The sequence below is a fragment of the Pristiophorus japonicus genome, chromosome 17, assembly GCF_044704955.1.
Source record: "Pristiophorus japonicus isolate sPriJap1 chromosome 17, sPriJap1.hap1, whole genome shotgun sequence".
Classification (NCBI taxonomy): Eukaryota; Metazoa; Chordata; class Chondrichthyes; family Pristiophoridae; genus Pristiophorus; species Pristiophorus japonicus.
The window spans coordinates 95543526-95831883 of NC_091993.1; the positions used below are offsets into that span (position 1 = coordinate 95543526).

At 44.2% G+C, this 288358-nt stretch overlaps 4 protein-coding genes across 4 annotated transcripts; all 4 read left to right on the forward strand.

Moving 5' to 3' along the window:
* Positions 1-720: 720 nt before the first annotated feature.
* On the forward strand, positions 721-39491 carry c17h6orf89 (chromosome 17 C6orf89 homolog). Its single transcript, XM_070859415.1, has 7 exons — positions 721-959; positions 12009-12177; positions 25179-25321; positions 27864-28027; positions 30489-30624; positions 33801-33933; positions 38537-39491. The coding sequence occupies exons 1-7, from the start codon at positions 771-773 to the stop codon at positions 38617-38619; spliced, it is 1017 nt and encodes a 338-aa protein (XP_070715516.1). The 5' UTR covers positions 721-770; the 3' UTR covers positions 38620-39491.
* A 10243-nt stretch (positions 39492-49734) lies between these two features.
* LOC139228236 (peptidase inhibitor 16-like) lies at positions 49735-76546 on the forward strand. The gene is made up of 6 exons (XM_070859416.1): positions 49735-49890; positions 57674-57892; positions 59243-59352; positions 59711-59799; positions 68107-68496; positions 74148-76546. The coding sequence occupies exons 1-6, from the start codon at positions 49735-49737 to the stop codon at positions 74246-74248; spliced, it is 1065 nt and encodes a 354-aa protein (XP_070715517.1). The 3' UTR covers positions 74249-76546.
* A 2285-nt stretch (positions 76547-78831) lies between these two features.
* Positions 78832-168767, forward strand: LOC139228008 (peptidase inhibitor 16-like). Its single transcript, XM_070859158.1, has 6 exons — positions 78832-78978; positions 83136-83354; positions 102935-103044; positions 103418-103506; positions 160080-160109; positions 168673-168767. Exons 1-6 carry the CDS (start codon positions 78832-78834, stop codon positions 168765-168767), a joined length of 690 nt encoding a protein of 229 aa, XP_070715259.1.
* Positions 168768-207927: 39160 nt separating this feature from the next.
* On the forward strand, positions 207928-269039 carry lmod1b (leiomodin 1b (smooth muscle)). The gene is made up of 3 exons (XM_070859418.1): positions 207928-208373; positions 245548-246966; positions 267846-269039. Exons 1-3 carry the CDS (start codon positions 208107-208109, stop codon positions 267870-267872), a joined length of 1713 nt encoding a protein of 570 aa, XP_070715519.1. The 5' UTR covers positions 207928-208106; the 3' UTR covers positions 267873-269039.
* The last annotated feature ends 19319 nt before the right edge of the window (positions 269040-288358 follow it).

Here is a 288358-nt window from a genome sequence, read left to right on the forward strand (position 1 = left end):
CAGTGTTATTATATTCCCCTGTAGCCCAGTGTTATTATATTCCCCTGTAGCCCAGTGTTATTATATTCCCCTGTAGCCCAGTGTTATTATATTCCCCTGTAGCCCAGTGTTATTATATTCCCCTGTAACCCAGTGTTATTATATTCCCTGTAGCCCAGTGTTATTCTATTCCCTTGTAACCCAGTGTTATTATATTCCCCTGTAACCCAGTGTTATTATATTCCCCTGTAACCCAGTGTTATTATATTCCCCTGTAGCCCAGTGTTATTATATTCCCCTGTAACCCAGTGTTATTATATTCCCTGTAGCCGTGTTATTCTATTCCCCTGTAACCCAGTGTTATTATATTCCCCTGTAGCCCAGTGTTATTATATTCCCCTGTAACCCAGTGTTATTATATTCCCCTGTAGCCCAGTGTTATTATATTCCCCTGTAACCCAGTGTTATTATATTCCCCTGTAGCCCAGTGTTATTATATTCCCCTGTAACCCAGCGTTATTATATTCCCCTGTAGCCCAGTGTTATTATATTCCCCTGTAACCCAGTGTTATTCTATTCCCTGTAGCCCAGTGTTATTATATTCCCCTGTAGCCCAGTGTTATTCTATTCCCCTGTAACCCAGTGTTATTATATTCCCCTGTAGCCCAGTGTTATTATATTCCCTGTAGGTAAGTGTTATATTCCCCTCTGGCCCAGCGCTGTGTCGAAAGTGCGGGCGGGTTGCGCTAGGCTCTGGGCGGTCCGGGCCGGCCGGGCAGTGATGGCGGATAATGGGAGCCGCCCCGAGTGAGCCGGGTCTGTATGAGAAGCTGGCGGACAGCGTCGAGGTGCTGCGGCAGTCCGGCGAGCGCTATGGCATGTCCGAGCGCAACATCGAGAGGTTCATCGCCCAGATCCTGGAGACCAACGAACCGCAGAGGGAGGCGGCCAGGCACCCGCGGCTCCTGACAGCAGCCCAGGCAAGAGAGAGGGCCCGGGAACGGGGGTGCAGTGGCCGGAGCCCCGGGAGAGGGGGGAGCTGAGGGAGGGGCCCTCGGGGGAGGGGGGAGCTGGGAAATGGGGAGGGGAGAGCTGAGGGGGGGACTCTGGGGAGGGGAGGGGAGGGGGCAGGAGAAGGGGGAGCTGGGAAATGGGGAGGGGAGAGCTGAGGGGGGGACTCTGGGGAGGGGAGGGGGCAGGAGAAGGGGGAGCTGAGGGAGAGGAGGTCCGGGGGAGGGTGGTAGTGGCCGGAAGTCACGGGGCAGAGGGCAATGGCCGGAGCCCCGGGAGAGGGGAGAGCTGAGGGAGAGGAGGTCCGGGGGAGGGGGGTAGTGGCCGGAAGCCACGGGGGAGAGGGCAATGGAAGGAGCCTCGGGGGAGGGGGGCATCTGGGGAGGGGGCAGGAGAGGGGGGAGCTGGGAAAGGGGGAGGCCTATGGGGAGGGAGCTGGGAAAGGGGGGGGGGCCTCTGGGGAGGGGAGGAGGGGGAGCTGAGGGAGGGGAGGTCCGGGGGAGGGGGGTAGTGGCCGGAAGCCATGGGGGAGAGGGCAATGGCCGGAGCTCCGGGGGAGGGGGTCAGTCGCCGGAACCCCGGGGGAGGGGGCAGTGGCCAGGGCCCCAGGGGAGGGGGGCAGTGGCCGGCCACCAGACCCCCGCCCACAGGCTGCAGTCTTCAAGGGTTCCGTTCACACTGGGCTTTCTAACTTTTTTTTTGTCCACCTTGTATTTCCTCCATTACAACAGTGACTTCACTTCAAAAAGTTCTTTATTGGCTGTAAAGCACTTTGGGACACCTGGTGTTCGTGTAAGGCGCTATATAAATGCAAGTCTTTCTGTATTTTCCCCTGAAGCTGCTGACTCATTCTGCACCTAGAACTTCCCACATTGCGCAATTCCCAGGGCGAGAGTTTCATCGCCTGGGGCCAAAAGAAAGACTTCCATTTATATAGCACTTTTCACAACCACCAAATGTCCCAAAGCACTCTACAGCCAAGGTAGTACTTTTTTTTGAAGTGTAGTCACTGCTGTACTGTAGGAAACGCAGTGGCTCCCACAAACAGCAATGTGATAGTGACCAGATAATCTATTTTAGTGATGTTGGTTGAGGGATAAATATGACATCAGGAAACCAAGGAACAAAGTTGGTGAAAAGTATCAGCTGTGCTGCTCAAAGGATGCAGGGATAGCTTTGTTTTCCCAACTTTGCTGTTTCACTGACATTACAGCTCTGATCAACTGATCTTTCTTAATTACCCTTAGATCCACCAGGTCCCATCACCAATTTATCATCAAAAGCAAGTGCATTTGGCTAACCACCTGGTGATGGAGTGCATAAGTTAGAATCATAGAATGGTTACAGCACAGAAGGAGGCCATTGAATCTGCCTCCACCACCCTTTCAGGCAGTACATTCCAGATCCCAACCACTCACTGTAAAAAAAAGTTTTTCCTCATGTTGCCTTTGGTTCTTCTGCCAGTTAGAGAGAAGATAGCTGAGGATCTGATCACAATTTTTCATACCTCCTTAGATTTGCAAATTGTGCCAGGGGACTGGACGGTAGCTGACGTAACTCAGGGTAGAATAATATTGGTAACTATAGGCCAGTCAGTGAATATTTTGAAATTGCATGGACGGTACAGTCATCACTGATTCATTAAAGGCAAGTCATGTTTAGAAAATGTGAGTTTAAAAAAAAAGAATTAACTGGATAGATAAAGGAAATGCAGTAGATGTGTGTGTATGGGAGGGGGGGGGGGGTGCAGGGGGATTTATGCTGGCCATAAGCCTCCTCTCCACTCTTCAGCTAACCCTAGAAGCATATTCTTCGATGCTATTTGCCTCAATTACTCTTTATGACTTCTAATTTTGGTCTCCCCCGCCCAAGTGGAAACATTTTCTCCATGTCTACCCTATCAAATCCTTTCATTACCTTAAAGACCTCGATCAGGTCACCCCTCAGCTTTCTCTTTTCTAGAAAAAACAGCCCCAGCCTATTCAATCGTTCTTGATAGTTATAACCTCTCCATCTGGTATCATCCGTGTGAATCTTTTTTGCACCTTCTCCAATGTCTTCATATCCTTTTTATAATATGGAGACTAGAACTGTACTCCGTGTGGTCTAATCAGTGTTCTATACACGTTTAACATGACTTCCCTGCTTTTCAATTCTGTCCTAGAAATGAGCCCCAGTGCTTGGTTTGCTTTTTAATGGCCTTATTAACTTGCGTTGCTATCTTTAGTGATTTGCGGATCCCTTAGATCCCTTTGCTCCTCTATCCCATTTAGACTCTTATCTTACAAGCAGTATGTGGACTCCTTATTCTTCCGAAATGCACCACCTCATACTTCTTCACTCAGAGAGTGGTTAACCTGTGGAATTCTCTACCGCAGAAAGTTGTTGAGGCCAGTTCGATATATTCAAAAGGGAGTTAGATATGGCCCATACGGCCAAAGGGATCAAGGGGTATGGAGAGAAAGCAGGAAAGGGGTACTGAGGTTGAATGATCAGCCATGATCTTATTCAATGGCGGTACAGGCTCGAAGGGCCGAATGGCCTGCTCCTGCACCTAATTTCTATATTTCTATGTTATCTACATTGAAATTCTTTTGGTCTCTCACTCGGAAGAATAGGCATTAGTAGTACAGGTTGAACTTCCCTTATCCAGAACTCCCTTATCCAGAACCACCTCTCGTCCAGAACCATTCCCGGCCACCGGGTGGCGCATGCGCAGAACTCCGACATGAACAAATTAAACAAATTGAAATCCTTCCCCGCTGCCGACTCCCGCAATCGCTGGCCTGACCCCGTGATCTTTCTGCCGCACTCCCAGCCCCAAGCCAGCCAGCCCCGATATCCCTTTGCTCAGTACCTGTACCATCCAACTTCACGTGACCTCCCCTCGTCCGGAAAAATCCCTTATCCAGAACAGGCCAGGTCTCGAGGGTTCCGGACAAGGGAGGTTCAACCTGCACCACAAAATCAATTAGTGCAAAGTTCCATCAGAAATTGTTAGCTTTTAAAAATATTTTAAATTCTAGTAGCCTGCTGAATCACTAGTGTAATGATGGGAAAGAACTGACTATTTTGTCAATGGTTTCACACAATTAAAATCATTGATGGTAGGAAGCTGGTGTGTGGCGTTTCCTGCATGTGTTTGAGACACAAGCAGGCAATGAAAACATAGCTCCTGCTTGCATTACTGTGAAAATGGAGCCAGTCCTTCAGGTGGCACATTAATGTAGTTAATATATGTTCCTTTCCTTCTCTGAGTAGTGGACTGAATATGAACACTTGATGATAAATCTTTCCAATGTATCAATCATTAATACTTCAGTCTGAATGCCTTCCTGCATCAACTCAGATCTTCTGCATTGGTAAAGAGAAAATAAAATTCAGTAAAACCACAGTATGCACTACCCACTTTTTTAAACATGTGATCTGAGTAGTATTCCTTGTTAAAATTCAGATAATAGTTATAAAAACATTGAGATATTCTCGTGACATGCGATATGTTTTGATTTCAATATGATTATTGCCTTGTAAGGTTCCTGGATAATTGGCATTTTCCAATAATATGGTACAGTATTTCTAAGTAAATATTCACTTTTTTGATTAATTGAATTATCTTCCCCCCCTCCCCCCCCCCCGACTCTTTCCCCCCCCTCCCCCCGACTCTCTTCCCAACCCACCCCGGTTCTGTCCCCCACCCCGGCACTCTCCCGCACCCCCGAAAGCGGCGGGCATGCGCCCGAGAAGGCCCGTTGGTGGCCAAGAGCGGCGACCGCGAGCAGAGAAGCGACGAGGGGCCGAGAGAGAGAGACAGAGGCGCTGTGAGAGAAGAGAGAGAGGCTGGGGGGAGGGGGGAGACATGGGTGGGGGGGATTGGAGGGGAAAGAGGGAACTCGAGGAAGACGTTCTTCCAACCCCTTACAAGGGACATCGTTGGAGTGGATGATATCCAGAAGTCACAATGCTGTCACTATTCACTTCATACTCAATAAACCTGTTAACAATCCGTACACAATGCCTGCCTCATCTGTTGGGAGAGGAGGAGGATGCACGCACTGGGGTAAGGCACTTCGGCTGGAGGAGGCATGCACTTGGACTGGGGTAAGGCACTTTGGCTGGCCCTTGCTGTCTTCTGGGGAGCTCTGTCCTCTGTCACTACAGGAAGTCAAAGTGGATCGAATTACAATTTGTAAAGTCAGTGAGACCTTGCAATGGGTGGTTACAGTTACACATTCCTGTGAAACTTCAGGGTGTGGCTTATCCTCCAAGGGACCAATCATAGAGAAAGGGTGGAGCATGGTGGCCATAAAAAAAGGTAGATGACCATACCTGGAGTGGAGGTACCAATAGCGTTTCACCTGGTGACTGCAGGAGGGAGGGAATACCAGAGAGTGAATGGGAGAGATGAGGTTAGAGGAAATCAGGAGGAGAAAGGCAGAGTTCTTGAAAAAGGAAAAAAAAGATTTGGAGGGGAAGTGAGAGTATGACTAGGACTGAGGGATTAACCAAGACCAGGAGAGAGGGAATGATGGAGGTAATGACCGAGAGAGAGCAAAAAAGAACTTGCAATCATATAGTGACCAATCATGTTCTTCACAATCAACAAATTACTTTTGAAGTGCAGTCATTATTTTGTAGGCAATTGCCGCAGACATTGTCTGTTAATTTTTTTTGTTGGCTAGGATCTGAGGATTGTACTAAAGGGGCACTGTAATTATGTGCTCAAGTCCTGGACTGGGAAATTATGCTGAAACTCTGTAAAACGCTGGTTAAGCCCAACTTTTAAAGTTCAGTTTGCAACAGTCTTCCTATTGTAGATTATGTTTACCTTGCAAGGCTGTATTTATTATTGACAGCATTTGTGCGTGAGCTCTGTGTGCAAAGGACCTTACAGTGTTGTCGGGTCAATGACTCAAACTGCTGCATCTGTGGAAGAAGTCAAATGGCAGAATGTGTATTCGAGTAGAATGGGGAAAACAAGTTTCCAATTTGGAGCTATAGTAGAAACAGAGAAGGCCTGGGGATCTGTAGCACTTGTACACAACAGAATGGGCACAGAATCTCGCCCTTGCCGAATCAGAAGTCCTGATGTTTAAGGGAATGCTTAAGAAACTGACAATCAAAAATGATTATCCTGCTATGGGTTGATCCCATTAACAGTGGTTTGAAGTTGATTGGCATTGAAGTAATTTCCTTTTGATTTGTGACATCCAAGGTTTCAGTTTCATTTTGCTATTGGACACAGTAATATAAATTGTTATAGAGCCACCCAGTGGACTACTGATGTAATAACTATAAAGCTATGTGCTCTGAACTGTTCTACCTGGAAGCCATGTTGTGCAGCTGTGTGTAGTTACTGTGTTTCAAGATACCACAGATTGGCGATGAAGATGGGATCTTAGATTTCCTAACTGAAATTTTTATTGTAAGATAATCCTACCAACCGATGGAGGGACTGTTAGAGGTTCTTTGTTTTGCAGAAAATCTTAAAAATCAAAGGTAAATTTTGAGCACACGTGGCTGAACTGTTGACGTTGCCAGTGTCCAGATAGCCACAACTATGGGAATAATATGGTACTTGGTTGAGTTCAATTGCAACCAAGAGACCTTTGTAGCATATGTGACCGGCTAGAAATGTTTTTCACCGCGAATATTGTCAAAGTCCCTGATGATGTAAACTGTAACTGGCCGATTTTAGAAATGAAATGGGCTATTTTTTAGACTGAAGCAGGTCCCGAGGTTTATGAAAGCCTGAAAAATTTTCTGGTTCCCACCAAACTGAAAGACTAACCACTGAAGGAGAACAGCACTACAGTCCTGAGCCCCTAGAAATTGCAGAAAGTTTTATTGTTTTGGAATACACAATCAATTAAATGACGTGGGTATCAGTGAGTACATTGTAGCTTTAAAAAAGCTATCCATTCACTGTCATTTTGGAAATTTTCAGGACCAAACTTTGCGTGACCGCTTTGTTTGTGGGTTGAAAAATAAACAAATCAGAAATAAATTGTTGACAACCCCTAACTTGACTTTTGATTTAGCTTGTCAGACAGCTATGTCGATGGATATGGCCGACCATTACTCCCAAGAATTTTGCGCCATTTCCAATCGTCAGTTAACCGAGGTGAATCGGCTGCAGGCTAAAAGTAAAAGGCAGTTGTGCCCCAAGGCCTCAGCAACTGGCCAAAGTAACAGTGCATTGAAGTCGTGCTATCGGTGCCTGGGACAGCACATCACTCAAAGCTGTCCATATTTGAAGGCAGAGTCTTTCTACTGCAAGTAAACTGGGTATCTTGCGAAGGCGTGCCATCAGAAGAGTAAACCGACTGGCAATGCAAGAAGTAGAAATCGGCAGACACAACTTACCATTGAAGAGAAGCAGCAGGACGAGGAGTTTCTGGAGAATCACGTCATAAGGAGCACGAAGGTATCAAACAGCAATTCGCGAAGTATCGTCATCCAAATAGATGTCGCAGGAACCAGGATACCCATGGAAATCGACACTGGTGCATCTGTGAGCATGGTACCAGAATCACTATATCTCGACAAGTTGCGTGATTATCGATTCGAGATATTGAAGATCGAGCTGTGAGGATGCTCAGCAGAGCAAATCCCTGTGGTAGGAAATGTCGCCATACCAATGAAATACAAGGATCAGTATCAGAGCTGGCCTGCCCTAGTAGTGACAGGAGACAAGCCTGCCTTGATAGGTCGAAATTGGTTGGGATCACTGAAGCTGGATTGGAATGAGATTTTTTGTGTGGAAGCGAAATTTACATCGGAAGATGATGTCATCAAGCAGTATCCGAAGGTGTTCTGTGAGACAGGCACTCTGATTCAAGGAGATTGTCAGGGTACAGAAGGACGCAAGACCAGTTTACTGCAAGCCACGTCCTGTACCATACGCACTTGAGGAAGACCTCAAAAGACTAGAAAATGAGAACATTATTTCTAGGGTAGATCTGAGTAATTGGGCTACACTCATTGTTGTACCTAAGTCAGATGGTAAGGGAAGGTTGTGTGGTGATTATAAGGTAACTGTAAACCAGTTTCTAGAGTGTGATCTACCCAGTATGTTACCAAATGTGGAAGATTTGTTCACAACGCTAACGGGTGGCCGGATGTTTTCAAAGTTGAATCTATCAAACGCCTACCTACAACTTGAGTTAGATGAAGAGGCAAGTCATGCTTGACTATAAATACTCACCTAGATCTATATCGGGTCAATAGGCTATCATTTGGAGTGTCTTCCGCCCCCGAAATATTCAAGGGGATGATGAACCAAATTTTGTAAGGGATTGAAAAGGTAGTGTGTTATTTTAGATGACATAAATCCATGATCAGGTGTTGAATGAAGTGCTGAAATGGCTAGAGAAGCACGGGGTCTGAATAACTGCTCACAAGTGTGAGATGTTTCAAAACTTAGTGGAGTACGTTGGGCAGAGAGTAGACAAAGCTGGTTTACATCCAACCAAGGGAAAGTTGGATGCAATCTGAAATGCACCCATTCCCAAGAATGTCTCTGAACTTCAATCATTTTTGGGTCTTTTGAATTATTATGGGAAGTTCCTCCCAAATTTGGCGACAGTGTTACATCCATTGAATCAGCTGTTGGGAAAACAGGTACCTTGGAAGTGTCAAAAGAACGTGACACAGCATTCAAAGAGTGTAAAAACCAGTTAATAGAGAGTACCATGTTTGTTCACTAAGACGACCAAGTTAGCATGTGACGCCTCTCCGTACAGAGTTGGGGTAGTGATCTCTCATATACTTGATAGTGGGGAGGAGAGACCAATTGCTTTTGCTTCACACACTTTCCATGCCAGTGAGCGTAATTATTGAAAAGGAAGCTTTGGCATTGATATTTGGGGTCAAGAAGTTTCACAAATACTCATTTGGTCATAAGTTTACTATAGTTACTGACCATAAGCCCCTAACAACAATCCTCCATCTAAAGTCCCCAGTTCTAACCTTGGTCTACAGCCAGAATGCAGAGATGGGCTTTGATTTTGTCAGCATATACGTATGACATTGAGTACAGACTAACAGCTGATCACAGTAATGCCGGTGCTATGTCCAGGTAGCCATCCCCATCACAAGTTACACCCAATAGGGAAGAAGTGTTCTATTTCTTATACATTGATGAGCTACCAGTCACAGCTGAAGAAATTGGTAGGGCAACTAAACATGACCCAGTTATGTCAAAGGTGTATGATTACATAGCAAATGGATGGCCAAACCAGATATCCAAAGAAAATAGATTTAGGTCAAAATTGTTAGATCTTCATGACCAGCACCTGGAAATGTGCTTGATCAAGAGTTTTGAATGCAGTTACTTAGATAGAAAGAGAGTACATTGCCAGTCAGTGTACAACATGTCAATCAGTGAGCAAGAAACCACCATCAGTACCATTACAACCATGGAGTGGCAGAGGTTACATGTAGATTTTGCTGAGCTAGAAGGACAACAGTTGTTCATAGTGATAGATAGTCATTCGAAGTGGGTAGAGGTGTTTCCAATGCAGAAAATAAGAAGTAAAACACTAGACAATTTGCGAAGATTGTTTTCTTCATACGGTCTCCCAGAAAAAATTGTATCTGATAATGGGCCGCAATCTTGTTCAGAAGAGTTCACACAGTTCATGAGCAGAAATGGTGTGAAACATACCAAAGTTCCACCGTACCACCCTGCTTCAAATGGTGCAGCAGCGCACAAAATACAACTTGTAAAATGTGCCCTCATCAAATAAATGTTGGATCCAAATCCAAAGAAATGTCAATTGTTGTTGTACCACAGACTGGCAAATTTTCAGATTACTTATGGGAATACCCCTCATACCACTACTGGTAGAAAACCAGCAGAGTTGTTTCTCAAATGACAGCCAAGAACCAAGTTCTCGTTGTTAAAGCCAAACTAGGCACAATCAAGGCAGAAAGAGAGTCATGATAAAGGTAGAGTAAGAGAGAGAAATGTGAAGTTGAACATGAAGGTTAAAGTGAAGTACCATCACCATAAATGATTAAAGTGTTTACCAGGAAGAGTAGCGAAAGATATGTGATCCTCCCATGTATTTGGTCAAAATGTTTGATCATGGAATGGTTAGGTTTTTTCACATTGATCACATCTTAGCTACAGATGTGAAAGGAGTTGAAAGTTGGGATAATTCCATTTATTCTGATGAGTCAGATAGTCTTGTTACAAGTAGAGTACCAGTAGAAAATCCTACTTCAGATGTACCAGAAACAAGTCCCAAAGAAAGTCAGAATTTAAGTCTAAATCCGAGTCGGGCAGACAAACCATTTGAAAGTGTGGAGAGTTCAAATGTAGATCAAGGTCACCCCTCGGAGAAAAACTCTCCTCAAAGTCCTACAACTAGATCGGAAAGTTCTGTTCAAGAAAAAAAGTATCAGCTTCAAAACAAAACCAGCGGTTAGGTTTAATCTGTAAATATGCAAAATAAGTTCATATCTTTTGTTGTGTTACAGAATTCTATAGAAGAATTTGGAAACATAAATGGGTTTCATTTGAGAAATGAATACCAAAAGTTGTGTATACCATACAAGTAATGTATAATTATTATTTTTTAAGATTAACTTCTTCAATAAGGATGGGAAAGTGTTGTAGAGCCACCTAGTGGACTACTGATGTAATAACAATAAAGCTATGTGCTCTGCACAATTACATACGAACATAAGAAATAAGGAGTAGGCCATACAGCCCCTCGAGCTTGCTCCACCATTTAATACGATCATGGCTGATCCAATCATGGACTCAGGTCCACTTCCCTGCCCGCTCCCCATAACCCCTTAATCCCGTGTCGGTTCTACCTAGAAGCCATGTTGAGCAGCTGTGCATAGTTACTGTATCTCAAGATACCACATAAACAGATGGGATAGCTCTGTAATGAAGCCTTGCAGGCCTTACTAACCATGACTTTAGAGACCACACACAATGCCATGTAAGAGGGTGGAGAGGTAATACATTCTTCTCAAAACTGGGGCCAACATTTAATAGCTCTTTTCCCCACTGAATGAGCATCTACTAATTTGTGTGAGAAATGGTTGAGACATGTTCTGGCTTCTAATGTGGAACAAAGTGCCCAAGAACACACTCAAAAGAATTCCAACATTTGAAAACCAAATTTTCTTTTTGAAATGAAAGATTATCCAGTTCCATTTTTATAAAGTTAACTGGCACGAGTTGGATTGAAGATATGAGAATAAGTTGAGTACAGACTATTGGCATTTGATGGACGACAAAGCATGTATGTATGTTAGAACAGACAAAAAGGTCTATTGCAGTATTTTACCTTGAGACTATTATCCATTTTTCTTTCTTCCTTTATCATCTATTCTTCTCCAGTCAGGAAAAGGAACCAGACTCCTCTTTCTGGCACTATAGTAGATGCTATAAGGTTTGTGAGAGCTTTCTAGCCTGACAAATGTTCTTTAAAAAAAAATTCAATTCAATTGTAATTAATTTTTCTTCTCCTCTTCCTCCCTTGTGAATAATTACTTCGCTTTAGTGTGGTGCTTTATATAGATGGCTTGTCTGAAATTGGGAGCTCGTTGGACATGGTATTTTAAACGAAGATCCTGTCATTTTGTGGCACATTATCTTAGTATAACAATCCTGCAATGGGAACAAGACCTTTTTATTTAAGTAATCTGATACATGTCAAAATCCTAACCTGTTTTCTAGTTTTAAAAGGCTAGATCTTTTTTCTTGCGAAAAATGTCATGAATGGGTATTTTGAACAACCTCTGTGAAAAGCTGCAATTGCAGGCAGGCATCAGCATGCAGTATGATTTTTGATATTTATGAATACACCAGGCTCGTTTCTGCAGTTTATGAAAGTCCATGATTGAAGTAGAGTACAGTGCATCATCTTGTCTGACATGGCATTTTTTGAGGTTACAAATTGAATAATTGCTGTTCAAGAAACCAGAAATATCATCAAGTTAACAAATTTCGATTTTGTTGGAATTTAATTACCTGCTTGTTTATTTTCTTCTGACAGATTGTGGTTGCCTTGGGGCTCCTTATAATGACAGCCTGCTCGCTCATTAGCCTCTATGGCAGATCTCATTACCAGAGTGCAGTTACAGAAGATCAGAGCTGGAGAAGTCCAATAATTGGTCATGTCCGTCTGTTTTGCCTACCAATTGCCAAAAAGTACAATCTGGAAGGTAAGATAGTATTTGAAGTGAGCTTATGAATTTTGTGCAGACACATGGTATGTTTGGATTCAATTTTAAAAAGTTGCAGTAAAACAAATTTACACTTGTGTCAGCATTTTGCAAAGCTAACGTGGAACAGACACACTGAAACAGAAACTGGTTTAAAAAAACATGCATTGCTCATTCGTGACCTACCAGAACATTGAGCAAACAATCTTTACTTTCCAACTTTCTATCAAAAGAGCTAGAAGAGTAGAGAACACAAAACACTGGAAGGATATTTTAAGTCCTAGTAGATTTAAAAAAAATCTAATGTAAACTAAATAATTACCAATTTTTCACATTTAGAGTCTGAAGAAAAAAATGTGTAGAAACTCCTAACTCAGGAAACATAGTTACGCCCTGACATATACCACAGATTGTTACTCTATTGTTATTTGGATTATAGATATGTGATTTGTAGCTATACATTTTGGGGAAAAAATGTGGGTAAAACGAGCAAACTGATTGCTGTGTGGGATGTCAGATGAGCAACAATCAGACCATAAGACAAAAGTGGTTTACTCATTTTTCTGAGGGAGGTTTTCTTTAAGTGCTACTTTGTAAAGACATTATATATAAAACTATTTAAACACCATTACATTCATCAGATTTTCTACGCTTAGAAAGGTCCATTTTTTCTGATCAATTCTGGAAATCTAAATTCTGTAGTAATAGTTTTCCAGGCGATACTCTCACTATCTGATACAGGTTGGACCTCTCTGGTCCGGAAACATCCGTGGTTCAGCAATAGACCCGGTTTTCCGTGCTTCCTGGCTCTGTGTTCTATGCTGTGGAACTGCTGCTTTGCGTGGGTGGTGTCCCGTGCTTCCGCAAAGTTTGTTTACGTCCAGCCAGCCGTCCTGGCTCTGTGTTCAGTGAGGCAACTGGGCCAGGCAAGGAAAGGGAGTGGGGGCAGATGACAGTGACGATTTCCCTGCTTAAAGTGTTTAGTTTTTTTGTTCTAACAGAAAATTGGAGTAAGAATAAGAGTGTTAGACAGGTAACCAGAAAGATTACCACAAAGTTATGTAAGTGACTGACTGACTAATAGAGAAGAAAAGTGTGAAAAATAGGAAAAAGAGGTTGGGAGATCAGGAGGGAGACTGTTCTAAGGAGTAAGAGACTTTAAAAAAAAAAAAACTTTTATTCATGAGCCGTGTTTTACGCTTAATAGTATCGAGAGCAACAGCAGTCCCTTTTCATCCACTGACTGATCGGTTGAAAGTTTCTTCTCCTTGCATCTGAAGGATTCCACACAGTGAGTTTATATCATCTCAACCCTATTCCTACTGGGTACAGGACAACAGCTTCCCCCACAATTGGCAACTTTGTCTCAGACCTATCGCAAGGAAGATTGGTGTAGGAAGTAGAAACGCTCACTTTTCCCTGGTGTTTCAAAGTCCTGCAGCCCTGTAGCTGATGGAATACATAGTGAGCCTCCTTTCACACCTTCACTTGCACGCTTTGTGAACAGCTGTGAGGACATTGGCAGTAGAAATCCAACAGCAGTCTGTCAACCCAACGCAGCTTTTCTTCTGCATATTAGGCAGAGATGCATCAGCATCGGTCTGGTATCTCCCTGCCCCGCCTGCCAGTTGGGAATCAACTTTGAAGGTAAGGACTAAGGCACGCTGTTGAGTTAGAATGGAGCGACTTTGCTTTACAGCCAGCTATGCTCTGCTTGACCAGAAAGTCTTTGACAGTGATAACAGGTCCTTTAAAATTAAATCACATGCAAAAACCTTTGTCTTTGAGTCCAAAAATACCCTCCCCAAAATATTAAAAAGGACATTAGTTTATATAACTTCTATTGTTAAATGGTCCCAAAATAAATCTGTACTTATTATTTAATTGACACTTGCCAACACTAAAGCTCACCCAAGAAATGTGCAGGTTTATTCTGCAGCCTTTCTGCCTCCACTGCTCAGAGTTTGCATTTTATGAGCATGTCAAAGTTGTATTAATATTTTGTGGGGTTTTATTTTCCCTCTCCCAGTTGTAACTGAACTGCCACTATACATCATCTTTATCAAAGTAACTGAGCACCTTTACCTTTTTTCTAGTAATTTTACAGCAGCTTTTTATGCTTTTTATTTAATCTTATTATTTAATCTTTAGTTGTCACAATCTTTGGGTTTTTGCACTCGATAGTTCCTAGTGTTCATCATCACCAATCACTCCCATGCATGTACCTCATGTCTTCTACGACCTGGAGTGTATCTTTATCTGCCCAATATCTAGTTAAATAATAGCATGACCTGGAGCTTCCAACAGACCCTTTTCTCCTTTTATAAGCTACTGAAATATAATGTGCCACTACGTGAATGCTCCTCTATTTATGCAAGGTAGATTTAATAAGCCATTGAGTTGAGGCACAGGCTTTGGACCAATAACCGGGATCTTTACATAAAATTCGTGATTGAGTGATCACAAGTTCCCCAAACCCCTTGGTTTATACAAACAATAAAGATGCAAGTTACTTTCTCTCTAAACTTGGTTCTGAGGCAGAAGACGTCCTCTGGTGTAACCCATTGAAGCTAAGCTGGCTTAGGCTTCAAAATACAAACAACCCATTTCTGCTAACGGCTGAAATCGCAGACAACACAATAGGCTAGATTTTCAGGTCGTTTGTGACCGGGTTTTTGCCGCGTTTTGACCCTCTATGGCAAAAAATGGGCGGTCAGCTGTTTTTTGTCCGGGCGCAATCCTCGGGTCGGTTTTTGCGCAACCGGGGAGAGCAGAGCGGGTGTGCATTGGCTCGCATTGCGACACCGGCAGAAGTTTGGTCAATCACCCGACCCGTTCGCCGCGAAACGCGCCCCCCGATTTATCGCCGGCGGCAGTGACTTGGATAAACTGTAAAAAAGGTAAGTTAAAGTTTTAATTTTTTTATATTTTTGCAGCGATTTGTGTGGTAAGGGTGTTGGCAATGTTCTTTGAAAGTTTTTGTGAATTTTTTTTCCCCCTCCCAAGGCCCCTCTCGGAGCGCTCCCGACCCCGCACGAAAGTTGGTGAGGGGCTAGGAGCTCTCCGAGAGAGGCCTTGGGAGGGGAAAAAAATGCGCTGAAACTTTCAAAAAACATTGCCAACACCCTTACCACACATAGGGCTCCAGACTGGGACCCAGCTTTAGAACTATAAGCAGACAATGTATTTTTCTTCATTTAATTAAACTTTCATGCTTGAATGAAAACAATATTTATTGAAGGCCTAAGATGCTTGTTGATGAGTATGAACATTCCAGCTATCTGGCCCCTAACGGGGCTTTCTATTTTCCAGCGCTTCAGTAACTCAAATAAATAAGCAGCATCAATGCCAACATGTCTAACTCAATAACCCTTCAAATCACTGCTGTGCGATCCTAAACATGTTTGCATTTTGAGGAACATCCAATGGACAACCAGACTGCCCTACGGGTGGAGCCTTATGATTAGCAGGTCAACGAGCGGGAACCTAAACTGACAGCCCTAAGGGGGCAGTGCTCTGAGACGAGGGTCAGATTCTCTGTCATAAAGTTATCTGCGATTTCAGCAATGAGCAAAAATGGGCTGTTTGTATTTTGAAGCCAAAGCCAACTTAGCTTCAGTGGGTTACGTCAGAGGAAGCCACACACTTTCTGTCATATTCCATGTAACACTTCAATCACACTTAATCATAGCCAATACAATTCTAAGCTGGGAAACATCTTCAACCACACTTGATTAGGCCCTCCTTCCCATGTAATTGACTCTTAGATTTGACCATGTCAGCCCTGACTTCCACTTTCTCAACAGACAATGGACAAGTAAATTAAAATGAACTTGAAACTAATTTAACAGCACCAAGCTATGTGTGAATTTTAAACAGTGATTAGCCAATCATCTCAGTCAAAAGACCTTTTCAAAACCCATTTAATGCCATTTTTTTCACCACCGAAAAGGCACAATTCTAAATAACCTTCAAACACAAACCATTAAACATAAGAAAAAACATTTACTTTGACCTAATATAGTTATATTTTGTACCTTTTTTAAAATATTTGGTTTTCCTCTGGGACCTCAGTTGCTCTCTAGTATTATAGTTGGGGCTGAATCATGGACATTGATCTGTATACTACTTTTATCTTTTGTATATTGTACAAACATGACCATTGTCCATGGATGGCCCAGATTCTCTGTTCGGCAGTAAAGGAACGGCACTTGCCATTCACTATACTGACAGCTGCCCACAGAGTTTTCGCGGGCTTTGGAACGGAGACTTGCTGTCATCGGGCTGATCCAGCTCTCTACAGAGGATCTGTGGCGTGTGTGAGCAGGGAAAGCTATAGTGTGGCTCTTCAACCAATCAGATTGAAGAATCCTCACTGAGACACGCCAGGGGCAAAATTGGGCTTGGTGATGCCTGTTATTTGGGCATTATGAATCCAAAATGGCACGCGCACACTTCTGATGGGAAGTGTAAAGGGGTTAGCACACGTTTACCTAACGGAGGTCACTGAGGCTCTCCATGCAAAGAGAGAGACCTTCATTTCATTCCCTCTTGCCAGAGACACGCAGGCAGAGTGAGTAAGAGGGTGTGCATCCTTGTGGTATAGGGTGCCATTAACTGCACCCACATTGCTTTCCATACACCTCATATCACCTCTGCTATGTACCTGAACCAAAAGGGTTTCCACTTCCTGAATGTGCAGCTGGTGTGTGACCACAGGCAGTGCATCATGCAGGTCAAGGCCTGGTATTTTGGCAGCAGTAATGTGTTTATTCTCTGTGCTCTGTGCTAGTTGTACTTCAACCACCACGTCAAACCAAATAGCTACTGGTAATAAGGGTTATCCGCTGACTACATGACTCATGACTCTGGTGCGCAACCCATGCACACGTGCACAGCAGGCATTCATTGAGAATCATGCTGCCGCAAGAAATCTGATGGAACAGACCATTGGTGACCTGAAGCAATGATTCTGCTGCCTGGACCGGTCTGAATGGGTCCTGCAGTACTCGGCTGAGCGGGTCTCACAATTTGTTGTGGTATGCTGCATGACATTGCCACTGCCTATCGGGCAAGAAGCTCAGGAACAGGAAGACGAAAGGAAAGCAGGAAGACGAAGACAGGCTGGAATCTAGCCAGCCCATTTCTGCCTGGGCTCCACATGAACAAATAATTAATGAGCGATACGAATAACCTCAATCCCAATTCTCCATTCACCAACAGTCCCACAGGCCTCTGTCACTGGCTATCACAGCGTCCCACTAAGCAAAAATAAGAGGCAAACAAAATACACATTACAATCCAAATTTATAAATTAAATCATGCCACAGTGCATACAAAAATAAAGTAATCACCCTTAGTGCCTCTTCCGTGTGCCTTTGCCCGTCCTAGTGCTCCAATGAGGTGCTTCCCCAGTGGCTACACCAGTGTAGAGGATTGCAAATAAATTTGGAGGGAAATCTTGATCAGCTCTGGGCCTAGACGGCCCAGCTACAGAATGCACCATCCCTGCTTGGGCTGCAGCAGTCTGGGCTAGCTAGCAGACAGGCAACAGCAAAGGCACTGGTGGAGTGGCATGGGTGGGAGCTCGAATGCTGACATCCGGAGAGAGGACAGCAGGTTCATACTCCGTGGAGCCACTGTCGCTGTTCTGGGTTGGTGCCTCAGTAATCCTGGTACTCTGTTGGAGAACAGATTGCTGGAGTGCTGTGATGTCTTGGAAACCCCTTTGAACAGTGGTTTCCAAAGCCAGATGACAGCAATCTGAGCTTGAGACAGCAAGCTGAGATTGCATGACAACAAGCTGAGCTTACATTGCAGCACTCAAATGTTGGGTGGATGCTGGTTGTGCTGAAATGGAAGCTGAGACATCGCCTATCAGATGCTGCATCATGGTTGGGTCCACAGGTGTGCTGCTGGAGGTAGCCACCTATTCCTTGTTGGAAAGGATGGGCTTCAAACTCTTCGCAAAGTCCGGTGCCAAGTTGGTCAGACTGTTCCATGACATTGAATGCAGGCTTCTCAATGCACCCTTCAGCCTTTTTCTGTAGCCCATTGAAGTCCTCATCTGAGTCCTCTACAGCAGAACTAGAGTGCGACCTTGCCCTCCAGCGAGTTGGTGCCTGCATTATTATTTCTGCCTGCTGTGGCTGCAGCACAGTTGTGCCTGGTGTCTCACCATGTGCAAATCTTGCCTGTATACTATCCTCTAAATTATGCATCGTGTCAGTATCTGAGCTGGTGGCTGCTACTGTCTCCATTTTCACTGTCGCCTTGCTCTTCCTCCACTGGCTGGGCAGGTTGCAATTCTTGGGTATCTGAAAGGGATAAGAGTAGGGTTGTGGTGAGGGGAACCGGAAAGCACAAAGTGTATTCTTACACCATCGGCAACTTCTCAGTCAGAAGAGATTGTGGGATGAGAGAAGGAGGATTAGGTATGCGGATACCCTCATCTTCTGTGACTTCAGCCCCGCCGATGGCCATGACCACAGCAATGGCCCTTCACATAATGTCCAGCAATGTCTCCTCCTTGGGGGTTCGAACATGCAGGCGCGTCTCTCCGGTTAGTTCCTGCTGCCTCTGGTTGTGCGCCATCTTCTCCTACAAAAGAAAATGTGTCAGTGAGTTTTGTGCAATCTGTGTGGGTGTCATGTTGGAATAGCAGATAGTGTGTGCAAGCTGTGAAATGTGGGTTTGTGGCTTGCAACAGTGCTAAGTGTGTGAGGGTGAGGTGAAGCACATGAATGCTAGGTATGAGTCCTGATTGAGAGAAATTGTTGTTGAGTGAGTGATGGGGTATGGTGAATTGAGCAGTGGCTGAGGCTAGTGGTACAGTTGGTAGGATATGGTATTTGAAGATGCATTCACTGAGCTTGACCACTCGTGTGACATCATTAAACTTCTTCCTGCACTGTATCCCTGCTCTTAGAGCTATACTCTTGGCATTGACTTCCTCTGCTATCTCTTGCTACTGTGTCTGGATGGCCTCTGGCCGGCCTGAGGACACAGGCCATCTCTCCTGTTCCACCTCTTCAAGCAAGATCTCCAGTGCAACGTCTAAAAACCTTGGTGCCCGCACTCTCCCATGGTCAGCCATTTTTGATTGTTGCACAGCACGCTACTCCCAATGCTCACAGCACCTCCAGCAACCACAATGAACCTCTTTTAGAGGTGCAGGCTAGCTTTAAGTAACGCAGGCTAGCTTTAAGCAGTGCAAGGCGTTAACGATATTGGGCCTCCTGCTGATGCGTGTAACCAGTGAATAGCGTGGAGAGCGCTGGCTGGTCGGAGAAATCATGGTAATGGTAGGCTGTGCAAAGTTAGCATCCTGCCTGCATTTCAATCAACATGCACGCGTTAATCGCTGATCTTAATTCTTGCGCCTGTTTTGGGGAGTTTTCCAATTTAAACCATCCACCCTGCACCCTGGAGTCCAAACCCGGAATTATAAGGGATTTAAATCATTTACAGAAAGCGAAATAAAGAATGCGAAAGAAAGATGAGATTAAGAGAGACAGAAAAGGTTGTTTTTTAAACTCCAACACTAATTAAATTCTGAAGGAATGAAACTCCGCACTTGTAACATTAAATTTGCAGGCCCAGATAGGTTGTTTGACATTAATTATGACCGATCGTGCCGTTTATATATTCACTTACACCTGAATGCACCAGACCTAACTTTTTCTGCTGTGTCTAGTGGGTAGGTACTGCAACTTCACGCCCTTGCATTGATTTCAATGCCGGGTATATTGCTGAGGTACTATTATAGCGCAACCTGTGGAGGAGCAGGATAACTCTGACTGCAACATCCAAATTTTGCGTTTAACTGCGCGTGTGTACATTCCGGAAGTTGCTTTCTGATTCCTCGCCGTTACTCTCAATGCAAAATCCAGGATGATTTCTTTCCTGATTTTTCTCTTTTTTTTTGGTTACAGCCTTCACTTGTGCTTGCATGACCAGTACCATTTGATCTAAATCTCTAAAACAGTATAATCTCTGACTTACCATATGCAACATCATGGGAGGGTCTGCTAGCTTTAGCCCCACCACAAAACCTGAGCACATGATCATAGCTGAGACTGCAGTACAGAAGCAGTTGCATTGTTGGAGGTTCTGTCATTGAGATACAATGTTAAACCAAGGCCCCACTTATCTCCTCTTGTGGATGTAAAAGACCCTTGGCTCTATTAGAAGAGCAGGGTTCGCTCCTGATCTCCTGGCTAACAATCTTCTCGCAACCAACTCTATCAAAAAATAGATTAAATATTTGTTCATGACAAGTTGATTGTCGGGCCTTATTATGTGCCGTTGAGCATTGCATTTGTCTACAAAACAACAAAAAACGCATTTTAAAAGTAATTTGTTGGAGGCGGTGTCCACACTATATAAATGCAAGTTTATAATGTAAATGTAAAGATGATATTTAGTGCAGGAAACAAAGGAATCAGTTAAAGTTGCATTTCATTTTAGTGGTTAATTGTGTGGCTGAAGTCTGTAAATAAAGTGTGTTGTTGAATGCCTGCTTAGTTTGGATTCAGCCTTGTTCTTGAACACTGAGTTATTGTCTCCACCCTTGGTTAATAAAACAATCCATTTAAAGTCTCCCAGGGTTTGAACATAAGACATCTGGAAATTAAAAGTAATGTATCCCAGTTGAAACAGTGAGTCACACATGAGTGAGACAGCAACATGCTTCTCATTACTTTATTTTGTTTTCAGTGCAGCTGTAGGTGGCCTCCAACCAGAGAATTTGGAACTACAATCTACTATAATGAATGACACGTCCTTGAACTAAAGTACAAAACTTTCTTTAAATCATTGATCTTTTTTCTTCAATCATAGCATAATGACTAACAAAGTATTTGTGACCTCCATGTTGAAGTGGAAGTTGAAAGCTGGACAACCAATTGTTTCGTTTTGTATACACAAAATAACAGGTGACTGGAGTATTGGGTCATAGTTCTGATAATTACATAAAAGGCTTTTATAATTTGATATCCGTACTTTTTGGTAGTATTAAAAACGGAACTACACCCAGCTAACTGTTCCTTATATGTCGCCTTCACCATGATTTACTTTCTTCAATGTGCAAGGAGACTAATTTTTGAGTCTCTCAAAACTAAATTGCAAGATAGTGTGTAGCCCGAAGCAGTTGTCGATTCACACTAAGTAGCTAACAAGTTCTGAAGAGACATGTGACTTTGATCTGATAACTTTTTGCAGGACAAAAGAGTAAATGAACACGAGACAAAATGTCTTTGGGAGTAAATGGTTCTCAAATATTTACTCCTGAATTGTAGCTTGCTCTCATTAATTCTTTGAGGTGACTCCATATAGTTAATTAATTTGATTCCGATTTGTAAAACAAAGTAGATTTTAAAGTAGCACATGTCTTTTAGCAAAACCTTTATCTGGCAAGCTGAAGTATTGCTCGAAGATTTTGTCAACTAGCAAGAATTTAAAGTAGAGACAATTCTTGCTGTACCAAGCAACAATGATGTCCCAAAGGACAGCTTTTCTTCATTTCCACATATGTAGCAAGTGAAAGGGTGTTGACTGTTTTCATTGCTAATGGATAACATTTGTCTTTATATTAAAAAATACACATCATAAATGATCTCCATTTTATTTTTTGTTGAATACTGATTGACATACACATGGACGAAAAAAATCAAGAAAAATTATCTTCGCTTGCCTCCCACTCTAATTTGTTTAGATCTTTCATAGAAACATAGAAAATAGGTGCAGGAGTAGGCAATTCGACCCTTCTAGCCTGCACCGCCATTCAATGAGTTCATGGCTGAACATGCAACTTCAGTACCCCATTCCTGCTTTCTCGCCATACCCCTTGATCCCCCGAGTAGTAAGGACTTCATCTAACTCCCTTTTGAATATATTTAGTGAATAGGCCTCAACTACTTTCTGTGGTAGAGAATTCCACAGGTTCGCCACTCTCTGGGTGAAGAAGTTTCTCCTCATCTCGGTCCTAAATGGCTTACCCCTTATCCTTAGACTGTGACCCCTGGTTCTGGACTTCCCCAACATTGGGAACATTCTTCCTGCATCTAACCTGTCTAAACCTGTCAGAATTTTAAACGTTTCTATGAGGTCCCCTCTCATTCTTCTGAACTCCAGTGAATACAAGCCCAGTTGATCCAGTCTTTCTTGATAGGTCAGTCCCGCCATCCCGGGAATCATTCTGGTGAACCTTCGCTGCACTCCCTCAATAGCAAGAATGTCCTTCCTCAGGTTAGGAGACCAAAACTATACACAATACTCCAGGTGTGGCCTCACCAAGGCCCTGTACAACTGTAGCTACACCTCCCTACCCCTGTAGTCAAATCCCCTCGCTATGAAGGCCAACATGCCATTTGCTTTCTTAACCGCCTGCTTTACCTGCATGCCAACCTTCAATGACTGATGTACCATGATACCCAGGTCTTGTTGCACTTCCCCTTTTCCCTTTTAATACATAATAAGTAAAAGGAGTAAATAAGGATTGGTAATACTCACAAGAAAGGTCATCTTGTACTTGGGTGAAGGGATAGCAGAGATGTTTAAGAATTTTGGATTGGTTTTTACAGATGCAGTCAAAATTATGATTGTTATAGTACCTGTTGAGGATTTGGAAGAGACTGTACTGGTGATAAGTATTCAAATGCTCGCTATGTTTAATGAGACTAAAAGTAGAAAGGTCACCAAGTCTAGATGGAATGCATTCCAGAATACTAATAGCATAGAGGGAAAGAGATAGCATAGGCACTAACTATAATTTCGTTCCCCCGAAAAATAAATTGTGCTAAAGGATTGGAGGATGGGAAATGTCACACCTCTATTACATAAGAAATAGGAGCAGGAGTAGGCCATACGGCCCCTCAAGCCTGCTCCGCCATTTAATACTATCATGGCTGATCCGACCATGGACTCAGGTCCACTTCCCTGCCCGCTCCTCATAACCCCTTATTCCCTTGTCGGTTAAGAAACTGTCTATCTCTGTCTTAAATTTATTCAATGTCCCAGCTTCCACAGCTCTCTGAGGCAGCGAATTCCACAGATTTACAACCCTCTGAGAGAAGAAATTCCTCCTCATCTCAGTTTTAAATGGGCTGGCCCTTTTTAAGATTATGCCCCCTAGGTCTAGTCTCCCTCTCTGCATCCATCTCGTCAAGCCCCCTCATAATCTTATAAGTTTCGATAAGATCACCTCTCATTCTTCTGAATTCCAATGAGTAGAGGCCCAACCTCCTCAACCTTTCCTCAGAAGTCAACCCCCTCATCTCCGGAATCAACTGAGTGAACCTTCTCTGAACTGTCTCCAAAGCAAGTATATCCTTTCTTAAATATGGAAACCAAAACTGTATGCAGTATTCCAGGTGTGGCCTCACCAATACCCTGTATAACTGTAGCAAGACTTCCCTGCTTTTATACTCCATCCCCTTTGCAATAAAGGCCAAGATTCCATTTGCCTTCCTGATCACTTGCTGTACCTGCATACTAACCTTTTGAGTTTCATGTACAAGTACCCCCAGGTCCTGCTGTACTGCAGCACTTTGCAATTTTTCTCCATTTAAATTCAAGAAAGGGGAAAATGATAAGCCAGTAAATTATAGGCTGGTTAATTCTATCTCCGTTGTGGGCAAATGTCTGGAGCCCATAATATAGGAGGAAGTTCGTGAACACTTGGATAGCATGGAGTTATCAGGAATATTTGTATGGGGCACATATCATGCATTTATATGGATGGGTCATACTTAAGGAATTAAATTTAATTTTTTGAGGAAACCACAATGTATTAATAAAGGCAGAGCGATGGATGTTATAGAAATGGATTTTTACAAAGTGTTTGATAAGGTGCCATGCAAGACATTTGTTAGAAAGTTGGGGCAATTGGTTTTTAAGGGAATGGAGCTGGATAGAGGGATGGCTAAGGGACAAAAAGCAGAGATGGAGCAAAAGGGTGTTTTCGGATTGGCTGGATATAGGTTAGTAGTGTGCTCCAAGGATCTGTGCTGGCGACTTTATATAAATGATTTGGACATTGGCACACGAGGAATGATAATACATTAGGGGGCATGGTGAACAGTGAGGAAAATGCAAAAGATTACAGGAGAACAAGTTAGCAGAATGGGCAAATTGTGACTCGTGCAATTCAATGTAGAGAAAAAGAACAATGAAAGGAAGTATATCCTAAGCATTAAGGGCCCGAATTTGATCAATGTATCGCCAGCTGCTGCCAAGTTTTCTCACCGGTCTCCCCGTTTTTTTGGCGCTCTCCCCTCCGTACGAGTTTGGTGAGACCCTCATGCTGGTAGTTTGAAAGGACCGCTGGAGAGAATCCGCTGACGTGCAACGCCAAAAAAAATCCTCCCACCAGAGATTCATCTGAGTGCTCTTCCGCTCCAGCAGGAGAAAAGACCGCCGCTGGAAGCAGGTCTTACCTGGACAGTAGGTATGAAGACCTGCAAGAAATGGTTAAATTCTTTTGCAGCGATTTATTTTGAAAGGACCCTCTGAAAGTTTTGTAATGTTTTGTTTTTTATTTGTTGAACATTTTTTTTTGAGTTTCTCCCTCTAGCCTCGGTGTTATTTTGTCGAGGATTGCATTTGCTGCCCAGAATCCGACCTATCGCCCGCTCCCGCCCAGGATCGCCATGTAGTGCCCATTTTTTTTCTGCCAGGCGTTTTTTCCCCCATTTTTTTCACCAAACCTCCACCAAAGTACCGTCAGGATCTTAGCGGTCTTTTCGAAGGTAAATGGGCAGAACTTGGGTTTGACCAAATTCGGACCCAAAGATTCTTGAGAGTGGGGAAATGGAGACACCTAGAGATGTGGCTAATATAACATTTTGCTGAAGTTTGATAGTAAAGTAATATACTTTATATGAAAGTGCAATTATTTTATGTTCAGTCGTAATTATTTATATTGACTCCTGATCCTACATATTTAACAAACAAGCATGACTTCCATTGAGTGTTACAATTAAAGTTGTTGCTTCTTGCAGCTTTTGAGTGGGGATGTTCTGGATGTGAGCAGCTGATACCCAACTGCACTGAATGTGCTGCCCTGACCACCGTTGGAACAGTGAGTGACATGAAACATGTTTCCAAGTACAACCATCGAATAGTACAACCCATTGTAATCAAGGTGAGAAGTTACTTTAGGTTGAAGTGTTGTCCTTTTTATTTGGTGTCAGTTGCGCACTAATTTCTTTATTGTCTACTGGGTTTTGAAAAGAGTTGGAATAGTGCTTGTGAATGCTAGATCTGTTTCTGAAGTAATATCTGCTGAAATGTCGTAGAAGAAGCTCCTTTTTCAAGGGACAGTTGTAGTTACTTTGTGATGCTCAAATTTCTGTATAAATATTTTTACTGTAAAAATATTTCTTCTTGGAAAACAGAAAATATCTTTGTAATCTGAAACGTAATCCAACTGAATAGGTGTAAAATGATTTTCCTTTTATACAGGGAACAAATTTGTACAAATGGAGGCTTTAGTTCATAAGAGATTTGGTCAGCTTATGGAAACTGCTGTTTTCGTGCCGAAAAGGTGTTAGTGGAGATGGGGGCGGGGTGGGGGGTCGGGGGTGGTGGGGTGGGGTGGGTGTGGGGCGGAATGGGTGGGGTGTGGGGCGGAATGGGTGGGGCGTGGCGCGGGGGGGGGGGGCGGGGTGGGGGGGGGCTCGCAGATGATCAGCTATTGTGCAATATGAAGGGAGATTATTGTCACCAAAATCGTAATGGAAAACTATGAAATCCAGGTCCGCAGTGTGATCATGATCAGTACATTGCACTCAATCACGATCTAGTATGGTTTTCACTGCTAGATTGCATATTTATTTTAGTATTCTATGAAAAATCTCTGTCATTTTATTTTAATATTTTGAGTAGGTTTGTTATGGTGGCTTTAACAAATGGCTCAGCAAGGTTATGCAGGGAGTAGCAGAGCCTTGCGTACCAGGAGTTCGTTTCAGCAGCTGTGGCACTACAATTAGTGTCAGCACCAATCGGTTAGGTAGGGGAATATCGGCCATGATTTCTGCTCTTGACTGATAGCATGACTCCTCCTAGAAATGCACAGTGTGGGTGGCAGACAAAGACTGGATTGGGCACAGCTGTGATATTCTCTGGTCAAATAGCCTTCGGATACTTGCTGTGCAGGATCACATGGATACTAGCCACATTGGTGAGGTATTGAAAGGTATGCGGCAACCTTAGAACCGTAAATAAGGAATCAGTGCCTTCAGGAAAGGAGGGGGAATTGGCAAGTAAAAGGGGAATCAAACCTATCTGAGTGTATCCCTTAAAAAAAAATTCTTCAACTAGATAATGCAGGCATCAGAGATTTGAGCAATTTACTTAAATAGAAAACTTAATAAGACGCAACGTTTTTGAACGTGATTACCAAGAATACACATACTTTGATTGCTGAACTTTTATACTAGTACAATTTATAATTATAGTTTATGGGATAATAAGTTTAGGACTCCCTTGTGCCACCACCTATTCCAGGTGAGTGCACAGAATACTGAGGTTCACAGTGTGCATTCCTATTAATAAATACATCATGGGCTCTATTTTCACCATGATTGTGCGCCATTTTTTGACGTCCAAACGTTTTTTGGCGTGAAATACTCACTTTCCAACTTTCGCCAACGTTTGGACGCCAGCGCCAACCATGTGCGCCAGTTTAAATATTTTTGGTGCAAACACAAGTCAAAACAGGATCAGCGCCGTTTTTGTGGACTTAATCGATTTTGGCCATCCACGATTTTTTTCAGCATGGTGCACACTGCTCAAAAGCCCCGCAAAAAAAAACAGACGTTGGCTTAAGGAATCAGCGCAAGGCACAAGAGGACAGGAGCGATGCAATAAGAATACACAATAAAATACCTTTTTTTTTCACGGGGAACTCTTTTTCGAGCAAGGGAAGATTATTTCCGGGCCGTAAGGACTGCTCTCCCCGCTGCAATCCCGGCCTGAAAGGACTACTCTTCACCGGCTGGACCCGCTGCAATCCCGGGCCGAATGGCCCCCCGCTGCTCAGTCCCGCTCCCTCTGCAAGTTGAAGTTTGGGAGCGGGAGGGCCATTTGGCCAGGGATTGCAGCGGGTCCAGCAAGGGGGAGCAGTGGCCGCGGGTCCAATAGGGGGATTTCAGCGGGTCCAGCGGGGAGGAGAGGTCTTTCGGAGGGCCTGGGATTGCAGCGGGTCCAGCGGATTTCACTTCTTAAATGCTGAATTGTATGGTATAGAAATGTGCAGGTTATCATTTTGGGGTACAGAATACAGCAGTGATCAGCTGCTAATGATGTCTATGTTTTGGTAAAGTTGTCTTACGATCGCTAATCCCTCAGTGTGAATGTCATTATGAATCAAAGACAGGAGCGAGGTTCAGCTTGCTTCAGCGTCGCTGGTTTCCCTAGCAACTTCAGTTTCGCGCATGTCCAGAGAGTTTTTAGCACAGACTTGAAGCTCCGCCCCCGAGACTAATTTCTGAGAGTGCTGCGCCAAATTCAAATCATTCTTTGGCGAAAGTCTCAATTTTTTTTTCGGTCCAAACGGGCACAAAAAAATCGTCCGTACATCCTCCTGGGCGCCAAAAATCAGCAAAGAGGAAAATAGAGCCCAATGTTTGTAAATGTGATACAGATGCCAAATTTGCATTCATTTGTTTAACTTCTTCCTGTAGAGTGGATCAACTGTGTCATTGTCGTATGAGGATTTGAAGCGCTTGTATTCAGAATACAAGGAGGCCATGGATGTATATGCTGAGGTTGGAGGTGATATTGAAAATGAAGTCAATAAAAACTCTTACCTCTTTCCAGAAGAAGAATCCAACCTAATTGTTCACTGGTGAGATTAAATATAGTGAATCCAGCTATTTTCTTTTTCTTAAGTCTATTGAGTTTTAAAGTATCTTTCAAAAAAACTTTAATTTTACTAGTTGGAGTCTTCTATTAATTTCCTTGCTTTTATTGTTGTTCTGTTTGCTCAGTCCTCCTGCCCCAACATATGATGATCTATAACCTGCTGATAGCTGTAATTGAGTCAGGGTGAATCAGCGATTGAAATTGATCAAATTAACATTGGCTGTTACTTGATTCATGATCAACTGCTTGGTTAGAGTCTCAATGATTAACATCACAAACATTTAGTTAAGTGGTCATTAGACCTTGCAAAAAGGAATTTCTTGACCATATGAGCTATGATTAGCAAAAGAAATGATGAACAAAAAAGCTTTAAATACGATATTTATATATTAAAAATCTTGTGCAATCATGCATTTCCTGTCTACAAACATTACCTGTCGCCGTGATACTTGATTTTGCTTTTATGTCAATATTTAACGGTGAAACTGTCCATGAAATCATTTTACAATTCCTTGTTCTGCTTTGTTCATTAAGCAGTCGAATCACTCAAATGGCTTTGAACTTTTTTTTGTCTGCCATTCTTTTCTCAGTAACTGAAATTTCTATGTCCAAAATTAAGGTTTTAAACAACAACCAAAAAATTAAATTTAAAAAATTACCATATTGTGATTAAATTTACTAATTTGAATTGTCTTTTGTATTATTTAATGTTTTTACTTGAATGCCTCACTCTGTCTCAAAAGCCTGAATGTCGCCTGGATATTTTTACCCCCAGGGAAGTTGGACAGAACAACCAACCACAGCTAAGGATTCTGAGCATGTGACAGTTGCAGAATTGTCAGCATGAACCAGTAATATTTAAGCTGGGGAAATGATAGAATGCTTCTCTCTGCTTCAAAAATATTTGAAAAAAAGCTAGAGGACATATTTGAAGAGTTTTATACTAGTAAAATTTATATTGTTTTTTTTAAATAACTAGTTCTATTTGAGAGACAGAGTAAATATACAACAGCCTACTCATTGCAAACCTGTTTAAAAACTTTAGTTGGTGTTTGAATTATAAATACGTTACAAATTTCAGGAAGCATATTAACAGAGAGAAAAAGAAACACTGGTGTCTTTCCTCAACCTTGAGTTTTTTTTAAAGAATTTTGAAAGCAAATGGTCTGTAATTATTATTTATGTTTAGTTAATAAATAAAGAATGTAATTATAATTACTAATATTTGTGAAACTGACACACAACTACACTTCCACGAACCAATCACAAAGCCAAATTTACTGTTTGCATTATTGACCTTTTAAAATTGCATGATTAAAATTAAACAAATGCACTCAATGCCCGTGACACAGGAACATTCAGTAATGATTAGTAACTGAGTGACTAGTTATAAATGGCACTGCGTTTTCCACATGTCCACATGCTTAAATCTCTTGTTTGCCTCTAGTTTGAAATGTTTTAATTGGATCAAAATTGCATGGTCTTTTCTAATTCCATTTAACATTTTGGCTGCTATTTGTGCAGATGTAATAAGCCCACCTATGTAATGCCACGTAATGCATATATAGTAGTTTGGAGTGGGGATTTATGTAATAAGTCCTCCAAGGTAATGCATATACAGATATAGTAGTTTGGAGTGGGGATTAATATATTATATACCTGAATTTAATGTGAGAATTTCTGATTATATCTGATAGAATAACTCATAATATAGAATAAGAGTATGCATTGAAGCTAATCTGCATCTTTAGATGGTTAAGAATTAGTGGAATAGAAAAGCTGCTGAAATCCCTGGCCAACCCACGTGGAAGTCCATTAGCATGCAATTCCCCATGACACTGGCTAGGATGATTGTTTACAAGTCATGCTCGTCCAGGCACAACATCTTACTACTATGCCACTGGCTTCACCATCTTTGCCCAGTAATTATATATGGGCATTGTATAACTCAATAAGGAACGTGTTTAATTTGTTTTATACCTGTCTGCCTATCATTTGAAAAGATCAGACATTTTATCTTCCAGAAAACCCCTTTGATCTAATGTCATAATCTTGGGATATCCCATTTTCTGTCAGAATTCAAAATTGTATGGCAAATCATGATACTGGCCAAAGTGTGAACTCCAGTAACATGCTGATAGGGAAGGGGGGAGTGTGAATTAGATTTGTATGTTGTAGGAAATTAACAAGTACTTGAAATTATGATTTAAAAGTATAATGTACTTTTCTCTGGGTTTAGAGGCCATCTGCATACTGCCCAGTTCTCAATTATAACTGGTACAATAGTAGATTGCTGAAAACATTCATTATGTTCTTTATGTTCTTTAATGCCAGACATTTGAAACTTTCTTTTTTATCATGTAGAAAAAAACAATCGTTGGCTATGTAATCCTGTATATTTGAACAATAGTAACCAAATTTAATCTTTTCCCCATAATAATCAGGAGAAAACAACGTATAAATGGGATGCATATTCTACGAGCTCTTTTTCCAAATTCAAGCATGTTGCCCTTTGAGAATAAAGTATCCCTGAAGAAATGTTTAATAGCGCCTAGCCGTGGTTCTCCATTCCAACTCCTGGTAAGGAAGATTGAGATAAGAGAATTGTGCTCTGTGGCTGAATAATTAACAAAAATATAACCTCAATTATCTGTTCCTCTTATTTAAAAACAACTACATGAAAACATTCATGATTTATAATATTGCAACAACAGAGCATATTTTTGCTCACCAGTCTTCTCCACCTTAAAAAAAACTTTGTTTTACATTTACCTCGCACACATTTCTGTATTTAATTGATGTTTTCATCAGTCTTGCGAATAGTGACCATAATATGATTGAATTTTGTTTGAGAGGGAGAAGGGAGAGTCATTAACAAAGGTTTTTAATTTATGTACGGCAAACTTCAAAGGGAATAGAAATAAATTGGTTGCAGTAAACTGGGCTAAACTGTTAATGGGTAAACCTACAGACAAACTGAAAAGTATTCAAATAAGTATTTGGTACAGTACAAAACCAGTATATGTCTCTAAATGGCAAAAACTCCATTTGTACAGTTAAGCAACCATGGTCAACAAATGAGGTAAGAGACAGTATCAAAAAAAGGTTACTCAAATGCAATGGAAAGTGGAAATCCAGAAGACTGGGAGAGCTATAAAAAGCAATAAAGTAATACAAAGAAAGTAATGAGATGCAACAAGGGAATACAAAAAATAATCTTTCAAAGCATATCATTAACAGTAGAACCTTTTATAAATAATGTAGGGATATAGAGAATGTACTGATTGGTGGGATGTGACAAGTGATGTTTCCTCCAGGGATCTGTATTGGGGCCTCCGCTTTTCACCATATATATCAATGACTTGGATGAAGGAATAGAGTTGTTTTTCAAATTTGCAGGCGACAGCATGTTAGGAGGCACAGTAAATTGGTAGGTGGCAGCAGGAAGTTGCAAAGGGACATAGACAGATTAAGTGAGTGGGCAAAACTTTGGCAGATAGACCTCAGTGTGGCGTCATTCACTTTGCATCCAAGAATGTTAAATCGGGATATTTTCTAAATAGCGAGACTAGGAATTGTGAATGAGCAAAGGGATTTGGGTGTCCATCTGCACAAATCAAGAAAAGCTAGTGCACAGGTATAAAATATAATTTAAAAAGTCTAATGGAATGTTGGCCTTTATCTCAATTGGACTGTAATACAAAGGGGAGGAAGTGTTGCTTCAGTTGAACAGAGCCTTGGTCAGACCCCATCTGGAGAACTACAATCAGTTTTGGGCTCAGGAAAGATATATTGGCGTTGGAGGGGTTACAGTGCAAATTCATCAGAATGATTCTGGGACTTAAAAGGACTCAATTATAAGGACAGGTAGCACAATCCTGGCTTGGATTTCCCCTCAGATTAGAAGGTTAATGAGTGATCTAATTCAAGTGTTTAAAATGATAAAGGGATTTGACTGGGTAGGTACAGAGAAACTTTTCCTTTGATGGAGGAATTCAGAACAAGGGGGTAAAATTCGAGCTAGGCCATTTAGTAGTGAAATCAAAGCACTTTTTCAGACGGTGGATGCTGGGTCAGTTGAAATGTTGAAGACTGAGATCAATGGAGTTTAGGTAAGGGTATCGAGATGTGGAGAAAAAGCAGGTAAAGAGAGTTGAGGTATAATCAGCCATAATCTAATTGAATGGTGGAGCAGGCTCGAGGGACTGAATAGCCTACTCCTATTCATATGTCCCAGTCTCTTCCAATTACTTAACTATTGATTTGATTTTTTTTTTGATATAAGTAAATGTGTTACGGCCATTTTCTAAAAGAAAATACAAATTTTGTTAGATTTGCTTTTCTAACCAGATTTGCAATCAGAACTATCAATCTTTTATGTAAGTAAGGTACTTGCGGTATCGATTTGTATATGGTACAGTTATGTTGATTTTAAGGACCTTGCTGATTACAGGAATCATTCTTGTTGAGGGAATCAAAACACAAAAAAATCCAATGTATTGCAATAGTTTTTTTTTCTGTTTTAAGCATTTAATTAAGTTCAATTTAAGGGAATGAGTGAAACAAATCAGCATTACATACGGAGATGTAATTTAAAAACGACTGAAATGGAGGTACAAAGCACTGAGAGTTGACGTTTCATGCAAGCTTTATAAGTTTGCATTATGAAACAGGCAAGCTCAAACTGGGGGGTGGAGATTGGAACAGGGAGCTCACAAGATCACTGATGGCTGGCTTCCTGGAGTGGTAAATTCAGTGGGTGTCATTATGCATTTATAGATTTACTGTCACAAAGATAAGAAAACAACTTGAAATAAAACAGATTTTGAACTGTAAATACTGTTTGCAGCAATGTTTGCCTTCGCTCATTTCTTAAAAAGAATGGCCCAGAATTTCCTGAAAACTTCAGGAACACACTGAAACGACGACAAAATGTGGAATTTTGGTACAAACAGCCTGAATTTCCTTATTGTTTGTGCTGCTTCAGTGAAAATTGCACTAAAACAGTGCATTGCTCATTAATGTAGCTCCACCCCCATACAGAAAAAGTAGAGAACAGGGGTTTCCTGCCTTTTTGCCAGTTGTGAATGCAGGTCCTTTTTCTGGTATTTTGTGGTAATTTTTACTTTGTTTTTTTTCAATAAAATCTACACTGTATTATCTGGATCTTGGAAAGCATTTTACAGCATCGGAATAAGTTACATTTAAAATGGAAAAGCGTCCATGGTTGTATTTTCTTAAACGTATGTGCTTAATGTAGATGGTTTGATGGCTTCAAACTTTAAATGTTCATATTTAAAAGGATAAACTAGATTTTGAACTGTAAATACTGTTTCCTACAAATTGTAAGTTCAGGCATTCCTTGTGCGCGGATTTCTGCTTGCTTTACGACGGTTTTTACATTGTTATTGAGAGTCTCAGGAATCTCTGGCTTAGCTTACTAGTTGCACCATTTGTGGCAATTCCAGGCCAGTTAGAATTAAAGGCTTAAAATGTAGATTGTGTCTAGATTTGTTGGGATGGAAGCCAGACAGGACTGAACTCTCTGTAGCAATTGAGCAGAAAAAGACTAGTCAGTCATCAACTGAAAGCCGCAGAGTTCAGGAGAGTTGGGTTGTTGAGGGAATTGTCTGCTTCAGAGAATTAAAGTAACTCAACCTAAGGTGATTCCCTTATGGAAAATGGACTGTACATAAATTGCAGTATTGCTGCAAAACATCATTTGATTTTAATGTCCCTCCTCTGCTCTGTCCTAGTCTCACCAGTTCCAGGTAGGACACAGCTGGCTGTTTGTAGGTGGAGGTAATCTGAAGCTTCATATTAATGCTACTGAGAAATGTGCAGAACAGTGTGGCTCCTTTGCAGTCCTAGTCGGAGAAGGAGATATTGGTACGTAATCAAATGTACTTGCTCTTTTTGCTCCTTGTTGGTCATATTCTATGAAAGGTGAATAATCCTCCAGCTCACCGGCAAGGGAGGAAAAAAAATCAGGCACCATTTAAAGAAAGATACGCTTTTTAAAAAAAAAATACATTTTTAATCAATCTGTTACAAATTATTCTGTTAAATCATTCTATTCTAGTTTGTGTTTGATTCTTTTATTGTAAATAATGTCATTAGAGATACTGATTTAAGCTTTCACACTCCCTCTTTCTACCTCACAATTCGATTGGGGCACACAAACGCGCAAAGATTTCTGCTTCCCTGCTAAAACCTTACCGATCCTGCCGCCACCAGGTTTTGCGCCAGTATGGGGATTGGGAGCTGCTGTGGCAGGTCTCAGGAGCTTAGCACAGTGGGAGATATAGGCGGCCGACAGCTGCCGATATCAAAAAAAAAATTTCTGCTTAAATATTTTGCATTTCACGGGTGCGCCTGTACATAGCTGCACTCGGAGTGCTTTGGCACAGATTCCTCTTCAGTTTTTGCCTCAAAGCCCCCTATACCGATCTCCGAATGCTGGACACCAGGGGAAAATGCAGCAGAGGCATTGTTTCCCTCTTTTGGCATACAGGGAACATGTGTCAGTAGGTGCAGCTGTCTCTGATGGGACCATCTGTATCCCAGATCCACCAGGTTACAGAGTCCTATAGCAGTGTGATATCTTCTGTAGAAACACACAGGCTTTAAGATGGCTGCAGCTAATGTTGGAACTGGGGACTTTGGATGGAGGATTGCTGTCAGGGGCCTATGGTCTGTAGTGATGGTAAACTTATGACCGTACAAGTACTTGTGGAACTTCTTGACCCCAAAAATTAATGCCAAAGCTTCCCTTTCAATTTGCGCATAATTACGCTCACTAGCACTGAGATTGCGTGAAGCAAAAGCAATTGGTCTCTCCTCCCCACTGTGTAGTACATGAGAGATCACTGCCCAAACTCCATACAGAGAATCGTCACATGCTAGCTTGATCTCCTTAGATACGTCATTGTGAACTAACATGGTGCTCTCTACCAATTGGCTTTTACACTCCTTGAATGCTGCATCGCATTCTTCTGACCACTTCCAATGGGCCTGTTTTTTCAACAGCTCATTCAGTGGATGTACATTTGGTAGGAACTTCCCATAATAGTTCAAAAGACCCAAAAATGATTGAAGTTCAGTGACATTCTTGGGAGTGGGTGCATTTCTGATTGCATCCAGCTTTCCCTTGGTTGGATGTAAACCATATTTGACTACTCTGAGCCTAAGTACTCCACTGTGTTTTGAAATAACTCACACTTATGAGCAGTCACTTGTACTCTGTGCTTCTCTAGTCATTTGAGCATTTCATTCAATATGTTATTATGGATTTGCTTGTTTGGTGCTGAAATTAGTATGTCATCTAAATAACAATACCTTGCAAAATCTGGTTCATCATCCCTTGGAATATGGCGGGGGCAGAAGATACTCCAAATGGTAGCCTATTAAATTGATACAGGCCTAGATGAGTATTTATAGTCAAGCATGACTTGGACTCCTCATCTAGTTCAAGTTGTAAGTAGGCATTTGTGAGATCTAACTTTGAGAATATCTGACCACATGTCAGCGTTGTGAATAAATCTTCTACATTTGGCAATATATTGGGGAGAGTACCCTCTGGAACCTGGTTTACGGTTACTTTATAATCACCACACAACCTTACCTTACCATCGGACTTGGGTACAACAACAATGCGTGTAGCCCAATTACATAGATCTATCTTAGAGATAATGTTCTCAGTCTCTAGTCTTTTGAGTTCTTGCTCAATTTTCTCCTTGAGTGCATATGGTACGCAATGTGGCTTGCAGTAAACTAGTCTAGCGTGCTTCTGTACCCTGACACTCACCTTGAAGCCTTGGATCGGTCTGCCTGTTTCACAGAACACCTTCGGATACTTCTTGATGACATCATCCTTCGATGCAAATCTCATTTCAACATGAAAAATCACTCCAATCCAGCTTCAGTGATCCCAACCAATTTCTTCCTAGTAAGGCAGGCTTGTCTCGTGCCACTACTAAGAGAGGCAACCTCTGAAATTGATCCTTGTATTTCACCAGTAGGGTGAAATGACCTACCACAGGAATGTTCTCTCCCGAATAGCCTCGCAGCTCTACCTTGGATTTCTCTAAAGGGAAATCATGCAATTTGTCGAGGTATAGCAATTTCGGTACTACACTCGCGGATGCACCAGTGTCGATTTCCATATGTATCTTGGTTCCTGCAATATAATACTTTTCGATTCGCTGTTAGATGCCCTCGTGTTCCTGATGATATGTACCTCTTCATCCTGTTGCTTTTCTTCCATACTATGTAGTCTCTGGAGATTTCTACTTATGGCCTTAAAAGTTGGTTTACTCTTCAGTTGGTATGCCTTCGCAAAATGCCCAGTTTTCCTGCAGAAGAAACACTCTGCCTTCAAATATGGACAACTTTGAGCAATGTGTTGTCCTAGGCACCAATAGCATGACTTCAGTGTATTGTTACTTTGGCCAATTTCTGAGACCTTGGGGCCCAACTGCCTTTTACTTTTAATCTGCAGGCGATTCACCTCGGTTGTCTGATGACTCGAAATGGTACGAAATTCTCGGGAATATTGGTTGGCCATATCCATTGACATAGCTATCTGACAATCTAAATCAAAAGTCAAGTTAGGAGTTGTCAATAACTTTCTTCTGATCACTTCATTTTCCATCCCACAAAGCAGTCACGCAATGCTCGGTCCTGAAAGTTTCCAAAATGACAGTGAATAGATAGCTTTTTTAATAATACAATGTACTCACTGATACTTTCGTCGGTTAACTGATCTCTTATTCGGAAACTATAACTTTCAGCAATTTCCAAGGGCTCAGGACTGTAGTGTAGAATCTTCTTAAGTGATGTGTCCTTTGGCTTGACAGGCAGAAGTAAAATTTTCAGGGTTTCATACACCTCGGGGTCTGCTTCATTTAAGAAAATAGCCCGTTTTCTTTCCAACACCACTCAGTTACAGTTTTCATCATCAGGGATTTCGATGTTACTATTCACAGTGAAAAACATTTTTAGCCGCTCTACATATGATGTTGGAATTCACCCAAACACCCTATTATTCCCATAGGCGTAGTCATCTGGACTCTGGCAGTTCAGCCAAGTGTGCTTGTAATTTACCTTGGATTTTTAACTGTTAATTAAAACAAAGAAACCCTCAAAATCTCTCTGTCGGTTGGCTGAATCATTCACCAACAAAAATTTCAGCTAGGTTATCCAGAAATCCTATCCTTCGTCGTCATTGTGATATCTTCTGTACAACCTCACAAACACACAAGCTTTAAGATGGCTGTTAACGTCAGGAACCTATCAGGTGACCTGTTCCCTCTTTATTGTTGTAAACAGCAATGGCTGCATTACCAGTCGTCCCCTAGGTTAGCTATATATATTACAGTGAGTATGTGAACTAATGTACAGAGCTAAAATAACCAGATTACTGACTACCTCCCAGTCTATTTCCCCAATGAATTCATGAGCATTTATGTTGAGATGAAAAATTGAAAACCATTAATATCAAATGAGTTTTGATGGGCTAAATGGGCTTTTCTTATCCTTGCCATTTCTTGTTACAAGAACTAGAAAGCAACGCAAAATTATGTTAGTTAATCAAGATTCTTTAACAATATTTTTAATGTTGCAATACACAGGACATCCTGTGTATATTATTCTTCCTGTTTATCCCAATTTCTCTACAAAATGTATCGAAGGCCCTGAATCTATCTTATTAAATGTAGCTTACTTCTGTCCAACAATACATCTCTACACCAAATTATTTATTTCTGTTTTGTGTTGAATATTGAAGTCAGATAAACACTTATTTTTGTTCCCTTCCTAGTATGTTTTTAAAGGCATAATTTGAAAGCATTGAGATGTGAAATAGCTGTTTTTATTTAGTGGAGAATCTATTTAATTGAAAATAGCAGAAAGTACATTTTTCTTGTTTACACCATCCAAGAAAAAGTAAACGGCACACACAATAGCAAGTAACCCAGGATGGTTTACAGCTATATCAAAATGATTTGGGATTGTGCTGACACAATTCTAATACTTCATTGTTCTGTATAATGTGGGCTGCTGGCACTCCTGTACATATACATTCAGACAAAAGATCTTGCTCTGTAAATAGATTTATGCAATATGGGCCAAATCCCCAAAGTAGGTCCTGTCTTGTGTCCTGTGTAAACTAGTAAAATGATTAAATTACTCAATATTACATTACATACATGGTATTTACAGCACAGACATAGGCTATTTGCTCCCACAGGTCTGGGCTGGTGTTTGTGCTCCACACGAGCCTCGTCCCACCTTATTTCATCTCGCCTTATCAACATTCCCTTCTGTTTTTCTTGCTCATGTACTTCTCCTCAAATGCATCTATGCTATTTGCCTCAACTGCTCTATGGTAGCAAGTTCCACATTCTAACCACTCTCTGAGTAAAGAGAGCTGTTTGTTATGTACATTGTATTCATTGCAATTATTTGATTTTCATAAAATATTGTTTTACAGTTTATGCCAATTCAAATTACTGGCGGATGACCATTTTACCTGTTGGAGAGCAAACGGTCATTATTTGTGTTGGATCCATCTAATTGAGAATACTCTTGATTTCGCCAGATGAATGCACCATTGTGTGAAATGTTCACTATTTATCCAGATTAAAAATTTGTTATTTGAATGCATGTCTATGGACAGATCTACATTCTGAAATGTGGTTTAATTTGTACTATTAGACTATTACTTTGGCTAATCTATGTTGGCAGTATTGCACAATGATCCAAAGTGTAGTTTGCACATTATTGACTTTTGAACAAGTCCAATATAGCTTTTCTGAGTTCCAGATATCTTTCATTTTCTATTAATTCTCTTTGGTTACATCTAATGCATAACAGATAGTTCTGAAAATGTTAAATATGTTTGGGCTCGTGAAAATGAATGCTATGTAAATTTGTCTTTTTGATTGTTTACTGTTTTTGTTAACTAATGATGCAGGATAAATTAACAGTAATGTTTTCAGGGAGAAAATGACTACTAATTACCATTTTCATTTAGACTATAAACTGAAGATAATAGTCATTTCAATGAATGAGCTGAAAAGTATATGAATTTTTGGGGAATAGGTGGCAAAATATTCTCAAATAAAATAATGGTACAGTACTAAATTGCTTTGCTTAAGGCATGGTTAATCTCTTTTTAAAAAAAAGATTAAGTTATGTGACTTTTACATAATAGTACTTGTCTATGAAATATGGTGGTTTGGAAAACTGGCAATTTTAATACAGCCTCACCATGTACATATTTTCAAAACAACTTTGTAAAATGTTGCTTTGTGTACATATATAAACATATATATATAATATATTTGTATATGTGTAAAGGTAAGAAATCTCTGAAATATGTTGCCTTTGATTTTTTTGATAAAACCAAAATTTGAATCAAAAAGTAATTGTTAAATATAATGTTTAAACAGCTTAGTGGTTTGTTCAAAATAAAATATATATGTTCCAAATGTGAATATAGCCTTTCATTTTTAGCATTGTAGGTTGTGGATGGAAATTGAAAACCATTTGATAAAATTTCCTTGATGCGCTATTTACAAGTAATCTGAATGTGATGAAAGTACTGCAGCAGTTGAGAACTCGTGTTATAATTGTACATGATACATTCGTACATTCGCACACTGCTTCCAATTGATACTACATGACAACCTCAAAACAGCAGAAAAGTTGTTCATGCATGTAAGCATACAACAGGAAACAGGTCATTTAGGAATGTCTTAAGCTGCAGAAGGATCATGAGAAGCCCAGGTAAGGCACCTTAGCTCTGGTAATGGAGTAGAAGCCAGCATGAATCTCATGCAGGGGAAAGTTGGTAGCATTTTTAAGATGATATGGATAAGTTTTGTGTTTTTTGTTTAATTTTTAACATATATGTTAAATTGTATTAATTTTTGCAATGTAGGCAGGTGGGTGAGGACATGAAATAGATGCTTGAAAGAGCTTAAATTTGGTTTGCTTTGTACAGGCTAATGTTTGTGCATTGGTTTTTTGTAAAAGCGTACTGAATAGAATGTTTTATAAGCGTTTTTGATTGGTTGGTGATTAGTCAATGGGACAAAGTCAACATGGCTGGCTTAACAGATTTGCAACTGGTTTAAATGTTTAATCATGATATTTTTGCCCTGTGGACATTTTCCCACAATCTACAAAGGCTTCTGAGGTGTAAAGTCCTCTGGACCGATTGCCAACATTCTAATTATATAGATAGATGGTTCCAATACAATTTTTAAAAAGCAACTTCAAAAATGGATTTTATTTTCAGCTTTCAAGAAGAAATTGTTAAAATAAAATAGATTGTGTTTTATCTGAAGAACCTGAATTGTTAGCTTGTCTGTTCTCTCCACAGATGCTGTGTGACCTACTGAGTGTTTCAATAATTTCTGGTTTTGTTTTAAATAAATTATTTTTTGTTAGAAAAGATGCTGCATACCTCGGCTGGATCAAGATGGGACGAGAGTAGACATTTGGTGGATAGACGTTTGATTCATGCTGATCTTTGTTCACTAGGGAACTCCTGATTTACTGTAGTTCTGTAACCATAACACACTTTCTCTCTTCTCAGTGGTGGAGTCCCTTGTATCATTAGCCTGTTCACTGATTTTCCTTCCTGCTCTTCCCTTTTGGGATACCAGGTCATATCATGAAAGAAAGTTCAGTGGTACTTACCCTCAGCAGGTTTTCCTCTTTTTTCTTGCTTCAATGAGTATAAATTGGCAGGAAACACTTTAGTTATCATATTTCATTCATTTGGCCCCTTAAAATATATCAGTATAATTCTGTAATATTTATGGTGTGTTTGCCTGCTCAGCAATTGACTGAGGTATATGGGGCACTGTCTGTCCTAATCAGTGTAGCAAAGATAACAACAACAACTTGTATTTATATAGCGTCTTTAACATAGTGAAACGTCCCAAGGCACTTCACAGGAGTATTATGAGATTTAAAAATTTGACCAAGCCGCATAAGTAGAAATTTGTGCAGGTGACCAAAAACTTGGTCAAAGAGGTAGGTTTTAAGGAGCGTCTTGAAGGAGGATAGAGAGGTGGTGAGGTTTAGACAGGGAGGTTCAGAGCTTGGGGCCTAGGCAACAGAAGGCACGGCCACCCATGGTTGAGTGATTATAATCCGAGATGCGCGAGGGCAGAATTAGAGGAGCGCAGATATCACGGGGGATTGTGGGGCTGGATGAGATTACAAAGATGGGGAGGAGCAAGGCCATGGAGGGATTTGAAAATAAGGTTGAGAATTTTGAAATTGAGGCGTTGCTTAACCGGAAGCCAACCATCAGCGTCCATGTGGAAACTGACAGTGTTTTCGGATGATGTCGCCAAGGGGCAGCATGTAGATGAGAAATGGGAGGGGCCAAGGATAGAACCTTGGGGCACACCAGAGGCAACAATGCGGTGGGGGGCAGGGGGTGCAAGAGAAGTCATTGCAGGTGATTCTTGCAAACTACCACCCGTAGGCCCCAAGCTCTGGAACTCCCTGCCTAAACCTCTCTACCTCTCTACCTCTCTTTCCTCCTTCAAGACGTTCCTTAAAACCTACCTCTTTGACCAAGCTTTTGGTCTTCTGCCCTGATTTTTAATGCGGCTCGGTGTCAAATTGTTTTATCTCATAATACTCCTGTGAAGCGCCTTGGGATGTTTCACTACGTTAAAGCTGCTATATAAATACAAGTTATTTAAATACGTTACCATTGTACGTTCATGGGTATCTGGTTTCCTCCCAAACTACATCTGCATCTGTGTTATTGTAGATGGTTCATAATCCAACTTATTTTCCATTATCTCTGGGGTATCCTTGGGCTCTAGCCTCCCTCCATAGTTTCTTCTTCACTATCAATAACATCTTCTAAACATATGGGAAGTGATTTTAACTTTTGGTGATAGTACCCACTTTATACTATCAGCCACATTATACACCTCTCATGATTTTCCATTCCATTGAAGTCAATGGAAAATAAAATTGGGAAAGTTGTATAACAGGCAGCTGATCCAATATCAGCAAAAGATAAAATTACCCCCATTATCTGACCCTATCCATTCTTTTGTTACTGATTCCACTTTGCATTCAATTACTTCTTTCAAACCGCATTGACCTCCGTGCACACAACCTCTTTTCACAATGTAATGACAAACTCTACTGCTTGATCGCTATGTTTCACTTCTTCAAAGACTTGGTTTCTTCAGCTCTCTTGCAGATCTAATCAACTGCTACCAATTCTCAACTTCAGTTTCGCTCTTATTACTACTTTTTGGGTTAACATTCTTGGCCTCACGATATCGTCTGACCTCAAATATAACACCATCGTTCTTCTATTGTATCCAAGTCGTTTGGTCCTTTTTGTGCAAAATCTTTCCTCTGAACATCACTTAACTATAAAACTCAAATTTAACCATTGCTTGACTAATGGTCCCACTATTCTAACGCCTCCCTTATACATGCCGGTGCAAGAAAGATTATGGTGCTAAGTGATGTTCCCAATTTCCAACTTTTCCCTCAATTATAACCTTCCTCATCATAGCGGTACTACTTTTATTTTTCCCAAGCTGCAAATATGCTGCTTTTTCTCCTCCTTACATCCTCACTGTTTTAAAATCATGATCATTGCAAAGTCTAAAACTCTTAACTCGTGTCCCTCCCCACTTCAAAACTGTAGAAACCCTTGCTTCCCTCACTCTTATCTATCTCCTTCAATCTTCATTTTTTGAAACTCCAAACTTGACATCACCTAATCACCGACTTCTGTGTTATCGCACCTTCCGATTTATTCTTTTCAACCTTGGTCGTGTCCTGACTACTGATCTTAAAAAGAAAAGAAAATCACTTTGTCATGTCCATACTCCTGGCACCTTTGCATTGATTGAATTGGATGTGCACCAAAATTCTATTTTGAATGTTTACTGAAATTAAAAACAGAAATTCTGGAAATGTATGTCAGTTTCTGGAACGAAGAAAGATGATTAATGTTTTAGGAGTGGACCTTTCATCGCAACTGAATTCTGATGAAGGGTCTAGACCCAAAATCATAGTTTTGTCTTTTTTAATGCTGATGGGTCTGTCATGTATTTCCGGAATTTTGTTATTTATGTCAGGTTTCCAGCATTTAGTTTTTTTTTCCTCTTTTTGCGTCTTTGAATGTTTACTATTTGTTAGTCCCACAATTGGCTCAAAGCTACGTTACGTTCATTTACGGATCATTATTGTACTGGTGAATGTCATTAGCTAATTAACTGGTTTAAAAATATTTATACAGCTTATAGATAGCGTTTCAAAGTAAACACTGAAAACTGAATCCGTAGGAGCTTTAACAGATGTGAGATCTTACACCGTTGTTTAATGCATTCTGTTCTCATTCCCTGGTGTTGTAGTTGGAAGTACAGCTTTTGTCAAAGATCAGATTGTTTAAACAATCGAAAGAGCCAAGATATGTGAAATGCTGGGGAGATGAGTATAATAAAAATGTTAGTAAAGGATACATTAGAAAAATAGATTGGAAATGGCAAAGTAATCGAGATAGTAGAATCTGGAACTATTCATGTAATTTATTTGTTACAGAAATTGTATTCTTGTACACAGTAAAATAAATGACAATTATTTAATCAGATCTATGCTGTGATTTCATTTGTATAGATACTCAGTTAAGTACATGTGTAATGCTTTTATAGGTCAGGTCAAACTTTTGGTGCCCTTTATATAGGTGTGTTGATTGTGCTCTTTACATGGTTAGTGTTATGTGGCATAGAACAAGTTGAAAGAATACTCTCATAGGTTAATCAGCATTTAGTAATTCAACAGATTACGGATGTAAGATTTTTAAATCTCTGGCATTAAATTGACAGCAAGACCAATTATTTTAAAACAATTTGGAATAGTTTATTAAACACACACACATGCACATTTATCAGAGAAACAGCAGTCCTCAGCTATCCTACAAATTTACTTAGTTACAACAGATAGAATAATACAATAAAAAAGGTATACTTTACTTCCCTCTGGCAAAGCACAAGCACATGGTGTTCATCCTTCCTTCTGCTGTGGAGGGAGGTTCCTGCTTTGCCATGCGCTAAGGAGAAGAGAGAGAGCAATCTTTAGCTTGAGTTTTTATACCTCTTATGGTCATAGTTTCTTAGAAAGCCTCAGCATTGGCTCTTGGTTCCAGGGCCTTTCCTGATTGGCTTCTGGAGGGCCGGTGCCATTCCTGGATTAGATTAATGGCTTTCCAGTTAGTATCTTTTCTAGTTTGGTGAGTTTCAAAGCCATGCTTCCTTTGTAACTTGAATTTTGCCCAGCCAGGAGACATGAACTTAGGGAAAGTATCCATTTTGTCTCTTCAAACTTGTCTTTTTGTATAATCTAAACTTTTAACATTTATTTATATACAGAATCAATTTTACCAATACTAAACACTTTTATTCTTGCACTGATTAACATCTGCATTTTGACTCTTGAGATGTCTGGTTGAAGTGTGACCCATCCAGCAAATAGTGCTTCCTGTTTGATTGAAACGCATGTTAAAAGTTGATCTGGTTGCAAAAGTAATGTGACCCTGCCAAACTTTGCTCATAGAAACATAGAAAATAGGTGCAGGAGTAGGCCATTCGGCTCTTCGAGCCTGCACTTGTAACTTCAGTACCCTGTTCCTGCTTTCTCGCCATATCCCTTGATCCCCCTAGTAGTAAGGACTACATCTAACTCCTTTTTAAATATATTTAGTGAATTGGCCTCAACAACTTTCTGTGGTAGAGAATTCCACAGGTTCACCACTGTCTGGATGAAGAAGTTTCTCCTCTCGGTTCTAAATGGCTTATCCCTTATCCTTAGACTGTGACCCCTGGTTCTGAACTTCCCCAACATTGGGAACATTCTTCCTGCATCTAATCTGTCTAAACCCGTCAGAATTTTAAACATTTCTATGAGATCCCCTCTCATTCTTCTGAACTCCAGTGAATACAAGCCCAGTTGATCCAGTCTTTCTTGATATGTCAGTCCTGCCATCCCGGGAATCAGTCTGGTGAACCTTCGCTGCACTCCCTCAATAGCAAGAATGTCCTTCCTCAAGTTAGGAGACCAAAACTGTACACAATACTCCAGGTGTGGCCTCACCAAGGCCCTGTACAACTATAGTCACCTCCCTGTCCCTGTACTCAAATCCCCTCGCTATGAAGGCCAACGTGCCATTTGCTTTCTTAACTGCCTGCTGTACCTGCATGCCAACCTTCAATGACTGATGTACTATGACACCCAGGTCTCGTTGCATCTCCCCTTTTCCTAATCTGTCACCATTCAGATAATAGTCTGTCTCTCTGTTTTTATCACCAAAGTGGATAACCTCACATTTATCCACATTTATACTTCATCTGCAATGCATTTTCCCACTCACCTAACCTATTCAAGTCACTCTGCAGCCTCATAGCATCCTCCTCGCAGCTCAGACTGCCACCCAACTTAGTGTCATCCGCAAATTTGGAGATACTACATTTAATCCGCTCGTCTAAATCATTAATGTACAATGTAAACAGCTGGGGCTCCAGCACAGAACCTGCAGTACCCCACTAGTCACTGCCTGCCATTCTGAAAAGTACCCATTTACTCCTACTCTTTGCTTCCTGTCTGACAACCAGTTCTCAATCCACGTCAGCACGCTACCCCAAATCTCATGTGCTTTAACTTTGCACATTAATCTCTTGTGTGGGACCTTGTCGAAAGCCTTCTGAAAGTCCAAATACACCACATCAACTGGTTCTCCCTTGTCCACTCTACTGGAAACATCCTCAAAAAATTCCAGAAGAGTTGTCAAGCATGATTTCCTTTTCACAAATCCATGCTGACTTGGACCTATCATGTCAGATCCGATTGTAGATGAGCTGAAAAAATTGTTTTGGATCTGGATGCCATCACCTCTAAAGTAGCTGATGAAAACAGAGAAGCAAATGTGTTTTAAACTTTGAAAAATAACACATTTAGAACTGAGTATATTACTTTCAAATTAAGTAAAATAAAAATAGGAGGTATAAAGAAATGGGTGCAAGGGAAGGTGATTCAAATGTTATATTTTTATTTAAAACTTGTCTATTTTTGTAGCATAGGGTTAATATTCTGACATCTAAATAGTTTTTTTAACTTCAATATTAATGTTTCTAGCAATGTTAATCTATGTCTGCTAAAAGCTTTTTTTTCCACAAATTGACCATCCAAGGAACCCTGAAATTCCCTGTGGCTACTGGCAATCTAAGGGATAGTGCCTGTAGTCAAAGAATGCAATGGATTATTAGGATATAATGGGCACCTATATAAGCAGATTGCTATTGATTCTGGGATGCATGGTATGTGCATTTGTGTGTGATTATACCTTTTTAATTGCCATGATTTTCCTTGCATTTTGTAGCTAACTTGTAATTAATGCTTTTTACTGCTGGATAATTGTGATTAATGTGTTGATTGACTTTTGAGATCATTGTGGGGTATAATTTTATATTGCACGGTGAATAAGAATCCTTAAGATAGTTTTATATGTGACAGCTTTGTTCAGTCAGTATCAACCTTAATAAACTAACACTGGGTCTGCTAGAGCAAATTGAGGTAAAAGATTACATGACACTGTACAAAGAGCAATGATAATGTTTGTGGGACCTTTCTGTGCACAATTTGGGCGGCTGCTTTTGTTGACATACTTTTGAAGTACAGTCAATGTTAATTAATTGGATGTGATATGATTTGAACTATCCTGAGGAAATAATAAGATGCTATATGAATGCAAGTTCTTTTTTTCTCTCAGAAAATGTTTTCCACTCCAGCCCTGCTCTACATAGGTGCAATCATTTTACAAGACGCAGCTGTGCCTCGGCTCCATATCCACATGGGTGGAGACGGAAACAGATGGATGTTTTGCTAGTAACTTCCATTGCCACTGAATCATAATTTGGATTGCATCTTGGTGAATGATCGTATTTGTTACGCCAAAATTCAACTACTCAAAACTTTTCCACAGATTTTTGGAATACAACCTCCAGTCCAAACAGTTGAGCGTATCTAATAAGCAACAATTTCATTCCCATGAAAATATCCGACCTATGGAATACTCTGATCATCACATATAAACTTAGGAAGAGTGATAATGAATTTACCATAAGGAGATTGACGTTTGTGATGAGGTACTACCTTTGTCGTTATAAAAATCATGGTTTTTCTACCTTGCATCAGTCAGCATCTGTAAAGAAAAAAAATAGGTTATGATGCTTTTGATGTGCATCCTTCTTCAGAATCGATACATAGAGTTGCAACGCGAAAACCAGCCATTCAACCCAACCAATCCGTGTCACAGTTTATCCTCAACATGAGCAGATAGCTTCAAATCACATTTACCCATCCTGTTCTTCTATCCCTTCTACTCCTTTTCCTTCATCCACCAATCCAATCTTGATATAGTTTCTGCCTCAAACACTAGCCTTGTAAATGCCTTTTGGAAGTCTAGGTACATTGGCCTAGAAACTTGGGGTGGGTGTACCTCAATGCTGATGTCCGTGACCTCCGATATTGGGCCATTTCCATGAAGTGGCAAACTGTGGAGAGTAAGAGGGAGTTTGCCCGACGAAGCATCATTAAAGATCAGGCCGCTGTGATGCTGGAAGTGGCTCCCATGTAAATGGGGAGGGGAGGGGCTGCGATCGGGGGTGGTGGGAGCTGTTTCGAAAGAGATTGGTGTCCGGGGCCGGGCCTGGGTGGCCGAGTCGGAAGGGATTGGTGGTCATCTGGGGTGGGAAGGTGTCTTGGTGCCCAGGTATTGGGGACAAGGGAGCTGATGGCCGGTGAGTGGGGATGGGGAGCTGCTCACCTTTTAACGTAGGGCTATGAGGAGCAGTCCTCCTGGCACCACATTCAGATAAGTGTGAGGGTCTATCTGCTGAATAGCGGCACAGTGTGCTGTGCGTGTTCAGTAGGTGGGGAGTGAAGTGCTGGAGCATTTGAAAATTCATAACGGATCCTGCAAGAAGCACAGGACCCTAATTTAAATAAATTATTTCCTTCCTTGAATGTTCCTGATGTACACTCCTAACGCCAGCACAACCCCTGATTCAGTATGGTAGGTGGCATACTTTCAGCTGGAAATGTGCATGTGGATTCTGCCTGTCATATTGAAGGCTAAGAAAGCCAAATTTCAAGGCCATTATGTTATAGGACTTTAGTTTCTCAAAGAAATCAAGATGGTTGGTGAGATAGGATCTTTCCGCCAGCCCCTCCTCCTGGTAGAATGGGCGGACACGTGGTAGATGAACTTTAATGCAGAAACGTGCGAAGTGATACATTTTGGTAGGAAGAATGAGGAGAGGCAATATAGAACTATTCTACAATTCTCAAATGGGTGCATGAACAGAGAGACTTGGGGGTATATGTGCACAAATCATTGAAGGTGGCAGGGCAGGTTGAGAAAGCGGTTAAGAAAAAGCATGCAGAATCCTCAGCTTCATAAATAGAGGCATAGAGTATAAAAGCAAGGAAGTTATGATGAACCTTTATAAAACACTGGTCTGGTTTCAACTGGAGTATTGTGTCCAATTCTGGGCACAGCATGGTAGGAAGGATGTGAAGGCCTTAGAGAGGGTGCAGAAAAGATTTACAAGAATGGTTCCAGGGATGAGGGACTTCAATTGCGTGGACAGACTGGAGAAGCTGAGGTTGTTCTCCTTGGAGCTGAGAAGGCTGAGACGAGATTTGATAGACGTGTTCAAAATCACGAGGGGTCTAGACATAGTAGATAGAAAGAAACTGCTCTTATTGGCAGTAGGATTGGGAACCAGAGGACACTGATTTAAGGTGATTGGCCTCCTTCTGTGCTATAACGATTCTGTGATTTTACAAATCTATGTTGGCTGATACTAGATAACCAAAAATCACTATAAATTTGCAGAAGCTTAAGTATTCTAAAGGATATTCATAATCTATTCCATTACTTTACATGGATTGTCAATGCTTCACAAATGCCCTTCCCAATCTCTTTCAGCACACGTAGTTAAATGTCATCTATCTCCAGTGATTTGTTGGCCTTTTTCGCCTGTTTAGGACTTCTCATTTATAATTATGTCTTTAGTTTTCCTTCGGTTATCTCTGGTTGGGGAGGACATGTTGCGCATCTCTTGTAATATTTGTAATCCATTCAGAATATGGTCTGTCTTGTGCTCATCTCACACTTTTACTGATCCCATACAACCCAGAGTTGAGCTGGTATCCCATCTACACCTCGGTAAGATCCGCCAATAAAATGAGTGAACATTGTCTGAATATAACCGTCCTGTGGCGTCCCACTGGGACACAGAATTGGGAACTGCATTTTAGATGTAGATTTATGAATTTTCTTGGGGATTATGACCTGGTCCCCCTCCCAGTCCACCAAGATTTCCCCGAGTGCTCTCTCTTTCATTCCTTATTTCCTATTACACGTCAATTGTTTTTGGAACCAAGAATCAGTATAAACTTGCAGCAGCTTCAGTATTCAAACTGCACAGCAAAATAAAGTGGTCGCGTCATCGTTTCCACGGTTATAGGCATAAGCATTGCGTTTCGTTTCCTTTGTGCTCTGACTGGGAGCCCCCACCTATAAAGTCCAGCCGAGCTGCTCCCGAGCTGTCACAGGATCTGCTAGGAAGGATGGCAGCCGGATCCTTGAAAGTGCTGCTGCTGCTCCTTTCTCTAACATTCACCGAGTCGACCCGCGCTCTGACCGAAATAGAGAAGGACGCTGTGGTTACTGCCCACAATAAGTATCGCTCTGAGGCATCTGATGCATCCTACATGCTGAGAATGGTAAGGGGCTTGATTCCTTTAGAGTTTAAGGAAAGGTCTCTGTTTTGCTACATTGTAGTCCTTGAGGCTAGCAGTAGCAGTTCACTCGCATATATATTAATATTGAGCTGGTGATACGGAATTGAAAATTTAGACATATTTGCAAACTTTTGCAAGAAGAATGCAATTAGGGAAGGGGAAATAATCGAATTGTCTAGCAGATCCACAACAAAATCGCTAATTATCTAAACTTTTATACTCGGGTATAACATTTTTTACACTGTGATCATTCTGACAAAGGTGCCCTCTACTTTATCCCTCTACATATAATGATATCGTTTCAGAGAAAGTAATCAATGATTCGAATTACGACTTGAAACAAATATATAACATTCCAACAGTTTTTAAAAAAAATCGAGACATCGCATGAATTCCTCAACTTTTCTGTGTTTTGGTGGGTTGGGGCTGGGGGCATGAGTAGAGAGCAGATTATTTTCAAAAACGTGGACAATCCCAGCCAGTGGGATAAACTGGACATCTCTCTGTGAAAAACATTCTCTTCCATTTGTGAGAGTTGAACCCCCGGACTAATGTATGGAAACAGGAGTATGGGCAAGGGTCACCCACATACCAATTGGATGCCTGGGTCTTTTGGGGGCAGGAAATGGGGCGGGTATCCGTCACCTAGATTGTGTCACTGTTCTAGTTTTCTGTCACTATTCCAGCTGGCACTAAAGGTGCCCAACTTAAAAAGGGCGATGGTAATGCTGTCGTGACAACTTAAACCCATTTCATCAATGCTGCCCTGGTTGATCCAAATAAAATGGGTTCGGTGGTAAGGGACAAGATGGAATTAGATTTAAAGAGTCCAGCAATTGTTATTAACAGGTTTATAGAAAGTCTATTTCTCCGCCAATTTGGATAATTATTTTAATAAGATATAAATTATGTCTATGTGCATTTCCTGTCCACAAACTTAACTTGTTGCTGTCATTTTTTGGGTCACACTTTTATGCCAACTTTTCCCATTGTAAATTCCTATTTCTACATTTCACATTCAATATTCCTGTGTCAACATCATGATTTATTGACGAACCAATCAAATCACGCAAAATGTTTCCCCCCCCCAAAAAAAAAGTCTGCCTTTTTTCTCAGTAACTGAAATTAGTAATGTACAAAGTAAAGTTTTAAGCGAAATAAACATGACATATTTCATATCAGTAACTATATCCATTCAATTCGCGCTTGTGTGTTTTGATAGCTTCATTAAAAATGTGACTACAAGGCATCAGCTTCTTTCACATTCAACTTCAACTGGATACTTTTACCAAGACTTCTAAATCACATCTGTGCATTCTGAGCATTACAGTTTGAGGAATTTCCCAGCATGCGATCTCTGCATTTTGAGCATATGCGGGGGGGTTCAGGTCTGAAGTATCAAAAGGGGCCAATTGTCCCATTGTGCAGCGCCTCCCTTTCCCATAAGGCAGCTTGACACTGCTCCCAGCATACTGCCAGCTACCAGGAACTGCCAACACTGCTCGACTGCTCCTCCCCAGTGCTCCAAGCATTCTTCTTAGTTCTGTTGGACCACAGAAGTGTGCTCTCCAGACTTCCCTCCACACCCACAAGCCCCTCTCAGCACTCATAATTCCTTAGCCTATAATCCCACAGTTTCCTAGTAATAGAAACTTTCAAATGCTCTCAGACCCTGACAACTCCTGCTCAAATGCCACCACCCCCATCAACGGATTCCTCTCCTATTTATTCCAGTGCTCCTAGAACCTCCCCCTCTAGTGTTCCCAGAATTCTGATATCCCACTCAACAAATCCCAAGACCCATCCCAGTTCTGGTAAAACGAAGCCCCCTTTTCCCAGTTCCAACAAGGTTGTAATTTATTTTCCAGAGGGGAAACTATTTTTTTGTTTAATTTTTGGAGGAGGAAGCGAAGGAGTAATGGAGGGAGGCCAAGTTGAACAGGCATAACCGGAGGTGCAAGGTACCACTTGTTGATATCCCAACCTCAAACCAAGGTCCTCCTACCTCCAGCTATCCAAGACTAGTGCTTGTGGAGACTGTGCTTCACAAAGGAAGCCATCAATGAATACTGCCACATACTGCAACCTGACCGACAGCCTGCTCCATTCACCATAGCACTGTCAGTGGCTGCGCAGATCATAATGGCCCTAAATTTTTATGCGACAGGATCATTCCCGATTAACAGTGGGCACAACAATAACATTTGCCAATCTGTGCGCACATGAAAAAAATGCAAATTGTGCATATGTTGTAGAACAACCTAGAGCTGATGGCAGCATGATAGGGTACTGAAATTTTACAGAGTGCTGTAATTCCCAAAAGTTCAAGAACTAATAGATTGCACCCACTTGGCCATATGGCACCCCTGATTAATGCTATCAAGTACATCAGTGGGAAAGAATTCCAATCTCTCAATGTCCAGCTCACCATATCAGACACGTGAATACTCAGGGGTAGAAATTGCCCCTCGCCCAAAGCAGGGAGCATGCACCCCGTTTGAATGGTTTTTACTGCAGCAGCGGTTCAGGCCAACTCTTGAGTGACATTCCGCTCTTTGTTGTTTTTTTCCCCTTGGACCAGAAGTTGCTCTTAATGAGGGCCGTGACAACACTTGAGGGACGTTTACGCGGTGGTCGCAAAACCTGAGGGGTGGAAGTTGGGGGGGTGCGGAGTGACCGCCGTGATAATGTCATCATGGCACCACGTCACCATGGCTCTCCCTGTCACTTAAAGGGGCGAGCCTTCGTGATTTTAAAAATTTGGCCCATTGGGCCACCAAGGAGGGTTTCAGCCGGGCCAGTGGTCTGGCACGCAAGAGGAGGTGCCAGGCTGCCTGTTGGTGGCCCGGCCGAATTGTCGGGCCGACTTGGCAGTCGGCTGACAAAAAAAACATGGTGGCAGTGCATCCTCCCCTTTAAGAGAAGCCACACCGCCATTGCAGAAGGCCTCAACCTCATTAGAGCACCAGGACAAAACAGGTTTTTGCATTGCCAGGCGTTCGGTCCGAAGATTTTCAAAGGGGAATGTCGCTGTGGGAGGAGGGAGGTAGATTGGCGGTGCGCACGGTGATGACGCACTTACCATGGATTGGCAGCAGCAGAGCGATACTGGGGTGGATCGGGGCACCACTGGGAAAACTCGGGAGGGCAATTGGGCTAGCAGCGGCCATTCCATCTACAACATAGCCGCTGATTTGCAGTGATACAAGCCTTAAGGAGAAGGGCAATTTTGGCCCCTGGTTTCCTGGCAGCTGGAACAATGTCTTCAATGTAAGGTAGTCCACCATGCCCACAATCTTTCACAGAGGAAAATGAATATCTGAGTGGATCAAGGTTACTCTCTATGTTGCAACAACAATGGGGTGGCATAATGGTGTAATGATCTGGATGTGGAAGAATGCAGACTTGGAAATGGACTAGGTATGGAATAAAAAGCTAAGCTCAGGGTCAAACAGAGTGTGGAGCAGGATTCAGTCTGATTGGCAGACAGGAAGAATGGTGGAGTTGCAGTCAGAGATGCATAGGTCCTAGCAAGAACCCTTCAACAGGATAGCTTTAGTTTTCCTGACACTGAACTGAAGGAAATTTTAACTCATCAATGGCAGGCAGTTGGGTAATATCATAACAGCTTTGGACTCAATGATAGTGCTGGAGAGCGAGATATGTGGAAATTTACCCCATGTTTGCTCATACAGTCAGAAGAGAAATTAGAAATATTCGAAAAAAGGTTGCTGCTGTTATGTTTGGAATAACTCCACAAGATTAGATCTTAATGCTCTCCTCCCGAATCAGCTTGCACAACTCTTCATCTGTCTAGTCCATTGGTTTCATTGGTGCTAGCAGATTTTTGATGAGGCCATATATCGTGGACCCGCAAACGGTGAGGAGAATCGCTCTGCGCTTGATCATGGTTTCCGCCTTTTCCAGCTCATTGGCCACGAAGTACTGGTCAAGACACTCAACGAAGACTTCTGAATCATCACCCTCAACAAATCTCTCAAGAATACCAACGGCAGCCATAACTGCGTGAAAGTTTGTGATCTGCTACTTGTCGCCAATTGTTATGTTTGGAATAGCTCCACAAGACTGCATATCGTAAGCTCAAACTGTTGTGACCTTGGTCTCTTTATTGAAACTCCAGAGTGAGGAGGCAGCATGGTAGACTGCCTTTTATATCGGCTTGCCCAGGGTTTGTAGGTGACCCTTGGGTCTCCCATAGATGCATCTCCTGGTGGCAATCTTACACATTGATAATGTTTACATACATAACAGCTGTCAAAATGAATTTTCTTTGCAATATGATACCTGACATCATGTGTCAGCCTTGGATCAGGGTGGTACTCTCGCCACTGTGTCAGAAGATCATAGGCCCAAGAACCCCTACAGAGACTTGACCACATAATGGAGGCTAACATTCCAGTACTGAGCTGTCTGAGGTATCTTTCAAAAACCAAAGCCTTGTCTGCTTTTTCAGGTAGATGTTTAAAAAAGCATGGCACTATTTGAAGAAACTCAATGGAGTTCTCCTGGTGCACAGGCAGCAATTAATGAATATGATATAATTGGCATCATGGAGACATGGCTCCAGGGTGACCAAGACTGGGAACTCAACATCCAGGGGTATTAACATTCAGGAAGGATAGACAGAAAGGAAAAGAAGGTGGGTTAAAGAGGAAATTAACGCAATAGTAAGGAAGGACATTAGCTTGGATGATGTGGAATTGGTATGGGTAGAGCTGCGGAATACCAAAGGGCAGAAATCGCTAGTGGGAGTTGTGTACAGACCACCAAACAGTAGTAGTGAGATTGGGGACAGCATCAAACAAGAAATTAGGGATGAGTGTAACAAAGGTACAGCAGTTATCATGGGTGACTTTAATCTACATATAGATTGGGCTAACCAAACTGGTAGCAATGCGGTGGTGGAGGATTTCCTGGAGTGTATTAGGGATCATTTTCTAGACCAATATGTCGAGGAACCAACTAGAGGACTGGCCATCCTAGACTGGGTGATGTGTAATGAGAAAGGACTAATTAACAATCTTGTTGTGCGAGGCCCCTTGGGGAAGAATGACCATAATATGGTAGAATTCTTTCTTAAGATGGAGAGTGACACAGTTAATTCAGAGACTAGGGTCCTGAACGGGAAAGGTAACTTCGATGATATGAGACATGAATTGGCTAGAGTAGACTGGCAAATGATAGTTAAAGGTGGATAGGCAATGGCAAACATTTAAAGATCATATAGATGAACTTCAACAATTGTACATCCCTGTCTGGAGTAAAAATAAAACGGGGAAAGTGGCTCAACCGTGGCTAACAAGGGAAATTAAGGATAGTATTAAATCCAAGGAAGAGGCATATAAATTGGCCAGAAAAAGCAGCAAACCTGAGGTCTGGGAGAAATTTAGAATTCAGCAGAGGAGGACAAAGGGTTTAATTAGGAGGGGGAAAATAGAATATGAGAGGAAGCTTGCCGGGAACATAAAAACTTTGCAAAAGCTTCTATAGATATGTGAAGAGAAAAAGATTAGTAAAGACAAAAGTAGGTCCCTTGCAGTCGGATTCAGATGAATTTATAATGGAGAACAAAGAAATGACAGACCAGTTGAACAAATACTTTGGTTCTGTCTTCACATAGGAAGACACAAATAACCTTCCGGAAGTACTAGGGGACCGAGGGTCTAGTGAGAAGGAGGAACTGAAGGATATCCTTATTAGATGGGAAATTTTGTTAGGGAAATTGATGGGATTGAAGGCCGATAAATCCCTGGGGCCTGATAGTCTGCATCCCAGAGTACTTAAGGAAGTGGTCACAGAAATAGTGGTGATCATTTTCCAACAGTCTATCAACTCTGGATCAGTTCCTATGGACTGGAGGGTAGCTAATGTAACACCACTTTTTAAGAAAGGAGGGAGAGAGAAAATGCGTAATTATAGACCGGTTAGCCTGACATCAGTAGTGGGGAAAATGTTGGAATCAATTATTAAAGATGAAATAGCAGTGCATTTGGAACGCAGTGATAGGATTGGTCCAAGTCAGCATGGATTTATGAAAGGGAAATCATGCTTGACAAATCTTCTGGAATTTTTTGATGATGTAACTTGTAGAGTGGACAAGGGAGAATGTGTGGATGTGATGTATTTGGACTTTCAAAAGGCTTTTGACAAGGTCCCACACAAGAGATTGGTGTGCAAAATCAAAGCACATGGTAGTGGGGGTAATGTACTGACATGGATAGAGAACTGGTTGGCAGACAGGAAGCAGAGAGTCGGGATAAATGGGTCCTTTTCAGAATGGCAGGCAGTGACTAGTGGGGTGCCACAGGGCTAAGTGCTGGGACCCCAGCTCTTTACAATATACATTAATGATTTAGATGAAGGAATTGAGTGTAATATCAAGTTTGCAGATGACACTAAACTGGGTAGCGGTGTGAGGTGTGAGGAGGACTCTAAGAGTTTGGAATGATGAGACGAGATCTCATAGAAACATATAAGATTATGACAGGACTGGACAGGTTAGATGCAGGAAGATTGTCCCCGATGTTGGGGAAGTCCAGAACCAGGGGACACAGTCTAAGGATAAGGGTTCGGCCACTTAGGACTGAGATGAGGAGAAACTTCTTCACTCAGAGAGTTATTAACCTGTGGAATTCCCTGCCGCAGAGAGTTGTTGATGCCAGTTCATTGGATATATTCAAAAGGGAGTTAGATATGGCCTTTACGGCTAAAGGGATCAAGGGGTATGGAGAGAAAGCAGGAAAGGGGTACTGAGGTGAATGATCAGACATGATCTTATTGAATGGTGGTGCAGGCTCGAAGGATCGAATGGCCTACTCCTGCACCTATTTTCTATGTTTCTATGTAAAAGTTATACCCCATACATCACTAAAACTACACAAAAGCAAAATACCGTGGATGCTGGTATCTGAAATCAAAACAGGAAATCCTGGAAACCTCAGCGGGTCAGGCAGCATCTGTGGAGAGAAAGTGAGTTAACGTTTCAGATGCTGCCTGACCCGCTGGGATTTCCAGCATTTTTTACATCACTAAAACTGTTCATCTGATCATTTATCTCAGTGTTGTTTGCAGGACCTTGCTGTTTGCAAATTGGCTGCCAGATTTCCCAACATTACAACAGTGACTACACTTCAAAAGTACTTCATTGGCTGTAAAACACTTTGGTTCGGTCTTTCTAGCTCATTTGCTTAGTTTGCAACTTTATTTTAGAACTTTTACTTTTGTGCTGGGTTCCCAAAGAGCAGCGTTGGGGTGGGAATAGTAACTCTCTTTTACAGCAGCCTGCTTCTGATGAGTGTAAGCTCCACTGAATTGTCGGTGAGCAGAAGCAGCTGCTGTTTGCCGCACCTCCGACCTCCGTTCTCAAAACCTACAAACGGTTCGGTTTCCCAAGGGCTTGCGTTGTTTATTTGTCCATGTGCTATACAGGGACCAGGAGTAATGTGCACTTGCAGTCGGTGGCCTACGGCAGAAATGTCCTAGATGACGCAAGGTATTACAGAAATAAACCCAACATCACAATGTATTGTACCATGCGGGTCTTGCACATCAATCTCTTGCTCTGATTTACACATTTTTGAATACTAATTAGTTTCAACACATATATATACCTCCTTCGATTATGACTGATTTTATTCTATTTGACTGAACTCAATTTAACTTCAAGCTTAAATGGACGATTTACAATCTAACGATTCGATACTTTCATATATGTTTGCTTACTCATGAATTCGTTCATTTTTAGAAATGGGACAAAGACTTGGAAGAAATGGCTGTTAACTATGCACGCGAATGTACATGGGGACACAATAAAGACAGAGGCGAAACCGGGGAAAATTTATTCGCGACTACTCGCCCACTCGACCCGGAAAAAGCAGTGGAGAAATGGTATTTAGAAATTGCACATTATACATATGAGACTATGGAATGTACTCCAGGGAAATTGTGTGGACACTATACGCAGGTACGATATTTTAGTTTAATTCTCAGAATCAATATATCTCAGTTATTGGTTTGATTCCAGAACATATTTAACATCTTCCATTGTAACTGTGCTTCCTGAGATTGGTAGAACCAATTTTAGTTATAATCTGCACAGCACTTACAAACAAAGAAAGTTTCACACCTTTGGATAGTACGAAGGTCTCAAAAATGAATCACTGCAATATTAAACAGTCCCATTCCCGAATTGTCTTTTAACGTTAATTTCACTTTGTTCCTCTTAATTTCACTGTCCCTGCCCTGCCCCCTCACTATAATCCTCATGGGACCCTTGATCGTCTGCAGAGTAAATTGGCACTGATCAAACTTGAAACACAAATCCACTTGCAAGTTCCCAGTACATTGACTGACAGCTCAGGACCAGAAAAAAAAAACACATTTACTATTAGTCCATGATATAGATGTAGCTCTCCCACTGAGACAAGACACTGCCGAGTGAAGCACTGAGCCAATGGCTTAGGTTTGATTCCCATGTTGTGCTAATTTATTTAATCTCATTTGGGGTACTACCACTGCCTTTAGCAACCTGACCTAAAATAGGTCTATCCATGATTAATAGCCAATAACCCCAGCTAGAAAATGAGTCTGTGATTATTGATAGAGAATGTGACAGAGTTTAGCTATGATGCCCTCCAGGGTCAGTAAGATTTTGGTACTTTATGTAAGGCCCACACTTGGGAGTGGTGCCAATGTGCTGCAGGTGTCTATGGAATCATACCTCAACATAAATCAGTAGCTTTGGGAGAGGAGGGGGAAATGATTAGCACATTGGAAATAAAAAAATGAAATAAAGACATAGCCAACTGTCTGACTAAATATTTACAAATATATAAAATTGAAGGCCAGGAAAAGACCAGTTGGTCTGTTGAGCCTATCCTATACTGTCAGGGTGTAATTTGCGCACACTGTGAGCCCCATCTATTGCCCTCTTGGCAACCGTCAGCCACATAATCAGCTGGAAGAGACAAAAAAAAGAGAAAGATCCTTCGGCTGATTTAGGAGAAAACTCAGGGAAATGTCTCTCCGACCCCCCCCTAAGCTGATCATTATGTTTGTTATGACTTGGTATTTGATAGTGCTACTTGCGCGGTGGGAGCTGCTAGCAAACCCAGGGCTACACTATAAGTGATCAGCAACTTATTGCAGCTACATATTGAATTGGTGTGGGAAAACATTTTAATCGTGACTGAAAATATTAGTCTTAGTTAATTTTACAGCATTATATTTAAAGTTTATTGTTGGTAACTGCATCTGATGTCATAACGCTTTTCAAATTCATATCTTGATTTTTGTGGTTATTTGATATCTGCAGCTTGTCTGGGCAAATAGTGACAAAGTGGGCTGTGCTAGTCACGATTGTGATGAACTAAAAGGCATGGATATAAAAAACATGTCTATTCTGGTATGCAACTATTTACCTCCGTAAGTATAAATATTACTGAAATCTCTACATATAGCCATTTCTAGCACTTCTAGGTGAATATATCATGTATGAGTGGGATTTTTGCATTAAATACTGCTGGTTTACAGTTAAATTCTGCAAGGTTATCTAATGCTATGATACTGAAGTAATTCTTTACATGTTGTGTTAACACTGTAGCTGGAAATACGTAACTCCATTTGAGTACTTCTGTAAAATTACTGTATTCTGGTGCTTTATGATGCCACATTTGAAGGAAATATAGCCCTGAAGTGCTGAGAGTGGAGTTTCTTTCTGTAATGTGTTTGTCAGAGAATTTGCCAAACCACTCAAACTTTTTCATGATATTTCAATTTGCAGAGGGAATGTAATTGGACAAAAACCATATGAACAGGGGACTCCATGCACTAAATGCCCAGCTGAATCCAAGTGCATTGACAACCTTTGTAGTGAGTATTTTTTTATACAATACTTTTGATTTAAGTTAGTTAGATCCAAGGGCTGATTCTACAAGGGCTGACTCTCCCGACAGGAAACCTTGTCTGCCAAGATTATGTTTTGAGAATTCAGGAGTACACACCCAATGATCTTCCATCCATTTAAATTTTATTGGGTCTATTTCTGGGTTTTTACCAGACCTGCTATCTTGGAACAGCACTGAGGGTACACCAGAATCAAGATCCACCCATCTACAGTGTGACCTGGAGCTAGAGTCAGAGTCTGAGCTGTTTCCTGCAGTCTGACCTTGTTTCTGAGACAGCAGATCCTACCTCTTTGCTCTCACAGCATTCTCAGTTGTTCCATCTGCGTGTGATTGTTTAATACACACTGAAGAACATTACAAATGATATTCCCTATTAGTCCAACAATTTGGGAGCAGTGAAGGGAGTGTTCCTGGACATTTTATCTTGATTGACTTTGAAGTCGGCCAAGATTTACTCTGCAGGCAACTAACTTAAAATCTAAAAGTCTCGGCCCAATGACATCATTGGCGCTGCAAGAGCATTTTAACTTTGGCATTCAGGAGTCCCACAAGGGGCCAACCCCAACAGCTGTACCGTAACAGAATTCTGTGCAGATGTGACCTATATGTTACTTATTCATGGAAAAAGAGTGTTCCACAAAGAGTACATGGGTACAGGGGAAGGACCTGATTGGTGAGTAGCTGGTGAGTGTTTTTTCTTTTAGTTTTAATGTTATTTCTGATAAGTAAGTTTATAGTATATTAAATAGAGGCATGGCAGGACAGCTCAGTCCTGTGCAATGCACAACCTGTGCCATGTGGGAAGTCCTGGACGCCTCTCGCAGCCTGAACGACCATGTGTGCAGGAAGTGTCACCAGCTGCAGCAGCTCGAGCTCCGGGTTTCAGAGCTTGAGCAGCGACTGGAGACACTGCAGTGCGTCCACGAGGCTGAGAACTTCATGGATAGCATGTTTCTAGAGGTGGTCACCCCACAGCTTAAGAGTGTGCAGGCAGAGATGGAATGGTTGACTGCCAGACAGAAGAGAAGGACTAGACAGGTAGTACAGGAGTCCCCTGGGTGCATCTCACTCTACATCCAGTATTCTGTTCTGAGTAGTAGTGGGGCCGATGGTTCCTCTGGGGAGTGCAGCCAGAGCCAAGCCCATGGCATCACGGGTGCCTCAGCTGCACGGGGGTGGGGGGGGGGGGGAGGAAGAAGAGTGGAAGAGCAATAGTGGTAGGGGATTTGATAGTTAGAGGAACAGACAAGCATTCCTGCGGCCAGAGACATGACTCCAGGATGGTAGGTTACCTCCCTGGTGCTAGGGTTAAGGATGTCACTGAGCAGCTGCAGGACATTCTGAGGGATGGGGTTGTGATCCATATCAGTACCAATGACATAGGTAGTAAGAGGGATGAGGTCCTTCAGTCAGATTTTAGGGAGCTAATAGAGAGATTAAAAATCAGGACCTCAAAGGTAGAAATCTCCGGATTACTCCCAGTGCCATGTGCTAGTGAGTATAGAAATAGGAGGATAGAGTGGATGAATGTGTGGCTGGAGAAATGGTGCAGGGGGGAAGGCTTTAGATTCCTGAGGCATTGGGACCATTTCTGGGGGAGGTGGGACCTGTACAAGCCAGGCGGGTTACACCTCAACAGAACTGGGACCAATATCATCGCGGGGGGGTTTAAACTAACTTGGCAGGGGGATGGGAACCATGGAGAGTAGATTAAAAAAAGGAGAGAAGCAAAACTGGTATTGGAAAGCAGAAAATTAGAAAGTGAATTTGGAAGGCAGAGGAAACAGGCTAGAAAATGGACAACAAGGGAATTTGACAGTGCCAAATGGTATATACTTCAATGCAAGGAGTCTAGGGAATAAGGTAGATGAGCTGAGGACACAGATAGACATGTGGGAGTATGATATTACTGAGACATGGCTGAAAGAAGGGCAGGTATCGCAGCTCAACATTCCTGGTTACAGGGTTTTCAGATGGAATAGAGAGGGGAATAAAAAAGTGGGGGTGTCGCAGTATTGATTAAAGAAACAATTACAGCTGTGAGGAGGGATTGTATGTTGGAAGGATCATCAAATGGATTGAATTGAAGAACAAAAAAGGGGCGATCACACTGCTTGGAGTCTACTATAGACTTCCAAACAGTCAGAGGGAGATAGAAGAGCAAATATGCAAGCACGTTTCTGAGAAGTGCAAAAATTATAGGGCGGTAATAGTAGGGGATTTCAACTACCCAACTGGGATAGAATTAGTGTGAAAGGGTACTGAATTTCTAAAATGTATTCAGAAGAACATTTTTAGCCAGTATGTAACAAACCCAACAAGGGAGGGGATGGTTCTGGACTTAGTTTTAGGGAATGAAGCTGGGCAGGTGGAAGGGGTATCAGTGGGAGAGCATTTTGGTGCTAGTGATTATAATTCAGTGAGATTTAGGGTAGTTATGGAAAAGGACAAAGATAGACCAGGAATAAAAGTTCTTAATTGGGGGAAAGTCAATTTTACTAAGCTGAGGTGATTTGGCCAAAGTGAACTAGACATAGCTACTGGAAGGTAAATCAATGTCAGAGCAGTGGGGGGCATTCAAGGAGGAGATCCTGAGGGTTCAGAGCAAATATGTCCCCTTAAAGAAAAAGGGTGGGACTAACAAATCTAGAGCCCCCTGGATGTCAAGGGGCATACAGGCTAGGATAAGGGAATAAAAAGGAGGCTTATGACAGATATCGAAGGCTCAATACTACAGAAACCCTAGAGGACTATAGAAAGTGCAGGGGTGAAATTAAAAAGGAAATTAGGAATGCAAACAGAGAGCATGAAAACATTTTTACTAGTAAAAGCAAGGAAAACCCAAATATGTTTTATAAATACAGCTTGAACCTCCCTTATCCGAGCACCCTCGGGACCTGGCCTGTCCCGAACGAGGAGTTTTGCCGGATGAGGGGTGGTCATGTGTTTGGGTGGACTGCGCCTTTAAGTGCTGTTGCTGGGGTAAATGTGTGTGTACGCCGATTGGCTGGACGAACTGTCAGTCAGTTAGTCAGAATATCAATGTGCAGGGGGTCTCAAAGAACCGGCGGGCCGACCGGCACAGAAGAGTCGATGGGCCCCAGTGGGCCCCGAAGAGCCCTGAAGAATCGACGGGCCCCGGCAGGCCTCGAAAAGTCAGCCCGACACCCCCGGAAGGAGCACTGTGGCGAGGAGTGGCCAGCCCGAGGACTGTGGCTGCAGAAGTTCCAGCAGGGCGATGAGTAGGAGGCAGCCAATTGAGGAGAAAGATTATATTGGTAAGTAGGATTTTGACAGTCACATTCTGTGCATGCGCCACCCAGCAGCTGGGAGTGGTCCCGGACGAGGGGTGGTGCCAGATAAGGGAGTCCCAGATAAGAGAGGTTCAACTTGTACATTAAGAGCAGGAGGATAACTAAAGAAAGAGTAGGGTCTATTAGAGACCATAAAGGTAACCTGTGTGTGGAGGTGGAAGACGTGGGTATGGTTCTTAATGAATACTTTGCGTCTGTTTTCACAAAAGAGAGGGGTGATGCAGACATTGCAATCAGGGAGGAGGAGTGTGAAATATTAAATGAAATAGACATAGTGAGAGAGGAAATATTAAGGGGTTTAGCAGCCTTGAAAGTGGATAAATCGCCAGGCCCGGATGAAATATATCCCATTAAGTTAAGTGAAGCAAAGAGGAAATAGCAGAGGCTCTGACCATCATTTTCCAATCCTCTCTGGTTACAGGTGTGGTGCTGGAGGGCTGGAGGACTGCTAACATTGTACCCTTGCTTAAAAAAGGAGAAAGGGATAGACCGAGTAATTACAGGCCAGTCAGACTAACCTCGGTGGTGGGAAAATTCTTAGAAAGACACGGATTAATCAAGGATAGTCAGCATGGATTTAAGGGAAGGTCGTCTCAGACTAACTTGATTGAATTTTTTGAGGAGATAACAAGAAGGGTTGATGAGGGTAGTGCATTTAATGTAGTAGATATAGGGATTTTAGCAAGGCTTTTGATAAGGTCCCACATGGCAGACTGGTCACAAAAGTAAAAGCCCATGGGATCCAAGGCAAAGTGACAAGTTCGATCCAAAATTGGCTTAGAGGCAGGAAGCAAAGGGTAATGGTTGGTGGGTGTTTTTGTGACTGGAAGGCTGTTTCCAGTGGGGTTCCGCAGGGCTCAGTACTAGGTCCCTTGCTTTTTGTCGTATATATCACTGATTTAGACTTGAATGTTGGGGGTATGATTCAGAAGTTTGCAGATGATACAAAGATTGACTGTCTGGTTGATATTGAAGAAGAAAGCTGTAGACTGCAGGAAGATATCAATGAACTGGTCAGATGGGTGGAGCAGTGGCAAATGGAACTCAATCCCGAAAAGTATGGGGTAATGCATTTGGGGAGGGCTAACAAGGCAAGGGAAAACACATTAAAGTTAGGAGTTCTGAGAAGTGTAGAGGAACAAAGAGACCTTGTCCACAGATTTCTGAATGTAGCAGGCCAGGTAGATAAGGTGGTTAAGAAGGCATGCTTGTCTTACTTGCAAATGCTTGCCTTTATTAGCCAAGGCATAGAATACAAGAGAAGTGAGGTTATGCTTGAACCGTATAAAACACTAGTTAGGCCACTGTGTACAGTTCTGGTCACCACATTACAGGAAAGATGTGATTGCACTAGAGAGGGTACAGAGGAGATTTACGAGGATGTTGCTTGGACAGGGGAATATTAGCTATGAGGAAAGATTGGATAGGCTAGGTTTATTTTCTTTGGAACAGAGGAGGCTGAAGTGTATAAAATTCTGAGGGGTCTAGAGTGGATAGGAAGGACCTTTTTCCATTAGCAGAGGGGTCAACAACCAAGGTGCATAGATTTAAAGTAAGTGGTAGGAGGTTTAGAGGGAACTTGAGGAGAATTTTTTTCATGCAGAGGGTGGTGAGGGTCTGGAACTCACTGCCTGAAAGGATGGTAGAAGCAGAAACCCTCACCACATTTTAAAACGTACTTGGATATGCACTTGAAGTGCCGTAACCTACAAGGCTACGGACCAAGAGCTGGAAAGTGGGATTAGGCTGGATAGCTCGTTGTCAGCCGGCGCGGACTCCATGGGACAAAATAGCCTCCTTCTGTGCTGTAAATTTCTATGATTCTATGATACTTGGGCTCCTCCATTCCAGCTTGCATCTCTCTCTCCTGCGACCAGCATCTGTTCAGCAACCCTTCCCACCTTACGTACTTTATCCTGGGACCCTTTACCTTGGGTCCCTGGCAGTGTTCAGGACCCATCCCAATTCCTGTTCCTGTTTGCCACCCCTAACTTTATTCCTGATAGCATGGGCTGGAGATAGATTTTAAAAATCTAAATGATGCTTGGTTGTTGAAATTGGACAGGCTTCGATTCCTTCATAACTTCTGGATGTACCACCTGTTTGAGACACTCTAGGCACTGAGTTAAAATTGACTCCTCTGTTACCAATTACAATAGTTACATTTTTTTTAATGGTCAACAAAGCGTAAGAGATAAATTAGAGACTTTCTTCCAGCTTCAAAATTCAACAGGTTTCTTTATTTGTTCATGGGTAGGATGTTGGTGGCAAGGCCACATTTATTGCCCATCCCAAGTTACCATGAAAAGATGGTGGTGGACCTTCTCCTTGAACTGCTGCAATCATTGTGGTGATGGTGGTGATGGAGCAGCCCCATTCCTAATTTTACTTGGTAGACAAAGGTCATTGATGAAGCAGCTGAAGTTGAGCTGAAGTCACTTTTCTGAGGAACACCTTCATTGATGTCCTGGGACTATGAATGACTTACCTCTGAAAACCACGACCTTTTTCCTTTGTGTCAAATATGGCTCCAGCCACTGGAGGATTTTCTCCTTGACCCCCATTGACTTCAGTTTTGCTCAGGTTCTTTTATGTAATACTTGTTCAAATGCTGCTTTAATGGCAAGCATAGCAACTCTCACCTCCTTTGGCATTCAGCTCATGTCTATATTTGCATAAAGACTTTGATGAGGTCTGGAGCTGAGTGGTTCTGTTGGAAGCCAAATGAATATTGGTAAGCAGGTCATTGGTGAATAGGTTTCACTTGATGGCTCCTTCCATCATCTTAGCTGATAATTGGAAAGAAGCTGATAGGGTGGTAATTGACCATGTTAGTTTTATCCTGTTTTTTGTGGATAAGATATACATGGGCAATCTTCCATACGGTCAGGTAAATGCCAGAGTCACAACTTTGCTGGAACAGCTTGCTAAAGGAGCAGGTAGCTCTGGTGTACAGATCTGTACACTATAGCTGGAGTGTTGTCAGGCCACATTGCCTTGGCTGTGTTCAGTGAACACAGCTGCCTCTTAACGTAACATATAGAGAACCAAATTGGCTGAACACTTGTATCTATGAGGATGAGGATCTTGGGAGGAGGTCATATAAGGATCATTCACTCATCACTTTTGGCTAAAGAGACTTGTAAATATTTTCATCTTGTCTCTTGCATGAATATACTGGGCTCTACCAGGGTTAAAGATGGGCATTTTCATGGAGCTTCTTTCTCCTGTTAATTGCCTGGTTGTCCACCATTCAACTGTATATGGTAGAGCTTTTGCTCTGGTGTGTTGAAGTTGCTGAGTCTAAGGGCATCACAATACCTTGAGAAAGTGCATAAAGTTAGGAGTTCTGATAAGCTTTACCTTGCATTCAGCTTCCTTTCAACTTTGCCCTCTCCTACAGATTCTCATTTGCATTAGTCTAGAATATAAGTAGCCTGTTCTTCCTGCAGAGTCAGGGTCTTCCTTCATGGTGGTCCCCCCCATTGCTAATTTTCTGGTGCTGATTGTAGGCAACCTTTCCTTTGGAGGGTCAGAAACTTTAGTAAATGCATTTAAAAGCACAAAAGACAATTCATTGGATACATTTATTCATGTGATTGTGAAATATTAATATGTATATATATTTTTTTTAAATGTTGTTACAACTCTTAGGGCCCAAGTTTCCACATGATTTGCGCCTGATTTTTAGGAGCAACTGGTGGAGAACGGACTATCTTAGAAATCGCAATTCTCCACATTTTTTTTTCTGCAGTTCTAGTCAGTTAGAACAGTTCCACTTTGGAACAGAATATTTTCTTCAAAAGGGGGCGTGTCCGGCCACTGACGCCTGATTTCAAAGTTTCCACAGTGAAAACGTACTCCAAACTAACTTAGAATGGAGCAAGTGAAGATTTTTGTAGAACTGAAAAAACCTTGTCTACGCATTAAAAAATCAGGCACAGGTTACAAATTAGGCGTCCAGAACGAGGTGGAGGGGGAGGGGGGGGGAAGGGAAGTCATTAAATTCTATAATAAATCCTTACTTATACTTATACAAATATTATACAAATAAATCCAACCTGAATAAAAATTTATAAGCAAAGAAAAGATTAAATAAACCATCTTCCTACCTGTGTGAAAGTGCTTCAGCCAGGGAGAATTCTGCAGGAAGCCTCACAAGTTGAGGCAGCCGTTCCCGCGGGGGGGGGGGGGGGAGGAGGAAGCCGTTCGTTCCCGACGGCGGGGGGGGGGAGGAAGCCGTTCGTTCCCGCGGGGGGGGGGGGGGAGGAGGAAGCCGTTCGTTCCCGCGGGGGGGGGGGGAGGAGGAAGCCGTTCGTTCCCGCGGGGGGGGGGGGGAGGAAGCTGTTCCAGACGGCGGGCGGGGGGGGAAGGAGACAGTGAGAAGGCTGTAGGAAGCCTCACAAGTTCAGCAGCCATTCCCGCGGGGGGGGGGGGAGGCCGTCGGGAAATGACTGCCTCAACTTTCTGAGGCTTCCTGCAGCCTTCTCACTGCTGCAAGAAGCCTCAGTGCTGATGTGCTGATGGCAATGTGCTTTTATTAAAAAATGTTCAAAAATTAAACAGCTACAAAGAACTACAAAAATGGCCGAGTGCCAATGTTTCCTTCACACTGTGCGTGCGCGAACGCTCCAACGCGCACGCGCAGGGTTGCCGACGGGAAAAAAACTAATTTTAATGGTACCCAGCCCCTCCCACTTACAAAATCGGCGCGAGTGGTAGGCTCCGCCCCCCTGGGCGCCGCGCCAAGCAGACATGGAGCTGCAGGGCGCTCCAGAATCACGCGTTTTTTTTCCGGCACCGTTTTTGGCACGAAAAACGGGCACCCAGCTCGGAGGGGCGCCCGTTTTGTAGCGTGTGGAAACTTGGGGCCTTAGTTTGGGCATTGTAAATTACAGTTACTGAGAACAAATACTTTTAGATAAACTTAATAGTTGCTTCTAAAATGTCTTTTGCAGCATCTGACCTAGAGGAGCTGGAGCCAGAGCTGGAGCCAGATCCACAGTTTCAGCCAAAACTGGAGGCAGAGCCAGAGGCACAGCCAGAGCCAGAGCCAGAGCCAAAAATGGAGCCAACCTCCGAGCGAGAGACAAAACTGGAGCCAACCACAGAGCCAGAAACAAAACAGGAGATAAATCCAGAGCCAGAGACAAGCCTGGAACCAACCACAGAGCCAGAAACAAAACCAAAGCTAAAAACAGAGCCAGAGATAAAACAGGAGACAGACCCAGAGCCAAAACTGGAGCCAGGGACAGAGCCAGCTCCAAAGTTTGAGCCTGGGACAAGGGTTGAACTGGAGACAAAACCAGCACTAGGAACAGAACCCAAGCCCAAGCCAGAGATACAAAGTAAGAAATTGTTCTTTATCTATTGATAGTGACATCTGTCCCTTTGTCGCAAGCTCCTCCTCACCCATTTGCTTTCTCCCAGATTCCCAGTGACTGCCATTCTACTCTCTCTCGCTCTCTCTGGTCTGGAGTCTCCTCCCTCCTGTCCATAATGAATTTCCTGCTTTTATTCACCTCTTACCTGCCTACCACTCAAAATAAGATATCCAAAATTAAAGCTTTTTTAAACAATTTTTTCATCTTTAAACTTCTTTTCCCCAGTAATAACTCATCTTGGGAAATTTAGATTTAAAATTAAAAAGCACAAAGTTTTTAAAAACATGGTTAATTTATACATTCGAAAAAAAACAAGGTGAATAAATATTAAATAGCCAGGATCATGGCTAAATTTCCCCTTTTGTCATGAATGTGTTGAGCAGGAGATGAGAACTGCTTCGAAGGAAGACACAAATAACCTTCCGGAAATACTAGGGGACCGAGGGTCGAGTGAGAAGGAAGAATTGAAGGAAATCCTTATTAGGCAGGAAATTGATGGGATTGAAGGCCGATAAATCCCCAGAGCCTGATAGTCTGCATCCCAGAGTACTTAAGGAAGTGGTCCTAGAAATAGTGGATGCATTGGTGATAATTTTCCAACAGTCTATCAACTCTGGATCAGTTTCTATGGACCGGAGGGTAGCTAATGTAACACCACTTTTTAAAAAAGGAGGGAGAGAGAAAACGTGTAATTATAGACCAGTTAGCCTGACATCAGTAGTGGGGAAAATGTTGGAATCAATTATTAAAGATGAAATAGCAGCGCATTTGGAAAGCAGTGACAGGATCAGTCCAAGTCAGCATGGATTTATGAAAGGGAAATCATGCTTGACAAATCTTTTGGAATTTTTTGAGGATGTAACTAGTAGAGTGGACAAGGGAGAACCAGTGGATGTGATGTATTTGGACTGTCAAAAGCCTTTTGACAAGGTCCCACAGAAGAGATTGGTGTGCAAAATTGAAGCACATGGTATTGGGGGTAATGTACTGACGTGGATAGAGAACTGGTTGGCAGACAGGAAGCAGAGAGTCGGGATAAACGGGTCCTTTTCAGAATGGCAGGCAGTGACTAGTGGGGTGCCACAGGGCTCAGTGCTGGGACCCCAGTTACTTACAATATACATTAATGATTTAAATGAAGGAATATCTCCAAGTTTGCAGATGACACTAAGCTAAGTGATGATGTGAGCTGTGAGGAGGACGCTAAGAGACTGCAGGGTGACTTGGACAGGTTAGGGGAATGGGAAAATGCATGGCAGATGCAGTATAATGTGAATAAATGTGAGGTTATCCACTTTAGTGGTAAAAGCACAAAGGCAGAATATTATCTGAATGGTGGCAGATTAGGAAAAGGGGAGGTGCAACGAGAATTGGGTGTCACGGTACATTAGTCATTGAAAGTTGGCATGCAAGTACAGCAGGCGGTGAAGAAGGCAAATGGCATGTTGGCCTTCATAGCTAGGGGATTTGAGTATAGGAGCAAGGAGGTCTCACTGTAGTTGCACAGGGCCTTGGTGAGGTCTCACCTGGAATAGTGTGTTCAGTTTTGGTCTCCTAATCTGAGGAAGGATGTTCTTGCTATTGAGGGAGTGCAGCGAAGGTTCACCAGACTGATTCCCCGGATGGCAGGACTGACAAATGAGGAGAGACTGGATTGACTGGGCCTGTATTCACTGAGGTTTAGAAGAATTAAAGGGGATCTCATAGAAACATAAAATTCTGACAGGACTGGACAGGTTAGATGCAGGAAGAATGTTCCCGATGTTAGGGAAGTCCAGAACCAGGGGACACAGTCTAAGGATAAGGGATAAGCCATTTAGGACTGAGCTGTGGAGAAACTTTTTCACTCAGAGAGTTGTTAAGCTGTGGAATTCTCTATGGCGGAGAGTTGTTGATGCCAGTTCATTGGATATATTCAAGAGGGAGTTAGATATGGCCCTTACGGCTAAAGGGATCAAGGGGTATGGAGAGAAAGCAGGAAAGGGGCACTGAGGTGAATGATCAGCCATGATCTTATTGAATGGTGGTGCAGGCTCGAAGGGCCGAATGGCCTACTCCTGCATCTATTTTCTATGTTTCTATATAGCAAGAAATCTTTTCACTGCACACACTCATTTCCTTGCTCTGTATTTTTCACTTTTCTGAGCCTGATTTTTAAATTTTGTTCAATTTTATTTTTCTTCTTTATTGCTCTTCTACTATGAAAGTCTTTCTTTCTCTTCCCTTTCTTTCCCTCACACACACTCACACTCTTGTCTCCCCCTTCTGACTCTGGAATCTCCATACATTGTAACTACCACAAAGTATTAAATATTTGTGGAAAAAGTAAACTATTACCTAATTCTACTAAGCAATTTTGATTACAATTAAGTCATTTTATTTCAGTCTTTATTATATAAGGAACTTACCATCCCCATCGTATTTTTAAACAGTTGCTCAGCAACAAAGAAACACCATCAAATGTGGGAATTCAGCACTATGCTATAGTGTTGTTCAGACACTAATAATGTTAACAGTTTTGTATTCTGGATAAAATAAGTGACAGCGTGCTGAACTTTCAACTTTTGCAGTGAGTAGAACGGGCATTATCGGATTGACCGCCCATAATACACCCCACCCATTTGCCTTTCCACCAACTTCAATACAAAGGAATATCGGTCATGATGTATAACAGGTCTGACCCACTACCTCCCATTTTGTATCCCTGCCAAAGTTGAAAGATCCACCTAAATAATCTTTTGAAGATAAATTATCATCTTCAACACAGCCAGTACAGAGCTTTGCCCATGGAGGGCACATTTTGTCAATTCATGCATAGTCCTAAACTCATGCATAACATGAAAAGCTCTGAGGTGGGAGCAGTGAAGATCAAAATTGGTGGTAGAGTCTTAAACCATCTTGGGCTTGCTCTCCGGAATTCACTCCCCAAACCCCTGCACCTCTCTATCAGTCACCCCACCCCTTCCTTCAAAACTCTCAAAATTCATCTCTTTGACTAAATTCGTCATTACTAAGTTTTATTCTTGCTCCCACAAAAGCTTTGCACTTTTTTTGGTTTATTCTCAAGATGTGGGCATGACTGGCAAGGCATGAGGTAAATTAGGGACATTCTGCCAGCTTCAAAATTCAAAAGTTAAAAGAAAATGTGTTCATGGGATGCCCATCCCTCGTTGCCCTTGAGAAGGTGGTGGGTGAGCCACTGCAGTCCATGTGGCAAAGGTGCTTCCACAATTCTGTTGGGTACAGAGAAATGTTCCCCCTAAGGTGCACGTGCGTAACCGCACTGTAATCTGAAAGGTCCCGTGCAGGCCACTCATTGTTTTTTACACTGTAAATACCGCGCATGCACAGAGATTTAAAGGAGCCTCGCATTAAAAGAAGCAGGCCGTGCAGAACAAAACGCAGCTTACAGGGAACGTTGGTAGGGAGTTCCAGGATATAAGTGCCTTGGATCATTTCTTCATGTTAATGGCACCATATAAATTGCAACTCGTCCATGTACAGAAAATCTGTATCGTCTTCTTGCCACCCCTCTTTTGCTGTTCTAATTTTCTATCTTTTTCACTCTCTTCAGTATACAGTTTTGTTTCCTTCCCCCTTTTTTTCTTTCTTTTGCTTTCTGACTCTGGAATCTGTCTGCCTCTGCAATTCAGTTCCTTGTTGGCCATTCGGCACCTAGCATTTCTAAGCACCAGCAAAATTAACTGAACATAGACTAAAACTAAGCAGTGCAGAAGATATTTGCCTGTAAAACAACAGAGGCAGCGGGAGATTTAAACATCAGCATCTTCCTGACAATGGAGGCAACGCAAGCCTGGAGTAGCTGGAGGGAGATTTAAACACCAGTGTCTCCCTGACAACGGAGGCAACGCGAGCCTGGAGCAACTGGAGGGAGATTTAAACATCAGTGTCTCCATAACAATGGAGGCAGCTCGAGCCTGGAGCAGCTGGAGGGAGATTTAAACATCGGCGTCTCCCTGACAACGGAGGCAGCTCAAGCCTGGAGCTATTATAGATCCTATCAAGAGGATAAAATGAGAAGTAAAAAGTAATAAAATTATGACATCACAAGGATGGAGGACAGTGATTGGTTCTTCAAGATTAATTGGATCACTGGACAGGGAATGAATTTTAAAGAAAGCTAATAACTGATTTAAATTGATTCAATTGCTGACTTTCTAATTTTAATTAATTTATAATTATGGTATATATTATTTAATTTTGTTTAACTATAATTAATCTTTATTGTACTGATTTTACTATTGTATACTCCTCATTGTATTACAGGCAACTCTCGATTATCCGTACACGGATCTAACGGAAAACCCGCTATAACGGCGTTTTTAAAAACTGTCGCACATGTGAATATCTCGATCACTTCAAATGTCAATCACACATAAATTGACTCAGGCGTGCACTCCTTTCTCACTTCGCAACTGACACAGGCATTAAATAACTGTCACACACATGAAAATCTCGATCACTTCAACTAGCAAGCACATAAATTGAAGCAGATGTGGACTTCTTTCTCACTTTGCAACTGCCACAAGCATTGAAAGCAGTTCAAGCAGTCAGGTGCACAATTTAAAATGTTTTGTGGAGGCACTAAAAGGAAACGAAAGGTATTGCGCATTCAGCAGAAGTTAGAAATTATAAAGAAGTATGAAGCTGGCAGAAGTATGAAGCTAACATAATAAAATAATTTATAATTTCGAGACGATATGAATCCATTGTCATGTATTTTATTACTTTCACGCTATGATAACATGAACTAAGTCTTCGTGGTTGGTTTTATCACTGTCAAATTTCAGCTCTGAGACGTGCACTGCCCTAGCAGCAAAATCGTTTAACCGGAATAACCCAATCTCTGAGGGACCCAGATAATCGAGAGTTGCTTGTATTTACAATGTAATTTGAATTACTTTTTTTGAAAGTTTTTTCGCCTGTGTCTATCTGCGTGCGCATGTTGTCTGTCACTTCAGACCCGAGCCTTTAACCTCTTTTTACACTTCCTTCTCACGCTTTTTCTCTCTTTCCCTCAATGGTCAATATCTAATGTGTTGTAAAATTATTGTGAAGCGCCTTGGGACATTTTACTACGTTAAAGGCGCTATGTAAATAAAAGTTATTATTATTAATAAAACCAAAATTGTGTTGGTCACCACATTAAAAAAAAACTTTAAAGCAATAAGAGGCATGCCCCTTGTTACTTGGCAACCCAAGGAATCCTGCGATTATTTTTTAAACCGCAAACAGGTAATTCTTTCCGAGGGTTTTATGAATGTTGCACTCTGAAAGTTGTTGGTACTATATGTCCTGCCTGCACTGAGCTTTAAAAAGCCCACATAAACTAATTTAGAAATGACAAAATAATTTAAGGTTATGAAGGAAGACCAAAATAGACCAGCTTAACAAAAGAAAAGACAGGCGGATCACTTTGTTTGTGCTTATCAAGCAGAGAGTTTCCTCCCATTGACTATGAATGAGGGAGTGACAATTGTGACCAAGAAAACTGTACTAATTCAGCTAAGTATTTTTGATTGTAATAAATTATTTTATTTATTTCAAAAGTTAAGATAAGAGGAACTTACTACTTTCATCTTATTTATCAACAGATGCCCTGCAACATGCAGCCCACAATGGGAACCCAGCATTCTGCTCGAGTATTATTCTGACACTCATCATGTTATTTCTTTTGTATTGTGTAGAAAGTTAGAGATAATGAATGTACAATCAATAGGGTTCCCTTCGGCTTCCCGAATGGAATATCTTCCTTGCAATCCTACCAGTCATAAAAACTTTAAAACTGAATGTAAAAAATAGAAGAATGCTGATTCCCCAAACGCTCGAGCTTGATTAGTTTTATTGTGGGATTTTTAAACAAATTGTTGGAAATTTTTGAAATTGCTGTCATTCGATGCTCATGTTACCAATTGTCTGTTCAAATAGCAAACATGTGAGTGTGTGATATGACACCAAGAGAGACGTTTTTTGCTGTTTAATGGCAACAGCTGAGATGAGCATTAAATCTGGTGAAAAGTCAGGACATAAAGTGAAACCGTCATTTTGTTTTATATGCTACTCCTTGTTCTTCACCCAAAAGTACAAGGGAGTGAACTTTTTAAAAATAGATCTATTTCTGATGAAAACCCTTGTAGGTCTTATTAATAAGCTTATAAGGAAAGACCAGATAGCAGGTTGCTGATGGAAGCTAAAATAACTAAGTAGCAAATAACTTATCTGCTGAGAGGGGTTAATTCAATAATGGAACAGCTAAACTCTTTGGCAGAATGCGTGTTCAACATGAAATTTAATATTATTGTTGTATTAATTGGTTCAGTGTTGCCCTTAGTGGGAACACATGCAACATCAGAGACTAAGCGTGCATCCCACCAACTAACATTGGGCCTTCAGTTTACTGTATTGTTCTCACGAAGACTGGGACTTCAATTAGCTGAGCAGTGCTCAGCTCAAGGACACTTTAAACAGATGAGCAGCAAATGGTTAAAAATTTCCACGTGTCGCTCTTCCTCACGGGAAACTGAGATTATCAGATTCTGGTTGTTTAAATAAATCATTACAAATTCAAAGAAGGCTACAATTCTAACCAAAGATAAATATTTTAATCCTTTCATTGCAAACCACAAAACAGTTGATGCACACAATTTTCAAAACTTGAATTGACATTGATTCTTTGTTCCTGAATTCAAAACTCAGTGATCAATTACCCACCAGATCAAATACTTTGCTCCGAATAGAGTTGTGGGACCAATGCTACAGTTCCATCACAATAATGGCAATGAGTGGTTAGGATCTGGAATGCGCTGCCTGAAAGGGTGGTGGAGGCGAATTCAATCGTGGCTTTCAAAAGAGAATTGGATAAGTACCTGAAGGAAAAAAAATTGCAGGGCTTTGGGGAAAGGGCGGGGGAGTGTGACTAGCTGAAGTACTCTTGCAGAGAGCCAGCACAGGCGCGATGGGCTGAATGAACTCCTTATGTGTGGTAACCATTCTATTTGGGCCCGAACTTGGCCTTACTGCCCGCTGCCGCCAAGTTTTTTGGCAGGTGCCCTTGCTGCATATGGAAAAGCTGTGCAACTGACTGCCTGCTGACCCTGGTCATTGAGAGGTAGGTATGCAAAGGACTGCAGATATGTTCTGTGGCCTGCTGATGTCCATGATATTCCTCCTTTCACCTTTCATCCTCCTTCAACCATGAAATACTGTACTTGAGACATTTAAAAATAAAATTGCATTAAGAACTTAAAATAAATTTGCCCTGCAATTTGTTTAATAAAAAACTTTTCAGAAGTCTGGAAAAATGCTGAATGAAAACAATACTAAATAGATACAATGAATATTGCCAAAAAACTCCCATAAAAGCCTATTCTTATTCAAGAGTTCAATTGCTCACGGAGCTTTCCTTGCAATGAAAAAGTAGCATACCTGGAACAAATCCCATAGTTATTCATTTAAATATTGGTGCATCAAATCTGGGATCTTAATGAGGCAGGCATGAAAGCAGCAGATACCCCAGCACATAAAATGCAAAGGATTGCAAGCCAGTAAAAACTGACTTGAGTCTGCTTTCCCAATTCTGGGATTTCCCCTGCAAGCATAGCACAGTTGCTCCCCTTGTGCACAGTGCCACAAAATCAACCCTTCAAATTAGAAAAATGGCAAGATCAGTAGCCCGGTTTGTAAAAGTGTAAAACACCCCGCAATGGCAAAGGTGGAAACAATTCCATTTCCAGTGTTAGTACTTTCACCTTGATAAACATAAGTAAGAAAATATAAGCTTTATCACAGGGAATATGATCACGAGCACAAACCAAAATTTGTAATGATGCTTTGTTACCACCTTGCTCTTGAGCCAGGCTGTCCATTGTCCTGATAGTTACAGCCTGTGTGTGTGTTCTCACTGACTTCTTAAACTTCATTATCATCATTTTATGAGCGATAATACAACTACATATAAAAGACAACTTGGACAATTGCAAAGTTGCAGAAAATAGTGTCTGAAATCTGTATTAATTTTGCTCTTGTAATTTTATCAAATATTCAAAAATTAATATTACTATTATGTTATAAAATGATTGTAGATACCACAGTCTGTTTACTTTTATTAAACAGTCCTCATATTTTGTGCATTATATCGCAACATGTGAAAATTCAATCAAATAAATGTTTTGTTTGTATAAATGTAAATAAAAGGTTCTAACTTGCTTCCGATTGGCCATTTCATTAGTAGGGATCGGTACAATTTGGAAGAAATGACTGAGTGTAACGTAGCCAAGTTTGCTGATGATACAAAGATGGGAGGAAAAGCAATGTGTTAGGAGGACACAAAAAATCTACAAAAAGACATAGACAAGCTAAGTGAGTGGGCAAAAATTTAACAGATGGAGTATAATATTGGAAAGTGTGAGGTCATGCACTTTGGCAGAAAAAAAATCAAAGAGCAAGTTATTATTTAAATGGAGAAAGATTGCAAAGTGCCGCAGTACAGTGGGACCTGGGGGTACTTGTGCATGAAACACAAAAGAATAGTATGCAGGTACAGCAAGTGATCAGGAAGGCCAATGCTATCTTGGCCTTTATTGCAAAGGGGATGGAATATAAAAGCAGGGAAGTCTTGCTACAGTTATACAGGGTATTGGTGAGGCCACACCTGGAATACTGGGTGTAGTTTTGGTTTCCATAGTTACGAAAGGATATACTTGCTTTGGAGGCAGTTCAGAGAAGGTTCACTAGGTTAATTCCGAGGATGAGGGGGTTGACTTATGAGGAAAGGTTGAGTAGGTTGGAGTTTGGAAGAATGAGAGGTGATCTTATCGAAACGTATAAGATAAGGGGGCTTGACAAGGTGGATGCAGAGAGGATGTTTCCACTGATGGGGAAGACTAGAACTAGAGGGCATGATCTTAGAATAAGGGGCTGCCCATTTAAAACTGAGATGAGGAGAAATGTCTTCTCTCAGAGGGTTGTAAATCTGTGGAATTCATTGCCTCAGAGAGCTGTGGAAGTTGGGACATTGAATAAATTTAAGACAAAATAGACAGTTTCTTAAACGATAAGGGGATAAGGGGTTATGGGGAACGGTCGGGGAAGTAGAGCTGAGTCCATGATCAGATCAGTCATGATCTTATTGAATGGTGGAGCAGGCTCGAAGGGCCGTATGGCCTACTCCTGCTCCTATTTCTTATGTTCTAATAAGTAGTGTTCCAGATGCACAGCTTAATATGTAGAATCATAGAATCATTAAACATTTATAGCACAGAAGGAGGCCATTCCACCCGTCGAGCCCATGCCAGCTCTTTGCAAGAGCATCTCAGCTACTCCCACTCCCCTGTCCTTTCCCCGTAGCCCTGCAATTATTTTTCCTTCAGGTTCTTATCCAATTCCCTTTTGAAAGCCACAATTGAATCTGCCTCCAGCACCCTCCACCACTTTCTCAGGCAGTGCATTCCAGATCCTAACCACTCGCTGAGTAAAAAAGTTTTTTCTCATTTCGCCTTTGGTTCTTTTTCCAATCACCTTAAATCTGTGTCCTCTGGTTCTCGATTTTTCCGCCAATGGGAACAGTTTCTCTGTCTACTCTGTCTAGACCTCTTGTGATTTTGAACACCTCTATCAAATTTCCTCTTAACCTTCTCTGCTCTAAGGAGAAAACCCCAGCTTCTTCAGTCTATCCACGTAACTGAAGTTCCTCATCCCTGGAACCATTCTTGTAAATCTTTTCTGTACCCTCTCTAAGGCCTTCATATCCTTCCTAAAGTGTGGTGCCCAGAATCGGACACAATACTCCAGTTGAGGCCGAACCAGTGTTTTATAAAGGTCCTTGCTTCCTTGCTCTTGTACTCTATGCCTCCATGAAGCCCAGGACCCCATATGCCTTTGTAATCACTTTCCCAACCTGCCCTGCCACCTTGAACAATTTGTGCCCCTATACCCCCAGGTCTCTCCATTCCTGCACCCACTTCAGAATTGTACCAACTTTAGTTTATATGTAAGGTCCCCTTCAGCCACCTTCACCGAAGTCTGAAGATCCTCAGCTTCTGCAGTTGCCTTTCCCAGCTTAATCCTTCGACATTTACCATCCCACCTCTCTCCCAGGCGTTAATGTCAAAAGGCACCGCGAAATAAAGTGCAGGCGTCATAAAGTGACCGCGTCATTGTTTCCACGGTTATAATCACGGACATTGCGCTTCGTTTCCTCTCCCTCTGACCGGGAGGTCCCCCCACCTATAAAGTGCAGCCGCTCCGCTCCCCGAGGTGTCACAGCACCTGCGAGGAAGGATGGCAGCCGCTCTGCTACTGCTGCTCATTTCTCTCGCACTCCCCGAGCCCGGCCGCGCATTGACCAGAGCAGAGAAGGACAGTCTGGTTGCTGTACATAACAAGCTTCGCTCCGAGGTACCGGACGCAACCAACATGCTGCGAATGGTAAGCGGGTTTCATCCTTTCACAATGACTCCAAAGGTGAAGAAAATCTGGAGGGGCAAAACTGCCCTCTTCACACGAAAAACGCCTCAGCTGATTGTCCTTGCACAGGGTCTTTTTCAAACTCTGTTAAGCAGAAGACACGAGTTTCTGCAGGCTCGATGGGATTCAGGACACACTGGAGTGTCTAACACACACCATACTCTCTGGAGTTTAGAAGAATGTTTAGAAGATCTCATTGAATATACAACATTCTTACAGGGCTTGACAGGGTAAATGCAGAGAAGATGTAAATGCAGAGAAAATGCACAGATAGATAGATTTTTAACCAATAAGGGAATTAAGGGTTATGGGGAACTGGCGGCTAAGTGGAGCTGAGTCCATGATCAGATCAGCCATGATCTTGTTGAATGGTGGAGCAGGCTCGAGGGGCTAGATGGCCTACTCCTGTTCCTAATTCTTATGTTCTTATGTTTCCCTTGGCTGGGGAATCTCAGAATGAGGGGTTGGCCATTTAGGACTGAGATGAGGAGGAACTTCTTCACTCAGAAGGTGGTGAATCTTTGGAATTCTTAACCCCATGGGCTGTGGAGGGTCAGTGGTTGAGTATATTCAAGACAGAGATGGATAGATTTTTGGATATTAAGGGAATCAAGGGATATAGGGATAGTGCAGAAAACTGGAGTTGGGGTAGAAGATCAGCCATGATCTTATTGAATGGTGGAGCAGACTCGAGGGGCCAAATAGCCTACTCCTGTTCCTAGTTCTGATGTTCTTATGTTCGCACACACTTCTACACAGGAAGGATATAACACACTTACACATTCGCTGCAGAGTCACTTGCCGATGATCTGCTGACATGCTTAACTAATATAGCGCACACATTTTCTTAGGGTCCAATTTGTAACTAAGGAAAATGATTCTGAGTGCACCAAAGGCATCGGAGGAAAGCAAGATTCAGTTATGCTACCCTCAAGGCTCCTCCCCATCATCATAGGCAGTCCCTCGGAATCGAGAAGACTTGCTTCCACTCTTAAAATCAGTTCTTAGGTGGCTGAACAGTCCAATACGAGAACCACAGTCCCTGTCACAGGTGGGATAGATAGTCATTGAGGGAAAGGGAGGGTGGGACAGGTTTGCCGCACGCTCTTTCCACTGCCTGTGCTTGATTTCTGCATGCTCTCGGCGATGAGACTCGAGGTGCTCAGCACCGTCCCGGATGCATTTCCTCCACTTAAGGCAGTCTTTGGCCAGGGACTCCCAGGTGTCAGTGGGGATGTTGCACTTTATCAGGGAGGTTTTGAGGGTGTCCTTGTAATGTTTCCTCTGCCCACCCTTGGCTGATTTGCCGTGAAGGAGTTCCGAATGGAGCATAGAAACTTAGAAAATAGGTGCAGGAGTAGGCCGTTCAGCCCTTCGAGCCTGCACCACCATTCAATGAGTTCATGGCTGAACATGCAACTTCAGTACCCCATTCCTGCTTTCTCGCCATACCCCTTGATCCCCCTAGTAGTAAGGACTACATCTAACTCCCTTTTGAATATATTTAGTGAATAGGCCTCAACAACTTTCTGTGGTAGAGAATTCCACAGATTCACCATTCTCTGGGTGAAGAAGTTTCTCCTCATCTCAGTCCTAAATGGCTTACCCCTTATTCTCAGACTGTGACCCCTGGCTTTGGACTTCCCCAACATTGGGAACATTCTTCCTGCATCTAACCTATCTAAACCCGTCAGAATTTTAAACGTTTCTGAGATCCCCTCTCATTCTTCTGAACTCCAGTGAATACAAGCCCAGTTGATCCAGTCTTTCTTGATATGTCAGTCCCGCCATCCCGGGAATCAGTCTGGTGAACCTTCGCTGCACTCCTTCAATAGCAAGAATGTCCTTCCTCAAGTTAGGAGACCAAAACTGTACACAATACTCCAGGTGTGGCCTCACCAACTGTAGTAACACCTCCCTGCCCCTGTACTCAAATCCCCTCGCTATGAAGGCCAACATGCCATTTGCTTTCTCCACAACCTTCAATGATTGATGTACCATGACACCCAGGTCTCATTGCACCTCCCCTTTTCCTAATCTGTCATCATTCAGATAATAGTCTGTCTCTCTTTTTACCACCAAAGTGGATAACCTCACATTTATCCACATTATACTTCATCTGCCATGCATTTGCCCACTCACCTAACTCTGCAGCCTCATAGCATCCTCCTCACAGCTCACACTGCCACCCAACTTAGTGTCATCCGCAAATTTGGAGATACTACATTTAATCCCCTCGTCTAAATCATTAAGCACTTGCTTTGGGAGTCTCGTGTTTGGCATGTGTACAATGTGGTCTGCCCAGCAGAGCTGATCAAATGTGGTCAGTGCTTCAATGCTGGGGATGGTGGCCTGGTCAAGGACGCTAATGTTGGTGCATCTGTCCTCCCAGGGGATTTGTAAAAGCTCCTAGAGATGGAGTGAATGGTAATTTAGCTTGTGTGAGCCAAAGGGCATGCAACCCAACAGAAGGCTGGAATGCCAAGCATGGGAGGAGATGAGAGGCAAAGATGTGTCCTGTACATGGGATGAAGTCAGGAAGACTGTACATTGAAAAGATCTGTAGATGGAATTGTAAAAAATTAGGTTATCATTTGTTTAACCGCTAGTGGGAGTCTCTCCAATACTTGCTGGTCAGATGATGAATACACACCTGTTTCCCCTGGCAGTTTAGTGAGGTTGATTCCAGTGGTGGAGCATGCATCTATTTTTCTTGATCACATTTTACTGACTAATCAGATGAATGCTCTTTTATATTGTAATTCCAGGAGATGGTTTGGCTTTATATTGTTTTACACCAAGGCAGTTTCACAGCCAGCATTAAGAAGCCCAACTTAAATCACTTTTCTTCTAAACTTTGATAAAGTTGACAGGGGAGCAAACCACTTTACATTTTTGATTGATTGAAGAGCTGCTGCAACAGCTTGGCTCTCAGCTGGTTGTGGGTTCAAGACCCACTCCAACGCATAATCTAAACTGATACTACAGTGCAGTAATGAAGGATTTCTGCAATGTCAGAGGGGCCAACTTTTGGAGGAGAAACTAAACTGAGACTCAGTCTGCCTGGCCAGGAGCTTATACAAAATTCTATGATGCTATTTGAAAAAAAATAGGGCGTTCTCCCAGTGCCCTGGTCAACATTCATCCCTCAACCTACACTGCCAAAACAGATGAACTGATCTTTTAACTCATTTTCTTGTTGTGGGATTTTGCTGCATGCAAATTGGCTGCTGCATTTGCCTACAAAGGAACAATTCAAAAAATAATTAATTGGCTGTGGTACTTTGGGATGTCTTGAGGACATGAGAAGCACTATACCAATGTAAATGATTTATTTTTCAATCAAAAGAAACTTGTGAGTCATAGACTGGGACATAATACCAATACGTGCATTTGAACGTTCACATATATATTTCTGCTTTCTCCTGGTTCACAAATGCAAGCAGGCCATGTAACAATGGTTTCTTGTACAATTGTCTGTCTGTATCTGATCCCTAGTGGTGTAGGGGCGAGCAAGTGACTTACTTATTTTTTCCCTAACTAATTCTGAGGAGGGATGTATCTGTGCTTTTAATGATCCAGAAAATGTCTCCCCCAAAGATATGGAATCAATATTGGATGGTCATGATTCCTGAATTCAACAATACTTGGGTGAATAAACTCACCCACAGAGCTTGGAGGATTCTTATTAACTTGATTTGAGTCATATTGCACTCTAATTGCTATGAATTCATTGGAATAAGCAAAATAGCTTTTTCCATTTATTTTGTTGAGGTTCTTTCTAAATCCAATAGATCCTCAGTTAAGGACTGGAAAAAACATTAGTTGTAACAAAAAGATTGTAAATTTTAAATACTGTGGACACCATTGATCACCTCACAATACCACTAAACAACTGTTTTGCATAATGGTATTAATTAATCTCTCATTGTGTTGCTCATGGATAATATTTTATATCGCCACATTTCCTTCCTTGGAACATGGCTGAGCTATCACTAATCTATCAATTCAAATAGATTCGGTTCAGATTTGTCCTAACTTTTAAGCATATTCTTGTCAATTCTGTACTACTTATGTGTATATTGCATTTGCTTATCTATGAATTCATTTACTTTTAGAAATGGGACGGGCACTTGGAAAAAATTGCTAAGAAATACGCCAATAAATGCTTATGGAAACACAATCCAAACAGAGGCAAAGTGGGAGAAAATTTATACGCAACAAATGGTCCACTGATCCCAGAAAATGGAGTTGAGGACTGGTATTTAGAATTGATTGATTACACATATGAGACTATGACGTGTACTCCAGAGAAGATGTGTGGACACTATACACAGGTAGGAACTCTTACTTCTGAAATCTGGCAGATTTCTGTCTTCGTTTGGTTACAGAATACATCTAAGATCCTCTGTTATAGTTAAGGAGCTTCCTGTCAGTGACAGTCAATTTTATTTGTGGTCTGCACAGGAATTAGGAAGTTTCAATGTTTCTGTCAAGATCTCAAAAATATAATGGGCCGGATTTTGTGTTAGAAGTAACGCTGAGGTTAACAGCATGCGCCGCTATTTATGTACAAATCGGATAATAACTTCCGGTGACCACATGCGCAGTTAAACGCGGAAATCAGGAAGTTGCTGTCCAAGATGCAGCTCTAAAATCTGCACAATAACCGTACCTCACTGGGAGACTCACCATTAAAATACATGGAATGGCGTGAAGCTGCTGTACGTATCTGATACATAGGGCTCAATTTTTCCGGGTCATTTTCGCTGTTTTTTTGGCGTGCACCATTTTTTTTGGTGTATTTATTTTTTTCAAAGTTTCCACCTACGATCTGCGCCGGCGTAACTGAATTAGTTACGATTTTTCTAGGCCAGTTCTTTTGACGTCATGTTCCCTCATGTCTGCGCCAGTTTTTATAATTTTTCACAGTTTAGCCAAAATTTTTTCCTCCTAGGTCGGCGAATCTGGCCACTCCCGAAAAACCTTCTGGGCACTTAAGAAAACCAGCACACATTGACAAATCAGCACTGAAAGACACCATTGTTTTTAATCGAAGATTTTGGACTGAGTCAAGAACACTGTCAAAATCAATAATAAAGTTCAACTTTTTTTATCCGTCAACATAGTAAATGGAAGTTTGTTGGATTTCAGAAGTTTTCTCTTTTTTTTTGCTGACTCATATTCCACCACCGAACGTAGCTTTGGCCAGCAGAATCAGCCCCGCGCCCGGACACAGGGGCTCGGGACTCGGCTGGAAAACAAGCCCGTGGGGGTGGGGAGGAGAAAGAGACAGTGAGTTGCCGACCAGAAGATTTCTGCACACTGAGCCCGGGGAGTGAGGTGCCGATCGGAAGGCTTCTGCAGACTGCAATCAGTAGGGGGGTGGAGGGGGTGGGGGTGGGGGGGGTGGGGTGGGGGGAGAAGGTGAAAAGTCACAAGACTGCAATTAGTTGTGGGGTGGGGAAAGAAGAGAAGTTACAAGACCTTGAGTGATTCTTCTTGAGTTCCAAAAGTTGTGTTAAGAATGGAACAAATAATGGAAATGATTCATTTTAATGTAAAATATATATTATTCAAATGTTTAATAAACAGTTCTTTTGTACTTAACTTAACTTTAATAACTTTATTCTTATATCAAATTTTACTTTAACATCACCCTTTAAGATCACTTATAAACTTTTAAACTTGTAAATTTACATTACAACAATAATAATAAGTATTTGTACTGTGAAAATGGCCGCCATGCTCCCCCCTGGCCTCTCTCTCTCTCCCCCCAGCCTCTCTCTCTGTCCCCCCACCTCAAGCCTCTCTCTCTCTCTCCCCCAGCCTCTCTCTCTCCCCAGACTCTCTCCCCCCAGCCTCTCTCTCTCTCTCTCTTCCAGTCTCTCTCTTTCCCCGCAGCCTCTCTCTCTCCCCCCAGCCACTCTCTCCCCCCAGCTTCTCTCTCTTTCTCCCCAGACTCTCTCTTTCCCCCAGCCTCTCTCTCTCTCTCTCCCCTCTAGCCTCTCTTTCACCCCCAGCCTCTCTCTCTCCCCCCCCACCTCCAGTCACTTTCTTTCTCCCCCAGCAGCTCTCTCCCCCTATCCTCTCTCTCATCCCAGCCTCTCTCTCTCTCTCTCTCTCTCTCTCTCTCTCTCTCGCCCCCAGCCTCTCTCTCTCTCTCTCTCCCCATGGAGGAGCATGGAGATGGCAGAAACTCTGAACAAATATTTTGTATCAGTCTTTACTGTCATGTATTTCACATCTTGCAATGACTATAAGTATGTAACTGTAACTCATGCATACTGTACCGGTACCCTTGTAATGCACACCCTGACCACAGGGAGTGAGCTCCTCACCTGGGCTTCCAGGTATAAAAGGGGAGGTCCCACTCAGGATCAAGACTCTTCAGTCCTGGAAATAAAGTGAAGGTCACAGAGTGACCGTGTCTGATATATCCATGCCTCGTGTAAGTTTGTAAAGACATTTTGCAGAGTTTGCAGAGACATTACATCTGGTGACGAGAATCGGGAATCACCGAACCACGAGGTTGGCCAGCAGTGGCACAGAAGAACACTACTGTGTGGGTGAGGACTGGGCCGACTATGTGGAAAGACTCCAGCAGAGCTTTGTCACAAAGGACTGGCTGGAAGAGGCAGCAGCTGACAAGCGGAGGGCGCATCTACTGACCAGCTGTGGTCCACAGACGTATGCGCTGATGAAAGACCTGCTCGCACCCCAAAAGCCAGCGGACAAGCCCTTCGAAGAGCTCAGCCAGCTGATCAGTGAGCATCTCAAGCCAGCAAGTGGCCCGGCACCGGTTCTACTCTCACCAGCGTCGGGAGGGTCAAAACATCTCGGTCTTCGTGGCGGAACTGCGGCGTTTGGCCAGTCGCTATAAGTTCTCCGATGCCTGCAGGGAGGAGATGTTAAGGGACTTTTTCGTCGAGGGCATTAATCATGTCGGCATTTTCAGGAAGCTCATAAAGACTAAGGATTTGACTTTAGAAGGGGCAGCGTTGATAGCTCAGACCTTCATGGCAGGGGAAGAGGAGACCTTGCTAATTTACGCACACAGCCCTGGTTTCAATGTTGCGATGAACCAGTGAGTTAATGTTGTAAAAAGGACACAGAACCCTCCAGACAGGCAAGGGCAATTCAACACCGTCCAGGCAGGCAGGCAAGGGCAATTCGACACGGTCCGGGCAGCCAGGGTGGTCCTGCAACAGAGATAATGGAAAGGGAATTGGCAATTCACGCCATCACGAGGAACAGTGCATCCTGTGATGGGACAATTAACACCCTCCATCAGAGTGATTAGAACAGCCAAACGGGCCATCAGAGAGGAATGCCTGGGAATAGCCCTTTTGTTAACAGCAATCTCAGTTCATGTTGGAGATGTAGGGGCAGACACACTGCAAAAATCTGCAGGTTCCAACTTTACACCTGTAGGATTTGTAATGTCAAGGGACACCTGGCCAGGATGTGAAAAAAGGCAGTAGTGAGGCTAGTCTGCAAGACAGATGAACCAGACGAGGGGTCTGAAATGCAGGATGAGGCCTGGAGAACTACCATGGAGGCTGAAGTTCAGAGAGTTCATGTGACCGACGTCCACAGCTCATACACCAAAACGCCACCCATGATAATGAAAATCTTACTGAATGGCATTCCGGTGCACATGGAGCTGGATACCGGAGCAAGCCAGTCCCTCGTGAGCGCCCAACAATTTGAGAGACTATAGCCACACAGAGCTAGCAGGCCCAAATTGGAACGCATTGAGATGCAGCTACGTACGTACACCAAAGAGATCATCCCAGTGCTGGGCAGTGCAAACTTGGTGGTAATGCATAATGGATCACAGAATCGGCTGTCACTCTGGATTGTTCTGGGAAATGGCCCGCGCTCTTGGGGAGGAGTTGGCTGGCTGAGATGAATTGGAAATGGGGGGGATGTGCACGCCATTTCATCCATGGTGCGAAGTTCATGCTCGTAGGTATTGCAAAAATTAGAGTCACTCTTTCAACCCGGTGTCGGAATGTTCAAGGGCACCAAAGTAGTGCTACACATCACTCCGGACGCCAGACCAGTGCACCACAAAGCCAGAGCGGTGCCATATGTGATGCGTGAGAAAATTGAAAGTGAACTGGACAGGCTGCTCAGAGAGGGCATAATTTCGCCCGTTGAATTCAGTGACTGGGCAAGTCCCATTGTTCCCGTCCTCAAAGCAGATGGTTCGGTTAGGATTTGTGGCGACTACAAAGCCACCATCAACCGAGTGTCGCTGCAAGACCAATACCCGCTCTCGAGAGCGGAGGACCTTTTTGCCACGCTGGCAGGTGGTAAGCTGTTCATGAAGCTGGACCTCACTTTAGCCTACATGACTCAGGAACTGACTGAAGAATCCAAGTTTCTGACCACCATCACGACATACAAAGGATTATTTGTTTACAATAGGTCCCCGTTTGGCATTCATTTGGGGCACGAACCTGGTATTGCAGTACTTCCAGGAATGGTGCTTGGGCTCTAGGCCTTTTGGCTAAGAGCATTAGCGCAGGGTGATCCTTGATGTGTGCAAGGTGACCTCTGGCGTTTGTGATCTGACAAAGAATTGGAAAGATTGGCTACGAAAAAAAAAAATAAATTCATTTGGCAGCGGCTATCTTTCAGCGAAACATGGAAAGCTTGCTCAAGTCCATCCCTGGAACGATTGTGTTCCAAGACGACATCCTTATAACGGGTCGAGACACTGAGGAACACCTCCGCAACCTGGAGGAGGTGCTACGCCGATTGGAACGAGTAGACCTGCGGCTGAAAAAAGCCAAGTGTGTGTTTTTGGCCCCAGAGGTCGAATTCCTGGGCAGGAGGGTTGCCGCAGACGGGATCCGGCCCACTGAATCAAAAACTGAGGCAATTCGCCGGGCGCCCAGGCCCGGCAAAATATCAGACTTGCGATCATCCCTGCGACTCTTGAACTATTTTGGGAACTTCCTGCCGAACTTAAGCACATTGTTGGAGCCGTTACACATGCTCCTCCATAAAGGTTGTGCATGGTCTTGGGGGGATTGTCAAGAACGGGCTTTCAATAAGGCGAGGAACCTGCTGTGTTCCAACAAACTGTTGACTTTGTATGACCCCTGTAAAAAACTGGTTTTAACATGCGATGCGTCATCCTACGGGGTTGGGTGTGTTTTGCAGCAGGGTAACGATGACGGCCAACTCCAAACGGTGGCTTACGCCTCCAGGTCGCTCTCCCAGGCAGAGCGCGGATACGGCATGGTCGAGAAGGAGGCACTCGCGTGTGTGTACGGTGTGAAAAAGATGCACCAGTACCTTTTCAGTAGACAGTTCGAGCTAGAGACGGACCACAAGCCGTTAACATCCCTGTTGTCCGACAGCAAGGCTGTCAACGCTAATGCGTCAGCTCACATACAGTGATGGGCCCTCACGCTGGCTGCGTATGACTACATAAAATTGCGCTTACGCGCTCAGCATGCTCCCACTGGCCACCACCGAGGGGGCATCGGAGCAGAGCGCCAAGATGGTCATAGCCGTTGAGGCTTTTGACACTGCGGGCTCCCCCAATTCAGCCCGCCAGATCAAACTCTGGACCAACAGGGACCTCCTCCTATCCATGATAAAGAAATGTGTCCTGACTGGGGACTGGGCGCCCGCACACAGGGCGTGCCCCGAGGAAGTCAGGCCGTTTCCGAGATGGATGGATGAACTCTCCGTCCAAGCCGACTGCCTGTTATGGGGCAGCCGGGTAGTCATGCCCCAGAAAGGAAGGGAAGTGTTCATCAGGGAACTCCACAGCGAGCACCCTGGCATCGTGTTAATGAAGGTCATTGCCCGGTCACACGTGTGGTGGACGGGGATTGACTCAGACCTGGAACACTGGGTTCGCAGGTGCACGATGTGTGCCCAGCTGGGCAATGCCCCCAGGGAGGCCCCACTCAGCCCGTGGCCCTGGCCCACCAGGCCATGGTCACGTATTCACGTGGACTATACGGGCCAATTCATGGGAAAAACGTTCCTGATCATTGTCAATTCATTCTCGAAGTGGATCGAATGCATCATATTGAACGCGTGCACGACATCCATCACTGTGGAGAGTCTGCATACGGTATTCGCGACCCACGGCTTGCCGAACATCCTGGTCACCGATAATGGCCCATGTTTTACCAGCCATGAATTCCAGGAGTTTATGTCGGGCAATGGGATCAAGCACGTACGGACAGCGGCGTTCAAGCCGGCCTCCAGTGGCCAGGTGGAACGGGCGGTCCAAGTCATAAAGCAGGGCATGCTACGCATCCAAGGACCCTCCCTTCAGTACCGCCTATCGCGCCTCCTGCTGGCCCACAGGTCCCGGCCGCACTCGCTCACGGGAGTCCCGCCAGTGGAACTCCTCATGAAATGCATGCTCAAGACACGGCTGCCCCTCATTCACCCAGCCCTGGCAGACATTGTTGAGGGTCAGTCCCAAACTGAGCTCCATGATCGAGGCTCAAGGGGGAGATGTATAGAATAGATGACCCGGTATTTGTTCTTAACCATGCTTTGGGACCCAAATGGCTTGTGGACACCGTAATTGGCAAAGAAGGAAATAGGCTCATGGTGGTCAGACTAAACAATGGGCAGATATGCCGCAAACACTTGGAAAAGTGAAGACAAGGTTCAGTGCAGACATGGAGGAACCGGAAGAAGAGCATGATGAGATAGCACCCGCACCACTGCCAGCGCACAAGCAACAAGGACAGCCCTCAGCTTGCACAGTCCCTGCGGCCAGCCCGGACAGGCCGGAATAATCTCAAGTGACAGAGACGCGTGCTGAGGCTCAGCCACCAGAGTCACAACTGCGGCGCTCCACGAGAGAGCGTCGACCACCCGATAGACTTAACCTCTGAAACTAAAAGACCTAAGGGTGGAGATGATGTCATCTTGCAATGACGATAAGTATGTAACTGTAACTCATGCATACTGTACCTGTACCCTTGTAATGCACACCCTGACCACAGGGAGTGAGCTCCTCACCTGGGCTTCCAGGTATAAAAGGGGAGATCTCACCCAGGATCAAGACTCTTCAGTCCTGGAAATAAAGTGAAGGTCACAGAGTGACCGTGTCTGATATATCCATGCCTCGTGTGAGTTTGTAACATGGTGCAGAGATATTACATCTACAGTAGAGGACACTAACAATATTCCAATAGTGGATAGTCAAGGGGCTGTAGTGGGGGGAGGGGGGGGGGGGAGAAACTTAACACTATCACAATCACTGAGGAGGTGGTACTCAGTAAGATAATGGGACTAAAGGCAGATAAATCCCCTGGACCTGATGGCTTGCATCCTAGCGTCTGAAGAGAAGTAGCGGCAGGGATTATGGATGCATTGGTTGTAATTTACCAAAATTCCCTGGATTCTGGGGAGGTCCCAGCAGATTGGAAAACTGCAAATCTAACGGCCCTATTTAAAAAAGGAGGCAGACAAAAAGCAGGAATCTATAGACCAGTTTGCCTAACATCTGTGGTTGGGAAGGTGTTGGAGTCCATTATTAAAGAAGCCGTAGCAGGACATTTGGAAAAGCAAAATTCGGTCAGGCAGAGTCAGCTTGGATTTATGAAGGGGTAGTCATGCTTAACAAATATGCTGGAATTCTTTGAGGATGAACAGGGTGGATAAAGGGGAACCAGTGGATGTGGTGTATTTGGACTTCCAGAAGGCATTTGACAAGGTGCCACATAAAAGGTTACTGCACAAGATCAAAGTTCACGGGGTTGGGGGTAATATATTAGCATGAATAGAAGATTGGCTAACTAACAGAAAACGGAGAGTTGGGATAAATGATTCATTCTCTGGTTGGCAACCAGTAACTAGTGGGGTGCCGCAGGGATCAGTGCTGGGACCCCAACTATTTACAATCTATATTAACGACTTGGAAGAAGGGACTGAGTGTAACGTTGCCAAATTTGCTGACGATAGAAAGATGGGAGGAAAAGCAACATGTAAGAAGGACACAAAAAATCTGCAAAAGGACATAGGCGGGCTAAGTGAGTGGGCAAAAATTTGGCAGATGGAGTATAATGTTGGAAAGTGTGAGGTCATGCACTTTGGCAGAAAAAAAATCAAAGAGCAAGTTAATATTTAAATGAAGATTGCAAAGTGCTGCACTACAGTGGGTACATGAAACAAAAGGATAGCATGCAGGTACAGCAAGTGATCAGGAAGGCCAATGGAATATTAGCCTTTATTGAAAAGGGGATGGAGTATAAAAGCAGGGAAGTCTTGCTACAGTTATACAGGGTATTGGTGAGGCCACACCTCGAATACTGCGTGCAGTTTTGATTTCCATATTTATGAAAGAATATACTTGCTTTGGAGGCACTTCAGAGAAGGTTCACTAGGTTGATTCCGGAGATGAGGGGGTTGACGTATGAGGAAAGGTTGAGTAGGTTGGGTCTCTACTCATTGGAATTCAGAAGAATGAGAGGTGATCTTATCGAAATGTATAAGATTATGAGGGGGCTTGACAAGGTGGATGCAGAGAGGATGTTTCCACTGATGGGGGAGACTGGAACTAGAGGGCATGATCTTAGAATAAGGGGCCGCCCATTTAAAACAGAGATGAGGAGAAATTTCTTCTCTCAGAGGGTTGTAAATCTGTGGAATTCGCTGCCTCAGAGAGCTGTGGAAACTGGGACATTGAAAAAATGTAAGACAGTAATAGACAGTTTCTTAAACGATAAGGGGATAAGGGGTTATGGGGAACAGGCAGGGAAGTGGAGCTGAGTCCATGATCAGATCAGCCATGATCTTATTGAATGGCGGAGCAGGCTCGAGGGACTGTATGGCCTACTCCTGTTCCTATTTCTTATGTTTTCTCTCCCAGCCTCTTCCTCTCTTTCTCCCAGCGTCTCTCTCTCTCCCCCCAGCCTCTCTTCCCCCCAGACTCTCTCTCTCTCCCCCCAGCCACTCTCTCTTCCCCCCTGTAATGTTTGGAAGCTTGTAATGTTTGTAGCTCCACACTATGGATGTGGACGTATTGTGTACTGCACTGCAGAGTTAATGATTAAACAGAACCAGGAAGATTTCCGGAGGCTTCCGAGAGAGCTGCCTGCCATGTAGGAATCTGTGTGTGCTTGTGCTCTGTGAATATATCACATTTGGCGGCGAGATGGGATTTTTCGGATGATTTGAAGCTTAAATTTTGTTGGTGAAGGATTCAGCCAGCCAACAGAGAGACTTTGGAAGTTTCTATCTTTGGAAAAAAAGCTACAAAATCCAAGGTAAAATACAGCACAAGGTATGAACAGTTAGAGGTTAAAATGGCAGGTGTAATCGGACATTTGGGGGAATATAGACATGACCAGGAACCTATTAAAGCATATGTGGATCGGCTAGAAATGTATTTCATTGCAAATAACATAATCGAAGTTCCAGACAATGCACTCCAGAACCGGGCTGTGCTGGAACGTAAGAAAGTGTCTTCTTATCGGAGGCAGGTCTGGCATTATACGAAACCCTTGTAAATCTGCTTGTGCCTGACGAGCCAAAGAACACAACGCTTAAAGAGATTTTAACGAAGCTGGAGCAGCACTATAACCCCAAACCATTAGAAATTGCTGAAAGCTATCATTTCGGGATTCGGAAACAAAAGACTGATGCAAGTATCAGTGATTACATCGTAGCATTAAAAAAGCTATCGATGCACTGTAATTTTGGAAACTTTCAAAACCGAGCATTACGGGATAGTTTTGTTTGTGGGGTGAAAAATTATGCGATCAGAAAGAAGTCATTGATGACGGATGACTTGACCTTTGAGATTGCTTGTCAGACTGCGAGGTCGATGGGTATGGCTGAACAATATTCCCGAGAATTAAATAATGATTACGGTCATCAGTCAACTGAGGTAAATCACCTGCAGGTTCAAAGTAAAAGATGATGGGGGCCCAAAGCCTCAGAAACTGGAAATTCTAACAGAGTGTCAAAGTCATGCTATAGGTGCCTGGGACAACACATTGCTCAAAGTTGTGCATACGTGAAGGCAGAGTGTTTCTTCTGCAGAAAGACTGGGCATCTTACAAAGACATGCCGACTGAAGGGTAAACCAGTTTTTAAAGCTATGAGGCTAGCGTTCAAAGCTATGAGTAAAAATCCCAAGAGATTACATAACATGGAAGAACAACAACAGGACGAGGAGATGTTAGAGTTACACGTCATCAGGAGCACGAGGTTAACAGACAGCGATTTGGAAAGCATCAAAATCCACATAAATATTGCGGGATTCAATATACCAATGGAAATTGACACAGGTGCATCCGTGAGTGTAGTATCGGAATCGCTGTACCTCGACAAATTGCGTGATTTCCAACTGGAGAAATCCAAGATAGAGCTGCGAGGCTACTTGGGAGAGAAAATTCCTGTGGTAGATCGTATCACCGTGCCGGTGAAATATAAAGATCAATTTCAGAACTTGCCTTAATAGGAAGAAATTGGTTGAGCTCACTGAAGCTGGATTGGAGTAAGATTTTTTGGGTGGAAGCGAGATTTTCATCAATGGATGAGGTTATCAAGAAGTATCCGAATGTGTTCTGCGAAACGGGCAGTCCGATCCAAGGCTTCAAGGCGAGTGTCAGGGTACAGAAGGATGCTAGATCGGTTTACTACAAGTCACGTTCCGTACCAAGGAGAAAGTTGAGCAAGAACTAAAAAGACTAGTGACTGAGAACATTATTTGTAAGATAGATCGATGTAATTGGTACCATTGTTGTTGTACCTAAGTCTCATGGTAAGGTAAGATTGTGTGATGATTATAAAGTAACCGTAAACCAGGTTCGAGAGGGTAATGTCCCCAATACATTGTCAAATATAGAAGATTTGTTCACAACACTGACAGGTGGTCAGATCTTCTCAAAACTGGATATTATGAATGCCTACTTACAGCTTGAACTAGATGAGGAGTCCAAGTCATGTTTGACTATAAATACTCATTTAGGCCTATATCAATTTAATAGGCTACCATTTGGAGTGTCTTCCGCCCCTGCCATATTCGAAGGGGTGTTGAACCAGATTTTGCAAGGTATTGAAGGGGTGGTGTGTTATTTGGATGACATACTAATTTCAGCACCAAATAGGCAAATTCATAATAACATATTGAATGAAGTCCTCAAATGGCTAGAGAAGCACAGAGTACGAGTGTCTGCTCGTAAGTGTGAGTTATTTAAAAACTCAGTGGAGTACTTAGGGTACACAGTAGACAAAGATGGTTTACATCCAACCATGGAAAAATTGGATGCAATTAGAAATGCACCCATTCCCAGGAATGTCACTGAACTTTGTTCATTCTTGGGTCTTATGAACTATTATGGGAAGTTCCTACCAAATTTGGCTACAGTATTACATCCACTGAATGAACTTTTGAAAAAACAGGTCCATTGGAAGTGGTCAAAAGAATGCGATACAGCATTCAAGGAGTGCAAAAGCAAATTGGTAGAGAGCACCATGTTAGTTCACTATGACATATCTAAGGAGATTAAGCCAGCATGTGATGCCTCTCCGTATGGAGTTGGGGCAGTAATCTCTCATGTATTACGTAGTGGGGAGGAGAGACCAATTGCTTTTGCTTCACGCACTCTCAGTGCCAGTGAGAGTAATTATGCGCAAATTGAAAGGGATGCTTTGGCATTAATTTTTGGGGTCAAGAAGTTTCACAAATACTTGTATGGTCGTAAGTTTACCATCGTTACGGACCATAAGCCCCTATCAGCAATCCTCCATCCAAAGTCCCCAGTTCCAACATTAGCTGCAGCCCGAATGCAGAGATTTTGTCAGCATATACATATGATATTGAATACAGACGATCAGCTGATACATAAGAACATAAGAATTAGGAACAGGAGTAGGCCATCTAGCCCCTTGAGCCTGCTCCGCCATTCAACAAGATCATGGCTGATCTGGCCGTGGACTCAGCTCCACTTACCCGCCCGCGCCCCGTAACCCTTAATTCCCTTATTGGTTAAAAATCTATCTATCTGTGATTTGAATACATTCAATGAGCTAGCCTCAACTGCTTTCTTGAGCAGAGAATTCCACAGATTCACAACCCTCTGGGATTCCGATAGGAAAGAAGTGTTTTATTTTTCAGACATTGATGAACTGCCAGTCACAGCTGAAGAGATTGGTAGAGTAACCAAACGTGACCCAGTGATGTCAAAGGTGTATGAGTATATTGCAAATGGATGCCCAAACCAGGTAACAGACAAAGATACACATCCATTCTTCATTCATAGGAACGAATTATCAGTCGATAAAGATTGTATCATGTGGGGTGCAAGAGTGGTTATACAAAATAAATTCAGGTCCACATTATTAGGAGACCTCCATGACCAGCACCTGGGAATGTGCTTGACCAAGAGTTTTGCATGCAGTTATTTATGGTGGCCAGGTCGTGAAAAAGATATAGAGTACATCGTGAGTCAGTGTACGGCATGTCAATCAGTAAGCAAGCAACCACCACCAGTACCATTACAGCCATGGAAATGGCCTCCCAGGTGTGGCAAAAGCTACATATTGATTTTGTTGAGTTAGAAGGACAACAATTGTTCATTGTGATTGATGGCCATTCGAAGTGGTTTGAGGTGTTTCCAATGTGGAAAATAACAACAAGTAAAACATTGGACATTTTGCAAAAATTATCTTCTTCATTTGGCCTCCCTGAAGAAATTGTTTTGGATAATGGACCACAATTTCGTTCAGAAGAATTTGCAAAATTCACGAGCACAAATGGTGTGAAACATACCAAGATTCCACCATACCATCCTGCTTCGAATGGTGCAGCAGAGCGCACTGTATAAATTGTAAAATGTGCCCTCATAAAACAAATGTTAGATCCAAATCCAAGAAAACAACAGTTGTCATTGGATCACAATTTGGCTAATTTTTTGATTACATATCAAAATACTCCTCATACAACTACTGGTAGAACACCAGCAGAGTTGTTTCTCAAACGACAGCAACGAACCAGATTCTCGTTGTTAAAGCCAAATTTGGCACAGTCCGTAGAAGAGACACAATTAAGACAGAAAGAGAATTATGATAGAGGTAGAGTAAAAGAGAGAAGTGTGAAATTACACCAGAAGGTGAGTGTGAAGAACCATCACCATAAATGGTTAAAGTGGTTACCAGGAAGCGTGGTGAAGATATGTGATCCTCGCACATATTTGGTAAAGATTTTTGATAATGGACAGGTTAGGTTTGTTCATATTGATCATATTTTACCTACAGACATGGAAGGAGTTGAAGGTGGGAATGATTCAATTATTTCTGACTCATCAGATAGTTTTGTTACACCAGTAGCAAATCCTAAATCCAATGTACTGGAAACAAATCCAAGAGAGAATCAGAATCAAAATCTGAGTCCGAGTCAGGAAAACAAAGAGCCTGAAGTTAGAGTGAGTTCAAATGAAAATCAAGGAAATTCTGTGGAGGAAAACGTTCTTCAGGATGAGCCTTGAATGAGTTTAGATTCAACACCATGTTTGGAAGGTTCTGTTCAAGAGCGAAGGTATCCTCTTCGAAACAGAAAACAAGTGGTAAAGTTAAATTTGTAAATATGGGAAAAAAATAAATTTATATCCTGTGTTATGTATAAACATGAAAGTTATCTATGATGTTTGTTATAATAACATCTTCATTAAGGAGGGAGAAGTGTAATGTCTGTAAGCTTGTAATGTTTGTAGCTCCACAATATGGATGTGGAGGTATTGTGTACTGCACTGCAGAGTTAATGATTAAACAGAACCAGGCAGGTTTTCCGAGGCTTCCGAGAGAGCTACCTGCCATATAGGAAGCTGTGTGTGCTTGTGCTCTGTGAATATATCACACCCCCCATCTCCAGCCTCTCTCTCCCCCCAGCCTCTCTCTCTCCCCCTAGCCTCTCATTCTCCTCCCAGCCTCTCTCTCTCCCACCAGACTCTCTCTCTCTCCTCCCAGACTCTCTCTCTCTCTCCTCCCAGCCTCTCTCTCTCACCCCCACCTCCAGCCTCTGTTTCTCTCCCCCAGCCTCTCTCTCCCCCCAGCCTCTCTCTCCTCCCAGCCTCTCTCTCACTCTACCCCCAGCTTCTCTCTCCTTCCAGCTGCTCTCTCTCCCCCCAGACTCACTCTCTTCCCCCCCAGCCTCTCACTCTCTCCCGCCCAGCCGCTCTCTCTTCCCCCAGCTTCTCTCTCCCCAGCCTCTCTCTCTCCCCCCCACCGCCAGCCTTTCTCTCTCCCCCCAGCCTCTCTCTCTCCCTCCCACTTCCAGCCTCTCTCTCTCTCCCTCCAGCCTCACTCTCTCTCCCTCCAGCAGCTCTCTCTCCGCTCCACCTCCAGCCTCTCTCCCCCCGCCCCAGACTTTTTCTCGCTCTCGGGCCGAGGCCCGCCGCTCTCGCGTCCTCCCGCTGGCTGCTCTTGGGCCCAAGATCACTGCTATCGGCGAGGGAGTGAGTCGGTGAGGGAGAGCGTCGGCGTCTAGTGAGTCCTGGAGGGGGGAGGAAGAGAGTTGGCGAGGGAGTGAGTCAATGAGGGAGCGAGTCGGGGTGTAGCGAGTCCTCGGCCAGTCCTGGAGGGGGGGAAAGAGAGTCGGAGCGAGTCAAGGGCGAGTCCTCGGGGAATCAGTGGCCAAAGAGAGTCGGGGACTCAGTGGAGTCTTGGGCCTCAGGTCATGTTTCTCAGCACCATGTGGAGGGAATGATTCGAGGCCAGGGAAGGGATGGGGGGGTGTGGAGTTTGACAGGGGGTGGGATTGTTGCCTGTCGGTCAAAAAAAAGTGCAGTACGGGCGGCGAGGGCGGGGGTGGGGGGGGCTGAGGGGGGGGTGGACGGATGGCTGCCTGTCAAAAAAATACAGTAGAAATAGTTAGTTCGTAATAATAACATCAACAAAAACAACAGCAGCAAAGAAAGGCTGCACCCACCGATCTCTCCTCCACCTTATTCTAAGACCACCCACTGTGCTTGATCTTGGACACTCCATCACTCCTGCCCGCAGGCGATGGCGCAGTGTTTCTGAGCTTGGTACCAAGCTTATTCTTTCTAAGATCTCGGGTACTGTGCACCTGTTGGAGGTGGGGGGCGGGGTGGGGGGGGAAGCGTTGGTGGCAGGCAGCAAGTTGGAAGGCCCAGGCGGCAAGTTGGAGGACCTGGCTTTGGGCTCTTCAGAGGCTGGTGTGGGGATTGGAGTGGGAGTGGCTGTTGATTCTGTCAATGGGCGCGGTGTTTGGGCATGTTCTCTTATTGCAGCAGCTAACTCCAAAATGCCATCCCTCATGTGCCCTGACAGTGTCTCAACGACCTGCAACATTCCCTCCCTTATGGTCAGTGAAAGTGTTTGCTCAACTCTGACATTCCCTCTCTGATGGTCGCTGACAGCTCATCAGCTACCTCTGACATTCCCTCCCTCATGGCCACTATGCCCTCACTGATGGTCTCGGAGATCGTTCCCATTTCTCGTGTCATTGCTGTTACTTCTCCCGACAGTCCCGCTACCTCATCACTCACCCACTGATGGCGTCCAGGAGTGATCGGGTAAGGTCAATGCTCCCCACACTCAATAACATCATCTGAACCACATCTGTTAGATCCTGCACCTCAGGAAAGCACAGTCGAGCTCTCCTTCCCCTCCTCCCCACAGGTGTGGCTTGCAACCCACCACTGGGACCTGCAGCCTGGGACGGTGGGACCATGGGTGTGCCTTGCTGCACCCCACCACTGGGACCTGCAGCCTGGGACGGTGGGACCATGGGTGTCCCTTGCTGCACCTCACCACTGGGACCCGCAGCCTTGGAGGTTAGGAAACCATGGAATGTCCCACCAGCACTCAAACCACTCATCACAGAAGGGGCTATCACTACAATGAATGGCACCTCCTCCAAAGTCAGTAGAACAGTGGGGGCTTCATCCAGCTCCATCCCCTCCCCTCCCCCTCCCTCTCACCCTCATGTTCTTGGTCTGGAGGGTTGAATCAAAGATCCTGTTCAGGCTGGTCCTCGTCTGAATTTTCTTCTGCGTCGTCAGGGTCGGCCTCAAGTTCTGCAAAATATAACAGAACACAGACAAATGGTTAGCAGCAGAGGAGGGGGCAGGGTGGGTGGCATGAGTAGGCTCACACAGCGCAGGCCTTATTTGAAGGACCGTGATGAATGATAGCACATTGTATCAGAAGCGTAGCTGACGGAGACATCCCCAGGAAGCAAAACAAAGCTAGCCCGCGCAGTACTTAACATTTAGCAAAGCCAGACTGTGGAATTTGCAGGACTTACCCTCTCCCTCGAGTGTGGGCCCAGCTTGTGCAGTGGTGGTTGCTTTTCTCCAGGCAGGACCCATCAAAGCAGCGACCCTCTCTTCCAAGGGTGTCAGTGGCTGCAGATTTGACGGGCCTCCTCCTGTTCGGGTTCTTTCTCGTTTGTTGTGTGCCACTTTCCTCTGAAAAAATAAAAACATAACTTTCTAAAGAGGATGTCTTTCTGCTGGGTGGGACATATACAGCTGGTCACATTTACAATTGCAATTGTATTGAATAAATGAAAATATTACTTACACTAACTACTTGACCAAGGTCCTACCATTTCTTTTTACGCTGACCTCCAGATCTCATGGGATGCACCTCTGCACAGTAATCTTCTGCAACTTGGTTCCAGCATTTCTTCATTTCTTTGGGTGGAACTTTTATGTGACCTCTGCTGGTGTCCCGCTCCTGCCATCTGGCCTCAATCACAGTAACCAGTGCTTCCACTTCTTCCTGTCAGAAATTTGTGGTACTTGCACCGCCTTGCATCTTGTACTACTGCAGCGCTGATTTTTCCAATGCTCTCACACAGCACTCCTTCTCACACATACAACTGGCTCTTTAAAAATGGCCGATTGCCAACTCGGAGCTGTACTGCGCATGCGCGTCCATTGCAACGATGTCAGAAACGTAATTTCTCCCCCCCGTGCATGCGCAGAAGGTATGGCATCGTTTTCGGCGCAGGCAGCAGGCTCCAACCCCCGAGGCAACTGGACACGCTGCGCGCCACCAAATTCGAATTATAGATCGGGGAAACTTTGGCAAATTATTTCCGCCGCATTTCTGGCCTAGGAAAATGGGCGCAACTCTGGCAATACACCAGAAAACAGCATTGGGAAAAATTGAGCCCATTCAAACTAAAGTCCCCAGAAAAAGTGAATGCTTGTTCATATCAAAAGTACCCTTTTAATTGCATGATAAATCTTAATTACTGCCAAAAAACCTCTCTGGCACTGAAAATTTACTTTTACATGTGTGGAGTCTCATTCTTTCAGATTTTAATTATTGTTAGAGATTTTTTTTTTAAACATTTAATTGTTTGTACTTTTTCCTTCTCTCACTTTTATATATATATGTCTTAATGCAATCTACCTTTCCTTCTCTTTGTTTTGCTTTCTGTACCTGATTTGATATTGATTCAATATTTTATCTGACACTTCCTGGTTCAGACTATGTGCTGCTCATTAATGAATCTTCAATCTGATTGGTTAAGGGGATACCCAGTTGCTGTCCCTGTTCACAACGGTCCCAGATGCTTTGGAGAGGGCACTGTGCTTTTTGGATAGTTGACTGACAGGAACTTTCAGTGCAAAAGCTCGAAACTCATCAATGATGTCTTAGGACTCTTTGCGAAGCTTGCTCTGTTTCCTAGACTATATCTTCATATATTATTCCAAATAATTGAATTTTCACTATGAGCTGCCCCACTTTTCCCTAAATGAATAATCCTGCACTTTTGGTGAACTATCTTATCATCTATCCTGACCAGATTAAATACTTTCCAACCAAACACCAGGCTAGCCCTGAATCCATTTAAATCAAAGCCATCCATCATAATTAATTTTATTTGTCATACAAATATCCTCCCCTCATTATCTATCAAAACAAAATGATAATTTTTGTCCTCCATTTCTGCAGCCAATCATTAAAATCATTAATTCAACTATTGCTTTCAGAGGATCTGTTGGTGACTGGAATTCAGGGCCAGAGTGATCTCCTGGTCTAGTTTCGACCGCCTAGATGGGTTGGGGAGGAATTTCCAATATTTTCTCCCCCAAATTGGCCTGGGTTTTTTAATCTTTTTTTTGCCTCTCCCAGATCACATGATTTTGGGTGGGGTGGAGATGATATATTGTGATACACAAGATATTACAATTGTGTGGGACAGGCTCGATGGACCACCATTGTTCATACGTTCGAAACAATCCTGAAACAGCTATTTTTGGCCCCTTCACCTTAAACATATGCACTGTAGCCAGATATTGCTCCTTAGGGCTACAGACATCCTGTCTATTATTTCATTATTTCCCACATGTAATATAATTACAATTCCCTTATTCTCCCCTTGAAATGACCATTCACTTCATTATCAATATCTTTATTTCTAGCACCAGACAAACATACAAAAGGCAGAGGGGAAAAAAAAACCAAAACATCCAATCAGAATCAACCAACTATCAACTGCCACTCCCCCAGGCTCATCTGATTCACTAATGCATACACTCCTGTTTAAACAAGATTAACCAAATTACTCAAACTATTCTAACACAGTTATACTACATTGACAAATCCAAACTCTTGATTATCACTTCCTCACTCTGCAAAAAAAGTCTCCCCATTTCTGATTTGCATTACTGACTTAGATTCAGAAAGTCAGAACAAATTGTTCAAATTTGCAGTTTATACCAACCTTGAAGCAGCAGTAGAATCAGAGGAAGCAGCTTAGAAACTACAAAATGAGTTAGACAAAATATGCAAGTGGCTAGAAAATGGCAGCTTAAATTTAATGTGAACAGGGGAAGGAAAAATGGTGACATGAATGGTGATGAAATAGCTAAGGATGAAATTGAAACAGCCATAAGAGTCTTAGTTAACGCAAAACATGTCCAACCATTGCAAATCCACGATCAACAACATCAGTAGAATGATAAACTATATAGCCAAAGCAGTAGAATACAAGTTAGAGGACGCCATGATCATTGCATAGTGCTCTTGGTACGCCACACCTTGAGTACTTTGTCCAGTTTTGATCACTGAGCCATGAGGGAGATATTCAGGCATTGTCAATAATGCAGAGAAGAGCCATGACGCTCAACACTAGTCAAAAGCCTGAGTTATCAGGAGAATCTTGGGCTTTTCAGCCTTGAATGGAGGCATCTGAGAGATGATCATTTAGAAGTATAGATAATTAAAGATATGAGATAATTAAAGATATGAAAAAGATAACTAGAAAAATACTTTAAATGAACTTCTGCGACAGGGGACACGGGTTCAAATTAATAAAAGGAAAATGTAGGAGTGATATCAGGAAGTTTGTCTTCACACAAAGAGTAAACAACATGGGGAATGGGCTCCTGGATACAGTAGCGAAGGTGAAAACCCTGGAATAATTTAAAAACTAATTTTGATGCTGCAATGGGAATACTTCAGTATCTTTCCAAATGGATAAACTAAAATGGGCCAGATAACCTTCCTCATCTGTAATTAGCTTTTGATCTTCTGACGTACAGAATGACTACTTGGGAGATGTATGGTAGGGCTGCTGAAAGCTATATTACCATGCCCAGCAGGAGTTAGAGATTTTAGGAGCAGAGAGGGGAAAACCATAGTCATAACCAAATGCCCAACTGAGTATTTCATTTGTATCTGGGTGAAATAGAGGTTTTGACAGCAGTAAAAGAGCTAAGCTATAGGTAACCAGTAACTTATTGTTGTACCCTATCTGCACTGAAGGCGCTCATGTATCAGAATTGGTCTGGGGAAAATAAGTAATCTTTCCCATAAACTTTATCCCTAATCAATTTTAATGCTATATTTACAGCTCATTTTCTCAGTTAACAATTGCGTTTTATGCCCCCTAAAACTTTCAAATCCACATTTAGGATTATTTATTTTACAGGTGGTCTGGGCAGATACTGACAAAGTGGGCTGCAGTACTCACTTTTGCAATAAAGTATTAGGTCTGGATTATAAAAACATATCTATTCTGGTATGCAACTATGCACCTCCGTAAGTATAAATATTATTGAAATCTCTGCAGATAGCCATCTCTAGCCTTCCTAGATTGAAATATAATAAATTATATGTGGTATTTTTCATTAGATATTTCTGATTTACACAATTAGTATTGAGTTAAATTCTGTAAGATCAAGTAATGTTGTGCTCCTGTAGCAACTTATTGCACGCTGCGTTAACACTGTTGCTGCAAATATGTTTGTCTTTTGCATTATTTATGTAAATCTAACATATTCTGGTGCTTTATGACACCAAATTCAAAGGCTGCAAAACACTGAAGTAACAGGAACAGGATTTCTTTCTGTAAAATGTTTGACAGATAATTTGCCAATCCACTCAAACTTTGACATGATATTTCCATTTCCAGAGGTAACTATGTTGGTGAGAAACCATATAAAAAAGGAACTCCCTGCAGTGAATGTCCAGCTGGGTTTGAGTGCATTGATACACTTTGCAGTAAGTATTCCCTTATATAATAATTGGAATTAAGTACTGTTTGAATGATGCTGCTTCCTCTGCTATTTAGTGCATCTGATGGCTAGCTTTCTGTGGCCTTCGTAGAAAAGGAGTAGTGAATAGGGTTGCCAATTCTGATTGGATGTATTTCTGGAGGTTGAATCATGTGACATATATTCACATGACATTTGATCATGTGACAGTTGTAGCACTGACCCCCGATCGACCAGAGCGTCATGAGCCAAGGTCATGGGTGCATTGGTCTTCCCACAACACCACATTTATGATGGTGGAGCAGGTCTAAGGAATTTGGGTCGGAATACATCTTTCCTTATCATTTTTATCAGTCTGGGATGCGTGATTGCTGGGCAAAATTCTTCTGACCTCTTGTTTTGAGCCTAGGTGAGGCTTGAGTACATATAGTGTATACTGACTCACTGGTTGTTTTCTGTGACTGGTAAGCACTGTAATGTATGCACCTGTGAATATGCTCATAGGTTTGTAGAGCTGTTGAGTTGTGAATGGTTTAGCTAGTCATGTGATGTTCAGAAGACTCAATAAAACCCCAGCCAGTTAGGTTCAGGGGGTCCACGATGAGGCAGGTAGTTGTGAGCCTGGTGGATAAACTGGCACTGTGTAATGTGATTGTTCAACCTTTGCTGATAAACCAACTTGTTCTTAATAGCAATGTGTTGCTATGAATTCTTAAGCAAAGAACCCATGAAACAAATACGTTACAAGTACCACATAGAATATTTACATTTTCCTTGATTTCACCATTCGGATTTGATCTTGTTATTTTCTGTTAGTTTGTTTTGATTACAAATCTCTTGAAATGTCTCTCCTGCACTGCATCCAGTGGCTCCCCTCCCTCCTTCAGTCACTGTAGACCAGGTCACATTTAAAGGACACATCGCCTGCTTTCCCTCACCCCGCTCTTACTGATTCAAATGGTGGTCCTGATCACGATCACGAATCTCGCAGTCTGGTTAATTAGGGAACAGAGTTAAAATTATCAACATTCAAAGCAGGTGTGGAATTCCCTTGTGGCTGGCCCCAGTTCACGCCAGAAGTGGTAGAGTGGCAGGGTCATGGGGAAGGCAGTGGTGGCTGTGATGTGCAGGTGTAACGTTCTGTGAACACAAACATTTGGGTTGCTAGCAGCAGTGCACAGGGGAACCAACCTCAATTTCGGGAGACTTCTGGACAATCTGAGCGGGTTGACAATCCTAGTAGGTTAGCAGCAACGAGAAGATGAAATGACACCAGAACCACAGTAGAATCTGCCCAGCAGTGCTGCACTGTCGGAGGTGCTGTCTTTCGGATGAGACGTTAAATCGAGGCCCCGTCTTCCCCCTCAGGTGGACGTAAAAGATCCCATGGCACTATTTCGAAGAAGAGCAGGGGAGTTATTTGTGGTGTCCTGGCCAATATTTATCCCTCAATGAACATATCAAAAACAGATTATCTGGTCATTATCACATTGCTGTTTGTGGGAGCTTGCTGTGCGCAAATTGGCTGCCGCATTTCCTACATTACAATAGTGACTATATTTCAAAAGTATTTCATTGGCTGTAAAGTGCTTTGGGACGTCCGTGAAAAGCGCTATATACGTGCAAGTCAAATATCATGGAATTTGCTTAGCATTTGCCAGCCACCATTTTCACCACACAACACTTGGAATACAAGGAAAAAGCTGCAAAAATTAATTTCTCTCCTCAGAACATTGAGTTCTGGACGCTAAACATAATGGGCAGGAGTTTCCACTAGGTTGTGTTGTTCTTTTTCAGCACAATTCACCCAAATCAGCCAAACCAGGGCAAAAGATTGAGGAATTTCAAGTGCAAATTATATCTAGTGCAAAGCAAGTTTCTGCGCTCTTTTGCGCTAGTTTAAAAAGCATCACGCTAGAAGCTGGCCCCGCCCACAAAACTGGCCACAGCCCCACATTGAATTAATCACCATTGGGAATTTCCGCTAATTGTGCCTGTTTGTGCGCCTTGGAGGAGTCTCTTAGCATTAAGATGGTTCTGTATAGTTTTTTTATAGCCATTTTTACTGATTTAAAATCAGGTTACTCACAGTGCTGGATTAGACTCTGATTAAAAATGCTTAGTTTTTGTGATAAACCTATTTTCAGCTGTATTAATAAAAGTGCACCAGGTTACCACCCTTAAATACATCAAAGAATATTTTAAGTACTTTTTTAATGTTATGTTCTAGAACTTTGTCCATTTGAGCTGTTTCATAGAAGATTTTACATTTGGCGATATGCAAATGAGTTTGAGCGGAAACTTGAGCAATTTCCGCCTTTTATTTTAAACCATTCATTGTATGGCTAAAGTTTAAACACTAGAAAAATCTCAAAAGTAAGTGCAAAGCTAATTTTCAGACATCTACAACAATATCTAGAATTCTAGAATTGACGTCGTTGATCATGCTCACTCACCCACAACTCCATAATCATAACAGGTACACATGAATTATAAAAACAGATTGAAAAAAACAGAACATTTAGAAAAGTTTTTTTTCAAAAAAAATTCAGATCCATACATAAAAACGATTATAAAAACTGGATATAAAAATAAATACAAAATATACTAACAATAATAAGGGGCCAGAGACACCTAATCCGCCTGGGAGACAGATGGGATCGATCATTCGTTTACACTCCATCCAATTTTACTCTTTACTCAAGTCAATAGAGATTAAAATCGGACAGGGTGTAAAACAGGCACCCATGCCGATCCTGTCGGCTTCCCGCTGGGCGGTTTAGGTTAAAATTGGCCCCACAAAATCTAAATCTGCATCAGCTAAACAAAAGCTGGAAAGGGGGCAGAAAGAAAGGGAAAATGAGAGGCTGCACTGGAATAATTGGCTCAGTGGGCAGCACCCTCTCCTCAAAGTCGAAGACTGTGGGTTCAAATCCCACTCCAGAGACATGAGTGTAAAAATCTAGGCTAACACTCCAGTGCCGTACTAAGGCAGTGCTGCACTTTCGGATTTGTTGTCTTTGGGATGAGATGTTAAACCGAGGCCCCGTCTGCTCTCACAGGTGGATGTAAAAGATTCCATGGCACTATTTCGAAGAAGAGCAGGGGAGTTATCCCCGGTGTCCTAGCCAATATTTATACCTCAATCAACATCACTAAAACAGATTATTTGGTCATTATCACATTGCTGTTTGTGGGAGCTTGCTGTGCGCAAATTGGTTACCACTGTAGAATTTACCAATATCTCGCAAAGATTCCAGGTACCTTTCCCCTGCAGAGGAAAAGAATCCCTTTCTGGGCTTTTAAAATGAGTTTAAAGGGGCAGACGAAGCCTGTGGGGGATAAAAGGGAATGCATTCAAGGAGACCCCCCCCCCTCCAGTGTTTGGACTCATAGGAAAGGGAATTCAAAATGGACCTAAATTACAGAAGCTTGAGATCCCCTAAACATCTATGGGAAGGAGCATATCAATTTTAAGATTCTACAACATTTTGGCTGCGAAAAAGAGTTATCAAATACAGGAGGTGGGGCCAACCTCTGAAGCAAATTCGTGTATTAAGGATGCCATGCTATTCACCCCCTAAGAGACAATCGAATTACCCAATCAAGCACAATGGAAATCATGGTCAGGAAACTGGACAATCCTTAAACAATGCAAAACCAGTGATAGCACATTCTCACACCCTAATCGAGTTACTGCTGACAAAGGAGACATTTGAAAATCAATGGACAGAACAGTTTAAACAGAGCCCAAGAGATTTGATGGGAGATAACGGAGCCTTTTTTTGGGATATATCTATCCCCCAGTTTTACAAGGAAAAACTAGCAGAACACAGACTGGAACTCGCACAGACTCGAACAGAACACAGACTGGAACTCGCACAGACTCGAACAGAACACAGACTGGAACTCGCACAGACTCGAACAGAACACAGACTGGAACTCGCACAGACTCGAACAAGGACACAGACGGGAACACAGACACAGACACAAGCAGCCTGCTTCCTCTACAGTGAAGAAATGGCATAGTGAAGGAAACTACCAGAACTCATCAAGAACTGACCGAGCACGAAGCCCACGAAACGGAAGGTTGTCAGCAACCAAATTGACAAACACTCTACAATCTACTTCTGAACGACCCAAAGGGGGAGAAATTGCCAAAAGGGACTAACTAAAACTAATCCTAACCAAAGAAAGTGGGTACTTACCCCATACATCCAAAACGCAACTTACCGCATCAATGGACGCACCCCAACCGAAGGCTACGCAGTCCGAAGTCCTCTCCTCCGTCCGGGGTGTGGCTCGCCTAGAAGGCCAAGTGCAGCGAACCCCGAAACCGCGATTCACCGGCAACTGTCTAAAGGGATTGGTGAGCATAGCCCCTGAACCCTCAGAGCTATAACTTAGTTAGTCAGGGGAATTGGGAGGGGGGAGGCTGGGATAACTTGTGTAAATGTATCTGCATTCTCCTCTTTACCCCATTTAGAGTTTAAGCTGTATTCTTTTCCCCACAGGCTGTAATTTGACAATTTATTCAATTTGTTGTACCCCTCAGTGTGTTTTGGTCTGTGTGTGTTATTAAAGGTGTGCCTATTACTTCTTTTTAAACACAATAAAGCCATACCTGCTTCCTACCTTGAAACCGATTGTCTGTCCAAGTCTGTCACAGTCCCTTCATAATTCCAGTGTCTAGAACCAAGGGTGTGGGAGGGATTCGGAACCGCTCATATAAGGTCAGAAGGGAAAGCTGACCCCCTGCAAACCACCCCTTGCACATGGCCACCCAGATGGGACACTGGTACAAGGGACGTGATAAGAGAGAGGGACTGGTTTCAGGAAACAAAGCAAAATGGAAGAGGGGATTTCCTCGTATGTGTTTAAGAGGGTAAATGTGGCTAAGGAGTGGGTACTCGATCTATTGTATGCTGAGCGTCCAGAAGATGCTGCATCTCAATGGACCGAGAGCAAGGACCTTAAAAAGTCAATAGAGAAGGCCATTTGGCTAATTTGTCTTCAGCAACAGATCCGGCTTCTAGATGAGAATGAGAAATTAACGGGAGTATTGAGGCAGGCAGAAGAGAGGTCCAGCGCAAGGGCCGCAGTCGGGGAAAGGCTGTGGACAGAGGTGGGATAGTTAAAGGAAAGTAGGGAGCTCACTAAAGAAAGGCACAAAACCCAACTGGACCTTTTACAGTGTCAGATTATTGAAGCCAAGAATAGCGAACGGGCGAGGTGGGAAGAGAATTCCTGCCTCGCCAAGCAAGTTAAAGAGTACGGGGAGAGAGTGAGAGACATTCAGCTAGCCTATAAGGTAGCCAGTGCCAGGAAATTTAAGGCAGGAGACCACGGGCCCTGCCAGCAGCAGATCCAAAGTTTGAACCGTGCTCTATCCCAGGCTAAAGGCATGGTGTGCCTGATAAACCCGGGTATAGCCCAGGAACACCTGGTAGAGCAAGGAGAAACCCCTCAGTCACCGCCTGCAGCTCCCGGGAACGGCCCGGAGCAGCAGCGGTGTCAGCCAGAGTGCGGGGCAGGCAAGGATTGTGAACTACCAACACTGGTGGCCCCGAGTTTTAACTCGGCTTGGCAGCAGGGGGACGCAGGCGAGCCAATACAAGAAGGGCCGGAACCAGGGCCAATGCACCCGGTCCGGCAGCAGAAGTTTGGCCCGCCTGATGCCAATGGGGCAGCAGGACCCCTAGAAAGCAACTTCGTAGTCCCCCACGACACCCAAAACCTGAGGGCTATGATAGGCCACCTAAGTAAGCTCACCCAACAGGAGGATCCCTCAGTACACTTCCTGGAAGTGGAACACACAGGGGATATTAACAGGTGCGATGATTTGGAGCAGGCTAAGCTGTTGCTCTTCTCGCTAGACACCAAGCTGTGCCATTCCCTCTCTGCAGACAGCAGAAAGGGGCGAAACACGTACGCTACGGTTAAGGAGCAGGTTCTAGAGGCCATGGGTATGAACGACGGGAGTCCTTTCTCCCGAGTGGAGAAAACAGTGCAGCTCTATGGGGAGACTCCACAGGCTTTCGCCGACAGGTTGTGGCCGGTCTACGAAAGGGCCTGTAGTGGGGTTCTTGACCGGGCCCACCTAAACACTAACGAGCTGGCTCACTGGCTCCGTAGCCTGGTGGCAAACAGCTTACCTGGAGTAAAGCAAAAGCCGAGGTCTGGTTCGATCCAAGAGATCCCAGAACCACCGAGGAGACAGTGATCAGACAGTTGACACTGGCTTACCGGAACAGTAGAGGGACAGAGGAGCCCTCCTCTAAAGGGAAGGTCCATGAGATTAAACCCAGCCAAGGCAAGAGAGAGTGGCATCAGGAAGGTGGGAACCCTCCCCACAAAGGGGGCGAGTGTTTTGGGTGTGGGAAAAGTGGACACTGGAGGAAGGACTGTAGGAACCCCTGGAAAGAGACTAAGGGAAGGGCCACTCCAGCCCCAGCCTGTAAGGCCGGGGCAGGAACACCCGACTCATATGAGACACTTGTAGCCGCCCTACAGACGCTTATAAACGGACAGGGAGCAGTAGCTACCGCAACCGGTACAGTAGCCGGTACAGTAAAGCCCTCTGCTCCAACCCACCCAAATGCATGACTAGAGCCAGCGCAGCCTGTGTACCTGTGTTCCCTAGAGTACGATGCCTGGAAGTGACCATGTGTTACGATGGAGGTGGAGAAAGTGAAAGGGACCTACCTGCTAGATACTGGTGCTTCCAGCACCCTTGTATATGCAGATAACCCAGCTACCTCACCTCTATCGAACGGGGTCCCGTACAGTCTAGTGGGGTTCACAGGCAATGAGCAAACTGGTTCATTTTCCATCCTGCTCACCATTGAGTTAGGGACACTCAAAACCAAATGGAAGTATGTCCTGATGAAATGGGAGCAGAAGGGAAAAGGGATCCTGGCGGCTGATTTTATCATTGGGCACCAAATCCTAGTGGATCTCAGGAACCACTGTCTATGGGGAGCCATAGTGACTGACAGGGAAGGTGAGGTGGCGGTGATCCCAGAAAAAGGGGCCAAGGGAACATTGTGTACCATGAAGCCAAAGGAGGGTTATGACTTGGAATTACTGGTCAGTAACACCCCAGTGGAGTACCAGGCATATGTACGGGCACACCTTGCAGCATTCGCCACCCACAAACATGACTGTGGTAGGGTAATGGGGGTGGAAGTTAGTATAGAAGAGGATCCCATGACCTGACCACAAAAGCAATATAACTTCCCCAGGGAGGCAGAGGCAGACCTGACAATGGCGCTGGGATCACTGGTCGAGCAAGGGGTGTTAAGACCGATAGCAACCCATGTGAACTCTCCACTGTGGCCGGTTAAGAAACCGGACAACTCATGGAGGGCCACCGTGGACTATCGAGTACTAAATAAGAATATCCCTGATGTGCACCCACTGTAGCAGCCGTAGCGAATCTCATAGGGAGTATTCCAGCATCCGTGACCACTTTCACGGTGCTGGACATTTCAAATGCGTTCTGGTCCATTCCTTTAAAACGGGAGGACCAGTACAAGTTCGCCTTTACCTTTAAGGGCCAACAATACACGTGGAACTGTCTTCCCCAAGGCTTCCACAATAGTCCCAGCATTTTTCACCAATGTATGGCGAACTGTTTAAAGGGCTTTAGCAGACCCCAGCAGTTGGTGCAGTATGTGGATGACCTGCTGCTGTTTACCGATCAGGGGGAGGAGCATGGCCCACTGCTGGCTGAGCTGCTGGAGCTGCTAAAAGAAGAAGGGTTGAAAGTAAACCCCAAGAAGGCACAGATCGGCCAGAAGGAAGTCAAATTCCTGGGGCTGACTGTGCGCGCTGGGGAAAGGGCCATAGACAAGGCTAGAAGGGAGTCAGTACAGGAGTTACCAGCCCCCAACACAGTGACAGGGGTAAGATCCTTTCTAGGACTCACCGGGTACTGCAGAGACTTCATTGAGGATTATGCAGCCACCGCAGCCCCTCTGCTCAGGCTGCTACATAAGGGTGTAGAGTGGGACTGGGATGAGGGTTGCGAGGCAGAATTTAATCAGCTCAAGAAGGACTTGCAGACCGCGCCAGCCTTGGGAGTGATAGATGTAGGAAAGGAGTTTTTCCTGGAGGTGGCAGCCAGCGGGGACAGTTTGAGCTCAGTGCTGCTTCAAGAGCGGCACGGCCAGTTGAGGCCAGTGATTTACTCCTCCAGGATCCTCACAGATGTGGAGAAGGAATACTCCAACTGTGAGAGACACCTTCTAGCCACACATTGGGCAGTGAAAAGATCCTTGATCTTCACGGAAGGGTCTCCTCTAACTCTCCGAACCCACCACACACCTACTCAGATGCTCCTAGATGGGAGGATTAAGGACGGGACGGTGAGCAGTGCCCTCATTGCTCCCTGGACCCTGCTCCTCTCCCAGATGGACCTCAGAGTAGAAGGCCCCCACGAGCCAAGGCTCGCAGCCAACCTAATCTACCCAGGGAAAGCCCACAGGTGCTCCATTGAAGGGGTATGGGAGGTGAACATTGGCCTTCGGGCGGGGTTACACCCTACAGGCCGGGACATCTACGTGGATGGGTCCAGCACGGTATCTGCTGGCGAACGACTCACTGGGTGCGGAGTTTATGACCCAAGGGCAGGTATTGCCCTGGCAATCAAGCTCCCCAGCACCATGAGCGCCCAGCATGCTGAACTGTCCGCCGTAATGTACGTGGTGACCCACCCCGAGGAATTCCCTACCCCGCACATGATTTGCTCGGACATTATGTTCCCCTGCAATTCATGTACGGAGTACCTGGCTTTCTGGTCCTGTCGCGGATACACGTCCGCTGACGGGAGACCCCTGGCAATCAAGCCCCTGCTGGAGAAAATCATGACAGCAGTGGGGGAAGAGGGAAAGGTCTACATACATAAGGTGAAGGCCCATTCAAAAACCGAACCCCGTGCAGAGGGAAACCAACAGGCTGACAAACTGGCCAAAGAAGGTGCCCGCACGGGAAAGTTCTGGAACCCCTATGACACCAGCCACATAGTTGCGGTCAAGAATAAAAACAGGGCAGCAGAGAGTACAGGGATAGCTTTGGCCCCGGACTTAAAAACAGTTCAGGCACAGGACCTGGTCCTGAAAGCTGTCCTGAACGTGCTAGCTAGAGGAGAGAGAGTAGAAGATCCGTACGGCACAGCAACCATTACCGTTAAGGAAGGCATGCTGTTTAAAGAGGGACAATGGGTCGTGCCACAGCAGCACCAGAGGGAGTTCCTAAAACTGGCCCATGAGGGTCCAGGAGCGGGACACCCCGGGCCTGAGACCACCTGGCAACGGGTGGAACAGGCAGGATGGTGGCCGGGACTCAGGGAGGACGTCCGCGAGTTCTGTGCGAACTGCCTGGTGTGTGCTGCGAACAACTCTGACCCCCAGAAAAGGAAGGTATCCTTAGGACACGTCAGGAGGGTAGAGGGACCATGGCAGTCAATCCAAATTGACTACATCGGGCCCCTACCCACCGTCCAGGGAGGCTACAAATACTGCCTAGTCCTGGTGGATGTGTTCTCAAAATGGGTTGAAGCCTTCCCTGCCGAACAGCCACTGCACTAGGGACAGCTAAGATTCTAGTGAGGGAAGTGTTCTCCCAGTGGGGACTCCCACAGTATGTGGAGTCAGACCAGGGGAGCCATTTCACCGGGCAGGTAATGCAGGCAACCCTTAAGGTGCTCGGCATTGAGGGGAAATGGCACGTTGCCCACAAGCCACAGTCATCGGGTATTGTGGAGCGTTTAAACCGCACCATTAAAGAAAGGCTGCGGAAGGAAACGGGAGACTCACCCCAAAAGTGGATGGAGGTCTTACCATTGGTCCTAATGGAGATCCGAGCCAGCCAGTCAAAGAGCACCGGGTATTCCCCATACGAGCTCATGACTGGCCGGATCATGTGGACCCCCACCCATGTCCTAGCCCCGGTGCTCATAGAAGGTCAGCTCAGAGAAGTGAACCGGGACCGGTTTGTCAGGTACCTGTTTGAACACCTCAAACAGATTCACTGGCAGGCTGCTAGTAACATGGGCAGACAGCATCAGAGTAACCGATTGCTGCTAGAATCCAGCAAACACCACAAATGGGAGATAGGGGACCAGGTCATGGTGAGGAACTATGCTCGGATCGGGGTTTTTGAAGCATTATATATGGGGCCATACAGCATTGTCGACAAGGCAAGCCCGATGGTCTATGCAATAAAGCTGCCCCGCCGTACTAAGTGGTTCCACATCAACCAGTGCAAGCTGTACAACCCAGGGTCAGCCAAACACAGAGGGCAGCCGGGAAGGGTGAACCGTCCTCAGGATGGGGACCCTCCGTTGGCCTCCCCCAATGGTGGAGGGCCCACAGGGAATGTGGCAGGCTCAGAAACCGTGCCTTTAGGGGCGGTGAATTGCAGTACTGGAGGGGCTATCCCACCCATCGTTTGGGATTCAGACGCACCCCCAATAACCCAAGCCCTGAGAAGGACCCTCCGTACACCACGGCCAAAAATACTGTGGTCACCGGCATCTGAGCCTCAGCGATTCTACCCTAGGAGAAGGGCAGCCCGACAGGAAAGGCCGAAGGTCAGAAGTACAGAGGCCGCTCAGAGTAGGGACCACCAGCCAGCCGCTTCCAGCGGTGGGGGTCTCACAGGAGCAGTAGCAACGAGCTGTCCCAGAGACAAGGGTCTCCAGCTCACCAGCTGCGGGGAAACCCTAGCATCCAGGCGGCTATCAGGCCGCACAAGGCATGGGCCTGACAGGGACTAATCAGGCCACCCGGAGACAGGTGGCGGTTGTACATAGCTCTAATTTTAGTTTAAGGCAGCTGACTGCACCATTTTACATTTTAAGGTTTAGTTTAGAATTGAGGGTAATGTTGCAGTAATGTTTAAGTGATTGTTTTGAGTTTGTCTTGTGTGTCAGCCAGCCTGAGAGCAGTTCTCAAGGGCAGGATCCAGACATTACCGGGTGATGGACAAACCTCAGGAGACCAATTGATGTTGTTAAATTTTAATCTAGGTTTTTTCCTTCTGTAATGTGGTTGTACTTTGCCTATATGCTGGTGAATATAATGTAACTGAAATGAAATGTAACTGTGCTGAAATGCAATTGTAGTGATTGAACCCCCTCCAAGCTGGGAGGGTGTAAATATAAAAAGTTTGTACCTGTAAAGGGAAAAGTGTGCATCTATGGTGATGTTGCATAAGTGTAATGCATTTTGGGTATTAGTTTAGCTAATTTACGGGGAAGGTTATCTCTTGGGAGTTAGGAACTTTGCTCACCTCGAAGATGTTACCATAAGTGATATGGTATCACAGGGGAGAATGTAGAATTTACCAATATCTTGCAAAGATTCCAGGTACCTTTCCCCTGCAGAGGAGAAGAATCCCTTTCTGGGCTTTTAAAATGAGTTTAAAGGGGCAGACGAAACCTGTGGGGGATAAAAGGGAATGCATTCAAGGAGACCCCCCCCCCCTCCAGTCATAGGAAAGGGAATTCAAAATGGACCTAAATTACAGAAGCTTGAGATCCCCTAAACATCTATGGGAATGAGCATATCAATTTTAAGATTCTACAACATTTTGGCTGCGAAAAAGAGTTACCAAATACAGGAGGTGGGGCCAACCTCTGAAGCAAATTCGTGTATTAAGGATGCCATGCTATTCACCCCCTAAGAGATAATCGTATTACCCAATCAAGCACAATGGAAATCATGGTCAGGCAACTGGACAATCCTAAAACAATGCAAAACCAGTGATAGCACATTCTCACACCCTAATCGAGTTACTGCTGACAAAGGAGACATTTGAAAATCAATGGACAGAACAGTTTAAACAGAGCCCAAGAGATTTGATGGGTGATAACGGAGCCTTTTTTTGGGATATATCTATCCCCCAGTTTTACAAGGAAAAACTAGCAGAACACAGATTGGAACTCGCACAGACTCGAACAGAACACAGACTGGAACTCGCACAGGGACACAGACGCGAACACAGACACAGACACGAGCAGCCTGCTTCCTCTACAGTGAAGAAATGGCATAGTGAAGGAAACTACCAGAACTCATCAAGAACTGACCGAGCACGAGGCCCACGAAACGGAAGGTTGTCAGCAACCAAATTGACAAACACTCTACAATCTACTTCTGAACGACCCAACGAGGGAGAAATTGCCAAAAGGGACTAACTAAAACTATTCCTAACCAAAGAAAGTAGGTACTTACCCCATACATCCAAAACACAACTTAGTGCTTCAACGGACGCACCCCAACCGAAGACTACGCAGTCCGAAGTCCTCTCCTCTGTCCAGGGTACGGCTCGCCTAGAAGGCCAAGTGCAGCGAACCCCGAAACCACAATTTACCGGCAACTGTCTAAAGGGATTGGTGAGCATAGCCCCTGAACCCTCAGAGCTATAACTTAGTTAGTCAGGGGAATTGGGAGGGGGGAGGCTGGGATAACTTGTGTAAATGTATCTGCATTCTCCTCTTTACCCCATTTAGAGTTTAAGCTGTATTCTTTTCCCCACAGGCTGTAATTTGACAATTTATTCAATGTGTTGTACCCCTCAGTGTGTATTGGTCTGTGTGTGTTATTAAAGGTGTGCTTATTACTTTTTAAACACAATAAAGCCATACCTGCTTCCTACCTTGAAACCGATTGTCTGTCCAAGTCTGTCACAGTCCCTTCATAATTCCAGTGTCTAGAACCAAGGGTGTGGGAGCGATTCGGAACCGCTCATATAAGGTCAGAAGGGAAAGCTGACCCCCTGCAAACCACCCCTTACACCACGTTTCCCACATTACAACAGCGACTACACTTCAAAAAGTACTTCATTGGCTGTAAAGCATTTTGGGACATCCAGTGGTCGTGAAAGACGCTATATAAATGCAATCTTTTTTTCTTTTCTGATACTAGTTGATGTTGAGGCCATACTGTAGTTGTACCATTTAAGTTTTGTAAATGTTTTTCTCTGGCCCCACCCCCAGTTTTGAAAACTCCTATGCCTGTTAGTCTTTATATGTTTTTAGATCAGTCTTTGAAGTTTGCTTATTTGTTTTCTTTGTAGCATCTAAGCCAATGGCAGGAGGTAAGAAGTAATGCTTTGTTGCAGATGTTAGTGACTAATAAAAGATAGAAAATGCTGGAAATCTCAGCAGGTCAGACAGCATTTGTGGAGAGAAACAGATTTAATGTTTCGGGTCTGTAACCCTTCATCAGAGCTGGGAAAGTTCGAGATGTAACAGGTTCTTAAGGAAGTGCAGGGGGCAGTGAAATGGGGAGGGGAGGAAAGAACAAAAGGGAAGGTCTGTGATAGCATGGAAGGCAGAGAGATTTAAGAGACAAAAGGGATGATGGGCAAAAATGAGATGGCAATGGCACAAGTTAAGAAACAAAAGTTGAGTCTAGGTGGGGTATGAATGGTGGAATCATCACCAACTGCCCTGGGAAAGAGAAAAATAAAGGGGGGGTTTGTAAAAAAAAGGAGGAAAGGGAAAAAATATATGGCAGAGGTTATGGTCTGAAATTGTTGAACTCGATGTTGAATCCAGAGGCTGTAAAGTACCTAAATGAAAGATGAGGTGTTGTTCCTCAAGCTTGCGTTGAACTTCATTGGAGCAGTGTAGGAGGCTGAAGACGGAGAGGTCAGAGTGGGAGTGGAGCGGAGAATTAAAGTGACAGGTGACCAGGAGCTCGGGGTCACATATGTGGAATGAATGACGGTGTTCTGCAAAGCGGTCACCCAATCTATATTTGGTCTCCCCATTGTAGAGGAGACCACATCGTGAGCAGCAAATACAGTATATTAAATTGAAAAAAATACAAGTAAATTGCTCTTTCACCTGGACGGAGTGTTTGGAGCCCTGGACAATGGGAAGGGAGGAGGTAAAAGGGCAGGTGTTGCATCTCCTGCATTTGCAAGGGAAGGTGCCCTGGGAAGGGGAGGGGGTGCTCGGGGTGATTGCGGAGTGGACCAGGGTGTCGCGGAGAAAGTGGTCCCTTCGGAATGCTGAGTAGGGAGGGGAGGGGAAGATGTGATTCGTGGTGGGATCACGCTGGAGATGGCGGAGGATGATCCGTTGGAACGTGAAGGCTGGTGCGGTGAAAGGTGAGGACAAGAGGAACCCTGTCATGCTTCTGGGAGTGGAGGGGAATCCTCGGTTGAAAAAAAAGGAAGACATATCAGAGACATTAGTGTGGAAGGTGGCGTTGTCAGAACAGATGCGACGGAGATGGAGAAACAGGAAGAATGGAATGGCGTAATGGAGTCCTTACAGGCTGTGGGATGGGAGGAAATGTAGTCCAGGTAGATGCGGGAGTCAGTGGGCTTATAGTGAATGTTTGTCAATAGACTATCCCCAGAAATGGAGACAAAGAAGTCGAGGAAGGGAAAGGAAGAATCGGAAATGGACCATGTGAAGGTGAGGCAAGGGTGGAAATTGGATGCAAAATGAACTAAATTTTCTAGTTTAGGGCAAAAGCAGGAAATGGCAACGATACAGTCACCATTGTATTGGAAAAAGAGGTGAGGGAGGGGACCCGAGTTAGCCTGGAACAAAGAATGTTCCACATATCGCACGATGTCCCGTTGGCAGTTCGCAATGAAAAGATCTAGAGAGGGTAAGAGGCCAGAGGGAGGGGTCCAGGTAGAGCGAGAATTCTAAAAACGGGAGAAAGGGTCAGCTGTGTGGGGGGAAGACGTGAGCACGGAGGCGAAGGCGGCAGAAAAAGAGCTCAGCATCATGCCTAGCTCACAATTCACTGAGGTGGGGGCGTAAGGGGATGAAGCTCAGGCCTTTGCTGAGGACTGATCGTTCGGGGTCAGAGAGGGGAAGGTCAGAGGGGATGGTGAAAACGTGGCAGGGGGTGAGATTGGAAAAAGGGATGGGATCAGAGGAAAGTGAAGGGGAAGAAGGTTCCGGAGGGGCGTTGGTGTCCAAGAGTTGTTGAAGCTTACGATCCTTGACACCTGAAAGGAAGGAAAAAAGTTTTTTGATGAAGCGCCGAATGAGGCGAAGAATGAAATAAAACTGCAGACCAGGACAGTTTAGCGATAGAGTGTTGGTGTTGCTGAAGAGAGAGGTCGAGAACGTGCATGTGGCAGCACATGGCGTTGAGTGTGGATCCCAGGATGCGGCGAGAGCGGTGGTTTGAGGAATATTGAATAATACTCTGTCTGACAATGGGTGAGAAATTCCCCGGCCTAACGCACGGTTTAACGGCATTTTCTCGCGCTAAAATGTTTTCTTTGTCATAAAAAAAATTTAAGGACATTTTTCAAATTTGGTCAGTGGTTTAAAGCTATCATCAAAAAATAATGACTGCCTTTTTTCAAAACCATTTTTGTGACGTCACTAGGTGTCAAAAATAACGTTATTGTCATTTTTAAGGATAGTGATGAATACCGAACTGAAAAAGCTTGTTTTACCTGGTCGAGTCGGATGGAAATCAGGGATAACGGTGCCGTCTTGGAAAACGAAGCTGAGTTAAAGATTTTGGAGGGAAGGCTGCGTTTAGAGATTGAGTTTATATTTTGTTTTTAAAGACATTTAGGGGCATTTAAGGATTTTATATACCTGGATGACCAGGTGAGGAGTGTCTCCCACAAGTTCACCCCCTGTGGTCAAGATGTGCATTTCTCAGGTGTATACAGTGTGCAGTGTTGTTACATAAAGGTTACAGTTATGTGAGGGTTACAAACATGACATCACCTCCCCCCAACGTCTTTGGGTCAAAGATTGAGTCTTTCAGGCGGTCGACGCTCTCTCGTGGAGCGCCGCAGTTGGGGCTCTGGTTGTTGAGCCTTGGCGTGCGTCTTTGTCACCTGTGGTGATTCCGGCTCGTCCGGGCTGACCGCAGGGACTGTGCATGCTGCTGATGGTTCTTGTTGCTCGTTCACTGGAAGTGGTGTGGGCAGCATCTCATGCTGTTCCTCAGGTTCCTCAGTGTCCATGCTGAACCTTTTTTTTACTTGGTCCAGATGCTTGCGGCATATCTGCCCATTGTTGAGTCTGACCACTATGACCCAATTCCCCTCTTTACCAATTACAGTACCCTCGAGCCACTTGGGCCCCACAGCATGATTAAGAACAAATACAGGGTCATCGATTTCTATCCATCTCCCCTTCTGCTTGGGAGAGCGACCTGGAGGCATAAGCCACAGGTTGGAGTTGGCCCTCATCATTACTCTGCTGCAACATGCACCCAACCCCATAGGATGATGTATCGCATGTCAAAACCAATTTCTTACAGGGGTTGTACAGAGTCAATAACTTATTAGAACAAAGCAGGTTCCACGCCCGATTGAAAGCCCGTTCCTGACAGTCCCCCCAAAACCAATCGCAACCCTTATGCAGGAGCACGTGTAGCGACTTCAACAATGTACTTAAGTTTGGCAGAAAGTTTCCGAAATAGTTCAATAGTCCCAGAAATGAACGCAACTCCGATGTGTTGCCGGGCCTGGGTGCGCGACGGATCGCATCCGTTTTGGATTCGGTAGGCCGGATCCCATCTGCGGCAACCCTCCTGCCCAAAAACTCGACCTCTGGGGCCAAAAACACACACTTGAACTTCTTTAGTCGCAGGCCTACCCGGTCCAGTCGGCATAGCACCTCCTCCAGGTTGTGGAGGTGTTCCTCGGTGTCTCGACCCGTGATAAGGATGTCGTCCTGAAATACGATTGTTCCGGGGATGGATTTGAACAAGCTTTCCATGTTTCTCTGAAAGATAGTGGCTGCCTAACGAATGCCAAACGGACACCTGTTGTAGACAAACAGCCCCTTGTGCGTGGTGATGGTGGTCAGTAGCTTGGATTCTTTGGCCACTTCCTGGATCATGTAGGCCGAAGTGAGATCCAACTTGGTGAACAGCTTGCCGCCTGCCAGAGTGGCAAAAAGATCCTCCGCTCTTGGAAGTGGGTATTGGTCCTGAAGGGACACTCGGTTGATGGTGGCCTTGTAGTCGCCGCAGATCCTGACCGAGCCATCCGTTTTTAGAACAGGGACGATGGGGCTTGCCCAGTTGCTGAATTCAACGGACGAAATTATGCCCTCTCTTAGCAACCTGTCCAACTCACTCTCAATTTTCTCCAACATCACATATGGCACAGCTCTGGCTTTGTGATGCATTGGTGTGGCGTCCGGGGTGATGCGTATCACTACTTTGGCGCCTTTGAAAGTCCCGATGCCAGGTTGAAATAATGACTCGAAGTTTTGTAGGACCTGTGAGCATGAACTTCGCTCCACAGATGAAATGGCGTGCACATCCCCCCATTTCCACTTCATCTCAGCTAGCCAGCTCCTCCCCAAAAGCGCGGCACCATTTCCCGGGACAATCCAGAGTGGCAGCCGGTTCTGAGATCCATTATGTGTGACCACCAACATTGCACTGCCTAGCACTGGGATGATCTCTTTGGTGTACGTCCGTAATTGTGTGTCAATGCGTTCAAGTTTGGGTCTGCTAGCTCTGAGTGGCCACAGTTGCTCGAATTGTTGGACACTCATGAGTGACTGGCTGGCTCCTGTGTCCAGCTCCATGCATACCGGGATGCTGTACTCTCATCATCATAGGTGGTGTTCTTGTGTATGAGCTGTGGATGTTTGCCAACTGAACCCGCTGAACTTCAGCATCCATTGCTGTGTCCCAGGCATACCCCTGCCTTGCAGACCTCTCTTGTGGTTCATCCACTTTGTAAACCATCCTGGCTAAATGTCCACTCAAATTACAATTTCTGCAGATGAATTGTTGAAACCGGCAGGTCTTTGCAGCATGTTTTCCCCCACACCTCCAGCATGAGCTGAGATTGTTGTGAACAAAAGAACTGTTACCAGGCATTCCTCTCTGATTGTCTCTTTGATTACTCTTGAGCACTCTGTTTGTGGGTGTCAATGGTCCCATCCCGGGATGTATTGTCCCTTGTGATAGTGTAAATGTCCGTTCAACCTGCCTATGTCTCTGTTGAGGACCCACCCTAGAGTCTGTTACTGCCTGGTTGGTGTCGAATTGCCCTTGCTTGCCTGCGGGGTTCTGAGTCGTGTTTACCATGTTAACTCCCTGCTCCATCACCATGTTGGGAGCAGAGTTGCGCACGTATATGAGCTTAGTTTCCTCCTCCCCCGCCATGAAGGTTTAAGCCATCAACGCCGCTGCTTTCAAGTTGAAGTCCTTGATCTCAATTAGCTTCCTAAAAATCCCGGCATGACCAATGCCCTCAATGAAGAAATCCCGTAACATCTCCCCCCTGCAGGCGTCAGTGAACTTACAGAGGCTGGCCAAGCGCCGAAGATCCGCAACGAAGTCTGGTATGCTCTGCCCTTCCCAACGTTGATGCGTATAGAATCGGTGTCGGGCCATGTGTATACTACTTGCCGATTTTAGGTGCTCACCGATCAGTTTGCTGAGCTCCTCGGAGGTCTTGCCTGCCGACTTCTCGGGTGCGAGCAGGTCTTTCATCTTAGGTACGTCTTAGGTCCACAGCTGGTCAGTAGATGCGCCCTGCGCTTGTCAGCCGCTGCCACTCCCAGCCAGTCCTTCGTGACAAAGCTCTGCTGGAGCCTCTCAACGAAATCGTCCCAGTCCTCACCAACACAGTACCGTTCCTCCGTGCTACCGGTGGCCATTCTCTTGAGTCGCTGATTCCCATTTCTTGTCGCCAAATGTTGTGTCCTTACACACTACAGCAAATCAACACAAGGCACATACTGGAGACAAGGTCACTCTGTGACCTGTACCTTTATTCCGAGGACCAAGAAGTGATGACCCTGCTTGGGACCTCCCTTTATATACCTGGATGACCAGGTGAGGAGTGTCTCCCACAAGTTCACCCCCTGTGGTCAAGGTGTGCATTTCTCAGGTGTATACATTGTATAGTGTTGTTACATAAAGGTTACAGTTATGTGAGGGTTACAAACATGACATTCTGATCTTATAGGTGCTGAAGAACTTGGTTGAGACCATTATCTCACTTCAACAGCACCTTCCATCATCCACTCCTACAGTGGCAAAAAAAACAGTGCAGGTATATCTACTCAGGGCTGAACTGCAGGAGGGAACACTTGGTGAAGTACAGAGTATGAGTGAGGAGGAGCAAGTCCAGATGGAATTGAAGGAGCCACGAGGCCAGTAGGGCATCTAAATTCACATCTCACTGGGCCTACCTACAGATGTAGATTAATAGCTGAGCCTCATGCAGGAAATAGAAGATATACATTATGCACTGTCACAAAGAGGTAGCACCCGAGTAAAGCACACCTTGACATGTATTGTTCGGGTAAATAAAGTTTGGCATAACTGGAACTCGAATGTGTTGTGAGACTTTATTTGGGATGAGGCAGAATTAGATAAAGTGAAATAGAAACAAAAAAATGCTGGAAATGCTCAGCAGGTCAGGTAGCATTTGTAGAAAGAAAAACAGAGTTAATGTTTCAGATCGATGACCTTTTGTCAGAACTGGAAAAGGTTAGCGATATGACAGGTTTTAAATAAGTACAAAGGCAGGGAAAGGGGGAGGAGAGGAAAGAGCAAAAGGGAAGGTCTGTGATAGGGTGGAAGGAAGGAGAGATTAACTAACAAAATGGATGATGGTGCAAGGCAAAAGGAGATGGCAATGGAACAAGTAAAGAAACAAAAGATGAGTCTAGAAGAGGTGTAAATGGGAATATCAGAATCATCAGGAACAGCTCCCATCTGAAAAAGTAGAGGCAGAGGTTATGATGTGAAGTTGTTGAACTCAGTGTGAGTCTGGAAGGTTGTAACGTGCCTAATTGAAACATGAGGTGTTGTTCCTCGAGCTTATGTTGAGCTTCATTGGAACAGTGTAGGAGGCTGAGGAAAGAGAGGTCAGAATGGGAGTGGGTGGAGAATTAAAATGACAAATGACCAGAAGCTCGGGGTTAAGCTTATGGACTGAACTGAGGTGCTCCGCAAAGCAGTCTGAGTGGAGGTGTCCCCAGAGCGGTCACCCAATCTGCATTTGGTCTCCCCAATGTAGAGGAGATCGCATTGTGAGCAGTGAATACAGTATAATTGAAAGAAATACAAGTTAATCGCTGTTTCACCTGGAAGGAATGTTTGGAGCCCTGGTCGGTGGGAATAGAGAAGGTTAAAGGGCAGGTCTTGCATCTCTTGCGCTTGCATGGGAAGGCACCATGGGAAGGGGAGCGGGTGTTGGGGATGATAGGGGAGTGGACCAGGGTGTTGTGGAGGGAATGGTCCTTTCAGAATGCTGAAAGAGGAGGGGAGGGGAAGATGTGTTTGGTTATTGCGTCACTCTCTGATACGTCCTCCTACCTCCCGCTAGACCATGACACCACCACTGAACATCAAGCAGTCGCTTCCAAGACATTGGAAGCCTCATCTCCTCTGGAAATCTTCTCTCCACAGCCTCCAACCTCATAGTCCGACAGCCCCTGCTTCTACCTCCTTCTCAAGATCCACAAACAGGACTGCCCTGGTAGACCCATCATTTCAACCTTTTCTTGCCCCGTGGAACTAATTTCTTCCTATCTCGACTATTTTTTCTCCCCTTTTCCAGTCTTTTCTTACCTGCGACTCTTCCGACGCCGTCCGCCAATTTAACAGTTTCCAGTTTCCTGGCCCAACCATCTTCTTTTTACATGGACATCCACTGCCTTTATACCTCCATCCCCCACCAGGTTGGCCTGAGGGTTCTCTGCATCTTCGTTGCACGGAGGCCCAACCAGTCCCCATCCACCACCACCCTCCTCTGCCTGGCTGAACTTGTTCTCACATTAAACAACTTTTCCTTTGACTCCACTCACTTCCTCCAAATAAAAGGTGTTGCTATGGAAACCCACATTGGTCATAGAATCATAGAATGGTTACAACACAAAAGGAGGCCATTCGGCCCTTTGAGCCCGTGCCTGCTCTCTGCAAGAGCACTTCAGCTAGTCCTATTCCCCCACTCCTCCTAGCTATGCTTGGACATTTTTTGTTCCAAACCTATTCAGGTCCCACTCCCTCTTTTTCCGGTACATTGCTGACTGTATTGGTGCCATTTCCTGCTCTCACCCCGAACTGGAAAACTTCATTAACTTTGCTTCCAATTTCCACCGTTCCCTTGATTTCACATGTTCCATCTCCGATTCCTCCCTTCCCTTCCTCAATGTCTCAATTTCTGGGGATAGGCTCACGACCAATAATCACTATAAGCCCACTGGCTCCCACAGCTACCTTGACTACATTTCCTCCTACCCCGCTTCCTGTAAGGACTCTAGTCCATTCTCCCAGTTTCTCCATCTCTGTCACATCTATTCTGACGATGTCACCTTCCATACCAGTGCTCCTGATATGTCTTCCTTTTTCCTCAGCCGGGGTTTCCTCTCCACCATGGCCGACAGGACCCTCAACCATGTCTGTTCCATTTCCCACAATTCTCTCATCCCTTCCCCTCTCTCCCAGAACCATGACAGGGTTCCCCTTGTCTCGTCTTCCAATCCACCAGCCTCCACATTAAACAGATCATTCCCCACCATTTCTGCCACCTCCAGCGTGATCCCACCACCAAACACATCTTCCCCTTCCCTTTCAGCCTTCCAAAGGGACCGTTCCCTCCGCAACATCCTGGTCCACTCCTCATTCACCCCAACACCCCCTCCCCTTCCCACGACACCTTTCCGTACAAGCGCAGGAGATGTAACACTTGCCCTTTAACTCCTCCATTCCCACCATCCAGGCCCCAAACACTCCTTCCAGGTGAAGCAGCGATTACTTTTTTCAATTTAGTATATTGTATTCGCTTCTCATATGCAGCCTCCTCTACATTGGGGAGACCAAACACAGATTGGGTGACCGCTTTGCGGAACACCTCCATTCAGTCCGCAGGCGTGACCTCGAGCTTCTGGTCATTTGTCATTTTAATTCTCAGCCCCATTCCCACTCTGACCTTTTTTTCCTCGGCTTCCTACACTGTTCCAATGACACTAAAGGTGAGCTCAAGGAACAGCACCTCATCTTTATATTAGGCACTTTACAGCCTTCTGGACTCAACATTGAGTTCAACAATTTCAGATCATAACCATGCCCCCATTTTTTCAGATGGCAGCTGTTGCTGATGACTTTGATATTCCCATTTACACCTCCTCTAGACCCAATTGTTTGTTCCTTTACTTGTCCCATTACCATCTCCATTTGCTTTGCACCATCATTCCTTTTGTCATTTAATCTCTCCTGCCTTCCACCCTGTCACAGACCTTCTATTTTGTTCTTTCATCCCCTACCTCCTTTCCCTGTACTTTCTTAAAACCTGTTACATCGCTAACTTTTTCCAGTTCGCAGATACTGCCTGACCTGCTGAGAATTTCCAGCATTTTCTCTTTCTATTTCAGATTTCCAGCATCTGCAGTATTTTGCTTTTGTGTTGGAAATAAATTCTGTTATATTCACAGGTCCAGATTTAAGGCCATGGACAATAGTGGTGATGGTTTCTTTGGCTAGAGTATGGGGCACAAGTGCAGATAATTGATGTACATGGCATGTTTCAGGCAGTTAAATGAATGTATTATCTATTAGAGTTTGTCTTAAGATTCTTGCTGAGTAACTAGTTGGTTGTGCAGATATATTTCTGTCTCTCGGTCAGAGTTGCCTTCTGCGAATGGTTACTGCTGCCTGTCTTCTTTTGCACGAATCATGATAAGACCTATTTGCAGAGCAGAGTTATGTTTCTTGTGTTTTCCACGGAGAAGTAGATGAATTGACTGGCCCAGATAAACAAGGCTTCTGTGAGATGTATGATGCAACTGTTGCTCACTGTTTCTAGAGTCCTCTGTGGATGATTTGGCAGATATCTCCTGCTGTTGCTTGGAAGGACTCAGATGTCAAAGTTCAAGGTAGCCAGTGACAAAGCCAACCCCATCCTGCAAGTTGCTCCCAGGCCTTTCCGCAGGCACATGCATAGTTCTCTTCAAAGCTTCAACTTCCAGCTGTTAGTGCTCAGTGGCTGCACACTATTTTCCACTTTTCTGTTAAAACCAATCTGATTTTCAGCAATATTTTTTCAATAAAATCTAATTCTGTTTTCAAATGGTGCAATCAATGATTCCTTCCGATCATGAGAAATGCATTGGAAGGGACCGAAAATAGATAGATTTTTGAACGATAAGGGAGTCAAGGGTTATGGGGAGCGGGCGGGGAAGTGCAGTTGAGACCAGGATCAGATCAGCCATAATCTTATTGAATGGCGGCGCAGGCTCGAGGGGCCAAATGGCCCACTCCTGCTCCAATTTCTTATGTTCTTATGGATGTTCAAAACATAAATCCAAACGTAGAAATATGAAACTAGTACAAAACCAAAAATTGTACAATTATTTTAGCATTTGTTATTTGCGATTTTTTCAGTGAGTTGTATTTTACAACATTGCTTAAACAGGTTATGTAGAATTTATATCTTAAATCAATAATTGTTACAAGGTGCAAAGAATATGCAGAAAGAAAATAATAATTTGCAAACTCTATATTTTTCTCAAGGTTGAAGGGCAGGGAGATAGATAATGGGATTCTCCACTGAGCATCCCATACATGGATGCACCCATTTAACTGAAGAGGGAAATCAGACATAGCTTTTATTTCAAAAATTGTAATTTCGGACAATGTTATTTGCTACTTGTATTCTTGTGCTTGTCAGTCAATATCTTGTGATTTCGACATTTTAAAACTTTTGGACATTTCAGTTCAGCATTTATTTTGAGTCTGCAGATTTTATTTAGTCTAGGAAGATTGTTTTTTGTTTCCTTTGCAGCGTCTGGGTCAGGACAACAAGGTAGGAAATATTGCTCTATCTGTTTCTAGTGTCCTCTCTCTCTCAATCTCTTCTAAATGCATTGCTTGCTCTGTCTCACCACTTGCTGATACTACTAGTCACCTACTGGAACTTACCTTAGGGCCACAAGTGGCACAAAATAGATTTTCATGTTGGTCAAGTTGCCTGTGGAGATGCAACCAATGCTCGCAGCTTGCCCTGACTATGTAGATGAGGACGAATTTCTGGTGATCATAGAAACATAGAAACATAGAAAATAGGTGCAGGAGTAGGCCATTCGGCCCTTCGAGCCTGCACCAATATTCAATAAGATCATGGCTGATCATTCCCTCAGTACTCCTTTCCTGCTTTCTCTCCATACCCCTTGATCCCCTTAGCTGTAAGGGCCATATCTAACTCCCTCTTGAATATATCCAATGAATTGGCATCAATAACTCTCTGCGGTAGGGAATTCCACAGGTTAACAACTCTCTGAGTGAAGAAGCTTCTCCTCATCTCAGTCCTAAATGGCCTACCCCTTACCCGAAGACTGCGTTCCCTGGTTCCCCTGGTCCCCTGTGATCCTCTTGGTTAGGGCACTCGCTGACTCTTTATCGCCAAGTCTGCACCAGAAAACAGACCCAGACAAAAATCTACCACTCTATTGGCCTGAACTTGATGGATTTACCGGTGGCTGCCGCCGAGTTTTTTGGGCGGTCTCCCCTTGGTGCCACTTTCCTCTAGACCTCCCGCCGGCGGGAGGGGAGGGCCACTGGGAACCGCCCGCTGACGGCCACTAGCGGGCAAGGTGCGTAAGTGTCCTCCCACCTGATGAGCTGGCAGATTCCTCCGGGCGGGAGTCAGTGGCAGCAGGGGGAAGGACCGCTGCGTGGAGGCAGGTCTAACCGCAACGGTAAGTATGAAGACCTGCAAGAAAAAAGGTTAGTGAACTTCTTTTACTTATTTTTTTTGCAGTGATTCATGTGGATGGGGGTCCCCTGAAGGTTTTCCAGTGTTTCTTTTTTCTGAACACATTTTTATTTTTGGTCACCAGTACAGCAATCTTTAGTGGTACTTTCTGAGTGCTTTACAACCCCTTTCCTTCTCCCCCCTCCCACGGCTACTGCTCCTCCTCAATGGGGTCTCAGTGCCTGCAGCAATGCTGGTAGAAGGTTGCTCTGTTGGTGCCGCTGCCAAAGCTGATGGCCTAGCAGGACGTTCTGCACCAGCTTGGGCCCTAGAAGGCCCGGCTGCGGACTGCATCACCTCAGCATGGGCAGCAGCACTCTGTAGTGGATGGGTTGCAGAGAGCGGCAGGGGCAAGGGCGGAATGATGTCGTCTTGGGAGAGGACATCATGTTCCAACAGGCCCGACATGGTGCGACTTCCCCGGGGCAGAGCCTCAGCATCTGGAGTAATCTGGGTGAGCACAGATTGCTGCCGTGCTTCAGCAATATTCGGTCCCCGTTGAACTGATGGGGCCACAGACAGAATGGCAGTTGTCAGAGCGTGCGTGGCATCAAATTGGCTCTGCATGAGCACAGACTGCATTTGCAGCACACCACAGAGCTGATTGATGCCACCACGCACTGACAACATGACAGTATGCAGGCCTACCATTGTATCGGCCCGGTGCTCAATGGCTACTGCCACATCAACCATGTCTGGGATCCCATGGTCACTTGAAGCATCCGACATTTGTTGGTATCTACCATATCCTCCTATTTAATTGTTCTTGTTCAGTCAATTGATATAAATTATTTGATGTACAAGATAGCCAGAAAATTTGGAGAGATATTTCAGAAATTTCTGCTATAGTAACATATGTTGGCCAGAGTTTGAAACTACAGTGTGAATGTTGACATAGCGGGCCCAAGTTTCGAGCCGCGCCTAGAACGGCGCAGTCCCGACCTGGATGCCCGTTTTTCGCGTCACAAAGTGCGCCTAAAAAACCCCTCCAGATTCTCCACCTTCCTGCAGGTCCTCTGGCCCTCGGCGCAGCGCAGCAGGAGCTGTAGGGGGCGGAGCCAGGTCCCTGCGCCGAAAACAGTGCCGGGACCTCTGCACATGCGCACTACAGTGGGCGCGCAAGTGCAGTAGCTCCAGGCGCCCGAAACTGTGTGGGAGGGCCCCGAAGCACGCAGTCCCTAGTCCTGGCCGAATGGCCTCACTGGGGCTGCGTGAATAAGGCTCCTCCCACGGCCAGCTCCTGCTTCCTCCCGACCCGACTCAACTCCCGCTTCCCGCCTCCGGACCGGACTCGACACCCGCTCCCCCCACCCCCCACCCCCCCGATCCGGACCCGACACCCGCTCCCCGCCCCCGGACCGGACCCGACACCTGCTCCCCACACCCCCCCCCCGCGCCTGGACCGGACCCGACACCCGCTCCCCCCCGCCCCCGGACTGGACCCGACACCCGCTCCCACCCCCGGACCGGACCCGACACCCACTCCCCCCACCCCCCGCCCCCGGACCGGACCCGACACCCGCTCCCACCCCCGGACCGGACCCGACACCCACTCCCCCCACCCCCCGCCCCCGGACCGGACCCGACACCCGCTCCCACCCCCGGACCGGACCCGACACCCACTCCCCCCACCCCCCACCCCCGGACCGGACCCGACACCCACTCCCCACCCCCCCCCGTACCGGACCCGACACCCGCTCCCCCCGCCCCCCGCCCCCGGACCGGACCCGACACCCACTCCCCCCACCCCCCGCCCCCGGACCGGACCCGACACCCGCTCCCACCCCCGGACCGGACCCGACACCCACTCCCCACCCCCCCCCGTACCGGACCCGGCACCCGCTCCCCCCGCCCCCCGCCCCCGGACCGGACCCGACACCCACTCCCCCCACCCCCCGCCCCCGGACCGGACCCGACACCCGCTCCCACCCCCGGACCGGACCCGACACCCACTCCCCACCCCCCCCCGTACCGGACCCGACACCCGCTCCCCCCACCCCCCGCCCCCGGACCGGACCCGACACCCGCTCCCCCCACCCCCCGCCCCCGGACCGGACCCGACACCCGCTCCCCCCACCCCCGGACCGGACCCGACACCCGCTCCCCCCACCCCCCGCCCCCGGACCGGACCCGACACCCGCTCCCCCCACCCCCCGCCCCCGGACCGGACCCGACACCCGCTCCCACCCCCGGACCGGACCCGACACCCACTCCCCACCCCCCCCCGGACCGGACTCGACACCCGCTCCCCCACCCCCCCACCTCCCCGCCCCCGGACTGGATCCGACCTTACCTCCCTCCCCCCGACCTGACCTCTCTCCCCCCGACCTGACCTCCCTCTCCCTCCCTCCCTCCCCCCGACCCGAACCGAACTGACCTCCCTCCCACCAACCCCCCGACCCGACGCAACGCCACCTACCTGTAAATCTGGTGCTGGGGACGGGCCCTGCCTGAAGTCTCGGGCCTGGCCCGTTCAGCCTCCCTCCCCCTTCTCCTTTCCCCCCAACCCCCCCAATCTCCTTTCCCCCCCCAATCTCCTTCCTCCCCCCAATCTCCTTCCCCATCTCCTTCCCCCCCATCTCCTTCTCCCCCCCCATCTCCTTTCTCCCCCTTCCCTCCCTCTGTTCCCCCCCTCTCTCCCTCTACACCCCTCCTCCCCCTCCCCTCGCTGTCAGAAACACAGACACTGACAGACAGAGAATGAGAGACACACAGACAAACAGAGAGATAGAGACACTGACAGAGACACACTGAGGGGGAGCATCCCAGCACGCTGTTGGAGGGCTCCCGGTGCTGCAGTCGGTAAGTAGAAAATGTTTTATTTATTGATTTAAAAAAAAAAATTATTTCTTATTAATTTTTTTTGATTGATTTATTGGTTGATTTATTGATGTATTTATCATTTATTATTGATGATGGCTCTTTATTTGTAAAACTGAAGTGTTTAATGTTTGTAAACTTCCCTTTAAACACCGCCCCCCCACCATTCCCTACGCCTGATTTGTAACCTGCGCCTGATTTTCTAAAGTGTAGACAAGGTTTTTTCGAGCTAACGAGAGCCTTGTCTGAAGTGCTTTTTCATGAGCAGTTCAGCAGGTGCGATCCCAGTGAGTGAGTGGGGTCTCATGCGGTAGCTAAGTAGGACTCGGGATAGGCGAGTCTGCAGTGAGCCTTCAGTTACCCTCTTCAAGCCTTGCTTGATGGTTTGCACTGCTCTCTCTGCCTGACCATTGAACGCTGGTTTAAACGGGCAGATGTGACATGTTTGATCCCGTTATGGGTCATGAATTTTTTGAACTCAACACTGGTAAAACATGGCCCGTTGTTGCTCACCAGGACATTGGGTAAGCCATGTGTGGCAAACATGGCCCGCAGGCTTTCAGTAGTGGCAGTGGACGTGCTAGCTGACATTATCTCACATTCAATCCACTTGGAGTATGCGTCTACAACCACAAGGAACATTTTACCCAAGAACGGGCCTGCATAGTCGACGTGTACCCCAGACCACGGTTTGGAGGGCCAAGACCATAAACTTAGTGGCGCCTCCCTGGGTACATTGCTTAACTGCGAGCATGTATTACATCTGTGAACGCAGGACTCTAAGTCCGCATCGATACCGGGCCACCACACGTAGGATCTGGCTATCGCTTTCATCATTACGATGCCTGGGTGGGTACTGTGGAGGTCATTGATGAAGGTGTCTCTGCCCTTCTTGGGGACCATTATTCGATTGCCCCACAGAAGGCAGTCTGCCTGTATAGACATTTCATCTTTGCGCCGCTGGAACGGCTTTATCTCTTCCTGCATTTCCACTGGGACACTGGACCAGCTCCTGTGAAGCACACAGCTTTTGACTAGAGATAATAAGGGGTCCTGGCTTGTCCAAGTTTTGATCTGCCGGACAGTGATGGGTGATTACTCACTCTCAAATGCTTCCATAACCATGGCTAGATCTGCGGGCTGCACCATTTCCACCCCCATGGTGGGCAATGGCAGCCTACTGAGAGCATCGGCGCAGTTTTCTGTGCCTGGCCTGTGTCAGATGGCGTTGTTGTATGTGGACAACGTGAGCGCCCATCTCTGGATGCGGGCCGATGCATTGGCATTTATCCCTTTACTCTTGGAAAACAGGGATATAAGTGGCTTATGGTCAGTTTCCAATTCGAATTTTAGCCCAAACAAGTATTGATGCATTTTCTTTGTCCCATAGACACACGCTAACACTTCTTTTTCAATCATGCTGTAGGCTCTCTCTGCCTTCGACAGACTCCTGGATGCTTAAGCAACCGGTTGCAGTTCCCCAGAATCATTAGCTTGTTGCAATACACACCCGACGCCATATGACGACGCATTACATGCTAGTACCAACGCTTACATGGATCATACAACACAAGCAATTTGTTTGAGCATAACAATTTTCTCGCTTTTACAAATAGACATTGGACATTGCCTGCCATTCTGAAAAGGATCTGTTTATCCCGACTCTCTGCTTCCTGTCTGCCAACCAGTTCTCTATCTACGTCAGTATATTACCCCCAATACCATGTGCTTTAATTTTGCAAATCAATCTCTTGTGTGGGACTTTGTGTGGGAAACTTTTGTGGAGAGACTCGACCAATACTTCGTGGCCAACATGCTAGATGGGGAAGAGAGCGCTGCCAAATGAAGGGCGATCCTCTTTTCGTGGTCGCTGAGGCGTGAGTCCAGGGATCGGAGAGGCCTATAAAAGGCCGCGCGAGGCAGCGGGAGTTCGTGGTCGCTGAGGCGTGAGTCCAGGGATCGGAGAGGCCTATAAAAGGCTGCGAGAGGCAGCGGGAGTTCGTGGTCGCTGTGGCATGAGTCCAGGGATCGGAGAGGCCTGCAAAGGCCCAGCTTGTGCAGCTACAGGGAAAAGGCAAAAAAGAAGTAGAAAGAAATAAGAAGGTGACATCACAGCCAAGGGGGTAAGTGATTGGCTGGTGATTGGTGAGTAGTTTTCTTTTTTCTCTTCTATAACAGTGAGTAAACTTTAGCATTGTTGTTGCCAATTTAAGTATATCTAAGGGTTAAGTCATGGCAGGAGAGCTTGGTCACGTGATATACTCCTCCTGTACCATGTGGGAACTCAGGGACATTTCCGGTGTCCCTGACGACTACGTGTGCGGGAAGTGTACCCGCCTCCAGCTCCTGATGGACCGCGTTGTGGAATTGGAGCTGAGGATGGATTCACTCTGGAGCATCCACGATGCTGAGAATGACGTGAGTAGCACGTGTAGCGAGTTGGTCTTACCGCAGGTGAAGGGTCCACAGCCAGTTAGGGAATGGAAGACCAGCAGGAAAAACAGTGCAAGGAAGGTAGTGCAGTGGGTCCCCTGTGGTCATCCCCCTGCAAAACAGATACACCGTTTTGAGTACTGTTGAGGGGGATGACTCATCAGGGGAGGGCAGCAGCAGCCAAGTTTATGGCACCGTGGCTGGCTCTGCTGCACAGGAGGGCAGGAAAAAGAGTGGGAGAGCGATAGTGATAGGGGATTCGATTGTAAGGGGAATAGATAGGCGTTTCTGCGGCCGCAACCGAGACTCCAGGATGGTATGTTGCCTCCCTGGTGCAAGGGTCAAGGATGTCTCAGAGCGGGTGCAGGACATTCTGAAAAGGGAGGGTGAGCAGCCAGTTGTCGTGGTGCACATTGGTACCAACGATATAGGTAAAAAAAGGGATGAAGTCCTACGAGACGAATTTAAGGAGCTAGGAGCTAAATTAAAACGTAGGACCTCAAAAGTAGTAATCTCAGGATTGCTACCAGTGCCATGTGCTAGTCAGAGTAGGAATCGCAGGATAGCTCAGATGAATACGTGGCTTGAGCAGTGGTGCAGTAGGGAGAGATTCAAATTCCTGGGGCATTGGAACCGGTTCTGGGGGAGGTTGGACCAGTATAAACCGGACGGTCTGCACCTGGGCAGGACCGGAACCAATGTCCAAGGGGGAGTGTTTGCTCGTGCTGTTGGGGAGGAGTTAAACTAATATGGCAGGGGGATGGGAACCAATGCAGGGAGACAGAGGGAAACAAAAAGGAGACAAAAGCAAAAGACAGAAAGGAGATGAGTAAAAGTGGAGGGCAGAGAAACCCAAGGCAAAAAACAAAAAGGGCCACTGAATATAAAAGGGCTGCAGGAGGGATCAAAACTAAAAATCATGGTTTAAAAACTAGGATTAAAACACTCTACCTAAACGCACGCAGCATTCGAAATAAAGTAAATGAGTTGACGGCACAAATCATTACAAATGGGTATGATTTGGTGGCCATCAGAAACATGGTTGCAGGGTGGCCAAGACTGGGAATTAAATATACAGGGGTATCTGACGATTCGGAAAGATAGACAAGAAGGGAAAGGGGGTGGGGTACCTCTGTTAATAAAGGATGATATCAGGGCAGTTGTGAGAGACGATATTGGCTCGAATGAACAAAATGTTGAATCATAGTGGGTGGAGATTAGAGATAGTAAGGGGAAAAAGTCACCGGTGGGCGTAGATTATAGGTCCCCAAATAATAACTTCACGGTGGGGCGGGAAATAATCAAGGGAATAATGGAGGCATGTGAAAAAGGAACGGCAGTAGTCATGGGGGATTTTAACCTACATATCGATTGGTCAAATCAAATCGCACGGGGTAGCCTGAAGGAGGAATTCATGTAATGCATATGGATTGTTTCTTAGAACAGTATGTTACAGAACCTACAAGGGAGCAAGCTATCTTAGATCTGGTCCTGTGTAATGAGACAGGAAAAATAAACGATCTCCTAGTAAAAGATCCTCTCGGAATGAGTGATCACAGTATGGTTGAATTTGTAATACAGATTGAGGGTGAGGAAGTTGTGTCAGAAACGAGCGTACTATGCTTAAACAAAGGGGACTACAGTGGGATGAGGGCAGAGTTGGCTAAAGTAGACTGGGAACACAGACTAAACGGTGGCACAATTGAGGAACAGTGGAGGACTTTTAAGGAGGTCTTTCATAGTGCGCAATAAAAATATATTCCAGTGAAAAAGAAGGGCGGTAAGAGAAGGGATAACCAGCCGTGGATAACCAAGGAAATAAAGGAGAGTATCAAATTAAAGACCAATGCGTATAAGGTGGCCAAGGTTAGTGGGAAACTAGAAGATTGGGAAAATTTTAAACAACAGCAAAGAATGATTAAAAAAGCAATAAAGAAAGGAAAGCTAGATTACGAAGGTAAACTTGCGCAAACCATAAAAACAGATAGTAAAAGCTTTTACAGATATATAAAACGGAAAAGAGTGACTAAAGTAAATGTTGGTCCCTTAGAAGATGAGAAGGGAGATTTAATAATGTGAAATGTGGAAATGGCTGAGACCGTAAACAATTATTTTGCTTCGGTCTTCACAGTGGAAGATACAAAAACCATGTCAAAAAAACGAGGGGGGTAGTGCTGGACAGGTTAATGGGACTCAAGGTAGACAAGTCCCCTGGTCCTGATGCAATGCATCCCAGGGTATTAAAAGAGATGGCGGAAGTTATAGCAGATGCATTCGTTATAATCTACCAAAATTCTCTGAACTCTGGGGAGGTACCAGCGGATTGGAAAGCAGCTAATGTAACGCCTGTTTAAAAAAGGGGGCAGACAAAAGGCAGGTAACTATAGGCCAGTTAGTTTAGCATCTGTAGTGGGGAAAATGCTTGAAACTATCATTAAGGAAGAAATAGCGGGACATCTAGATAGGAATAGTGCAATCAAGCAGACGCAGCATGGATTCATGAAGGGGAAATCATGTTTAACTAATTTACTGGAATTCTTTGATGATATAACGAGCATAGTGGATAGAGGTGTACCGATGGATGTGGTGTATTTAGATTTCCAAAAGGCATTCGATAAGGTGCCACACAAAAGGTTACTGCAGAAGATAGAGGTATGCGGAGTCAGAGGAAATGTATTAGCATGGATAGAGAATTGGCTGGCGAACAGAAAGCAGAGAGTCGGGATAAATGGGTCCTTTTCGGGTTGGAAATCGGTGGTTAGTGGTGTGCCACAGGGATCGGTGCTGGGACCACAACTGTTTACAATATACATAGATGACCTGGAAGAGGGGACAGAGTGTAGTGTAACAAAATTTGCAGATGACACAAAGATTAGTGGGAAAGCGGGTTGTGTAGAGGACAAAGAGAGGCTGCAAAGAGATTTGGATAGGTTAAGCGAATGGGCTAAGGTTTGGCAGATGGAATACAATGTCGGAAAGTGTGAGGTCATCCACCTTGGGAAAAAAAACAGTAAAAGGGAATATTATTTGAATGGGGAGAAATTACAACATACTGAGGTGCAGAGGGACCTGGGGGTCCTTGTGGATGAATCCCAAAAAGTTAGTTTGCAGGTGCAGCAGGTAATCAGGAAGGCGAATGGAATGTTGGCCTTCATTGCGAGAGGGATGGAGTACAAAAGCAGGGAGGTCCTGCTGCAACTGTATAGGGTATTGGTGAGGCCGCACCTGGAGTACTGCGTGCAGTTTTGGTCACCTTACTTAAGGAAAGATATACTGGCTTTGGAGTGGGTACAGAGACGATTCACTGGGCTGATTCCGGAGATGAGGGGGTTACCTTATGATGATAGATTGACTAGACTGGGTCTTTACTCGTTGGAGTTCAGAAGGCTGAGGGGTGATCTTATAGAAACATTTAAAATAATGAAAGGGATAGACAAGATAGAGGCAGAGAGGTTGTTTCCACTGGTAGGGGAGACTAGAACTAGGGGGCACAGCCTCAAAATACGGGGGAGCCAATTTAAAACCGAGTTGAGAAGGAATTTCTTCTCCCAGAGGGTTGTGAATCTGTGGAATTCTCTGCCCAAAGAAGCAGTTGAGGCTAGCTCATTGAATATATTCAAGTCACAGATAGATAGATTTTTAACCAATAAGGGAATTAAGGCTTACGGGGAGCGGGCGGGTAAGTGGAGCTGAGTCCACGGCCAGATCAGCCATGATCTTGTTGAATGGCGGAGCAGGCTCGAGGGGCTAGATGGCCTACTCCTGTTCCTAATTCTTATGTTCTTATGTTTATGTTCAAATGGTATGTTGGCCTTCATAGCTAGGGGATTTGAGTCTAGGAGCAGGGAGGTCTTACTGCAGTTGTACATGGCCTTAGTGAGGCCTCACCTGGAATATTGTGTTCAGTTTTGGTCTCCTAATCTGAGGAGGGATGTTCTTGCAATTGAGGGAGTGCAGCGAAGGTTCACCAGACTGATTCCTAGGATGGCAGGACTGACATATGAAGAGAGACTGGATCGACTGGGCCTGTATTCACTGGAGTTTAGAAAGATAAGAGGGGATCTCATAGAAACATATAAAATTCTGATGGGACTGGACAGGTTAGATGCAGGAAGAATGTTCCCGATGTTGGGGAAGTCCAGAACCAGGGGACATAGTCTAAGGGTAAGGGGTAAGCCATTTAGGACTGAGATGAGGAGAAACTTCTTCATTCAGAGAGTTGTTAACCTGTGGAATTCCCTACCGCAGAGAGTTGTTGATGCCAGTTCATTGGATATATTCAAGAAGGAGTTAGATATGGCCCTTACGGCTAAAGGGATCAAGGGGTATGGAGAGAAAGCAGGAAAGGGGTACTGAGGTGAATGATCAGCCATGATCTTATTGAATGGTGGTGCAGGCTCGAAGGGCCGAATGGCCTACTCCTGCACCTATTGTCTATGTTTCTATGTATCTCCCTCTGAAAATTTCTCCAGGATGCCCACTGTTCTCTGCATCTTTGGGTTCGCTATCTGTATCTCGTCACCAGTTGTTGGGTATGGAGAAAGAGTCAGACTGAACACTGTGAGCTCAAAGTAAATTGTGACCTTAGTCTTTTATTGCAGGTCTCCAGAGCGTCTCTCCAACTTGTTCTTAAGTACCTGTTCTCCCAAAGGATTATGGGATCCCTTGGGACTCCGGGGGATGAACCCTCTGGTGGCTGTATGGGTTAAAAACAAGTCCACATATATAACATTGCTGATCCATCTTAAGTCGTCATAGGCAGTCCCTTGGTATCGAGGAAGACTTGCTTCCACTCTTAACATGAGTTCTTGGGTGGCTGTACAGGAGAACCACAGTCTCTTTCACAGTGGGGCAGATAGTCATTGAGGGAAGGGGTGGATGGGACTGGTTTGCCACACGCTTTTTCTGCTGCCTGCGCTTGGTTTCTGCATGCTCTCGGCGATAAGATTCGAGGTGCTCAGCGCCCTCCCGGATGCCCTTCCTCCACTTAGGGCGGTCTTTGGCCAGGGTCTCCCAGTTGTCAGTGGGGATGTTGCACTTTATCAGGGAGGCTTTGAGGGTGTCCTTGTAATGTTTCCGCTGCTCACATTTGGCTGTTTGCCGCGAAGGAGTTCCGAGTAGAGCGCTTGCTTTGGGAGTCTGGCGGCCATCTTGTTATCTTCACTCCTCCAGCGGCGATCGGGCCTCTCCTCGACGATGGCTGGACCTCTCCTTCCCCACCGGTAACCTCCTCCTTTAGCAACGACTGGAGCTCTGTTTCTCCTCCTCCAGCACGTGGTGAGCATCATGGCTGTGACCTCCCACCCTGAACCCCAGTGGACCATTGACCCTCCCAATGCCAGCCCTCAGCCAAGCCTCGGACCATCTACCCTCAAGGGCACTACCCAGCGCCGAGCCTGCGGCCAACATCTCGCCACAGGCAACTAGGCCCATACAGCAGTGCCTGGTCTCCAGTCGTCTTGGATCCCCTTGCCACTGGATCAAGACCTTGCTCAGCTAAACCTGTGCTGTAGCTGGTGTGCAACGGCCACCCCATATTAAAAGAACTCATGCACAGGCATCTTTCACTCCTCTGACATGAAGTTCGGGACCTGGAATGTCAGGACCCTCATGGACAACCCCGACAGCGACAGGCCAGAACGCCGCACCGCCAGAGTTGCCCGGGAACTTAGATGCTTTGATACCATCTTAAGTGTGTCATCACTGTGCGCACCGCTGATCTACCCCCACCACCCCACCGCCCCCCGCCCCCCCCCCCGACAGCGACATTCTGCACAGAAGATCTTCGGCCCACCCGGTGGTGCCAAAACAAGCTTTTCCCTGTCGGTCCAGTGAGGCTGAGGCCTTCTGCAATGGTGGTGCAGCTTCCCTTAAAGAGGAGGATGTACTGCCGCTGCTGCCATGTTTTTTTTCCGGCCGATTGCCAGGTTGGCCCGACAATTATGCTCCCGGGTTCAGCCTGGCCGAAAGCCTCCCTGGGTGGCCCAGTGAGCCGAAGTTTTAAATACGCGAAGGCTCTCCCCTTTAAGTGAAATGGAGAGCCGTGGTGATGCAGTGCCGTGATGACATCACTCTGCACCGCCCCCAACTTCCGCCCCTCAGGTGTTGCCACCGCCCCCATTAAGAGCGACTTCCGGATCAGAGATAAAAAAAAAACAAAGAGGGAATTTCGCCCATGAGGCGAGCGGAACCACTGCGGCGGTGGAAACGGTAACAATGGGTTGCGTGCACCCCACTTCAGGCGGGGGCAATTGTGGCCCCATAAAATCTGACAGCACAGATGGAGGCCAGTTGGCCTGTCTACCTGTGCTGGCTGTTTACCAATTAATTCCCACAGTCCAGCTTTATCCCCATAACCCTGCGAATGAGTCCTCTTCAAGTACATGTTTAATTGCCTTCTAGTTTTTTTGTAAACTATTTCAATTCTATGACATCTGATTACCGACCATGATGAAATTTACTGAATGAAAGTTAAGCCAAACACTTGCTAATACAATAGTTTAGAAGAGTGGCTCAAAAGTTACAGGGTCAGTTCAGAAATGATATCCTGGGAAGTTTCTGAGTCGATGATGCAGTGCTATAAGTGTGGCAGGGTGGGACATGCTTGCTGAAATCAGAAGATGTTGCCCCTGTCAGAAATCCAGGGGCAGACTACTTTAAATAATGCTGGTGGGACGAGGGCAGGAATCTCTCCAGCGGGGAAGCAGATATGCCGGGGGAATCCAGAAAGGGACAGAGCAAGGACACAACTTCTGTTTCCATGTGATTGAGACGCTGAGCAGACTCTTGGAAGAAGGATTGAAATGGTTAGAGCTAAAGAAGGAAAAAGGCAAGCATTTAACTTTTCAGAGGCTGATGTGGACATGCTGCTGGCCAAAATCAGAGAAAGGAGAGATGCAATAGTTGGAATATAAGGAAAGAACTGCTTACAGGCAGCAGCTTGTTCTGTGGGTGGGGACCTCCATAACTTCAAGGACCAGTATCTTCGGTGTTGAAGTTTGATTAACACATTAGGTTAGCAAAGGTAAGTGTACTTGGGGGTTGACATTTGGGGCACATAATGCCACAAGGGTACAATTAATAGTCCTGACAACGCTGAGGAATCTGGCACTACTGAAATATTTGATTGCCCTCTCAATCATCTATGTGGGTGCACTGCCAAATTTTCAAAATTGAGCTACTCTGCTGTGATGTCTGTAAGCTTGTAATGCTTGTAGCTCCATACTGTGGATGTGGACGTATTGTGTATTGCAGCTGCAGAGTTATAATAAACAGACAGGCAGCTTCAGGTAGCTTCCGGACAGAGAGCCTACCATTTTAAGAGCTGTGTGTGTGTGTGCTCTGTGAAGATATGAGAGTTGGCGACTGAGGATGGAGATTTTTCGGATGTTTAAAGCTTAAATTTTGTTGGTGAAGGATTCAGCCAGCCGACAGAAGACTTTGGAAGTTTCTGTCTTTGAAAAAAAAGCTACAAAATACGAGGTAAAATACAGCACATGGTGTGAACAGCTAGAGATTAAACATGGCAGATGTAATCGGATATTTGGGTGAACATAGACACGACCGGGAACGTTTTAAAGCATATGTGGATCGGCTAGAAATGTATTTCACTGCAAATAACATAATCGGAGTTCCAGACAATGCAGTCCAAAACCAGGCTGTATTGGAATGGAAGAAAGTGATCTTCTTAACAGTGGCGGGTCCGGCATTATATGAAACCCTTGTAAATCTGCTTGTGCCTGATGAGCCAAAGGACACAACGCTTAAAGAGATTTTAATTAAGCTAGAGCAGCACTATAACCCCAAACCGTTAGAAATTGCTGAAAGCTATCGTGTCGGGATTTGGAATCAAAAGATTGATGAAGGTATCAATGATTATATCATAGCATTAAAAAAACTATCGATGCATTGTCATTTTGGAAACTTTCAAAACCGAGCATTACGGGATTGTTTTGTTTGTGGGGTGAAAAATTATGCGATCAGAAGGAAGTTATTGACGACGGATGACTTGACTTTTGAGATTGCTTGTCAGACATCAAGCTCGATGGGCATGGCCGAACAATATTCCCGAGAATTAAATAATGATTACCGTCATCAGTCAACCGAGGCAAATCACCTGCAGGTTCAAAGTAAAAGACGGTGGGGGTCCAAAGTCTCAGAAACTCTAACAGAGCATCGAAGTCGTGCTATAGGTGCCTGGGACAACACATTGTTCAAGGTTGTCCATACGTGAAGGCAGAGTGTTTTTTCTGCAGAAAAACTGGGCATCTTGCGAAGGCATGCTGACTGAAGGGTAAACCAGCTTTTAAAGCTATGAGTCCAGCATTCAAAGCTATGAGTAGTAATCCAAAGAGACTGCATGGCTTGGAAGAACAACAGCAGGATGAGGAGATGTTAGAGTTACACGTCATCAGGAGCACGAGGTTAACGGACAGCGATTCGGAAAGCATCAAAATCCATATAGATGTTGCGGGATTCAAGATACCAATGGAAATTGACACGGGTGCCTCCGTGAGTGTAGTACCGGAGTCACTGTACCGTGACAAATTGCGTGATTTCGAACTGGAGAAATCCAAATAGAGCTGCGAGGCTACTCGGGAGAGAAAATTCCTGTAGTAGGCCATATCACCGTACCAGTGAAATATAAAGATCAATTTCAGAACTTGCCTCAAATAATAGTGAAAGGAGACAAGACTGCTTTACTAGGAAGAAATTGGTTAAGCTCACTGAAGCTGGATTGGAGTAAGATCTTCTCTGTGGAAGCGAGATTTCCAACAACGGATGAGGTTATCAAACAGTATCCGAAGGTGTTCTGCGAAATGGACAGTCCGATCCAAGGCTTCAAGGCGAGCGTCAGGGTACAGAAGGACACTAGATCGGTTTACTACAAGCCACGTTCCGTACCATATGCACTCAAAGAGAAAGTTGAGCAAGAACTAAAAAGACTAGAGACTGAGAACATTATTTGTAAGATAGATCGATGTAATTGGGCTACACCCATTGTTGTTGTACCCAAGTCCGATGGTAAGGTAAGGTTGTATGGTGATTATAAAGTAACCGTAAACCAGATTCTAGAAGGTAATGTCCCCAATACATTGCCGAATATAGAAGATTTGTTCACAACACTGACATAGAAACGTAGAAAATAGGTGCAGGAGTAGGCCATTTGGCCCTGCGAGCCTGCACCGCCATTCAATGAGTTCATGGCTGAACATGCAACTTCAGTACCCCATTCCTGCTTTCTCGCCATACCCCTTGATCCCCTGAGTAGTAAGGACTACATCTAACTCCTTTTTGAATATATTTAGTGAATTGGCCTCAACAACTTTCTGTGGAAGAGAATTCCACAGGTTCACCACTCTCTGGGTGAAGAAGTTTCTCCTCATCTCGGTCCTAAATGGCTTACCTCTTATCCTTAGACTGTGACCCCTGGTTCTGGACTTCCCCAACATTGGGAACATTCTTCCTGCATCTAACCTGTCTAAACCCATCAGAATTTTAAACGTTTCTATGAGATCCCCTCTCATTCTTCTGAACTCCAGTGAATACAAGCCCAGCTGATCCAGTCTTTCTTGATATGTCAGTCCCGCCATCCCGGGAATCAGTCTGGTGAACCTACGCTGCACTCCCTCAATAGCAAGAATGTCCTTCCTCAAGTTAGGAGACCAAAACTGTACACAATACTCCAGGTGTGGCCTCACCAAGGCCCTGTACAACTGTAGTAACACCTCCCTGCCCCTGTACTCAAATCCCCTCGCTATGAAGGCCAACATGCCATTTGCTTTCTTAACCGCCTGCTGTACCTGCATGCCAACCTTTAATGACTCGTGTACCATGGCACCCAGATCTCGTTGCACCTCCCCTTTTCCTAATCTGACACCATTCAGATAATAGTCTGCCTCTCTGTTTTTACCACCAAAGTGGATAACCTTACATTTATCCACATTATACTTCAACTGCCATGCATTTGCCCACTCACCTAACCTATCCAGGTCACTCTGCAGCCTCATAGCATCCTCCTCGCAGCTCACACTGCCACCCAACTTAGTGTCATCTGCAAATTTGGAGATACTACATGTAATCCCCTCATCTAAATCATTAATGTACAATGTAAACAGCTGGGGCCCCAGCACAGAACCTTGCGATACCCCACTAGTCACTGCCTGCCATTCTGAAAAGTACCCATTTACCCCTACTCTTTGCTTCCTGTCTGCCAACCAGTTCTCAATCCACATCAGCACACTACCCCCAATCCCATGTGCTTTAACTTTGCACATTAATCGCTTGTGTGGGACCTTGTCGAAAGCCTTCTGAAAGTCCAAATACACCACATCAACTGGTTCTCCCTTGTCCACTCTACTGGAAACATCCTCAAAAAATTCCAGAAGTTTTGTCAAGCATGATTTCCCTTTCACAAATCCATGCTGACTTGGACCTATCATTCCAAATGTGCTGCTATGACATCCTTAATAATTGATTGCATCATTTTACCCACTACCGATGTCAGGCTGACCGGTCTATAATTCCCTCCCTCCCTCCTTTTCTCTCTCCCTCCTTTTTTAAAAAGTGGGGTTATATTGGCTACCCTCCACTCCGTAGGAACTGATCCAGAGTCTGGGAATGTTGGAAAATAACTGTCAATACATTCGCTATTTCCAAGGCCACCTCCTTAAGTACTCTGGGATGCAGTCCATCAGTCCCTGGGGATTTATCGGCCTTCAATCCCATCAAATTCCCCAACACAATTTCCCGACTAATAAGGATTTCCCTCAGTTCCTCCTTCTTACTAGACCCTCTGACCCCTTTTATATCCGGAAGGTAGTTTGTGTCCTCTTCTCAAAACTGAATCTTACGAATGCCTACTTACAGCTTGAACTAGATGAGGAGTCCAAGTCATGTTTGACGATAAATACTCATCTAGGCCTATATCAATTTAATAGGCTACCGTTTGGAGTGTCTTCCGCCCCTGCCATATTCCAAGGGGTGATGAACCAGATTTTGCAAGGTATTGAAGGGGTAGTATGTTATTTGGATGACATACTAATTTCAGCACCAAATAGGCAAATTCATAATAACATTTTGAATGAAGTCCTCAAACGGCCTCCCTGAAGAAATTGTTTTGGATAATGGACCACAATTTAGTTCAGAAGAATTTGCACAATTCACAAGCAAAAATGGTGTGAAAAATACCAAGGTTCCACCATACCACCCTGCTTCGAATGGTGCAGCAGAGCGCACTGTAAACATTGTCAAACGTGCCCTCATAAAACAAATGTTAGATCCAAATCCAAGAAAACAACAGTTGTCATTGGATCACAAATTGGCTAATTTTTTGATTACATATCGCAATATTCCTCATACAACTACTGGTAGAATGCCAGCGGAGTTGTTTCTCAAACGACAACCACGAACCAGATTCTCATTGTTAAAGCCAAATTTGGCACAGTCTGTAGAAGAGACACAAATTAGACAAAAAGAGAATCATGATAAGGGGAGACAAAAAGAGAGAAGAGTGAAATTAAACCAGAAGGTGAGAGTGAAGAACCATCACCATAAATGGTTAAAGTGGTTACCCGGAAGAGTGGTGAAGATATGTAGTCCTCGCACATATTTGGTAAAGATGTTTGATAATGGACAGGTTAAGTTTGTCCATATTGATCATATTTTACCTACAGACATGGAAGGAGTTGAAGGTGGGAATGATTCAATTATTTCTGACTCATCAGATAGTTTTGATATACCAATAGCAAATCCAAATCCAATGTACTGGAAACAAATTCAGGAGAGAATCAGAATGAAAGTCTGAGTCCAAGTCAGGGAAACAAAGAGCCTGAAGTTAGAGTGAGTGCAAATGAAAATCAAGGAAATTCCATGGAGAAAAATGTTCCTCAGGATGAGCCTCAAATGAGTGTGAAATCAACACCATGTTTGGAAGGTTCTGTTTGAGAGCGAAGGTATCCTCTTCGAAACAGAAAACAAGTGGTAAAGTTAAATTTGTAAATTATGTATAAAAATGAAGTTAGTTATGATGTTTGTTGTGATGGCTTTTTCATTAAGGAGGGAGAAGTGTGATGTCTGTAAGCTTGTAATGCTTGTAGCTCCATACTGTGGATGTGGACGTTTTGTGTACTGCAGCTGCAGTGTTATAATAAACAGACAGGCAGCTTCCGGTAGCTTCCGGACAGAGAGCCTGCCATCTTAAGAGCTGTGTGTGTGTGTGTGCTCTGTGAAGAATAGACACCTGCCAAAGAAGGCATTGGTGATTTTTGCCTTATAGAGGAGTGCACAGCAAATTGGCTGATCCATCTGAAATCCTCTATGGCTCCCTGAAATAAGACCTAGACATAAAAGTTTAGAGCTCTTTCTCTACCACAGTCAGAGCTGTAAATGCAGTAAACTACTGCGCCTCCAATGTTTTGCGACTGAAGCACAGCCTCCTGAGACAAAGTTCCTGGGAAAGGTCTCTCAAAGCGTGCCTGGGTTATACATGTTGCTGGATGGGTTGCGCTGGAACAGTCTGGATCTCTTCTGGTCCTTCCTGATTAATCTGGCTTCCCTTACTGTCTCATGTGATGTGGGATTCAGATGGGGAAGCTGCATGTGCAGCCTTCGGATCCAAGCTAACTAAGCATATTGAAATAGAATACTTTCCACAGGTAATGCAGAAAGTAGGGGAGGGCTTCTCGTGTGTAAGAATGAAATAATTTTTGCAAGGCCTGCAGAGAGTCCCAAGATATGGCCAAACTCAGTTGAATAGAATCCCTTTAAATAAATATTTCTGCCTTGATGAATGGGAAACTGTACCTTTTAAACAGTTGTGGATGGGACGGCAAAAGGCACCATGGAACCAGCATGTATTTGGCCCCACCAGAAATTTCTGGCCCCACAAATGCATAATTGCTGACTTACACCCTCCCCCCACAACCCAGGAATTATGGGGTTTATGCTGAGCCATGACCGAGCAGGTGAATAACTTTTCACTCCAACTTCCACTTGAACCACTATTCCAAATTGTTTATAAGCCTGCCTTCATCCTATTTTTCAACAGGTACTAAAAAGCCACACATGACAACGAAAGGTGAGAACTTGTCATTGTGCTATATTTTATTCTGACACTTTATTGCTAATAGGTTTGTACTGTGTATAAAATAAGAGACACTGATTGTATCAGGCATGAATGTATGGTTGAATTTCATTTTATTAGGTTTTCTCAAATGAGGGATTAATTTTCCAATACTTTACTTGAAAAAAATGATCAGAAAGAAATGTACTGGCCATAAAAAGGAACGCAAATTTTAAACTCTATGGAACAAAAGAGGAAAAGGCTGTTTAACTCTAAAACCCGTTCCTATATGTGGATTGACTGAGGTTTCATAACTATTGTATTTTGATGCCGATGAATATACTTCCACTCAACCCTGATTGTTAACTGGCTGTGTGTACATTCTATCATTTACCATTTCTGTATCTAATATCCTCTGTCATGTTGTAACAGTTTTAAAGATTTGTGGCCATCTGTAATACATGTGCAAACTTACAATGTCTGCCCTTAAAGGGAGTGGGTGGTGCAGCAAATTAACAGATTAAGGCCGATGTTCTGTGTGTGCGCTGTTAGCAGTGAGCCTCACCTTGATATTCAACTCATTAAAGTTAATGAGTTGAAAATCATGGACAGCATGCCCATTATTTCCCAGTATGCGTGGCTCAAGGATGAGGGTCCCCACCAGCAGCATTATCACAGGTAAAGGGTCCTAACGTTTTTTCTTAACATTTATAATTTTCCGTAATGCTATATTCAGCATTTTTCTCAACAATAAACAGCCTGGAAACCAGCTGCTTACTATGGTGATTTGAAATTTTAATTAGATATTCAAAAAAGGATCATTATGTATGATCGCAAACGTTTTGAGCTATTGTGACACCTGGGGGTTCAGGTACTGGCCCAGAAATTGTGGTCGGAGGCTTCCCGCGGGTGGATGCCTCCGACCTGAAACATTTTAATGAATTTACCTGGTGGTCCGGGAGGTTCGGACACTTCTGGTCCTGGGCCTCTATGCGATGACCCGCGTAGAGGTCCAGGTAACCCAGGGAAGTAGGTGCTTCGTATGTGTCCCTGGGATCACATGGGCTGGCCCAACCAATCCAAGTAGGGGGATTCCCATTCATACTTGTAGTGATTCGGAATCACTATAAGTATGAATGGGAATATCCCCAAATACACACAACCACTTAAAATATATATTTTTTAAATCACATATTTAAAATGAATCAAAATGGAATTTAATTAATTATTTAAAACAAAAATTTTATTTTTTGAAAAATAAATTTACATATTTTAAAGGGTCTAAAAATAAACTTACCTTATTTAACAGGATTTTAAATGTTTAAATTATTGAAATAATGTTTTTTTCTGTCCTTTAAAAGTCTTACGCTAATAAAAGCAGATCTTACGCGTGCTTTTATCAGTCGTAAGAATGTCAAGGCCATTCGCTGGGCAGGAGTTGGGCAAATAGCCTAACTCTCCACCAGCGCAGGCCCTCTTATTCCAGATGCATGCGATCTGTCAAGAGGATTCTTGATAGATCGCAAGTTCCATGTTTAGGCGCATGCACTTCGCATGTCTAAACCCGGAACTTGTGGGGTCCCTACAGGCACGGGTGGATTGAGCCCCAATCTCGTCAATTTAAAAGAGCAACAGGGTAATCTAGGTAGAATGACCTTCCGGTATCAATGAAATACAGGTGAATGCCTTCATATCTCTGTAATTCAAGACTTATTAACAAAATTGTGGGATCATAAGGCGTTCAAGTGTGGCATTTCTGAGAAAACAACTTTTGTTAGAGTTTTCTTCATTATGGAGCAAAAAAAGTAATCCTCTGTTTTTAGTTAAAGATGCATTTCATTCCACTGCTGTAACTGTGGAAACTTTACCCTGTAGTTGGCTGACCTGAGAATGCTTTATAATCAGACTGACTAAGAGGTAGTAAACGTTGCATTTTTGGTAACAGCATCCTCATCTCAATAAGGATAAGTGTGCCATAACAAAGTTTCTCTCCCAAATTCAAATGACCCGAAGCCAAAGATTGGCTGGGATCAGTGGCACATCTCTTTGGTAGGCAGAAGTCCTCAGGAGATACGCCTGAATTACAGGAAAGCAGAAGATCCAGGCTTGTATCTCTTGTAACTGTTCCTCTCATTTGCCCAATTTCTAATTCTTTTCATGTGCTCTTTGAACATAAGAACATAAAAAATAGGAGCAGGAGTAGGCCATTTGGTCCCTATAACCTGCTCTGCCATTCAATAATGTCATGGCTGATCTAATCTTGGCCTCAGTTCCACTTCCCTACCCATTCCTCATAACCCTTGACTCCCTTATCATTCAAAAATCTGTATGTCTCCACCTTAAATACATGAAATGACCCAGTCTCCACAGCTCTCGGGGGGCAGAGAATTCCAAAGATTCACAACCCTCTGAGAGAAGAAATTCCTCATTTCTGTTTTAAATGGGTGACCCCTTATTCTGAAACTATGCCCCTTAGTTCTAGATTCCCTCATGAGGGGAAACATCCTCTCTGCATCAACCCTGTCAAGCCCCCTCAGAATCTTTTCGTGGATGCAGAAGGATACAGAAATGTTTGTGTTTCTCTTTAACTTCCTCTCTCTCTTTCTATTTCTCTGGGTCTTGTTATGTATATGGCTCTCAAATGTACATCTCCTGCTGGTATTTGGATTGCTTTGTTTATGCCTGAGTGAAGGTTGAACACGTTCCCGCTGGTTCTGCAGTTTAGTTCCATTTCAGCGGGGAGCTTGTTGACTGTGAGGTGTGGCATGGCAGCGAGGAAGATTGAGAAGAGGGTTGGGGCGATGACACAACCCTGTTTGACCCCGGTCTGGATGACACTTGACACTGACCACACTTGATCAGCGCCACTGGGCGGGCCACGTTGTCCACATGACAGACACAAGACTCCCAAAGCAAGCGCTCTACTTGGAACTCCTTCACGGCAAACGAGCCAAAGGTGGGCAGAGGAAACGTTACAAGGACACCCTCAAAGCCTCCCTGATAAAGTGCAACATCCCCACTGACACCTGGGAGTCCCTGGTCAAAGACCGCCCTAAGTGGAGAAAGCGCATCCGGGAGGGCGCTGAGCACCTCGAGTCTCATCGCCAAGAGCATGCAGAAATCAAGCGCAGGCAGCGGAAAGAGCGTGTGACAAACCAGTCCCACCCTCCCTTGCCCTCAACGACTATCTGTCCCACCTGTGACAGGGACTGTGGTTCTCGTATTGGATTGTTCAGTCACCTAAGGACTCATTTTAAGAGTGGAATAAGTCTTCCTCGATTCCAAGGGACTGCCTATGATGACGATTATGCCTGAGTGCTTTTCTACTATCGCTCAATCACTCTTCCTGTAAATCTGCCCTTTGCTCTCTATCCCTTCCAATTGTTCTGTATAGCTCTCAGAAATGTTCCTTCACTGATATCAGTTTCTATGCTTTCCCTTTGTTAAAGCCCTGGGTGGAAGCTGGGTACCAGATTGGACGGGGACAGGCAACTGAGAAGCTGGTCCAGCACGTGTGGTTGGGAGATGGTTGGGGAGGGTGTTTGTATTAGGTACCGAGTATTTTATAAAGGTCAGTGCAAGCTCTGGGCCTGTGCAAACTACACAGCTGAGGGCTATTGTGTTGTGCTGGGTTCATCATCATCATCATCGTAGGCAGTCCCTCAGAGTTGAGGATGACTTGCTTTCACAGTAGAAATGAGTTCTCAGGTGACTGAAGAGTCCAATGCGGGAATTACAGTCTCTGTCACAGGTGGGGCAGATGGTGGTTGAAGGAACAGGTGGGCGGAGTGCCTGGGATGCTGCGTGCTCCTTCCGCTGTCGACGCTTAGCTTCAGTTTGCTCTCGGTGAAGAGACTCGAGGGGTTCAGCAGCTTCCCCGGATGCTCTTCCTCCACTTGGGCCAGGGATTCCCAGGTGTCAGTGGGGATGTTACATTTTTTCAAGGAGGCATTGAAGCATTTCTTCTGCCCACCTGGGGCTCGCTTTCTGTGTTGGAGCTCCGAGTAGAGCGCTTACTTTGGGAGTTTCATGTCAGGCATGCGGGCGATGTTGCCAGTCCAGCAGAGCTGGTCGAGCGTGGTCAGTAATTCGATGTTGGGGATGTTGGCCTGAGCGAGGACACTGATGTTGGTGCGCCTATCCTGCCAATGGATTTGCAGGATCTTGCAGAGGCAGTGTTGGTGGTACTTCTCCAGTGTTTTGAGGTGCCTGCTGTACATAGTCCATGTCTCTGAGCCATACAGGAGGGTGGGTATCACCACTGCTCTGTAGACCATGAGCTTGGTGCTGGGTTTGAGGTCCTGATCCACAAACACTCTCTTCCTCAAGTGACTGAAGACTGTTGGACCTTGTCGTCGATGTCTGCCCTTGTTGATAGTAGGCTCCCGAGGTATGGAAAATGGTCCACGTTGTCCGTGGATTTTGATAACTGGGGGGGGCAGTGCTGTGTGGCAGGGGCAGGCTGGTAGAGGGCCTTTGTCTTATGAATGTTTAGTGTAAGGCACATGCACTTGTACGCCTCAGTGAAGGTGTTGACGATGGCTTGGAGTTCGGCCTCCGAATGTGCACAGACGCAGGCGTCGTCTGCATACTGTAGTTCGATGATGGAGGATGAGACGACCTTGGATCTGGCCTGAAGGCAGTGGAGGTTGAACAAATTCCCATTTGTTCTGTAACGGGGAGCTTGCCGAGGGTGAGATGGGGCATTGCAGCAAGGAAGATCGAGAAGAGCATTGGTGCGATGACAGCCTTGCTCGACCTCAGTCCGAACATAGAATGGGTCTTTGGTAGATCCGTTGGTCAGGATCACGGCTTGCATGTCATCGTGGAGCAGGCAGAGAATGGTGACAAACTTTTGAGGGCAGTCAAATCTGAGGAGGACACTCCATAATCCCTCATGGTTGACAGTGTTGAAGGCTTTTGTGAGGTTGAAGAAGGCCATGTACAGGGCTTGGTGTTGTTCCCTGCATTTCTCTTATATCTGCCGCGTGGTGAAGATCATGTCCATTGTGTCCCTTAGTGGGTGGAATCAACTTTGCGACTCTGGGAGGAGTTCTTCAGCCATAGGAAGAAGGCGATTCAGGAGGATTCTCGCGATGACTGTCCCGGTGGTCAACAGCAGGGAAATTCCTCTGTAGTTACCGCAGTTGGAATTGTCACCTTTCTTGAAGATGGTCACGATTACAGCGTCTCTGAGTTCTCCTGGCAGAATCTACTCCTTCCAGACAAGAGAGATGGCCACGAGGCCAGTAGTGCTTCTCCGCCATGTTTTAGTGCCGCGGCGGGGATTCCATCTGCTCCTGATGACTTGTTGTTCTTCAGTTGTTAGATGGCCTTTTCAATCTCATGCTGGGTTGGGGTTGTGCTGAGATGGTGGCAGGTGGCAGGCATGCTGTGGGATGGAGTCAAGGACACTCATGTTGAAGACAGAGTCTTGGTTGAGGAGATCCTCGAAGTGCTCGTTCCAGCGGGCACTGACTGCCTCTCTGTTCTTGATGAGCACCTCTCCGTTCTTGGCCAGTAGTGGGGTAGGGCCTTGGGTGCTTGGGCCATAGGTCGTCTTGATTGCGCTGAAGAATCCTCGCATGTCGTGGTTGTCGGCTAGCTGCTGGATTTCTTGAGCTTTCGCCATCCACCATCTGTTCTTTAGATCACGGGTTTTCTGTTGGACCTCAGCCTTCAGACATCTGTAGAGCTGCTTTCTTTCCCTCGAGTTGTGTTGCTGCTTCCAGTCTAAGAATGCCTTGCGCTTGTGGCATATTAGCTCATGGATCTCCTGGTCATTCTCATCGAACCAGTCTTGGTGTTTCCTGGTCGAGTGACCGAACGTCTCTTCACAGGTGCTGATTATGGAAGCTGGGTTATCACTCACTCAAGGAGCAGCATGTGTTGGGTAACCCTCTTCTCTCTACATTCTGTTCATGGTTCTTTTTTACATTAGTGGGGCAAAAGGAACATATGAACAGGACCAGGCCATTCAGCCACCTCGAGCCTGCTCTGCCATTCAATTCGATCATGACTGGTCTGTGTCTTAACTCCATCTACCTACCTTGGTTCCATAACCATTAATACCTTTGCCTAACAAAAATGTATCTATAACAGTTTTGACATTTTCAATTGACCCCCAGCCTCAACAGCTTTATGGGGGGGTGGGGGAGAGTTCCAGACACCCACCACCCATTGTGTGAAGAAATGCTTCCTGACATCATCCCTGAACAGCCTAGCTCTAATTTTACCGTTTTGCCCCCTTGTTCTGGACTCTCCCACCAGAAGAAATAGTTTCTCTCTATCTACCCTAACAAATCCTTTAATTACCTGTAAACATTTCAATTGTATCACCCCTTAATCTTCTATATTCAAGGGAATACAAGCTTAGTCGATACATCCTATCCTAATTGAACACTTTTATCCCCGGTATTGTCCTGCCTATGTTTTCCCCTATGTCAGCTCTTAATTTACCAAGTACCATGAGAAGAATGTGACGCCAGTTTCAATGATATACAAGTGTTCCCTTTCTTGGCCTGATTGTACGCCCATATTTTGCACAGAGATTTTAAGAAAGATTGGCATTTTTCCTTTCCTTAGAATAATAGAGGGTGTGGAGCTCTTGCAGTTTTTATTGAGATATCACTTATCAACATGACTTTACATTGAGGCTGTGCAGCCAACAGAGGAAACTGTTTCTAAATTTGACAGAGTTTCTTCGCAACATAGCAACAAAGGAACAGAAGTAAGTGATTCAGCCCCTCAAGTTTGTTCACACTTTGTGTGAAAATGGATTCCGAATTTCACTTCTAAATGGCTTAGCTCTAAATTTACAATTATGCCTCTTTGTTCTGACTTAGATCACCCCTCAACACTCTAAACTCAAGGAAAGCAAGCCAGATTAATGCATTCTGTCCTCAGAACTTAAGCACCGGTATAATTCTGGTGAATCTTCCTCAGATTCAGTGCCCCAAACTGAACGTAGTACTCCAGATGGGGTCTGATCAAGGCTCTATACAACTGAAGCATCACTTTCCTTCACTTTTGGATTCTAGTACCCTTGAGGTAAAATGGTTTTCTATCCATTGACAACGACAACTTGCATTAATATAGTTAGTGCCTTTAATGTGGAAAATTATCCCACTGGGGCACAAGGAAACCATGAACAGTTTAAAAATCTTGGAACGGATTTTAAGGTTCTTTGCGCTCCGTTTTTCGCCCTGAAGCGGTGGCAATGCCGGCAGTGAGGTCTTCTGGGAGGGCGCTCAGCCTCCTGCACCTCGCGGGGGTTTTAGGGGCCGGCTTTGTGGTGGCGTGGGGCAGTACCACCTGGAAGAGCTGTGCCGATGTGCAACGCCGATGGTTGCGACACCGGCATATATTTTGACTCCCGCCCGACCCGTATGCCCCGCAATACACCCCGCAGCGCACCACGCAGTGAACGCCTGGGAAATCGGGCGGTCCAACCTATACCGACTGCAGAGAGGTAAGTAATACAGTCCTAAGATAAGTGTGATTGATTTTTCTTTTAATTTTCTTTGCAATTTATGCTGTGGTGGCATGGGCTATGTATTGGGAATGTTTTTATGGGTCTTTTTTCGGGTTTTTCTCCCCTCCCCATGCGTCTCTCGAAGCACTTCCGGCCTTGCTCTTTAGCTCGGGATTTTCCCATGCTAGCACCCAATGTCTCCCTTAACATTGCGCTCCAGCTGCCCAATTTTGATTTCTGAGCTACAACTTTACCGCCCCGTCACCATTACCGCCCCAAAATCATCAAAACTGAAAGACCAGCCCCATGATAAATTGAGAATAATTATCACTTGAAAAATTAACAGTAACTGTCCATTGCCCATTAACTCGAGAAGTGAGACAAATATTAAATAGACCTCCCCCTCCCAGACTGTCACCCCTCAATGTAATGTTTCCTGTTACCAACCTACATGGAAGAAATGTTCATGCTTTATCATTTCTTTTTGAGAAGAATATCACTATGAAGAAGTTTACTGAATGATTGCTAAAGTCAAATAGGGTTTATGGAGTCGCAATCAAAGTTTACAGGAGCAGTTCAAAGATTATGCTGGGCTGGGGTAAGGGGTCAATACCCTTTCATTCGAAATGCCACTTTAGCCATGGTTAGAAACTGGTTACAAGGTGACCTTGATCCTATTTTTCAACAGGTACCAACAAACCACAAACCACCACTAAAAGTGAGAACTGAGCAGTCCATTGTATTTTCTTTTGAAACTTGCAATAATCACAGATTTGTATTCTCTACAACATTTTGTATACCACATAACATAAGACACATGTTAGTATTGCACTGTGTATAAAATAAGAGATTCTGTTCGTGTCAGGAATTTATTAGGCTTCCCCAAGGAGTAAGTACTTTTCTGACAGTATTATTTGAGTAAACTACCAGTGAAAAATGTACCCATAATAAAAAGAAACTCTAATCCGTTAACCCTGTAGGAACAAAGGGAAAATAATATTCAACTCTCATATTTGAACCTTTATCTATGTGTCATTAATTGAGGTTTCATAACAATTGTGTTTCGATGCCCATGAACATATTTCCACACAACCATGATTGATAATTAGTTAATTCTATCATTGATAATTTTATCATTTACCATTTTAGTATCTATTATCCTCAGCCACATTTCAACAGGTTTAATGATTTGTGGCCATCCACAATCATAGAATCATAGAAATTTACAGCACAGAGAGAGGCCATTTGGCTCATCGTGTCCATGCCTGCCGACAGAGCTATACAGCCTAATCCCACTTTCCAACTCTTGGTCCATAGCCTTGAAAGTTATGGCACTTCAAGTGCATATCCAAGTACTTTTTAAATGCTATGAGGGTTTCTGCCTCTACCATCTTTTCAGGCAATGAGTTCCAGACCCCCACTACGCTCTGGGTGAAAAGATTTCTCCTCAAATCCCCTCTAAACCTCCTATCAATTATTTTAAATCTATGTCCCCTGATTATTGACCCCTCTGCTAAGGGAACTAGGTCCTTCCTATCCACTATATCTAGGCCCCTCATAATTTTGTACCTCAATTAGGTCTCTCCTCAGCCTCCTCTGTTGCAATGAAAACAACCCCAGCCCATCCAATTTTTTCTCATAGCTAAAATTCTCCAGTGCAGGCAACATTGTCGTAAATCTCCTCTGTACCCTCTCTAGTGCAATCACATATTTCCTGTAATGTGGTGACCAGAACTGCAAGCAGTACTCCAGCTGTGTGTGCGAGTTTACAATGTTTGTCCTTTAAGGGACTGGGCGTTGCAGTGAGATAAGGACCAGTGTTCTGAGGTTTCACTGATAGAAAGGAAGCATGCTTTTGATATTCAGTCCATTAAAATGAATCATTGGAGAATCATGGGCAGCACACCCACTCTTTCCCAGAATGTGTGGTGGAAGGGTAAGGCTCCCGGCTTACAACACAGACTTGGGAGAAGGGCCCTATTGTCTTTTCTTGGTCTGAATCCAGTGTACACTGATGGGAATGAAAGTTTCTTTCTTCTAGCTCTAAAAGTCTTGGCAGAAATTAGTTTCTGCCCAGTTTCTTTCAAAAACAATTCTGTGGCACAAATTGTCTCACTTGGAGAGGCCATAAAAATGACTGGTTACATTGATGCTGTTGAGAGTGGTTTTCTAAACCTCGATTTAAGGCGCACGGAAGTGAAATTCTTCTTTTAATGAGAAGCAGCATAATGCCTGCCAATCTCTGTTGTTAAGGACCTGTTAACAAAATGCAGAACTGCATGGCTTTTAAACATGGGATCTGTGAGAATTCAAAACTGTTACTGTGTCAATGATTATGGCGAAATAAGGCAATCTCGAATTGTTCATTCAAAGAATAACTTCACCCCATTGTTAAAGTTCTATGCTGTATGATTCTCTGTCCTAGAAGTGAGTTGAATATTAAACAGACTTCTCTCTCCCCTCCTTCCCTGTAATATGTCCTGTTACTGATCCACACAGAAGAAATGTTCATGCTTTAAGTGCCACGTGCTAGTCAGAGTAGGAATCGCAGGATAGCGCAGATGAATACATGGCTTGAGCAGTGGTGCAGCAAGGAGGGATTCAAATTCTTGGGACATTGGAACCGGTTCTGGGGGAGGTGGGACCAGTACAAACCGGACGGTCTGCACCTGGGCAGGACCGGAACCAATGTCCTAGGGGGAGTGTTTGCTAGTGCTGTTGGGGAGGAGTTAAACTAATATTGCAGGGGGATGGGAACCTATGCAGGGAGACAGAGGGAGACAAAAATGAGGCAAAAGCAAAAGACAGAAAGGAGATGAGGAAAAGTGGAGGGCAGAGAAACCCAAGGCAAAGAACAAAAAGGGCCACTGTACAGCAAAATTCTAAAAGGACAAAGGGTGTTAAAAAAGCAAGCCTGAAGGCTTTGTGTCTTAATGCAAGGAGTATCCGCAATAAGGTGGATGAATTAACTGTGCAAATAGATGTTAACAAATATGATGTGATTGGGATTACGGAGACGTAGCTCCAGGATGATCAGGGCTGGGAACTCAACATCCAGGGGTATTCAACATTCAGGAAGGATAGAATAAAAGGAAAAGGAGGTGGGGTAGCATTGCTGGTTAAAGAGGAGATTAATGCAATAGTTAGGAAAGACATTAGCTTGGATGATGTGGAATCTATATGGGTAGAGCTGCAGAACACTAAAGGGCAAAAATCGTTAATGGGAGTTGTGTACAGACCTCCAAACAGTAGTAGTGATGTTGGGGAGGGCATCAAACAGGAAATTAGGAGCGCATGCAATAAAGGTGCAGCAGTTATAATGGGTGACTTTAATATGCACATAGATTGGGCCAGCCAAACTGGAAGCAATACGGTGGAGGAGGATTTCCTGGAGTGCATAAGGGATGGTTTTCTAGACCAATATGTCGAGGAACCAACTAGGGGGGAGGCCATCTTAGACTGGGTGTTGTGTAATGAGAGAGGATTAATTAGCAATCTCATTGTGCGAGGCCCCTTGGGGAAGAGTGACCATAATATGGTGGAATTCTGCATTAGGATGGAGAATGAAACAGTTAATTCAGAGACCATGGTCCAGAACTTAAAGAAGGGTAACTTTGAAGGTATGAGGCATGAATTGGCTAAGATAGATTGGCTAATGATACTTAAGGGGTTGACTGTGGATGGGCAATGGCAGACATTTAGAGACTGCATGGATGAATTACAACAATTGTACATTCCTGTCTGGCGTAAAAATAAAAAAGGGAAGGTGGCTCAACCGTGGCTATCTAGGGAAATCAGGGATAGTATTAAAGCCATGGAAATGGCATACAAATTGGCCAGAAATAGCAGCGAACCTGGGGACTGGGAGAAATTTAGAACTCAGCAGAGGAGGACAAAGGGTTTGATTAGGGCAGGGAAAATGGAGTACGAGAAGAAGCTTGCAGGGAACATTAAGGCGGATTGCAAAAGTTTCTATAGGTATGTAAAGAGAAAAAGGTTAGTAAAGACAAACGTAGGTCCCCTGCAGTCAGAATCAGGGGAAGTCATAACGGGGAACAAAGAAATGGCAGACCAATTGAACAAGTACTTTGATTCAGTATTCACTAAGGAGGACACAAACAGCCTTCCGGATATAAAAGTGGTCAGAGGGTCTAGTAAGGAGGAGGAACTGAGAGAAATCCTTATTAGTCGGGAAATTGTGTTGGGGAAATTGATGGGATTGAAGGCCGATAAATCCCCAGGGCCTGATGGACTGCATCCCAGAGTACTTAAGGAGGTGGCCTTGGAAATAGCGGATGCATTGACAGTCATTTTCCAACATTTCATTGACTCTGGATCAGTTCCTATCGAGTGGAGGGTAGCCAATGTAACCCCACCTTTTAAAAAAGGAGGGAGAGAGAAAGCAGGGAATTATAGACCGGTCAGCCTGACCTCAGTAGTGGGTAAAATGATGGAATCAATTATTAAGGATGTCATAGCAGCGCATTTGGAAAATGGTGACATGATAGGTCCAAGTCAGCATGGATTTGTGAAAGGGAGATCATGCTTGACAAATCTTCTGGAATTTTTTGAGGATGTTTCCAATAAAGTGGACAAAGGAGTACCAGTTGATGTGGTATATTTGGACTTTCAGAAGGCTTTCGACAAGGTCCCACACAGGAGATTAATGTGCAAAGTTAAAGCACATGGGATTGGGGGTAGTGTGCTGATGTGGATTGAGAACTGGTTGTCAGACAGGAAGCAAAGAGTAGGAGTAAATGGGTACTTTTCGGAATGGCAGGCAGTGACTAGTGGGGTACCGCAGGGTTCTGTGCTGGGGCCTCAGCTGTTTACATTGTACATTAATGATTTAGACGAGGGGATTAAATGTAGTATCTCCAAATTTGCGGATGACACTAAGTTGGGTGGCAGTGTAATCTGCGAGGAGGATGCTATGAGGCTGCAGAGTGACTTGGATAGGTTAGGTGAGTGGGCAAATGCATGGCAGATGAAGTATAATGTGGATAAATGTGAGGTTATCCACTTTGGTGGTAAAAACAGAGAGACAGACTATTATCTGAATGGTGACAGATTAGGAAAAGGGAAGGTGCAACGAGACCTGGGTGTCATGGTACATCAGTCATTAAAGGTTGGCATGCAGGTACAGCAGGCGGTTAAGAAAGCAAATGGCATGTTGGCCTTCATAGCGAGGGGATTTGAGTACAGGGGCAGGGAGGTGTTGCTACAGTTGTACAGGGCCTTGGTGAGGCCACACCTGGAGTATTGTGTTCAGCTTTGGTCTCCTAACTTGAGGAAGGACATTCTTGCTATTGAGGGAGTGCAGCGAAGATTCACCAGACTGATTCCCGGGATGGTGGGACTGACCTATCAAGAAAGACTGGATCAACTGGGCTTGTATTCACTGGAGTTCAGAAGAGTGAGAGGGGACCTCATAGAAATGTTTAAAATTCTGACGGGTTTGGACAGGTTGGATGGAGGAAGAATGTTCCCAATGTTGGGGAAGTCCAGAACCAGGGGTCACAGTCTAAGGATAAGGGGTAAGCCATTTAGGACCGAGATAAGGAGAAACTTCTTCGCCCAGAGAGTGGTGAACCTGTGGAATTCTCTACCACAGAAAGTAGTTGAGGCCAATTCACTAAATATATTCAAAAGGGAGTTAGATGAAGTCCTTACTACTCGGGGGATCAAGGGGTATGGCGTGAAAGCAGGAAGGGGGTACTGAAGTTTCATGTTCAGCCATGAACTCATTGAATGGCGGTGCAGGCTAGAAGGGCTGAATGGCCTGCTCCTGCACCTATTTTCTATGTTTCTATGTTTCTATGTTTTATCATTTTCTTTTAAGAAAAAACCCAGCATGATGAGACTTAACTGAATGAATGCTGAAGACAAATAGTTCACAGTACAGAAGTTATGGGGATAACAACAAGTGTTACTGAGGCAGGTCAAAGATTTTGCTGGGCTGGGGGAAAGGGGTGAATATTCCTTTACAACAAATATTCCTTTAACATCTGTTTCAAAATGGTTACAAGATGAGTTTCATTCTATTTTTCCGCAGGTACTAAAAAGCCTAAAACCAGCATTAAAGGTGAGAACACGGTGCTGTGCGATATTTTATTCTGACACCTGTAATGTTAACACTGTGTTGTATTGTGTATAAAGTAAGGGGCACCGATTGTATCAGGAATCAATGTATGATTGATATGATTTTACTAGGCTTCCTCAATGAGCAATTATTCGCTGATATTTTTGCTTGAACCAAACTTATCAGTGAGAAGTATAACATCATAAAACGATACTCAAATCCCTACAACTCGATTGGATCAATATTGTTCCATTCGCAAACTTGTTAGTTATATCAGTTTTATTCGTGCATCATTGCTTGGGTATTCTTAACGATTGCATCTTGATGCTGCTCAATATATTTCCACTCAACTGTGAGTGATATCTGGTTGTGTGTACGTCCAACCATTTTAGAACAAGGCAGCGAGTTGTGCAGTGAGTAAACAAACTAGGGTTTATTTTCTGTGAGTGGCATGCCCCAAATTTACATATATTGTGGCGAGCAGGAAACATTAATGCCAGTAGCCTGTGTTTGGAGAATGACTCCTGTTGTCTTATCCTGTCTGCACGTGAATAAATGTCCCCGCTTTATCCCAGTTCCAAATGCACACATTTCCTTGGCCTAAATTGACTGTCTCACTTAGAGAGACCGTGATTGTGGGAAGTGGAAAGGGCACAGTCGTGCAGTGGAAAGTGGTATTCTGAACTAGAGTTAAGCACATGGAAGGGAAATTCCTCTTTTAAATGAGAATCCGCAGAATATGACAGAGTGCTTTTCTACTATCTCACGATCACTCTTCCTGCAAGTCTGCCCTTTGCTCTCTATCTTTCCTAATTTCTCTGTGTAACTCTCAGAAATGTTCCTTCAGTGATATCTATGTCTTCCTTTCATTTACGCCCCAGGTGGAAGTTGGGTACTAGATTAGATAGAGACAAGCGGTTCAGGAGCTGGTCCAGCATGAGTGGTTGGGAATGGTATTTGAGTTAGGTATTCAGCAGTTTATAAAGGTCAGTGCAAGCTCTGAGCCTGTGCAACTGCACAGTTTGAAAAAAATCATTACTGGGATATGGACGCTGCTGGCAAGGCCAGCAATTATTGCCCATCGCTAATTGCCCTTGAGAAGGTGGTGGTGAGATGCCTTCTTGAACCGTTGCAGTCCTTATGGTGAAGATACTCACAGAGTTTTTTGGTACAACTGAATGACTTGCTAGGCCATTTCAGAGGGCAGTTAAGAGTCAACCACTTTGCTGTAGGTCTGGAGTCACATATAGGCCAGACCAGGTAAGGATGCCAGATTTCCTTCCCAAAAAGACATTAGTGAACCACATGGGTTTTTACAACAATCTGGTAGTTTCATGGTTACCACTACTGATACTAGCTTTATTTAATTAACAGAATTTAAATTCCCCAGCTGCCATGGTGGGATTTTAACTCACATCTCCAAATCATTAGCCAAGGCCTCTAGATTACTAGTCCAGTGACATAACCACTGTGCCACCATTCCTGTGAAGGATTTTGCTGTGCTGGGTTGTCACTCACTCAAGGAGGAGCAAGTATTGGCTAACCCTCTTCTCTCTACATTCTGTGTATGTTTCTTTTTTCCATTCGTGTAGTAAAGTGCCGATGTTTTCCCCTATGTCAGCTCTTAATTTAAGAAGTACCGTGAGAAGAATATGACACCAGATTCAATAATCTACAAGTGTTCCCTTTCTTGGCTTGATTGTACGTCCATATCTTGTACAGAGATTTTAAGAATGATTTAGATTTTTTCTATTCTCAGAATAATACAGGGTGTGGAGTTCTTTGTGTTGTTACTGTAATATCAACATGACTCAACATTGAGACTGTGCAGCCAGCAGAGGAAACTGCTTCTAGATTTGTCAGAGTCTCTTAGAAAAATAGAAATATAGCAACAGGATGACCTCTTAACCTTCCAATTAAAGGAGGTCTAGCCAAGTTTATGCGACCTGTCCTCATAATTTAACCCTTTAAGCCCTGGTATCATTCTGGTGAATGTGCCTTGCCCTTCCAAGGACAATAGAAACATAGAAACATAGACAATAGGTGCAGGAGTGGGCCATTCAACCCTTCGAGCCTGCACCACCATTCAATAAGATCACAGCTGATCATTCACCTCAGTACCCTTTCCTGCTTTCTCTCCATACCCCTTGATCCCTTTAACCGTAAGGGCCATATCTAACTCCTTCTTGAATATATCCATTGAACTAGCATCAACAACTCTCTGCAGTAGGGAATTCCACAGGTTAACAACTCTCTGAGTGAAGAAGTTTCTCCTCATCTCAGTCCGAAATGGCTTACTCCTTATCCTTAGACTATGTCCCCTGGTTCTAGACTTCCCCAACATCGGGAACATTCGTCCTGCATCTAACCTGTCCAGTCCCATCAGAATTTTATATGTTTCTATGAGATCCCCTCTCATTCTTCTAAACTCCAGTGAATACAGGCCCAGTTGATCCAGTCTCTCCTCATGTGTCAGTCCTGCCATCCCAGGAATCAGTCTGGTGAACCTTCGCTGCACTCCCTCAATATTAAGAACGTCCTTCCTCAGATGAGGAGACCAAAACTGAACACAATATTCCAGGTGAGGCCTCACTTAAGGCCCTGTACAACTGCAGTAAGACCTCCCTGCTCCTATACTCAAATCCCCTAGTTATGAAGGCCAACATACCATTTGGTTCTTCACCACCTGCTGTACCTGCATGCCAACTTTCAATGACTGATACACCATGACACCCAGGTCTCGTTGCACCTCCCCTTTTCCTAATCTGCCACCATTCAGATAATATTCTGCCTTCATGTTTTTGCCACCAAAGTAGATAACCTCACATTTATCCACATCTGCCACTTGTTTGCCCACTCACCTAACCTGTCCAGGTCATCCTGCAGCCTTTTAGCATCATCCTCGCAGCTCACACCGCTACCCAGCTTAGTGTCATCTGCAAACTTGGAGATATTACACTCAATTCTCTCATCCAAATCATTAATGTATATTGTAAAGAGCTGGGGTCCCAGCACTGAGCCCTGCGGCATCCCACAATCACTGCCTGCCATTCTGAAAAGGACCCGTTTATCCCGACCCTCTGCTTCCTGTCTGCCAACCAGTTCTCTATCCACGTCAGTACATTACCCCCAATACCATGTGCTTTAATTTTGCACACCAATCTCTTGTGTGGGACCTTGTCAAAAGCCTTTTGAAAGTCCAAATATACCACATCCACTGGTTCTCCCTTGTCCACTCTACCAGTTATATCCTCAAAAAATTCTAGAAGATTTGTCAAGCATGATTTCCCTTTCATAAATCCATGCTGACTTGGACTGATCCCATCACTGCTTTCCAAATGTGCTGCAATTTTATCTTTAATAATTGATTCCAACATTTTCCCCACTACTGCTGTCAGGCTAACCGGTCTATAATTACCCATTTTCTCTCTCCCTCCTTTCTTAAAAAGTGGTGTCACATTAGCTACCCCCGAGTCCATAGGAACCGATCCAGAGTCGATAGACTGTTGGAAAATGATCACCAATGCATCCACTATTTCTAGGGCTACTTCCTTAAGTACTCTGGGATGCAGACTATCAGTCCCCGGGGATTTATCAGCCTTCAATCCCATCAATTTCCCTAACACAATTTCCCACCTAATAAGGATTTCCTTCAGTTCCTCCTTCTCACTCGGTCCCCTAGTATTTCCGGAAGGTTATTTGTGTCTTCCTTCGTGAAGACAAAACCGAAGTATTTGTTTAACTGGTCCGCCATTTCTTTGTTCCCATTATAAATTCACCTGAATCTGACTGCAAGGGACCTACATTTGTTTTCACTTATTTTTTTCTCTTCACATACCTATAGAAGCTTTTGCAGTCAGTTTTTAATGATCCCAACAAGCTTCCTCTCGTACTCTATTTCCCCCCTCCTAATTAAACCCTTTGTCCTCCTCTGCTGTATTATAAAATTCTCCCAGTCCTCAGGTTTGCTGCTTTTTCTGGTCAATTTATAAGCCTCTTCCTTGGATTTAATACTATCCTTAATTTCCCTGAGGTTTGGTGGCAAAAGCTGAACGCAGTACTCCAGCCAAGATCTGACCATGGCTCTGTACAACTGAAGCATCACTTCCGCACCTTTGAATTTCAATCCCCTTAGGCCTTCTATTAAAGAGACTCTCAATGTAAGCTTTCCTGTTACCAAGACACCTGGAGGAAATGTTCATGTTTCATCATTTCCTTTTAAAATGAAAATCACTGTGATGAAGTATATTGAATGAGTGAAAGCAAATAGTTCATAGTACAAAGTGTTAAGGAGGCAAAGGCAAAGGTTACAGATGCAGGTTAACGATTTTGCTGGGCTGGGGGAAAGGGATGAATACCCTTTTAGAAATGCTGCTGTTTGAAACTGGTTACAAGGTGACCGTGATCCTATTTTTCCACAGGGACCAGCAAACCACAAACCGCCACTCAAGGTGAGAACTGAGCAGTGTATTGTACTTTTATCTATCAGTCTGTGCATTGAGGGCTAGGGCTATCCATTGATAGCTTGGGCCATTCCATCCATAGCCTCATGACAGTTCGTACAGGAAATCTATCTATTCCTGTCAACGATCTCACAGACCTCTCAGGTTTTTCATATAGCTTTATTAGAACTCGTTGAGCTAACAAACAAAATAAAAATTGTGTCTCTGTAACTGCTTCTATGTTTATTTCCTACCCTCGATTCTTTGTGTTCTCTTTTGTTTGATTTCCACACACTTTTTCTCATTCTCTATATGGCCCTCTACATTTTATTCATTGTGATGTACAATATCTCATTGTGTCCATATGTTTTTTTTTTGCTCTCTATCACTCTTTCTTAAGTCTGTGCTTTACTTGCTTTCTCTCCCAATCTATGTTTAGTTTTCACAAATATTCCTTTACTGAGGCCTCATCCTCTGGATGAATGGATTCCACTCTCTAAAAAGTAAAATGATGCAGTATACATCAGATGCTAATAATTTTGGACATTTCCGCAGAGCAGATTTGTCCAGGGAGCAGAATCTCTGATTTAACATGCCAATTGTATGTTCCATCGGAATTTAATTAGGGGCATGGGCCTCTTTGTATTTCCAATTGAGTTCCATTTGGGTGTTCCTCACTAGTGTTAATAGTCAGGGCTCCGAGAGTCGTCCAAATCCCCAGGCAGCTATCTGGTCAGTCTGCCACATGCTTGAATTACTGCTGACACCATGGACTAATGCAAATTGAAGGCATTGTGGCTGCTGTCAAGATATTGTGCATTCATCGGTATTATTTTCTTCTGTGGTCTAATACCACTTGTACATTGATATATTCATATATAAGAATATAACAACATAAGAAATAGGAACAGGAGTAGGCCATACTGCCCCTCGAACCTGTTCCGCCATTCAATAAGATCATGGCTGATCTGATCATGGACTCAGCTCCACCTCCCTGCCCGCACCCCATAACCCTTTATCCGCTTATTGTTTAAGGAACTGTCTATTTCTGTCAAATTTATTCAATGTCCCAGCTTCCACAACTCTCTGAGGCAGCGAATTCCACAGATTTACAACTCTTTAAGAGAAGAAATTTCTCCTCATCTCAGTTTTAAATGAGCAGCCCCTTATTCTAAGATCATGCCTTCTAGTTCTAGTCTCCCCCATCAGTGGAAACATCCTCTATGCATCCACCTTGTCAAGCCCCCTCATAATCTTACACATTTCGATAAGATCACCTCATTCTTCTGAATTCCAATGAGTAGAGGCCAACCTACACAACCTTTCCTCATAAGTCAATCCCCTCATCCCCGGAATCAACCTAGTGAACCTTCTCTGCAATTATATCCTTTCTTAAATATGGAAACCCAAACTGTAGCAAGACTGCCCTGCTTTTATACTCCATCCCCTTTGCAATAAAGGCCAAGATTCCATTGGCCTTCCTGACCACTTGCTGGACCTGCATACTATCCTTTTGTGTTTCATGCACAGGTCCTGCTGTACTGCAGCACTTTGCAATCTTTCTCTATTTAAATAATAACTTGCTCTTTGATTTTTTTTCTGCCAAAGTGCATGATCTCACACTTTCCAACATTATACTCCATCTGCCAAATTTTTGCCCACTCACTTAGCCTGTCTATGTCCTTTTGCAGATTTTTTGTGTCCTCCTCACACATTGCTTTTCCTCCCATCTTTGTATCGTCAGCAAACTTGGCTACATTACACTCAGTCCCTTCTTCCAAGTCGTTAATATAGATTGTAAATAGTTGGGGTCCCAGCACTGATCCCTGTGGCACCCCACTAGTTACTGATTGCCAACCAGAGAATGGACCATTTATCCCGACTCTCTGTTTGCTGTTAATTATCCAATCCTATATCCATGTTAATATATTATGCTATGGGACCAGTTGTTAGGGGCCTTTCTGATTATGTCTGTGCTATCAATGAAGCCCAGGGAGCCAGCTACTTGTTACGCTGTTGCTTCCTTTCCATGGAAAACGCGACAAACAAGTATCTCCTGGCAAGCAAGACTTGTGTGACCTGCTTGGTGTCTCAGGGGATCAAGGTCCGATTAATTTGGCAATGTAACCAGTGATGGCTTGAAAGATTCTGATGGCACACACAATTAATGATGTGATAACTTTCACAGCAACACACAGGGCTGTCCCTTTGCTGATTCCTATCTCCTGGACAAGCATGGCACAGCCTCTCTTGTGAAACAGAAATTATGAAAGTGGGCCTCCGAAGAGATTGCAAAGTGGGTCTGTCTAGATCTACAAATGGACATGGGCCAATTCTAAGTGGGTGCCAGACACCTGGTATACAAATGTAGCTCTGCGTGTAATCCTCTTCCTCCTCCAAATGGATAGAAACATAGAAACATAGAAAATAGGTGCAGGAGTAGGCCATTTGGCCCTTCAAGTCTGCACCACCATTCAATAAGATCATGGCTGATCATTCCCTCAATACCCTTTTCCTGCTTTCTCTCCATACCCCTTGATCCCCTTAGCCGTAAGGGCCATATCTAACTCCCTCTTGAATATATCCAATGAACTGGCATCAACAACTCTCTGCGGCAGGGAATTCCACAAGTTAACAACTCTCTGAGTGAAGAAGTTTCTCCTCATCTCAGTCCTAATTGGCCTACCCCTCATCCGAAGACTGTGTCCCCTGGTTCTGGACTACCCCAACATCAGGAACAATCTACCCGCATCTAACCTGTCCCATCCCGTCAGAATCTTGTATGTTTCTATGAGATCCCCTCTCATCCTTCTAAACTCCAATGTATAAAGGCTCAGTTGATCCAGTCTCTCCTCATATGTCAGTCCAGCCATCCCGGGAATCAGTCTGGTGAACCCTCGCTGCACTCGCTCAATAGCAAGAACATCCTTCCTCAGATTAGGAGACCAAAACTGAACACAATATTCCAGGTGAGGCCTCACCAAGGCCCTGTACAACTGCAGTAAGACCTTCCTGCTTCTATACTCAAATCCTCTAGCTATGAAGGCCAACATACCATTTGCCTTCTTTACTGCCTGCTGTACCTGTGTGCCAACTTCAATGACTGATGAACCATGACACCCAGGTCTCGTTGCATCTCCCCTTTTCCTAATCTGCCGCCATTCAGATAATATTCTTCCTTCGTGTTTTTGCCCCCAAAGTGGATAACCTCACATTTATCCACATTATACTGCATTTGCCATGCATTTGCCCACTCACCTAACCTGTCCAAGTCACCTTGCAGCCTCTTAGCGTCCCCCTCACAGCTCACACTGCCACCCAGTTTAGTTTCATCTGCAAACTTGGAGATATTACACTCAATTCCTTCATCCAAATCATTGATGTATATTGTAAAGAGCTGGGGTCCCAGCACTGAGCATTGCGGCACTCCACTAGTCACTGCCTGCCATTCTGAAAAGGATCCATTTATCCTGACTCTCTGCTTCCTGTCTGCCAACCAGTTCTCTATCTACGTCAGTATATTACCCCCAATACCATGTACTTTAATTTTGCACACCAATCTCTTGTGTGGGACCTTGTCAAAAGCCTTTTGAAAGTCCAAATACAGCACATCCACTGGTTCTCCCTTGTCCACTCTACCAGTTACATCCTCAAAAAATTCCAGAAGATTTGTCAAGCATGATTTCCCCTTCATAAATCCATGCTGACTTGGACCGATCCTGTCACTGCTTTCCAAATGCGCTGCTATTTCATCTTTAATAATTGATTCCAACATTTTCCTCGCTACTAATGTCAGGCTAACCAGTCTATAATTATCCATTTTCTCTCTCCCTCCCTTTTTAAAAAGTGGTGTTACATTAGCTACCCTCCAGTCCATAGGAACTGATTCAGAGGCGATAAATTGTTGGAAAATGATCACCAATGCATCCACTATTTCTAGGGCTACTTCCTTAAGTACTCTGGGATGCAGACTATCAGGCCCCGAGGATTTATTGGCCTTCAATCCCATCAATTTCCCTAACACAATTTCCCGCCTAATAAGGATTTCCTTCAGTTCCTCCTTCTCACTAGACTCTTGGCCCCCTAGTACTTCTGGAAGGTTATTTGTGTTTTCCTTTGTGAAGACAGAACCACAGCTATTGGCAGGTGCAACAAAATCTCCATGCTGAACATGGTGTTGGAGGTGTGGCTGGCACTGCTGGCAGCACCAATGCTGTAGCTAGAGATATTTGCAGGTGTCCTGTATTGCAAAAATTCAGTAGCAAACAGCACGAAAAGAGCAATGCAAAATCAATAATGCAGAAACAGCAATATGGCAAGTCAAAGCAGGCAATAAACTTCTGCACCCGGAGAAGGTCTCTGTGAAGTCCAGAAACACATGGAGATGGTCACAGCGGTCTCTTTGCACATTTGAGACAAGCCATCCATGCGATCGGCGAGGGTAGGTGTATGCTCTACTCGCTGACTCAACCTCCGTGGGGTCTGCGAGGGCAGCAAAGCTCATCTTGGCATCAACAATTGCACGCCGCTTGGTCCCGCTGCTTCTTCCATCGAAGATGCCGATGTAATGGCCACAGATCCCACAGGTGATTCCACCACATGATGAGGGGTGCTCGGGCATCTTCCCCCAAATCCACTACCTCCTCCTCCTCTTCTTCCTCAGTCTCTCTGGTATCTTCCTCTTCCTCCTCCTCTTCCTTCCCACCCGTAGTGAGGACCACCTGTAATGGAACCGTTGGAGATCTGCACATTTGTGCTGTGGGTGTTGTGGGCTCTGCAAAACACAATTGAGCTTATTGAGTTTATTACATCATGGAAGGACATTTTAACAGTTATAACACATATCGGGGATACGAGGTGATGATTGACACAAACATATCTGTCTCTAATACAATCTCCATTGCGGTCTGCAATATCAGGACCTAATGTACAAAAGTGTCCCGCTGTGTACAAAATATATTTCAATGCAGGTGATTTAATATTAAAATTACAATTATATACAATAATATATAAAATGTAAAATCTGTACTTACTCTTGCTGACGCGATCAGGCTGTTCCAATGCATGCGGCATTGGTTGGACCCCCTCGTCTCATTAGACGTCACCGAGACGACGTCCAAAATCTCAGCCCATATCTTCCTGTATGTCCGGGGTGGGGGTTTCCCACTGCCACCCCAGATTAACTCACCCCACCTTGCATACACCTCCTGAACGAGGACCTCATTTGCTGCATCTGAGAAGGGCTTGGCCCTTTTGCGAGCTTCCTCCACATCTGATGATGATGCTGCTGATATTTTGATAAAATTTATAATATTTTGAACTCACGTTTTCGACTACACTCTTTCAAATGTTTTTATCACCTTTTGCTCTCTTAATTCTCTCTTAATCATCGCTTAATCCGCTCTTAATTTTAATTCGCTCTTAATCCTCTTGTAATCTTAATCCAAGCTCTCTTCTCCTCCTTCTTGCTCTCTCTCTCTCTCCCACCACAATCGACCTTACTGCGCATGTGTGGATGACCCCTGACCTCCTGAAACGCGCAAAATGCTGTCAACCAGAAAGAAAAAATTGCATGCACAGAAGGTCCTTGCTAGGGAAGCTTTTGCCTTCCACATCTCTGGCCGTCCCTTGGGCGAGAGTCACATCGCTGACCTTTTGCATCACCCATTTGACATCGCTAGCTTATTGCCAAGTGGAAAATCACCATCCAAAAAATGGGCGATGAGCCAGTGATCGGTAAAGCTGGGACATCGAACATTGCTGAAACATCGCCCATTTTTTGGGCGATAGACAGCAAAGTGGAACGTCTAGCCCATGCTAGCTAAATAACAATCAGTGCCAGCTTTTAAGAATGGAAGTTCATTACTGAATAGCATGTAAACCAAGAATGGATAAACACAGTGAGTGAGGAGCCAAGAAAACATGGCATTTGTCATGGGAGTAATTAATCTTATTTTACATAAGATATAATGAGGCTCAAACACTTGCTCAGTGCAGCTCTTAAAAGCTTCTAAATGTTATATTATGGAATTAAGAGTGCAGTGCTGTATGTGTTTGCGCCTGCCTGCCTGATTCCACTATTCATGTGTGCTGCACCTGTGGACTTGCTCCTTGAGTGAAGACATGGGGCTAGATTTTACACTTTTTTTGCATGCATAATGCCCACTTAACATCCATTTTACCGCTGAAATGACGTATAACGCCCAGATATCGCCCATTTAGCCACAAAATGGAAACTGACGCCCATTTTTCAGACACTTATCGCTGAGCATTACTTTCCCCATGTGCATATCGCCGGGAAAAAATAATACTGCCCGCCCTCTTCTTTTAGGTGGAATCATCAGAATGGGTGAAACCAACGGCCACAATATCGCCCAGCGTTACTTTCCACACGGAATTAACGCTGAGATTCAATAATACCGACCGCCCACTTTTTTTTGTTGTAAAGATCACATTTGCCTAAACTAACGCCCAGGAGATCGCCCCCTGTCACTTTCATCACCTCGCACACATTTCACCCACAATATCGCACGCCTAAAACACCGCTCAAAAAAATGGAACTGTTCTGAACGAATCACAGCGGCGTGGGCGCCATTTTTAAAATCGCAGGTCGCTTCATTCAAAAGGCTGCTTCAACTTCGGGGGAGTTTGGATTGGCTCTGGAGTTCTTCTCACGTGAAGTGACCATCTCAACAGACATATTTTCAGACTCTGGACTATTGGGGGTTTACTGTAGTGAGCAAATTTTTAGTGAGCAAATTATTGCTTCTGATCAATCGCTATTATACTTTCATTGCAGTAAGGCCAGCCATTTCTCAGCCTGCATCGATTAATACACAGATGCTGCAGAGTGCAAATGGCTCAATGTCTGGTGCACGTCATTATGTGCCCAATTTAAGACGCGCCAGAATGAGGAGGCGGGCCAGACCATACACACCTCACACTTACAGGGAGAAGAAGTCTTACCTCGACGTGTCCGAGCACACCTGCCTTGAGAGACTGCGCTTCCACAAGGTGGTGATCAATGAAATATGTGAGCTCATCAGGCCACATATGCAGCCTGCCATCAGGACAGCAGTGTCGGTCGAGGTCAAGGTCACCGCGGCATTGTCTTTCTATGCATCCAGTTCTTTTTGGGCCTCCGCGGTCGAGATTTCCCCTCTGTGTCACCATGCCATCCATCATTGCATTATACAGGTCACGGAGGAACTGTATGCGCATAGGATGGACTTTATCAGCTTCCCCATGACCATGGAGGCTCAGACTGACAGGGCTGGAGCATTCTACCGCATTGCTTAGTTCCTCAGGGTGCAGGGAGCAATACAGTGCACTCACATCGCCATGCGGGCACCTTCTCAGGACCCAGAGCTTTTTCGTAACAGAAAAAGATTTCACTCCCTGAAGGTCCAACTAGTTGTCGACCACAAACAGAACATAATGGCAGTGAATGGTAAATGTCCGGGCAGATTCGATGAGGCTCACATCCTGCGTGAGAGCGCTGTCTCTGACATGTTTAAGAGTCAGCCACAAGGACAATGCTGGATGCTTGGTGACAACCAATATGGCCTAGCCACCTGACTGATGACCCCCCTGCGTGACACCCACACCGAAACCAAGAAGCGATACAACCAGAGCCACAAAGACACACGCAATGTGGTTCAGAAAACAGTAACTGTGCTTAAGCAGCGCTTTAGATGTCTGGACCACTCGGGAGGGGAGCTACAATACAACCCTGAGCAAGTAGCTACTTGCTTAGAAAGGAACAAAAATTGCCAGAAAGGACTGATGCTCCGCCTCAGGAGAGAGAGGAAGGGGTTGGACACTGACCTAGGGCCAAACAATCAGACTGGCTATGCAACCATGCCCACGCCCCCCTCCAGACCACAGAAGGGCCCGTGGTGGCTACATAGCTGCAAAAGTCTTATGTCAGGAACTGATAACTGAACAATTTGCCTGAAAGAACGTTGCTGTGAGTGACAACGCTGACACACTGCTGTGTGTGTGCAGCTCAGACATCAATGGTGCCCATCACCTTGGTGCCAGTTAAAGTTTAAGTTGATTGAAGTTAAGTTTTATTTAACCCTTTCATGTTAAGGAATCACCAGTGTGAATGGTCCAGCTATCTGAGACAATGTGCAACAAGGTTATGTTGAATAAAAAAAAATTTAGACCAACATTGGTCTGAAATCATAAGTATCATGGCCAAAAACACCCCACCCCTGCCCACGCCCCACTTTTTCGACCATTGACATCAATCAAATGGTCAACATGTCCAGCAACACAGAATACAAATGCAAAGCAGGAGGGTGGCCCCTCCTTCCATACATTACAATAAATTGCATACATCCAGATGGAAGTATAATGCAGCCATCACCTGTGGACATGCACCTCACTTTCCTTCCCCCCCCCTCCCCTTCTTCTCCCCACCTCTACCCCTTCCCTTCCTTGCTCCATGCCGCCTGGCCGAAGAGTTCCTCAGGCGGTGCCTCATTGCGGGGGATGAAGGCAGAGGCGGTGGTTGCACGGGTACGGGAGCGGGTGGTGCCGAGGGGGGAACATTCTCTGATCCAGAAGTAGGATCTTGGTCCTTGCTCTCATCTATCATTCGCAGTGGTGGTGCGGAATCTAGGGGTGGAGTGCCGCGCTCTGGGACCATTGGGAGGACTGTGCCAGCAGTGTTCCTGGCTATCACCTCTAGGACCTATGCTATCCGCAGAACGTACTTAGTCATGGTGGCCAGCTGTCGGGATATGCCCCCCAATGCTTTGAGGATCTGGTCACCAATGTCTGCAGTCCTCCTGGATAACTGTACCATCTATCTGCTCTCATGTGGCACTCATGGACCAGACTTGCCATGTCCATGAGGCCTCTGTGGCATCGGCGCCGTCTTAGGAACGAATGGGGTGCCCTGTGGCGAGGTGCTTGGGGCCGGTACCTCCAGAGTGGAGGCGGGAATGTCCGGAGGAGCATTAGATGGCCTTGGTGTGGAATGGCTTCTGGAGCGTGGCAATGCAGGTTCCTCGAAGTCCACGCTCTCATTCGTAGAGAACAGACCCAGTGGATTGACGGGCAAGAATCGGAGCTCCTCAGCACCAGATGTAGGATCGTCCGGCAAGTCCGGCCCCACACCCCCACCTTCTGGCCTCTGTCTTGCCTGGGGCCGTGTTGCTGGCTGAGCTGCAAAACACAAATGAGGTTGTTAGAGGAGAAGGGGATGCTAGGGTGACAAGGTGAGTCCAGCGCTACACACAGCATATGCATGACAAAAGCACCACCGCTATCAAAATCATCACAGACATCACATTTCATGACATTCTGCATTGCAATGATTTTCATTAACCCAGCATTATTTAAATGACAATTTTATAAATCATCTATCATATATGATTGTTCAGATATGAGTGGGTGTGGCATCTATTGACTTTATATCACGCAATGGTGTAAACTTTACTCACGTGGCATCACTTCAGGGTCTACACATGCTTGCGTGGCTGTCCGGGTGTGCTTCCCCACGAGTACGAGCACCTGCTCCTTGTCAGTGATGTCGCTGGGGTCTGGTGGCCCTCCATCCGTTCGCCTCTGCACGGACCTCATCGTCGATAGCTTCTTCTGTAAAAGGTGAAAGGATGACATGGCATGAGATCATTGCATGATATCATTGCTAGGTACTGTCACAGAGACTGATACAACACATAACCGACAGATGTAATCATGAGTATTATGATAATTATCATTCTTTACCTAAAGACGTGCACCGTGACCATAGGCTTTGACTACAACATTCCCGGTAAAAGTGAAAGACCTCACATCTGCTGATAGTCACTCATGACTGTTACAAATCAAATTATATAAATACATAAGTAAATAAATGTAATACTTACTCTTACGGATCCTACAAGGTCATTCCATCGTTTGCGGCATTGGTTGCCCTGATACACCTCGTTGGTCGCCGACGAGACCACCTCTGCTATCTCGGCCATATCTTCTGGTAGGCCTTTGGAGTGGGTCAAATCACCTTAGCACGACTCAACCTCTTGCAGGAGGGAGGCATTTGCCTCATCCGAGCACCTCCTCATTCTTTGGCGCCCTCCAATGTGCTCCTCTCCCAGCTCACTGCTCTTGCCAGCGTCAGTCTCCACAGCATGCTGTGACGCCACCTCCTCTCCCTCCATTATAGGCCGAATTTGGGCAAATATCTGGCTGGCAACAGCTAATTTTTATTTCCCTATTTGCTTTAAACTCTCCCTCCTTCCTCCCAAAGCAGCCACACCACACCCACACGTGCCTGCAGTCCCTCTCGCTCTGTCTCCTCTTCTGCACATGTCATGATGACTCTTGACCTCCTAAATCCTGGGAATCGAGCGTTGCCATGCCGTTGGTAAAGATGGCGACACTTTACAGCAGAAGGTCAGAGATTTAACACTACCGCCCATTTCATATCACTCGCGGTAACGCCCAATTTCAAAAATGGAGACTAGGAGCTTTGAGAATGGGCGACAATCCGGCGATCTGAAAACCCATTTTTACCGCCCATGCCTGAAATACTGCCCATTTTTGGGCAATCTGCACAAAAGTGTAAAATCTAGCCCTTAGAGACCTGGCCTATTCTCTCAGCCTTCCTTGATGAGGCATTTTTCTTGTAAAAGTTTACATAGATGAACTCTTCAGTGAGAATTGTATGATCATAAAAAGAAACTCAAATCATTAAACTATATAGGAATAAAATAATAGAACACCCACCTCCCAAACCTCTTGTGCACAGTGTATCTGTGTGACGTTGATTGGAATTTCTGAGCTGTTGCCTTTTAATGGTCAGACATATATTTCCACTCAAACCTGAATCATATCTGTTTACGTGTACCATTTACCATTTAGTACTTCATAATCTCAGCCATTTTAGAATAGTTTGAAAGAATTGTGGCCTAATGCAAGTGAGCTTGAAATGGCTGTTCACAAGGGGACTGGGTGATACGGTGCAATAATACACTGTGCTTTCATATTTGGGACCTGAGTTTGAATTTAAAGATACATTTTATTTAGCTATACTCTTAGAGAAAAGGACAGTGTGACAGTCCTGGGTAAATGGAGAAATGTCATTATAAAGAATCTCATCTCCACGCGCTAAATGTGGAATGTACAGTTAAGCTGAGACGAGAATTACTGGTTGAAGTTATGCTGCCATTTTAGCATCGCTGAGAAGTGGTTTCAGATCTAAAAGTGACAGTATAAATCGGGTCTGGATCACCCTAGTGCACTACACCATGTGGTCCAGGGAGTAGTCTCACACCATTTGAACTTTGTACAGGTGGAGTATATCTCTAGAACAAAATGAAGTTAGGTTTAATGAATGGTCAGGTGATCTGTTAGATTACTGAGAACATTAGAAACTTTGTACTTTTCTTATTCAATGTTAAAGGATGCTCAATGTTGGACATTCCAGCCTGTTCCTTTCTAACATTAAACCGTAGCCATTCAGGGAGCAGAGTTCTGTGGATATGTGTAAGGTCTTTCATCTTGTTGCTGTGCTTTTAATGTAATGCCTGTCAATCTCAGACTGTAGTATAACTGCATCAATAAGCAGACTTCATTACAAGATTCATAAATATGACCATTTTGTATTAACCACTTGGGAACAAACCTACGTTTGTATGTCCCAATTGGCCAGTCTTTCGCTGTTATAAAAAAATGCAAAAGGTGTTTACAGGGAGAAACAAAAATAGTCCTCAGACAGATCAAGCCCAGAATGTCTCGTGGCTTTTATACCATGCAGGTTGGCAGTATTGTGTGCCGTGAAGTACTACATGTGCTGAGCTTAAAAGAACCCATAAGAATTGCTTTGAAAAAGATAGAATAATCAAAACAGGGAGGAAGGAATGCCAAGGTTTAAAGAAAAAGAAAAGTCAGAGGGAACATTAAGTGTGTCGGAACAAGTTAAGCATTTCCTCTCACTGACTATAAATGGGGGATGTTTTATGCACTCTGATACTTTCTGTCTGGTGAGATCACTCGTGCTGGTATGGAACAGGTGAGCAAAGGCTGAGAAATCACACAGACACCCATTCACCAGATCGCTGCTCAAATCTCACGGTAATTCATCTTGCACTTGACCTTTTAGGCAAACCTAAAGTGCACTCATGCATATGTGAGTGCTTCCTTTTAATGTGACAGTGTATGAAGACTGCTTACAATTCTCCAAATTTCCCTCAAGGAATGTGTTGTGTGCATAGCTGACCTGGGCACTTTCTATTTTGCAATGGGCACTAAAAAAACACAAGCCAATGCTGAGGGCATGAATTTAGCACAGTGCTACGATTTTATACTGAGATCCATAATGATAACTGTTTTGTGTTCTGTATAAAGTAAGAAACACTGATTGTATCTGGAATGAATGAACATTCAATATGATTTTGTTAAGTAGTTCTGATTAATTATTCTAGGAGAAAAATACACCAGTGAGAAATATAATAATTCATAATAAAATAACCAATCTTTTAGCTTAAATAAGAAAAAACCTAAAAGATTGTTCATCTTCGATATTTGCTACATCATTTTTATCTGCTTGCTGCTGATTATGATATCAAGTTTCAGTAGTTAAGAAATTTGCCAAATTTGTACCTAATATTCTCAGCTATATTTAGCAGTCTTCAAGCTTAAGGTATTTTTTCTGAGGGGGAATGGGTGCTACAGTGAGTTAGCACTCTAATAGGGCTAGAAATTCCTCAGCCTGTCGTTATTTGATACATAACGTCATTTTAGTGAATAAATAAAAATTAAAATTTTGCATTTTTTATTTGCACATTGGCGATCCGCTTTTTAGCGATATTTTGAAAACGCCATTCTTAAAGTTTGAGGAATTTTGTGCACTACATTTTAAGAACAAAAATGCACTTTTAACGTGAAAAATGTCATGTTAAAACGTGCGTTAGGCTGGGGAAATTCTAGCCCTTTATGTGCTTTTTTTCTGCAAGATGGGGTTGCACTCTGCAAGCTCTAAGGACCCAGCCAAGTTCCTATTGTATACAGATATTTGGCACAAATTTGGCTTTCTCACTCATAGACAGGACGTAATTGTCTGAAGACTAAACAACTGCTATTCAACAGCTTTAATAGAAAATATATATTAAAATGATTCCAACTCAAGAGTTGTTGACAGTCTATTATTGGCATGTATCTCCCAGACAGATCCTGCCATATAAACCATTTCTATTTCCATTTCCTGAGTTTTTCAGGAGGGTGTACTTATTCCTAAAGTGGAAATTTACACTACAATAGTAATAGCTGGTATGAGTGATTCGATCTTTTGCATTAAAAACTAGAGGGAGCATTGTACAAAGTATATGGGGTGGAAATTCGGTCTGTTGCCGCCACTGTTCACGCCCCAGTGGGCGGCAATGGTGGCGGAATTGATTTCTGGACAGGCGGCCAACTTCCACTGCTCCGCCGGGACATTCGGTGCTGGTTTTGCGGAGACGCGGAGCAGTACCACCCTGGAGAGTCGAGCCGGTGTGCAACACCCCCGGTTGCAACACTGTTCTGAAATTTGTTTCCTGGGGGATCTGTGGTGCCTCGTAGCGCACTCTTGTGGGACCGCCTGGGAAAGCGGGTGGTCCGAGCTGTTTCGGCCACGGTGAGGGAAGGAATGAATACCTGAGCTAAGTGTGATTGGTTGTTTTTGCGATTTATGTTTGTGGGGTGATTAAAGGTATTGGGAATGTTTTTGGTGTTTTTTTTGCCAAATTTTTTTTCCACAGGGCAGCCTCTCTGAGGGCACTCTGAGGTCAGCTCTTTAGCTCAGGATTTTTAGTTGCTAAGCCGGCCTAGTGTCCTAAGAGAGGTGTGGAATGCCTCTCTTGTGCTCCACTCCACACTCAGGGCGTCTGCAGCAATTTTGTGGCTGCAGACGCAAACCATTTCCCGGCGCAAAATTTACCGCCCTGCCGCCATTAGTGCCTTCATTCGTCTCCAATTGAATTTCCATCCCTGTATGGTTTATTACAGTCATAAAATAAGCTACAATACAAGAAGTAAAGAGTTAAAATACAAAGATTATACTTAAAGCATAGTCAAATAAGAGAGATACAATCTGTCAGCATCTACAAAGTTTTGAGGTGATCGATCTCAAAAGAAAAAAGAATGACTTGGATTTATATAGCACCTTTCACGACAACCGGACATCTCAAAGCACTTTACAGCCAATGAAATACTTTTGGAGTGTAGTCACTGTTTAGTGTAGGAAACGCGGCAGCCAATTTGCGCACAAACAAGCTCCCACAAACAGCAATATGATAATGATCAGATAATCTGTTTTTTTTGTTATGTTGATTGCGGGATAAATATTGGCCAGGACACCAGGGATAACTCCCCTGCTCTTCTTCGAAATAGTGCCATGGGGTCTTTTACGTCCACTTGAGAGAGTAGACAGGGCCTTGGTTTAACATCTCATCCAAAAGATGGCACCTCCAACAGTGCAGTGCAACCATAACCTTCTGACACAGAGGCGAGAGCGCTACCCACTGGTAGCAAGTAAACATGTCCAGTCTTATTCCAAGAATGTTCTAATATTCTATGCTTTACGTCTGCTTTATATACATTTAAGCATTCATTATATTATGGGAACTTGAGCCTGCTATTGTTCCTGTATGTCAATAGATTTCAATGTTTCATTGAAAGTCATTGAAAGCAAACATGCAGGTGCAGCAAGCAGTTAGGAAGGTAAATGGTATGTTGGCTTTCATTGCAAGAGGATTTGAGTACAGGAGTAAGGATGTCTTACAGTTATACAGGGCTTTGGGAGACCACATCTGGAATATTGTGTGCAGTTTTGGTCTCCTTACCTAAGAAAGGATATACTTGCCATAGAGCGCATGCAGCGAAGGTTCATCAGACTGATTCCTGAGATGGCAGGACTGTCATATGAGTAGAGATTGGCTCGACTAGGCCGGTATTCACTAGAATTTAGAAGAATGAGAGGGAATCTCATTGAAATGTATAAAATTCTGATGGGATTGGACAGACTGAATGTGGGGAGGATGTTTCCCCTGGCTGAGAAGTTTAGAACAAGGGGTCACAGTCTCAGGATACGGGGTAGGAAATTTAGGCCTGAGATGAGGAGAAATTTCTTCACTCAGATGGTGGTGAACCTGTGGAATTCTCTACCCCAGAAAGCTGTGGAGGCTAAGTCACTAAATATATTTAAGAAGAAGATAGATAGATTTCTAGACACAAAAGGCATCAAGGGATATGGGGAAAAAGCGGCAATGTGGTGTTGAGATAGAGGATCAGCCATGATCATATTGAATGGCGGTGCAGGCTTGAAGGGCCGAATGGCCTACTACTGCTCCCATTTTCTATGTTTCAATGTTTCCCCAAACCAAGCAGCCTCCTAATCAACGTTCCCTGTAAGCCGCGCGGTTGCATTGTTTGCTGGTTCCACATAGCCTGAGACCAACTTTTTCAATGTTTAGTTTTGCATATGCATGAAACTGTGAATGGGTCATGCACCCAAAAAATATAGGGGGAAACATTGCTCCTAACCACTCCCGCGCTTTCCAAAATAGGCAGAAACGGTCAACCCACAGGTTCCCATGTTATGATCCGATAAAATAAGATAACCACAGCAAATGAAATGTTTTCTGATGTAGGTGTACAAGGAAAGTTACACAAACTGCTGACAAAAACAGCTTTGAATCTAAAAGGCCTGTTCTATGGAAAAGCCTGCAAAATGTACTTTTCACACAGCTGGTTGGTAACGATAGAGGATCTTCTGAGAATGGCGGAATTAAGGCATATTATTTAAGGAAAAAGAGAGAATGTTACTCCGTATTCAACTGTGCAGTAGCTTAACGAGTTAATGAACAACAGCTACTACCTGGTCTAGCACTAAGCCATTCAAACCAGAAGGTTGGGGAGACAGCAGCTGGGGAACTAAAATTGGCTTTAATGTCTCTGGACTAGGGAGGGGGAAAAACCAACTGCTTCATGCTGGAAGGTCGAGCAGGGGTGTGATGCCTTCCATAATTGGATAGCCTGTCACTACTCACTGTCTGGACTCACATAAAGAAAATCATCACATGGATGAAGCAGTGGAGAGCTGCCAGTTCCCGTGGAACTGTAATGCAGCATGAATCAATAGCTTCAGGGAAGAAGGAGAGAAAATTAGAACATTTTGAAAAAAATGTCAAAATACTTCGTCCAGCCAGGAATAAAGGCAAGATTAAAGAAAAGCCAGTTTTAGCTCTGTTTTATAATCATCACCACAGACTATCCTCATATTGACAATGAATAGGGAAAGTTTTGGGTGAAGGTCCTTGCACAGGTATTTCCCTATGTCTTCCACAAAATATTAAACAGTGGTGGAAAAAAGCAAGCTTCACCATCTAATTCTGCATTATTTTACTGTAATACACTATTTTAGAATTCAATATGGGTGAAATGTGAGGAACTTACCATCTCCATTTTATTGTTCTACAGGTACTCATGGACACGCAACAACCCACCCTGCTGGGAACTCAGCATTGTGCTATAATTTTGTTCTGACTCTCGTGATGTTAGCAGTTTCATGTTCTGTATAAAGTTAGAGAGCAGTATATGTTAGAATTAATGTATGCTCAATATGATTTTGTTTGGTTTTCCTGATGAGAGAGTTTTCTTGGAAAAGTTTAGATGGATACTCCGATCCAAACATAAAAATCTTAAATCCTAAAACATATATAAGTAAAGAACTAAAAGAATGTTTGTCTCTCATACTTGTTGCTATATCAATTTTATCTTTGTGTTATTGGTTGGAGATTCTGTATTTTTTGCCCTACATTTTTCTCCCTCGTCTCATGAACAACATTGGCCTGGATTTTGCGGTCAGCAGTGAAGGAACTGCACTAGCCATTTACACTTACACTTGCCCACAGACTTTTTATGGGCTTTTGGACTGGAACTTATGGTGATTAGAAATCCATTTCAGTGCAACACGCTCTACAGGGGATCTGGAACCTCTGTAAACAGGGAAAGCAACAGTGTATCTCCTTAACCAATCAGATTGAAGAACCCTTACTAAGCCACACAGAGTCTAAGCCAGGAAGTGCCAGTTAGAATAGTTCAGGGCCAAATCACATACAGAAAGCAAAATAAAGAGAGGGGAAGAAAGATCGGGTTAAGAGAGAGATAAAAGAGACAGGAAAAACAATAACTAAAATCTGAAAGAATGAGACTCCACACTTGTAAAAGTAAATTTTCAGGGACAGAGAGGTTTGGCAATAATTAAGACTTACCACGCCATTAAAAATTTACTTGCACTGGAATGGACAAGCCCTAACTTTTTCTGGCGAGTTTAGTGGGTAAGTACCACAACTTCACACCCTTCCATGTGTTTCAATGCCGAGTCTCTCGGCGAGATACCAGTATAGCAAAGCGTCTGGTGGAGCAGGGCAACTCCGATAGAAACTTCCTGATTTCCATGTTTAACTGCGCATGTGCGGTTGGCGGAAGTTGCTGTCCAATTTATATTTTAATAACTATGATTGCTGTGAACCTCATTTCTTACCGCAAAATCCGGGCCACTAACTTTTGCTGGGATAGTCAGTGCGACATCAGCAAACCTCTGTTCCTGGGACCTAGAGATACAGAATGCATATAAAATAATGTAAAAATGTGGAAAACAAACCCACAACCAAACCAAAGAAATTTGCACACAATTCTTTGTAATTTATCATGTATAATTCACTCGGAGTAATGTTCATTACATTTTAATACACGTTATGTTGAAGTTAACAAGTCTTGAAGGTATATTCATTACAAGCCTCAGGAAGCAAAATTATACATTACATATTGTAAGTTTTCCTAAAGTACAGGGAGGATAGTGTGATTATCCACATGAATTCCCACGGTAAAATAAAATGAATCTCAGCATACCATATGTATATATTTAACCCGAACAGGGGATCACAGACTGAATTTATTTTAAGCAAGGGACAAGATTCTAAGATTATTCATTTTCCTTTACTGTTGCTTTAATAGGAGGGTTCATGTTTAACCACCTAAAGAGGTTTAAAGTGATTCCAGGATCTCTCATGCCATGTTTTGTCCATCAATAGGACAAAAACAAATCCTTTTGGGGAGCAATAATAGTGGCTGCTTTCATCTCAAATTTTCCCCATTTAGTTTTACACTCAGAAAGTCTCTTGAATTCACCAAAGATATTAAACAAGGCAGGAGTATCATCAGTTGGACCAACCGGAAAAAGGAAACTAATGGCCACATATGGAAGATCTGGTGTTTCTCCATCAACCCACGGTCCCTGGATGCTCTCACAGACCCAACATATTGCAGCAACAGCAAGGAATGAGAAAGGGATTCCAGTAGAACTCTAATGAGTGGCCCTCTTTGACTGAACAAGTCAGAACTAGAGAGGGCCATCACCACTCTTTGAATACTTTGTGAGAAATTCTACAACACCCTAGTGAGGCTACACATAGAATTTAGGGACCTTATTTGAGTTCACATAGTTAATAATAAACCTATATCTTTAATACATTGAAAATTCAAATACAGTCAAATGCACATGGTTTTAAGTCTGGTTTATCTAGCCCCAATTTTCCACATTCACCATTTCTGGCGCCCACGTACAATAATGTACGTTTTCCCCCCCCCCCCCCCATTTGCGCAAAAAAAAGGCACTTGCCACAAAGCAGAAGTTATTTTTAGCGCCGCACTACTTGAAGACAATTTTGGGGGCGGAGCTTGTAGTGTTCGCTGAAAAATCACTGCACCTGCGCTGGAAAAAAAATCACTCTGCGCATGCGAGCAAGGTTGCTTTAAATTCTTCTGTGGCAATGGAAAAGGCACTGATGATGGCTCAGGGCCCCCTTATTTACATTCAGAAGGAGCTACTGTGCAGGGTAATAAGATTGTGCAAGGTAATAAGTGTGTCAGCCTTGTAAATAACACCAACGTTCTTTCAGGCAAAGCGATCATTGATGAGCTCCTGACATAAGGTTCTTGCAGCAATCATGCCACCATGGGCCCTTTCATATGGTCTACAGGGGGGGCGGGGGCATGGCTTTAGCGTCAGCCTGATTGTCGCGGCCGATGTCAGCGTCCGCCTCCTCGTCCTTCTCTTCCTCTCTTTGGTGAGGTGGACTATCAGACTCATCAGGCAATTCTTTTCCCCTCCTGATAACCAAGTTGTGCAGCATGGAGCACACCACCACGAATTGAGCTACCTGCTCAGGGTAGTATTGGAGCTCGCCTCCTGAGTGGTCCAGGCACCTAAAGCACTTCTTCAGCACTACAGTGGTTTTCTCCACGATATTGTGAGTTGCTCTGTGGCTCTCGTTGTATCGCCTCTCAGCTTTGATGCGGGTGTCATGCAGTGGGGTGATCCTTTGTCACCAAGCATCCAGCATTGAGCTTGTAGCTGATTGTTAAACAAGTCAGATACAGTGCTCTCACGCAGAATGTGAGCATCATGAATGCTGCCCGGAAATTGAGCATTCGCTGCCAGTATAATTTGCTGGTGGTCGACAACCAGTTGGACATTCAGGGAGTGGAATCCCTTGCAGTTCCTGAAAACCTCAGCATCCAGAAAAAGTGCCCGCATCGTGATTGCGTACATCCTATTGCTCCCTGCACCTTGGGGAAATTTGCAATTCTGGAGAATCCTAGAGCCCTCTCACTCTGTGCCCCCCTGGTCATAGGGAAGCTGATCAAGTCCCTCCTGTGTGCGTACAGGGCTTCAGTGACCTGTCTAATGCAGCGATGTGTGGCATGCTGAGAAAGTCCGCAAATGTCGCCAGCTGTGGTCTGAAAAGAACCTGAGGCATAGAACGACAGTGCTGCGGTGACTTTGACCTCGACGGACAGTGCAGTACTGATGGTGCTGGCAAGCTGATCTGCCCTTATCAGTGATACCCTCTTTGTGGAAGCGCAGTCTCCGAAGGCAGGTGGTGTCAGGCAAGTCGAGGTAAGAATGCTTCTCCTTGTACTTGCGCGGAGTGTAACATCTAGTCCTCCTCATCTGTCTGTCACGTCTTACATTGGACACATAATGCAGTGGAGCGTTCCTTCGGTGATGTCAAGTCTGCTGCATGTAATTGGTCACCAAGAAAGGGTGGGAAAGGACAGGCCCCACTGCAGTAGCTCTCTGTTTTCCACCGATTGGTCACAAACAAGGAATGCCCCGACGAAGACACCTCTTCACTTCCAATCGGTCACAGTATGGTCAAGATGTTTTTACAGATGTTCACATCAACTCCAACGACCTGCAGAGTACATCCTAACTCCGCCGACGTTGAAGCACAGCAGCCTTTTAAAGGACGTGACATGTGATCTAGAAGATGGTGTCCATAACGCTGTGATTCGTTCCAGTTAGTTCCACTTTTTCTGGGTGTTTTTTTGGGCGAGTGATATTGTGGGCAATATGTGTGCGAGGTGGTGAAATTGACACAGGGTGATCTCATTGCCGCTAGCTTGGGTAAATATGCTCTTTACAACAAAAAACAGTGGGTGGGCGTTAATATTGAATCTTGGCATTAAATCCATGCGGAAAGTAACGCTGGACGATATTATGGGCATTTAATTCGCCCATTCTGCTGATTCCGCCCCAAAAAAGTAGGCAGACGGTAATATTTTTTCCCGGCGTTAAGCACATGGGGAAAGTAACGCTCGGCGATAAGTTTCTGAAAAATGCCCACCAGTTTCCATTTTGTGCCAAAATGGGCGATATATGGGCGTTATACGTCATTTCAGCGGTAAAATGGACGTTAAGTGGGCGTTAAGCATGCAAAAAAAGTGGAGGTTCTAGCCTAATGTCGTTTACATTTTTTATTACTCTTGTTGCTCTCCCCTATACTCTTTCCAATGCATTTGTTTGTTGTTGCGAGGTGATGAAAGCTAAACCCAATACTCTTAAGGATGGTCTAACCAGTGTATTTTAAAGCCTGGAGCCTTGCTTTACAATACAAATACAGGTACTAGCATTTTATTAATTTTTTTAATTGCTTATTCACTTTGTTTGGATATAGAAAAGAGTGAAGGAGCAATCAATATAATACTAGTACTTGTCAGAACAGTAGAAGGCAAGGCTCCAGAAATTATGCTGCGGCTTTACAGAGCACTTACTGGACCATTATTCCTAGGTCCTTTCCTAAAGGTGGCCGGGAAATTCCATAAGGGTTTCACCCAATATTCTCCCAATCAGTTCTGCCAATAGTCCACAGTTAGATAGGTAGTAGGTAGAAGCCCAGACACACATGGAGCAAGAAATCTGTCAATGCCTACAGGTATTTTGGTGTGGGGGGAGGGAGCGGCGGGAGTGAACCACAAATAGCCCCATGGTGTGTTCTGAGTGCTATTGCTCTATAACTTTTGGAGATATTAGGATGAAATGCTATTGTCCTAACAAGAACTAGTCCAGTAACACACAGAGGGAACATGAGCTTTTCAGAGGTCACAGCATAGAATGGTGCCCACATTGTGGTCAATGTAGAGAACAAAGGCATGTGAAGGAAGATATTCCATCTGGATAGTATTGTATATGTGGGAAGATGTCGTCTATTTACCAGTGCGTGCTCTTTCCCAGGTAATGATGCTATTTTACTACTTGCACTGTTAAAAATTGTACAAATATGCTTTTTGATGCCGGTGACTGAAAACAAGATGCTGCACAAAGTAGAACTGTTACTCCATCCAAGTTTAAAAAAAAATGTGATTAGCTAATAGAAGTGAATATTTTTATATGGATAGAACTTGTTAAGTGACTCAAGTAAAGAAACTGGAATTTTTAAATAAAGAATGTGATCCATGGAACAAAGTTAACTGTGTGTTAATCTAATTTATGCTGTTGTATTATTGTAATGTGTGTAATACTCTTTAGTCAGAGCATGGGGCTTATTCTGTGACTTTACAACTGACTGTACAGAGCAACAAGCTAATTGTCCAATGAGTTACTATCCAGAGCCACCTCTTCCCATAGTCTTTAAGAACAAGGTATATTTTAAATTTATTGTTAAGGTAACATTTATAACAAATTATTTGCAGTCAAATTCACTTATAGGCAAACTGAATGTTAGCAAAATGAATTATACACAATTTACATTTATGTAATATCTTTCACAATGTACCTCACTGAGACAAAAGGGAAAATGGACCCTGAGCTAAAGAAGGAAAAGTTAGGAGAGGCTTGGCCAAAGTGGTGGGTTTTATAGAGGGTCTTAAAGGAGGAAAGCAAGGTGGAGAGGTGGTTGGGTTTTGGAAGGAATCCTAGGCATGGGGCCTAGGTGGCAGAAGGCACAGCTATCAATGGTGGGGTAAAGGGAGAGGGGAATGCACAAGAGGCCAGAGTTAGAGAAATAAAGGTTGTAGGGCTGAAGGATGTTACAGACATTGGGCTCAATTTTCCTCAAAGCCGTTTTTGGCATTTTTGAAGAGTTACACCCATTTTTTGGGGGGCCAACTACGCCAAAAAAATCATCCAACTTTCCCCGTTTCAGTTATTCATTTTGGTGGCGCCTAGCCTGTCCTTTAGCTTTGGGGGTGGAGCCTAACATCTGCAAAAAGATCGGGTTGCCAGGGTAATGAAGGACACACTGCGGGCTGAGGCTGGAAAGTGAAACGTACAACACATTCTGGTCAGCTCACAGCAACCTGCACAAGCAACTTGCACATTGCAGCAGCATTCTATCATTAAATTATTAAAGTGTTTATGCCAAAAGTCTATCCCCGTCCTGCCCCCCACCGCCCCATCCCCTCCCCCTTCCAGTGCCCGGTACCGCTCCTAACCTTGGCCGAAAGGTTTCCCTCCCCTCCTGGTGCCGGTGCCAGTTGCTGTTCCTAACCCTGGCTGAAAGGCACCCCTCTCCCTGCCCCCTTCCCCTCTCCCCATCTCTCTCCTCTCCCCCTCTCTCTGCTGCTGCTGTCTAGGCTGTTGAACTGCATCTGCTGCGCTGATGCTCTGACCTATGCCGATTTTGTTAACTGCCCAGAAGGTTTTTCCAGAGCGGTCACATAAACCTTCCTAAGAAAAACTGGAGTAAATCGGAGCTGGCCAAACTTGCACGGGTTGCAGGTTATGCCTCCAATGAGGTAAAAAAAAATTGTAGCCTAAAAATTTTTTATCTGAGTGAATTATGCTAGCGCAGAAACTTTGGGGAAACTTGGAGATTTTAATTTACTCCAAAAAAAACGGTGCAGATAATTGGGGAAAATTAAGCCCTAGGGAGGGACGTGGCCAGGAGGAATTACATTTTTTTTATCCGTTCCGGAATGTGGGTGTCGCTGGCGAGACCAGCATTTATTGCCCATCCCTAATTGCCCTTGAAAAGGTGGTAGTGAACCATCTTCTTGAACCGCTGCATTCCGTGTGGTGAAGGTACCCCCACAATGTTGTTAGGGAGGGAGTTCCAGGATTTTGACACAGCAACGATGAAGGAACGGCGATATATTTCCAAGTCAGGATGGTGTGTAACTTGGAGCGGAACTTGCAGGTGATGGTGTTCCCATGCGCCTGCTAACCTTGTCCTTCTAGGGGGTAGAGGTCGCGGGTTTGGGGGGGTGCCGCCGAAGAAACCGTGGCGAGTTGCTGCAATGCATCTTATATGGAGGGAGTGAATGTTGAATGTGGTGGATGGGGTGCCAATCAAGCAGACTGCTTTGTTCTAGATGGTGTCAAGCTTCTTAAGTATTGTTGGAGCTGCACTAATCCAGGCAAATTTGATGCATAGGGGTAGTGGAACCTAATGTAGCTTGGAGTTGATGGGTGAGCAGGACTTGGTGCAGGATAGGATATGGGCAGCATAGTTTTGGATGAGCTTACTTTTGTGGAGGGTGGAAGATAGGGGAGCTGATCAAGAGAGAATTGGAGTAGTCAGGTCTAGCGGTGACAAAGGCATAAATTAGAGTTTCAGCTGTAGATGGACTGAGGTGGGTGGGCGACATTCCAGAGATGAAAGTAGGTGGTCTTTGTGGTGGGGAGAACACGGAGTTGGATACTCAGCTCAGGGTCAAGCAGAGCACAGAGGTTGCAAATAGTCTAGTTCAACCCGAGATAGCAGCCAGGCAAGGGGGTGGAGTTGGTGGCGTGGGTACAGTTATAAAAAGTGCTGCTGCCACCTTTTGCAGTTCATTGTAATACACCAAAATTATAGATCTATGAAAGAGAAAATTAATTGGGGTAACATTACTCAACTAATGTCTGTTTATATTCATGGATGATTTCATTAAATGTTAACAAGCAGATCAAGATTACACAAAATAAATTATGATTGACCGAACCTAACTGGCGTATACAAAATAATTATCATAAAATATATAGCTGAAATACCTATTGGACTCGGCTCTTTAAACACGAATGTATTGTCACCACTAGAGGTTTCCCTTGAGCTACATGGAATATTACAGCTTAAATGCAACTCAAACTACCACAGCTGATGCAACTGCTGCGTGGGCTTTTTAAATGATCAAATTGAACTATAGAAAAGTTCCCAGGAACTGTTCCACATGTTGGAGAAAATCAGAAGAACTCTCGATCATGTTGTCGTGGTGAAGAATGGATGTGTTGTGTTTGCATGAGATTTTTGTATGTCACTTAAAGTAAGTTGTGAATACTCGGGCTGTAATTAGGAAGCATTTTGGTTTCTTATTGGTTCTTTCTGATGTACATGGATACTTTCTGGTCACAATCAATAGTGAGGATAATGATGTGGCAGCAGCTCGCTCAGTTCCTCAGCTCTTATCTTCACGCCATTGTAAACGGAAGGCTGTGTTCATACAGGGAGCGAGAGGCTTTGGTGTTTGGGTTATTTAAATCTATATAAAAGTTTGAAAAAGAGGATGCCGTGAATTTTGATATTTCCAACAGTCTGGGCAGAGTTGCAGTAATACTGCCTCGGGGCCAAACATTGAGAACATGAAATAATAGAAATTCTATAAAAGGTCCCAATCTGTAAAAGTCTTCAGCCTGATTTGTGTATGTATGTTTGTGTGTGTGGGTGGGTGTGTGTATACCTGATACATATTTTAATCCATGTCATTTTTATGGAAACATTTGAACCCTGTTGTCTATATCCTGAAGCCAGGTCGCTGATTGCAGTGCGTGCAGGCACAGCAGGAGGGGCGAAGGAGCGGCAAGAGTCCATAGAGGGAAGTAACTGAGGCCCAAGAGAGGCGTGAATCTGGGGCCCAGAAGAGGCGATGGCCCAGGGGCAGAACGGTCCAGCCCACACTGCGATATGTGTGCGCACTAGGTCCGTGCAGCAGAGTTGGTCTCCAGTTAGTCTTGGGTAATCCTTGCCACTGGACCAAGACCTAACTCTGTTAAGCCCATGTGGTGGCTGGTGTGCAATGGCCACCACACGTTAAAAAAATCCAAGCACAGGCATCTTCCACCCTTCACGATATAGTTCAGGATCTGGAATATTAGGTCCTTCATTGAAACACCTGTGAACTCCTCCCTTTTTGGCCTGGAAGCAAGTCATCCTCGCTTCGAGGGACTGCCTATGATGATGATATCCTGATAGTGAAACTATCAAAAAGGAATTGGTGGCAGACTTCGTCCATGATAAATAAAAACATAATTTTAGATCCGTGTGGTTACAAATGTCAACGTTTGTCCAGAGCAGACAGGGTGGATTCCAATGTTGCACAGACACTAAAAGAGCGCCAATGGGGACTGGCTGATATGCTGCGAAAACATCACTTGAGGCCAGTTTGTCACCAGACTGAAAAAATATAATTTTTTTTGAAAAGTTGCTTATTGATTTTATTATATTAATCATACAATTGTATTACAATGAGTGAAGGATTTCCCTGGCAAAAACTGGGAACTTCAGAAGATGCTGATTGTTTTTTAATGAAATATATAAAAATGGAGAAACTTCTGGGAAGCTTTGCATGTTTTTATTTTTACAGAATCCTGATAAACCTGTGGCAATAAATTGACCTCTGCGGTTTATTTAGAGCTGCATGTGTGGTGCCCATTTTCCATAAACAAAGATATGCCAAAATGTAACGCTATCTGACCCAGTGAGGTAAAAGTTCAAATGAAGAGGGTGACTAAGGAAAAAATGGAGGCCTTCTCTCACAAACTTGCCGCATGTTTTTTTTAAATAAATGATGACCTATAATTTTCTGTCAAAATAAAAGCAAGGCTAATGGCACTGGCCGTTATTTATGCTACAGCAACTTCAGACTAGGGCAGATGTGAGGTTAAATGCAGAAATCCAAAAGTTGCTGTCCCAGTTGCTGTTAGCTTTGTCAAAACAGCATCTTTGATGTCTGCCTCGCTATGGAAAAGCATTGAACGGCTGTATTTTCATGGTAGATATGAATTAAACTCGCCATAAATAATTAAGTCAAGTCATTTCAAGTCTACAAATCTCAGCGGGTCAGGCAGCATCTGTGGAGAGAAAAACAGAGTTAACGTTTCAGGTCGACGACCCTTCGTCAGAACTGATGAATGTTCGAAATGAACAGATTCTTAAGGAGCACTGAAAGGGAGAAAGGAGGAAAGAACAGAAGGGAAGGTCTGTGATAGGGTGGAAGACAGGAGAGGTTAGAGAGACAAAAGGGATGATGGGATGACTTGAGATGGTTCAAGTTCAACAATTTCAGACCATAACCTCTGCCCATACTTTGCTCCCTTTCTTCCTTTTTTTAAACCTCCCTCCTCCCCCCCGCCGATCTTATGTAAGTTTTTTCTCTCTGTTTCCCAAGGCAGCTGGTAATTATTCCACCATTCACACCCTATCCAGACTAATCTATTTCTAAATTCTGCCATTACCATCTCAAGTCAGCCCATCATCCTTTTGATCTCTCTAATCTCTCCTGTCTTCCACCCTATCACAGACCTTCCTTTTTGTTCTTTCCTCCCTTCCCCCTTTCAGTGTTCCTTAAGAATCTGTTCATTTCGAACTTTCACCTGTTCTGACGAAGGGTCGTCGACCTGAAACGTTAACTCTGTTTCTCTCTCCACAGACGCTGCCTGACCCGCTGAGATTTCCAGCATTTTCTGTTTTTATTTCAAATTCCAACATCCGCAGTATTTTTCTATTGTCATTTCAAATATAAGTACCCTTTTAATGATGTGATAAGAGTTAATTAATGCCAGTCAACCTCTCTGGCACCAAAAATTTACTATTACAACTGGGGAGCCTTGTTGTTTGTGAGACCTTGCTGTGCGTAATTTGGTTGCTGTGTTTCCCACATTACAACAGTGACTACACTTCAAAAGTACTTCATTGGCTGTAAAGCACTCTGGGACATCCTGAAGTTGTGGAAGGTGCTATATAAATAAAATTATTTCTTTTTCTTTCATCTCCAGGCTTCTAAAATCCAGTTTTGACATTGCTTAACCATCTTGATTTCTCTTGTTTTTCTCTCCTGCTCTTGGTATTTTTCAATCCCTGGCCATAGTAACTCATACCCAGCCTGCTAATGGTTAATAATTCTTACTATATAAACGAAACAGATGCATGTCTACTTAAGAATTAAGAATTAAATTAGTTATCTTACAAATGCAACTTCATTTTATTCCAAAGTTTAATTCAGACTGCTAGCTTGTTCATGGGAGAACACCTGTTCATTATATATAGATTACAGTTTATATATCTTTCAAGAGTGCTGTTTTGCTAAGCATGCTTTTTATGCAATGGTGATTGAAGCAGTCATAAATATAGATTTACCAACCTTTGGGAATAAATGTGCTAGATTCAATTATAGTTCTATTAATGCCAAAAAAATTAAGTCAGTTCTAATAATATTTTACTAGAGGGCACATATTAATGAAAAAATTTGCAGAGTCAGACTGCAGTAGCAACTGCTAGGTTATAGATCCCTGAAGATTCAATGCAGTAAGAAGAGAGAAGATACTGTAACATTCTCATAACCTGGAGTCTTGCCATTTTCCATTCAATGTCTTATCTTCCATCTTTTCTGCCGCCTTCATGTTCCCAGGCTGCATCTGACTCAACAGCCTAAAGAGTGGAGAGCAGAAATAGGGAAGAACACACTTCTGATGTTCCTTGCTGTCTCTGGAATTGACTGCCAGTGGTGCGGAGTGCTGCCAGTGTCAGAGGTCACTCCTTAGTAATAAAATGAAGCGATATCATGAGTTTATGGCATCTAAAACAGTGTTCTCAGCAGGTTGAGTTGATTGAACATTTTAAAACATTATGGGGCCGAAATTGTCGCCCACCATAAGCTCCATTGCGGCCTCAAGAGGCCGCAATGGAGCAGAGAGGCCTTACCGACCGGGGTGCAGACGGATTGGGCGACCCAACCAAAATTGCCCCCACGCCAGACAGGTTGAACAAGTTATCCCACCACGTCGGACCCCACACCACCTGGCGCCGACCCCCGGCGCGGAATTGCCCTGCGGGAACGGTGCCACCACCAGTCGGTGCCATGAACAACTTTCCCCAGCGGGGAGCTGTCTGTGATCGGGAGGCGCGTCCACCCTTAAAGGGAGGTCGCGCTGCCGCGGTTGCCATATTATTTTTCATTGTCGGCCAACTGCCAGGTCGGGCCGACAATTATGCCCATGGGTTTGGACCCCTCTATGGTGCCAGGCTGCTGGCCCGGCCACAACCCTCCCTGGTGGTCCAGTGGACCTAATTGAAAACTCTGCAAAGTTAGCAGCAGCTCTCCCCTTTAACTGTCCGTGTCGCGCTGACGTCATTAGCGCCCTGCTGACATCATTAGCGCCCTGCTGATGACTGGTCGGGGCGGCCGACCCACAGCCACCCGGAACATCGCCCTGACCCCCAAAAAATGCGAAGTGGTGAAGTTCTCTGGTATCTCCGTCCCATCGAGAAAAACTTTCCAAAGCGGTAGGTGCACCCCGTCTGGGGCATGGCTCAATTTCGGCCCCTATGTGTCAGCTGTGGCTCAGTTGGTCACGACCTCGCCTCTGAGTCAGACAGTTGTGGGTTTCATTCACACCCCAGGGACTTGAGCACATAAATCTAGGCTGACACTCCAGGGCAGTACTAAGGGAATGCTGCACTGTTGGAGGTGCTATCTTTTGGATGAGACGTGAAACTGAGGCCCCGTCTGCTCTCTCAGGTGAATGTAAAAGGTCCCGTGTCATTATTTTGACGAAGAGCAGGGAAGCTATCCCCAATGTCCTGGCCAATATTCATCCCTCAATCAATATCACTAAAAACATTATCTGGTCATTATCACATTGCTGTTTATGGAAACATTGCTGTGTGCAAATTGGCCGCCGCATTTCCTACATTACAACAGTGACTGCACTTCAAAAATTACTTCATTGACTGTAAAGAGTTTTGGGACATCCAGAGGTCATGAAAGGCACTAGATAAATGTAAGTTTTTTTTATTATTTAGACATTCCACAAGTGTGAAAGTAACAATTTAATATATAATATGGGATAGATGGTGCAGTTTTTTCATGTAAGAGTAGATAAATCTGTCAGTCATCCACGTGTGTATGAATCAATAATAACTTTTAATTATATAGCACTGTTAACATAGTAAAACATCCCCAGGCACTTCACAGGATCGTTATCAAACACAATTTGACAACAAGCCACATAAGGAGATGTTGGGACAGCTTGATCAAAGAGGTCAAAGATTTTGAGGAGCATCTGAAAAGAGGAGATGCGACGATGTTTAGGGAGGGAATTCCAGAGTTTTGGGCCTAGGCAGCTGAAGGCACGGCCACCAATGGTGGAGCAATTAAAATTGGGGTTGTGCTAGAGACCAGAATTGGAGGTGTGCAGAGATCTTGGAGGATTGTAGAGCTGGAGGAGGTTACAGAGATAGGGAGGGGAAAAGCCATGGAGGGAATTGAAAGCAAGAATGAGAATTTTAAGATTGAGGCATTGTTGGACTGGGAGCCAATGTAGATAAATAAACAACAACAAGTGCTTCTTCACTGTAATAATACTGCTTGCCTAACATCCAGTACTAGATAAGCAGAGATTTCCTCCAACAAAATATTTGGAAGACCAAAGTCTTTGGTCCCCACCAGAAACTCTGTTCCCTAGTCACCGACTCCATCCCTCTCCCTGGCAACTGACACAGACCGTCTGCAACCTTAGTGTCATATTTGACCCCAAGCTGAGCTCCTGACCACATATCTGCGCCATCACCAAGACCATCCATAGCATCGGCATCTCCACCCCTGCCTCAGCTCATCTGCTGCTGAAACCATCATCCATGCCTTTGTTACATAGAAACATAGAAAATAGGTGCAGGAGTAGGCCATTTGGCCCTTCGAGCCTGCATCGCCATTCAATGAGTACATGGCTGAACATGCAACTTCAGTACCCCATTCCTGCTTTCTCACCATACCCCTTGATCCCCCTAGTAGTAAGGACTACATCTAACTCCTTTTTGAATATATTTAGTGAATTGGCCTCAACAACTTTCTGTGGTAGAGAATTCCACAGGTTCACCACTCTCTGGGTGAAGAAGTTTCTCCTCATCTCAGTCCTAAATGGCTTACCCCTTATCCTTAGACTGTGACCCCTGGTTCTGGACTTCCCCAACATTGGGAACATTCTTCCTGCATCTAACCTGTCCAAACCCGTCAGAATTTTAAACGTTTCTATGAGATCCCCTCTCATTCTTCTGAACTCCAGTGAATACAAGCCCAGTTGATCCAGTCTTTCTTGATATGTCAGTCCCGCCATCAGTCTGGTGAACCTTCGCTGCACTCCCTCAATAGCAAGAATGTCCTTCCTCAAGTTAGGAGACCAAAACTGTACACAATACTCCAGGTGTGGCCTCACCAAGGCCCTGTACAACTGTAGCAACACCTCCCTGCCCCTGTACTCAAATCCCCTCGCTATGAAGGCCAACATGCCATTTGCTTTCTTAACCGTCTGCTGTACCTGCATGCCAACCTTCAATGACCGATGTACCATGACACCCAGGTCTCGTTGCACCTCCCCTTTTCCTAATCTGTCACCATTCAGATAATAGTCTGTCTCTCTTTTTACTACCAAAGTGGATAACCTCACATTTATCCACATTATACTTCATCTGCCATGCATTTGCCCACTCACCTAACCTATCCAAGTCACTCTGCAGCCTCATAGCATCCTCCTCGCAGCTCACACTGCCACCCAACTTAGTGTCATCCGCAAATTTGGAGATAATACATTTAATCCCCGCGTCCAAATCATTAATGTACAATGTAAACAGCTGGGGCCCCAGCACAGAACCTTGCGGTACCCCACTAGTCACTGCCTGCCATTCTGAAAAGTACCCATTTACTCCTACTCTTTGCTTCCTGTCTGACAACCAGTTCTCAATCCATGTCAGCACACTACCCCCAATCCCATGTGCTTTAACTTTGCACATTAATCTCTTCTGTGGGACCTTGTCGAAAGTCTCTAGAGTTTGCTATTCCAATGCTCTCCTGGCCAGCCTTCCATCTTCCACCCTCCATAAACTTGAGCTCATCCAAAATTCTGCTGCTCGTATCCTAACTTGCACCAAGTTGCATTCACCCATCACCCCTGTGCTCGCAGTCCGGCAGTGCCTTAATTTTAAAATTTTCATCCTTGTTTTTAAATCCTGTTTGGTAACACTATTGTGAAGCAGCTTGGGATGTTTTACTACCTTAAAGGTGCAATAAATGCCAGTTATTGTTGTAATACAGCACCCTGCCTTGTTGCTCCTCCCTGATTGCAAAAAAGGGCCCTCGACTGGGTCGAGTGGAAATTCCTCCTTGCTATGAACAGGGAAATAGTCTTTAGTGACACATTCCGGATGTGGATTAAAATTCTTCACTCATGCCCGTAATCCAGATTGTATACCAATGACATTCCCACTTCACAGAGGGACCAGGCAACATGCCCCCATCTTTCCTCCTCCACTCTGACCTGGTCAAGGAACCTTTGGCAATTTACATCAGAGTGAATCGAAGTGTCCACAGAGTACAGATGGGATGACTAAATGCTAAATATTCCAGTATATTGATGACATACTACTATTCCTCCACTCCCCAACAATCTGTCACGGATACATCTCCAAATTGTGTCATCATAGGCAGTCCTCGAACGAAGATGACTTGCTTCCACATGAGTTCACAGATGCCTCAATGAAGAACCCGATGTTCCAGTCCTGAACTCCAATTGAGGGGGTGGAAGATGCCTGTGCATGGATTGTTTTAACATGTGGTGACCGTTGCACACCAGCCACCACATGGGCTTGACAGAGCTAGGCCTTTATCCAGTGGCAAGGGTTGAACCAGGATGACTGGAGACCTGCTCTGCTGCATGGACCTAGTGCACACACATATTGTAGTGTGGGCTGGCCCGTGCTGCCCCAGGGCCCTTGGCTCTTCTGGGCCCCGTACCCTCATTCGCCGCACCTCCGCCACGATCTCTCGCCACTCCTCCGCCACTGTGTACTATGCTGGGAGATGACTAGGACCATAACTGATCCTGAAATCCCGGCGAACACTGCTCAGATCTTACTGGGCCTGCCGAGTGGAGAGCAAGGGATCCCTGTAATGAGCAGGCAAAAAACAATCTTACTTCTAATTGCAGGAAGGTTCATCTCCCCACTTTGGCAAAGTGTAGCCCTCCCCATGATAAATGTGGCTGCAGCATATGTAGGACAAATAATAATTACAGCAAATAATTTTAACTTCAACGGGAAGTGGCAAAATACCAAGCAGTCTTGAAATATTTAGTCAGTTTTTATTTCTTTTTAGGGTTGCATTTTGATTTTTAAACTCTACCTAAGGAATCATGTTATATTGCATGTGGAACATATTTTCCATGTCATGCCAGTAACTTTTTAATAATGTTTTGTGTGAGAGATTTTTCTTTGTTATTTTGATTGGCAAAGTACTTTTATAAACTCTGAGAGCTGTTCTGGGTGACTGATGCATACAAAAGGAGTTTCACCAGCTGGGTCTCTTTACAGTAATTTTCCTGTTTATCACTTTTTCTAAAAACACTGTTTGAACAGTAAGTGATGATGAGATCATTCGGGGAACTGGCTGAAGTGTGATTGCATCTCTGCTGCTCTTAATTAATCTCCTTGATGTTGTTGTGCTCAGGAACACTTCCAATAATATCCAATAGCTATGTTGTTCGGCAATAATATTGATAAAAGTCGACAGTAATAAATACAAAGTGAAAGGAATGGTAATTGCATGTTCAGATTCATTCTTTAGATATTCTTGACAATAATATGCACAAGAACTGAATTCCACATTCGATGTATGTGGGATAAGAGCATTTCTTCAACAGATTAATTGGCCACATATGGTATATGATGTATTATTTCTTACTATTTGCATCAATATTTAATATGTGTTTATCTTTGAGAATGGCCTTTCTTGTAAAGCCTTCCGTTTAAGCTGCAAGATGTCACTTCCATGGCACTGTGCAACAGTTGCAATCCAAATGGCTACAACTTTACATTGGGAGTGTGATTTTCATTCCCGTTGTTTAAAAATATTATGTCAGAAGAGAAACATGGAGGTAAAATTTGAGTCCCCCTGCCCAGCAGAAACAGGGCCCCCAAAATATAGGGGAATGACTTACTGGCTTGGTCTTGCTTACCACCAAGTGGTCAGATCACCTCTGTGAGTCAGGCCATAGGCCATTTAAATACAAATCACACTCCCATGACATATATCGGACCCTGATTTCCATTTTAGGAGTGTAATGGGTGACCCGCGCACACCTTCCTCTATCAGCTGGTGTCCAGTCAAATGGGATCCCACAGGTAAGTGTTTATTTTTGTGGGGCCAGAAGGAGTAGAGGTCCTCGAGGCTCCACAAAACCAGCCTGGCCTGCTGTCGCTCCAGGTTCCCTCCCACCCACACCAAGATAAAACCCTCCCTCTCAATCTCCTGACTAACTTCCTCGGGCCTCAAGATTTCCAGAGCCACTAGGATCTCCCGGTGTGCTTGATTTCCATCCGCAGCCCACTGGCCTGACGCCAATGAGTCCCAGTAGTCAAAATAGACTGGGCCTACCATCGACGTTATCAACCAGTTCCGGGCTTCGCCCCTTGGCTGCTCGATAGTTAAGATCGACACCAGGATGTTTGGCAGAATTTAAATATCATGAATTTGACCGCAAGTCGTTGTTTACTGTTTCTGTTTTATGGGAAAGACATGGTAATAGAATTCTAACTGATGTTTCATCCCCAGGATTCTCAGAGAACGAGAACAATTTTAAGTCCACTTTCTGTTTACATTTTCCATATATGGTACAGTTAAGCACTGGAACAGACAACTTTGCCAACTTTTCCTGGCAAAACAATGTTAAACAGTGTAAGCTGGTCCGAGAACATTCCAGAATTTGCATTTCATATACTGTATCTTTCTACAGCCTTTATAAGTTCATGAAGTTTCAATCATCATAAAATTATAACTTGCAAAAATAGAACACGCGCACATCAAACTTTAACTCCGTTACTAAAACTTTCCTGGTTCAAGCAGCAAGGAATCCGATTAACTCGTCCATGGTAACATCATACCTCTGGTATTTCTTACATAAGCAGGCACATTAACCATTTTGAGAATATTGACATGCTTTTGTTTTAAATGTCACTCAGTAACATTTGTTTCTAAACTAACACTCATAAGCAACACTAGTTTATTTTCTCTTCTAACAGCCGCCAGGATCACAGTTTTGCAGAATCTTGGCATTGTAAGTTGGCTGCAAGACACATTACAGCAACTCTTCAACTACACACACCCCATTTTGAAGTTAGCCCAGGGGAGGAGATAAACTGCTCCACTTACTAACAGCTGCTAATGATCTAAGAGAATTTTACTCAGCCAGACTCAATATAGCAGGTACTATAGTGGAAAACCTGTTGTTGGGACTAAATGTCCTCACATTAACCTCTGCAGTCAGAATTGTGACCTGGCCTGTTTGAGAAGCTGTAGTTTAGTTTGTATGCTTGAATCACCATTGCCATTAACCTGCAATTGTACCTAATTGGCCACTGATAAAAGGTGTTCTTTAACATTTTATTGTAGTTTTGAAATTAGCATTTGGTTATATGTAGATTTAAATAAGATTATATAACATCATATAATAAAGAAAAGACGTGCATTTATATAGCGCCTTTCATGACTACCGGACGTCTCAAAGCGCTTTACAGCCAATGAAGTACTTTTGGAGTGTAGTCACTGATATAATGTGGGAAACACATGAGCCAATTTGCGCACAAGCAAACTCCACAAACAGCAATGTGATAATGATCAGATATTCTGTTTTTTTTTTGTTATGTTGATTGAGGGATAAATATTGGCCAAGACATCGGGGATAACTTCCCTGCTCTTCTTTGAAATAGTGCTGTAGGATTTTTTTACGTCCACTTGAGAGAGCAGATGGGGCCTCGGTTTAACGTCTCATCCAAAAGACGGAGTTAAGTTTTTTGCATCAGAGTCTTCTTCATCTTAGGCAGTCCCCCGGAGTCGAGGATGACTTGCTTCCACACTAAAAATGAGTTCTAAGGTGACTGATGAGACCAATGCGGAATCTACAGTCTCTGTCGCAGGTGGGGCAGATGGTGGTTGAACGGACGGGTGGGTGAGGTGCTTGATTTGTCGTACGCTTCTTCTGCTGTTTGTACTTGGCTTCCACGTGCTCCCGACGAAAAGACTCGAAGTGTTTGGTGCCTTCTCGGATGCTTCTCCTCCATTTTGAATGGTCTTGGGCCAGGGATTCCCAAGGGTCGCTGAGCATCAGAGTACACATGTTGGCTGGACACAGTTACTTAAAGAATTCAGTTTCTCAACAATTTTTTGATAACGTGCGCATCATCCACTATCCTCCTTTGTGCAGTGAAGGGATTATGCCAGCAGTGCCCTTACTACCAAACAGGTAGGCTTACTAAAGTAGTTATTAGTGCCACAGGCTGATAAGGCACTCCTGTTAGAAGGAGGATATTTGATAGGATGGCTCTTCTCTAATTTATATTTAAAATAATATTTTTCTACAGTGATGTTCAATAGTGAAGTTACCTGATTCCCTTTTCCTTTTACTATGTATAGGTTTAAATTGTGGTACCGAACTGAAGATCCCAGGTTCGATACCTAAGCCTTCTCTTTTTTTGGGTCTTGGGCCTCAAATTGGAAATTCCACTTGGGCTTGGGATGTTGGACATTTGTAGTTGTTGTCAAGAAATACTTCATTTGTAGCTTCCAAGTTAGGACTAATCTCCTTTGAGCCAAAACTCAAATTGATCGTGAATAGTGTGCCTCAGGGTTAACAATCCACTATTTTTGCCGCAATAGAGTAGGCAAATTAGTGTCCTATGAGATCTAGAAGCCAAATACATAATAAAGACTAGTCAGCATAGATTTAAAAAGGAAGATCGTGCTTGACCAACTATATTGAATTCTTTGAAGAAGTAACAGAAAGAGTAGGCAAGGATCATGTAGTAAATGTAATATATTTGGATTTTCAAAAGGCTTTTGATAAGGTACGGCAAAGTAGATTAAGGCAATCATGTGGAGTCAGGGCACAAGTAACAGAATGGATAGCAAGCTAGCTACAGAAAGAAAACTGACAGGGGTTATGGATGGCTACTTAGACTAGCAAAAGGTGGGAAGTGATGTTTCAATATGTGTCTCAGTGTGTGCTGGGAGTGCAGAACCACTTGGTCACAATTTACATAAACGATTTGGACTCGGGAATCAGAAGTACAATTTCAAAATTTGCGATTAAATTTGGGGTTAGAGTTAATACTGTGGCCGATTGCGACAAAATACAAAAAGACAACAACAACAACTCATATTTATATAGTGCCTTTAACGTAGTAAAATGTCCCAAGGCGCTATACACAGGAATGTTACAAGACAAAATTGTGACACTGAGCCACTTAAGAAGAAATTACAGCAGATGACCGAAAGCTTGGTCAAGGCAGTAGGTTTAATGAGCATTTTAAAGGAGGAAAGGAAGGTAGAGAAGCAGAGAGGTTTAGGGAGGGAGTTCCGGAGCTTAGGACTTAGGCAACAGATGGTTGAGCGATTATAATCAGACATCAATAAACTTGCAGAATGGCCATGTAATTGGCAAATTAATTTGAAGGTGGGTAAGTGTGAGGTGTTACATTTCAGTAGGAAGAATAAGGAGGCCACATACTGCCTGGATAATATGTGTCTAAATGGGATAGAGGAGCAAAGGGGTCTGGCGATACAGAAACGCAAAACACTAAAACTGGCATCACAGGTTAATAAGGTCATAAAAAAGCAAACAAAGTACTAGGGATAGAATTGAAAAGCAGGGAAGTTTTGTTAAACTTGTATCAAACTTTGGTAAGACCATACTTTGGGCTGGATTGTCAGCTTTTCAGTTTTTAGGGCCACATTGGCAGCAGGGTGAGCAAGTTAGTGGCCGGGAGTCGTTTGTGCTTTATTATGAAAGTTTGGGCATCTGGGTCCTGCATCAGGGGGTGCAGTGCTAAGGGAGGCATTGTACCCCTCTCATGGCGCAAGGATGGGAAACTCCTGAGTTAAAGAGCTGGGCCGTGAGCACTCCGAGAGAGGCCTGGCGGGGGTCGGGGGTGGGGGGGGGGGGGCGGTGGCGGGGGAGAAGCCTACCAAAAAAACATTGCCCACGCCACCACAACACAAATTGCACAAAAAAATTAAATCAAAAAACACTCGCACTTACTTTTGTAGTACGTCACCTTCCTCTCCGCCGCCGGCATGGCTGGATCGCCCTGATTCCCCAGGCGGGCATTGCGGGCGCAATTCTGGGCGGACAGGTCGGGCAGGAGCTCAAACTCGCGCCGATGTCACAACCAGGGGCATTGCACACCGGGCGCAGCTCTTCCCGGCGGTGCTGCTCAGCGCCGCCACAAAACCCGACCAGAGGGTCGCGGCGGGGTGTTGGAGACCTTGCCGCCGCCTTTCACGCCGCTCCGGGATGAAACCCAGAGCGCAAAGGGCCGGAAAAATCCAGCCCTGAGAGTACAGTGCACAATTCTGGTCTCTAAATTATAAAAAGGATATGGAGGCACTGGAGAAGGTGCAAAAATGATTCACAAGGATGATACCAGAACTGAAAGGATATATTTATCACAAAAGGCTGAACAGGCTGGGGCCCAGATCTATGTAAAAGAGAAGGCTGAGAAGTGAACTAATAGAGGTCTTTAAAATTATGAAGTGGTTTGATAGGGTAGATGTAAAGAAAATGTTTCTACTTGTGGGGGAGATCAAAACTTTGGGTCATCAATATAAGATAGTCACCAATAAATCTTATCGGGAATTCAGGAGAAACTTTGTTATCTAAGGTGTGGTAAGAATGTGGAATGGCTTTCACAAGGAGTTGAGGCGAATAGAATCGAATCATTTAAGGGGAAGCTATATAAGCACACGAGGGAGCAAGGAATAGAAGGTTATGCTGATAGTGTTAGATGAAGGGGGTGGGAGGCAATGTTCCCTTTAATTTTTTTTAAGTGCCTGGCCCCTTTAAGGGGCTGCACAGCCCATTCAAAATACCGTGCATGCGTATTGTTTTCTATTTAAAAGTCAGCTCACTGACTGCGCACAGCTTAAAGCAAATGTTGGTGGGAGGAGGCGCGTGTGGAGCATAGACCGATTGGGCTGAATGGCCTGTTTCTGTGCTGTATATTCTATGCAATTCTATGTGTTTTCAGGTCCCAATGGGGAGAGCTTGTGCCAAGCACGCTCCAACTATTTGTACTTGGTGCGCAGCGTCCTATCCAGTGCTTCTTAAAGGTACCGTTGCAGGCAGCTCAAAAAACACTAAGTAAAAGGAGTGAGCATAGAGCCGGGGTATGCAGGTCCGAGGCATGCTCCCAGTTCTGACAGCTCACTGTTCCTGGTAAAACTACTTAGCATAGCACCCTGTTCTTCTAAAACCTCTGACTCACCATGAACAATACCGCAGGAGATTTATACGTCTAACAATACAGAGTAACCTAACTTTTCCATCAGTTTTATTTTAACTTGTTTAGAGTGAGATTCTAGGCTCGTGATTTACGTGGTATAACATTCCAGTTGTTATGAAGCATCGTAGGCCCGAAAATGCAAGGGCCTGTTCCACTGGTTTAAGTGCAGGGAATGGCTAACCTCTGCTCCTGGCCTTCCCGAAATATATGGGATGGGGGAGGAGGAAATCATTTGAATATTAGTGGTAGGCAGCCACACCATTAAGAGTGAAACCTAGGCCTCTGCTGGAAGTAGGTGGCGAGGATGGGAAATATTATGTTAGCCAGTTGTTCTTTAATAGGGGACCAGGTTAGGACCAATTGCATGAGATGAATTAGTCAATCGATGAAGAAATGTAATAACAAAGATTTATTTCAGTTTGTTCAGCCTTTTCTTGATCTAATTATAGCTTGGCTCCTGTTCATTGAAATAAACCGTGTTCAAAAATATTCCAAATAAAATTACTGCCACCTCACTAAAATTCTTGTCAAATTATGCCATCAGCAAGACATTCTGTAGCCTGCAGTTTATCGGTCAATGGAATCGAGATTCTTGGGCAGTGACAATCCCAATGTGTCCTGTCATGTATGTAGACCATGTATACTAACTGTATAGTCACATAAGGTGTGCCACCAGAGGGCTCTGCGGTGGGAGACATGAGGGTCATCTGCATAGGTGTGCAGGGCCCAGTATAAAAGGCTGCCCACCATGCTTGTGCCTCACTCTGGAGTTAAAATAATGGGACTAAGGTCACAACAGCTCAAGTACAATACTACACCTCGTGGAGTCATTCATAAGAGCATTAAAGACATAACAACTGGTGACGAGATTATGAACTTTCACGCAAAAATGACTAACGTTGGTACATTAGGACGTTTCTCAGAAGGTGAAGACTGGGAAGCCTTTACGGAGCGGCTCGACCAATATTTCGCAGCAAATGTCTTGGAAGGCGATGATCCGGCCATGCTGGCAGATAAGCGCAGAGCTATCCTGTTGACCAGTTGTGGGCCCGGCCTTGTCAGGGACTTGCTTGCACCAGAGAAATCAGTGACCAAGCCATACGAGAAGCTGAAAGTGCTAATTCGGGACCAACTCAAACCGAAGAAGAGCATCCTTACGGCCAGGCATCAATTTTACACACATCACCGCCTCGAGAGCCAGGAAATCACAAAGTACGCTGCCAACCTCAGGAGGCTGGCAGGACTGTGTGAAGTCGGCGCATCCCTCGCCGATGCGTTACGGGACGTCTTCGTAATTGGCATCGGTCATGAAGCCCTTCTTCACAGGCTACTGTCTGCCGAAACCACCGTCACGCTGCAGAAGACCATCAGCATCAGCCAGGCGGTCATGACCTCAAGCTGCAGCTCCAAGCAGATGATGGCTCACTCTCAGGACTCAAACCTGGCAAGTACTGTAAATAGAATGACCCCTTTCACAGACAGAACTGTTGAACATTAATCTGCCCAGGGCAGAGCGTACAGGCCCCCGAGTCCTTTAACTCAGAGTCCGCCGAGGGGTGCAAATGTAAGTCAAGTAGCACCATGCTGGCGTTGCGGAGGTAATCACAGGGCTCATCAGTATCCGTTCAGAGACTATGGGTGCAAAAGCCGCAGCACAAAGAGCCACCTCCAGCGAATGTGCAAAAGAGCTGTGACTCGCCATGTGAAGAGGAGTCAGCAGATGGCTGTGAATCCAGCGCGGATTACGATGAGATGGCTAGAGAGGCAGCTCAGTCTCAAGATGAAGCATATGGAGTATATACCTGCACCACAGATTGTCCTCTAGTGATAATGGAAGTCGAGATAAATGGTGTTCCAATCTTCATGGAAGTGGACACGGGGGGAAGTCAGCATGTAATGAGCCAGGAAGCCTTTGAGAGGCTATGGAACTATCAAACTGAACGACCCAAGCTGGTCCCGGTTCAGGCAAAGCTGTACACCTACACCAAGGAACTGATATCAGTTGTTGGTAGTGTGGATGTAAGTGTATCCCATGATGGCACGGTGCACAATTTACCATTGTGGATTGTTTCAGGTTATAGACCAATGCTACTTGGAAGAAGATGGATGGGGAAGATTCATTGGAATTGGGAAGACTTCATCCCTCCAACGATCGATGTCCCCCGTGCTCAGAGGCAGAGCAAGCCCCCAACTTCAGTTGGACCAGGCACCGGAGAGCAGATCCGCGCAGCCCCCGAGGCACAGACCGCTCATCACGACTGTGTGGCGATGATCTGGCCAAGACCACCCGAACGCACCTTCCCGGTTTCAGTGGCAGGACTCTTGGGGAGGAAGATGGATTCAAGGGCGCCTTCCCGGTTTCAGTGGCAGAATCCCTGGGAAAGAAGATCGCGGCAGTCAACATCATGGACAGGGAAAAGATGGCGTCCAAACCACGAGGTGCAATGCTAATGGAGCAACGACACATAGTTCCATGCAAGCAAGACGATTGGGGTAAAAGTAGTAAGGCCATTTTAAAGGAGGCCAGCAACCCGCCATTTTTGAATGAACTGCTTGAAATTGGTAACCAATGTAAATGTCCAGCCGTAACGAGCAAAATGTTGTTGAACGATGTCGGGTGCAAATTACAATCAGCCAATGTAGCGGGCGAACACTTAACAGTTGTATACAGGTCCAGCGGGCTACCCAATACTGTAGCCTGTGTCCCCGGGACCAGAACGAAGTATCATAAAGTGTCCCCACAGCTGACAGAAGTAGACAAGCCGCAGAGTAAATGATCTCTGGAGAGCAGAGGTACTGGTAGTGAAACCCTGCCTCAGATCGGTTTAACATTGCAGGCACCCGATGGCATGAACCGCCACGGGCCAGGAATAGTAAACTGTGCCTATGCTCGCAGTTGGTTACTGTCGCCCACCACCCGGGTGGAAAAGGCGCAGCCCACAAACCCACTCGCCACCACGGCAATGCCCAAGAGCGAAGGGTCACCCGCAACGGCTCCTCCGAACGGGACCTGGACCAGCCAGGATCCCAAACAAGAGAGTGCTCACAGTGGTGCCCTCAGGGAAAGTGAGTCAGCAGTCCCTTGCGAACTGCTAGACAAGACGAGGCAGCCCCACCGTCGCTTAGACAAAACGCTCACTCGCTCAGACCACTTCCCAGGGTGCAGCAGTGACACTGTGCAAACGAAAAGGACAGGGAGGTCACAGCTGTCAGCTGTCTTTGGGCCTGCCCGACACTAGGAGTAACGGCAAGAGCCCTGAGCTGCGGCAACTCGAGCAAAATGAGCTCACCACGCCCACAGACCCACTAGCATGGGGCACTGCACCGCCACCAGACGACCCAGATCTCATCCGGCCATGCTGGAACTAGACTGTCCTTGTGTACCCGTACTGATATACCTGTACTGATCATGTAAATGTACCACACAAAAAGAAACGCAACTGTAATCCCCCCAACAAATGTACCAAGATGTAAATGTAAAACCCATGTGATGAACTTGAATGCAACTTGCATGTAACGGGCCATTAGCATGATCTCTGTGTGGTTGGAGGGGTGGGGGAGGGGGGGTGGCGGTGGGAGAATGGAGTAGTCCTGGACTCACAACCAGAAACCACAGGGACCTCCACTGGCAACAAATCTCACTACCCACCCACCCAAGCTAGAAGTGACCCTCCAATGGTCAACCAGGAAAAGCAAAGCCCAGGTCACCATCAATGTACGAGTCAATTTGCATTAAAGACTTGGGGGAAGTGATGTCATGTATGTAGACCATGTATACTAACTGTATAGTCACACAAGGTGTGCCACCAGAGGGCATTGTGGTGGGAGACCTGAGGGTCACCTACATAGGTGTGCAGGGCCCAGTATAAAAGGCTGCCCGCCATGCTTGTGCCTCACTCTGGAGTTACAATAAATGGGGCTAAGGTCACAACAGCTCAATTACAATACTAGACCTCGTGGAGTCATTCATAAGAGTATTAAAGACATAACATGTTCTATTTGTGAGATGATGTTGGCAACAGCAAAAGTCCTGTTACACTTTTTAACCAAAATTAAAACATGCTTTGATTGTTTAAACATTAAGATCTAGGCTGAATCCGAGTGCAGTGACCAAATTTAGCATTTTTGATCGTACAATGATATTTCCTACTTGTTCTTCTGCCTTTAAAAGTTTTTACAATATTAATTTAACATCAATGCTGCCAACTCCTGCATTTTTTGTGTGTCTCAGTTTTGCTATACTTCACTCTATTGCCTTTCAAGGCTAAATCTGCTGCACTAAACTTGGTAATGCAACTGCTTAGGATTCCATGGAATGTCCTCACCCTGCAGCCTAAATGGATAGGCTATGTCAGTTCCCCTTCTCACTGCTGACTGGCTGTTCATATAATTAGTATTCAAAAAGCATTTGGAGCAGCGTCTGAGTGGTGCAATCACACATCAATTATTCTTCTCATTTCGTGTCTGGTTGCTAAATCATATAAGGATTCACTACACCCTGGCTTGGCACTTCAGCACCTGCTGTTTGGGATAGTTTAAAGACGTTAATTTTATTAGTCGAGCTATCAAAAGCTGCCAAGCTGATCTTTTTTTGGATGTATCTGAATTTCATTGTAACTGCAAAGTGCTACTTTAAGTGAAGATTCTAAGCAGTCATATATAAGCTCCAGCTGTATTTACTTTTTGGATCGCAAAATACAAAAATGTCACGATTTAGAAAACAAGATTTCAAAAGGCAGGTGAGCGAGGATCCAGACATTGACAATTTGTTAGCAAATCTCTCTCCGGAGGAAATGCAAGAACTGCAAATAGAGTTGGATGTCATGGATCCAAATTCCAGTGTCGCTATCGGATTGAGACAGAGAAATCAGACAGAAAAGCATTCCACAGGAACATACGATCGGGAAGCAATGCTCACCTACTGTGAGCAAACAACTAGGAAACTGATGGAGAGAGAGCTATCTATTGACGTGAGTTCATATGTATACATTATTTACTGCTCAGAATTTGTTAACACTACAATTGTATTTTTTCACATTTTTCGTAATCTACTCAAGCTCATGGTTGTTTTCAGTTTGTTCAACAAATATCGTTTTGAAGGAGCCATTCTTTAAGTTCTTAATTTCCTTTCCTTTGTGACATTCAGGTTCTCAAAATGATGCACTATTATACTGCACCTGACTGTGTGTGTGTATGTGTGTGCGTGTGTGTCTGTGTCTGTTGTGTGTGTAAAATATCTAAAATTCAGAACGAGAATAGATCTAAAATTTCACATTCATGAATAAAACGGATTGAAGGTGTCTGCTAGGTTTTCACTTTTACCAAAATATTTGCCACCTATATGTGACTTTCATTCCACTTCTTTCATGACATTCCTGTAATAAAAACACTGAAGAAATTACATTTATAAAAATGTTAAACATAGTATCTGTAAAAAAACAAGGTACAACATTTAAAAATTATGTTATTGCACACATTGCACAAACTTAAGCCACAACTTAATTTATGGAGGGGTCGTAATGGCTTATATCACACAGTGCATCAACTGTGAGTCAGTGGTGTCACTCTTGCCTCTGGGTCAGAAGGTTGTGGGTTCAAGCCCACTCCAGAGACTTCAGCATATAAATCTAGGCTGACACTTCATTGCAGTACTGATAGAGTGCTGCACTATCAGAGGTGCTGTTTTTCAGATGAGGCATTAAACCAAGGCCCCATTTGCCCAATCAGGATAAAGGATCGCATGGCACTATTCCGAAGAAAAACTGGGGAGTTCTCCCAGTAGTCCAGGTCAATATTTATCCCACAATCAACATCACTGAAACAGATTATCTGGTCAGTATCACATTGCTGTTTGTGGTCAAACTTGCTGTGATCAAACTGGCGCCGCATTTCCTGCATTACAACATTTCAAAAACAGTACGTCATTGGATGTAAAGTGCTTTGGAACATCGGATGATGATGAGGTCATGAAAGGTGCTATATAAATGCTTTATTTCTTTCTTACTTTGACAGTACACATGAAGTGTGATAAGAACTTTTGGGGCAAGCCACAGGGTGGAAACATTTTAGAGTTTGAGTTTAAGATTTCTGATAACAGCATCAGTCAGAACTGAACCTTAGAATTAGCTTTTAGTGATTCCCTGCAACAGTCGAAATTGAACACCCTGAGCAGAATCAAATAGAAAAACATATTATTAACTCAATAAAACATTACGAGTAGATTTTCTAAGTTCTAAGTGGTGAAGTACTTTGCAGCCTGGGGGGACTCTTATGTGTTCAGCAGGCAGTCTCATTGCTTTGGCTGAAGAGATCAACTTGTCCAAAATACTGTTGTAAATGTTAAAAGTTAGAATACAATGCTTGCTCAGTTAAGACAGTCAAATAGGGCAGGACTTTAACAAATGTGCAAAGCCTGCAATTAATGAGTGTAGAATGCACTGCAGATGCAAATGAATTGCGGCATCAAATAGTACATATGAAAGAAAACTAGAGCTCACCCTTCACTAGAGTCAAGCTTCATCTTTCTATCTCATTTGCCCTAAACTCAGTGGAACCTGTCACCTATAGAACCACAAAACAGATTCCAACTATCCTAAATAACATTGGCTTTGCTACACCTGACCCAGGAATATCCGATCCTGGGAACAAAACTGGAAAAAGTGTTCTACTCCCTATCACTGACATCCTTCATCTTGATGAGTGCAATATTCACCAGAAAAGAAAAGAAGCTTTTCATTATATTTTTAACTTACATTCAACACAAAGTAAAACAGGACTTCTTTCAATAGTTCTAATATTAAAAACTTAATTGTCAAAATACAAATATAGCATTTACTTAATTAGAAAAAGAAGAGAAAACAAGATCACCAATGAACAGATTCAAACTGTGGCTGATATCTTCACATGGAAATAAATACTTTGCAATTGTATTGTTGCCTTTCCAATCCCACAGTATGCAATCGTACAGAGAGGACACTGGAAAATCATTGTGACAGAGACCGATGAAGTTGCTAGTGAGTTACACAGGTCTTTGCCATAAGTAGAATAAGCATGGTGTAATTTAGTTCAAAATGAATGCAAAGTTACATGGATGATGATCTTACTTGTTGTATAATGCAGAGACTTGTAGCATTGTCAGTGGAGAATAGCGATTGACTGTTGTGTATATTGGTTATTAGGATAAAGTGGAGAGGTTTTATAGTTTGATTTTATTTTAGTAATGATTGAATGTTTGTTGTGGGATATAAAAGTTTTCTTTCTGTAAATCAGCCTTAGTGTTAGGAATTATATTTTATAAAATATATTTTTGGTGTCCTAGAATACAGACATTACACTGGTGATGCAGGATAAGGCCATTACAGGATGACTGTTATCTCACGGATGTGGAATAAAAATTCATATTTCACATATGTGAGCTGATAACCAAGCCACATACGCTGTGTAATATAGGCTTCACAACTCTATTTTCACCAACTGCCTGATTTTCATCACATTGAAATCAATGGAGGATCCGCTTTGCCAGATTACCACCCAGGCAGTGAAGGTGAAAAGGACCCCCTTTAGAAGTAAGTAGTTTACTTAGCTTAGATTGTGATTTTGGAACGAAAGGGCATGAGTGAAAAGGTCACCATTATACAAGCCAAATAAGAGATTATAATAAATGCACAGCACCACAGAGCAATAGACACGGGGAATTATTACTGGTATCTCAATTAACTCAGTGAAGTCTAAAGCCTCATTGGAGTCCACCATCTACTGTGATTGTTAGCCCTCGAAAAGATTCTGACAGGAGCACTGCAAAGTTTGCTTTCCTTTAATCCACGGCTCTACCACTGACGTCAAGAACACAAAAACCGCTGCTGTATCTATTCTCAATTTTAAAAGTGCAATAGTATACCATGACTAAAATTTCACACCCCACTTCTGCCTGGAGAACTATCTCCCAATCACCTGGAACTCTTGTCTCATCCATGCAGCATCTGAATACCATCATTCATTGGGACATGCATTAAGCTATGGGAAATCTATTATTAGAGCCAATTTCCCTGCCCCCTTCTCCCACACCTAGGCACTGATCTGGCAGGTTCCAAACAAAGTACATTCCACTAGTCTGCCTGAAGTTGTGGTTAGCCTAAACCCCATGCACTCCAGGCATGGCCAGCCCTTTAACTGGGCCTTGTGGCTACAAAGAGTTCAGAAATGCAGCTGCTGCTATAGCCCTGAGAGCCTTGGTCCAGTCGTAGTAATGGCTGGCAGTTTCAGGGCCTGCTGGCGGATGCCCCAAAGCAGCAACCAGAAGGTATCTAACACTGATCACAAACTCACTGGCCCCGAAAGAAAAAAGGGTCTTGGCTTTTTTGTCCCCTTGTGAGAATGGGCGCTAGCTGGATCATGCAGCCAACTTTTGAGCTGTAACTCACAGGCAGGAGATAAATGATGCCCAGAAGCTGACTTTCTTGGTGGTGAATATGGGGTGATGGTTATGGATTGATTTAGGTAAGGATGGGAGGCATTAGGCCTGAGATGGCAGGATGTGGGAATGAAGAGTATTTTGAGCGACAATGCGTAAGCCCTTAAGGGAATTCCTTATTTGTAATTCAAAGACTTTGTCAGGAAGCAGCTTTTGAATTACGAGGGGGCAGAATTCCCGAAAGGGCTTATCCACAATAATGTGGAATTCTGATCCTGTTACTGAAAACTGGAAATGTACTATTGCAATACTTCCCCCAATGACATGGGGAAGCCATTTAGGGAATCCCACCCACTCGGGCTTTAATCTGCTTTTCAAATGCCAATTGTGCAGGGAGGGAGCCCATTGAGGGGCCATTGGGACTAAGGAATCAGTGTGGCCGTGGAAATTACCATCAGAGTAACAGGTAGGTCCAGAATTAGGAAGGTTAGATTGGGATGGAGATCATCGAGGGGCAATTGGTTTTATTTAGAGCCAGAGTGAGGTGGCAATTATTGGCAAATTTGGGGGGCTGGCCAGTTACCATGGATGGGCCATTGGGCCTGAGATAGGGTGATGGAGAAAAGGCTGGGCTGAGATGGAGCGGGTCTTAGACCACAAAAGGATCTCAGCAGGGTGCAGCAAAAGGTGACTGGCAGGGGAAACAGGAAGGTACCAGATATCTAGGCCCGTAAATCCAGTGGGCGCTGGAGAAGGGTCGACTACCACACATAGGATCAGGGAGTGGCTACAGGATGCTGTAAAACAAAATTCTTTAAAGTTAATAAAAATAAAAATTCAACAATAAAAACTGAACTTGGGGAAAATCAAACTTTCCTTTACATCAAATGGAAACCAATATGGCCACTGGAATTGAGGGCAGAGAAGTTCACAGACTACCCATAGTGCAACAAGTGGCAGAACGGTAGAACTACATTGTGATGGGGTTCAGAATGTTAAAGTTCTTTGATCCGGTTTTCCCATTATAAATGTTTATCTAGGGATTTTGAATATTAAATGTTGACTACTAAATTATGACAACAGAAAATAAGGTTTGTGGACAGGAATTTATACATAAAAACATCGAAAATAGGTGCAAGAGCAGGCCATTCGGCGCTTAGAGCCTGCACCACCATTCAATATGATCATGGCTGATCAGTCAAGCTCAGCACCCCACCCCAGCCTTCTCTCCATACCCCCTGATCCCTTTAGCCGTAAGGGCCACATCTAACTCCCTTTTGAATATGTCCAACGAACTGGACTCAACAACTTTCTGTGGCAGAGTATTCCACAGGTTCACAACTCTCTGGGTGAAAAAGTTTCTCCTCATCTCGGTCCTATATGGCTTACCCCTTAGACTGTGTCCCCTGGTTCTGGACTTCCCCAACATCGGGAACATTCTTCCTGCATCTAACCTGTCCAATCCCGTCAGAATTTTATATGTTTCTATGAGATCTCCTCTCATTCTTCTAAATTCCAGTGAGTATAAGCCTAGTCGATCCAGTCTTTCCTCATATGTCAGTCCTGCCATCCCACGAATCAGTCTGGTGAACCTTCGCTGCACTCCCTCAATAGCAAGCACGTCCTTCCTCAGATTAGGAGACCTAAACTGCACACAATACTCAAGGTGTGGTCTCACCAAGGTCCTGTACAACTGCAGCAGGACCTCCATGCTCCTATACTCAAATCCCTTCACTATGAAGGCCAGCATGCTATTTGCTTTCTTTACTGCCTGCTGTACGTGCTTGGCTACCTTCAATGACTGATTTACCATGACACCCAGGTCTCGTTGCTCCTCCCCTTTTACTAATCTGTCACCATTCAGATAATCTGCCTTCTTGTTTTTGCCACCAAAGTGGATAACCTCATATTTATCCACATTATACTGCATCTGCCATGCATTTGCCCATTCACCTAACCTGTCCAAGTCCCCCTGCAGCCTCTTAGCATCTTCCTCTCAGCTTGCACTGCCACCCAGCTTAGTGTCATCTGCAAATTTGGAGATATTACATTCAATTCCTTTGTCTAAATCATTAATATATATTGTAACTAGCTGGGGTCCCAACACTGAACCCTGCAGCACTCCACTAGTCACTGCCTGCCATTCTGAAAAGGACCCGTTTATTCCCACTCTTTGCTTGCTGTCTGCCAACCATTTCTCTATCCATGTCAATACATTACCCCCAATACCATGTGCTTTAATTTTGCACACTAATCTCTTGTGTGGGACCTTGTAAAAAGCCTTTTGAATGTCCAAATACACCAAATCTACTGGTTCTCCCTTATCCACTCTACTAATTAAATCCTCAAAAAACTCTAGAAGATTTGTCAAGCATGATTTCCCTTTCATAAATCCATGCTGACTTGGACCGATCCTGTCACTGCTTTACAAATGCGCTGCTATTGTATCTTTAATAATTGACTCCAGCATTTTCCCCACTACCGATGTCAGGCTAACCGGCCTATAATTCCGTGTTTTCTCTCTCCCTCCTTTTTTAAAAAGTGGGATTACATTAGCTACCTTCCAATCCATAGGAAATGATCCAGAGTCCATGGAATGTTGGAAAATGACCACCAATGCATCTACTATTTCTAGGGCCACTTCCTTAAGAACTCTGGGATGCAGACTATCAGGTCATGGGGATTTATCGGCCTTCAGTCCCTTCAATTTCCCTAACACCATTTCCTGACTAATAAGGATTTCCCTCAGTTCCCCCTTCTCGTTAGACCCTCGGTCCCCTAGTATTTTTGGGAGGTTATTCGTGTCTTCCTTAGTGAAGACAGAACCAAAGTATTTGTTCAATTGGTCTGCCATTTCCTTGTTCCCCATTATGAATTCACCTGATTCTGACTGCAAGGGACCTTCATTAATCTTCACTAATCTTTTTCTCTTCACATATCTATAGAAGCTTTTGCAGTCAGTTTTTATGTTCGCTGCAAGCTTACTCTCATACTCTATTTTCCCCTTCCTAATTAAACCCTTAGTCCTCCTCTGCTGAATTCCAAATTTTTCCCAGTCCTCAGGTTTGCTGCTTTTTCTGGCCAATTTATATGCCTCTTCCTTGGACTTAACACTTTCTCTAATTTCCCTTGTTAGCCACGGTTGAGCCACCTTCCCTTTTTTATTTTTACGCCACACAGGGATGTACAATTGTTGTTGTTCATCCATGTGATCTTTAAATGTCTGCCATTGCCTATCCACCGTCAACCCTTTAAGTATCATTCGCCAGTCTATCCTAGCCAATTCACGCCTCATACCGTCGAAGTTACCTTTCTTTAAGTTCAGAACTCTAGTCTCTGAATTAACTGAATTAATTAACTGAATTATATATATGCTTATATGTACCACTCAGTGCTCCGATACAGATCAGGATAGCACACTGTTCACTAGCAGCTGAACTTGGGACTAAACGATTCCCTACTCCACCCTCTCCTCCCCCAACCAATATAAATCAAGGTTCTGTGATTTCAAGTAAGTGATCACATCCTAGAAGAACGCAGGGTAAAGAGATACACAACAGAAGCAAATATGTTTGGCCCAATGTATCAGCCAAATCAGTTAAAGGATGATATAGAGGATGATATCAAGCGGAACATTCGAAATTGAAAGAGGTTGCCATTCTCTTTTTGATTTCAGGTACTGATTTCTGAATATGTGGAATTTTTCAAGAGCAGATAAATTGTATGGTTAAAAAAAACATGTGGCCTAAAACGCAACAAAACGGGCACTTTGGGGGCACCTAAATTCTCTGGTCCGTACGCTGTGAATGAAACTTTTCACATGGATGAGCTCTTGCCAATGTTTTGCTATTTAAATAATCTTGTTCATAAGAGAGAACCACATGTAAGATCTGAGATATGGAGAACACATAGAAGGAATTGTTAGGGAGAAAATAGTTACTCTTAATGTAAAACAGTGAGCCAAGACTGCCCAGGTTACAACCTAAGTTTATTCTTGTGATTTGGCTACGTATTATGCAGCCATCTTTGTCATTTTCCTTACGGATATGCAAATGTCTCTGATTGAATTTGCATTACATGGTGACAGAAGGCATATTCAGTAAACTGGAGGGAAACTGTAACTGTATGTTCCTGAACATCTTGCTTTGCTCCCCTGTTGGTGGGTGGGAGTGGTGCAGAACATGGTGGCAACTCATTTCAACTCCAGATGCTCTGGGGTGGAAGGGTGGGAGCTAGAAACACCATGCCATTTCGCTTTGTGAGCTATGTCTGTGGAGGGCTTTTTGTGGACAGTGGTAAAGTATATCTATTGGTGAGGGTTAAAAGAGCTACAGAAGTAAACTATACAATCCAAAGAGCCATCTAAAAAAATAAATGATACGGAGTTTACATACTCAATAAAGATAGAAAGTCTCAAGCTGAAGTACAGCTGGATGAAGTAAATTGTAGAATTCATTATACTCACAGTCGTGGGCTAGCCATCCTAATTAGGAAAAACTTCAAGCCACAGTCTTAAACAAATCATCTAATGGGAGGCAGCCAAATTTTTCTGGATGGGAAATGGTTTATAATAGCCAGTATAGACGCCTCAGCTGCAAAGCAAGGCTCTCTCTACAGCCAACTAGCCGGTGACATATCCCATTTTGAAAATCTATGCTGGATGTTAGTGGGAGGGAGAACGGAATGCAGCCCTAAATCTAGGGCTACATTTCAGAGCAATGTTGAGGGTATGATGTGTTAGCCAATGTGCTGTCTTTTGAATGAGATGTTAAACCGAGGCCCAGTCTGCCAGCTCAAGTGGACATAAAATAAACATTGGAATAAATGGGTCATTTTCAGGCTGGCAGGCTGTAACTAGCGGGGTATCGCAAGGATCGGTGCTTGGGCCCCAGCTATTTACAATCTATATCACTGACTTAGATGAGGGGAGCAAATGTAATATATCCAAGTTTGCTGATGATACAAAGTTAGATGGGAAAGTAAGCTATGACTAGGATGCAAAGAGTCTGTAAAGGGATTTAGACAAGTTACGTGATTGGACAAGGACATGGCAGATGGAATATAATGTGGAGAAGTGTGACATTATCCACTTTGGTAGGAAAAATATAAAAGCAGAATATGTTTTAAATGTTGAGAGACTGGGGAATGTTGGTATTCAGAGGGACCTGGGTGTCCTTGTAAGATCATAAGAAATAGCAGGAGGAGGCCATTTGACCCCTCGAACCTGCTCCGCCATTTAATAAGATCATGGACTCAGCTCCACTTCCCTGCCCGCTCCCCATCACTCTTTAGTCCCTTATCGCTCAAAAATCTGTCTATCTCCACCTTAAATATAATAAAAATGTGTACATGAATTACAGAAAATTAACGTGCAGGTACAGCATGAATTAGGAAAGCAAATGGTATGTTAGACTTTATTAGAAAGGGATTAGAATATAAAGAGTAAAGAAGTCTTAGAACAATTATATAGGGACTTGGTGAGTCCATGCCTGGAGTCTCCTTACTTGCCTTAGAGGGAGTGCAACATAGATTCACCAGACTGATTCCTGGGATGAGGGGGTTGTCCTATGAGGAGAGATTGAGTAGACTAGGTCTCTATTCTCTAGAGTTTAGAAGAGTGAGAGGCGATGTCAGTGAAACATAAACATTTTAAGGAGCTTGACATGGTAGATGCTGGGAGAATATTTCCCCTGGCTGGGGAGTCTAGAACCAGGGGTCACAGTCTCAGAATAAGTCGGCCATTTAGGACTGAGATGAGGAGAAATGTCTTCATTCAAAGGATTGTAAATCTTTGGAATTCTCTACCCTGGAGAGCTGAGGATGCTCAGTCATTGAGTATATTCAAGACAGAGATCGATAGATTTTTTGATATTAAGGCAACCAATGGATATGGGGATAGTGCCGGAAGGTGGAGTTCAGTTTGCAGGTCAGCCCCGATCATACTGAATGGCAGAGCAGGCTTGAGCGACTGACTGGCCTACTCCTGCTCCTATTTCTTATGTTCTTGTAAACGATCCCACGGCACTATTCGAATAATAGCAGAAAGTTCCCCTGGTGTTCTGTACAACATTCTTCCCTCAACCAACACCTTCAACATCAGATTATCTAGTCATTCATTCATCTGCTGTTTGTGACAATGTGCTGTACGCAGGTTGACTGCCATAGATTACATACAACCATGGCTGATCTTTACTTTGGCTGAACTGGGTCAATTACAGTTGGCTACTCCTTATGTGGGATCCAGTGTAACCATATTCATTTCATTAGAGGGCTATTATTAAAAACCTTTTTTTCCATTTTGTTGTACTTCTTCACTCTTATGATGGTCAGTGGCCCAGATGCATTCTGAGTAGTGTTATTGCTGTATATGTTGAAGACAATCATTCATGTAAAAGCTGCTGTGTGGTTAAAAATGCAGGTTTGGGTTATGCCAGGGCGCATGTCATTGGAGGCAGTGAGGCTATGATCAGTCAAGTTGGTATAGTCAATGAGCTGGCATAGGATTCAGGACAAAGGGGTCTGGATAATAAATCCAAAGGAGCAAGGCTTGACCTAAGGGGTGGGGTTAGGGAGAGTACAGGGTGCACCAGTTGGATCCAGACAGTGGACATGATGAAAATCAGTGAGCCAGGGTAAACAAGGTACAGATTTGTAGTTAGTGGAAGTGGGTCGAGAGGTCATGAGCACTAGACTTGGATCTGTTTAGTCATGATGTGTGACATGAGGATTTATATTAAGAGGCGAAGTAGAGGAATGTATATTTCAATTTGTGTGCTTCCCCAATTTTTGGAGAAGGTGGGTGGCAGACCTACATCAAGAACTTTGAAACAGTTCAGACAGAAATTTTCCTCATGGACAAAACCTTGAGATATTAAACAATGCAAATCTAGTAACATATTAATGGGCAGAAATTGAGGTCATTTGCACCTCCTGTTAGTGCCCCCGGGGACCTTTTGACAAGGTCCCACACAAGAGATTAATGTGCAAAGTTAAAGCACATGAGATTGGGGGTAGTGTGCTGACATGGATTGAGAACTGGTTGGCAGACAGGAAACAAAGAGTAGGAGTAAATGGGTACTTTTCAGAATGGCAGGCAGTTACTAGTGGGGTACCGCAAGGTTCTGTGCTGGGGCCCCAGCTGTTTACATTGTACATTAATGATTTAGACGAGGGGATTAAATGTAGTATCTCCAAATTTGCGAATGACACTAAGTTGGTTGGCAGTGTGAGCTGCGAGGAGGATGCAATGAGGCTGCAGAATGACTTGGATAGGTTAGGTGAGTGGGCAAATGCATGGCAGATGAAATATAATGTGGATAAATGTGAGGTTATCCACTTTGGTGGTAAAAACAGAGAGATAGACTATTATCTGAATGGTGACAGATTAGGAAAAGGGGAGGTGCAACGAGACCTGGGTGTCATGGTACATCAGTCATTGAAGGTTGGCATGCAGGTACAGCAGGTGGTTAAGAATGCAAATGGCATGTTGGCCTTCATAGCGAGGGGATTTGAGTACAGGGGCAGGGAGGTGTTACTACAGTTGTACAGGGCATTGGTGAGGCCACACCTGGAGTATTGTGTACAGTTTTGGTCTCCTAACTTGAGGAAGGACATTCTTGCTATTGAGGGAGTGCAGCGAAGGTTCACCAGACTGATTCCCGGAATGGTGGGACTGATATATCAAGAAAGACTGGATCAACTGGGCTTGTATTCACTGGAGTTCAGAAGAATCAGAGGGGATCTCATAGAAACGTTTAAAATTCTGATGGGTTTAGACAGGTTAGATGCAGGAAGAATGTTCCCAATGTTGGGGAAGTCCAGAACCAGGGGTCATAGTCGAAGGATAAGGGGTAAGCCATTTAGGACCGCGATGAGGAGAAACTTCTTCACCCAGAGAGTGGTGAATCTGTGGAATTCTCTACCACAGAAAGTTGTTGAGGCCAATTCACTAAATATATTCCAAAAGGAGTTAGATGTAGTCCTTACTACTAGGGGGATCAAGGGGTATGGCGAGAAAGCAGGAATGGGTTACTGAAGTTGCATGTTCAGCCATGAACTCATTGAATGGCAGTGCAGGCTCGAAGGGCCGAATGGCCTACTCCTGCACCTATTTTCTATGCTTCTATGTTTCTATGAACGGGATGGCAGGAGGCTCGTAGGGTGCTACGTAAAGGGGAGGTGTCGGCCACCTTGGAAATAAATGTTGTAATTTTCCTGAGTGCCCCGATGGCACTTTGAATGCAGGATCCGTGCCGCGATCAGCCAGCCCAGCACTCCACTTGGTGGCACGGCACCCTGCTCTCCGATGGTCCAGGTAGTGCCCTGCAGACTTGGCAGCTCGGCCCCTCCCCTTTAATGAAGGGCAGAGCCCCACCTATGCGGCAGCGCTACACGGCCCGGTGAGTAGAGCTGCGCCCCGCTCCCTCTGCTTCCGCTCCGTCAGCGCACCAGAGAGGGAGGGGTTCTTTTGCGCTCCAATTCCTCTCGGGCGCGATAATCCCAATTTCGAGGGCAGGGCGGGACTTCCGCGCCTGTCGCAAAAATCCCATCTCGCGGATGTTACCGCCCCCTAATAGGGCACAATGTAATTTCTCCCCCTAATTGTTTTGTTCTTGATAAAAAAGAAAGTGATTTGTGGCTCCATTACATGATAGTTATGCAATGACTTCATCATTTATAGATTATTGTACAGGAATTATTGGATGCAGTAACTCCTCTGAGTAATTTTCTGGGCAGCGATTTTAACCCGGCATGCTGACCAATTTCCCCTTCCTAACCTGGAGCATTAAATCCAGTTGTGGAATTCCTGCCACTGAACCCAATACAGACCACAAATTGAACTCACGACCTTCCTGATCTGTTGCCTCAGCTACTCACTGGATAAACCTGCTGAACTACTTGGAGAGTCTACTCCTGATAATATTTAAAAAAAGGATGTGAAAAAAAATACACTGGAAATAGGGTGGAAAATAAAACATTGTTTAAGATAATCAGGAGGAATTGAGACTTGGGGCAAAATTGACCCAAAAGCCCTTTTAGTGCCTCCAGGGGGGTGCTAACAGAGTGGAGGAGCCTTTTTTTCCTGGGGGAGAGGGTCGCTACTGCCTCCCGGGAAATTACCCGGGAGTTTGCGGAGGCGCTGCCATGGCAGGGTCGCGCCCCGCGGTTAGTGCCTCGTGCTGTCATGCAGCCGGCGATGACGTCATCGCCATGCGCAGCGACCCCTCGAGGCCCCCTGCCAAACCCTTAATGCCCTGCAGGGGAAATTGCCCCATGGGCCGTGAGGCTGGTGCGAGCAGATGTCACACCAGCCTCGTGGGTCGTGAAGCTGGCCGACATCTGTTCTCGGAGCGCTCCTTAAAGAGGAGGGCACCAGCAGCTTGGCCTGCCATCTTTCCTTGATTGCCGACTGTCGGGTTGGCTCTATGATGGCGGCCCTAGGCTGGTACAGGCCGCTATCGTGAAGCCCGGCGCTCCGTCTTGGGTGCTAAGCTGCAGGTCGGGTCTCACGCTGCCCTGGTGGCCTAGTAGAGGCCATCAGAGGCCTTGCAGAGTGCACAGCGGCCCTCCCCTTTAAGTGAAAGGGAGAGGCATTGAAGAGCGTCAGCACTATGCGGAGCATCGGGTAACACTTCCCTCAGTACCACAGTAGCGTCCCAGTAACCGCCCTCAAAGCAAGTGGTGTACACGAGATTGTGCTCCACTTCCTGTGAAGGGCGGTAAGCTGAATTTAGCGGCGGGCAGATGGGTACTGCCTCCAATCGGGGTGCTTGGCAATTTCGCCCCCTCTGTGTTTAAATCCTATTGAAAATAAAGCAAGTATTAGTGGCCCAAAATTTGTAGTCGGTGGCGAAGCAAAGGTAATCTCGCGATCTCTGTGTCGAGAACGTCGGGTTTTCCAACGTTCAATTCAAATCAACGGAGGGTACTGGGGGATCCCCTTCTGTGAGATGCTGTGACGTCAACTGTCTCAGCAGCCAATCAAAATGCAGAATTATCACAGACAGCGCACAAGGAAGTGAGTAAGCTCTTAAAATTCTAACTTTTAAAAAATGTTAGAGAGAGCAAAACAAAGATTGGGGCTCTCACATGGAAAAAGGCAACCCTGAAATAAAGATGGACCAAACTTTAAAAATAATTAAAAAAAAAATTTTTTAATTTCTTAGCAAGTGTAATTTTTATTAAAATGGATAAATTTCACACTGCACAAAGTTATAATTAGTTTTCAGGCCCAAAATCATTGTTTAGCAGTCAATACACTGTTAAACCCCATTTACACCTCAACCCTTTGGGTCTAACTTTTAGTGGGGAATTTAACAGTGTAGTTACTGCGGAAGAGACAACGTTTTCGTCAGTTTCAATGATTTGATTACACTGATTGCCAGCTCTGCAGGGGGCAGAGTCCAATCTGTGTCAGAGCTGTCAATGACAGACCGCAACATCAGGATTTCTGCCTACGCATGCGCCAAATCCCGAAGTTGCGGTCAGTTTCAAGGCGGACTGACGGCGAACGCTGCCAATTCGCTTTTATCCGGATCGCAAATTCCAGGCCATTCTTTCAGTCGGAATCATAATGTGGAAGAAAATCAAATTGAACACAAACTGGAATGAAGTTGAGAAAGAATAATTTTGCATTCTATGTAGAAAAAAGGTTAATTGCAAGTTCCATAAATGTTCATAATCCCCCTCCCCATGTTAACATTAGAAAAATCAACAGTCTATGCAAGAAACATATGCTGTGTAGGTTCCTTATTAAGTGCAGTTGGTGGAAAATTATGTACAAAAGCCAAAGTAAACTTTTAATGTTAATGGTCCCAGATGCAAGTCTGCAGGGTATTTTCAATGGTATTAACTAGGTCCTTTTAAGGAAAAACATCAATATAATGAACTGGGAAAGATAACTAACATAACACAATCTGTCATTGCCTTGTCACTGTTATGACCCACAGCTAGTCTGCACAACTACCACAAGCTTGTTATTTTATACTTTTGTCATTAGAGACTGTGAAGGGCTTGATGCCAAATGGCACTATTAATCATAAATCGCACAATGAGAAAGAAAGGCTGGAGGTAAAGTGTCAGCTATATGAAGTTAGAGAAAGTTTTTAAAAGAGAAAAGCAGATGTAATCGTGCACAACACTGCCATGTCATATGACATAGCAATGCGCATCCCCATATTTACAACACAGATATATCCCACAGGATATCTAACAAGCAACATTTGGAAGCCAATCACAATTACTATTAATCTACAAAATGTTGCAGTGATTTCTGCAAGAAACTTGAAGCCTTGTCACTACATGTGTCCATTGTTTTACTTCCTTGGAAGGGGAGAAGTAAGGGTTTTTTAAATCATGATCCTAGCTAGGAGACAAAACTGAAGATAAGTTTTACTTCAGTATTACATTTATATAGATATGGAGCCAATTCAATAATAGTTCTAGCGACAATGAAGCTTTCACCTAAAGTCAATAAAGGCTACATGGCTCAGTTTGTCCACCTCAGATTAAGTGCGTTAACCATCTTATCATGAGCTGCATTACTGAAAAGTTCCTGATAGGGCTCTGAAGTCCTCCTGAGGAGGCAAAGGATAATGACGATAAAAAGTTAGCCAAACCCAGCAGCCACTGCATGAAGGGGCACAACCAGCTCACCAGGTTCTGATTGAGCAGTTCTTTTCTTGAGGAAGTCCTTTACATTTCATTGGTCTCTTTTCCACCCTCAATAACCATTCCTCAATAATCTTCAGTCATGGTTCTTTGGGATTTTTCTCCAAGTTCATTTAGAGCTGACTGTTATCATGTTATAGAACATCTGGATACAACAGTGGGAATGATGCTGCGACTGAGCTCTCCCCTATAAACCTTGCTAATTCTGCTGAATAGCAGTCTGCGAAATCGCTAAAACCTTCGAGTGTTTGTGTCTCTGGACTGATGCATGCTCGAAGTGGTGATGATATTGAGTGCTATGGTGAGTGAGAGTGTTGGTGAGCGAGAGGGATTTCTGATCCGGAGATTGTTTTTCAGCATTTTCTGTTTTTATTACAGTAACTGAATGTTAGCATTCAATGTTTTTTTTAATTTCAAAATATACTTTATTCATATAAAAATTTGCACAATACATTGGAAGGCAGTTCAGTACATTTGGATGCGGTCAGCAATTCCATACAATACAGTTGGATGCTAACAGCAGTTCCGTTCAATAGATTTGCTTGCTTTACGTTTCGAGGTACATTTCAGTACAATCCAGGATACATTATAATACAGTCATCATATTGCTTTACTAGTGGTACTATACGGTACATGGAATGGGTGAGGGTACAGTTACATTTCTTTGCAACATACATTACGAAACAGAACTAGCATTATACATGGCACTGCATACGTTTTTTCAGATCATGGTGCTCTATGTATACAAAAAGTTTACAAGTACAGCCCGAGGGGAGTTTTATACTGATTCCAGTCCCTGGGTTTATCGTGACGGAAGGGCTTTAAACTGTGGCTCTTCCCCACCGTGCCTTTGCGGCGACTGCACCAATTTTTAGTGCGTCCCTCAGCACGTACTCCTGGATTCAATGTTACCAAATGATATTGAAGGGATTGTTCACTGTGGTTCTGTCAGACACTGGGAGCTCTAGCAGTAATATATGTGTACTTAAACTGCACATGGCTTATGTTGGAAACCAAGGCCAATCCCATTGGTCAGGCCCCAGGATACTTGCCCATTGGAACACTTGTGAAATATGTTTGCTCACATCTCTGTAAAATGTGTTAGTAGAAATTGTCTGATACGTCCTTACTATACAGTATAAATGCACACGAGGCCCATGCTTGAGAGAAGATCAGTCTGTGACCTGTCCTTTATTCCATAGCACTTAAGTGTTGGAAGTGGGTGGAGCTTTCTCTTTTATATCTGAAGGTCCAGGTTAGGAGTGTCTCCCACAAGTTCACCACCTAGTGGTCATTGTTCTCACAGTGTACAACTTAGGTCAGATTATACATGGGTTACAATGCTGGTTGAATACATGACATCACCTCCCCCCCAAAGTCTTATTGGGATCACAGGTTGAGCCTCTCTGGTGGTTTACGCTCTCTTGTAGAGCGCCTGAGTTGGGGCTCCGGTTGTTGGGCGCTGGCTTGAGTGTCTGCTGTTTGCGGTGCCTCAGGCTTGTCCGGACTGCCCACAGTGACTGGGCTCTCCTCCCTTTGGTTCCGGTGTTCGGTCACCTGTGGAGGAGTGAAATCTATATCGTGTTCTTCCTCTGCTTCTTCTATGGGGTTGCTGAACCTCCTTTTTGTTTGATCCACATGTTTGCGGCAGATTTGTCCATTGGTAAGTTTAACTACCAGAATCCTATTTCCCTCTTTGGCAACCACAGTGCCTGCAAGCCATTTGGTCCTTGCAGCGTAGTTGAGGACAAAAGCAGGGTCATTTACATCAATACATCGCGCCCTCGCATTCCTGTCATGGTAGTGATATTGTGACTGGCGCCTGCTCTCGACAATTTCTTTCATGGTGGGGTGTGTAAGGGATAACCGGGTTTTGAGCATCCTTTTCATTAGCAGTTCTGCGGGTGGAACCCCTGTGAGCGAGTGTGGTCGGGATCTGTAGGCCAACAGGAGGCGTGATAAGTGGCGTTGTAGGGAACCCCCTTGGATTCTGAGCATCCCCTGTTTGATTACTTGCACTGCTCGTTCTGCTTGGCCATTTGAGGCCGGCTTGAACGGTACCGTTCTGACATGGTTAATTCCATTGCCTGCCATGAAGTCCTGGAATTCAGTGCTTGTGAAGCACGGGCCATTGTCGCTGACCAAGATATCCGGTAGACCGTGGGCGGCGAACATTGCCCGTAGACCTTCTACCATGGCAGAGGATGTGCTTGAATTTAAAATGTCACACTCGATCCATTTGGAGTAGGCGTCTACTACAACCAAAAACATTTTTCCCATGAAAGGACCTGCGTAGTCCACATGGATGCGTGACCAAGGCTTGTCGGGCCATGGCCAGGGGCTAAGGGGGGCTTCCCTGGGCGCATTGCCCAACTGGGCACATGTGTTGCACATGCGAACACAAAGTCCCAGATCTGCGTCTATCCCTGGCCACCAAACATGTGACCTGGCAATTGCCTTCATCGTGACAATGCCCGGGTGCTCATTGTGGAGTTCTCTGATGAACACCTCTCTGCCCATCTGGGGCATGACTACGCGGTTTCCCCACAGTAGGCAATCGGCCTGAATCGAGAGTTCGTCTCTGCGCCTGTGAAATGGTTTAAATTCCTCAGGGCATGCCCTGTACGTGGCTGCCCAGTCCCCATTCAGGACACATTTCTTGACTAGAGACAATAGCGGGTCTCTATTTGTCCAGACTTTAATCTGACAGGCTGTCACGGGTGAGCCTTCGCTTCCGAAAGCTTCAACAGCCATGACCATCTCAACAACATGCTCGGTAGCCCCCTCAGTGGTGGCTAGTGGGAGCCTGCTGAGTGCATCGGCGCAGTTTTCGGTGCCCGGTCTGTGCCGAATTGTGTAGTCATTGGCGGCTAACGTGAGTGCCCACCTCTGTATGCAGGCCGATGCATTTGCATTTATGGCCTTGTTGTCGGCCAAAAGGGACATTAGGGGTTTGTGATCTGTCTCCAGCTCAAATTTCCTGCCAAACAGGCACTTGTGCATTTTCTTTACCGCATATACACATGCGAGTGCCTCCTTTTCTACCATCCTGTAGCCCCTTTCTGCCTGGGACAGACTCCTGGAGGCATAAGCTACCGGCTGTAACTGACCCTTGGCATTGACATGCTGCAACACACACCCGACACCATAGGACGATGCATCGCACGTTAACACAAGTTTCCTACATGGGTCATATAGTGTTAACAGATTGTTGGAACATAACAAATTGCTTGCTCTATTAAAAGCCCTTTCCTGGCTGTCCCCCCAGACCCATTCACGACCTTTGCGTAGGAGCACGTGTAGCGGCTCTAGCAGCGTGCTCAATTTGGGAAGAAAGTTACCAAAATAGTTCAGGAGCCCCAGGAATGAACGCAGCTCCATCGTGCTACGGGGTCTGGGTGCTCTCTGGATCGCTTCCGTCTTGGATGCAGTAGGGCTGATCCCGTCTGCTGCTACCCTCATCCCCAGGAATTCTACCTCTGGAGCTAGGAAGACACACTTCGCCTTTTTCAGTCACAGCCCTACCCGGTCCAGTCTGCGTAGCACCTCCTCCAGGTTGTGGAGGTGTTCTTCAGTATCGTAACCCGTGATGAGGATGTCGTCCTGAAAAACCACCGTCCCTGGAATCGACTTGAGGAGGCTTTCCATATTTCGTTGGAAGATCGCGGCGACCGAGCGAATCCCAAACGGACATCTGTTGTACTCAAACAACCCCTTGTGTGTCGTGATGGTGGTCAGCTTCTTCGACTCACTCGCCAGCTCCTGGGTCATGTAAGCTGAGGTCAGGTCCAATTTTGAGAAAAGTTTACCACCGGATAGCGTCGCAAAGAGGTCCTCCACTCTCGGTAGCGGGTACTGGTCTTGGAGTGACACCCGATTGATGGTGGCCTTGTAATCGCCACATATCCTGACCGACCCATCCGCCTTGAGCACCGGCACAATCAGCTCGACCAGTCACTGAATTCGACTGGCGAGATGATGCCTTCCCTCAGCAGGCGGTCCAATTCGCCTTCTATCTTTTCCCGCATCACGTACAGCACCACTCTGGCCTTGTAGTGTACTGGCCTGGTGTCCGGGTTTATGTGAATCACTACCTTGGCCCCAATGAAAGTGCCAATGCCAGGTTGAAATAATGAGTCAAATTTGTCAAGGATCTGTGAGCATGACACTCGCTCCACAGAGGAAATTGCATTGACTTTGCCCCATTTCCAGTTCACAACAGCAAGCCAACTCCTCCCCAGTAGTGCAGGACGGTCCCCCGGGACAACCCAGAGTGGCAACCTGTTCTCCGAATCTTTGTGGGTCACGACTACTGTGGCGCTGCCTAGCACCGGAATGGTCTGCTTTTTGTATGTCCGTAGCTGTGCATCAATCGGCGATAATTTTGGCCTCCTGGCCTTGGACGGCCACAACTTTTCGAACTGTTTGGTACCCATCAGGGACTGGCTGGCTCCCGTGTCTAGCTCCATTGATACTGGGATGCCATTGAGGAGCACTTTCATCATTATCGGTGGCGTCCTGGTGTATGAACTGTATATGTGCTCCACATGAACTCGCTGAACTTCAGCTTCCAGCGATTTCCCCCAGCGTTCACTTCTGCAATTTCTGCAGGTATTTTGCTCATCTCTGCAAACTCCGGCTGAGTGTGTGCCTCTACGCCTCCAACATGAGCTGCTGTTTGAAACAAAAGGGCCCTTGCCAGTCGATCGTCCCTGACTGCCCCTGTCCTTGAGTGCGCCATTAACAGGTGTTGATGGCCCCATTACTGGCCGCATTGTCCCTTGCAATGGCGTGAATCGGCGTTCAGCTTGCCATTGTCTCTGTCGAACTCCCCCTCTGGGTTCGACTACATGTTGGGGCATGCCCGATTGCCCTTGTATGCCTGGAGAACTGTGTGCTGCTTTAACAATGTTGAATCTCTGTCCCAAGCATTCCTTAACATAGTACCTCTCGTCTGTTCTGTTCGTGGCCATGTTCGCGTGGTTTAAATCCCTGTTTCTCGTCGCCATTGATACGTCCTTACTATACAGTATAAATGCACACGAGGCCCATGCTTGAGAGAAGGTCAGTCTGTGACCTGTCCTTTATTCCATAGCACTCAAGTGTTGGAAGTGGGTGGAGCTTGCCCTTTTATATCTGAAGGTCCAGGTTAGGAGTGTCTCCCACAAGTTCACCACCTAGTGGTCATTGTTCTCACAGTGTACAACATAGGTCAGATTATACATGGGTTACAATGCTGGTTGAATACATGACATTGTCCATCAGGACAGAAAGCAAAAGTAAACATTTATCATAATGACGATTCAAACCAAATGATTCCTTCCTCTCCACCACCACTCCCCAAATTAATGATTGTCTCCTGTTTAGGTCTCTAAATACAAAATAAAATTCAGGGAAAGATGGGAAGGATACAATCCTTATGCTTCCAGGCCTCTATCAATCCCCATGAGAGTATTCCAATGTACTTTTATTTTATCTTAAAAAATGATCTTAGGAGATTGATTTCATGTGCACCACTCTCATAAGAACATAAGAAATAGGAGCAGGAGTAGGCCATATGACCCCTCAAGCCTGCTCCGCCATTCAATAAGATCATGGCTGATCTTCAATCTCAACTCCACTTCCCTTACATTTCAATAGTGACTACACTTCAAAAAATTGACTATAATTGGCTGTAAAGCACTTTGGGATGTCCGGTGGTTGTGAAAGGCGCGATATAAATGCAAGTTTTTCTTTCCCGCCCGATCCCCATATCCCGTGATTCCCTTAGAGTCCAAAAATCTATCGATTTCAGCTTTGAATATACTCAACGACTGAGCATCCACAGCCCTCTGAGGTAGAGAATGTCAAAGGTTTACAACCCTCTAAAAGAAATTTATCCTCATCTCAGTCCTAAATTACCGACCTCTTATCCTGAGGCTATGTCCCCTAGTTCTAGACTCTGCGTTGGCAGATTCATAGACCCATAATTTTGATTCCTGCAGATCTAGCTGTTTATGCTTAGAAATAGAATTTATAGTAGGAGCTCCACATACCTGCATTTTAATGTAGAATGTCTTGATTTGACTCGTTCTCTGATTTTCCTTTTGCAGACCAAAGTCTTGAATCAAGGATGTGAAGCTATGCCTTGTTTCTCTATCATGTGGTCTATTGGTTGGCCAGTGCATTATGGTTCTAGGCTGTCTAACATGGAAGAGGTTTAGGTAATCATGAGTTGTAGTCATAAACAAAATTGCAGAGCATTTCAGAAACTCTGCATCCTGTTGCCGCTATCTCCCTAGGCTCTATAAGTAAATTTATTTGTCAGCACGTAGCATACTATGTTTGTGTGGGTGGATTTGGGGCAAGGGTTGTTGTTGCTAAGCAGCGTACTATTGACCATTCATTTCTTCATGGGTGCCAAACTATGTTTAGGTTTGAAGAAAGCACTTCTTAAGTGGCAATAATCTATTTTTATACCAGTACTATCCTTGTCAGTCTCACTCTGTATAAACTTTAGTGCATCTAAAACAGATGGCATTATATAAAAACCTTACACAAAATGGTACAAAAACAAGTTGAATATTTAGCTGCCAAGTTTGGCTCAGGCCTCAGACCACCATGGACCAGCACACAAAGCAATCGCTTTGCCGACTTGACGCCCATTTTGAATACAAGTCCAATATCTCCTCCCATTATTTTTGCACCTGAGAACTAACTTTCAATTACTTATTCACCTGGATCCCTAAATCTCTTTGTTCATCTATCCCTCCACTACTTCCCCATTTAGACTGTATTTGCATCTGCTGTTCTTACCGCTCACTCACAATTTGTGACATTGAGCTACAAACCGCCACTAATCTGCCCACTTGCTCAATCAGTCTATTAAAGTAACACAAACTAATGATTTATTCAGAGAGGTCAGTTGGATGTGATATTGTGGAAATGGAAATGGCAAACTGCTGCAGTTCTGAGGCTGGGGATCACATTGCTGAGCCAGAATAGAAGAGTTTTATCCTGCATCTAGCTAATCTACATCTGAACAAGAAGTACCTGACACTGAAGGTGGTTTCCAAAAAAAAGGAAACATTTAATGATATTCCATTCCTCAGCAAATTGTTTTGTGCGTGATCTTTTTTAACTCAATTACAGGCATCTGCAATCGGGTTTTGAGTCCCTACCTTTACCCTGAGACAGCTTAGTACATTTAATTGCAGGGAATAAATCTAACTTTATGACAGACAAAAGCATTTTATATGCAAGTAATAAGGCTCAGATTATTGAAGTTTTGAACGCAAGGCAAAAAAACAAGATTTGCGCAAGATTCTGGAAAGCTCTCCCAGTCGCACTCATCAAAGCATTTTTTTTGCTGTTTTGGATCCTTTTAATAACTTTAACTGCCAATTTTCATTAATTTTTACTAAAGCTATTCTTTATTGCCTCAATGATATTTATCAACAAGTATCAGTCCCCTTAATTACAAAACGAAAATCATCATACAAGTAAAAAAAACAATTTTCAGGATGGCTCAGTTACAATGAGTGATTCTGAGTCATTGCTGATAAATTTAATTAAATTCAATGTCTCACCATAACGGTGTGTAGTTTGAGTATTATGTAATTCGGTTCTTTTGTTTTTTTTCTAAATGCCAACAGATACCCTGTGGTATTGCTGACGGGGTGTTAGGAGATGCATTATTTACATTATGTAATGTACAACGGCCCAGAATTTGCTGGAGCGGGCCTCATTAGTTAGGCTTTTCCCCTCGCCCTTTAAGTCAAAAAAATGTTGTCCTCTATGTTGCTGGAAATGCGAGCTGATAATGGCACCTGGGACCTTGGTGAATGATGGGACCAACAGTCGATCTCCTTAATCAATGAGATTTAAGGCTTAAGAAAGAAACTGGAACAATGAGGAAGGAGGGTGAATTAGAGTCATATCTGGTACAGGAGGAGAAATGAAGAGCAGGAATGAAAGACTGGATTAAGAGAGAGAGAAAAAAGAGACAGCAAGGAAAAGTAAGAGAAAAAAAATGTTTTAACAATAGTTTACTACCTATAAGAATGAGATGCCATGGTCTTAATTGTTGCCTTTGTTGGTTGGAGAGGTTGATTGGCATTGCAGGAACATAAATCCTCTTATTAAAAGGTCCCTACGCTATTAAATATCAGCTTTAACTTTCTACGGCGTGTTTAATTGGCAATTAATGCGCAAATACAGCAATATTTTGAACCTCACAGAGAATTTGAGGGCGAGATGTTATTTTCACGAGGCTAATGGCCAATGTTCCCCCTGAGGCGCACAACCGTGCACCAATCAGGAGATCCCGTGCAGGCCGCTCACAAGCGCCTGCCGCTAGAAAAGATACTGCACAGCAAATTTAAAGGGACCACACACCCAAAAAAAAGAAATTAGAGGGAACATTGCTAATGGCAGAGCAGCAGAAATGGTCCAGCAACTTGTGGCTTTTGGTAATTTAGGGGTATCTCTTCCTCACCACAAGTTTCTGGATGATTTATAGATTAGTAACAGTGAATGCCGTTATACCAGCCATTATTTCTGGCAGCAAATTCTGCATCGTTATATTATCAAGGCCACTGATGTATGGTGATTGATTTGGTGAAATTGCATTTTTATTATAAACTATTAAGGGAGTGTTATTAGTATTTAGGGGTTGAAATATTCTGTTTACATCCATCTTCTGTGGAAATTGTGTCTTTTATTAATGTAATATGTACTGGCCAATCCCTTAATCAACATCGCTAAAACAAATTATGTGGTCATTATCATATTGCTGTTTGTGGGAGCTTGCTGTGCACAAATTCGCTGCTGCCTTTACTACATTATAACAGTGGCTACACTTCAAAACTACTTAATTGGTTGTAAGGCACTTTGAGACATCTGGTTGTCGTGAAAGGCACTATAAAAATTCAAGTCTCTTTCTTTTTATGTTTCTTTATCTACGCACTCAATTTTATGTCTTGCGTTTTTTAAAGTGCAGGGTACAAAAGAAGATGATAGAGAAAATATTCCAAGCTGTAAATGGTTAGGATGTGTGTGACAGTACTAGGGAAGGGGTAGGTCATGTGATTTGGTAGTGTTGGAAGAGTGATCCAGTTATCTTAAATCAATATGAAGTAAATGTTGGGGTGTGGAAGGAATGGCAGGATATTGAGGATTATTGAGAAGCAGGTCCTTGGGTGTTGGAGTAGTAGAAGGTGGCTTTTGGGTCTGGGAGTATTTGGACTGATGTGTTTGGAGTGTGGAAGGGAGGTGCTGCAGTGTAGAGACCTGGAATGTGGTGGCTAGTGTAGGAGCATTGGCAAGGGGGTTGCTGGATGTGAGGGGTACCCTGTGTAGGTAAAAAGGAACATGCCTTTACCCTACATTACAGTATTCATGAGTCCTGGAATTACAGACACATACACAAAATGTTGGATTAACCATGAAGACATTTATTTGTATAACCAAAGTTAAATCTCACACAGAGGCAATGATTATACTTAGCACAAAATATACAAAGTAAATACCTAAGGGCTCCCTTTTTATGCTACCCAGACCCAAGTGCTAGTCAGGCCTACCTTGGGGGGTAATCTTACCTCAGTGACCAAACAAGGGCTCCTTCTTGACTGCAGTTATCTCTTCCTACCCTCATATTTATGTGCTAAATTACCGTGGCTGCAACCAAATGGTCTAATCTCGTTTGATCAGTGGCCCCTCAGCCGAGATGACTGCTTGTTTGTTTTACAGAACTCTCAAGGCATTAATCAGCCTTCCCCCCCACAGCAGTTGTCAGGGGTGTTGTGGACTTGCATTACCTTGTTTGTTTTTGCAAGGCTCTTTTATCTTTTGTTTTCCTAAGCACTTTTTGTAACGCTTAGCAGCCATCTTACAGTTTCCCAATTTCATAATTACAGCAGCCATCTTACATCTGGGAGTGGGAACAGTGGGTGAGGTGTTTGGTATGGAAGTGGTGTGTTGAGTCTGAGAGCAATGGAAGGTCAGTGGTGAGCTCTGGGAGCAGTGAACAGGCTCTGGAACTACTGGTAGAGGAATTGCAGCATGCAGGAGCAGGGGAGAATGGCTGAGCAGTCTAGAATTACTGAGGAGAGGGGCATGAGAGTCCTATTCCTGGAGTTGGAGGGGTGGGAGGTGTGGCAGAGTTTGGAGTGGGGTCTAGTCATATTTCATGGGGATGAATTGAAGGAGAAATAAGTTTTACAGAAGTGCTTTCCCATGTGCTGTAAGAGAGTTAAATAACTAAAACATGGAACTCAGTAACAGGAGCGCTGTTTGTAGAAACTGTCCCTCAGAAAAGTCCTACAGCTGTGTCCTAACCATAACAGGGAAATAGGTTTACATTCATAGAATCATAGATGGTTACAGCACAGAAGAAAGCCATTTGGCCCATCGAACCCGGTCCAGGCTGAATGGCCTGCTGCCTTGTTGTAACCATCTATAAAGTGTTTACTGAACTTTTACTATCTTAGTATAAGTGCAGTAAGTGTTTAAACAACTTAAAGTCCATAAAGTCCAACAGGGTGGTGGCCAAGAATGTGGCTAGAGCAATTTCCCTGGCTGTCGGCTGGGAGGAATGTATGGGTGATCAGGATGGGTGGGAAATGGAGGGATGCTCAAGGCATGGGATGCGGGTCTGCAAAAGGAAACAGGATGAGCAGCGAATGGGGAGGGGGAGAAGTCGAGCTGTGGGACAGCTGCAGGAGGGCACAGAGAGAGGCAGGAGGACTTTGTGCTGGGTCAGTGCTACAGGTTTCAGGTGGATGGCATAGTGGAGAACAACACCACAGGGCCCCCTGCCTTTGAAATGGAAGTGAGATGACTCAGTCAAAGGTAAATATAATAAATAGATAAGGTTAAGTATAGGCGACAAATGTGGTGGAAATAGTGTGATGGAAATAGTGTAACAAAAAACAGAGTGACAGGAAGTGTTATGATGACAGGATGGGTGTGCTATGTACAAGACTCTTGTGGGTGAAATTGCGTTGCGCCCTGTTTGATAACTTCATGGTGGGGCGGGCAATAATCAAGGGAATAATGTGAAAAAGGAACAGCAGTAGTTATGGGGGATTTTAACCTACATATCGATTGGTCAAATCAAATCGCAGGGGGTAGCCTGGAGGAGGAATTCATAGAAAGCATACGGGATTGTTTCTTAGAACAGTATGTAACAGAGCCTACAAGGGAGCAAGCCATTTTGGATCTGGTCATGTGTAACGAGACAGGAAAAATAAACGTAAAAGATCCTCTCGGAATGAGTGATCACAATATGGTTGAATTTGTAATACAGATTGAGGATGAGGAAGTTGTGTCAGAAACGAGCGTACTATGCTTAAACAAAGGGGACTACAGTGGGATGAGGGCAGAGTTGGCTAAAGTAGACTGGAAACAAGGACTAAACGGTGGCACAATTGATGAACAGTGGAGGACTTTTAAGGAGCTCTTTCATAATGCGCAACAAAAATATATTCCAGTGAAAAAGAAGGGCGCAAGAGAAGAGATAACCAGCCGTGGATAACCAAGGAAATAAAGGAAAGTATCAAATTAAAGACCAATGCGTATAAGGTGGCCAAGGTTAGTGGGAAACTAGAGGATTGGGAAAATTTTAAGTAACAACAAAGAATGACTAAAAAAGCAATAAAGAAAGGGAAGATAGATTACAAAACATAAAAACAGATAGTAAAAGCTTTTACAGATATATAAAATGGAAAAGAGTGACTAAAGTAAATGTTGGTCCCTTAGAAGATGAAAAGGGGGATTTAATAATGGGAAATGTGGAAATGGCTGAGACCTTAAACAATTATTTTGCTTCCATCTTCACAGTGGAAAACACAAAAACCATGCCAAAAATTGCTGGTCATAGGAATGTGGGAAGGGAGGACCTTGAGATGATCACTATCACTAGGGAGGTAGTGCTGGACAGACTAATGGGACTGAAGGTAGACAAGTCCCCTGGTCCTGATGAAATGCATCCCAGGGTATTAAAAGAGGTGGCAGAAGTTATAGCAGATGCATTTGTTATAATCTACCAAAATTCTCTGGACTCTGGGGAGGTACCAGCGGATTGGAGAGCAGCTAATGTAACGCCTCTGTTTAAAATAGGGGCAGGCAAAAGGCAGGTAACTATAGGCCGGTTAGTTTAACATCTGTAGTGGGGAAAATGCTTGAAACTATCATTAAGGAAGAAATAGCGGGACATCTGGATAGGAATAGTGCAATCAAGCAGACGCAGCATGGATTCATGAAAGGGAAATCATGTTTAACTAACTTACTGGAATTCTTTGAGGATATAACGAGCATGGTGGATAGAGGTGTACCGATGGATGTGGTGTATTTAGATTTCCAAAAGGCATTCGATAAGGTGCCACACAAAAGGTCACTGCAGAAGATAAAGGTACGCGGAGTCAGAGGAAATGTATTAGCATGGATAGAGAATTGGCTGGCGAACAGAAAGCAGAGAGTCGGGATAAATGGGTCCTTTTCCGGTTGGAAATCAGTGGTTAGTGGTGTGCCACAGGGATCAGTACTGGGACCACAACTGTTTACAATATACTTAGATGATCTAGCAGAGGGGACAGAGTGTAGTGCAACAAAATTTGCAGATGACACTAAGATTAGTGGGAAAGCGAGTTGTGTAGAGGACTCAGAGAGGCTGCAAGGAGATTTGGATAGGTTAAGCGAATGGGCTAAGGTTTGGCAGATGGAATACAATGTCGGAAAGTGTGAGGTCATCCACCTTGGGAAAAAAAACAGTAAAAGGGAATATTATTTGAATGGGGAGAAATTACAACATGCTGTGGTGCAGAGGGACCTGGGGGTCCTTGTGCATGAATCCCAAAAGGTTAGTTTGCAGGTGCAGCAGGTAATCAGGAAGGCAAATGGAATGTTGGCCTTCATTGCGAAAGGGATGGAGTACAAAAGCAGGGAGGTCTTGCTGCAACTGTATAAGGTATTGGTAAGGCCGCACCTGGAGTACTGCGTGCAGTTTTGGTCACCTTACTTAAGGAAGGATATACTAGCTTTGGAAGGGGTACAGAGACGATTCACTAGGCTGATTCCAGAAATGAGGGGGTTAACTTATGATGATAGATTGAGTAGACTGGGTCTTTACTCGTTGGAGTTCAGAAGGATGAGGGGTGATCTTATAGAAACATTTAAAATCATGAAAGGGATAGACAAGATAGAGGCAGAGAGGTTGTTTCCATTGGTGGGGGAGACTAGAACTAGGGGGCACAGCCTCAAAATACGGAGGAGCCAATTTAAAACCGAGTTGAGAAAGAATTTCTTCTCCCAGAGGGTTGTGAATCTGTGGAATTCTCTGCCCAAGGAAGCAGTTGAGGCTGACTCATTGAATGTTTTCAAGTCAAAGATAGATAGATTTTTAAGCAATAAGGGAATTAAGGGTTACGGGGAGAGGGCGGGTAAGTGGAGCTGAGTCCACGACCAGATCAGCCATGATCTTATTGAATGGCGGAGCAGGCTCGAGGGGCTTGATGGCCTACTCCTGTTCCTAATTCTTATGTTCTTATGTTCTTATGTTGAGGGTGGTAACAGCCAGGAGGGGGAGATTCTGCGCCAGGCACAGAAGTGCCACCACGCTCGAAAACTTCAAGTTACCGCCCCCTGACAGGAAGTGGAGCACAAAATAATGCAATCCATTTCCTTTCTTGGCCAGTGGTCGGGAGCAGGATGCAGTGCTACCCACTGGGCTGCGTAGTGCTGCCACGTAGATGGGACTCTTCCCTTCATTAAAGGGGAGGGCCCAAGCTGCAAACTCTGCAGGTATGAAATAGGCCTCCATGGACCACCAGGGAGCAAGGTTGCCGTGCCAACAGCCGACACTCAAGCAGAGTGTTGGGCTGAACAGTCGCAGCACAGCACAGACCCCACGATTGAAGCGCCAAGAAAAGCGGCAATTTATTTTTAACGTGGCTGCTACCTCCCCTTTAACTAGTACCCCATAAGCGGCCTGCAGCTATCATTGGCATCGCCTGGCCCAGCTTCAGGGGGCGCTGCCCAATTTTTGTTCCAGGCCGAAAACGGGGTGCTGCCTATGGTGATGACTCTGCCATTGCCGGCACAGCGGAGGGGGGAGCGCTACGTGTTACCACCACTGTTAAACTCCCATAGAATTTAACAAGAGTCATTAGCGGTGCCACGCCAGGGCGAAAAGTCGTTTGCGCCCAATTAGCGCCCCCTGCTAACAGGAGGTGTAAACGACCTGAATTTCTAGGCTCTTATTATATTATAGATAGAGAAATATCCCATTTATTGTTTAGCTTTGTTTTAGAAAAAGTTATATCAAACCAAATGCTTGGATTGTAGAGACTATGGAGGTAGTTTTCAAAAGTCCATTAAAGTAATATTGTAAGCACAACATATACATACTCTTATTCCAAAAGTATTATTTTCAGTGCACCTGGCCAGAATTTTGAAGATTTTCTTTTACCTCTGTCAGGTTGCAGTTTTCCTCTTCTCAAAGGCTGGCAGTGTGAGGGTACCAGAGAAGGGAAGAAATAACGATGATAGGAGATAAGTTGGCAGAAAGCATCAGCTGATTTTTATTTTTGATAATGATAGTAGAGAGAAATGCAACCTTGCCTTCACTTGTCTCGCAAGATAACTCATCTATTCACAAACACCCCTGGCATAGGTTTGTAGTCGTTCAAGTAGCAGGCCCACCACTACTTCACAGGGCAACCAGCAATAGGCAATGAATCCAGCTTTGCCAATGTCACCCATATTGTGAGAACAAATATATATTAATTATCCAGTTGTATCTAAAACAAATCCAGGGGGCTTTTGCCTCCACTACCATATCCTAACAACCATTCCATTTGTTGGCAACATTTTGTGTGGAGAACTTCCAGATACCAGTCTTAAATTTGGTTTTCACTAGTTTGAACCTTACCCCTTTGTCCCACTATCACAGTTTAATTTGAAGCATTCCAGATAAAACTTCGCTATACCTTTTACTACTTTATATAATTCTTAGGTATCCATTAATTCACCTCCTTTCAAAGCTGAAAAGCACAGGTTCCTTCAAATGTTTCTCCGAACTCAGTCCTCTGATACTATGGACCATTGACTTTCTCTGCACTATTTCTAGACCCTGATTGTCACCTTCTCATTCTATTCATTTTTTCCAAAGGGCTATTTCGCATTGGACATTGTCTTCAAATATTTCCAATGACTGCTGCTGAAGTATTCTTCCCTGAGATGCTTCTTTTTTATTATTAGCATGTTAAATAATTTTTGGTGAATGTCAATATCAAAGAGAGGAACATTACTGCTGAGAATGGGGCAGTTCTATGCTTTTGTTGAAACCAAATATGTCTAGTGCACAGTCCACTATAGCATCGAGCAGTTGCAAGATAAAAACTCTCCTCCTAAAATGTCCCTCAAAAAAATCCTCCAAAACTCAACCGCAACTGTGCCCACATTACTTTTTCAATTTCAATCTACCTCGTGACGACTTTGAAGAAGATTGCCAATTTGAACTATATTTCTGCACCTGGGTGCTGCAAATCTCGAGTGACTCGTAACTTAGTTAACATTGTCCAGATTTATTGTAGGACCCTTATAGGCAGCAAAAAGGAATCTTTGGGACTTTTATGTTATCTGTCTACCTTGGATTTGATGTAAAAAGACAGTTTACCTTTATTGCAAGTGGGATGGAATATTAAAGTAGGGATGTCCTGCTCCAACTGTACAGGGCGTTGGTGACACAATACCTGGAGTACTGCGTACACTTTTGGTCTCCTTATTTAAGGAAGGATATACTTGCATTGGAGGCAGTTCAGAGAAGGTTCACGAGGTTGATTCCTGAGTTAAAGGGGTTGCCTTATGAAGAAAGGTTGAGCAGGTTGGGCCTATAATCATTGGAGTTTAGAAGAATGAGAGGTGATCTTATTGAAACGTATAAGATTCTGAGGGGGCTCGACAAGGTAGATGCAGAGAGGATGTTTCCCCACATGGGGGAATCTAGAACTAGGGGTCATAGTTTCAGAATAAGGGGTCACCCATTTAAAACGGAAATGAGGAGGAATTTTTTCTCTCAGAGGGTCGTGAACCTTTGGAATTCTCTACCGCAGAGGGGTGTGGAGGCTGAGTCATTGAATATATTTAAGGTGGAGATAGACAGATTTTTGAAGGATAAGGGAGTCGAGGGTTATGGAGAGTGGACAGGGAAGTGAAGTTGAGGCCAAGATTAGATCAGCCATGATCTTATTGAATGGCGGAGCAGGCTCGAGGGAGCAAATGGTCTACTCCTGCTCCTATTTCTTATGGTCTTATGTATGTACTAACCCACTGCGCTGCTCAACATCTTCCTTCAAATATTTTTATGCTTTTCAATTAAATGGAAAGTCTCAAGGCCTGTCGCACTTGCTGAACATACAATGGTATTGACAGAAACAGTCCACACTGTGCCTGCATTTAGATGAGAAAATATGACAGCAGACGACAGGAATGGGGAAGGAGAAGAAATGAGAATGTAGAGATGCATTCTTCTTTTGAAAACAAACCGAATGACTGCTCCTGAAGTATTCTTCCCTAAGGTGCTTCTGTTTTCATTATTAGCATTTTAAATTATTTTTGGTGAATGTCAATTTCAAAGAGAGGAACATTACTTCTGAGAATGGGACAGGTCTATGCTTTTTTTAAAGACCAAACATGCTCAGTAAGAGCAGTCAATCAGATATAAACAAAAGATAATAACAAAATCTATTCATGGATTTCATTAAACTTAAAATGGGATGATTTAAAAGGTTGTAAAAATTAAAAGAAGTTCACATTTTAAGTTAAACTTCAACTGTGCTGTTTAATTGAAGTGCAGAACTGAACAGTAACACTACTAAAATATTTAAAATATTGATCAGCTCTGAAGATGTACTGAACTTTTTAAGAGCTCATATGATAATTTGTTCCTAATCTTCTGTTAATTTTCCATTGTATTTGCCTCAAAATGCACACAAAATGCCAAAACCTAAAGCCAACTTGTTAGATTCAATAGATATATCTGTGGCATTTTTTTAAATCCTGATGCAGCTATTTATGTCCTTGGACAGGAATGATGGAGAATCATTTTATTCAGGGGTCACTAATTCGATCAGCCCGGAAATTGCAGTTAGCAGCGAAGCAAAGACGTTCGCTGTTGGCCACAAAGATCTCACAATCTCTGTGGCGAGAAGTTTGCCTTCTTCGACGCGCAAGTCAGATCAGTGTAGGATAGTGGGGAATCCCTCGAGCGAGCTGGTGTGACATCAACAGGCTATCTAAGCAGCCAACCACAATGCAGAATTCTCACAGACAGGGAACCAGGAAGTTGCTTTAATTCAGACTTTTGAAAAATGTTACAGAGAGCAAAACAAAGATTGGGGCTCTCACATGGGGGAAAAATAAACCTGAAATAAATATAAATAAATTTTTTTAAAGTTTCTTTGTAATTTTCGTCATTATGGAGAAATTTGACACTCCACAAAATGAAAATTCGTTTTTCAGGGCCATAATGTTGGTTTAGCAGTCAACTCACTGTTAAAACCCCAGTTACACCTAATCCAACAAGGTGTAACTTTTAATGGATATTTAACGTCGATATTACAGCGGAAAAGCCCAAGTTTTAGTCAATTTCACTGATTTCCCTGATTACACTGATTGCTGGCTATGTGGCGGGCGCACGCACGGTGTCGATGTGGTGAAAGACTGGCCACAACATCAGGATTTCTGTGTTAGGATGCGCATTTGCTTCATCATGAAGTTGTGGGCTATTTCTAAAGGGTAATTCGCTGTTATTACCCACCACAAACTCCAGGCCATTGTGTTGTTTATTTGGGGCTTGATTTTAACCAGTAAGCAGCATTTAATCAGTTTGTATTAGTGTCAGCCTTGGCACACTTTTGCCTCTGAGACTAAAGATCTGTGGGTTCAAATCCCACTCCAGAGACTTGAACACATAATCTAGGTTCATACTTCAACGCAGTACTGAGGGAGTGCTGTAATGTCGGAGGTGCCGTCTTTTTAATAAGATGACTAACTTGGTCTGTCCTTTCTCCAACACCTCCAGAAATGGATTATCTAATCGTTTATCTGCATGTGAAAAATGGCTGTGGTATTTGCTTACTAGAGCAGTGACTACACCTTCATTGGTTCTGAAGGGCTTTGAGCCATCTTGAGATTATGAAAGATGCTATATAAATGCAGGTTCCAAGCAATGGAAGATACATTCAGGAAAGGGGTGCTGGGGGGATGGTGAGCCATGGTCTTGTTGGGTGGCGGTGCGGGCTCGGGGGGCCGAGTGGCCTACTCCTGCACCTATTTTCTATGTTTCTATGTTACAAAGCTGGTGAAAACTTCTCCTTCCCATTACGTTGTTCTGGAGTTGTTTTTGGAAGACCACCCATTTGAAATGGCATTTATTCCCTGATTCAAACAGTGAGTATTAACTCCATTCGTTAAATCTATCATTGAGCACTGGCTTCATGATAAAGTATAGGTACTTCTTTTAAACTTTATAAATGCAGGTTGGAGGGTCTAACAAAAATGACGACTAAATATAGTTTGTAGAAAAGGTCATTGTGAGCAATCCCTCATCAATTCTACACCAGGGAATATCACATTCTTTCTAACACTGAGTACGTTTTGAAGAATTGGTAATTCAGTATTTAGGAATGGGTTGTATTAAAAACCCAATCTGTAGCTAGTGCAGGAGTTATTACTAAATCTCTGTTTTTATTGTGGATTATCGAGGTGAGGGATATCAGTGCTGAGGTGTAGAACACGTTCTATTTCAGCTATCAAGTGTCGGCATCAAGCAAGCACTTCCAGTCAGGTATAACACAGGGCTAGATATAGAGTAAAGCTCCCTCTACACTGTCCCATCAAACACTCCCAGGGCAGATACAGGGGGTTAGATACAGAGTAAAGCTCCCTCTACACTGTCCCATCAAACATTCCCAGGGCAGATACAGCACGGGTTAGATACAGAGTAAAGCTACCTCGACATTGTCCCATCAAACACTCCCAGGGCAGGTACAGCACGGGTTAGATACAGAGTAAAGCTCCCTCTACACTGTCCCATCAAACACTCCCAGGGCAGGTACAGCACGGGTTAGATACAGAGTAAAGCTCCCTCTGCACTGCCCTCCCTCAGTCACAACCCAAGAAGAGTGCTTCCCATTGCACTAGTGTGACACTTCCATTTCCACACCAGTCATACTGAAGGATTTTGTTAGTTAATGCTGACTAAGGGGCAGCTTTGCACTTTGACCCCTGGCCTATTCCTTGCACACTCGACCTGTCAGGTGGTGCAGGCTCGAAGGGCCGAATGGCCTACTCCTGCATCTATTTTCTATGTTTCTATGTTTCTATGTTCTTTCGTTCCTTAGTGTATCCCATTGAAAAGAACTGAGACATACGTTCCACCTTTCATATCCTCAACATTTACAAAAATACATTATAAGTGATGGATTGCTTTTGAAGTGCAGTCAATCTTGTTATGTAGGCAAACAAGAAAGCTCATTTGCACAGAGGAACAACTCCTGCAAGCTGATGAATGAATGACTAGATAATCTGTTTTGGTTGCGAGAGCAATATTGGCTAGTACACTGGGAGAGCACCTTGCTTAAGGGAATCAAGGGATATGGGGATAGTGCATGAAAGTGGAGTTGAGGTAGAAGATCAGCCATGATCTTATTGAATAGTGGAGCAGCCTCGAGGGGCCAAAAGGCCTACTCCTGCTCCTATTTCTTATGTTTTTATGTTGTTTGATCAGTGCTATGGAGGATTCTGTACATCCGACTGAGCAGCCAGAAAGGTCCACAGTTTAATGTCTCATCTGAAAGACAGTACTGCTGATAAGGCAGCGACCCCTCCGGGCTGCACTGAAGTGTCAGCCTAGATTATGTGCTAAAGCCTTAGGGGTAGAAATTTGTCTCAGGTGGTGGCGTAAACGGGCGAAACACAGTGTCTGATATTCAGTTCCATTGACTGCAATGTGAATCAATATCAGGCACTGCGTATAACAGATGACCGATCCGATACTATCTGTGTTGTGTTACCACCCGAGATGAATTTCTAGGCCTCAGACCTTCTAACTCAAAGGTAAGAGTGCTACCAACTGAGCCAAGCCGACATTCAAATGAGCACTGGTTAAAATCAGGCTCCGATGGACCACAGAACAAAAATTACACTACTACTAATCATTGCAACATTTTCCTATATTAAAGGTGTTATATAAATGAAAGTTGTTTTTGCTGCTTCAATCACCTCAATCCCTGTTTCAACTCCCTGTATTTAAATAGTGGTGCGACTCGGACCATAATTTTAACCCTAGCCACCCAGCAGGAACGGAGTGGGTAAGCGCTTAAAATTGGGGAATCTACTTACTGCCCCATTGCAACCAGTCCTAATTTTAACCTGATAGATATATTTAAATTGGGACATGAGGTCATTGGTAGCTCAACGTGATTTTAACAGGAAACATCAATCGCATCTCTCAGTCTGTAGTGCACAACTGCATTGAGTATGGTCTTGCTCCTCTTATGATTATTGTGCGCTGTTTTGTCCTGCAGAAAGAGAGGGCGAGAGTTTGTGAGTGGCTGCGGAAAGCAGAGTGCAGACGTGTGGGGCTTGTGCTGGTAGTGCATATGCTGAGAGGGAGAAGATGTAAGGAGCTGTTGCATGGGAAGCAAGTGTGTGGAGTATGAAGCGAGGAGGGAATCCTGAAAGAAATGATGGTGATTGTGCAAAGACAAGCAAGTGAGGAGATTGGTGCTAGTAGCCGGTGTGAAGAGAGCAAGGAAGAGGTGAGTGTGTGTTTGTAATGAAAATGAGAGGTGGTGTAGTGTGGCCTTGTGCTGGGTGCTGAAGGAAATGATGGAGCCTAGGGAACTGTTGAGAGAGATGGGGAGCGGGGGTAAATGATGGCTGCAATGTATTCGCGAGAGAGAGGGATGAATGAAGAATAGCACTCACCCTTGCTACTCTAGTGAGGTCATTGAAGCAGTTCTTGCACTGTGTCCAAGTCATGAAGGTGACACGACTGGCGCTGACGATCTCTGCAATCTCTTTCCATGCCTGGTGCACAGAGTGTTTGGCAATGTGCCTGGCACTGCTGGGAACCGGGAGCCCCTTCCTTGCCCTCACCTCTTCCATAAGATTGGAGAGGCTGGATTTGTTTTCTTTGGAACAGAGGAAGTTGAGGGGAGACCTTATTGAGGTGTATAAAATTATGGGGGACCTAGATAGAGTGGATAGGAAGGACCTATTTCCTTTAGCAGAGGGGTCAACATCCAGGGGGCATAGATTTAAAGTAATTGGAAGGAGGTTCAGAGGGGATTTGAGGGAAAATCTTTTCATTCAGAGGGTGGTAGGGATCTGGAACTCACTGCCTGAAAGGGTGGTAGAGGCAGAAACGCTCACCACATTTTAAAAGTACTTGAATGTGCATTTGAAGTGCCATAACCTACAGGATTATGGACCAAGAGCTGTAAAGTGGGATTAGGCTGGATAGTTCTTTGTCGGTCGCGCAGACATGATAGGCCAAAATGGCCTCCCTCTGTGCTGTAAATTTCTATGATTTCTATGATTCTATAAGCACCTCCAGGGAGGCTTCTGAGAACCTCGGGGCTTGCATGTGACTCATGTCGTAGTTGATTCTTCTTCCGGCACTTGGTAAACGATAGAAGCCCAAAGGGAATGCAACATCCCTTTAAGAGGCACATTCCTGCTTTAATTAGGCATTGGCAGACCCACTAGAAATTCATACCGGTCGGGTCAAGTAGTTCAGTTGCAAACTTACCGGTAAGATTGTAATGAGACCCAGGAGTTAAAATATCCTTGGTTTGTTTTTGGCTGCAGGAGTGAGTTTTAAACTGAAATGAAAACTCACCCGCCCAAAACTGATCCAGGGTCAAATTCGAGGCCAGAATTTCTGTTGTTATTTTTTTTTTCCTAATTTCATCAATGACTTTTTTTGGTCATTTTAGAGTGTGCAATTTTGGGGGAAAACAGCAGAGGGTTTAATAGCAATATTTATTAATTTCATAAATCCATTTCATTTCCTTCAGGAAGTAAAAGCCCCAGATGAATTGTGTAACCAATCCACATCTGAAGAATTTGACAATAAAGTAGCTAAGGAACTGGACAATGAGAATGTGAAAAAAGGTGAGGAAACTGCTAAAATAAAAGGAAGAAGAGAAAGGAAAGAAAAAGACGAGGAAAGCGCAAAGATCAAAGACATCAAGGACAAAGAAAAAGAGGAAAGGTTGAAAAGCAAAGAGGCGAAAGGGAAGAGCAGAGAGGTAACGGGAAAGGGAAAAGAAGAGATAGGGAAGAGTAAAGAGGTAAAAGAAAAAGAAGAAAAGCTGACTAAACCCAAAGATGAGCTGCAAAAGGCAACTGTCAAAGAGGAAAAATATACCAAAACAAAGAGTGAGACAAAAGACATTAAGGAAAATGAAAACTGCTCCAGCACTTCTGTGACAAATTCTAGTAAATGCTGTTCAACACAATGTAAAGATTCATCCAACAAGGAAAATCTGGAGGAGAAAAAGCAACTAAAGGCTTCAGAAACACAAGCAGCCACTTCGACCATTTATGATGAGCCGATAGAAAAAGTAAAGAACAACGATCCCGCAGTAACTGAAGTGAACTTAAATAACGCAGAGAGAATAACCAATGATATCTTAACACGCTTTGCTGACGCATTGAAAGAAAATACTGCAGTGAAGACCTTTAGCTTTGCCAACACTCACGCAGATGACCATGTTGCTTTTGCTGTTGCTGGCGTGTTAAAGATCAACAAAAGCATAACAAACCTCAACCTGGAATCAAACTACATCTCTGGCAAAGGTGTCATTGCTATCATGAGAGCTTTGCAGCAGAATAACGTTCTGACAGAGTTCAGATTCCACAATCAGCGTCACATATTTGGAGGACAAGTTGAGATGGATATTGCCAAACTGTTAAAGGAAAATACCACCCTTCTGAAGCTGGGCTACCATTTTGAGTTGGCGGGGCCACGTATGACTGTGACAAACTTACTGAGTAGGAACATGGATAAACAGAGACAAAAACGCTTACAGGAGCAGAGACAGGGGCAAGTAGGGGACAAAAAGCAAGGGCTTGAAGTTCCAAAGACACTTGGCATGCAAAAATCACCAAAACCTTCTCCACAATCTTCCCCTAGAAGTTCACCGTGGTCATCCCCTAAACCAATACCCAAAAAGGCTGCAGCTCATGCACCTCCCCCTCCTCCTCCTCCTCCTCCCCCAGCCCTACCTGAAAAAGCCAACTCTGTGTCACAGAACCATAAATTACAAAGTAGGAGGACTGGAGAAGAAAACGAAGAGACCAAGAAGTTAAGAAATTCCTTGACGCCTGTATCTGAAAGAAAATTGGAAGATAGACCACCAGCTCAAGAAAAAAATTCAAGAGATCAGCTTCTGGCTGCCATTCGAGGGAACAACATGAAAAAGTTAAAGAAGGTAAATAATTAATTTCCTAAGTTGTCTTTTGGTAGATCTTATATTTGCATTTCTACGAGGCAATGAAAAATGATAAATGCACTGTTTGGACAGCATATATAACTATGGAATCTGAAAAGTAAACTTTTCATTCATCAGTGCATGGATTCTGAAGTATTATCAGGAATGTGATAAATGCAGTGTTTTATGCTATAAAGCTATTTCTCACATGTAGCTGTGAGCAAATGTCACGCAGAAAGTTCGATGATTATTTTATAAACGGGGATTCGAATTCAACATTCTGCTAACAGAATTGCCATTCATGAATTCAAATTGTAAATGTACAAGTTTAAATTACTTGTCAGAATGTAGAGTAACAAGACTTTGGGCTAGAATTTCCCAAAAATTCGCCACCGTCGGATTGCTGCCCAAAATACTAAGATTTTAAAATTGCCACGGGCGAAAAATTCCAGAAGAAAGGAAAGAATTCTGCCCGGCGGAAAAAGTGACCTTACACCCCGATTCTCGGCAAAAAACGCGATCCTGGGCCGATTGGACGGAACTTAATCTAATTGGGCGGTACTTACTAAAATTTAAACCGAGGCTGCGGGTTGGGCCTAGGGAGGGGGGAAAACACTAAAAATAATTTTTGCAAACTACGAAAAATAAATAATAACAATACATTCTCAGGACACGTTAGAACATAATTGCTGAAAAAGTAAAAGAAATCTTTAACTTACCTTTTTTTGCAGGGTTTCATACCTATGGCCCAGCTCCGCCTGGTTTCTCGTGGGCGTTTCTTTCTTACTTACCTACAGGTCACCGCTGGGACAAAACTGGCGGTTTTTGGACGGTGCACACCAGCGGTCCACTCCCCAGTGGTATTCCGAAACCGCCGGCGGAAATGTTTTCCGAAATTTCTGCCGGGTGGTTTTCCAACTAAACCGACCAATACCGCCGAGAAACCGGGTGGAGATGCCGTGGAAAATCCAGCCCTAAAGAACTAATTTAAAGTCTTATTTTGGTAGAGCTCATAAAGCTTCTGGAAATTGTCTCAATGTATTTATATCATGAATAATTCTGCTAAGAGAATAACAACTTGCATTTCTACAGTGCTCCTTGAATCCTTGAATTCAAGATATGTCAGAGAATTTAAAATAAAGAGGAATGGGACGCACAGGACACAGTGTGCGGAAAGGAGAGGATTGGGAACCAATGGTGTGGTCAAAGAGGAGGGTTTTGGAGTACAGTTTTGAAAGCAGGGACGGAGGTGGCAAGAACTGGTCAGAGAATTACAGAGGGCAGGAGTACAGGAGCTGAATGAGCAGCCATTGATGGTGGAGTCGGTGGAATGAGGCTATGTGAAGTTAGAGGATTGGAGTCTGCATGCGAGGGCAGAGGAGATCACTCCAATAGATTGAGACGAAGCAATGGAGAGATTTGAAAACAAGGGTGAGAATTAAGAGGTTTTCATGCTGGGGCACAGGGAGCGAGTGGAGCTTGGAGAGCTAGGCATGATAGGAGTGTGAGCTGAAGGCATGGCTTGCAGCATTAAAGCTTGTGGAAGACTGATACAGGGAAGGCAGCTAGAAGGTCATTGGAGAAGTCAAGCCTAGAAGGCATGGACTAGACAGAGTTTTAGTGGCAGAAGAGGAAAGGTGGTGACAGAAATAGGCAACAACAATTGGAAGAAACTGGTTTTCCATACAATTACATAGAATGTCATCAAGGGATGCCAGATTAGCAGTGAGGCGCTGGCTGTATAGGTCTCTCTTAGCTGGGTCTTTGAGTGCCCCGGCAATGACTTTTTTGCGGCACTGCTTCTGCCGCCATCGCAGCTTTGGGGCTATGTTGATGTTGATGGTGGAATGGATTAGGCGGTGATCCGTCAGCAGCCGTCAGCTCCTGTCATGGTGCGGGTGATGCGCACATCCTTGCGATCCCGGACGATGACATAGTCAAGCAGGTGCCAGTGTTTGGAGCAAGGGTGTTGCCACGATGCATTGTACTTGTCCCTCTGGCGGAACAAGGTGTTAGTGATGACAAGATCGTGCTCTAGGCATTTTGTCAGGAGCAGGGAATTGGTTTTCCCTACCTCCTCTCTGCCGATCACACCTCCCCAGAGGGCTGTGCCCTTGCCGATGAGATTCAACACCGCCTCCAGTGTGCCAGTGCAGCCTTAGGCCGCCTGAGGAAAAGAGTGTTCAAAGATCAAGCCCTTAAATCTGCCACCAAGCTCATGGTCTACAGGGCTGTAGTGATACCTGCCATCCTGTATGGCTCAGAGATGTGGACCATATACAGTAGACACCTCAAATTGCTGAAGAAATACTACCAACGATGTCTCCGCAAGATCCTGCAAATTCTCTGGGAGGACAGATGCACCAATGTTAGCGTCCTCGACCAGGCCAACATCCCCAGCATCGAAGCATTGACCACACTCGACCAGCTCCGCTGGGCGGGCCACATTGTTCGCATGCCTGACACAAGACTCCCAAAGCAAGCACTCTACTCTGAACTCCTACACGGCAAGTGAGCCCAAGGTGGGCAGAGGGAATGTTTCAAGGACACCCTCAAAGCCTCCCTGATAAAATGCAACATCCTCACCGACACCTGGGAGTCCCTGGCCAAAAGACTGCCACAAAATGGAGGAAGTGCATCCTGGAGGGCACTGAGCACCTCGAGTCTCGTCGCCGAGAGCATGCAGAAACCAAGTGCAGACAGCGGAAGAAGCGTGCGGCAAACCAGTCCCACCCACCCTTTCCTTAACAACTGTCTGTCCCACCTGTGACAGAGACTGTAATTTCTGTATTGGACTGTTCAGTCACCTAAGAACTCACCTTTAAAGTGGAAGCAAGTTTTCCTCGGTTTCAGCGGACTGCCTATGCTGATGATAGAATGTATAGCACATAAACAGGCCATTTGTCCCAACTGGTCCATGCGGGTGTTTATGCTCCACACAAACCACATGGATGAAGATTTTATTAATTGAGCAGATATGGAGGAGGAAGCTGAGTTCGGGATGAAGCAGGACATTAATCATCCACATTACCCGACAGCTTGAGATGGCAGTAAGGAAGACTGATAGATTCAAGGACAGAAGCTTGGAGATGCTGACAGGAACAACAGAGGATGACCTCAGTTTTACCCATGGTTTGGTTCATCTGGGTCTTTATATCAGGCAGGCAATTTGAGAGATAAATATTCCTGCAGTTCTTCCAACAAAGCTTAACAAACAAAAAGAAGTGGATTAATATACTGAAGTTTGGCAACTCCGTCAGAAACACAGACATTATTTAACTTTTTACTTATAGATAACCTGCCATGTTGGCTTATAGTTTAATAAACTTATATAGATTTATTTGAATTTATCTCCAAGCTTTGGATTTGCCATCAGCTATACAGCAATGTCCGTCACTGATATAGCTGAAGTGTTTTGAAAGAGTTTTGTGCCTTAAGTGTGGCCTAATACATTTCTAAATAAAGGAATAATTATAATACTTACTATAGCAATGCTTTTGCAGCAGCCAGCTACATTTTTTAAATAACTTTATCAACCATGATATTAAAAAAAACAACAACTTGCATTTATATAGTGCCCTTAACGTAGAAAAACTTATGAAGGCACTTCACAAAGGCGTAATCATGCAACAATGGACACAGAGCCAATGGAGGAGATGTTAGAAGGATGACCAAAAGCTTGGACAAAGAGATTGTTTTTAAGCAAGAGAGAGAGGTGATGAGGCAGAGAGGTTCAGGGAGCGAATTGTCGAATGTACGGCCTAGACAGCTGAAAGCTGGTCTCCGACGGTGGGGTGAAGGGTCGGGATATGCACAAGAGGCCAGAGTTGGAGAATCGCCTAGTTCTGGTGAGGTTATAGGACTAGAGAAAGTTACAATTGGAGACATTGTGGGGATGGTGAGCCAAACTAGGTCAGCCAGGTGAGCATTGGAATAGTTAAATCTAGAGGTGACAAAGACATGGAAGAGAGTTTTAGCAGAAGAAAGGCTGAGGCAGTGGTGAAGGAGGGCAATGTTATGGAGGTAGAAGTAGGTGGTCTTTGGGATGGAGAGAATATGGGGTCAGAAGTTCAGCTAAGGATGAAACAAGATGCTGAGGTTATGAGCAATCTGATTCAAATTGAGACAATGGCAAAACGATGGAGTTTGTGGCAGGGGCCAAAGGTGATGGCTTTGGTCTTCCCAAGTGATTAACTGCAGAAAATTGCAGCTCATTCAAGACTGGATGTTGGACAAAAACGAGGCAGCAGAGGGCTCGATAAACAGGTGGTGGAGAGGTTGAGCTGGGGGTCATCAGTGTACACATGGAAGCTGATCCCATGTCTTTGGGTAATATTGCCAAGGGTTATAGAAACATAGAAACATATAAAATAGGTGCAGGAGTAGACCATTCAATAAGATCATGGCTGATCATTCACCTCAGTACCCTTTTCCTGCTTTCTCTCCATACCCCTTGATCTCTTTAGTGGTAAGGGCCATATCTAACTCCCCCTTGAATATATCCAATGAACTGGCATGAACTGTAGTTGACAAAGAGGAGGGCACCAAGGATAGGTCCATGGGGGACTACACTGAGGGCAGGAAGAGGAGCCATTGCTGGAGATGGTCTGGCTGCATTTGAATAGGTAAGAGTGGAACCAAGTGAGGGCAGTCCAACTGAACTGGACAACAGAACAGAGTCATTACGTTAGATTCCGATGAGCTACTTGCTCGAGGAGTCCAGTTATTTGAAGTCAAGACTCTAAAATGTTGCTCATATAAATGTTATAGAAAAATCAGGCCAATTCCAACAACAACAATAACTTGTATTTATATAGCGCGTTTAACATAGTGAAATGTTCTAAGGCGCTTCACATTATGAGATTTTAAAGATTTGACACTGAGCCGCATTTGGAAAAATTATGGAGCAGGGTGAATAAAGGGGAACCAGTAGATGTTGTTTATTTGGATTTCCAGAAGACATTCGATAAGGTGCCACATAAAAGGTTACTGCACAGGATAAGAGCTCATGGGGTTGGGAGCAATATATTAGCATGGATAGAGGATTGGCTAACTAACAGAAAACAGAGAGTCGGGATAAATGGGTCATTTTCAAGTTGGCAAACTGTAACTAGTGGGGTGCCACAGGGTTCAGTGTTGGGGCCTCAACTACTTACAATCTGTATTAACGACTTGGATGAAGGGACCGAGTATAATGTAGCCAAGATAGGTGGGAAAGCAAGTTGTGAGGAATCTGCAAAGGGATATAGATAGGTTAAGTGAGTGGGCAAAAATTTGGCAGATGGAGTGTAATATGGGAAACTGTGAGGTTATCCAGTTTGTTAGGAAAAATAAAAAAGCAAATTATTATTTCAATAGGGAGAGATTACAAAATGCTGTGGTGCAGAGGGATATGGGGGTCCTTGTACGTCAAACTCAAAAGGTTAGCATGCAGGTACAGCAAGTAATTAGAAAAGCAAAAGGAATGTTGGCCTTTATTGCAAGGGGAATGAAATATAAAAGTAAAGAAGTCCTGCTACAACTGGACAGGGTGTTGGTGAGAGCACACCTGGAGTACTGCGTACAGTATTGGTCTCCTTATTTAAGGAGGGATATACTTGCATTGAAGGCAGTTCAGAGAAGATTCATGAGGTTAATTCCGGAGATGAGGGGGTTGACTTATGAGGAAAGGTTGAGGAAGTTGGGCCTCTACTCATTGGATTTCAGAAGAATGAGAGGTGATCTTATCGAAACGTATAAGATTATGAGGGGCTTGACAAGGTGGATACAGAGAGGATGTTTCCACTGATAGGGGAGACTAGAACTAGGGGGCATAATCTTAGAATAAGGGGCCGCCCATTTAAAACTGAAATGAGGAGTAATTTCTTCTCTCAGAGGGTTGTAAATCTGTGTAATTCGCTGCCTGAGAAAGCTGTGGAAGCCGGGACATTGAATAAATTTTTTTAAGACAGAGATAGTCAGTTTCTTAACCGATAAGGGATTAAGGGGTTATGGGGAGCGGGCAGGGAAGTGGACCTGAGTCCATGATCGGATTAGCCATGATCATATTAAATGGTGGAGCAGGCTCGAGGGGCCGTATGGCCTAATCCTGCTCCTATTTCTTATGTTCTTATGTTCTTATGCAGGGGTTGTCATATGAAGAAAGGTTGAGCAAGTTGGGCCTTAACTTATTAGAATTTAGAAGAATGAGAAGTGATCTTATTGAAACGTATAAGATTCTGAGAGGGGTTGACAAGGTAGATGAGGAAAGGATGTTTCCTCTCATGGGGGAACCTAGAACTAGGGGGCATAGTTTAAGAATAAGGGGCCGCCCATTTAGAACTGAGATGAGGAGGAATTTCTTCTCTCAAAGGGTCATGAATCTTTGGAATTCTCTACCCCAGAGAGCTGTGGAGGCTGAGTCATTGAATATATTTAAGGTGGAGATAGACAGAATTGTGAAGGATAAGGGAGTCAAGGGTTATGGGGAGCGGGTGGGGAAATGGAGTTGAGGCCAAGATCAGATCAGCCATGATCTTATTGAATGGCAGAGCAGGCTCTCGGGGCCAGATGACCTACTCTTGCTCCTATTTCTTATGTTCTTATGTTCTTAAATTAGGGCAGGTGACCAAAAGCTTGGTCAAAGGAACGTCTTGAAGGAGGAAAGAGAGGTAGAGAGGCAGAGAGGTTTAGATAGAAAATTCCAGAGCTTAGGGCCTAGGGAACAGAAGGCATGGCCACCAATGGTCGAGCAATTTTAATCAGGGATGCTCAAGAGGGCAGAATTAGAGGAGCGTACACATCTCGCGGGTGGGGGGGCGTTGTGGGGCTGGAGGAGATTACAGAGATAGGGAGGGGCGTGGCCATGGAGGGATTTGGAAACAAGGATGGGAATTTTGAAATCGATGTGTTCCTTAACCAGGAGCCAATATAGGTCAGCGAGCACAGGGGTGATGGGTAAGCAGGACTTGGTGCAAGTTAGGACACGGGCAGCCGAGTTTTGGATCACCTCTAGTTTATGTAGTGTAGAATGTGGGAGGTGTTATGTATCTGGACTTGTATATACTCTGTACAGCCACCAGAGGGCTCATTCCCCGGAGTCCCAAGGGATCTCATAATCCCTTGGGAGCACAGGTATTTAAGAGTGCTTCACAGGTTGGAGAGGCACTCTGGAGACCTGCAATAAAAGACTAAGGTCACACTTTACTTTGAGCTCACAGTGTTCAATCTGACTCTTTCTCCATACTCTACAGGAGGCCAGCCAGGAGTGTGTTGGAATAGTCACGTCTAGAGGTAATAAAGGCATGGATGAATGTTTCAGCATCGGATGAGCTGAGGTAATGATAGAGATGGGTGGTGTAATTAGGCGGTCTTAGTTATGCTGTAGATAGGTGGTCGAAAGCTCATTTCAGGGTCAAATATGAGAGTAAGGTTGTGAACAGTGTGCTTCAGCCTCAAACAGAAGTTGGGGAAGAGGGATGGAGTCAGTGGCTAACGAACAGAGTTTGTGGCGGGGATCAAAAACAATGGCTTTGGTCTTCCCAATATTCAATTGGAGAAAATTTCTGCTGATCCAGAAATGGATGTTGGACAAGCAGTCTGACATTTTAGAGACCGTGGAGGGGTTGAGGGATGTGTTAGTGAGGTACATGTGGAAACTGACACTGTGTTTTTGGATGATATTGCCAAGGGGCAACATTAAGATAATAAATAGGGAGGGGGCCAAGTGCACCAGAGGTAATGATGCGGGGGTGGGAAGAGAAGCCGTTGCTGGTGATTCTCTGGCTAGATAAGAATGGAACCGGGAGAGTGCAGTCCGACCCAGCTGAACAACGGTGGTGAGGTGTTGGAGAAGGATTAATTCTATTAATTTCACATTGCGCATAGTAAATTGCACTGTCTTATAACAACAGAAACATTACACTATGACACATTATATAATAATAAACAGAACGTTTATGTCTTTATAGCCTTTTTTTATTGAGTGAAAAGGATTGTCTTAAGGATAACTGTCTGCTGCGAAGGTACAGCTATGTATAGACAGTTAATGCATTTAAGGCCTCTCCTACCCCCTGCCCTCCCATCGTGTTTCTCTTCCCCCCTCGGGGGCAGAGTCGAGAGGACGCAAGCGCAGAAGGACAGAACAAGGACATGTTTATATTCATTGTGGGAAGTGCTTTAAGTAAAGCCAGTGTGAGGTCTAATTGCTGCTGCAGAAGGAAGTTTGTCTGTAAATTCACAGCAGTTTATAAATCAACAGGACACCTGAGGTCTATTAGAGGCTAATTGTAGTTGTTGAAGCTGCTTCCCTTTGATAGCTCAGTTAGTAGAGCGGAGGAATGTAGTGGAATACTCAGCAATGTCATCCTTAGGTCGCTGGTTCAATTCCTGCTCGAAGGAGCTGGTGATCTTTGCCATCGAGTCCCTAAAAACAGCTTTGGGCCCTGACTCCATTAGGTGTGTCAAGGAGGCTCAAGCATGTGGGGAGATCCCGTCCGAATTGACCCCCGTCCGGATGGAATTCCTCATCGGCGCCAAACCCCAGAACCTCCCTCAGGAGCCGTCGCCTCACAACTTGAGCCGCCTCAGGGAAATCCCCTCCGTGCCTTTCAGTTCTGCGCGGAGGGGTTTCCTGTACGGGCTGCTCCTGCACACTCTCAACTTTGCCATCCTCGTCTGCCGTCCAGACACGCCATGGCGTACCATCTTGCCGTCCGGAGGAGGCGGGGGTCCCCGATGGAGTGCACTCTACGCTGGAGTCCTCCCACTATTTATCGGGGACTTGGCCTGGAGGGTGGTGCACGGAGCAGTCCCGTGCAATAAATTTTTAAGCCGGTTCACGGGCTCCCAGGCCGCCTGTAATTTCTGCGGTCTGGAAGAGTCCGTGTTCCACGTTTTTATTGAATGTGCGAGGTTGCAGCCCCTGTTCCATTATTTAAAGGGGCTGCTCCTCAATTTCTGGTTGCACTTCAGTCCCACACTCCTGATCTTTGGGCACCCTGTGCGGAGGGGAGCGGGTAGGTCCGTGGCCATCCTCGTAGGACTGCTCCTGGGCACGGCCAAGGGTGCCATCAGCCGGTCCAGGCAGCGGGCGGTCGAGGGGGTCGTTCAGCCCGACTGCCTGCCTCTTTTCCGCGCCTACATCCGGGCCAGGGTGTCCTTGGAGATGGAGCACGCGGTGTCCACCGGTACGCTCGCGGCCTTCCGCAAGAGGTGGGCGCCGGAGGGACTGGAGTGTATTGTCACCCCTGGAAACCAAATTTTAATTTGATTTTATATGTTTTAAAGTTTAATTTGTTTTAATTGCCTTGTTTTTAGTGTCCCCCTCCCCTTTTATAGGGGGCACTTGTAAATTATGGTTTTAGAACCCCCCAAAAAAACACCTACAAAAAAAAAGGGCCTTGGGAAATGTTTGTAGTGTCCCCCAGATCGGGGGGCACTTGATCTAATGCTTGTTTTGTTTACTTTAAAAGAGTGGTAGGATGAAATGAAAACCTAAGTCAGGCAGGGAAAACAGCATTTGGGACATGACATAAGTTCCCAGGTCCTTGCCCCTTTCTGCTCATAGCCAAAAAATCCTGCACGAAGCAGGAATGTTTACCGTACTATTGTGGAAGTGGGGACTTAATGCTGATTTCCCCACTGGAATTGATCACTGGGTGATTAACTATCATTGGGAAAGTGACAACACAGAAACTCAAGTTATGTTTCTCAAAAAAATCTTCAGCCAGAACGGCTCCCCCTTCCCCCCAACTGAATGGCGAAGTGCCACTCTGATATTCTTGGCATGCATGGCACAGATACACAAGCAGCACAGTAAATGGTGTGATCACTTGCCTCTTTATGCAAATGACTGCAACCCCGGGATTTGGAACGGGGTCAACAGTGGCTTAGACTTACGGCTTGAAGTCATACCCCACCACACCTCCAGTTGCTGGATGGAACTCCAGGAATTTTATGGCCAAGACATTTTACATATATAGATTTTTAAGGCACTGCAAGTTTTAAAAAATGAAAATGAATATGGTTTATATCAGTGCAGGATCTGGGCACATTTAACACATGTTTTACAGATGAACAACATTGCATGAATTAAATATATAGATACTTGCTCAGATATATTCCTTAATAACCTGCAGTTAGTAATCTGGAGTCGCGTGGGGAAAGTAAAGTGGATAGACAAGAAAGGTAATGAGGAGATGTGGACAATGATACACAAAGGACAAAGCTTGATTTACCATATTTTTATATCAATGAATTAGATTGAGCATATGTAGAGAGGGAATAGGATGGTGAAAGAAGTGTTAGAAGGAAAATATCCGAGGGAGGGAAAGAAGGATGCCTTTGAACCATTTGAAGAATGGGAGATTGTCTGGAGAACTGAAGAGAGAAGCACAAACAGAACAATTTGGAGAAGAATTAAGCCAGAACCTGTCTTAGGCGGACCACTGATTGAACTTTTGCCAAAATTCTCTTCCATGCCTTTGTTACCTCCAGATTTAATTATTCCAATGCATTTGTACACGCAACTCTTGATTATCCGTACACGGATCCAACGGGAAACCGTTGTAACGGGATTTAAAATTCTGTTGCGAACAAGTGAAAAGACAGCTCCAAATAATTTGGAAAAATCGCCTTCCAAACACTGTGCTCATTTGTATTTGGTCGTTCTCTCTCTCTCTCTCTCGCACACTCGCACATTCTCTCTCACTCACTCACTCTCACACTCGCACATTCTCTCTCTCTCTCTTCTCTGCCCTTGCTTTGCTGGTGTGTGTGTGCGCGCTGCTGCAGCCGCTGACGTTGGGAACGGGGGCAGTGCCGGCACCGGGTTCCAGGCACAGAACCTGTACATGCATGCTGGTAATGTCCATCTTTTGTTACTGTTTGTAGCTGATTGTATTGATTCATTAAAGTTTTAACTTTAAAATGTAGACTCACCCTAACGGAAAAATCGTTTACCCGGAATAGCCCAATCCCCGAGGGACCCGGAGTTGCCTGTACTTTTTCTTTCTTTAACTTGGAAAGTTGGCATAGTCAATCAAGGTCTTAAAAATACAATTATTGTTACTATACACAAAGCGAGAAAGAGATGTATAGTTAGCATATTTGTTGCAGGTCAAATGCAAGAAAAATGTAGCGAATGGAAGATGGACTCTTTTTTTTAACCTGCCAAAGGCATTGCCGTAGCTAGTTTGGTAAACGAGCCATAGGAGGACAGCGGAAACGTTATAGGGACACCCTCAAAGCCTAGCTGGTAAAGTGCGATATCACCACTGATACCTGGGAGACCCTGGCTGCAGACTGCCCGAGGTGGAGAAAGTCCATCCGGGAGGACATTGAGCTCTTCGAGTCTCAGCGCAAAGAGCAGGCAGCGGAAGGAGCGGGCGGCAAACCAGCCCCACCCACCCCTTCCCTCGACAAATGTCTGTCCCACCTGTAACAGGGTCTGTGGCTCTCGTATCGGACTGTTCAACCACCAAAGAACTCACTTTGGGTGTGGAAGCGAGTCTTCCTCAATTCCGAAGGACTGCCTATGATGATGATGATGGATATTAAGGGACTCAAGGAATATGGGGATAGTGCAGGAAAGTGGAGTTGAGGTAGAAGATCAGCCATGATCTTATTGAATGGCGGAGCGAGGGACCGAATGACCTACCCCTGCTCCTAATTCTTATGTTCTTATGTTGACCTGCATTGTGGAAACTGCCATCCAAATATCTGATGTCTGGAAAAGTCTGTTTCATTGTTTGGCAATGACATGATGGTATGCTGGAAAACTGTGTATGCATGGTGCCCTTTCAGAGCTACTTAACATAGAAACATAGAACATAGAAACATAGAAAATAGGTGCAGGAGCAGGCCATTCGGCCCTTCTAGCCTGCACCGCCATTCAATAAGTTCATGGCTGAACATGCAACTTCAGTACCCCTTCTTGCTTTCTCGCCATACCCCTTGATCCCCCGAGTGGTAAATACTTCATCTAACTCCCTTTTGAATATATTTAGTGAATTGGCCTCAACTACTTTCTGTGGTAGAGAATTCCACAGGTTCACCACTCTCTGGGTGAAGAAGTTTCTCCTCATCTCAATCCTAAATGGCTTACCCCTTATCCTCAGACTGTGACCCTTGGTTCTGGACTTCCCCAACATTGGGAACATTCTTCCTGCATCTAACCTGTCTCAACCCATCAGAATTTTAAACGTTTCTATGAGGTCCCCTCTCATTCTTCTGAACTCCAGTGAATACAAGCCCAGTTGATCCAGTCTTTCTTGATAGGTCAGTCCCACCATCCCGGGAATCAGTCTTGTGAATCTTCGCTGCACTCCCTCAATAGCAAGAATGTCCTTCCTCAAGTTAGGAGACCAAAACTGTACACAATACTCCAGGTGTGGCCTCACCAAGGCCCTGTACAACTGTAGCAACACCTCCCTGCCCCTGTACTCAAATCCCCTTGCTATGAAGGCCAACATGCCATTTGCTTTCTTAACCGCCTGCTGTACTTGCATGCCAACCTTCAATGACTGATGTACCATGACACCCAGGTCTCGTTGCACCTTCCCTTTTCCTAATCTGTCACCATTCAGATAATAGTCTGTCTCTCTGTTTTTACCACCACCATCTCCAGTGGTGTCAAGCAGGGCTGCTTTCATACACCATACCTTTTTGATTTCAGTTTCGCAGGAAATAATTCATAATTAATTAAGTAAGGCAGTCTTACAACAATTGTACAGGGCTTTGGTAAGACCACACCTCCGGAGTACTGTGCACAGTTTTGATCTCCTTTATATGAGGAAGGACCAACTTGCCTTAGAGGCAGTGCAAAGAAGCTTCACTAGATTGATCCCTGGGATGAGAGGGTTGTCCTATGAGGGGAGATTGAGTAGATTGGGCCCATACTCTCAGGAGTTTAGAAGAATGAGAGGTGATCTCATTTCAACAGGTAAGATACTGAGGGGGATTGACAGGGTAGATGCCCAGAGGTTCTTTCCTGTGGCTGGAGAGTCTAGAACAAGGGGGCATCATCTCATGATAAGGGTTCGGCTATTTAAGACTGAGATGAGGAGAAATATCTTTCCTCAGAAGGTGAATCTTTGGAATTCTCTAATCCAAAGGGCTGAGGATGCTGAGTCATTGAGTATATTCAAGGCTGAGATAGATAGATATTTGGAATCTCGGGGAATTAAGGGATATGGAGATCGGGCGGAAAAGTGGAGTTGAGGTCGCAGATCAGCCGTGATCATTGAATTGCGGAGCAGACTCACAGGGCAGAATAGCCTACTCCTGCTCCTAATTCATATGTTCTTATGTCATTAAAAAGCCTTTGAGGAATGGATTTTGCTCAAGTTTGCCAATCAACATCAGTGAGGATCTAATTTGCAACCACATGTTTGCTGATTTAAGCACACACCCAAGAGGATCTATAGGGTAAATTCTATAGGGTAGATCCTGTGGTCCAAATGAGGAGCCACATTTAAAAGGAAAGTGGATCGAAGATTAGGTTACAACATTGTAGGAGCAAGAAGTGCTTGTTTATACTAGAAAGATCAGTTGTTTTTTTGGCAGACAGGAAGAACAAGTTTGAAGTCCGCACAATAAAAGAACATAAGATTCAGGAGCAAGATTCTATTCTCCACTGCTAACTGTCTTCTTAAACCCCTCTCCCTATCTCCTCCTCCTCACCTCTGATAGCTCATGGACTTCTTTGTCTCTAAGATTGAGACCATCTGTTCAGCTGCCTCTGCCACTTCCCTTCCTTCCCCTAGCCCACCAGGCCAAACTTCCTCTAAACCTCCCCACTGCCTGAGCTCTGAACTCGCATCTTTCTCCAGTTTCTCTGGATTTCCCCTCATGACCTCTCCGTGCTCATCGTCTCCCTGAGACCCACTTCCCCTCGACCCTATTCCCACCAAACTGCTGACCACCCAACTTCCTTTTCTGGCTCCCATGTTAGCTGACATTGTTAACCATTCTCTCTCTTCAGGTACTGTCCCCCACTCCCTCAAATCTGCCGTCATCACCCCTCTCCTCAAAAAAACAGCTCCTGACCCCTCTGTCCTTGCAAACTATCACCATCTCCAACCTCCCTTTCCTCTCCAGTCCTTGAAGGTGTTGTTGCCTCCCAAATCCATGTCCATTTTTCCCGGAACTCCATGTTTAAATCCCTTAATTCAAGTTTCTGTCCCTGTCACAGTACCGAAATGGCTCTCAGCAAAGTCATAAAAGACATTCTTTGTGACTGTGACAAAGATAAACTATCTCTCCTCATCCTTCTTAACTTGGCTGCAGCCTTTGACACAGTTGACCACGCCATCCTTCTCCAACATCTATCCACTGTCGCCCAGCTGGGTGGAAAACATTCACCTAGTTCTATTCTTATCTATCTAATCGTAGTAAGAGGATCACCTGAAATGGCTTCCCTTCTTGCTCTCGCATCTTTACCTCTGGTGTCCGGCAAGGATCTATCCTTGGCTCCCTTCTATTTCTAATCTACATGCTGCCCCTTGATGACATCATCTGAAAACACAGCATCAGTTTCCACATGTACGCCGATGACACCCAACTCTACCTCACCAGCACTTCTCTCAACCCCTCCACGATCTCTAAACATCCAGTTCTGGATGAGCAGAAATTTACAATATACATAGATGACCTGGAAGAGGGGACAGAGTGTAGTGTAACAAAATTTTCAGATGACACAAAGATTAGTGGGAAAGCGGGTTGTGTAGAGGACACAGAGAGGCTGCAAAGAGATTTGGATAGGTTAAGCGAATGGGCTAAGGTTTGGCAGATGGAATACAATGTCGGAAAGTGTGAGGTCATCCACCTTGGGGAAAAAAACAGTAAAAGGGAATATTATTTGAATGGGGAGAAATTACAACATGCTGAGGTGCAGAGGGACTTGGGGGTCCTTGTGTATGAAACTCTTTTAGAGTCTACCTATAAAACATAAAACATTAAACCGTGCCACCCGACCTGGATGACACACCAGACATTTAAAAGGCCCTTTTTTTTCCTTTTTTTGGTTTTTTTTTTGTGTTTTTCTTTTTTTGGGGTTTTTTTTTTTGGGCACTAAAATCACCTTTTTTCCCCAGTGCCCTCTATAAAAGGGAAGGGGACACTAAAAGCACCGGCAATTAAAACAAATTAAACTTTAAAACGTAAAATCAAATTAAAATTTGGTTGCCGGGCGTGATGATGCACTCCAGTCCCTCCGGTGCCCACCTCTCGCGGAAGGCCGCGAGCGTACCGGTGGACACCGCGTGCTCCATCTCCAAGGACACCCTGGACCGGATGTAAGAGCGGAAGAGAGGCAGGCAGTCAGGTTGAACGACCCCCTCGACCGCCCGCTGCCTGGATCGGCTGATGGCACCCTTGGCCGTGCCCAGGAGCAGTCCTACGAGGAGGCCCTCGGACCTACCCACTCTCCTTGTGTATGAAACTCTTTTAGAGTCTACCTATAAAACATAAAACATTAAACCGTGCCACCCGACCTGGATGACACACCAGACATTTACAAGGCCCTTTTTTCTTCTTTTTTTTGTTTTTTTTTGTGGTTTTTTTTGGGGGGGGTTTTTTGGGCACTAAAATCACCTTTTTTCCCCAGTGCCCCCTATAAAAGGGAAGGGGACACTAAAAGCACCGGCAATTAAAACAAATTAAACTTTAAAACGTAAAATCAAATTAAAATTTGGTTGCCGGGCGTGATGATGCACTCCAGTCCCTCCGGTGCCCACCTCTCGCGGAAGGCCGCGAGCGTACCGGTGGACACCGCGTGCTCCATCTCCAAGGACACCCTGGACCGGATGTAAGAGCGGAAGAGAGGCAGGCAGTCAGGTTGAACGACCCCCTCGACCGCCCGCTGCCTGGACCGGCTGATGGCACCCTTGGCCGTGCCCAGGAGCAGTCCTACGAGGAGGCCCTCGGACCTACCCGCTCTCCTTGTGTATGAAACCCAAAAAGTTAGTTTGCAGGTGCAGCAGCTAATCAGGAAGGCGAATGGAATGTTGGCCTTCATTGCGAGAGGGATGGAGTACAAAAGCAGGGAGGTCCTGCTGCAACTGTATAGGGTATTAGTGAGACCGCATCTGGAGTACTGCGTGCAGTTTTGGTCACCGTACTTAAGGAAGGATATACTGGCTTTGGAGGGGTACAGAGACGATTCACTAGGCTGATTCCGGAAATGAGGTAGTTACCTTATGATGATAGATTGAGTAGACTGGGTCTTTACTCGTTGGAGTTCAGAAGGATGAGGGGTGATCTTATAGAAACATTTAAAATAATGAAAGGGATAGACAAGAAAGAGGCAGAGAGGTTGTTTCCACTGGTCGGGGAGACTAGAACTAGGGGGCACAGCCTTAAAATACGGGGGAGCCAATTTAAAACCGAGTTGAGAAGGAATTTCTTCTCCCAGAGGGTTGTGAATCTGTGGAATTTTCTGCCCAAGGAAGAAGTTGAGGCTAGCTCATTGAATGTATTCAAGTCACAGATACATAGATTTTTAACTAATAAGGGAATTAAGGGTTACGGGGAGCGGGCGGGTAAGTGGAGCTGAGTCCACGGCCAGATCAGCCATGATCTTGTTGAATGGCGGAGCAGGCTCAAGGGTCTAGATGGCCTACTCCTGTTCCTAATTCTTATGTTCTTATGTTCTTATGTTCTTAGTTCTTATGTTCTTATGTTCTTAAAACTTGGCTGCCCATGTCCTAACTCGCACCAAGTCCCGTTCACCCATCACCCCTCTGCTTGCTGACCAACATTGACTGCCAGTTAAGCAATGCTTGATTTCAAAATTCCATTATCTTGTGTGTGGCTTCCTACGAACATCCACACCTACTATCGCTGTGATTACTTATTCATTTGAACCCAACATGAGATGCCTGCTAAGAATCTGCCCTTGTTTTATTGCGGGGGAGGTAGCCAGTTTTACTGGTGAATCACTGAAAGGGGGAGAAGTATTGACACAAAAACGTTCTGACGAAGGGTCACAGACCCGAAACATTAACTCTGTTTCTCTCCACAGAGGCTGCCTGACCTGCTGAGATTTCCAGCTTTTCTGTTTTTATTTCAGATTCCAGCATCCGCAGTATTTTGCTTTGGTAGAAGTATTGACAACCCATTCAGTTTGTGTGATCAGGAGTGACAAACCCACATTCAAGGTCAATCAGTTGGGATGATCTGCTAAGCGAAACATAAGAAAAACCTAGACTGTTTCTTTATTGGAAGACAAGTTTATTGTGAGATTAGTGCAGAGCAAGCCAATGTGAGTCTTGGTTTATTTCAATGCTAGACTGATCAGAGGAAGTATTAGTCAGCCTACCAACCCAGCACAATGCAGTGCGGTTTATTATTTTTCTTTCTCATGAGGAGAGATTTGAAGTTAAGTGAAGTAAGTGAGTTTTTATTATAAATTGGAGGCATTGAGGGACCAGGAGCCAATGTAGATCAGTAAGGACAGGATAAGACACAGGCAGCAGAGTTTTGGATTCGTTTTACAGAGCATGGAGGATAGAGCATTGGAATAATCAAATCTGGAGGTGACAAAAGCACGAATGAGAGTTACACCAGCAGATGGGCTGAGCCTGGGGAGGAGGTGGACAATGTTATGGAGGTGAAAGTAGGCTTTCACCATCTTTTTGATGGAGAGGATATGAGGTCAGCTCGGGGTCAACGAGAACACAGAGTTACAACCAGCCTGGTTCAACCTGAGACAGTGGCCAGGGAAGAGGATGGCATCAGTGGCAAGGGTACAAAGTGTGCTGGGGGCTGAAGACGATGACTTCGGTCTTTTCAATATTTAATTGGAGAAAATTGTGGCTCGTCCAAGACTAGCTGCCGGAGAAGTATTCTGACAACACAGAGGCAGTGAAGGATCTGAGAGAGGTGGTGAAGAGGTAGAGCTGGGAATGATGAATGTCACTGACCCTGAGAGAATATCCAAGGCAATTTTGAAATGTGTAACAGTGGCAGATGTCTCGTTGGAGTTCAGAAGGATGAGGGGTGATCTTATAGAAACATTTAAAATAATGAAAGGGATAGACAAGATAGAGGCAGAGAGGTTGTTTCCACTGGTCGGGGAGACTAGAACTAGGGGGCACAACCTCAAAATACGGGGGAACCAATTTAAAACCGAGTTGAGAAGGAATTTCTTCTCCCAGAGGGTTGTGAATCTGTGGAATTCTCTGCCCAAGGAAGCAGTTGAGGCTAGCTCATTGAATGTATTCAAATCACAGATAGATAGATTTTTAACCAATAAGGGAATTATGGGTTATGGGGAGCGGGCGGGTAAGTGGAGCTGAGTCCACGGCCAGATCAGCCATGTTCTTGTTGCATGGCGGAGCAGGCTCGAGGGGTTAGATGGCCTACTCCTGTTCCTAATTCTTATATTCTTATGTAAAGCAAGCTCATCATGGAAAGAGTTCCCAGGGTGGACAGAGGTAGCATTTTAAGGACATATAAAATAATAGCCTACAGAAAATGTTTATGTCTGATCAGGATGATGTCCAATCTACAATACAGAATAAACAACTTTGCAGTTAAGTACTGTGAACGGCAGCAAAAAATAAGCATTTGCTTCAGAAGAAGCATCATCAATGGTAACAGCAGCAATAATCAAGTAATCAAAGCAGGAGTCCTTATGCGTGCTCTCCTATCCTCTATTCTCCATGATTGAATTGCACAAGCATGAACAGGTCTACGGGAAATTAATAGATTTCAATTGGCCATCCAAGTTATTCTAAGGAGCGCTGCTATCTAGAAACTATAAGATTATCTGGCAAAAATATTATTAGCAATCTACAATAAACATGAATGTTAATTTTTCTTAAATACAGAAGCTATCTTATGATTTTCTAGTTGATCATATTGTGATTCTGTCACAAAACTATTAATATGTTACCCATAATAGAATCATAGAATCATAGAAGTTTACAGCACGGAAGGAGGCCATTTCGGCCCATCGTGTCCGCGCCGGCCAACAAGAGGCTATCTAACCTAATCCCAATTACCAGCTCTAGGTCCTTAACCCTGCAGGTTATAGCACTTCAAGTGCACATCCAAGTACATTTTAAATGTGGTGAGGGTTTCTGCCTCTACCACCCCTTCAGGCAGTGAGTTCCAGACCCCCACAGCCCTCTGCGTGAAGAAATTTCCCCTCAAATCCCCTCTAAACCTTCTACCAATTAGTTTAAATTTATGCCCCCTGGTTGTTGACCCCTCTGCTAAGGGAAATAGGCCCTTTCTATTCACTATATCTAGGACCCACATAATTTTATACACCTCAATGAGGTCTCCCCTCAGTCTTCTCTGTTCCAAGGAAAACAAACCTAGTCTATCCAATCTGTCCTTATAGCTAAGATTCACCACTCCTGGCAACGTCCACATAAATCTTCTCTGTACCCTCTCCAGTGCAATCACGTCTTTCCTGTAATGTGGTGACCAGAACTGGACGCAGTACTCTAGCTGTGGCCTAACCAGTGTTTCATACAGTTCAAGCATAACCCCCCCTGGTCTTGTATTCTATGCATCGGCTAATAAAGGCAAGCATTCCGTATGCCGCCTTAACCACCTTATCTACCTGGCCTGCTACCTTCAGGGATCTGTGGACATGCACTCCAAGGTCCCTTTGTTCCTTATCAGTGTCCTACCATTTAATGTATATTCCCTTTTCTTATTAGCCCTCCCGAAATGCATTGCCTCACAGTTCCCTGGATTAAATTCCATTTCCCACTGTTCTGCCCACCTGACCAGTTGATTGAAATCTTCCTGCAGTCCGTAGCTTTCTTCTTCATTATCAACCACACAGCCGATTTTAGTATCATCTGCAAACTTTTTACTCATACCCCCAACATTCAAGTCCAAGTCATTGATATATACCACAAAAAGCAAGGGACCCAGCACTGAGCCCTGCAGAACTCCACTGGAAACATCCGTCCAGTCACAGAAACACCCATCAACCATTACCCTTTGCTTCCTGCCTCTGAGCCAATTTTGGATCCAACTTGCCACTTTGCCCTGGATCCCATGGGCTTTTACTTTCATGACCAGTCTGCCATGTGGGACCTGATCAAAAGCTTTGCTAAAATCCATATACTACATCATATGCACTGCGCTCATCGACCCTCCTAGTTACCTCCTCGAAAAATTCAATCAAGTTAGTCAGACACTAACCCATGAACCTATTAACCATAAAAAAGTGAACCGGAATTGGTGTTTTATAAATGATGGCACAGAGCACTAGTAAAGAAGTAATGATTAAAAAAGTGGGGGGGGCGGCGGTGGGGGTCATTCTGACTGTCCGGCTTCAATTACATGTGCTTGCATCCCAGGGGCACCCATTTGCCCCAAGAAGCTGTCATTGGGTCTTGCACCTGGACCACCTCAAGATCGGATGATCTGAGGGGACCAGCAAGCAAGGCAAAGAGGGCCAAACAGGTAAGTGTCAAAACTGTAAATTCTTCAATGCTTGAAGAACCTGGCTGTCAATGTCTACCAATATATCAACTTATGGCAAGAAAATAGAATAAAAACAGAATTACATTGCCTTAACAATTTCAGTGTATTTATTATAAAATATAACTAATATACAAGAGTGATTACAAGAGACTGATCTCGCTTTGGGGTTTAGATAATGAATTAATCCATTTGAAATTTACTTCCATGATTTATCATATCATCTTAACCCCCTCAGTGAGATAACTGCCTTGTACTCATTCCCAGAAATTCATTATTGTTTATGTATGTAGAATTATTATTTTTGACCTATATAGCAATCCTGGTTGATAAATTCAGCAGTACATGTTTTTAAAAGCAAACTATAATCCTTTATTACCTGTAATGTTCAAATTGATTTAATAATATATGAAAAGATTTTCTAATGGAAATATTTTTACTGCTTTTAGGTTGATGTTCCAAAGTTATTGCAGTAAGAAGATGTGTCCTGGCCTGCTGTTGGAGTTACCCCATTAATCCTTACATCAATCAAATTCACTATTGTAGCCAAAGCTTCATTGTTATTCTCATTCTGATCATTTGAAGGACTTGGTGTTGCATCGCAGTTTACATAGGATTACATAGGATATACGGCGCAGAAACAGGCCATTTGGCCCAACCATCCATGTCGGCGTTTATGCTTCACTCGAGCCTCTTCCCGTCTTTCCTCATTTAAATCTATCAGCATAACCCTCTATTCCCTTTTCCCTCATCTGTTTGAGAACCTGTGAAAAGATAGCAGCATTTCTAAGAGCTTCTTCAAGCATGTATTGCTTGATCTCTTTTCTCCAACTTCTCACTGCTTCTCCACTGCATGCATTCCACTTTTGAAAATTCTTGCAGATTTTCCTATTGCTGTTTTCTGTCATAGCAACTTACCAGATTTTTTTTTGGTAATTAGTGACTTCCTGATGTCTTCATCTCAATCCTTTATTTACATTTCATCACTGCTTTTAATTCACATCTTTTATACAATGCTTATCTTAACTGCGTCCAGTTTTTGATACCGGTTTTCTCTTCTGTCTCACTTTTGCTACAATAACAAAGAATCGCATGGTGCGAGAGCAGTTTTAACCTCCCGCCTTCCATAAAACAATGATGCCGCCAAACTGATATGCCACTTGATCAGCTGTCCTAATTTTTATATGCATCTGTTTACCGTTCCCCCTGCACAGTAGAACTGCTTGGCTGATGTCTTGTAATTCTAGACACATAGTGAAATCCTCAAGCTGGCCCTCTGCGATCAGAGGTAAGGACTTCCAACAATGATTAAAAAGCTTTAACAGTCCTCTTAGAAATGGGCACTGTAAGATAAGACTCCTATTACTTATGTCTCTTGAATCTTATATCGTTTTGTTTGCAATGACTATTTTAATTAAAAAAAGTAAGAGCAATGTTTTAATCCTAAAGGAATTGTAAATATTTGTCGAGTTTGGTTTCTATGTAATATTTTAATATGGAAACATTTGTAAATGTATGCTTCCTGCGCACATGCTATCATGAGATACACGAGCGGCAGAACAATCATGTAACTTCCATTCCGTGCCTGATGTATCATTTATAAACACATCACTGAGAATACAATAAACAGCACAATAAAAAGACTGCCAGTTCTTTAGACGAAAAGCATTTCTTGTATGTCAATACATGTCTGGTTTTCTGGTCTCACTCATTGCAGTGGTTATATCCATTTACAGCATGAGACCTGCTAAAAGCAATATCTGTGCGAGTGTGAAATACGTAATATACAGTTATAATTTCTGATGTAGTTTTGTAAATATAAAGCCATATTTAATTTCACCTAAATTACAAACATAGGAAACAAGTATTTTTTAATTTGCAAAATGGGCTGCTTAACCCATGTTCTGAACCATTCAAACATGAAACATAATGTATCTTAAAAGTGAATGAAATAATCAAACTGATAGGAGTACAAATATTCGTGTAATAATTATCTTCCCTCTTTGTTATGAAGATGCTGAAGTTAAAAACGTTGAATTCTATAATGAGAAAGTAATGCAAAATTTGCAGTTCAGCAAATCTTGTATCATCCAAAGTGCACATGAAATAAATATTGCCTAAATGTCAAGTGTAAATTACAGTTGTAGTATTAACATTACAGCTATTAACATTATAGAAAGTAAATTGTATAAAGTCACAGCTCTGCTTGTTACATCTCAGATGTAAATAATTACTATAAATATTTTCTATCATTAATGTGTTTATAATAAGTTACTGTATATTCTTGTCCTGTGCAATTAGCCTTACCAGATCCCAATTTTTCATTAAGCTGGTGTTTACATTACACAGTTTCGCATGTGTGTAGGCTGTCAACATTTTGAACAGGAATTTATCTTCCTTAAATCTTGATATACAATAATAGCTTCTATATTTTGCAATGTGTGCTATATTGAGTCACATATTATCATTTATAATTTACATCTTTTTGTAAAAAAACAAATCACACTCTTTTCCCTCAGTAAAACTTCTTCTTAGGCAGTCCTCCGGATGACTTGCTTCCACACTAAAATGAGTTCCAAGGTGACTGATGAGACCAATGCGGGATCTACAGTCTCTGTCACAGGTGGGAGAGATAGTGGTTGGAGAGACGGGTGAGTGGGGTGCTTGATTTGTCATATGCTCCTTCTGCTGTTTGTACTTGGCTTCCGCATGCTCCCGGCGAAGAGACTCGACGCCTTCTTGGTGCTTCTCCTCCACTTTGAGCGGTCTTGGGCCAGGGATTCCCAAGTGTCAGTAGATATTTTACATTTTTTCAAGGGGGCTTTGAAGGTGTCCTTGAAGCGTTTTCTCATGGTCTACAAGGCCGTAGTAATACCCGCCCTCCTGTATGGCTCAGAGACATAGACCATGTACAGTAGACACCTCAAGTCGCTGGAGAAATACCACCAGCGATGTCTCCGCAAGATCCTGCAAATCTCCTGGGAGGACAGACACACAAACGTTAGCGTCCTCATCCAGGCCAACATTGAAGCACTGACCACACTTGATCAGCTCCGCTGGGCAGGCCACGTAGTTCATATGCCAGACACGAGACTCCAAAAACAAGCGCTCTACTCGGAACTCGTCCATCGAAAACTAGCCAAAGGCAGGCAGAGGAAATGTTACCAAGACACCCTCAAAACCTCCCTGATAAATGCGACATCCCCACTGACACGTGGGAGTCTCTGGCCATAGACCGCCCTAAGTGAAGGAAGTGCATTCAGGAGGGCGCTGACCTCCTCGAGTATCGTCACCGAGAGCATGCAGAAATCAAGCGCAGGCAGCGGAAGGAGTGTGCGGCAAACCAGACTCCCTGCCCATCCTTTCCCTCAACACTATCTGTCCCACCTGTGACAGAGACTGTAATTCTCGTATTGGACTGTACAGCCACCTAAGAACTCATGCTAAGAGTGGAAGCAAGTCTTCCTTGATTCCAAGGGACTGCCTATGATGATGATGAAGCATTTTCTCTGCTCTCCTGGCACTTGCCTGCCATGATATAGCTCGGAGTAGAGTGCTTGTTTCAGGAGTCTAGTATCGGGCATGCGGACAATGTGACCCGTCCATGTGAGCTGATCGAGCGTGGTCAATGCATCGATGCTGGGGATGTTGGCCTGAGAGAGAACGCTGTTGTTGGTGTGCCTATCCTGGCAATGAAGTTGCAGGATTTTACGGATCAACTATATCCAATGGTAAATATGTAGCATAGCGACGTTGAAGATTCAGAAGTATTCAATCTATTTAATTATGGGTTACAGAGAATATGCAGAGAAATGCATTCAACACAGTAAATATTCATGATTGCTGTCGTATTCTTGCCTGTTTGTCCAGGAAGCAATTTGGTTGTGAAGTGATTTGGGATATCCTGAGGACGTGGAAGGCTCTATCTAAATGCAAGTTCTTTCTTTCTTTGCATTTGCTTATGAAGCAACATTAACTGCATATCAAACAAAATCAATTGGTTGTGAACCACTTTTGGAGGTCCAGAGGAGGATATGTTAAGGCACTATATGAAAGCAGCTTCTTTCTTGCATTACTTTTACAGTGGTGGAGTGATACCTGACAGTGACTGAGTGCTGAGATGAATCAGGTTGTGGCATGCAGGCTCCAACTTATTATACCAACAATATTTAATAGGCCAGGGAGCCTAGTTCAATAAACAGAATTGTGATCCATACTTCTAAATATATCTTGCTTAATGGAAGTGTTTTATTTTATATCATTGCAAAGGGTAGAAAAATATTGCTCTTTCCTGAAGGTAATATGATTCAGTGCTAAGTAGGTTTGGCAGCCTCACAACCCCCCGAGGTGTCTGCACTCCTCAAATTCTGCCCTCGTGAGCATCCCCGATTATAACTGCTCAGCCATTGATGGCCATGCCTTCAGCTGCCTGGGCCCTAAGTTCTGGTACTCCCTCCCTAAACCTTTCCACCTCTCTACCTCTCTTTCCTCCTTAAAGCCTATTTCTTTGACCAAGCTTTTGGTCATCTGCCATAATTTCTTCTTATGTGGCTTGGTGTCAAATTTATTGTTTTGTCTTATAACACTGCTGTGAAGTGCCCTGAGACATTTTACTATGTTAAAGGCGCTATATAAATACAAGTTGCTGTTGTTGTTGTTGAAGAGACTCATTTCACTAGGACAGCGAAGATTGAAGAGATCTGATAAGTGTTCAAAATTATGGAGGGTTTTGATAAAATAACTAGGGTAACATTATTTTCACTGATTAGTAGGTTGGTAACTAAAGATCATAAATGCACCATTGTCAACAATTACTTGTTCCCTGATGCTCAGTTTGGGTTCTGCCAGAATCACTCAGCTCCAGATCAATTACAGCCTTGGTCCAAACATGGACACGAGTTGAATTCTAGAGGCGAAGTGAAAGTGACTGCCCTTGACATCAAGGTAGAATTTGACTATGGCATCAAGGGGCCCCAGTAAAACTGAAGTCAATGGGAATCAGAGGAGAAATCTCCATTGGCTGGAGTCATACCGAGTACAAAGGAAGATGGTTGGAGGCCAATCATCTCAGACCCAGGACATTGCTGCAGAAATTAGTCAGGGCAGAGTCCTAGGCCCAACTATCTTTAGCTGCATCAGCAATGACTTTCCCTCCATCATAGTGGGGCTGTTCACTGATGATTCCACAATGTTCACCTCCATTCGTAATTCCTCAGAAAATGAAGCAGTCAATGCCTGCATACAGCAAGACCTGGGCAACATCAAGTAACATTGCCACCACACAAGTCTTAAGCAATGATCACCGCCAACAAGAGAGTGCATAACCACATCCTATTGACATTCAATGGCATACTATTGCCAAGACCCCACTATCAGCATCCTGGGGGCAATGATTGACCAGAAACTGAACTGGACCAGCCACATAAATTCCATGGCTATGAGAGCAGGTCAGAGGCTGAGTATTTCATGCTGAGTGGATCACCTCATGACTCCTCAAAACTTCTCTACCACAAATCAGGAGTGTCATGGAATACTCTCCGCTTGCCTGTATGTAGCTCCAACAATACTCAAGAAGCTCAACACCATCCAGGACAAAGCAATCCATTTGTTTGGCACCTCATCCACTGGCTTAAACATTCACACCCGTAACCATCATCATACCGTGGCTACAATGTGTATCATCTGCAGGATGCACTGCAGCAACTCATCAAGGCTTCTTCAGCAGCACCTCCCAAACCACAATCTCCACCATCAAGGACAAAGGCAACAGGTACATGGAAACACTATCACCACCAAGTTCCCCTACAAGTGACAAACCGTCCTGACATGGACGTATATTGGCATTCCTTCATTGTCGTTGGGTCAGAATCCTAGAACTCTCTACCTAACAACATTGTGGGAGTATCTTCAGCGGTTCAAGAAGAATGGCCACCACAACTTTCTCAAGGGCAACTAGAGATGGAAAATAAATGCCAGCCATGCCAATATTTCCCACATCCTAAGAATGGATAAGAAGCAACAAAAAAATAAAGAGAGAGGTTTTTTGGTACAGAGGCCTGTTAGGATATAGAATACCCTACCAGAAACAGTTTCACAAGCGGAATGGAGAAGGGTTTTTAAAGGAAAATGGATAAATAATTGAAAAAGAAAATTTAAGAGTAAGGGCAACGAACAAAGAAATAGGATTAAGTGAATAGCTCTTTCAGAAAGCCAGCACAGGTGTGAAGGGTTGAATGACCTCTTTCTGTGCTGTAAAATTCTTTGGTTCTATAAAATGGTAATTACTAATGAAAAACTATTTAATAATTGCCAGTATGGTGATTATATCAATTCCGTCTTGTTTGTTTATTGATAATAGAACACCTGAAACAATATTTGGTATTGGCATCGGTAAGATAATGTTCATCTGGCAACAGGAGGTGAAAGAATTTGTTTCACCTTCACTTGTGATTTCGCTAAATGTAATTGAAAATGTATAATATTAATAAAAGTAATTGTTAATAATTATGCATGATGCATACATTCATTCTACCAAAGAACCACACATAAAGGATACCACTTCCATGAAACCAACAGTAGGTCACGTATCACACTTATGCATCATCCATACACTTGTAAAATTTAGTGTAGCTCAACTATTTCTGCCATGTCAGCTCAGGCACCATTAGCAACAGTCACTTCATATGGCAAGATTTGAAGGCACCGTAAAAAACTATAGTGCTAGGTGTGCTAGATCAGGTGTTTGAATCCTAGAACCACTGATCACACACAAAAGCAAAATACTGCAAATGCTGGAATCGGAAATAAAGAATGAAAGACTTGCATTTATATAGAGCCTTTCACATCCTAAGGTGCTTTACAGCTAATTAATTACTTTTTGAAGTGTAGTCACTGTTGTAATGTGGCAGCCAATTTGCACACACCAAGCTCCCACAAACAGCAATGTGATAATGACCAGAAAATCTGTTTCAGTGATGTTGGTTGAGGGATAAATTTTGGCCAGGACACCGGGGATAACTCCCCTGCTCGTTATCGAAATAGTGCCACGGGATCTTTTACCTCCACCTGAGAGGGCAGACGTAAAATGTTTCATCTGAAAGACGGCACCTCCGACAGTGCAGTACTCCACCAGAGTGCCAGCATAGGTTTATGTGCTCAAATGCCTGGAGTGGGACTTGAACCCACAACCTTCTGACTCAGAGGTAGCAAGGGCTACCCACTGAGCCACAGCTGACACACTAAAAGAACAGAAAATGCTGGAAAGGTCATCGACCTGAAACGTTAACTGATTCTCTCTCCACGGATGCTATCTGATCTGCTGAGCATTTCCAGCATTTGCTGTTTTTATATCACTCCAACTTGTTGACCTTGGTTGAGTAAGTTCCAACTGATGTTAATCAGACTGTTGAATAAACCTTGGCATGGCAGACACTATCCCTGCAGAGGGAAACATAACAAAGAATGGCTCATCTTGAATCCTGCCTCCGACTGACTTAATACACAGTAACACGGATGATGGCCACAGTCCGGATCATGTCACTGTCTTGCCTGGAGGGGATTGCATGGTTCACGAACAATGTAACTGATGAAAACGGAAAAGTAATAAAAGGCTGTTAAAAAGACATGTTTATACCAATACATTGGGGTTATTTTCATTATTATGACACATGCAACTTCTTTGTAAGATAAACATTTCATTTTCCAGAATGACCTAACCTCAGATTTCATTACAGTCTTTTTATCAGAGCCCTCATTTTGGCAATTTAATTCCTGAATACCACACAGAACTTGACAGAAAAAAAATAGCATCACAGAAATGTCTATATTTGGGCAATTATTCTGCCGCTCCAAAGTTCATTCCTTTGCCATTTCAAATTATGGGATGGAGGCCAATCCACTGTCGTGTTACCACTGGTGCATTAAAAACAAAAAATAGCAAATGACTCCGGTAAGTCAAGAGAAGGAGCAGACTCAAGGGAACAGAACAGAAAGTAATGTAAATATTTATTTTCATACTGAGTTACATTGAAATTGTCGACAAAACACCACCACAAATTTGCACTTCCCAATGCAAAGATATGGGAATTGCAACAAAGCTTATAATAGTAGTTTTTTTCCAGTCATGAAAATAAATATATTTTACTTAACTCTTTTCATACAAATAATCATTGCAATTTTCAAAATGGGCAAAGATCTTAGGGTATAGAACCAGAGGGATAGATGATAAACCCCAGGGGCTAATAATGATCGTGTTCGGGGCACTTACATAGTCCTACCTGCAGAATGACATCATCAAAACCCAGGTCGCCATTTGGAGCGTGGTCAGGAAAATCGGCGAGGCCCAGGTACAGTGGAGGAGCGGGAAGGCCGGGGTAGATGAGCGGTGAGAGATCGAGGCAGAAATGCGGCGGTTGATCGGGATAGAAGAGCGGTGAGGGATCGTGGCTAAGATTCGGCGAGTGATCGTGGCGGAGGTGCGGCAAATGTTTGGTGCAGAGGTGCGGTGAGAGGTCGTGGCGGAGGTGCGACAAATGTTTTTTGTTGGAGGAGCGGCGAGAGATCATGGCGGAGGAGCGGTGAGAGGTTGTGGCGGAGATGCGGCGAATGTTTGTGGCTGAGGAGCAGCGCGAGATCATGGCGGAGGTGTGGCAAATGGGGGTACGGGACCCAGAAGAGCCGAGGGCCCAGGGGCAGCACGGGCCAGCCCACACTGCGATATTTGTGCCCACTAGGTCCGTGCAGCCGAGCAGGTCTCCTGTCATCCTGGTTAACTCTTGCCACTGGATAAAGACCTAGCTCTGTCAAGCCCGTGTGGTGGCCGATGTGCAATGGTCACCACACGTTAAAAAAATCCACGCACAGGCATCTTCCACCCCTGGAGTTCCGAACTGGAATATCGGGTCCTTCATTGAAACATCTGCAACCTCATCCCTTTTGGTGTGGAAGCAAGTCATCCTCGTTCAAGGGACCATCTATGATGATGAGCTGCAGCTTACATATTACATAGGATTACATAGGATATACGGCACAGAAACAGGTCATTTTGCACAACTAGTCCATACTGGCGTTTATGCTCCACTCGATTCTCCTCCCGTCTTTCTTCATCTAACTCTACCAACGTAACCCTGTATTCCCTTCTCCCTCATATGCTTATTCATCATCATCATCATCATCATCATCATAGGCAGTCCCTCAAAATTGAGGAAGACTTGCTTCCACTCTAAAAGTGAGTTCTCAGGTGACTGTACAGTCCAGTACCGGAATTACTGTATCTATCACAGGTGGGAGCTCCAGCTGCTTTTCGTGGGAGGTTTTTCCGATCTTACCTATGGGTCACCGCTGAGTCAAAACTCGGGCAGTGGCGGATTTTTCCGCGGTGCACGTGGGGGGTCCGCTCCCCAGCAATATTTTGAAAATGACGTGGAAACTTTCGCCGGGTGGTTGTCCGCTGAAAATGAGCAGTCCCACCGAGAAAACCGCCGAAAATGAAGAGGAAAGTCTAGCCCTACATAATTAAAATTAATTTAAATGCCATTTAATTAAATAATTAAAACCAGAATTTAATTTTTTTGAAAAATAAATTTAAATGTTTTAAAATGGCTAAAAATAACCGAACCTTATTGTACAGGTTTTTTAATGTTTAAATGATTGGAAAAAATATTTTAATGTTTTTTAAACTCTTAAACTGGTAAAGGCAAGTCTTATGCCTACTTTTACCAGGTATAAGAATTTCACGGGCATCCGCTGGGCAGACGGGCAAATAGCCCAACTCTCCACCCACGAATGCCTTTTTCCCAGGGATCCGTTGGAGCTGTCAAGAAAATTCTTGTCAGATCGCATGTTCCGGTTTTTCGCACTTCCCTTCGCGCCCGAAAGCCCGGAACTTGTGTGGCCTTTAGGGGCCGTAGGGGCCGCAAATTATGGGCCAATATGTTTAGTTACATGCGACTGATCACCCGGATTTTGTGTTTGCCGTCATTAAACCCACTGAAACTGACAGCTACTTCTGGAAACAGCGCATGTTCCGATAACTACAGAAATCCAGTTGAGCAGGTTGGGCTTATACTCAATGAAGTTTAGAAGAATGAGAGGTGATCTTATTGAAACATATAAGATACTGAGGGGGCTCGATGAGGGAAATGCAGAGAGGATGTTTCCCTTCGTGGGGGAATCTAGAACTAGGGGGCATAGTTTAGAATAATGGGTCGCCCATTTAGAACTGAGATGAGGAAGAATTCCTTCGTTCAGAGGGTTGTGACTCTGTAGAGTTCTCTGTACCAGAGAACCATGGAGGCTGGGATATTGAATATATTTAAGGTGGAGATCGACAGATTTTTGAATGATAAGGGAGTGAAGGGTTATGGGGAGCAGGCAGGGAAGTGGAGCTGAGCCCAAGATCAGATCAGCCATAACCTTATTAACTGGCAGAGCAGGCTCGAGGGGCCAAATGGCCGACTCCTGCTCCTATTTCTTATGTTCTTATGTCATTCACTGCTCCGCCACAGATTGTGTTGTAGAACTCCCCAAAGCCAGCAATCAATTCAAATCACTTGAACTGACGAAAACTTTCCCTTTATGATGGAATATCACAATTAAAAAAACACTAAAGCACTAAACCTTGTTTTTAACGGCGTATTGACTGCTGAACAACTGTTCTGGCCCTGAAAAACCAATGGAATGTCAAATTTTTCCATTAATATGATTATGAATTACAAGTTTTTAATATATATTTTTTTAAGTTTGTTTATATTTCAGCTTCTATATTAATCCTATGTGTCTGTTGCAATCTTTATTTCACTATCTGTAAAATTTATTAAAGATAAATTAGAATCTGTGCATTTTACTTCCTGGTTTGCTGTCTGTGAGATTTCTTCAATGTGATTGGCTGCTGAGCCACCATGATGACATCATTGTTACTGGACAATGGTGATTCGCTTGATTTTGCCCTAAATTCAAACAAAGGTTGGGAGAGCTGAAATTCACACCACAGAGATCGCTAGCTCTTTGTGGGCATTATTCTTCGAGATCAGCGGCAATTGCAGTTGCTTTGCCACTGACCGCAAATTCGGGGCCATTGAAAGGTCAACAACCTGAAACTTAACTCGGTTTCTCTCTCCTCAGATGCTGCCTGACGTGCTGAGTATTTCCAACATTTTTGGTTTTTATTTCCGATTTCCAGCAGTATTTTGCTCTTGTCACGAAAATCAAATCCTGTCTTAGATTGAGGAGGAATGGAAGCTGAAACTTTGAAAGAGTATCAATCTGTGAATATTATATGCCTGCAGTTTATAGACCCTGTATTTTAAGATGCTCTTGCCAATTCTGAATTAAACATAATCCTGTATCCTACATTTAAGAATGCTTCCAGTGGGAATGAGCTTCAAAGTGTAGCGGCTTGAATATCAATTTACAAGCAAACGCCAACTACAGAGATGAAAAAATAGACTATCTAATATGTCCTTACTAGACAGTACAAATGCACACGAGGCCCATACTAGAGAGAAGGTCACTCTGTGACCAGTCCTTTATTAGCCAGTACTGAAGTACCGAAGATGGATGGAGCTTCCCCTTTTATACCTGAAAGTCCAGGTTAGGAGTGTCTCCCACAAGTTCACCACCTAGTGGTCAGTGTTCTCACGGTGTACAACTTAGGTCAGTTTATACATGGATTACAATGACAGTAGAATACATGACATCATCTCCCCCCAAAGTCTTATTGGGATCACAGGTTAAGTCTCTCTGGTGGTTTACGTTCCCTTTTAGAGCGCCTGAGTTGGGGCTCCGGTTGTTGGGCGCTGGCCTGAGTGTCTGCTGTTTGTGGTGCCTCAGGCCTGTCTGGACTGTCCGCAGTGACTGGGCTCTCCTCCACTTGGTTCCGGTGTTCGGTCACCTGTGGTGGAGTGAACTCTACATCGTGTTCTTCCTCTGCTTCTACTATGGGGTTGCTGAACCTCCTTTTTATTTGGTCCATGTGTTTGCGGCAGATTTGTCCATTGATAAGTTTAACTACTAGAATCCTATTTCCCTCTTTGGCAATCACAGTGCCTGTGCGCCATTTGGGCCCTGCAGCGTAGCTGAGGACAAAGACAGGGTCATTGACGTCAATACATCACGCCCTCGCATTCCCATCATGGTAGTCACATTGTGACCGGCGCCTGCTCTCAACAATTTCTTTCATGGTGGGGTGTACAAGGGATAACCTGGTTTTGAGCGTCCTTTTCATTAGCAGCTCTGCAGGTGGAACCCTTGTGAGCGAGTGTGGTCTGGATCTATTGGCCAACAGGAGGCGTGATAAGTGGCGTTGCAGGTAACCCCTTTGGATTCTGAGCGTCCCCTGTTTGATTATCTGCACTGCTCGTTCCGCCTGGCCGTTTGAGGCCGGCTTGAACGATGCTGTTCTGACATGGTTGATACCATTTCCTGCCATGAAGTCCTGGAATTCAATGCTTGTAAACCACGGGCCATTGTCGCTGCCCAAGACGTCCGGTAGACCATGGGCAGCGAACATTGCCCGTAGACTTTCTACCGTGGCAGAGGATGTGCTTGAATTGAGAATGTCACACTCAATCCATTTGGAGTAGGCATCTACTACACCCAAAAACATTTTTCCCATGAAAGGACCTGCGTAGTCCACATGGATGCGTGACCATGGCTTGGCGGGCCAGAACCAGGGGCTAAGGGGGGCTTCCCTGGGCCCATTGCCCAGCTGGGCACACGTGTTGCACCTGCGAACTCAAAGTTCCAGGTCTGTATCTAACCCTGGCCACCAAACGTGTGACCTGTCAATTGCCTTCATCATGACAATGCCCGGGTGCTCATTGTGGAGTTCTCGGATGAATGCCTCTCTGCCCAACTGGGGCATGACTACTCGGTTTCCCCATAGTAGGCAATCGGCCTGAATCGAGAGTTCATCCTTGCGCCTGTGAAATGGTTTAAATTCCTCAGGGCATGCCCCGTACGTGGCTGCCCAGTCCCCATTCAGGACACATTTCTTGACTAAAGACAGTAGCGGGTCTCTATTTGTCCAGACTTTGATCCGACGGGCTGTCACGGGTGAGCCTTCGCTTTCGAAAGCTTCAACAGCCATGACCATCTCAGCAGCAAGCTCGGTTGGCCCCTCGGTGGTGGCTAATGGGAGCCTGCTGAGTGCATCGGCGCAATTTTCGGTGCCCGGTCTGTGCCGAATTGTATAGTCATAGACGGCTAACGTGAGTGCCCACCTCTGTATGCGGGCCGACGCATTTGCATTTATGGCCTTGTTGTCGGCCAAAAGGGACGTTAGGGGTTTGTGATCTATCTCCAGCTCAAATTTTCTGCCAAACAGATACTGGTGCATTTTTTTTACTGCATATACACATGCAAGTGCTTCCTTTTCTACCACCCCATAGCCCCTTTCTGCCTGGGACAGACTTCTGGAGGCATAAGCTACCGGCTGTAACTGACCCTTGGCATTAACATGCTGCAATGCACATCCGACCCCATAGGACGACGCATCGCACGTTAAAACAAGTTTCTTACATGGGTCATACAGCGTTAACAGATTGTTGGAGCATAACAAATTGCGTGCTCTATCAAAAACCCTTTCCTGGTTGTCCCCACAGACCCATTCACGACCTTTGCGTAGGAGCATGTGTAGCGGTTCTAACAGCATGCTCAATTTGGGAAGAAAGTTACCAAAATAGTTCAGGAGCTGCAGGAACGAACGCAGCTCCGTCATGTTACGGGGTCTGGGTGCTCTCTGGAACGCTTCCGTTTTGGACGCAGTAGGTCTGATCCCGTCTGCTGCTAACCTCATCCCCAGGAATTCTACCTCTGGAGCTAGGAAGACGCACTTCGCCTTTTTCAGTCGCAGACCTACCCGGTCCAGTCTGCGTAGCACCTCCTCCAGGTTGTGGAGATGTTCTTCAGTATCGCAACCCGTGATGAGAATGTCGTGTTGAAAAATCACCGTCCTTGGAATCGACCTGAGGAGACTTTCCATGTTTTGTTGAAAGATTGCTGTGGCCGAGCGAATCCCGAACAGACATCTATTGTACTCAAACAACCCCTTGTGTGTCATGATGGTGGTCAGCTTCTTCGACTCACTCGCCAGCTCCTGAGTCATGTAAGCTGAGGTCAGGTCCAATTTTGAAAAATGTTTGCCACCGGATAGCATCGCGAAGAGGTCCTCCGCTCTCGGTAGCGGGTACTGTTCTTGGAGTGACACCCGATTGATGGTGGCCTTGTAATCGCCACATATCCTGACCGACCCATCCACCTTGAGCACCGGCACAATCGGGCTCTGAATTCGACTGGCGAGATGATGCCTTCCCTCAGCAGGCGGTCCAATTCGCCTTCTATCTTTTCCCGCATCACGTACGGCACCGCTCTGGCCTTGTAGTGTACTGGCCTGGCGTCCGGTTTTATGTGAATCACTACCTTGGTCCCCATGAAAGTGTCAATGCCGGGTAGAAATAATGAGTCAAATTTGTCCAGGACCTGTGAGCATGATATTCGCTCCACAGAAGAAATTGCATTGACATCGCCCCATTTCCAGTTCATGGCAGCAAGCCAACTCCTCCCCAGCAGTGCGGGACCATCCCCTGGGACAATCAAGAATGGAAAACTGTTCTCCGACTCTTTGTGGGTCATGACTACTGTGGCGCTGCCTAGCACCGGAATGATCTCCTTTGTATATGTCCGTAGCTGTGCATCAATCGGCAATAATTTTGGCCTCCTGGCCTTGGACGCCTACAACTTTTTGAACTGTTTGATACTCATCAGGGACTGGCTGGCCCCTGTGTCTTGCTCCATTGATAATGGGATACCATTGAGGAGCACTTTCATCATTATCGGTGGCATCCTGGTGTATGAACTGTATATGTACTCCACATGAACTCGCTGAACTTCAGCTTCCAGCAATTTCCCCCAGTGTCCATTTGGCCTCGTAGGGCTTACATCGAGCCCGTCCTCCTTGTACATCAACCTGGCTGCAGGCTTCCTGCTCATATGCGCCAAGTGACCGCTGACGTTGCAGTTTCTGCAGGTATATTGCTGATACTTGCAAGCTCTGGCTGTGTGTTTGCCTCCACACCTCCAACATGAGCCGTTGTTGGAAACAAAAGGTCCATTACCAGTCGATCATCTCTGACTGTCTCTGTAACTGTCCTTAAATGCACCATTGACAGGTGTTGATGGCCCCATTACTGGTCGCATTGTCCCTTGCGATGGCATGAATCGCCGTTCAGCTAGCCATTGTCTCTGTTGAATTCCCCCTTTCGGTTCGACTACATGCTCGGGCATGTCCGATTGTATCTTGTCTGCCTGGAGAACTGTGTGCCGCGTTAACAATGTTGACTCCCTGTCCATTCACTGCATTTAAACCAAGATTTTTGTCAAACATCATTCTGGTATCTTCCTCCCCTGAGATAAATGTCTGGGCCATCAAAGCCGTCATTTCCAGGGTCAAGTCTTTGGTCTCAATCAGTTTCCTGAAAACCCCAGCATGCCCGATGCCCTCAATAAAAAAGTCTCGCAGCATCTCCGCTCTGCATGCATCTAGGAACTTACATAGGCTCGCCAGTCGCCGCAGGTCTGCCACGAAGTCTGGAACGCTTTTGCCCTTCTCGCCGCCGGTGCGTGTAAAACCGGTGTCTCGCCATGTGCATGCTGCTCGCCGTTTAAAGTGTTCTTCAAAAGTCTTGTCCGCCGGCTTCTCTGGCGCTAGGTGGTCCTTCATCAGGGAGTACGTCCTGGATCCACAAACCGTCAGGAGATGAGCCTTGCGTTTGTCGGCCGAATCCTGTCCCAGCCATTCCTTAGTGACGAAACTTTGCTGTAGTCTCTCAATAAAATCGTCCCAATCATCACCAACACAGTACCTCTCGTCTGTGCTGCTAGTGGCCATGCTCGCGTGGGTTAAATCCCAGTTTCTCGTCGCCAATAATATGTCCTTGCTGTACAGTACAAATGCACATGAGGCCCATACTGGAGAGAAGATCACTCTGTGACCAGTCCTTTATTAGCCAGCACTGAAGTGCCGAAGATGGGCGGAGCTTTCCCTTTTATACCTGAAAGTCCAGGTTAGGAGTGTCTCCCACAAGTTCACCACCTAGCGGTCAGTGTTCTCACGGTGCACAACTTAGGTCAGTTTATACATGGATTACAATGACAGTATCTTTGCCACTTATCAGCCTACTGGTTTGGGATGTGTGGATAAATCTTTGCTCTTCATGGCTCAAGAATGCTGGTTTGCACCTTCTGTATGCTGTTGTCAGTTTTCTTACACATGGAAGTAGAAACTTAATCCTTGAATACTCTTTAGAAGGTCAAATAATAATTATGAAACTGCATTAATTTCATACGTTTACACAGAGGACTGAATACTGCAATGGCTGAGAAATATTTACCCACTCCCAAGTCCTCCCTTTCATGATTAGACTGATCCTGTAACCCCAGATTTTTTTTAGATTTTATGATTCACTGTCTGCTGTATAAACGCAAGTTTGAGTACAGCAAGCTAAACCACATATATAGGATAAAAATGTATTTATGGCTTTTGTTTTCTCTTTCTTTCCTTCTCTTCTCAGTCTTTCATTTTTCTTTCTCTCTGCATGTTTTTCAGTTGAATTCCCTCACTCATCTCCTTTTGATTCCCTTTGCCTCAATCTCTTCCATTTCATGCTCCTGAAAGTTGGCTGCTACAGTCCTTGTGATGAGTGCATATACTACAAAATACTCAGAGAAAATAGGAGAACTGTTAAAGCGGTCCATCTCTGCCATCTGTTTAATGGGCATCACATTGGGTTACGAAAGATGCAATCTTGAACTTTTTCCACCCCATCTACTTCTGACTCTGAATTTTTCCCCTAATGCTTTATCTCCTAACAGTGTCACCGATGATATGATTTTTGGACAGCAGTAATTGTCCTCTGCCACATCACCAAAATGGCCATTCATTAAGTTTCAGCCTACACAGTGAGAGTCAGCAGTCTATTCAACCGTGGCCACCATCACAGCTGATCCACTGCTCACCCAGCATTCATAATCACATGCACACAGGGAGCCTGGCCGACTATTAAAGGCCCAGCCCAATCCCCAAGGAGTCTAAAAAGAAAGCAACATGTACTTGTTAGAGGAAAGTAGTGAATGGAATGCCCCAGGGACTTGTGCTAAGCCCCCTGTTATTTCTAATATACATGAACAACTTGAATTCAGAAGTGCAATGCAAACTGGTCAAATTCACAGATGATGCTAAATTGGGAGAAGGAAGCAGCCAGAACCTTTTAAAATAGGCAATTCCAGAGCAAGGCTCTGTCAGAGTGCAGGCCTCAACCGGAAGGGTACTGAGCCATATAAAAAGCCTGGGACGTGAACGTTTGAAGCTCAGGACTTGCAGCAGGCACAACACATCATCAGTACCCGGCACTTGTTGGGCCCTCAGTGGGGGTCCCTGAGAGAAAACGCATCCTCAATAAGGTAATAGAATGCAGCAAAAGGAGAAATCACATCAAAGCAGCAGACAATGGTCTTGTGAGGTCGAGTTAGATGCATATATGTAATGTATAGAAAACTTTGTACATGTACATGATCTGGCTTATGCGACAATTTACCTGGGAGTGCATGATGCAGTCACCGGTGAGATTGAAATGAAAAATAAATTGAATTCTTGGAAGATTGTACACTCATAACTTGGGAAACCCAAAGTTCAAGGCGTATTCAACTCTTGGAACAAATGTAAATCATTCTTCCTGCTCTTTAAGCACTCTTCCAGTGGGACATGTATTGCTGCTCCAGCTGCTTAATTATCAGTATGTTTACAAGAAAGCACTTCACAAACACTCTGCACCTCCAGTTTTGCCGCTGACAAATCCATGCAAACATCTGAACATAACATTCTAAATGAAGAATATCAAGGGGGTCATTTTTCAGCACACACTGGCGGCAGAGAGCCTCAATCAGCTCCAGCACAGATTGGGAAGTGGCGACCTTTCCAATATATAATCCCCACTGTCAGCATCTACTGAAAAAAATGACCTCCACTATTTAAACTTCATTTTTAACTTGACCATGTTGAAATAGTAATATATTTTTATTTATTGCCATTAATGCTACTTTCATACCAGTAAAAATAAAATTGTAACACAAGCAAATTAAAATAACTACTGTGCGCAGGACTCCGTTGATACATGATCAAGAAAGACTTGCATTTATATAGCGCCTTTCACGACCACTGGATGTCTCAAAGCGCTTTATAGCCAGTCAAGATCCTGTAAGAGAAGAGTTCCCTAGGTTGGGCAGGGTGAATGCCGGTCTTGTCTGCACAAGCACGTTCAAAAGCCTTTATAATTTTGAAAATATTTATTTCCTATCTTTAATACATAGATTGATGTTCATAGAATGAATAGGATAGGAGATGTGTTGCTGCTGCAATATGTGGGAGCTTCTGGACATTTTGGTTCAGGACGACTACATCTGCAGTAAATGTCTGCGGCTCGACAAACTTCAGCTCCGAGTTGAGGAGTTGGAATCCGAGCCACAGACATTGTGAGACATCAGGGAGGGAGAAAGTTACCTGGACCTTTTGCTCCAGGAGGCAGCCACATCCTCTAGATTAAATACTTTAGAATTGCCACGTGGTCAGGGACAGGGGGGTGTGACGGCGAGTGAAACAGGTAAGGGGATCCAGGAGGTAGTATTACAGGAGCCTCAGTCTCTACACTTGTCCAATAGATTTGAGGTTCTTGCAACCCTTGAGGACAAGTGTGCAGACTGCGGGTGGATGAGCAGACTGACCAAGACACCATGGTACAGAAAGCCATTCAAGTGGTGGGAGTAAAGAGGCAGGTGATTGTAGTAGGGGACAGTATAGTTAGGGGGATAGATAGGGTTCTCTGCAGCCAAGAGCGTGCATCCCGAAGGCTGTGTTGCCTACCCGATGCCAGGGTAAAGGCATCTCTTCCGGGCTGGAGAAGAACTTGGAGTGGGAGGGGGAAGATCCAGTTGTTGTGGTACATGTAGGTACCAATGACATAGGCAGGACTAAGAAAGAGGTTCTGCTGAGAGAGTTTGAACAGCTAGGGACTAAATCTCTGCATTATTACCTGAGCCACGAGCAAATTGGCATATGGTCAATAGAATCACGGAGATGAATGCGTGGCTCAGAGGTTGGTGTGGGAGGTGGTTTTCGATTTGTGGGGCACTGGCACCAATACTCGGGAAAGAGAGAGCTGTTCCATGGGGATGGACTCCACCTGAACTATGCTGGGACCAGAGTCCTAGCGAACCGACTAACTAGGGAGGTAGATAGGACTTTAAACTAAATAAAGGGAGGGCACGGGGAGGACGGTCGCAGTAGAGAGCAATCTAGAATGCTAAAGAGAAAAGAAAAGGAAGCAATGCAAGAAAATGATTGTGGTAAGGATAACCAGATTATGTCAGGAAGGGACAGAACATACAAACAAAAGAGTGCACTAGCAAATAGGGTCTAGGTAAGAAAAAATAGCGATAAGACAAATATGCTTATAGTACAAAATAATGTTAAGATGTCTAATACATCTGTAATAAGGTAGACAAATTAACAGTGCATATAGATGTAAACGGATACGATATAGTTGCAATTATGGAGACACGGTTGCAGGGTGACCAGGGTTGGGAACTGAATATCCAAGGATATTCGATATTTAGGAAGGACAGGCAAAAAGGAAGAGGGGGTGGTGTGGCGTGGTTAGTAAAGGATGAAACCAGAGCAACAGTGAGAAAGGATATTGGCTCAGAAAATCGATGTAGAATCAGTATGGGTGGAGCTAAGGAGCACCAAGGGGCAGAAAACATTGGTGGAAGTTGTCTATAGGCCTCCAAACAGTAGTGGTAGTGTAGGGGATGGCATCAAACAGTAAATTAGAGATGTATGTAGCAAGGGTAGTACAGTATTCGTAGGTGACTTTAATATACATATAGATTGGCCAAACCAAATTAGTAATAATACTGTGGCAGATGAATTCCTGGAGTGTGTATGAGATGATTTTTTAGACCAGTATGTTGAGGAGTCTACCAGGGAACAGGCTATCCTAGATTGTGTAATGAGAAGGGGTTAATTAACAATCTTGTTGTGTGGGGTCCTTTAGGGAAGAGTGACCATAACATGATTGAATTTCTTATTAAGATGGAAAGTGAAGTAGTCCAATCCGAAACTAGGGTCCTAAATCTAAACAAAGGAAACTACGAAGGTATGAGGAATGAATTGGCAATGATTGATTGGGAAGATTCATTAAAAGGCATGACAGTGGATAGGCAATGGCTAATATTAAAGAACGAATGCATGAATTGTAACAGTTATACATTCCTTTCTGGCATAAAAACACAAAAGGAAAAGTGGCCCAACTATGGCTAACAAAAAAATTAAGGATAGTATTAGATCCAAAGAGGAGTTATACAAAGTTGCCAGAAAAAGTAGCAAGCCTAGGGATTGGGAGCAGTTTAGAATTCAGCTAAAAAGGACCAAGAGATTGATTAAGAGGGGAAAAATAGAGTATGAAAGTAAACTTGCAAGAAACATAAAAACCGACTGCAAAAGTTTCTACAATTATGTAAAAAGAAAAAGATTAGTGAAGACAAATGTAGGTCCTTTACAGACAGAAACGGGAGAATTTGTAATGGGGAACAAGGAAATGGCAGAACAATTAAATAAATACCTTGGTTCTGTTTTCATGGAAGAGGTCACAAATAATGTCCTAGAAATGCTAGGGAACCAAGGGTCTAGTGAACAAGAGGAATTAAAGGAAATGATTATTCCTAAGAAAATAGTGCTGGGGAAACTAATGGGACTGAAGGCAGATAAATCCCCAGGGCCTGATGATCTGCATCCCAGAGTACTAAAAGAGGTAGCCATGGAAATAGTAGATGCATCTTCCAAAATTCTATAGATTATGGAACAATTCCTGCAGATTGGAGGGTGGCAAATGTAACCCCACTATTTAAAAAA

Excerpts from the sequence above, each read along its gene's own strand:
- c17h6orf89 (XM_070859415.1), top strand. The coding sequence starts at position 771 with ATGGGAGCCGCCCCGAGTGAGCCGGGTCTGTATGAGAAGCTGGCGGAC. Across the intron at positions 28,028-30,488 it reads TCCAACCTAATTGTTCACTG|GAGAAAACAACGTATAAATG; the intron begins GTGAGATTAAAT and ends CATAATAATCAG. Across the intron at positions 33,934-38,536 it reads AGTCGGAGAAGGAGATATTG|TTTATGCCAATTCAAATTAC; the intron begins GTACGTAATCAA and ends ATTGTTTTACAG.
- LOC139228236 (XM_070859416.1), top strand. The coding sequence starts at position 49,735 with ATGGCAGCCGGATCCTTGAAAGTGCTGCTGCTGCTCCTTTCTCTAACA. Across the intron at positions 59,800-68,106 it reads GTGCATTGACAACCTTTGTA|CATCTGACCTAGAGGAGCTG; the intron begins GTGAGTATTTTT and ends TGTCTTTTGCAG. Across the intron at positions 68,497-74,147 it reads GCCCAAGCCAGAGATACAAA|ATGCCCTGCAACATGCAGCC; the intron begins GTAAGAAATTGT and ends ATTTATCAACAG.
- LOC139228008 (XM_070859158.1), top strand. The coding sequence starts at position 78,832 with ATGGCAGCCGCTCTGCTACTGCTGCTCATTTCTCTCGCACTCCCCGAG. Across the intron at positions 103,045-103,417 it reads GTATGCAACTATGCACCTCC|AGGTAACTATGTTGGTGAGA; the intron begins GTAAGTATAAAT and ends TTCCATTTCCAG. Across the intron at positions 103,507-160,079 it reads GTGCATTGATACACTTTGCA|GTACTAAAAAGCCTAAAACC; the intron begins GTAAGTATTCCC and ends ATTTTTCCGCAG.
- lmod1b (XM_070859418.1), top strand. The coding sequence starts at position 208,107 with ATGTCACGATTTAGAAAACAAGATTTCAAAAGGCAGGTGAGCGAGGAT. Across the intron at positions 208,374-245,547 it reads AGAGAGAGCTATCTATTGAC|GAAGTAAAAGCCCCAGATGA; the intron begins GTGAGTTCATAT and ends CATTTCCTTCAG. Across the intron at positions 246,967-267,845 it reads ACATGAAAAAGTTAAAGAAG|GTTGATGTTCCAAAGTTATT; the intron begins GTAAATAATTAA and ends TACTGCTTTTAG.